Here is a 238,888-nt window from a genome sequence, read left to right as displayed (position 1 = left end):
ACGGGCGAGGCGCCCGCAGGGCTAGCGCATCCCGAACCATTTTCGCCTCTAAGGGAGTGCCTCGGATTTCAGCAGGGCGGCAAGCCTGCTTTGGGCGAGGGCGAGGGCGAGAGGGGTCGCCGGGGTCGCCTGTCTGGAGCAGCAGAAAGGAGCAAGGGCCCAGGAGCCCCTCCGGGACTAACCACAGGCGTGGCAGGGCGGGAGTTTTCCTGAGTCGCAGCACGCTTCTTCAGATACTCGGACGGGAGCGGGAGAGAAGCGCGACTTTCCCCACTTGCCAACTCCGGGAGATTGTCGTTTACGCGCTGATTATTAAGTCTGCGCCATTTCCTTTAAAGTACAAGAGCGAGACTGGGGGGGGGGTCCCCCCCAATAGCACCTAAAAGACCAACTAGATTTCCAAGGCAGGAACTTTCCGGAGTCTGAGCTCCCTTCCTCAGCTACCTGGAGGGGCGAAAGGCAAAGACTCCTACCTTTTCCACCTCACCTGTGGAATGCCCTTCTCCTTCAGGCTCACCTGACACCTGCCCTACTCACTTTTAGGCACCAGGCCTGAAACATTCCTTTTAACGCAGGCTTTGAATGAAAGGGTTGCGCTCCTGCTTTAAAAATCTGCTCTTTAGCCTGAGAACTCTTTTATGAGACTCTTTCCAAGCTGAACCAAGTTTTACACTGCTTTTATGCCCTAGCTGGGTTTTTAATACTGGGGCTTTAATAGTGAACCATTGTGCTGTGTTTTTATTATGTTTTGTTTATTTTGTAAGCCTCCTCAAAGGAAGGAAGGAAAGAAAGAAGGAAGGAAGGAAGGAAGGAATCTCATTGGGCACCTCCACGGCCCTCCTTTATATGTCACTAGTTCCCAAGGGCTGTTGAGGCTATCACTATTCCAGGACAGGCAGGTTGAAAGCCAAACTTTTCCTATCCCATGTTCATCTTGCCCTTCCTTAAAGAAGGTCAGGGTGGGTGTGCATGGTTCTTTCTCCCTCCGTGCAATAACTCTGAGAGTGAGATGCAGAGGAGTTAGCCGTGTTAGTCTGTGGTAGCAAAATCAAAAAGAGTCCAGTAGCACCTTTAAGACTAACCAATTTTATTGTAGCATAAGCTTTCGAGAATCAAGTTCTCTTCGTCAGATGCATGGTACAGAAACTGGTCAAATATAGAAGAGGAGGGGAGGAGAGAGAAGATGCAGTTAGGGGGGGAGAGAGAGGGATGGAACCAAAACATTCCTTTGCTAGTAAATGTAAACATCTCCTCTTGGTATGGAGATTAATTGGCTTGTGTGAGGCTTCAAAGGAGTTTGCCGTGTTGGTTGGTAGGAGCAAAACAACCAGACCATCCAATTCCAATGTAGTATAAGCCTTCGATAACCACAGCTCTCCCCATCTGACAAAGAGAACTGTGGTCCCCGGAAGCCCACGCTTCCACTCCGGGGAGTGAGAGGCCTCACAACAAGCTTCATAGATAAGCGAACATTCGACCTCTAGCTTTCCAATCAATCTGGCCCAGTTTTTTGTGGCTCTCCCAGGTCCTCATCCTTGTGCATTGGCCTGCTCCACTCAGGCACACCCTAATGGGGCTGTACAGAGGGAGGGTGGAACTGTGGAAATCGACAAAGCTGATATATGGGTACTGGTACCTTAAAAAAAAAAAGCACCAAGAACAGGCAAAACTCAGGTTTGAGGCACATACCTTGCAAGCTCTGTTCCTTTTGCCTCACATTTGCCTTGAACTTTGCATATTACTATCTGACGAAGGGAGCTCTACTCTCGAAAGTTCATACCCTGGAAATCTAGTTGATCTTGAAGGTGCTACTGGACCCAAATCTTGCTCTTCTACTGCAAACCAACAGGGCTACCCACCTGAAATCTGCTAGAAAGTTTGATGGCCCAAATAATCATGAACTGCTCAAATGTTATCTGCTTTGGGGACATAAGACACAGAGGGCAATCCTAAATAGAGTTGCTTCCATCTAAATGTATGTTGTAATTCACCCTGAGCCCATCCACAGGGAGGGCGGACTATAAATTTTAATAGTGATGATGATGATGATGATGATGATGATAGTCTTAGGGTGGTGTAACTGCTCAGGGTTGCCCTAAATGTCTTGCAGTGTAACACTTCTCCATCCCCCCTCCAACCAGCTTCCCCTTTTTGGTTTGATCTAATATCCCCGTAGTGGGTTGCTGAACACAGACACACTGCCCCCAGGTTGTATAACTTCTGGCAGTTCGCCACCCTCCCCACGGGTTTTAGTGAGGGAAGAACAATGTAAGTGCTGCTGGGTTTTATAAACTGAATCTGGTTTTATTATGCTACCTGTTTTTATACTGTGATATAATCTGCTCTGGGCCTTCTTTGCAGGGAGAGCAGAATATAAATATAATGATAAATAAATGAATAAATAAATTAAGCTCTTCTGGTGTCCCTTGGTAGATACAGAGTTAGACTCTGGAAGAACTAGAAATGGCGAGAGCACTGGTCCTGCCTCCGAGTGACTGGCCAGATAATCTCTTTCAGGTCAATAAATGTTAGGACCTTAGCCGGAAAGAGAAATACTTGCACGTGTTGGTTCCAATTCCAGTTTGCTAAGAGCTTTAGTGCTAGTCAGGAAATGCTTTATACTTACTCCTGATGAACACACGGCCTTTACTTGCTTTGTACCAGGAGAAGAGATTTGGAGTGTGTGTGCATGGCGGGGGGGGGGGGCACGGAATTGGGTGCCCAACCTTTAATGGACACGTTACCAGCATGACCCTCATAAATTAGTCTAATTACTTTCAGAGGGTGGAGCATCAACAAAGTGCCTTTGCTGGCCTCTGAACGTATCCCATTTGCTTGGTTCGTACAGAGTGTGTCTGTTTATCAAGCCAATTACTGCAAATCTGATCTTCGTTAGCTGGATAAAAATAGAGCCAGTTTCCACAAAGAATTCAAGAAGAGGCTCAACTACAGCAGCCGGGTGATTCCTGATCACAAAAAGCGGGATGAACAGAAAGCTTTCTGTTGGGAACTGGCCACGTCAATGTGTCCACCACTGATTGTAACATTGGGCAGAGTAGATTTTACACTTTAGTAAGGGAATGAAAAGGTCAATTGGGAAGTGAAGAGTGGAGAAGCTTCACTGGGTAAAAGCAGATAGGGGAGCGCTACAACGTGGTAACCTTCAAGAAAAAAACATCCCGACATGTCCTTTTTAGAAAAGAAACATTTTAAGCATCTCTAGATAAAACTAGCTTTCCACTTGATACAGATTGCCTGTAAGAAGAAGCTATGTATTTCTGAGAGGCTGATATTTTAAGTGGATTATCTTGTATAAGCAGATTTCAGAATGCCTTCAGCGAAAAATCACATCACCGCAAACTATTTGCCATGTTTTGCTGCGTCATCGTTTGGAGGCACAACACCCTCTTGGCCATAACGGCCACACCCACTTCAGGCCCAAATTCTCTTTTGCGGGGTCATAGTCCTTGAGCCGGGAGGGGCCTTCTAGACCACCTCCTGGTCAAGGGAGAAAATCCAAAGCTAGAACATTCCTAGCAGGTCATTGTCCAGACCACCCCCCCCCCCTTCAAGATCTTCAGCAAGAAGAGCCCACTTATCCCCTTAGGCAATTGGTTCTATTGCGGCACTGTTGGGAAATGCTGCTGAAATGAACCTTTCTGTAACTTCAGCCCATCGGACCTATTCTTGCCTCCTAGAACTTCGGAGAAAAGGTCTTGGCCCTCTTCCACCAGACAGGCCTCCAGGTATCATGTCTGTCTCCCCTTTCCCACACCAAACATACCCAGTCCCTTCAACCCTTCCGCACAGGACTTGTTTTTCAAATCCATCTTTGTTGGTCTCCTCTGAACCCGTTCCAATTTGTCTACATCATTCATAAAATGTGGTCACACAACTGGACACAACTCTGGGCGTGGGGTGGGGGAGCTCTGTCTAGCACCGACTACAGCAGAACTGCAAGATTTGGGTCCAGTAGTACTTTAAAGACCGGCAAGATTTCCAGTTAGTTTTTAAGGTGCTACTGGACCCAAATTTTGCTCTTCTGCTACAGACCAACACGGCTACCCACCTGAAACCAGAGTGGAACTATTATTTCTCTTGTCTTGGGTGCTGTGTTTCAATTAAGGTGGCCTAAAATCACATTCTCGTTCCTTTGTAGCCACAACACACTGCTGGTCTGGCTCACGTTCTCTTTGCAATTGAAGGCAATCCTGTCATCTTCTCCACACGTTACTTCCTCTCTCATTCAGAAGCTAGGTTTCCGCCATCTTACACCCAGGCATTTTTTCCCTCTGGAAAGGATTTCTCCTTTCAGTCCTGATTTCCTAGGGGAGTTCACATGAGGACAGCATATTGTTTCCCCTCCTCCACATCAGAAAGGTTTGTTTTTTATTTATTTACTTACCTTTTCCCCCCAGAGGTGACCCAAAGTGGCTTGTGTCATTCTTCTCTATTTTATCCTCACTACAACCCTGTGAGGTAGGTTAGGCTGAGAGTGTGTGACTGGCCCAAGGTCACCCCGCGAGCTTCCACGGCAGAGCAGGGAACTGGAACTGGGTCCCTCAAACCCTAGTCAAACACTGTAGCCGCTTCACCACGCCACCTCTCTAGGCTGCCAAAAGAGGCCATCAATAAATGGGGTTGGATATTCCAGTACCACCATGTTGGGGGGGGGGCGGGTTGAGGTGGACCTGCACAGCCTGCTATCCACCAAGCTGACTGAAGGGCCTTGCAAATGGTCAGCCCACCGATAAACAGCTGCTTTCCTGGAACGGGGATGTTTTTGCTGCTTTCCTGGAACGGGGATGGGACAGTCGTCTGGCTCCTGCCAGGCCACATCACAGGGCTGGTGGTCAACATTCAACATTCAACTTCATGAGATAGATGTTGTGGAGGCCTCAGGATAGGGGTGGACCTGCCTGGTAATTCGACAGACTGCCCTCTGCTATGCACCTGGTGCTCCACAGGGTGATGGAGAAGTGGTCTGCTAGCGACTGGATGTTTCCATGAACCAATGCATGGGGAAGGAAAGGTGCCTCTTCTGCTAGCAGCAGACGTAGATAGATGCCTTGGTCCCAAAGGGAGGCACTCTCCCTCCCTGTAAAGCCCTGGGAAAGTACTGAGTGCAAACAGCATACGGGGTGGTGGTGGTGGGGAAAGCCCAGAGGGCTAGAGCAGTGCAAGTCACGTGAAAGTGGAAGAAGGCAAGCTCAGTATCCATCATTGTCCAATTGCACAATTTCAGGCGGCACGCTTTTTGGGAAGTAGATCCCATTCCGCTATGTGGGACTTCAAAATACAAAGGCTGTGGCTCTGTTACTTCTACTATTGCTTGACTTCGTCAGTGCCTTTAAGTAGGAGTGGCCGGCTCGAGCCACATTCAAACCTAACCCCAAGCCCCGCTGCCCAAGAAGCAAACTCTGTGGAAATCAAGGGGGATGCTTTTAGGATAGGGGCCTCCTTCCTAGGCATGGCAATTCTCCCCTTTTCATGCACCAGAGGGTTGAAATGGAGGACAGATTTGGGAACGGGCCATCTTGTTCCCCTGAGGCCTGTCCATTTCCACACCCAGAAAATGTGCCGGGAGCTGGCCACAGCGCTTTGGACCATTGACAGAAAAAGTGCACACAGGCAGATCCAAAGTCCTCAACCCACACTGCTGGCTTCTGTTTAGCACCCTCTCCATCCTCCTTTTTCCAAATACACATCCAGTCTTGCACATTCTCATGCTTGTTGTCTTCAATGGGTAGGAAGGCATGTGAGGAGTTCTGCTGATCAGTCAGGTCAAAGAATCTCTGGAAAAATCCATCTTTTTCTTTCTCTCTCTCTCTGTCTGTTCCCCGGCTTCCCCTGTTCTTGTTGCTTTTCAGAGCAACAGCTAAAATAGAAGTGTTAAAAAGGCGTGGATCTGCCACAAGCATTTAGTGAGTCATTCCCACATCGCTGATAGGTCACTAAGGCAGCAGGAAAGAGGGGGAGGGGAAGAGTTGAGCATCCGAGCAGAGGTAGAATTTCACCCAAAGTGCTCTTCCAAAGCAATTTTAAAAAGCCAGGTAAGAGTTGTACCTCTGTTCAAATGTACTTTCCCTGCAGGCTGCATTATTCTAGCGATGGGTGTTTCTTATTCCTCCAAACCCTGAGCAGTGCAGAGGCAAATTAAGCAATGCTCAAAGGTTTGGTTTCACTGGCTGAGAGAGCACTGAGGATCAAAGTGCTCACATGAGTAGGAAAATAAGATGGTAGGATGCACCAGGTGGAGAATTCCAGCCTCGAATATTTCTTCACATTTAAAAATAAAAACTCCACCCAAACAGAACAGAAATCTAGCACAGCAGGACGAGAAATTCTACATCCACTCTCTGCTTACTTTGCTGGTTTTCTAATTGCAGGGAGGTTGTTTTTTTTTACCATAGAGGAGCTTTCCAAAAAGTGACCCTCCCACCTGCAGTCTGAAGAGGTGCAGTCCCTTCAACCATGTGATGCATTCTGCCCCTCCATCATCCTCCACAGGTGAGCAGTCCTAAGTCTCCAGTATTACATCATTTCAATGCTCTGGAGGGATTACTGAAAAACCTCAGCTTCCTCTTGAGATCAGTCTTGCCTCTGAATGAATGCCCGGCACCCAGAGCAAAGCGTCTCCAAAACTCTTAGGAACATTTGCATATGAATGTGATGCACACACACACTGGCCACTCGATAGGCTGCAAATCTAATTGAACCCCCCCCCCCCAAATCTAATGAAAACCAAATCTAATGAAAACCAAAACAAATTTCCTTTGAGCTTGATTTGGGCAAAAGACAGCAAGTGTGCTGTTATAGTGAGTGTACTTCCACAATGGGCTTGCTGCTAAGAATACATACTTTTCTGTGTGTGTCCTTATTGTGCTCTTGTACTAGATATTTAATTTGCAAATATACAAGTAGAAATATTGGAAGGAAATAAGCATTCCTAGAGCAAGCACCAAATCCACCACCAGACTATCAAAGTGCCCCTGCAACATTTTATCTTCTAGCTGGGAAGCATAGTTTTAAAAGGCAGAGCTGGCAGAGATTGCTCCTCAAAGAGTTTGTTAATTTCATCTTCACCTCCCTGAAGGCTCTGTCAATTTCCCCCGCCCAGTCTAACACTGTGCTGGCAGTGAGGAATGGAAATGGGCTGGAGGTGCCTTCCAGAACCGGGCTTGGACCTGGAGAGGTTTTAATGGGCTGAAGTTTCCTTTCTGGCATTGCACAGCCCTTTCATACCGCTCCAGTGTATAGCAAAGCCTTTGCCCTGCTGCCGGCTCTGTTTTTTTAAACTACCCTTTCCAGCTACCATTGCGTCTCCCAGCACATGTGGCTTATTGTATGCTACAGGTAGAAACAATTCACTTCATATCAACAGGTTCTAAGTCTGAAGAAAAGGTAAAAAAAAATGTAAAGTATTTTTCTGATGACGTTTGTGACTGGCCTGCAATTGGCCTTCTTCAAAGCTTAGCTTGCAGACACCGGAGAAGTGAAAATGAGACGAGGTGGTGTGGGGATGGAAAGAGATTAGTAAAGAGTTAAAAAGAAAGAAGTGGGGGAGACCAACAAAGTGCTTCAGTAAGAAAGGAATCGACACATTTCTAAGAAAGATGGAACTTGGCATATTTATAGGGAACGGATAAATTAATCTTCTCCAGCCAAGATTCTGAGCACGCGTTCCCTCTCATCCTAAAGTCACAGCAGCCAGTTAATAACATCCCCGTCTGAAAGTCGGGTTTGATGGTCTCGAGACGAAATATTGTAGCATCTCCATCTGGACGGCTTGCCTATGAAACAGAAGCCTCGTTCCATCCATACAGAGTGTTCTCCATGTGCGGAACCAGAGCAGAAGGTCTGGAGCAGTTAGAAGCCCAGGGAGGGAGCCAAAGAGAAGGAAGATGGTATGGTGTCTAGTGCACAGGCTCTGTGATCAGGAGACATGGAGCTGTCGCATAATTGCTGTGAGCGAGTCGTTTAAGCTCTGTCTTCCTGCTTTGGTTACCACCTTCTCTTGTTGGGAGGGCCCCTGCTCTTCTACAGGCAAAAATACAACTGGTACAGCTTTCCCTAGGACAGAGTTACAGAGACAGCAAGCTTTTCACCTGCAGATTTTCTGCACATCGCGCAGTTTTTGAAAGCCCTAGAGGGGACTGTGTAAAAAGAGGCTGGCTGCATTATTGCTTGCCTCTATTTTCAGCTTTAGGAATTTCTGCAGGGGCTATCGGAACAGACCAGCTACCATTTGCTGGTACAGACGCTATTTTATCTGCTGAGTACATTCCATTCCCAAAACTCAAGTCTGGTGAGGCCACCGGTTCACCTAGCTCAGCATTATCTGCTTTGAGCTGCAGAGGCTTTCTGGGTTTCTTGGGTAGAGAAAAGGCCTTTCCCAGCAGGCCTTTAACTGGAGATGCCAAGAATCGAACCAGGGACCTTCTGCCTGTGGCATGTGTTCCCTTGCACTAAGCCACTCCCCTGCCCAATAAATCAACCATCTTTGAAGTTGCCTTTGACTGAATCAGACCCATAGTTCATCTGGCTAAACAGCAGCTCTCGGGTAGAGGATGGTCCTCTATTACCTTTCACTGGGAGTACCTTTTAACTGTAGAGATGACCTGGAGTGAATGTAGGGCCTCTCTAGTACATGCAAAGAGTGTGTGCTCCACTCCTCCTTAATGGATATCCCCAAAAGTTCAAGAGCAAGGTGAGGTGCTCCTCTTTGGAGCCTGATCTTGTCAGATCTTGGAAGCTAGGCAGGGTTGGACTTGGTTAGTAATTGGATGGGAGACCTCCTGGAAAGACCAGGGTGGTAGAAACAGGCAATGGCAAACCACCTCTGTTAGCCTCTTGTCTTGAAAACCCCAGCAGGGGTCGCCATAAGTCAGTATGACTTGAAGGCACTTTCCACTACCATCACTGAACTTCTGATAGTTCAGTGCAAGAGCTAAAGAATGTCAGCTAGAATTCAGCTCTGTCCAAGGAGGGTCATTTGGTAGGTAGCCATTGATCCTGATCTCGTCAGATCTCAGAAGCTAAGCAAGGTTGGCCTTGTTAAGTGATTGGATGGGAGATCTCCAAGGAAGACCAGGGTGGCTATGCAGAAGGAGGCAATGGCAAGCCACCTCTGTTAGTCTTTTGCCCTGAAAACCCCAGCAGGGGTCGCCATAAGTCAGTTATGACTTGAATGCACTTTCCACTACCGTCTCTGAACTGCTGATCGTGCAGGTGCTAAAGCATATCAGCTAGAATTCAGCTCTGATTAAGAAGGTCATTTGGTAGGTAGCCATTGATTCTGATCTTGTCAGATCTCAAAAGGTAAGCAAGGTCGGCCTTGGTTAGTAATTGCATGGGAGACTTCCAAAATAGACAAGGGTTGCAGAGGCAGGCAGTGGCAAACCACATCTGTTAGTCTCTTGCCTTGAAAACCCCACTAGGGGTTGCCATAAGTCGATTACAACTTGACAGCACTTTCCTCCACCACTGATTCTACAACAAGAGGGTCACTTTTGCAAGCGAAGGCACGTGGCTCCCTCCAGTGGAAGAATGGCGCCACTGCAAGCACTTAAGTCTTTTTTTTCCCTGCGCTTCTATTTTCCCCTCGGTAATCTCACAGCAAAAACTCCCAGCCTGATGTGTTACGCCTTGAGCCAAGACAAGCCCCAAAGAACGTGCAGATCAAATATCAAGGGCAAGTCCGGGGACAGGAGCTTATTTGACTCTGCAGCAGCAAAGGGGAGGGGGGATGAATGGAAACAACCGGCAGCTTTCCTGATTTAATCACAGCAGCTGCATGGCTTATACCCAGCACACCAATGGCGTTCTGCGAGGCATCACCTTTCCTTCTCTCCTCCCATTATGCAAAGAACCATTGTGGTCTGCTGTGGCAATGCTACGGCATTATCTACCAGTCTCTCTGCCAGATGCTACCATGGGGAGGGCGGGAGAGAAAGAGAGACAGAAAATACTGGGCCTGACTAGCTGAGTGCAGTTCAGTCTCAAGAGACCCGCACTGGAACCCAATTTCTATGCTGCCTGTCCTTATCATTACAACGGAGGCACGTTAAGACAGTTCCTTGCAAAGAAAGCAATGCTCAGGCCAACACTGGCCTTCTTGCCACAAGCCACTAGGAAAGATTACACCTCGAAATGTCTGTCCGGCAGTCAGAAACACAGGGTGAAGAAGATGGTGTAGCGCCCGTCAACCCAAACAGATGGGTAGGGGGTGAGAATAGAAGCGGGGTGGAGTAGAGTATGGGGTACACAGAGGTGGGAGGGTAAGTTAAAATCTCTTTGCAAGGCTGCTTTGAAAAAAATCTGTCTCTGCCTGCATAGAGAAGTTAGACGTGAGGCTTAGTGCAAATAAAATCCTGCCTGCATGGTTCTTTAGATGGGCTGGAATAGCGGCATGGTGTCCCTCGAGCATGCAAGCCAAATATGGCCCGCTTTTGAGAATGTGTGCAAATCCAATGAAAAGTGTGTGTGTGTGTGTGTGTGTGATAGCTGCTCGACAGAGGAGAGCCTCAGACAGGCAACCTCTTGAACCCGGATCTGCCCGACTATAAAAGCCTACCTCTTTTGAAGCCCGTGTATTGGCTTTAAACCTCCCCTGACAAACCTTTTGAATACTTTTAGAATCCCAGTTCCCATGGCGACGGCCAATGGTGCTCCTCGCAGAATTTGGCTCTATAAATACATTCTTGATCTATAGCTGCGATATTAGCTATGTAGGCCTTGTAAAAGGAGCAGGTGGGAACAAAAGGGAAACCGCCGCCTTGAAGCACTGCTGCGCTGAAGCAATGAGGTTCGGTCGCGTGCTTCCTGCCTCCCCCATGACCAAGTGCTCAGTTATGGAATCTTGGACCGGAACCAACATGTACATAATCAATTGGTCGGGTCCGGGACACTTCGAAACGTTCATTAAAAGCAATTTTGTCTAAGAAAAAGTCCAAGAACCCCCCATTTCCTTATATTCTCTTCTCACAGAGCACCCCCCTTCTGTCTGTCATACACATCTGCAGACAGATTTGGGAGGGGTATGTGGAGACTGAGTAACTTGCCCAGTGGAATGGGTTAAAGACCCTTTTCCCCAATACTGGGGCTCTATTCGAGCTCATTGCAGCGGCTCTAAACAACAGAGGGTCATTCTTATTTTGATTTATTTTGATTTTAATTCACTTACTCTCCCGCTTTTCTCTCCAGTGGCGATCCAAAGCAGCTTGCATAATTTTCCTCGCCTCCATTTTCCCCTCACAACAAACCCTGTGAGGTAGATGAGGCTGAGTGTGTGTGACTGGCCCAAGGTCACCTAGCAAGCTTCCATGGCAGAGCGGGGATTTGAATCATCACAGCACAGATCATAGCCCGTCTCTAGCCTCTGCACTATGCTGGCTCTCATGGGAGGTGCCGATTGTGGATCTTGCTAAACCGTGTCTAGCACAAACCGCAATGTCTTTAAAGACAGTAACCAGTCCTCAGCAATATCTCAATTTCCCTCCAATCAAGGCTCATTTTGAGGGGGAACGCGCAGGAACGCAGTTCCGGTAGTTCTCCAAAGAGGTCACATGTCAGGTGGCCCCACCCACCTGGTTTTTGGCCATTTTGGGCCCGTTTTGGCCAGGATTGGGCCCCAAATGGCCAGGATTGGGCCTAAAACAGCCAGTATTGGTCCCAAAATGGCCAGGATCAGGCCTCTTACGGGTGGTGGATCACTCTCCCGCTCAGCAACGGCCCAGTTCTGACCATTTTGGGCCACTTTTCAGCCCTTTTCAGCCCCTTTTTGCCGTTTTGGGCCCAATTTCGGCCCTGAATGGCCAGGATTGGGTCCAAAACAGCCAGGACAGGTGAGGTCAGGGGGTGTGGCATATGCAAATCAGTTATGCCAATGACACACTTCTGGTGATGGCAAAGGGCGTGGCATATGCTAATAAGTTATGCTAATGAGTCCCTGCAGCTCTTTTTCTACGAAATGACCCCTGCCTCCAATGATAATCAACCATCAAGACAGAATGGCAGGGGCATCTTGAAGGGCATCGTGACCAAACTCTGCACACACTAAGGTGGTCCAGCTTTGAATGCACCGTAGCTGCTCTTATCACAACATATTAAGTTGGGTTTGGTCTATGTAGATGTCTGTGCCATTACCATCAGAAGCATTTTCCGTCAGGTTTCGTATGAGTATATTTTGTTTCAGGTGGGTAGCTGTGTGGGTCTACGGTAGAAGAGCAAGATTTGGGTCCAGTAGCATCTTAAAGACCAACTCGATTTCTGGGGTATGAGCTTTTGAGAGAGAGCTCATATCTGGGAATCTGAGTTGATCTTTAAGGCGCTACTGGACCCAAATCTTGTTACATGAGTGCAGGGCTTTTTTTCTGGGAAAAGAGGTGGTGGAACTCAGTGGTGGAACTCAGGACCGCACAATGACGCCACTTTGGGTCAGCTGGAACAAGGGGGGAGTTTTTTAAAGTTTAAATGACCCTCGGCGAAAATGGTCACATGGCCGGTGGCCCCGCCCCCTGATCTCCAGACAGAGGGGAGTTTAGATTGCCCTCTGTGCTGCGGCGGTGCAGAGGGCAATCTAAACTCCCCTCTGTCTGGAGATCAGGGGGCGGGGCCAATGGCCATGTGACCATTTTTAAGAGGTGCCGGAACTCCGTTCCACCGCGTTCCCGCTGAAAAAAGCCCTGCATGAGCGTTTTTGTTGCTCCTGCTACAGATGGAGGCCCCAGAGGGAAACATTTATGCAATGCAATTAGGAAGTCTCCACAAGAGGGCACCAGTGTTCACACACAGAGACTTGTATGGCTCGAGCTCTTTTGTCTTAACCTGTTGTTTACACTATGCGACTTTTAAGCGATCGTTCATTTGTCTAAAGTTTCAGCCTAAACTGCTCTCTATCAGCTGCGTGACATTGAGATCTCTTGTGATTCAAAGCAGCCTACTGGAATGCAATGGGGCAACTGGACACCTAGTTCCAGTATGCTGCATTCACTACATCTATAGGTTTTTCAGAATTCCTAAGAACTCATGGAGACACATTTATCTTGCATGTTGTACTCCATAGAATAGAGTGCAAACAAAATATGTCAGGACAACTTCCTTCCCATAAATGTGAAAGGGTACCCAAATGCTGAGCCACAGTAAATTATGATCTGCGTTTCTCTCAAGTCCAGTAACTATTTAGATAGTTCCAGGGGATGGGACACAGCAAACCAAGATGTTTAGAATTTTGAAATAAACAATTCTGACAGCAACTCTAGAAAAAAACATTTCGCAGCCGTAGGGAAAAACATGTTTTAGGATCTTAATTACTAAGTTTATCCAAGTGTAAATCTGGCAGACGGTAGACTCCATCTCAGTGTCAGATTCACTTTTCTCCAATGGGAACCCAAAGCAGTTCTCATTATTCTCCTCTACTTCATTTTATTCTCTCAACAACCCTGTGAGGTAGGTTCGGCTGAGAATGCATGACTAACTCAAGATCACCGACTGAGCTTCTGTAACAGATTCAAACCTAGGTTCCTCAGATCCTAGTCTGATACTCTAACCACTACACAACACTGCTTCTCAATAGTTTGAGGAGACTCAATAGAATAGACCCTGAAAGTTTATATAGGGCCACTTGGAAAACTGGGTACCTCTAATGAAATAGATTTTGCATTTGTCTGAGCCTTTCCATCTCAGGACCCGCATTTGTAGCAGTGAACTGGCCTTGCCACATTCTGCAATTTATTAAACAGACACTCTGGACTAGAACGACACACAGCACAGAAAAATGTATAAGCAAGCACAGCCTTCCTGTGCCACTTCCGAATGTTACAATTTTAAAAATCACAAGAACGCTCGCTGAAGTCACGGTGCATTTAAAAATGCAATCTAGAAATACATCAATCTAGAAAGGGTTCATCCATTTTAAAATCCACATTCCTTTGGGATGTTCCTGAAGATTTTGGGCCAGTAAACCGTCCTTAGAAATGTGCATGTAAAAAAAAAAAAAGACTTAGCGGGGGGAAGGACAAGCTACAGAATATCAGAAGAGTTTTGTAGTACCTTGAAGACCAACAAATTATTTAGACCCTGTGAAGCCAGATGCATGAAATGGATGCAGCAGACTCTTTTTTAAATAAATAAATAATTTTATTTAAACGCAAGAAAGTATAGTAAAGTAAGTGCATAAGAAGAAGATTATACAGGTTTTAGATTAGATTTTAAATTGAAACTTATACAATCATGTATAAACAATAAGTATGTAACAGTACATATAGAATAGTTTTGGGAGTTAAACAAGCAATACAAATAACCAAAAATCTTGTATATTTAGCATCTCTAAGCCTAAATACCTTATATTTCTCCTTCCCTCTACTAAGCATATTTTAATTATGTGAACTTTTATGTCATTTATTTTCTGCCTGGGTAATCCAAAATGTCCTTCCATTTCCCCCAGAATTTGGTTATCGATCTCTTATGTAAATAGGGAGTCAGTTTGGCCATTGAGGCATATTCATAAACCTTCTCTCTCCACTCTGGGAGCCCAGGACAAGTATCCATTTTCCATGCTGCAGCAGACTCTTGGCTACCCTAGAACTTCTCTTGGATAGGGGAATAATGACGGCTGTTCGTGGCCACATGCGTGTTCACTTTCGGAAACAAAAGTGATAGAAATGCTCCCGTGATTTAATTAACGTGCTGTACTGGAAGTTGCCATCCTTCTCGGAACCAGGATCCACGGCTGCTTATTCCTTTCCCCAAGGAGTTCTCTCATGGAAATAGTTTTTAACCTTTCATCCTTGATGGAACCCTCTCCGCAATTCCTTCTTTTCTGAGGAACCCTTTTATGTTTGCAATAGAACGTCTCAGCGTTGCAGAGAATTCCAAGCCACGCTCACAAGGCTTCCAATGCCATAACCACTTGACGGCTCCGGAGGGTTTGTTTCTTCAAACCAAAACCATCTTTTAAACCACTGATGAGCTTTTATATTCTTTTTCTCCCTCATATGAATTTGCCTGACTCTAATTACAGTAAAATTCTCTGTCCTTTCAATATTCCTGTATTTTCCTGATTTAAATTCTTTACTTCTATTTAGACATGATTCATGAGATTTTGGAAAGCCCCTGCCTATTAGATTAGAAGGGACATGGCAATATAAGGCAACTCTCTCTGTTCCTTGTCCTTTCAGCAAATTGAAAACATCACCAAGCAGGGTTTGGACAACACCAAAATGTATTCCAAATTTCAGGGTTTTTCTCAGGCGTACATCCTGGGATTTGGGGGCTGTGGAGTGTAGGTAGGGTTGTAAGGTGCCAGTTACTGGTTGGGAAATTCCTGGAGGTTTGGAGGTTGAGTCTGGGAAAGGCGGGGGAAAGAAGGGAGGGAACAGTCTCATGAGGAATAACCTCCACAGCCTCCAAAGCAGCCATTTTCTCCAGGTAGGGTTGCCAACCACCAGGTGAGGCCAGGAGATCTCCCAGAATTACAACTGATCTCCAGACCACAGTTCCCAGGGAAAAAATGGCTGCTTTGGAAGGTGGACTCTGTGGCATTATACTTTTCTTAGGTTCCCTGCTCCCCAAACTTCTGTATCTCCATCTCCAAATCTCCAGAGAATTCCTAATCCAGAGTTGGCAACCTTATCTCCCAGGTGCAGAGGAGTTAGCCGTGTTAGTCTGTGGTAGCAAAATCAAAAAGAGTCCACACACCAAAAGGAGATGTTTACATATACTAGCAAAGGAATGTTTTGATTGCTCCCTCCCCCTCCCCCTCTAATTGCCGCCTCTCTTCTCTCTCCTGCTCTTCTGTGTTTGTCCAGTCTCTGTATCAGGCATCTGACGAAGAGAACTTGATTCTCGAAAGCTTATGCTACAATAAAATTGGTTAGTCTTAAAGGTGCTACTGGACTCTTTTTGATTTTATCTCCCAGGGGAATTGATCTCTCCAGTTCCTAGATATCTCCAGGCCCACCTGGCTGCGGTTGCCAACTCTGAGGTGGAAAATTTTTGGAGATTTGAGGGTGGTATCTGGGGACGGAAGAGACGGAACACACATATACGTATACATATACATATACAACACGTGTGTGTGTGTGTGTGTATCTTGCAATGCAGCCATTTTCTCCAGAGGAACTGCTGCCTGAACATCAATTGTAATTTGAAGAGATATCCAGGTACGACCTGGAGGTTGGCAACCCAAGGTGTGTAGGCCATCACCCGTTCTTTCGGCGCCTAGCCATCTTGGCAGCCTTGGTTGCTAGGCAACCTCCACTTCCCCCTCCCATCGCCCAGCAACCACTACCTTCCCTCTAGTCCCAGGCCGCTCTCCCGCCTCTCCCCGTCGCTAGGCAACCAGCGCTCTCTCACTCCCCCCGCCCCTCCCCGCGCATCCCTTTCTGCCGTGTCCAAACACAGAAAACGCTGCGTTGTAGTGGCCCCGCCCGGCTAGCGCTTGGCCCAATCACGGCCGGGCCTTCGGGGCGGGACTTGAGGAGCTTGATTGACGACCACCGCTCTCGACCGTTAGCTGGGTGTCGAGGAGGGAAGAGAGGAATGAGAGTGGGGAGGGCGGAGAAGCGGCGGCCAATCGCGACGCGGCAGAGCGGGGGTGGGCGGGGCTTCGCGAGCGAGCGAGTCCCGGCCTCCTCCCCCTCCTCTCCAGCCGGCCGGATCCCTCCGCCCTCCGAGCCTCACCACCCTCGCGCGCATAACGGAACCGGCGCGTGCGCCTCCGCCTCCCGCCGACCGCGGAGGGGGGATTATTTGTCGCGCGGGCGGCCGTTGGCACCGGGGCGGGCGGGGCCGGGGCGGGCGGAGGCGGCGGGAAACGAAGCGAGCGAGAGGGGCGGAGGCGGGCTGTGCCCTCGGCCCGGCCGCGGAGAGGGATGGCAGGACCCGCGATGAGGAGGGGGGAGGGCGCCGCCCCGTGAGGCGGAGCGGGCCGGAGGGGTCCCCTCAGCCGCCCAACGCGCGCCCCGGCCTCGATCCCGAGGGGGCTTCACACGAGCTCGGGCGCCACGCGTGAGGCCCACCCGGGCCCGGGCAGCTCGCTTGGGGCCCTCCCCCCGCAGGCATTGCCTTCTCCCCTCCCCCATCCCTTAGGGCCCCCTTTGATCCCCCCCCCGCTGTCTGGGACCCTCCAGGGCCTTCAGAGGGCGCCTCCTTCCCCCAAAATAGAATTGCTTCCCCCCAATAAAATTGGCTTCCTTCCTCTAATAAAATTAGCCCCCATCTCCTCTCAGAAGCTCTTCTCCCCCCCCAAACTGTCAGGTGTGCCCCAACATCACCCCCAATTCCTAACCCTCTGTCCCCCTCCACATTCCCTCTCTTTCCATTCCCTTTTGGGGGGGCTGATGTTGGAGGGGGCCCTGCATTGACCCCCCCAATTGCATGGGGGTGTTTGCGCTGCCTCTTCAAGACCTTGGGCAGCTGGGGGGCTCTGGGGTCCAGTCTTTGTCTTTCTGAGCTGGTCCAGCTTTTGGATCGCCCTTGTCCGGTCTTTGTCCCTATTAGCTGGTTCGGTCTTTGGGTCTCCCTGGTCTTGTCTGTATCCCTCTGAACTGGTTTGGCCTTTGGCTCTGCCTGGGTTCTGCACCCAGATCCAGTCTTCACCCCTCGCAGCTGAGTCTCCTTAAGGCCTGATCCTCTTCCATATTTCTTCTGCACGACCCTGTTTGCAGTTGCCCTCCGACCCTGGAAGCAGGGGGCCCTGCTGCCTTTGGAAGCCACAGCCAGCAGTATGGTAGAGAAGCGGTGCCCACGGCTGCAGAGAGAAAGTGTGTACCGCTGGTTCTCCGAGCTGCCCTCTCCTCAACGGGTGGAGTTCCTCTGCGGCCTGCTAGACCTCTGCATCCCCCTCGAGTTGCGCTTCCTGGGCGCCTGCCTAGAAGACCTGGCTCGCAAGGACTACCACTCGCTGCGAGATTCGGAAATCAAGGCAAACAACCCTGCCGACCTGGGCAGCCTCACTAACCTGACGGATGAGGTGGTGCGCAGCAAGCTGTTAGTCTCACTGGCTCTCTTGGGGTCATCCCACCGGGAGGCGGCGGGGGTCCTCTTCCGGACTCTCACCCACATTGACTCTGTTATCCACAACTACGGACTGCAGCTCAATGAGGGACGGACGGGGGATGAATTTTTGCTGCTCTTCACCATGGCCTCCAATCATCCTGCCTTTAGCTTCCACCAAAAACAGGTGTTGAGACAGGAACTCACCAAGATTCACAACATCATTGCTAGTACCAGCAAAACCCACAGCACTTCTGTGACTAACCCCATGGGAACATGTCCTGGTTGCCACAAGGTGGGTACATCCTTACGACTGTGTCCCTGCATCTTTTTTCCAGGGCTTGTTGAGAGGACAAGGGTGATATTCTTGATGAATATTATAGCTGAGGAAAGGTTGGCCCTTTACAATGTATCTAGGAAAGAGAGCCTTGCAGTTGTGGCTGATAAGTGATTTTGCCTTTGAGCCTGTCCTTCTCTTGTCATCCAGCTGCTTCTCCACTTTCCATGGTCCCCCTCCCCTTCACACTCTCATATATACTTCTTGAAGCTCCCTCCTTTTGTGGAGTAATAGAAAGGAGACTTGACAACTGGGGATTGTGTGTAAAAGAGAAGGTAGCATCCTTTCAGAATTTGGGTTGGGGGGCTTTCTCTGATCAACAGCTGTCCTAGTGTTCAAAGTTCTGGTGTGAACATTCCAAGTGTACAACATGTATAAGAACATGAGGTATGCCAAAGATAGCTTTGAAGAATGTATGGGCTTCCTTTGGCTCAACAGGTGCAGCTTTCCCATCTCTGTAGTACTAAGAAGGAAGAAATGGCAACATCTAATCTCCCTGCTTTTTCCTCATAGGGCTGAGGATTCAGTACCTTTTGACCAGAAGCTGGTCAGCAGTGGCTGCGCTGTGGAATGGGTAACCAATTGCTGCTGGCACTCATGGGATAAGTGTTGGCTGAGAGAATGATTGCCTGCTTGGGTTAGATTCTTGAAGAGGAGAGAGGAAAGATTTTGTTTTGAACCTGGAGTGACTAATCAGTCTTTCTAAAGGGATTAAGAAGGAAATACCATTAAGGAGCAAAGTGGGTTGGGAAGTTGTGTTGGTTGTGACCTGAAGAGAAGCTTCTTAACCAAACAGACAAGTAATTGTGCTTGAAGATGTGCAATAATGAAGTGAAATCTGTGCGCTTGGTTTCTGCTAAAGTGGAGTGACAGGTTGGAGTTATTACCTGCAGATGTCCTTAGAACTGTGATCCCTTAGCTGAAAACTTTGAAGGAGCATGTTGTCTGTCCAGTGTACACTTTAGCATTTACTTACATTGTTGTTACTTGTACCACAATGAATCGGATCAGTGAGTAGGGAGGATGAGACGTTTAAGGTGTTTTTGATTTGCAAGTAAGATGCAGATAAAAAATGAGGAAGGATATAATTGCAGATGGAATGTGTGTACATTAAATCTCCAGCTTCTCAAGTCTCAAATGGCCTGAAAACAAGGTTAATTCTTCCTTTGTCATTCTGATTTGCTAATGTAAACCTAGGATCTTAATGTAAGGGCTGTGGAAATTACATCAGAAGTCCTTGAATAGGTTACTAAATGGCATAACTTTCCCAGATCTCTGCTTTTGGGCTTGCACTGTGCAAATGTGATTCCATTTCAGGGGTTCGGCACAGTCTGACTTATTGTGAGACTGACAGACAGTATTTGAATGTAAACTTCCACCTGATTGTGCTTGTTTACTTTGTTGAGTACTCATTTCCCCAGCCTGTGCCAAAGAGAAGAAGAAAAGAAAACTTGTGGTGGGTGGTATACAAACATAGAACTGAAGAAATGGTATTGATGGATCCCAATAGCTCAAGTGCTCAGTCTGCTCTTATTTCATGTGTTTTAAAGAAACACATAAGGATTTTCTGTCATCATGGTGAATATAATCATTGTGCTTTTTAAAAAGAATGGCGCTTCGCTTGTTGGAATGAACTGACTTCTTGAGACCAGATATTTTGAGGCTAGGAAATTGGCTTGAATCTGTAGCTAGAGAATCTGTTTGCATTTCTCAAACACCCTTTAAATACCACAGCAATATCCTGAAGGCCCATTCACGCTCTTCTGCACAGTGTTTTGTATTCACGGGTGTTTGAATGCTACCTCACTGTGAAAATCTTTCCTTCAGAAGAGGAAAAAAATAGTTGCCTAACTTTGCTTGAGACACTGCCAAATAGGAGGTGAAGTGCATTTCATGCCATACCCAGGGCTTGTAGGAACAGCCAGGAAGTGTGCTGAGTTGAACAGACTCTGCAAGGAGAATCCTTGTGTTGGGGACTGCTTGAACAAAGAGCTTCCTTTTGGCTTTACAACATAGGACAGAAGATCTAATGTCTTCAGATGGTGTTTACCACATGATGGTATTAAAAATGTGGTTGTGTGCCACAGTGATGGGTACGATAGGAATTTGCAATAAAGATTATATCATGTGGAGCAGATAGTTTACAGTTCCTCTGGACTCACTTATGCTGTTTAAAGAAGGTAGTTTGAATTGCATCTTAGAACTACAAGAGTCTGGGAAAAGAAAGCAGTGGAAGCCGTCCTGTTTGCATTACCTTAACTGTGGCCTTCATGGCTGGATGCCCCTTCCTGTCAACAACTGCCGTCCTTTCAGGACTCTTCTAAGTTCCTTTCCACTTCCCTTCTCTAGATCAGCCCACTTCTGTTTAGATAACTGATAAACATTTTTAATACAAAAAATCTTTGCTACGAAGCTCAGCATGTTTGGGACAACCTTTGCATATTAGCAGTTGAAATAAAAATAAAATATGGAAGTCTAATACTCCAGAGCAGTTAAAAGTAGATAGGATCAATAAGGAATATTAGATAACAGTACAACAGAATTTGGGGGAGATCTGGAGAAGAAATGTAGCGTATTACAGAAGCACATTTCAGTCTTATTTATATGCTTTACTTAGATGCTGCGAATCATTGACTGTTGAAAAACTCCTGTCAGCAACAATACCTAACACTGTATTGTGATAGTATAACAAGCTCTAACTATGTCAAATACGAAAGTGCTTCTTACTTGAACACTGTTATTTTGAAATGGAGACATATAAACAGCTTGCGAGGGCCTATTACAGACTTCACTTTTTGGAGTTCCCTGGCAATAGTTAGGAGATGCGCATGCAGCAGGCGCGCAGGCGCGCTCCCTCTCTTCTGCATGGTTTCTTTCCATTATTTGCTTTAAGTGTGGTAAAATGTCTATATTGGTGCAAACTGCAGATCTCTCAGTTTGTAGTCGGAAGTGTGCAAATCCTTGCAGACCCTGGGTGTCAAGAAGAAATTCTGGTTAACGTTAATCACAGCACCAAAAGATAGCATAAGGCTACACCATGGCTAATACATACTAATAAAAGGGAGGGTGAAAGGAGGGAAACATATTTTGCTTTCTTAACTGTGGTTAAGAGATTGAAAATAATAAGCCTATACTGAGCCGTATATGATGCTATAGTTGTCTAAAAAGATACGCTGTGATTAATCAATCTCGTTACAATTGCCTGTGCTCTTTGATTAACTAGTCTGGGTGATGACAACTATTTTAAGTTGGCAATGAGCTTTGACTAATTTTTCATTTAAATTTGCTTTTTAAAATCTTCTTGTCACTTTTTGAGGGGTGGCCCTGTTGGCCTGTTGCTGTAAAGCAAACGGCAGTATTATAAACCTGTTGAAGTGGTCTTTAGTCCACAAAAGTTTATGCCACCATAAAAAAGTGTGTGTTTGTGTGTGTGTGTAAATTACTGTCAAGTTATGGTCTTTAAGGTGCTACAGCACCACTGTTTTTTGTATTGTTGAAGGCTTTCACGGCCGGAGAACGATGGTTGTTGTGGGTTTTCCGGGCTGTATTGCTCAGTTGTTTTGCTTTTGTTTTAAAGCGAAGTCAATTTTAGCCTGTTATTCTTGTCTAAAATATCTTTTTAATATTGGAGAAAAAAATCCTGATGTTGACCAGACTATTCATTGTGCTGGTTGCCAGTGGTTCCTACCTAGCACGGTTGTTTTGTGAGTCCTTTCCACGCTAGGATCCAGAAGCATTGCAATTGCATGGAACTGGGATTATAACTGTGGTTCACACAGTACTACCTACAGTGGGATAGCTCATTACAATTCCACAGTGCCTGGGCCCATTAAAAAGGAAAAAGAGGACAGAGCAGCCTTTCTGTATGCCCCTAAACAGGTTTACTCAGAGGTGAGTCCCATTTAGTTCAGTGGGATATAGTATCTAGGAAATATGTTCAGAATTGCATCTTAAACTTAAGTCTTCCTACCAGTATTTAATTAATAATTTCCTTCACTTGTTTCCTTCTGGAAAGCAACTGGCATTGAGCTCTTCTGATTACTACTTTGCTCCAAATTGAAGTCTCACAGTATCTTTTAAAATATATTTTTTTCATTAGCATGGTAGTATAAAAATGGAAACAAAAAAGGCTTTTCTCACACAGCGCTCTATTGACCCGTGCATGCTTCCAACCCTTCCCAGTGCCACTGCTGAGCTCTAGAGTATCCAGCCTCTCTCGACACTAACTAGTGCTCAGCTGCTGAGTTATTGCCGCCCTCCGACCTGGGCTGAGGGGAGCAAGGGTGTGGCGCTGTAGGCACCAACAGCAGCTCCCCTCTTGAGGCCAGTATAGTATGAAAGAGGCCGGGAATGGGTCGCAGTGGTGGAAGGGCAGCCAAGACTGGCAAAGCATCTCCTGCCCTGTTGTGAATGGCTTGGCGCCCCGTTCCTCCCGCTGAAGTGGTGGCGTGCCTGCCTGTGCTGGACAGGCTGGTGCTGCATCTATTTGTTTAGTGTATTTTTTACTTGAGATTTCTTCCAAAGAGCCCAGCGACACAGACATTGTTCTCTTCCCTCCTCCTTTTTATCCTCACAAGAACCCTACGAGGTAGGTTACTCAGTGTGAGTGGCCTCGGGCCATCCAGTGAATTCCATGGCAGAATGGCCATCCAAAGTCGAGAGAAAGCATCACAGCCAGGTTTGAAAAAAAAGGTAAACACGATGTGTGAAAAAGGAGGGGGGTGGCCAGTGGAGGCTGGCGTTGCCAACGGGACTGCATTACCGAGCACTGCTCTGGTTCTTGCGTGGCTCAGGAATGGTAGGTGTCACCGGGCAAAACAGGTCTTGCTGCTGCATGGAAGGGGGCAGAGGTTCTCAACAGGTGAAGGATTTGAGCAGCCATGAGAGACAGCAAGTCCATGGGCTTTGTTGGCAAGGGTCAAATTTCACTGTCACCACTGGAAGCCAGGGATCCTAGCATGAGCTGGCTGCCTTGCCTCTGCACTGGGTGGGGTGGGGTGCAGAAGATCTTTTGTGGCTAAAAGTAGTAAAAATGAGCCTTTGGGGAATATGGAATTGTTTTGAAAGGTAATGTGTATCACAGTGTGTGTTCTGACGATCACGTTCTGTAACTTTAAAAAGGGAAGGGCCTTTCAAGACACAGTCCTGGTTATAAACTTTTCTTCCATTGCTTTTAGTTCTTCTGAGGAATCTCAAACATATGTTATATCAGAGGATATGGCACTCAGTGGAAAAAGTTACTAAACAGTTGTAGCAAGCCCCAACCAAAACACAAGTTGTTTAAAGTACTGCTTTTGGAACTGATCAGGGTCTTTGTTTATATTGTGTGTGTGTGTGTGTGTGTGCGCGCGCGCTCGCATGCATGTGCATGGTTTTTTTTATAGAGTGAGTTGGACAGCATATTAGTTAAACTGATGGTGGTTATGAAAGGAGAGCAAGATTTAATATTTTCCAAGTAGAGTTACATTGAGGAAGTGAAGGACCCTCTGCAGCTGGGAGAACTGTAAAGCCAGGCCTAATTTGAGTGCGAACCAGGTTGTATGTATTTTTAGATTTTCAAAGGGCAATTTTCTCTGATCTTTAACACCATCACTTTCTATGCTTCACAAAGGCAGTTATGATTTTTTTAAAAAAAAACTGCTTTCAAGTAAAGAAATAACTTATTAATGTCGTAGACTTTGAGAAGATTATATTTCTGAGAACTGAAGCTGACCATTTTGTTTCTTGTGTTTTTCTTCTTCCCTAGGTCACTCCACGATCTGAGACCCCCATAAACAGTGTTGGTAACAGTTTAGAAAATGCACTACATACATCAGCACATTCCATTGAGGAGTCACTACCGAAGAGGCCTTCAGGGAAACACTCTAAAGGTGCATCCACAGGTTTTGCAAAATATTGTTGGAGGAGCAGTTTTTAGACAAATTATATTTCTGTCCACTTTAAAATGTTTAACATTCTATGTGGCAACTGTGATGGGGTTGATTACTAAACAAAGAAGTAATACCTACTGTCTGTAGGACAATTTGTGCGCATAAATTTTGTTGGTCAGCAAAGTTGTTTTGCTTGGGTTTAACATTTCCACACACAACCCTCAAATAGCAGCTAGACACCCCAGTTTTCTGAAAAGAATTCCAGTCTAAAATTCTGCTTTGTTTTAAGTGTGAAACCAAGTCCTTTTGCTGTTCTTCTGTGACTCTTTGTACTTGTAACACAGCCTATGAAATTTCAGTTGTTATAAGCAGACATAACGGTCCTATTGGAACGTCAGTTTCTTCACTTATAAATCTTGTCAGAAATTTAAAAGCAAAGAGTGGATTCTGTGTGTCTGCTCAACTAGTGGAGGCACTTTACTGCAGTGGAAGGAATCTTCCCTTGACATGGGAGATTAAAATACAGATCTGTGGGGTCCGTTCCCAAAATGTATAACTGAGCAAAGCTATCTGATATAATTCTAAAGGAGTGGATGTTGTTAGTTTATTGTAGAGAGTCCCTTGACTCTAATGTAAATTTTGTACTTAGCCTCATATATAAATGAAGTAAGAACCTGCTATGTGCATTCGATAAAGTAGGCTCTAAATTATCTATGAAAATTAACGATCTTATTCCAACGTAAGTCACTAAGGCATCGCCTGATGCCCGTTCATGTTTTGAGTAGTTAGTTCAGTTCTGGTAAAAACCGGAAATGGATACTTCTATAAGTATTCTTTTTGGTTGGTTCATCAAGATAGCAATAGAGAGAGAAAATATATTTTCCCCTTCACTGTTTTACTTTATTTCATATTGTTACAGGTTCTATATGAAGAAGTCAGTTAACACTAACTTTAGCTGCTCCAGTTCTAAAGCCATGAACTGACTTAAAGTAGCCCTAGCGCTAGCAGCTTTTGAGTAACCAGTGGAAGGCATGTTAACATGCAAGGGTTAATTTTCCGCAATCTGTCATGCATTCTTTTTTTATTTCATTCAGAAGCCCCAAAGTGGAACTAACTAGTCAGTAGTTGGGGCAAGCAAAGCTTGAGACTGGGCTATGATACTCGTTATTTTATTTCTTGGCCACGTACAGATCTGGCGTCATTATTTCTGGTTCGCACAAATAGAACTATAGCCAGGTCATTGTCCCTGCTCTAGTTGTTGCAGCTCAAAGAGAGCCTTGCTGCGCAACTGCTAAATGTGTCCCAAGCAAGTAGAGCAGAACCCTGCTGCGTTGACCTTCAGTGTCTGGATGAACTTCTCCTTCAACACCTTTGATGCTTTTCAGTTACTTGTCCACCCGGCTCCTTTTGGCTGAAACTGGGAAGTGTCCCAGTCCTTCGTGTCTGATGTACATCTTGAAGATGGCAGTCTTCATGCTTGTAGTGCATTTTTCCTTCAGGTTATTCACTTCCCACATCAGGGCAACATTTGTAGAGATAAGGTGCTTTTCTATTTGCCATTTTATAACATAACGTTTGGCAAAAAAAAAAACCCTTTAACTTGTTCTGGCTCTTGGAAAGGCTTTTTGTTTTTGTGTTTAAAGTGGCACTGGCAAATTACAAAAGCCTTTCCATAACATCTTAGAATGTTTTTTTTATTTCCCCTTTCTAAATAATAATGGTTATATTATTGATAACCCTCTTTAAAAACAAAGTGTGTGGTACAGAAATTACATTAAAAAAATAACCTTGCCAGCAGACTTATAGTCTAAGAAAGATCAGACCTTTACAAAAGTAAAGAGAATAATAAAGAAGGAACTAAATGAAGAATCTAATTAAAAACAACTTGTATTTCATATTTAACACAGTTCTTGGTTTGTAATAGAAAATCTTACAGCTTCATTGCAGGCCTAGCTCTCCTTGTTAATGTTGTTGCTTGTGTAATGTGTGTAGGCATTAAACTTCGTGAATTTGCTTTTGAAGCATGAGAGTTAATTTTCACTCTGTTAAATGATTCCAAGACATTTAGTTGGTGCTGAAGTTCATCTTCTGTCATGTGATGTGCATAGTAAACTGAGTGAATTTCCATAAGAGTTGAAATTGATCATTTCGTGCCCATGGGAATACATGCACAGGAAAAATTCAACTAGAATCTCTCTGACAGTGATGAAATAAATTATGGAATATCAGAACTTTAAATGGTCTAAAGCTTGTCTTGATTATAAAAACAGTAAATAAAAAATAACTTGTTCAAAGTTTGGTAGATGTAATTCCCATCATTGAGAAAGGTAAGATTTAATGTCCATGAAGATACGAATTCCAAGTAGCAGAGCACTGTGAATGTAGCCTGTCTTAGCACTGTGCCAGATGTGGTCTTGACCACAGCATATTTTCCAAAAAGCATAGTGTGGGATAAAGTACATTAAACCAGATGTCAAAATGCAATCAGCATTCAGTAAGCTCTTACAATAGAGTGGCAAACTGTAGAAAGTACAAACTTCTAATACTATCCTTATTCTGTACAAACTATCAGGACTATCCTTATTTTTGCTTCAGAGGACTTCCTCACAAATGACCTTTTAAAACGTATCTCTATGAGCATATTGAAAATGTGACAGCTTCTAATCTCTTGAAATCATGGCAAAATTGATGTTTACAGTTTCTTTTGTGAGGTGGTATATGTGGCGTCCTCTCCGCCTCTTTAGTGGTTTTTACAATATATGGATTCTGCGAGTCTGACTCCTAGTAGACGAGTCTGCTGTTCTGAAGGAAGATGCTTTGCTTAGCAGAAGGGAGCTGTAGGGACTCCTTTCTGGTCTCGTGGAGTATGGAAATGTCTGTGTTTGCTATTCTAAAGCTGGTGTTGCGTTGTTAGCTGCTGAACTATGGCAGTGGAAAAAAAACAATGCAAAGCTAGTATGTAAGCAAGAAATAATGGCATATTTTATTTTCATAATGTATCTGTTGATAAGGATAGTTATTAATGTAGTTCTAAAAAATAAATGCAAAGTTATGATCTGCTTTAGACGTATGAGGTCGAGGAGCAAAAGAGGTTAAAAGCCAAATAGGTTCAGGAAGGGGGAGGCGGTGAATCTTTTACTGATTTAAAGGCTTTTGAGGTGAAACCTACCATCACGTGCAGTGGGATGAAGAAGGCAGCAAAATAACTTATTTAGTAGAACAGGAATGACTCAGCAGCAGCTGTAATTACCTTTATCCCCAACTGGGATCATCTCTTTTATGTTCTAGTTAGAACTTGAATGTGTGTATGGTGCTCTCAAGTCAGAGTTGACTTATGGAGACCCCTGGTGGGGTTTTCATGGCAAGAAACTATCAGAGGTAGTTTGCCACTGCCTGCCTCTGTTACCCTGGCCTTCATTGGAGGTCTCCCATCCAATTACTAACCAAGGCCGATCCTGCTTAGCTTCTGAGATCTGATGAGATCAGGCTCACCTCGGCTATCCAGATTTGGATAGAACTTGAATAAACACCATTATTTTCTCTAAACAAGCAATTCCCCCAACCAAAAGCAACCCAGACCAAGTAGAAAATGCAGAGCTGCTTTCCTTCCTTCCTTGTGTTACGCTCCTTAGAAAAGACCATTGATTTATTGCATTACCTCACTGTGAGTGGATCCATTTCATCAGTGTATCATGCCTGTGCTATTTTTAACAATAACTTGAAGGGACAGCACTGATGAAATTACATCATTTACATGCACAGCTGACATACAGTCATATAAATCAAAAAGATCATTTCAAGAGACTGCTCTGGCATTGTGCTCTTGGATGATTTGAGTTCGTCTGCTCCTTTATATGGCAGTGGCATAAGGTTGCCAATACCTGGGCAGCGTGAGGCAGATGTTCTTCGTGAGGAGCCATGTCTTTATAATGGGAACAGTCGTTACATTGGCTTAGCGCAGATATTCTGTGAAATGGGTATTGAATGGTCTGTGGCAGTTACATTAACTGGCATTCATCTTACTTTTGGCTTGAACCTGGTCTATAATTGTTTGCTATTTAAAGTTCTTGGGAAGAAGTAGTCTTGGCAAAGGAGTGATCAATGGGCTGGAATCTGGAGTGGTTTGGCATTCATTTGATTTCTGGAAGACAGGGGTTCGCTGCTTAGGACAAACTTTCAGAGTAGTTCTTACAACCAGTAAGTGACTGTCTTGAGGCAGTTGGGCAGGAAAGCTTTGTAAAGTGGAAAAAGATGGTTCATTCTTGCAGGATGTTGATGGGCCACAAATACTTACATGTGGGTGATCAGGCTAATACATTTAAAGGCAAGTAACTTTTATGGACTTGCTTGCAGTTCTGTGTGGTCCTTTTTCTTGGAAGCTTTTAAGATATTTTTGTTCCCTATTTCTTTGACTTTCCAGATGTATTGGCTGTTTGGACTGTAAATCCTGCCTTTTTTCCCTCACACTTTTTAGTTAAAGGAGAGCATGTGATGAAACGTTTTGCTAAGCAGCGAATTCATTTAGGCAGGTCTTCAGATAAGTTGAAAGGATACCTTTAAAAAATGTAAAAGAATCCTGAAAAGAAAAAAAAACACTTCGGATGACAGTCTGGTTAGGTTTTTTTAGAAATGAGGACCTTCCCTGTGTTTGCTGAAGTATTTTAAATTTTTCATCCGTCTCATCTCAAAGATTAAAACATGTAATATTTTAGCTGTAATTGGAATTTTCTGTAACATTTAATCATCATCTTCTGTACGAGTGCCAAGAGAAAGTCTTGCAGCGCTTCTCAGGTTTGCCAAAATTCATGATTTGATGAGCCTCCAGCACAATGGCACGCTATAGTCCTGGAACTTGCTGGGAGGGCTTGCTGGATACCCACGTGGAGTATTGCAGCACTTGTCATTTAAAGTAAAATTGGTTCCTTGTATTTGCATCCATATTCTTCCTCTTAATGAAGAACAGTGATGAATTCCAGGGTGTCCAGTAAATGCTTCCCATACACCAGTTATCATAACCTCCAGGCAGGGAAGTACACGCCCCTTCTCGTGATCTTAATGGGGCTCTTGCACCATCTTTTTTCTGAAGTTACAAGGCTGCAGCTTGACCCATAGGCAGTACTCAGCCTAGAGTTTTTTCAGAGTGCGGTCAGATCTCCTGTTACATCGTCAGATAGTTCTCCAAGGTATGCTGTCCTAGCAGCTGCTGGTACACATTGCAATCCCACTGACATGTTCCCATGTATGCTACCATGTGGTGTTAGATACAGACTTTACAACGTTCTGCTACTACTTGAGATCCTGCTGATGAATTTTGTGAAGATCCTGTGTGGATAAACCACACTCGCTCTTTCCCTCATGAATGAGTCCAGTCTGTTTCTAAAGCCAGCTGGTGTTTGTCCATGTTTCATAGCCCACATTTAGCTCGCCTAGCACGATTGGTTTGCAGCACAGCAGCCCTGACAGCTAGAGAGAGCCTGTATTTACATATGTGGGGTGGAAGAACAGGCCATTGGAAAAGTTGAGCCCCACCTCGTTATTTTGTTAGATATCTAACTTTCTGTGTGTGAGGCATTTCTTTTCCCCTTCGTAACTTCATAGAGCCAGTTTGGAATAGTGGTTAAGAGCGTGGGACTCTAATCTTGGAGAGCCGGGTTTGATTGCCCACTCCTCCTCTTGAAGCCAGCTGGGTGACCTTGGGTGAGTCACAGCTCTCTCAGAGCTCTCTCAGTCCCACCCACCTCACAGGGTGTTTTGTTGTGGGGATAATAATGACATACTTTGTAAACTGCTCTGAGTGGGCATTAAGTTGTCCTGAAGGGCGGTATATAAATCAAATATTATTATTATTATTATTAGTCATGCTCAGTGCTATCACCTCTGGCCTTCTCCTTTCCTGAACTAGGCATCTCCCGTCATTCTTGCATCCTTTTAATAGTTGCCCCCTTTGCGTACCATACTCACCTCTTATGACATCCTTCCTGAGATGCGTTGTCTAAAATTGTACACCACATCCTAAATATGGCCACACCAAATGACTGAATGTATGCAAACGACAGCAGATGGCTATAAACCACAAACAATCCACAGTTGTTATGATTTCTCTCTTCCTGCCCCCACCCCATACGGAACTTCCTTGCTGTACAGTTCATGTTGTACTTCTAGGCAAAAATGTCTTGGTAGGAAAAGTATGCAAAATATTATTTTCATGGTTAGCTGTAGTCTTACTGGTTACAGCTTACTATGTTGAAGGATCAGTTCCTAATCTATTTTTAATGTTCAGGTTGCGAATTGACATCTGAACTACTGTTTATAATAATAATAACATTCGATTTATATACCGCCCTTCAGGACAACTTAATGCCCACTCAGAGGGGTTTACAAAGTATGTTTGTTATCATTTCCCACAACAACAATCCCCCTGGGAGGTGGGTGGGGCTGAGAGAGCTCCAGAGAGCTGTGACTGACCCAAGGTCACCCAGCTGGCTTCATGTGGAGGAGTGGGAGGATCAAACCCACTGCTCTTAACCACTACACCAAACTGGCTCTTTTTCAGGATTTGTGTTTTGAGCAGTCATGAAACCTAAAAAAACAAAACAAAACCTCTTTAAACTTGTTAGAAGCGTCGTCGCTAAGTTGAAAGCACTTGCTTAGACCTCCTTCATCAACTTTGTTTGACCCCACAGCTTTCTGCATATATTTCATAGCTCTGGTGTGGTACATATGTAGCAAACTTTTAAATGAATAACATCTGTTGAACATAATGGTCAACATGTTGTTCTTCCAGACATTGTTAATGCCTAGAACTGACACACAGCACTGCATATTTTGTTCTCACATTAAAATCTGCTGTTAAAAAAGAGCTTTCTGTAAAATGAGCAGGCTGTTTTTTTTTGTTTGTTAACATAAGACACAGCACTATTATTCAGGAAATTTAGTAAGAAACTTCATATCTTTAGTATCTAACATCTAAACATGGTATGTTTTATTCAGCTGTTTTGGGCAAAAAGAATATTAATCTAATTTTTAGAGTTTCCTGTCCCAGAGATGAGTCATTCCTATTTTAAATGGTAGCGTCCCCCCCTCCCTCCCTTCAATATACTAATAAAGTTCTGGAATAGTTATTAACATGAGATTTGTGGCTAACTAAAGTGCTGACTACTCTACTCTTTGGTTATTGGATTCATACTTTTGTTTTTATTTTAACTTTTTTTAAGAATGAAAGGAAATGAAACCAAGCTTTTCTCTTAATCTATATCCTGTTTTTGGAAGCACATGAAAGTATTATTCACAGTCTGAAAATAAAATGATCCAAGTTGGGGAAACAATCAAGAAAATGAAGAATAGTAATACTGTGACTTGGAAGTAGGGAACACACCTAAAAATACTGAGCTTTACATATGCTTTCCCTCTGAGTGTTTCTGTCATTCTATAAAAAAGGCTCCAGTGGCACCTTTAAGACTAGCCAATTTTATTGTAGCATAAGCTTTTGAGAACCACAGCTCTCTTCGTCAGATGGACTCTTTACTATTTTGCCACTACAGACTGACATGGGTAACTCTGCTGGATCTATAAAAAAGGATAAAGCTGTAATGGAGCCAGAGGTGTCATTTTGGGAGAAGAGGAACATCTTTGCATCCAGCACAGTCTCCAAGTACCTGTTCAGTGGCAAGTCCTGGGAATGTCTTTCCCTGGCTTGCTTAACTTGTTTCTGCATCTGCAGTCATGCTTTTTAGAATCTGATTTTTCTTTTTATTGATCTATTTACTGTATATATAGTCTGCCTTTCTCACTGAGACTCAAAGTGGACTATACAAAGCAAGTCATTAATGTCCGTTCAAAGACATCTAATAAGTACAGTGTAAGCCAATACAATTGATATGAAGAGATGTCTAATGAGCAATGTAATATAAGTATGATTACTGAGAACAGAATGAACATAGCATAATAGGCATGATACAGAGTGTGATTATTTAGAAAGTGAGTATTGCAAAATACTAAGCCTTGCTATTGATTAGCAAGGTTTACAGATTTCTTTTCCTAAATCCGCTGCAGATGAACTGCTTTGCATTGCAGTCTATTTAGCAGTGTACGTGGTGTATTAAAAACTTGGCATTTTAACTGTACAACATATTTGTGAGAGTGCTACCCCTGCATAAGAGTAAGGAAATTTGTGTAAACTTTTTTTTGCATTCTGTTAAGAAGGCAGCAGTGGAGCAGCATCAGTTGTCAACTCTGTACATGCTCAGGGGTCATTAAGCTTAGACTGCCTTCCCCTAAGCATTAAACACCTGTCAACCATCCACATCAAAGATTTTGGGTCTAGCAGCCATTGCAGAAACTCAGCACCTCTTTCCACATGCAGGCTTGGTACCAGCACTAAAATGGAAGCAGGCAGGGTCATCTCTCTTCAATCCATTTATAAGAAGGAAGGGTAGAGTAGTACAGAGTGTCTAGCAATCTATGCAGTTGCCTGTGGGGAAATGTTGACAAAGGAAAATGGGATGGCTCTGGCATGGTGACTATTAAAAATTAAATCATTATGCCTGGATCTAGAGGCAGCTGACACCCCCCCGCGCCCCCCCCCCCCACGCTACTAACAGTCATCAGGGCCATTGGGAGGAGGGGGCAGGAAATATCCAGGGACCCTACCATAATTTCTGGATCCAGCTCCAGCTGAAAATTTTCTCCCTGAGAAATGTTTTGAATTCAGTTTTAACTGTCCATTGTACAAGATTTTGATTCTTGTGAGCTGCTTTGGGAAAGAACAGAATGCAGAAAGGGAACGCTGGAACAGTAAGAGCCAATGGCTTGCTTGCTGTTGCTGCACTTTTTTATGAACTGAAGTTGAGATGGGGGGCGGGGGGGAGGTTACCTCTCATCTTAAATTACTTGTGTGTATGAAAAAGTGGACTTGCATTCTTGCAGGAGTTGGTTCCTCAGTAAACATTTGCTTGAGAGTAGTAGCAGTGTTTGCCCATGAACAGCTGTCCAGGACTTTTTCTTCTTGAGCCAGGAGTAACTTTGAAAAACCCTCTCCAGTAACTTAGCTTAACAGTAATCTTCCTCTTTCTGTCCCGATGTGATTTACTATAACCCACCAAGTTTCTAGGTGCCAAGGAGTAAAGCTTTCTGCTTCCTTCTCTCCTCCCTCTGCACAATAGACAAATACTGACAAAATATTACCAATATACAGGACAATTACCATTCCTCACCCGAAATGCAATTAATTTAATTCATTGGCTTCTGAAACGCAAGCAGTCATTGTGGCAGTTTTCTGAGATGCATAGTGCGTCCTTGAGAAGCGTGTAAATGATGGAGGAAGTGAGGGTAGCCTTATAATGAGAAGCCAATCAGAACAACTGGTTGTTTTTCCAGAGAGCTGTGCAGTGTTGCCTCTATTTCTACTTCTTTCCTTAAGTAAATCTTAAAGAAGTGTCCAGAGAAAGATACCCTTGACCACTGGAACACTAAGCAAAGAAGGTGAAGGATTCTGTTTCTGATAAATCGGGCATTTTGGCTTGAGTGGTTCCTTTATATGGTTTAGAAAATGTATCTTCTCCAGTATTCATGTAAGGAGAAGGAAAAACTTGTCAAAAACGCTCCTTACTTTTCCCAAAGAGAGTCTAATTATAAACCTCTTTTCTCGTTCGGTTCTGCAACATCTCCAAGGAGACAGAATTGCTTCTGTTTTTCACAGTGTGCAGGACTGTTCATGGAGTAAGTTAATGTGTGTCAGAAGAATCTTGTGTCGCTCACATGCTGAGCATTAACCGGAGTAAAGTTTAAGTCTAAAGGTTTCTGTGTTGTCCTCTTAATATTTAATGATTTAGAACATAGATGGTCATATGATAGAAAGTTCAGTTGAGTATTTATAAATGGGGTGAGGGTGTTGTCTGGGGACTTTCTTTTAACATGGAGTCAATCAATCAATCAATACTTCATTGCTTCAGCACAGCCATAGCAAATAACAAGAAAAGTACAATATTACTAATACAAATGACTACATCATAAAATTTAAACCGAAATTGACAAAACTCCATCAAGATCTTAAAATCCATAAAATCCATAACAGCATGTAGTATAATACTACTAAAGGGAACTTATTAATACCTTCAAGTAAATTAAAACTTACTTCCATAGTCTTAACTGTATTTTGTTTACCGATGTTACAAACTTTGCCACTTGCATTGTAATCCGTTTATCCTTATCTGCCAGCAGCACCACCAATTTATCTTGCAGGAGTGTTCTCTGAGCCACAGTGAATGTTTCAGTAGTTCCAGCTATATCTCTATCTGATTAAGGGAGCTTTGATTCTCAGCTCATACCTTGGAAAGGTACTATTGGGCCCAGGTCTTGCTTTACATCTCTAAGCCTACAGTAGTATTTGCTGTAGACCATGTATATTTTGTTTGAAACATTTACTTTCCTTAAAATATTGCTTGGGATGGTTCACAAGAAAAATACAAATAACAGTACTCAATAACAAATTCACACAGACTGAACTCGGAGGTGAAAACTTCTTTCTGTTCTGGGAGACATGTAGAATAGTGTTTAGTTGACACAGAAAGGCCTGTAGTGAGGAGGTTGAATGGAAGGGAGCTCCAGAGTTTAGAGATTGCTTCTGAGGAGGCCTTCGTGCAGCCGAATGTAACTCTAGAGCATCGGCACATGTACATGAGTGGAGGCAGTCCTTGGGGTACTTTGGACCCAGACTGTTTAGGTGAAAACCAGCACTTTGTCGCTTTAAGCAAGTGGAGTCGGTGCAGAATTGGTGCCCCAGTCCCTCACAGATCTGCCTGAGTGTGCACTGAGGGCACAGGACCTGAAGTTTGAGACTGATTCAGTGACCTTCCATATTAGGCAGTCCAAGACGGATCAGTGGCAGCGGGGGCACAGTGGTTCAGGTGGGCCCTTGCAATGAGTCCAAGCGGTGCTCTGTCTAGGCCCTAGGCCTATATCTGAAAGCCCCGGTTAACACTCTGGTTGATGCTTTCTGTGCCAGCTGAAGTTTCTGGGCAGCCTTCAAAGGCAGCCTCATGTAGAACATGCAACATTGTTCCAAATGGGATGTTGCGGGCATGTATGGGTGTAACTAGGTCTGTCGACTCAAGAAAGGGTGGCCTCTGGTAAACTAGCCCAAGCAGGTCAAAAGCACTCCTTGCCACTTCCCGCCACTGGTCTGTGGATGGACACAGAAAAGTCTAGCAGTTCACTGTAAGCCTCTCCCAACAGCAGACGAGGAAGAGTTCATATTCGGCCAATTTTCCCTCCCCCTCAATTTGTCTTTTCTGTTAATATTCAGCTACTTTCAACATTTAATGCCTCTAGGGCAGTAGGCACATTCGGTCCTTTTTGAGCCTGCTTTGAGGGCTTTCCCTTTTACGAGTTCATCTGCATACCTTGGAGGCCCTCTCATTATGTAAAAAACCGTCCTTTAGTTGTGGGTGATCCCATTTTGCTGCTCCATTGACAGTCACAAGAACATTTGTTCGCTAAGGGAAGCAATGCATTTTTGGCCCTTTCTTGTCTACAGGTAGCTGTGTACAAGCCTTGAGCTGCTGAATTAGTCCTCCACTGTTTCTTGGTGAGGCCAGTTCCTTTAACTCCTGAGTATGGGGCTGCCTGCTGCTTTTGTTTCTCTCCTGTGCTGGTGTCCTGATGGTGAAGCATTATTCTGAGTGGCAGGATTTGAGTCCAGTGGCACCTTAGAGACCAACAAGATTTTCAGGGTAGGAGCTTCCAAAAACCAGAGCCCCTGATCAGAGTCAGGGAGCTCTGACTCTCGAAAGCTCATACCCTGAAAGTCTTGTTGGTCTCTGTGGTGCCGCTGGACTCAAATCCTGCTATCCTACTGCAGACCAACACAGCTCCCCCACCTAAATTATCCTGAGTGGTCCATCATGACAATGTGGGCTAATGTGCAGTCAGTAACACGGGTTTTCCGGGAAAATTAATTCGAAAAACTTTCTGATTAAAATTAAGATTGTCAGCAGAATTTAATAATGTTAGCCAAAGAAGGCAGCTAGACCATGTTCAAGCACTGGGGCTTGTCTGTGCTTCGTGTTCCAGGTTTAGCCCATCTAACATGATGGATTTGCAGCACAACAGCCAGACTGTATTTACATATGTGGGCAGAAACTTTTCCATGGGAAAATATAGCATTAGAAAAATTTTAGTTTGGGGAAAATTTCCACCCCGTGTCACTTGTTCCCTTAAAGGCTATTTGTGGTAGCTCCAGATCCCCTAAACTTAAATGCCTGTTTTGCAGGTGAAGGACCACTTGGTTGCATACAAAAAAGGGTTTCATTAAGCTTCTATTGTAGAATGGGTTCCTAGAGGAGAGTCTCTTTTCTTCCAGTGGAGGAAGAGCTGTACGGCAGGGTTGTTTTCCAGGGATTTTAAACAGGGTTGTTTACGATACTCTTGGAAGTTCAGGGATTCTGGGTTTTATTCTGAGATGTTTTACAGTATTTTTATGGAATTGTTTATAGGCTATAAGCCTTTTTATAGAGAAAGATGGGATAAAATATGTTGAATAAAATTAACTGCGGTGTTTCTCTGCAGATGACCATGCCCACTTTATATGTTCCAAAAAGAAATTGCCATGCATTCAGGCATGGGCGAATCCTTACAGGGTTCGCCTCTGTTTAGGTTTTAGAGGAAGCTGAATGTCTGTGGTAACATGAAAAATATTTGACAGCACTAGACATTACTGTATGCAAGTTCTCATTTTACTGTCCTAATCTTGCCTGCTTGGCAGGCCTTGACACTGCTTTAGTGACAGCTGTGTGTGTTTGGCCAGTCTTTGAATACGGATAAGAGCAGCAAAAAGGGAATTTCCTATATCTGGGACTTACATACAACATGTTTTTTTTTAAAAAAGTGTATTTAACTTATTCAAGAGGTAGCTTCATTGTACAAACACGGGTATTTTTAAATTTTGTTTTAAATTTTTAAATTCAGTTTTGCTTGGGAGCATGTTACCAGCATGTTAAGAACTCTTGTATTTTAGGAAGGTGCCATTTTGTGGTGCTTTCTTTTCAAAGCTGAGTGTTTTACGTATGTTCAGAGCCTTTAGAATAGATTGTAGGTTTTGGTTGTCTGTTACCCTGCTCGCTGTCCCCTCCTGATGATCATTTCCGTATGCCTCAGTTGTAAAGGGGATTACCCATGAGTAAGAGCTGGTTAGAACAGGGCTTTGGCAGGCTGTGTAGTTCTTTGAACGTTCCTGCAAAGGGGAACAATCCATTGTGAGTGATGTTTCCTTTTTGGAAAGTCTGCTTGGAACGTTTCTGGGCTCCGTTTCAGTGCCAGTGCTGTGCGTCTTCCAAGCCCTTAAAGCTCTGCCATCTTCGCTGTAAGGTGCTCACGGTTCTAGTGCTATACCAGCTGACAACTGATATTTTAAAAATATCTTTACATCATTAATTAACCATGATTAAGAAAAGCTTTCTGATCCAAAATGAGGAATTCCGCCAAGATTTTCATTTTTGTTACCTTCGTGGAGTTCAGTTCTGGTGTAATTCTGCATGAGTAGCATAGACCAATTCTTTGTGGTTATGATTTAAGTCCAACCATTTGGTAAGTCGTTCAAGAGCCTGTTTTGATCGTCTGCTTGGTCGTGCTTCCATTCCCATTGCTGCAAGTAAAGAGTCTTCTAAGCCTTCATTTCTGGAAAAGAACGCTGAGTGTGAGTTTGGGCTGAGGTGTGAGTGTGGGGAGGGGGGGGACTCTTTGGCTTAGAAGTCATTCACAGAGTTCTGAAAGAAAAGCCCCGCCATCTCAAGTTTGACTGACAAACACCTTTGACTTTAATAGTGGGGAAAGATGCCTGAATTCATCACACATGGTAGTAGGAAAGGGTGATAGCCACTGTTTAGGATAATGTACATAGAAATGTCCCTTTTTAAGTTTTGACTGTCCTCATCTACCTTGGCTTTTTCAAAATGTCCAAGACTGTTTAGTTTCTATTCTGCATCTAAATGGCAGTGGATGAGTTCAAATCTGCTTTGTAATAACCTAATTACTTAGAGGAAAAGGCAAGAAATCCCCAAAGAGGTCCATTAGGAAACAGAGAACCAGGAAGCGCCTCTTCCCAGTATCAGCTGAAATTAGAGACGCTGCGGTGGTTCAATCATACGCAGAGTCTGGTCACTTAAGGCTCCTGAAGGCCATAGCTGGGTGGCAAAGATGTTTTAAAACAATAGAAATCTTGGTTTTTCTTCTCTCCCTGTGAAACTCTGTTCCTTGTGGTTATGGAAGGAAATGATCCCCAAAATACAATTGCATGGAATGTCCAAAAATATTTGCGCCTGATCTGCAGTTGTGCTGCGGAGCTGGTAGTGGTGATTCTGCGGTTGCAAGCATGTTGTGCTGCAAGCTTAGACTGGTCCAGTAAAAAGAACAGAAAGCCATGGGGGAGAGAGAGCTTCGTTCTACAAAATGCAGGTGCTTAGAAAACCCAGAGGCTGAAAGCAGCAGTGGGGAGAATTGTCTGCTTTAGTCATAACTGAGCTGGAGAGGCATGGATGCCAATCCCCGCTCAGCCATAAAGCTCACGGGATGGTTTGAGCCACTCACTATCTCTGTCTGACTTGTGGGAGTGCATGGGGCTCTTTGCCAAGACCCTTTGTTGTAGGAGCAGGACCACGATGGAGGAAGATGAAGGGGTGGGCCAAGCAGATAGGAGGCTGCCTTCATCACCTGCCCCCTGGTCAGATGGGCCACAGCACAGGTGCTACAGTAGCCTGAAAGTGCTTCCTGAGCCGGTAGTGAAGCTGCCTCATTTGTTGAAGGCTTGTGAGAATCTCGTGAGAGCCAGGACGCTGATGTGGCTGGGGAGCTTCATGTCAAGAGGGGGGAAGAAGCTTTTTAATTCCCCTTGGTCAGAAAGAGCAAGCCAGGAGCCTGTGGCTTTCTTCCCACTTATCCAACACTCTTCCTTGTACCACCCTATAAGGTTGTCATCAGGCTAGCATGGAAATGAACCCTGCTTATGTTGTTCTGAGATTCTTGGAGGAGGACAGGGATACACACGTAGCTGCAGTAAAAACAAAGAATAGCTATTTGTGTGTGTTTCTCTTTCCTTTGCCGTGAACGAAGGGCGATGGCTCAGGGGAAGAGGAAGTTGCAGTTTCAATCCTTGGTGTTTCCACTTTGAAGGCTCAGGTAGTAGGTGATGTCAGTCTGAGACTCTGCAGAGCCACGGCCAGGCATAAGAGACAACCCTGTCCTTGATAGGCCAGGGGTCTGACTCCGCTTAAGGCATCTTCATGTGTGGAGGAAGAGCAGCGGAGAGGATCCAGTAGCCTAGTGGCACACCTCCAGAGCAGGCTTTTTATTTGCTGGCAGTCGAGGGATCTCAGGCAGACAGTTCTCTGGCTGAAACCCTGGAGAGCCATTGCCACGCAGAGTAGGCAGCATTGAGTTGTGTGGTCTGATGTTCAGGGCAACTTCATGTGTTCCCCAAGCTGACGGCCCTATTTAAAAAGCATAGAACTCATAGAACAAAGCTGTAGAGTCATTTCCCTCCCTACCCAATTGTCGCTCATTTCTTGCCAAACCCTCTTCTCCATCTTAAATATGCTGGTGGGCTGGATCCGGCCAGCTTCTTCACCCAATTTCGCCAGTTCCCTCCTTACAATAGCCCACATGCCACTGACATTTGTCCGCGTAGATCCTGTGATCACCAGCATAGCCTTTTGGAATAGTCAAAGGGTTAGGGGGGAAACTGGTCGAAACCAACCCACTGCAATGGTAAGTCCTCTTGGCAAGGGTAATAATGCCACTGTGTTGTGTCCAGGAGTGAGACCACTGGTTCTTCACAACATGACACACAAATTCATGAAGCGTTCCATATTTTTTTTCAGCTTTGGGGTCCAGATAATTTGAAGTCTGAAAGGAAACAAGTAGCCCTATGATCAAGGAGGTAGTGGATTTTATGGTACGCCGGTATGACGTTTGCCTCCTAGTTAGTGGCTCCCAAGCCTTAGTCAGCTGCAATTTGGGCTTGCTTGATTTGACACCACCCCACACACACCAGATCACACACAACGTAGAGTTGCAGGGCTTCTGCTGTAATTGCTGCTTCATCTCAGGGACAGAGAGAAGAGAATAGTGCTGTGCTATTGATCCACTGTCCGCTTGTGAACGTGTAACCCATCTTATTCTTTCATTTCTCACAGTGAGTGTTGAAAAAGTGGAACTAAAGGGATTGTTGCACAAGAATGATAGGAACGTGGAATATTCCTTTGAGGTAAGTTGCAAGGATTTGCTATATGTTTATGAGTCAGGAATTCTTTTCAACCTGTTAATTTTGATTACAACAAAATAAGATGCCTGAGATATTTATATCATAAAGTACTTTGTCATAATACGTGGGAAATCCTCACATGATTCCCCCCCCCCCAGCAAGTTAGAATTCCTGTTTCAGTCTCATTCCCTGCTCAGCAGAGCCTTGGAGCCTTTGTAGAAAGTTGTTCTTAGATTGTTGATGCTGTTTACTGTCCTGCCACTGATATACTTGTGAGTACTGATGTGATTTATATCCACAAAGCATTGAAGGAGTGACATATCCACCCCCTTGCTTGCATGTCCAAGAGAGCGGTTAAAGTGTGTTAAGAGATTTTGTATCCCTTCCTTCAAATTTTTTTGAGCACCTTTGGAGTACAGTGGTAGACGTAGCCTCAGGAAGTGCAGTTGTGTTGAGCTCTAATAGTAACTATTCACTATTTCCGATAGAAGCTCTGCTTAAGAGGATGCCTTTTAAAATAACGTATTATTTTAAAATATTTTCTTACTTACACACAGCTTATCTTCTATCACGCAGTGAAGATCCTTGTGCAGTGGTGGCAGCTGCTACCAAAGAAATGTTTTTTGAATCTGCACAGCCAGTCAGAAGCCCTGCTGGGCAAAGGCCCCAACTGTCCCTCCATCCACTTTCTAAAAATACATGGCAGGCACCTGGAAGGTGTCGGTGGGCATTATGGCTCCCCGTAGGGACACCTGCTTTATGCCTTTGGGGACAAAGAGAAGGTAACTGTTTCCCACGGTTCTAGGACAAAGTATGTCTCCTTATTGGGGATGGGATGTGTAGCACAAAGGAAGGGAAAATGGGATACAGTTGTGGAGGTATTAAATGACTTGCCCTTTAGATATTCTTTAAAATAAATCAAATATACTTTATTTTCAGTATATGCCATAGCTGCAAATCTTTCCGCTTTCTAGTGCTTCTCGGACGGAGTAAGGGAAGGATGCAGTTCCATGACCTTGGACTGTCTGGTATAGAAGCAGCCTCTGCCCATCAATATGTATTCTCCTGCCATTCCCTTGGCTTAGTACATACACTTTTGCAGCATTGTCATATGCATGAACATCTGTCCCTGGCAGAATACCACGTGAATGACACGTGGGGCTTACGTTATCGTGACAATGGGAACAGCAGCCACAAGTATTCTGTGGAAAACGTATGGTGATCATAATCAATACACCTGTGGATCTGGATGTGTATCCCCGTAGCGGGCACTGAGTTGGTTCCTTGGTGTGTGATTTCCAGTGCCTGGAAGTGCAAGAACCACCACACTGTAGTTCCTGAGGATCTGGAGGTACAATTCTGCAAGTCACGTTTGTTCCTCCCCAGTGCATCACTTGATCAAATGATCAAAGTCGGGAGCAGAGCGTCTGCTTTGTGTCTTGGTTTTAGAGTAACAAGAACGGGGAAGAGGAAATTCCTCAATTATGTAACGTATTTTGAAACTCACTCCTCTCACCAATACTTTTGGCAGCATCCCCGGAGCTGGAAAAACGTGTGTGTTTGGTTGACTCTGATACTAGTGTCATGTGGCAAGATTGGGTCCCCTCCCTCTTTTTAATTAAGCATAAATGTAGTCTTTCCCTTTAAATCCCCACTACAAAAAATAGTAGGGTTGGGTCTGGGAAGGAAAATCCATTCCACTGGACCTCCTGAAATCTTGCTCCTGCTCATCAGGGGACTGTTGTGAATAGTGCAGGATGAAGTGACGCTCTGCAACTGAAGAGAGGAATCAACAAAAATGCACCTCCACCCCCGATCGGAGAAGTGGCATTATGCTGCCGTGGAATAGCATCTTTGGATCCGGCCCATAATGTTCAAGTGCTGGACAGTCTTTTCTCTTGCGTATTGTGTTGTCTTGGGATTCTTTTACGTATCAGTCAACCACCATCTGGTGAAAAAAGCACTTAATAACTTATTGAAAGTGCTGAAAAAGGAATGCAGATGCTCTTGGCTTAGTTAAATCTGTTTTGGCTCAGATCCACGAGTCCATTGCCTGTGTGTCCTTATAGGCCAACTGATTGGTTTTGCAGGGTCCGCATTGTGTTGTGGGTGCATGCAGCCTTTAATGAATTGTGTCTCATTTCTCAGATAGTTTGTTTGGTGATCCTTTAATGTGTAAGACATGAGGAAACTAAAAACTACAGCCACCATTTAAATACTTAATGGTTGTAAATATAGGAATTGCCTGCAGAATTTCTGGGTTTTTTTCCTCTTTCTCCCTCCAGCTCTCCCGTTGCATTGCATAAAGTTTGTGATGAGTGCTTGAAATGCACTGTGGTTTGTGATCCCTATTTCTTCTAAAATTCAACCAAGGATTTGTTTCACGTGGCAGTAAGGGAGGAAAAAAGTTATTCCTGTTGTTGCGCTGCAATATAAGTGCAGCATTGCAGAGTAACATTGTCCTTAAAGATACAAAGCTGCCTTTATACCGAGTCAGATTATTGGTCCATCTGACCGGCAGCAGAACTCTCTTGAGTCCCGCAGAGAAGGCTCTTTCCCTGCATGCATCCGGTTCCAGAGACCTTTAGCAGAAGATGCCACTGACTGAATGGGAACCTTTGGCACACAACGCACGAGCTCTGCTGCTGCGCCATAGCCCTTCCCTGAGACTGCCCTTGGGAGAAGGCTGAGAACAGTGTGCTTTGGAATGAACCACAGCAAATATGGCCTCAAATACTTTTTCTCACATAGTTAGTGAAAGGACATCACTGAATATCCATATTAGCAAAACCAGATGTTCATGATGCAATTTATTAAAATAGCTCTTATTATTTCCTTAAGGTCTTCTGGTCTGATTCTTCGGGGACATTGGTAACCAAGTCTTCTGCAGAAGTGACTGAATTTGTTTCAAAGGTAAAATGATGAGATGATGTTCATTGTGTGTGATTTTTGTGTAAATGATATTTCAAAAGCACTCCGTGGTCCAATAGGGAGTAGATGGAATTCATGCGTACAGTGTACAACTGCAAGATCCTTCTTCTAGATAAATGGGGTACTCATAGTAAGTATATTGTTGACTCTTCTTTCTCTTTGCCCTTTTCAGTCTTTGCATTTCGATGTCAGCTCTGATTTCTTTTCTCTTAGTTATGTCAGCTGTACCCAGAAGAAAATTTGGAGAAATTCATTCCTTGCCTTGCTGGTCCTGATTCATTTTACTTGGAAAGAAACCACATGGACCTAGAATCGGACCTGAGGTACGCATTAAAAGCTTTTAAAAACTGATTCTCCCTCTTCCTCCAAAAATAGTGGAGCAGGAAATAGGAAATGGAGTGTTTTGGCCATGGACTCGCTTTTTCATGCAGTTGCCTTTGTGTATAAGTCTCTAAATGAACTAGTAGCATAATCAATTAATTTTTAAAAATTAATATTTTCATTCTTTAATTTAGTATTGTCCTTGATTTGTTACTCACCAGAGACCATGATTTTATTTTATTTTTGGCCTCTGGGAATAACATACGTAGCATTTTCTGGACTCATCCCCAGTGCCGCCACCACTAGCAGTGACTGTCCTTGTCTTGCTGTTGCACACCACCAAGTAATCCTAATAGTTGTTCCTCTCTGTTGTTCTGGGATCCCTTTTGGCTCTTCGCACAGTGCTTGATGGTGGCTGGCTCTCTGCAAGCCGTAGTAGCCCAAGTGACAATGTGGTGGGTTTCCTATCAAGAAGCATTGAGTGTGGGAACATGGAATTACACTGTAACCCCAGAAAAATCGGTCATCGCTTATATTGTGGCAGCCAAAGGACGGGGCTGTGCCTTTGTAGACCCTTCCCTTGCCAGACATGAACATCGTTTGGTGCTCAAGAACTGACAGCTCTGGCCTAGTAAATCAGTTCTTCTAGCATGCGTTAGGCAGTGCTCTCGTGAGAAGACCCTCATCCAAGTTTTTCTTCAGCTTTTACTAGAATTGGCAGAACTTGCATAATTGGTTCCCAATGGCTGAAGTGGTAAGTAGGTGCTTTTGGTTACCAAACTAAATAATAGATTAGTGCTTAGGTAATTTCTCCTAAGCGTTGAAATTCCTGTTGACAGGAATAAGGTAATGGAAGAAATCAGTAGGCTCCTTCCCTTTCACCGACTTACTCTCAGTTGAAAAGGAAGAGAAGTTTTTAGGATTGCGGGACCAGTTTTAATGGATCCGTTTTTGGCTGGATCTTTGCTGGATCTGTGCAGCATCTGCTGTTTCATGACAGAAGCAGAATACAGACTCCTTAAAAGACTGGATTCGGCACACACTTCGAGACTCCAACTGCTGTAGCATCTCTGCATTTTTCATATTCATAGAGAATCCCAGGACCGAGTCCTTGCTCTGCCATGGAAGCTCTCTAGGTGACATTAAGCCAGCTCCACCCTCTCATCCTAACCTACCTCACAGGTTTGTTGTGCAGATAAAATGGAGGGGAGGAGAACAACGTAAGCCACTTTGGGCCCCATGGTGGAGAAAGGCAGGGAATCAATAGAATAAATAAACATCTATGATTTTAATATGGCCCCGATCACTGTAAAATAATGCCATCGCCGTGGGACCTTTTGAAATTGTAATTGGACCCAAAGTCCTGGCACAGCACATACAGAGAGTCATGCCAGGTGTCATGATGTGATCCAGATGGTTAAGATGTTTCTTAGTATTTCCCACCACCAAAGTCCAAGATGATCTTTAGAATTTGGGTCTTGTGCCACCTGGTAAATCAACAAAATTGTGTCTTAAATTTCAGAGATGAATGCAGTTGAAATATATTAGTTCTTGCGTTTTCTCCTTGCAGCCTCCTGTGGCTTCTGGGCAGGGCTTAAAACATGGTGGATTGCAGTCAAACAAGGCTTTGGAGAAACACTGGCAATATGCATTATAATATATGATTGGCAGCATAAGCTTATATGCATCTGACTTTTTAAGGCAGGGGCCATATTGAGTAAAGGAAACCTCCATATTCATAAGCAGCAAGCCTCCAATCCAGGGCTAAGAGGCAGCATCCAGGGGGAGGGCCTTGGCCTTTACGCTCTGTTCATTGGCCCTCCCTCTAGTGTCGCTGGTTGGGTGCTCTGTGAAACAGTGTGCCGGGCTAGATGGGGCACAGGTCTGATCCAGCAGGGCTGTTAGGTTCGTGTGTATTTACAAGAGAAGGTGCAGTAGCAGAGAAGTGAAACGTCATTTGGAACCCTCGCTTCACACATCTAAACCCCCATGATTCGAGTCCAGGGGCACCTCAGAGACCAACAAGATGTTCAGAGTGTAAGCTCTTGAGCGTCGGAGCTCCCTCCTTCAGTAACAGGGAGGAGCTTTGACTCTCAAAAGCTTACACTCTGAAAATTTTCTGAAAATCTTGCTGCTCTACTGCAGACCGACACGACTTACCACCAAAACTCTCCTTGAAAGCCCTCGTTTTAAAAATAAGATATGCTAGAAAGTGCTCCAATTTCTCCTTACAACAACTGTAACTGTTTATAATTCTGGTGTGGCTTTCCAGGCTTACCCTTCTTGCCTTGGAATAGAGACAGTATCTGTGAATTTAGAGCTCAGTTAGCAGCCAGTTTGAGAGTCCACACAAACTGCAGGCCTGGTCCGCCTCACTTTTTCCTTGCACTGTTGATAATGATAGGCAGAGCCACTTTCCATTGCAGACATCAGGAAATAGGCGCATCCAGCACATGAGACAGTGCTGGATTTGGGGCATATGTGTTGGGTTTAAAAAAAAATTACAATCGCTCTTGTGCATTACAAGGCAGCAATGGTGTGTGGGCGTGCACATGCTGTTCCCATAATGAACGTGTCAAGCAGTTCTTTGTTCACCTCTCAGTCTGCTGAAATTTCTGTTCTGGCCTTTTTGAGCTAAAAGACCCTGCTTTGATCGTTGTGGTCCAAACGCAAAGAAAATATTACATAGCTGAAATCATTTTTCAGGTATCTGGCATCATTACCTTCCCATGTCTGGAAAAATGATCATGTCAAGAAATTTTTCAGCTCTTCATCTCACACCCAGCAGCTTCAGAGTTCAAGTGAGTGTAAAGATGACTTCTTTCTCCCCACCCATCAAAAGAACAATCCACACACGAGTCAGCTTTGGCCCAGCCAGTGCCTGTTCAAATCCCTGATCTCCTCCTTTGTAGGTCCTGGCAGCACTTCCCTTTATAAAGCAAGTGCGACGTTGGGTGCTTCTGGAAGGTAAGCAATGTTTGGTGCATGGTTGTGATGTAGAGAAAACTACAGAAGATTGTTCATGTGGAGTGTTTCTTATTCACTGTGAAGCTGAAGGCACTCTCGATACCCAACAGGCAGATTCTCTGTTAGTTCTTGCCCTTGCTGACATTATATTGAGCGAGATTAGGTGACCCAATAAGTAAACTTAAAGGCTTGGTCGCAGTGGGTTTTTTCCCCTTCGTTAGGGGGCTTTAGGATCAATTTCTGTGAAAGGAATTCAAGTGGTAAGTGGTAAATTGGCATTGAAAATTCACATGGGTTTACTGATTATATGTGACATTTTCCATGTATGTTGCTCTATATAAATTTATCAACTGCTCTGCTTTGGAGGTGGGGAGCTAAAACCAGGCCTTGCATTTCTGAAGATGAGTGTCAGTTTGGAAGCACTGCAGGTGTGTGGTTATTCCCTGTAGCAACATCATTCTCTTACCATTCCCTTTTCCCGCATCTGTTTGTTGGCCAGGCAAATAAATCTTGAAATTAGCAGTTAGGGCAAGTGTCAGCTCCATGCCTGCCGTCTCTTTGAACCTTCACAGTTACGTTGGTGCTTCAGAACGATGGAGCCCTGGATCCAGGAGAACTTGTGGGGGTGAAACGATTCTCTTTTCTTGGGGGAGCAAATATTGATAAGGGCTTTGGATTCTCTTTGTTTTGGTGCATGATAACAAGGACCCTTCCTCTTTCTCTCTTTGCAGACCTGTATGTGGCGTGGCTGGTATCCAGTCTTCGCCCAACAACCTCCAGCATCATGTCCAGCATTCGAATGCTGCCCCAGTGGCACTCCCCCACTGCTCGCATTCAGCTGGGACGGGGTCCTCCCTCACCTGCCGCTCCCAGCTGGAGAGCTCTTCGGCGATGTTAGTGGCTCCCAGTCCCCAGATGCCCCAGGCCCAGGAGAAGAACGGGATCTTGGAGTGGTTGCGGAAGCTGCGCTTGCACAAATACTACCCAGTTTTCAAACAGCTCACAATGGAGAAGGTAGAGTGGTGGCCTTGCTAGGAAAGGGAATGTGTTTTCTTTGCCTTGTGGGGTGCAGAGAGAGTGCAAACGACAGGAAAGACTTGTGTGTCTCTGAGCAGATGTGCTGATGTGGTCTTTCACCTAGTTTGGATTAATCCATTGTGCGCAGTGATACGTTAAGTTACCACATTCTGTATCCTTCAAACTGTTTAGAGGTCTCTTGTCTTTTGCTTAATGGCTCGTTTAGAAGATGCCAGTTGGTGCATTTTGTCACCTGCTCACTGCTGGCATTTCCCTTCCTTGCAGGTTTCTCTCATTTAGAAAACGTAACTTTCCAAGACTGCAGCAGTTTTACAAGCTGCTGAATCCCAGACTTGTGAGGGAACATAAACACTGGACCCTGAAAAGCTGTGTCTGTTGCATGATCTGGAAAAACGGGCACACGCGTTTTAATCAAGCGGCGGTCCTGCTCCAGTGGTTTTACTCACAGCTGGTCTCCAGTGTGTTGCAAAGCTACTTGCCACTTCAGTCTGTGCTCTTAAAAAAAACAACCTGGGGTGCCCTCTGCTGGATTCTTTTCTGTAAAACCGTTATCCCCCAAGCCGTGACAAACAGAATAAAGAAAAAGTTTAGGTTTATCCTCTTGATATTTTTCTTTAACAAGCGGTAACATTAAGCAGCTAGCATTAAGAAGCAGGAAAATTTATATACTCAGTTTTTACCCACAGCATATTAGTGTGCAGTTTGGTATGTAGTGATGAATTAATCCGTTGCAGAGAACCAAGAAATTTGACAGTGAGGTGGACTCAGCTGTGGGCGAGTTGTTGTGGCAGGATTAATGTAGGAAGGATCCAAGGCATACTTCTGTAGTAGCTGTGCTACAAACAGAATTTTAAATACCCAGCTGTGTCTGGCAAACACACATTTCTTCCTTTGCTCGGCTGATGCAGTTAACACTGCTTCTCCAGCCTGATGCATTGTATTCTGTGACAGTCCCCTGAAGCCAGGGAACGCTGGCCTGCAGCTGAGCATGCTCAAGTCCCGTTGTGTTCCTCGCCTGTACTGGCGACTGTTTAGCTAGAATTAAGTGTTGAAGGGGGGTGAATCACTAGATGTGTTCACACGAGAGGTCAAGGTGGGCAGTCCTTTGCTATTTTGAAAGCTGGTGTTTGTGTGTAATTACAGCCAAGACTGTAATGCGCGTGGAGAAGCCCTGCCTCGTCCTGAGCAATTACAAGGAACTGGGAGAGAGGTTTCTTTTTTCATACTTCTGTCATCTGTGCAAAGAACAGGGACAAATAGTTAAGAGCTGTTGGTCATCGTCAGCATTCTAGGTTTGGATGAGGAGGGTATCTGTTGCGTTCATGTAACTTTGGCCTCTGGTTGTATCTTTTGTTTAAAGCCGTAAACTGTGTCGGAGCCAAGTAATAGGCAGCATGCAGCTTTTACAGATGTTGGTGTTGCGTAGCATAATACTTGTTTCGCTTTCCTGCACAAGTTCCTGAGCCTTACTGAGGAGGACCTGAATAAATTTGAATCCCTCACCATGGGCGCCAAGAAGAAGTTAAAGACCCAGCTGGAGTTGGAAAAGTAGGTGCTAAAAGGAAACCCGGGTGGTGGGGGGGAGCCACCCTCCTTTCCTTCTCAGTTCTTCTCCATGCCAGGCTGGGAAAGGGATCAGAAGGCCTCTTTGGGGCAGGTGCGCTCGGAGGGAATTCCGGCACAAAGGGACCACCTTCCCGCTCCAGCATAGCTACCAAGTAGAAGGTATGGTCCTCTGTTACTTTGGCTGGTCTCCTCTTTGGCAGAGGGGTAGCAGCTTGGAAAGCACTTCCAGCATTTGAAGTTGTGATCTTTAGTCAAGGCTGCAGGTCCAGCCAAGCAGAGAAACTTAGTGGAAGGGCTGCAGTGAGAAGGTTTGAGCAACTGGAGCCGCCCAGGCACAGTAAAAAGGGGCATTTCACCATGATGGGAACAAGAGTCATGCCAGGCTGTACGGCTTTGCAGGTAAATGCCAGTTGGGTCGAAAACAGGGCTGCTTCAGCATCAGTAGTTTGATCAGTTAAAGGCGGGGGGGGGGGGCTCAGACTGCCCTTTCCCCAGTTTTTGCAGGCAACACTACTTCTGCAGAATTGAATCAGAGAATACTGGAGCCTGATAAATAAGTGAAGTTGCTTAAGCACTTAAATGGCACATTTGCTTTATAAGCCAGGAGCTAAAGAAACTCCTGTGGTAAGAGGCATGACCCTTGGTATCTAGAACAACTGTTGATGTGCGTGCCTAAGCTTAGGATTGCCGGTCCATTTGTGAAATGTAATTGCATGGAAGTGATTTGCAGAGTGCAACATGCTTGCCTTCACAACTGAGGTTTGATTCCATCCTAGTAACTTAACTTGCAGAATTGTCATAAACCCAAAACCCTGCTCTGAACTCATTTTGGAGGAATGGTGGGATACAGCTATTGGGTATCTGTGTAGCTAGATGGGCATATCTGAACATGGTAGTCTTAAGAATGCCACTATGAAGCTTATTTTAACCAGTCCCTTTCTTTTTCACACCAGGGAGAAGTCTGAGAAAAGGACCCTGAATTCAGCCGTATCCCCTTCTGTGAGCACCAGTGGGGTGGCCCGAGTTCCTCCGACTACTCACATTGGACCGATTCAGAGCATTCGCGGTAACCATGCAGCAGGTAAATGTGCTGCCAGGCATGGCCAAGCATGTGTCTTGCACGGAAGAGATCAGAAGCTTTTGCAGTCTTTCACTTCCTTGTGGCCTGACAGGTTGTCCCCGTCCTTTGAGCGGCATTGGCTCAAAATGCACATGAGTAGAACTGGGTGAGCTAAGACAGCTGGGGCGTTGACTGTTGTTTTTGACCCCGGTGAAATGTTGGTTTATAGGTTTAACTTGAAAGGATTGTCACTACCCATTATTTCTAATGCACTTTCCCCCTCTTCTGCCATGGGAGAAGAGAGCCAGTTTGGTATAGCGGTTAAGAGCACAGGACTCTAATCTGAAGAGCCGGGTTTGATTCCCCACCCCTCCACTTGAAGCCAGCTGGGTGACCTTGGGCTAGTCACAGCTCTCTGAGCTCTCTCAGCCCCACCCACCTCACAGGGTGATTGTTATTGTGGGGATAATAATAACATACTTTGTAAACTGCTCTGAGTGGGTGTTAAGTCATCCTGAAGGGCGGTGTATAAATCGAATGTTGTTGTTGTTGTTGTTATGGTTGTAGAGCTGCACATAGATGTGGATCAGCCAGCCACCACACTCCCCCGCGAAGGAAGCTCTTCAGAATACTCCAGTTCCTCCTCTAGTCCCATGGGAATCCAGACCCGAGAGGAGAGTTCGGACAGTGCTGAGGAGAACGAGAGACGTAAGGAAAAGCTGTCTTTCAGTGTCGTGGTGGCATGTAGCACCATTCAGGGATGAGCCGTATCTTACCTCTGTCTGTCCCATAGGTTTAGAGATCCACTTGGAAGCCTCAGAGAAGGAGAAGCCAGTAATGATCTTGAATCACTTCAGTTCAAGCTCAGCCAGGCCTACTGCCCAGGTCCTACCCGTGCAGAATGATGCGGGGTCCAGTCCGTCCGCTCACCACACCTTGCCAGTGCAGATGATGGCTACAGGCTCCCCTCACATGACCCCAATTAGGATCCTAAATTCGTTGCACAAACCTGAACGAGGAAATGCAGACATGAAGCTCCTTTCAGCCTCTATGCACTCGCTTTTGTCTTTGGAAGACAGGACGAAATTCTCACCTGGACCTCCTCGAAGCAGCATCAAGATGGAGAAGAGCTTTGGAAATACAATCATAGATGGGATGCCAGTGCCTTCCCATCAGCCCCTCCAAGTGCCCTCAGGAGTTCCTGAAAACGGCTCATCGGCCCCTTCCATCACCTTTGGCCCGCGAACTAAAGTGGTTCATGCTTCCACCCTTGACAGAGTGGGGAAAACAACCCATCAGCCGGGAATCATCGTGGAAACGAGCGCCACGGCCACATCCAGCACAGTCTTCCACGTAGCGCGACCACCTATCAAGCTCCTGGTCTCCTCTTCAGTTCCGACTGAGTCAACGATTGCGGGGCAGATTTCCTGCTCCAGTAATATGCAATTTAGTGTGTCCCCAGCAATAATGGCTCCCCGGACGGCGCTCTATACAGCCAACACCAAAGTGGCCTTTTCTGCAATGAACAGCCTGCCAGTGGCTCCGCTACCCAGCAGCAGCTTCTGTGGGAACAGCAACACTGCCTCGCCCAGCAGTCACCCCTCCGCAGCCTTCCCTAACATGACAAATCTGCCCAGTTGCCCCGCTCCCAGTTCCAGCCCCACGCTTTCTGCCCCCGAGAACAATTTCTATAATGGCGGTGGCTCACCGGGGAGCATCCCAGTGCCGGGCCAGACTCACCACCATCACCACCACCATCAGCAGCAGCCTCCCGGGTGCATGGTGTGCAGCTCCTGCGGCTGCAGCGGGAACTGCGGCTCGAGTGGCCTGACGGTCAGTTATGCAAACTACTTCCAGCACCCCTTTCCTGGACCGTCCATGTTTACGTTCCCCTTTCTGCCCTTCAGCCCCCTGTGCAGCAACGGTTACGTCAACACGCAGCAGTACAACAGCAGCTCGGCTTTCCCCATGGCCCCCTCTCCTTACAATGGCGGCCTAGCGCCAGACTCTGTCATGAGCGGGCAGTCGACGTTCGCAGTGCCTCCCATGCCGAGCTTTATGGCAGGGACAGCAGGGGTGTATCAGGCACAGGGGATGATGAGTAACAACAGTGGTACGGGCCACAAAAAAAATGGGCATCTCTCCTGTTACAACTGTGGAGCCAGCGGTCACAGAGCTCAAGACTGCAAGCAGCCGCCAATGGACTTCAACAGACAAGGTTAGCCATGAGCTTGGTGGAGTTGGGAGGCCGTTCAGAACGCAGGTTTGGACCTCTCTGTAGGAAGGGGGAAGCAGACATGGGAGCATCTGTCAGCAATTCAAACACAGGGATGTGCCCGAGGATGCCCTGCTGGCATTCCCTGTTGCCCTGCAAATGCTTCCTGCTGTTTGTACTCTTGTGTTTCCCAAGCATGAGCAGTTCTGAGCAGCTGGAGAGGACTGTGGCTAAGGGAGCCACAGCCCAGATAGTCATGTGGGATAAGAAGGGGTTGATTTTAGCCCTTAGCAGGAGGGTTTGAAGTTGGACATTTTCAAGCCAGTAAACTACATACTTCAACTTCTTTGAGGAATGTCCCTATCTAATATTATACTAATCAGCCAGCGCAGTTCTAGCTGGGTCTGAACTGTGTAATATAGCCCATCTGAAAAACTGACTATGCTGACTTCTCTTTCTTCTCTCTGCAGGTACATTTAGGTTAAAATATGCTCCACCGGCTGAAAGTCTAGATTCCACAGACTGACGTTAGCTCCAGAGACTTGTTATTTTGTGATGGCAAAAGCCCTGGACTCATTAGGAAGCTTCATATCGGAACCTGAAAAGTCCATTTGTTGAGCTTAATGTATTTTTTTTAATCCAAAGGTGCTCTACTTCACTACAGTAGGAAGGAGGTGAAGTTTTGTGGTTGATCCAACCCATTTTTACTGATTGCCAAATTATAACACGGATCTTAATGTTGGGCCTTCCAGATGGCCGGAGGAAATGGCCAATTACTCTTTTCTGTTGTAAAGAAGCTCCTGCACTTTTGCTGAAGATTGTTGCCATACTTGGGCCTCCTGGGCTGAAAAAACTCCTGGGCAGCTACGTTGTAATCTGGAGAGCTACGGTTTGATGGTACAGTAGCTGTTTGCTGGCTGAACTCGACATGGCGAGATTGGTTAAAAAAGTCTACTCTTTCTCAAAACAAATCAGGCACTACACTCTGGGATTTTAAAGGATTGCACTACAGAAGAATGTATAATTCTGTTCTAAATGTCTGCATTTTTAGCAGACTTGATAACGCTGAGAGCAGTGCGGGAGAGACAGATGTTCCACCGGTTTGAAAAACAGACACCAGCAGGCTCTGTGAACTTCTAATAAAGAAATCTTAATCCTCTACTCTTTCTTCCAAAAGAACAATGGTGAAAGTGTCAGTTAACTCTGGAAATGGCTATGCTGTGCTTGTCAGCACTGATTACTAAACAGAAGTCTGTTACCAGCAGCGGTTTAAATGTAGTTTCCAAGGATCTAAGGCCAGAGCTGAAGATCATAAACAGTCTCTCTTCCCGCCCCCCGCCCCCCCTTAACTAACTTTTCAAATCGTCTTGCCCATATCTTAAGTTTCCTTTGCAGGGAACACTACGCTGCCTTAGTAACAAATGTTAAGCTTTCAGACTTTAACTGCAGTTTGTAATCTATTGCTTTACTGAACATAGCAAAAGTCACCTAGCCTTTCACTAGAAGATTTAGACGCAGAAGTCAGTGCAGGAAAGAGGCAGCAGCTATACTGCCATTGTTCTCATGAAGGGTTCCCACGCAGCCTCCTTTCTTGAAATACACTCTAGAGTATTCGCTTTGATGTGAGTTAGCGCGTGTGCATCTCCGCTCACTTTAAACTAGTTTCTGCTGAAGCAAGCCCAGTGCATGCAGCAGCCTACAAACAATATGGACCTTTCTTACAACAGGGAGGAAAATCTCCGGCACGAATGCCGCGTGTTGCCATTTCAATGATGGGGTTGAAATGGCCATGTCCACACATCACGTTAAGTAAACTCACGTGGTTGCGGAGAATGGCTATTGCTGATTTGCAATAGGTGCCAGTGCGTTGGGGTTTGGCTACACCTCCATTCCGCAGGTACATGTAAATGCTCTTTTGCTGTTCCAAGGCATAGTAGGGGGTCATAACTCTGGGCACAGCAACATGGATGGCCGTAAGTTTGGTTGCATAGCAGCAAAGTTCTGTAATGCAGGGGTGAACTCTAGCCTATTCTTCAGGGCAGCATGTTTTACCTTGTTGCCTTTAACAAATAAACAACCTGGTGTATTCCTTTGCATAGAGGTATCTGATGGGTTTGGTTTTAAAAACAAATCTCTGGGACAAAGCTTCATGCAGTTTCTTGGCTTAATGGAAACCAAATCCAAAGCTCTAACATCTGGTTTTTTAGTAGCCCACAATACAGTTTCAGTCACTTCTATGCAATCCACATCCAGGTGTTGGCTTAAGCGAAATATGTCAAAGCAATTGCTTGCTATGAATGACTGAGAGAATGTGAAAATGTATATGGTATCTGGGAGAAGTTTTAAAAATTGTACCACAGGGTGATGAGAACTGACAGAGCAATTTACTTTGCCTTAATAGTAGGAATGTTTTGCCTCTCTGATTTGCACCTTTCACTTAAGAGTTAGCCTCTCCAGAAGGCATGGAATATGTGCTGAAAGCCAAAAGTTTCCATTCGAAAACAAATTAGCACATAGAAAAAAAGCCTTCCCCCCCATGGCATTTTGTTTCAGGGGCCAAGGTTGGAAAACATAGTGTATGAGTCTTCATCATGAACTTGACTGGGCATCTTCAACTGGAAAAACCGGCTAAAGTGTCTTTGAATAAGTGCTACAGAAATTAAGTTTTTTTTCCCTTCAACAAAAATGGCCACTTTCTTAACTACCCTTTTTCATTTCATAAGAAATTGTCTTGGGCAAGTGAAACTACCATAGGAAAACATTAAGGAAACTTTGGTCACTCCCAAAAAGTATTTGTTTGAGCTGTAAAAAGCAAACCTAAGAGCTGTTTTATTATTATTATTATTATTTTTAAAAAACCTATAATGGAAGAGCAGTGTACATCAGACCTGGAGCACCTAAGGAAAAGGAACACTTTTTTGTAAAAAAAACAAACAAAAAAAAAACAATGTTGTCTGATATAAATCTCTGTGTACTAAGGGATCCGGGAAGATGGGACTCAAGCTTCTGTCATGAAAGAGATCAAGCAAAATGCAGTTCTGTCCCAGATGGATGAAATGCAGTTTCTACTTACTAACCTTAAAATGTGGCATGGCAAGCGTCACTAAAAGTAGTTCAGAGCCTATTAATAGTAGTGATACAAGTGTACATGGACGCACTGTGCAACTCCTGCTAGGTCTCGGCTAAGGGGAACCATCACAAGTCATCTTCCGGCTGCCAGGTCAGTGTCTAAGGAAGACCTTTCTGAAATACTCGTCAAGCCCTCCCTGTATTTCATGCCATCTCAGAGCATACCCACAAACACCACATGCTGCAGCACTCATCTCCAAGCCTGACAATTTGCTGTCAAGCTGCTAAAGGCCTTTAAAAACAACAACGGAACACAATCGTTAGATCACACTAAACTGCTTTGCTGGATGTGGCCAAAGGCAGACGTTAACACTAACTCAGAATGCTACCAACATCCAAATAACGGTCAGTGTCGTAACCAGCCCTTGGGACTATTTCCACATAGGAAATTGTTATACATGTAAAAAGAAAAGCTGCACCTCACAGGGCAGGTTAACCTGTTTCTTTTAGGACAGAACTTCCCTCTAGGAATGAAGGAAACTCCTCAGCCCATTTTGAGCCATTTCTTTTTACATCTAGTATTATGAAAAATGTGCATGTTCCTTTATAAATATTAAAAAGTTTTGTAAATATTTAATATTCACCTAATTTGATTTCAAATTGTAAATGTCAAGTATTCTGGTATTGGGATTTTTATGTTTTATTATACTTTGTTAAAGGTAAAATTGTACATTTTTAGGATGTTTTTATCTGAGTAAAATTTAATGTACTGAAAAAAGTAATTAAAGACCATTGTAGTGTCTTTTCAGACATCTTCACTGTTTAATCTTTTCCCCCATTTTCACCTAGAAGTCAAAACTCAGCTTACTGCAAGTTCAGCAGATTTAGCCAGGCTTTAATGGTCAACGTGTATTTCCTCTAAAGGTGGTGGAGGCAGCAGTGGTTGCAGGGATAATCAACAGCTTGTCCCCTTTCTCTGCAAAAAGGGCAAGGCCTAGACAGCAGCCTAGAGTAGAGGCCAACCAGCCGCTTTGGCCAAGAGGCTCTTTAATGCTAAGATGCAACAGCCATTTTCCAACGGTCCATTTCTTGAAGAAACTGATTTTTTCATCATGGGAGACAGCACACTGAGCCTCCTTCACCCTGAGAGCAGGTGGCTTTAGTTATGGCCGCACAGGATCCCAATCAGAATTTCCTTCCTAAAACAGTAAACACAGCTGAACTACAGTAGTGGCAAATCAGCACAGATAGTTACAATACCACGGTTGTGGTATGCAGCACTAGGTACTTTTCTAAAGACAGGCTGGTGAACGAACACAACTTCAGATCAGACTGGAATGGAATAATCCAATCAGCACTTCAAAAAATGTTTGTACAGGAATTAGTCATTAATCATATCTGAATGTGTCTGTCAAGAAAGATCGTTGACTGAACAGAAGACAGGCTGTTTGTAAAATTTTACAGTAAATTGAAAGCTCACAGTGAACACTTTAAAAATCAAAAACGAGCACTAAACAGATCCATGCAAGTGGTACAAACTGTAGATGTAACTGATGTCAGACGGCGTGTCAAGATGTAGCATCGCTCTTCTTCCTCTCCCTCCAACTTAGCAAAAATTGGCTTGCTACAACAGACGCACTTAAATTCACACACAGTAATATACAAGAGTAAGTTTTAGTCAATCTGCGACATTTCACTGTACAATAGCTGGAAGCAGGACATGTCGCTGAAGTACCTGTCTTTTGCATAGGACGTATCCCTGCTTGCAGCAACATTAAGCAGCATTAGTCCCATACAGCCAACAGGAAACCCCACTGACAAGACTTCGGCTGCTTTTTGCCACTTTAGGCATTCCTTAGTATTAGGGAAGGGGAAAATTTACCCTCACCAAAATCAAATGACATGCAACTATTTAGGAAGAACTCTGTGCTCAGACCTCCTGCTGCAGAAAACCAGTGTTTTTCAGTAAGGGTGCAATGCTAGCCTCCTTTTCGTGCTGTTCAATAAAGATTAAGAACAAAGCGGGAAAAATAGTTGATAAACCAAGAAAAAAATTTAAGGATCACAGGGCTTGTCAGGTTCCTGTGCCCTGGCTCTTCCACCTGGCCTCACTCTCTCAACCCCAATTTCTCTACAGAATATTGTTCCAGTATTGTTCAAAAGACTAAAGCAAGCCTACTTTGCTAGGGTGGAGGTACAGCTTAGGTGGCATATCTGACAAAACGTTGACGATTCTTGTTAGACTGAAGTTTCGCTTACATGATTACTGTTGAGTATATAATCTAGTTTTAAAATATACACGCCCTAAAACTAGACTTAAAGCTGTGGTGTATGAGATACATATATATATATATAATATTTAGCAATCTGATACTTCACCCTCCAAAGTAGCAGTACTGTAAAATAAAATCCTCCCCCGCTGCCCCGCCACTGAATGCCTTGACCTCTCAAAGATCAAGGCAAAAGGTCTTGGCTAAGGCCCTGTACAAAGACCTAGACTTACTCCCTTTCTAGAAAAAAAAACATCAGGAGATCCAAGCAGGACTTAACAGAAGGAGATGTCACACTGAAGCATTTCCGCTTGCTTATATTAAGAGTTAGCCCAGCTCCTAGGATTACAGTAACTTAAACATCCCTTTTATTGGCAACTTTAACACACATGGTATGATTTCAGTCAGATTCCAGACACTATAAAGCAAGTGTGCCTGAGTGAACTTAAGAGCAGGTTAACAAAGCTAGGCTGCCTGTCCATCCTGGCACTCCTCTGCGCCAGTATTCACAAGCAGAACAAGGTACGATGAGGACACCTGCTAAGCACGACTATGGTGAACAGGCTGGTGACATCCCTTTCTTTTATCCTGCGGGAGGGAGGGGTAAAAACTATCCTAGGCTACAAGCCGCTGGTTACGATTTTACACGGAGGAGTTTGTGCCGAACGTTTCCTGAGAGGCATACACCATGTACAGGAAGCCATCTTCATCCTTCTCGCTTTCATACACTTCTGAGATGGGCGTTGAAACGCTCACCATGCTGTGTCCATTCACCAGTAAGAAGAAAGCTTGATTGGAATTCAGCTGCAGGCGGCGCCTGTGAGACAGAAGAGTTTGGGAAACTGACTGGGTGCATCACACTGAAGGCTGGCGCGTTACTACAAAATGCAGAGACTCAAATGACTGAGAAACTGTGTCCTTGGAAGGTCCAGACAGCCCCGTGTACCACATCCCCAAATGACACAAGCTCTGGGAAGCACATGTGATTCAGGGCACCCATCCTTGAAAGACAGCCTCTTCACTGGAAGGAGGCAGGGGCAGCTCAGTTGGATCTGAATGCCTAGCTAACATGTTGGCACCCTCTATATGGTGTAAGCAAACAGGATAAGAGGCAGCAGTGAATGCTGGAGGCTACGTGCATCTTAAGCGTGTGCTTTTGGTCTTATGGCAAAAGAACGTTAACTTGTGTCTTTGCCACTCAATGAATCAGAGCATCAGTTGGTCTGCAACCAACTGCAAGGCAGCTTGCTTTACTCGGTTTCCCACCTCTTGCCCCAGTTTTTATGCAGCCCACAATCATGCTCCAGAGAAATCCCAGAGGCACAGAGGAACTACAAAGAGCAGGCAGGAGATCCTAGCAGTTGTGACAATTTGCCTAGAGGGTCTCTCATCATTGCTAGGCTCTGGAGGCGTGCTGACTCCGAAACCTTTCCCACCTACTTGACACAAACTACTGTCCTGGCCAGCAGGAACAGCCAGGTCACAGATCTGTGACAGAGCCAGGATTCGAACTTGTGCCTGGACACCACACACACACCCTCCCCCAAGTTGAGCACTCTAGCTGCTAACTGCATCTTGAAACAACCAGGCACTCTTGCATCCCATGCTGGCACCCAGCCCCAGAAGACTAACCATGTCTATCATGTCCAGATCCAGTCTCACTCTATCCCCAGGAACCCTTCATGATATTTATATTGGCATTTTAAATTGCTGCAAATTGCTCTGGGAGAATTTTTGGCTGAAAGATCACCGCCTACTCCCCATTAGTTCAGATCAGCTCCAGACAGACTACTCAGTGAGCATCTCGAGAGGGGCACTGACCACAGATGGAGCCTTCTCTGTGGTGGCACCTCCACAACAGAATGCCCTCCTCACAGTTTGTCTGGCACCTGATTGGTTAATTTTTAGCTGCAGAATGAGAACTTTTTGTTATTCAACCAGGCATTTTTTTAAAAAACCTCATACCTTCAAGGTTTATTTAATGGCTGCTTTTACTTGTTTTATTTATGTTTTGCATTGTTTATGATTTATTACAGACATCTTACGATGTATATATATTTTTAAACAAAGAAAGCAATCAAAACATTTTAAAAAACTGAACTATCTGAATTAGTCTTAGAAGTTGTGTATAGATCAGGTACCTGATAATTTTGATCAGCTCACTCATGTTGACGTGATCAGGGACCAAGAACTTGGTCTTATCCAGAACGGGAAGCTGCTTCTCTCCTTTATACCTTTCAATAATTACCTAGAACAGAAAATATAGTTTGAATCTAGCACTTTTCGTACAAGCCAAGAGCTGTGAAGCAAATTTTCTGACCATTGCCTAGTTAATGAAGTAATATGTTGGCACCAAAAAGGACAGATGTTCCTCTAATATTTATACATTCCCTTTGCCTCTGATGCAGAAGTCATGAGGCCATTTTTTGCTGCAGGCTCCTCCTTATGATTCTTTAGCTTCTGCTCTCGGCAATGTTAAAGTGAAGGCCTTCCACAGCAGCTGCACCAGTGCAACTTTCATCCCTCCGAAGGTGTCTAGCAAGGGGCATGAAACAACCTCCTTGTACAAACTCCACTGAAAATAAGAGGCTTTACATAAAATCAAGGGATTTAATGTTTTAGCCATTTAGATATCTTCCACACACAGCCAAAACTTGGTTCGCTATTTGTGTTGCTCTCCTTCATCTCAATGCTCCAAGAGAAGCTAGAACTCGACCTCCAACGATATATTGATCACTTGTCCATTACCCTGAGAACATCATGTAGGCATTCAGTTACATGCTCATTATCTGAAGTTCCTTGTCATCAATTCTCTGCTAGGAGGTCCCACTAAATATTATGTGGTGCAACGATACTCAGCTAATATCTTATAGCGCACAATGGTATATTCTCCCTGGAATGATTGTTTGGGTAAGGAATAGACTGTCTTACCAACTTGTGCTCACTATTCACAAGAAAAAAGCACCTGTGGGTACTGACATGCACTGATTTAATAATAACAACAGTAACAGTGCACTTATAAAAAGAAGTGAAATTTAATTTCCTGGGCACTTCTATTGCTTTTTGTTAACCTCACACAAGTGATTAAACAAGACTACGAGACAGTAACGATTATGTACCCCGGGCTCAGCCTTTAAAATAAAAATACAGGCAGGGCCCGCCTGGGCCTGCGGAGGGAAAATGCAATTCCTCCCCTACCCAACCCCCCATTCCTGTAGTCAGAAAGGTAGAGAATAGGAGTGTCTTCTCCCCACCTCCCGCCCCTTAATTTCAGCCGCTTCCCTTCTTTCCATTGTTATACAGAACTGGGGAGGGGAGAGGAATAAAGGAGATGGCAAAAACGAATATTCAGCCAGTACTGACTATAGTCCAAATGATGGCTGGTCTTGAAAGAGCCTTTGTTTGTCTTTATCTGCCAGCAGGTTTCCTTGATTTAATCTCACCACGAAAAGACAAACAATGGGAAATCTACTCACTGGAATCTTCGTTGGATGTTGCTCTCGAATAAGTCTGACATCTTCTACTCTCTGTTCTGCAGAGGAGAAAAAGAAAACTGCAACTAAGCTCTTGGCTACACAGCTGTCCCGTGCATATGCAGAACATTTATTATCCTTGGGTCTCATCAACCAGGGAGAAACACAGCAATTAAGGATGGGAGATGTCCAAGTCATCCGATTCACACAGAAGCAGTACTGCAGTACATTGGCTGCCTTCCTAGCAGATTAAGACCTGTGGCAAAGTTTGTTAAGAGACTGGACTGGGAGCAGAAGGAACAGGAGAAAAATAAACGCCAATATCTGGGGCTGGCATGCCAAAGCAGAACCCTAATCGATGGTTGTTGGGGGTTTTCCGGGCTGTCTTGCCGTGGTCTTGGCATTGTAGTTCCTGACGTTTCGCCAGCAGCTGTGGCTGGCATCTTCAGAGGTGTAGCACCAAAAGACAGAGATCTCTCAGTGTCCAATACAATCAATACATCAGAACCCTAATCCTTTGTAACAGTCACATGCGTAGGCAAAGAAAGAACATCATTGGGCCAGATTTCCTGCTGCCTTCTTAGTTAATGGAAGCCATTTGCCTCTAGTTCAAGAGGAAGATACCTCTCTCTAGATAGCTAGGGCTGCCAAGTCTTACACTGTTTTCACACAAGACACTTAAATCAATTTTTGCATTCTCCACTGATAGCAGCAATTTGAGCATAAAACGCAAGTGATGCACCTCCCATTTTTAAAAATGTCTTTCCTCCCCTTGCCATCCTTTTGTATGTTGAAAATGAGATTCAGAGCTGATTTCCTAGCTTCTGTACCTATAATACGTACATTCTACCCACTAGGGAATTCAAGGGAGGGGGTTCCCAGGCGACCTGTCCAGGCACCTTGTAACCATACCCTAGGAAGTTAGGCGCCTAGGAAGGTAGGTACTAAGCAAATGTCACAAGAACTTATGTGCTTGGATTCAGACTTACAACTGAGAAAGATCTCCCAGACATGCAAACTCTGAAGGCAGAGCACAGCCACTTTACAGAAGCTGTGTTCAGTATCCAATGAAATACTTTACAGGAGATAGCCCAAGAACCCCATTCTGTAACATCACTCTGAGCTCCATGGGGGGCAAAAATCAGCAGCGGTGCATGCAAAAATCCAATATTAACATTCTAGAATTCGCATAAAAGCCTCGCAAGAGTTACTTGTATTTTTAAAGGCAAGCAGGGCTTAGTTGAGCATTTCCGTCTAGCTGAACTTATGCGAGCTGCAGCGCCCAACGCTCCTTTGTAAAGGAAAACAAACACCAAGCCTGACCTTTACTTTCATTTTCTGCTGCACAACAAAGCCACAGTTCTTGTTCCTCTTCGGCACTCAAGCCGGAGAACCAGTTTAGGCCGCATAGAAACAGCTACAAAACATTTGGCCAAATTAAGTCCGTATTCTTTTAAAGGCATGGTGAGCCCCACAAAGAGAAATTTACCTTTAAACTTCATCAGGGCCTGTTCCATCAGGCTTCCTGGATCGTATTACTCAGCTAAACCTGAAGCTCTTTGCCAAGATGGCCTTTGCAAAAATAAATATTTTTGCTACCTTATCACTAAATACATTGTGCAATTGGGCCTTCAGCGTTTTCTTCAATTCCTCCTGCCCAGGTCTGGAAGAACTAACCTAACAAGGAACATCTGATCATTAAAGACATTAGAAAAATTGTAGCCCAGTGATTTAAATTGCCTCCTCGTCACAACAACTGCCACAGCAGATCACAGGCAAGCCAGCCTCTCGGTTCCTCACAACGTGCCCAGAAAACATTTGGCTCAAAAGGAAGGAGCAGGGTGCACCCAGAAGGGGAGCTGAGTGGCTCCATGCTGCTAAGGGAAGGTGCTTCAGTGAGGGCTGGGGATGAAACTGCAGCTCACCTCCCCAAAGTGACAATAAGTGATATGATGTTCGACAAAGACTAAAGCGCATATGCCCTTCCAAGTGTCCACGGCCCTGAGCAGGGAGAAACATGGGACGGCCCTGTTATCAACATCATACCCATGAAGAGCTCCATGAAAAGGGAACCAAGGCCAGGCACACGATGGCACATTCCAAGCCAGAAAGGAAAGGGCAGCCAATCGAACCCCAGCGCACTGCCCCTGTGGTGCTAGGCCAGGTACATGACGGCACTTGCCAAGCCAGAAGGGAACAGGCCAACCTGATGCCCTGCACTGCCAGGTCTCAATGCTAGTCTTTGGCAGGGGGGAGTGAGGGGTCACAATGCCACTCCTCCTCCTCCTCCTGCCCAAGAACCAGAAAGGAACAACAACTCAGGCAGGTGGGAGGCAGGGGCATTAAAGCACCAAAGGAAACCCCCCCCACACACACACATTAAGACATCAGGGAAGAAATGACACACACACACACACACACACCCCGTTACGGCATCAAAGACGAGAATCTCTTGCCAATTCCCCCTCGGGGAAAAAAGGAGAGGGGGCTCCTTCCCCTGGGATCAGGAGTCTCCTTTCCCCCGGTCCTTTCTCCCCAGCAGGGAAACCTCTTATTCCCCCAAACAGGCATCACACCCCCTCATCCTCCTCCCTCCAAAGCCCTCCCCACCCACCGCTGTTCTCCCAAACACCTCACAGCCACGTAATTTAGAGTTGCCAACTCCAGGCCAGGAAATTCGTGGATCCTGGAGAGGGGGTTTAGGGGGGAGAGGGCCCTCGAGGGTTCAGTGCCAAGGATCTCCCCCTCCCCCCCCCTCGCAGCCATTTTTTCCCAAAGAAGCCTATTTCCGTTGCCTGGAGACCAGTTGGGATTACGAGAGATCTCCCGCCGTCCCCTGGTGGTTGGCAACCACTCCCTCGCCGACCCCCAACCGCCCCTTTATGCCCCCCCTCGCCCACCGAAGGTGCGTCGCTGCTTGAAGCTCTTCTCCGAGGGCATCTCGACGGCGGCGGCGGCGGCAGCGGCTCCTCCTCCGAGTCTCTCCTTCTTCAGCGGCGCCGACCATCCACCCGACAGCCCCGTCCGCGGTCAGCTGATCCGCCGCGGCCCCGCCTCCTCCGCCGGGACGCTTGCGTCACACGGGGAGGGGGAAGCGGGAGAAGGGGCGAAGCCTTCACCGCCCGCCTTCCGCCGACGCTTCAACACGCAACACTGCGCCTGCGCAGCTAGAGCCACGGGCCAGAGGAAGGGGAGAAGCTAAAGCAGAGAGCGAGGTGCGCCTGTGCGGTCAGTGGCGCGGATGAAGCGCCGCGGGGCATGCTGGGCCAGGAGCGGGGCGGGCGCACGCGCGTAACTGCCGCCAGGCGTGTCACTATGGTGACCGCTGTTTGTCCCTATAGGAGGCTTTGGTTGAGGCCTTCTGCAGCCTCGGCTTTCACATTAGTTCACATGCACCCCTCCCATCCGTGCTCCTTAGTCTAAAGCTAGTATGAATGTAAGGAGTTTCATCCATCGATGGCTTTGAAGCCCAGATTTTTATTTTTTAAAAAAATTCTGTCATTTATAGTCTGCCTTTCTCGCTGAGACTCAAGGCCGATTACACAGTGAGATTAGTATAGTCAATTTCAAGGACATTTCCATAAACAATGCCATAGGCCAAATAAAAACAATTTTACAATTTTTTTTGAGTTATCAATTATCTCAGTTTTGGGTTGCCAGCCTCCAGGTGGGGGCTGAAGATCTCCAGAATTACAACTGATCTCCAGGCCGCATAGATCAACTCTCCTGAAGAAAATGGCTATTTTGGACGGTGGACTCTGTACCCCAGAGTCTGTGACATTATACCCACTGAGGTCCAGCCTCTCCCCAAATCCCACTCTCTCCAGACTCCAGTCCTCAAATTTCCTGGAATTTCCTAGCCTAGAGCTTGGAGCCCTAATTTTGATTTATTGCCTAAAATGAAATCTCCGTTTCTTTCATATGAGGCCCACCAGGTTTGCCTTCTGGCCTCTCAGCCATTAAGGGTCCTGTGTGGTCCCTTTCTTTCAGAGAGACAATAAGCAGGAGGCCAGTCAATGGCATGCTAAATATCAGAAAAATTTATTCCAGAATAAGTATTTGTGAGTCACCTGGTTCGCTTCCTCAAATGCATGAAGTTGTTTGCAGGTAGATTCCCCCCCCCCCCCTAAAAGTTGCCCAACAAATAGAAAAGTTGAGGGGACAATGCTAGAAAGATAGGCCAGTTTAAAAAGAAGATCCAATCAAAAGGGTGATTGATCCATTTGGAGCAGCTCAGGAAGAACAGCACCCAATTGTTAATAGATAGGAAAGATTAGATTATGAGAAAATTAGGCCTACAGGGCAGTCCTAAAAATACTTCCCCGGGGAGTAGGGTCCGTTGAATAGAGCTGAATAGACAAAGCAAAGATGACTTAAAGAAAATACAGGGCGAGCTGCCAGGATAAGCAGATCCAATTAGAAAAGTACAGAAGTTACACAGGTTTCACAGAATTAATGAACAACTAAGCAAAGTTACACCCTTCTAAGCCCACAGATTTAGAACTGATAAGGGTGCAAGCCCGCCCGGGGCTGCAATCGAAGGCCCAGTTCAATCTGAGGGGAGGGGTGCCTGGGGTTGCCAGCCTCCAGGTAGTGGCTGGAGATCTCCCAGAATTACAACTGGTCTCCAGGTCATAGATCAATTCACCTGGAGAAAATGGCTACTTTTGGGGGTGGACTCTATGGAATTATGCCATGCCAAGGTCCTTTCCCTCTCCAAACCCCACTTTCTCCAGGTTTCTCCTGGTTTCACCCCCCCCCCCCCAGATCTCCAGGAATTTCCCAAACTGGAGCTGGCAGGCCTAGGGGTGCCTATACTGGTTTTTATATGCAAGCAGAAGCTACCATTCTGCCTCAGTCTTTTCTAGTCTTCAGAGCATTCATGGATGCAAAGAAGAGGCTTTAACATCAGCACTTGAACCATTTTGTTTCTCTCCTACCCCCTTTCATTTTTAAAATCCAGCCTGATGAAGGATTCTAGAGACTTTGTTTAGTGTGATTTGGGGGATCCTCCTGATAAAGGGTATTGTAGGGTTTTTCATTTCATATCTTTCGGTCTCTGTTCCTCAACCTTCCAGCCCTGCCTGCCAGCTGAGGACAGATCTCATGGCCCTGAAAAAGTGGGTTCTAGTTCACAAAAGCATATGCCCACAATAAATCTATTAGCCTTTCGGGTGACAGAAGAGACCCTGAGCTCTCCATCCCCACGGGCAGCCCCTCGATATTCTGCCTCAAGAATCTTTCATAATAAGTTCTGTGTTTGTTAGGAGAACAAGATCAGCATAAATAGAATTGGTGCAGTGTGCATTCATAAGATGAGCACATACTAATGTACCTTGGGGAATCCTGAATTTCAGCCTGCTAGGCTCTCTGGCATTGATTGTAACAGGGTAGTATTTGTGGCTAAGCAGAGAACATGAAGCCTATGGAACGATGCTCTGGTCACATTCTGCAGTGACAGATCACCAGACATTTAATGACTGATTAGTCAAACCCAAGTATTTCCGGTAAGTGTGTAATCATAGAATTATATAGTCTGTGTGTGACATCCTCAAAGTCTAATAAGGTTTGTCCTGTCATCCATTTCAACACTAGCAAAACTTGTTTTCTCCAGTAGCATCTAGCATGGATTCCCAAGCTGCTGGGACTAGTCTGCTAAAACAAAATTAGGAAAAGAAGGAGATCCTTGACACGGTTGTTTGATGCAGAGAACTTGATTCTCGAAAGCTTATGCTAAAATAAAATTGGTTAGTCTTAAAGGTGCTACTGGACTCTTTTTGATTTTGACGGTTGTTTGAGCAAGTTAAAATGCAAGTCCTGCTGAAAATGAGTACATGAACATCAAGTCAAGCGCATGAGAGCCTAGGTTTCAAAGCCTGGGCATCCTTTCCTTCTTTAAATGGTATGGTATTTCCTTCTTTAAATGGTATGGCATTATTGGCCATCGCCTCAAGCCTAACCACAATAATTAAAAAACAATAACACACTTTTTCTCTTCTAGGCCTACCCTGTTTGTTTGTTTATCGTCTGCCTTTCTCATTGAGAATCAATTTGCAATAAACATGTAATAGGGTATATACATGCACATTTGGAAAGTTAAAACCAGCAGAACTCCAATACAGAGCTGAAGAAATGCTGAAAGTGAGCCCAAATGATTCTAAGACTGACATATTAAACAACATAGGAACTACCCAGTAGGACCGTACTTTTAGCAACAGTAATAGAATCTATGATCTATCATCCTTACAGCAATAGCATAGTCCCTCCCTGTTGCTTTGCTGATGGATCTCTTTGAGACCACTTCCTTACAGCACAGGGCAGTTTTCACATTTTTATTTCATGCTGGGTTACTAGCAGATAAGAAGCCAAGGACTTAGTAATATTCGGGTCATTATCATGCAAAAGAAAAGATAAACTTTGATCCTTACTTATAAACAAATTCTTTTCTAATACTACTATTTACTTTTTTGTTTTTGATAATATTATCATATGTATTACTTTTAGTTTTAGATTGTAACAACCTTTGGCAGTTTGCAATTAATTTTACCACTGCTATGAATGAATGGAGCCTTGCGGCACCTTGTTTATTTATATTGTATTCATCAACGGCATTTCTATATTGCCTGTTCACAAAAATACAACTCCACAAGGGCTTAAAGACTAAGAAGTTTATTCCAGCATGAGCTTTTGTGGTCTGGGGCCCTCTTTATCAGACGGTATCCTCATTAGGCAGATGCACATATATAAAGAAAAAGAAATGTAAGCAGTTTTTTGAAAATGGCCATGAAATGCAGGTGCCACAAGGTGAGATATAACTAGGTGTGATTCAGATGTCATGAACAAAACTGCAGAGATTATTCACAGCAGTAGTCATTGGTGATAACTCAGTTCCCTTCGTTTTGCTAAGCTAGTTAAGGCCTGTAATGGCTGAGGAATCCCAAGTCCGTGTTAAGTCCTCAGGAGATGTTATCAAATGGTAAGCCTGTCAGTGCATTTTAAGAGGAAGTGCCAATCACCCGTCAGATGAAAAAAAAAAGATGAGAGTTTATTTATCTGGAATATTTCCATCCTGCCTTTCTTCTGTGGATATAGACAAGGCAGATGTGTTTCATGTTGTTTAATGTCAGTCCTGGAATTGATTATGTTCTGTTTAAGCAATTCTTCAACCCCATATTGGATCCTTGCGAACGTCTTTGTAAACTTGTATTCATTTACCCTATGACATTTGTTATGGAAATGTTCTTAACACTATATGGAAATGCCTGCCCTTGTCCTTGCCACTGATTGTACTAATTTCACTCTATGTAATCTGCCTTGAGTCTCAGTGAGAAAGGCAGACTATAAATGACATAAATAAAATAAAATATGAAAAATGCTAAAAGCAGTCCAGAAGAAAGGAATCAAAGGGACAACAATAAAATATACACAGCCTCAAAGCACAAAACCATAGGCAGCTACATCCTAAAACTACCAAAGCAACAGCATCAGAATTATTTATAAAAATCGCGATGGACACACAGAATATCCCCAGTAGGTTATATGGGTGGAGAAAATCCTTGATGTTCTCTGGTCTTCCTAAACCATTCATAGAAATCTGAGCGACACTCCTCTAAATTCACTGAAGACAGTGGGCTTAGAAGGGAGTAGAGTTGCCAGCTCCAAGTTGGGAAATTCCTGGAGATCTGGGAAGGTGAAACCGGGAGAAACCTGGAGAAAGTGGGGTTTGGGGAGGGAAAGGACCTTGGCATGGCATAATTCTGTAGAGTCCACCCCCCAAAGTAGCCATTTTCTCCAGGTGAACGGATCTCTGTGGCCTGGAGACCAGCTGTAATTCCGGAAGATCTCCAGCTACTACCTGGAGGCTGGCAACCCTAGAAGGGAACAATAATGCTTGGTATGGCAATGTTCAGGCATTAAAGCTCACCACCAGCAACCTTGGGCTCAGAAACAAACTGGAAGCCACTGAAAATGGCACCACCTTACAATTCTGCGTTCACCACGGCAAGTCCCCATTTTATTTATTTACTTTAATTATACCCCATCTTTCTGTTCAGTAGAGATCCAGAGTGGCTTACGTCATTCTCCTCTCCCCTATTTTATCTCAGTGAGGTAGGTGCAGCTGAGGGGGTTTAAAGGGTAGCAAAAGACAGTAGCAAAAATCAGTAGCAAAAGTCATGAAACCTCTTTCATGACTTTTGCAACTGCTTTGCATTTACATGGCCCTCACTCCCTGCACCCTCTCCCCCCTCCCCTCACCACCTATGTATATCTGACCAGTTTCTTCATACCCTCCATGCATCTGACAAAGAGAGCTGTGGTTCTCAAGAGCTTATGCTGCAATAAAGTTGGTTAGTCTTAAAGGTGCTACTGGACTCTTTACTATTATGAAATTCTTGTGATTTGGTGCTTAGCAATTTACAGACACAGGGTGGGGGTCGCTTTGAATATCTTAATTATAGATCCATAATTTATTTTGCATTTTTGAAAATTTTGTGCGCACACACACTTTTGCTTGTATGTTTGCTTTATGTGAAATTATTTTCTCTTGCTTCGATTTAATAACGATTTAGCAGGGCCTGCCTGAGTAAATCCGATTGTAGCCAACAATCGAGTTGGTGAATTTTTGGGAAATCTCATCTTCCTAAGGTTAGGAGGATTTTGTGTACGTGTGTTAGCCTTAGATCATATTCCCCCGTCCTTCTTCAAACAGAAAACAAGATTCAAAAAAATTCTTTGTTGTGGGAATTTGCAGTAGCGTTTAAATAACAAGGATCTTTGGAAGAGGAACTTTTCAGGGTAGAGCTTTGAAACCTCAAGCCTTTACTTTGCAAGAAACCGCTCAGACGAAGGGCAGATGATTTACAGAGAACAAAGGTTATCCACTTCCAAAAAAATACATTGTGTTTGGATGACTGTGAAGAAGGCTCGCTGGAAACCGTGCATCCAAGAGCCTCGTTGGCGCAGTAGGCAGCGCGTCAGTCTCATAATCTGAAGGTCGTGAGTTCGAACCTCACACGGGGCAGGCTCAATTTTTTCCACTCCTTTGTTCATATCTATAGAACGCTCTGCAATTTGTAGTTCGCTTATTTCTCTGCAGCTAAACCCGGGAGAAAGTATATCTGGCAAGAGAACACGGTCTTTGTAAGGCGGAGACACCCTTACGGAGATCCATACCCGAAGCTGCGCCTGTACGACGCTGCATTTCTCCTCCTTTTCGCAAACAGCAGTTGCAAAGCAAAAATTAATTCCCCTAGTAAGATCCGTGGCTGGTTTTTTTTTTAACTTTTTTTTAAATGACTGCGTGTGCGTTTGGGGTACAGGTGATGTGACACAACACAACAGCTGCTAATGCAACGGCCTTTTGATTTTGCACAGAAAGAGTTTCGTCGGCGGCATTTAGGGCCATGCAAAAGGGACCCCTGCGCACAGGACGCCGCTAGCTGTAGGGCATTCATTGCCTGGGGCGTCGATGTTTATCCTCACAATTGTTTGGCGGCACTGCCGCTCCTACAGGCAGGTAGACACCGTGCAGATTACTTATGAAAGTCAAACTCTCATCATTACAGAACAATACTTGGTAGTTGTATACCACTTTCAAAGCACTTCAGGTTACATTGTCTCGCTGCAGTCCTTACAAACAGCCCTGTAAGGTAGGCCACTGTTATTCTTCCCGGTATCATCTTGCCAGGAATCGAATTTCATACTTTGCCATCTATCGACTTTGCTACTGTGTAGTGTCCGTTGCTGCAAGTATGAGCCTATTGGGTCGTTTCTCTGTTATTTAATATGTCAGGCTTCGAATTGTTCATGCTCTCAGCATATCTGCAACTCTGTCTTGGACTTCTGCTGGCTTGAAACTTAGCAAACCTGCCTTTGTGTACCCTAGGACATGTTTATTGAGATGTTTTTGATATTACCCGCACTGACTTGCACGGTATAATTCGCCTTGCGTCTCTGTGAAAAAGAACATAAATGACATAAATAAATAAAAATTGGATTTTCGTTGGTTTTAAATCCAGGGGCCATTTTGTAGAAAAAGAGCTGCAGGAATTTATTAGCATAACTCATTAGCATATGCTGCACCCCTCGATCAGGTAAAATGGCCAGAATTTGGCTGCTGCCAGACGGAGGAGTGTTCCCGCACCCGGCAGTAGCCCGATCAGGGCCCTTTTGGCATCAATCCTGGCTGAAACAGGCCCCAAATGGCTCAAAATGGCCATTTTGGGCCCGTTTTGGTCCGGATTGGGGTTCCCCCGCCTGGCACCGACCCGATCCAGGCCGTTTTGGCCCAGATTCGGGCCATTTTGGCCCCAATCGAGGCCTAAACGGCCCTAAAGTCAGGTGGGTGGGGCCACCTGACTTGGGGGAACTGCTGGAACACCGTTCAGGTGCGTTCCCCCTCGAAACGAGCCCTGTTTAAATCTTTGCAACTTTGCTGTTATGTAGGCTATTTGGTGCAGTGTTTAGGAGCTGCAGGGCTCTAATCTGGAGAGCCGGGTTTGATTCCCCGCTCCTCTCCTTGAAGCCAGCTGGGTGACCTTGGGTCAGTCACAGCTCTCTCGCAGCTCTCTCACCCCCACCCAACAATCACAGGGTGATTGTTGTGGGGATAATAACATACTTAATAAACGGCTGGCAGTGGGCATTAAGTTGCCCTAGGCGGTGTATAAATGTATTTATTAGTTATGTCATTTACAACCTGCCTTTCTCACTGAGACTCATGGTGGATCAAATGTGGTGGTGGCGGTGGTTGTGGAGCCGTGATTACTGAAAAGTATCTGTAATTGACTGTATTGACTTGCACTGCATATTCCGCCTTGAGTCTCAGTGAAAAAAATCTACTCATCCGCCCTCCCACCGACCCATCCACCCAGGGAACCCCATCTCTCTCTCTCTCTTTCTCTCTTCACCCACCTATCCACCCACACACCCACTCAACAACCTATTTGTGTCTGTCTGTCTGTCTACCCATCCACTCAACCCCTTTTCTTTCTCTCTCTCCCTCCCTCCCTCCCTCCCTCCCTGCATCTCTTTCTCTTTCTTTCTCCCCCCACCCACATATCCATCCACCCATCCACTCAACCTGTCTATTTCTGTCTGCCTGTCAGTCTGTCTGTCTACCCACCCACTCAGCCCCTTCTCTTTCTCTTTCTCTCCATCCATCCATCCATCCATCCATCCATCCATCCATCCATGGATTTCTCTTTCTTTCTTTCTTTCTTTCTTTCTTTCTTTCTCCATCTGTCTGTCTGTCTATCCATCTACCCCCCCCCCCCCGGCACCCCCCTCCCTCCCTCCCTCTGGCTGCCTGCCCGTCTAGCGGAGGCGGGGTAGGGGAGAGAGGGCGTGGCTTCATCCCCGCCGAGGACAACGCAGCCGGGTGGGGGGCGTGGCCGCGGCGCCGCGCCTCGTCCAATAGCGGTGCGTGGGCGGGGGCGTGGGACCACGTGAGGGGCGTGGCCGCGGCGAGGCGGGCGGCGATTGGGCGGGGCGTGGCCGAGGCGCCGGCTGCGGGCCGGCCGGAGGGCTGCGGCGGCGGCGGGCGATGGCGGTGTGCGCGCGGCTGTGCGGGGTGGGCCCGGCGCGGGGCTGCCGGCGGCGGGGGGCGCAGCGGGCGGCGGGCGGCGGCGGCGACAGCAGCGAGCCGGACACGGACCCGGAGGAGGGCGGCGGGGCGGCGGCGGCGGCGGAGCGGGCGGTGGCGGTCCCTGGCCCGGCCCCGCCCCGCTCGCCGCTCTCCCTGCTGGACCTGCCGCCGGAGCTGCTGGTGCAGATCTTCGGCTCGCTGCCCGGCGCCGACCTGCCCAGCCTGGCCCTGGTCTGCAGCGCCTTCCGCCGCATCCTCCGCACCGACACCATCTGGCGCCGGCGCTGCAGGGAAGGTAGGCCCGGCGCCGGGCGGGAGGGCGGGCGGGGACCTGCCTGGAAGCTAGGGTTGCCAGCTCCAACTTAGGAAATTCCTGGAGATCCGGGGGGTGAAACCTGGAGGAGGTGGGGTTTGGGGAGGGAAAGGACCTTGGCATGGCAGAATTCCATAGAGTCCACCCCCCAAAGTAGCCATTTTCTCCAGGGGAACTGATCTTTGTGGCCTGGAGACCAGTCGTGATTCCGGGAGGTCTCCAGCCACTACCTGGAGGCTGGCAACCCTACTGGAAGCTGAGCCCCCCCCCCGCGATGCAAAGGGGGGCCGTGGAAATGGCTGCTCCTTGCAGGCGGTGGGCTTCTGGTGGGTGTGCAGAAGCAGGGGAGCCTTTGCTCAGGTAGTAGGGGGCTTGTTGGTGGCGGGAAGCAAAGAGCCCCAGAGTGGCTCCCGATGGGACTGGGGTGGGCGAGCCCTTCGTTCGTTCGGTTGCCTTCGTTGCCTTGCTGACCAGCTTGTTCAAAAATAGATACTCATTTTAAATTTGGTCCAGTTGTCACGGCTGATTTAAAACAGCAATTAAAAACAAGCAAAACAATAATAACAGCTCTGAGAAGCGACAACTAAAATAGTAACAGTAACAGCTCCAAGAGGCTCCAATTAAAACAGTAATAAAAGCCACAAAAACAAGAACAGTTCCAAGAGGTTCTGCCTAAAACATTAATAATAACAACAGCTCAGAGGCTACAACTAATACAGTAACAACAATTCCAAGAGGGTCTGCCTAAAACATTAATAAAAACAACTAAAGCAGTAATAATAACAGCTCTTTGAGGCTCCTATTAAAACAATAATAAAAATGGCTAAAACAATAATAGCAGTTCTAAGAGGCTCCAACTCAAAACAACAATAATAACTGAAAGAGGCTACAACTAAAACAACAATTAAAACAACTAAAACAATATTTATCAAACTTAAAATCTGATACCCAAAAGCCAAAAAACAAGACTTTACAGAGCCAAGAGCCAGTTTTGAGCTGCAAAAAAACATTGGCTGTTCTAATAATAAATTGTTAATCAGCAAGGCTACAACATCAAAAATTGAAGTGAGAACTGATTGGATACTTTCAGGTCGCTGAAGAAGGGAGCTTTGACTCTGGAGAGCTCTCACCCTGACAGTCTTGTTGGTGTTTAAGGTACCCCTGGACTCATCCTGATAAGAAGATAAAAAACATTTTGGAAAAAAGCAAAACTTACCTAAACAACAGTGAGAATAAATAATTCCTTGCCTGAGACTGATGCCTGGTGAGTTTCCATGCTCCAGGAATTCCAAAGTTAAGGCGGAAGAATGCTGTGTCTGCTTCCAAAAAGAAAGAGGAGCAGGGCCTCGGAAGAGTGTCTCAGTGGGTGGGTAGGAATGCGTGGAGAAAGATGGTCCTTTTAGACACCTTGGTCCTAAGACCTTTAAGGCTTTAAAAGTATTAACTGTGAATTGGGCCCAGAAGTGGAATGGTTCTGACATCAGCAAGGCCCGATCTTTGTAGCTGGTACCGTGTAATAATCTCACATCTACTTTCTGTACCCGTTGAAGTTTCCAAACAGGCTTCATGAGCAGCCCCATGCAGAGAGACTAGTATATGGATAACTGCAGTCAAATCCTGTCTAGCTTGACAAGTTTGTGAACTTCTGTTACAGAAGTCTGACTGACAAGGCTAAAATGAAGTTTATCTTATGGCTGAGAGAGTGATTTTAGGGACATCCGTTGCAGGAAAGATGTGTGGCCTTTAAAAGTGGACCATAGATGAGGAAGAAGGCCGTCTTTGTGTAGAGTGCTGACACCAGCCACAAACAGCATGCTTGTGTGAAGAATTGTTGTTGTTGCCCTTTGTGGCTTGACTTCTTCTTGGGTCATTTACACCTGTGTGCTGTATATATGCCTTGATGTGTTCCACCTTGTTCGCCTTTCTCCTCTTCTGCCCCTTTGTTGGGTGTATTTGTGGTGCTCATGCATGGAGAGTTCTGTTGGGAAAACAAGGTCATAACTGATGATCTCCTCATCCTTTTTCAGTTCTATAATTCAGTGCCATGGGAGCGTTCTGCTCTCTGCCCCAAGAGTTGATGGCATACATTAGACACAAGGAGAGAAGTCAGGAACAGACCATTGAAGAAAGGGAAGGAAGGGCCCATGGAGGCGCAAGGCTTGGACAGTTCAGCACGGACTCTACTCTATAAAACATGTCATTGTCAAAGGGGGAAAAGAGTCAATAGCCAAACTCAAGTTTCAAAGCTCAGGTACGAGGAAGTGGACCTTCAATGAGGATTTGGCTGTGTCCAACATGTAATTTGAGGAGCAGAAAACAAACTGTAGCGCACAGCTGTTGGTCAGGGGACACTGGAAATAGATAACACTAGAGGTAGGACTGCAGTGTGCAGAAACTAGTCTGAGTTCAGTGCAGTTACACCCAACAACCCTTTTGTGAACAGCATATCCTGGTTACTCGTCTGATATGCCTGCAAATCAGAACACCACTGCAATTACATAGCTGATCCTAGAATGAGGTGCAAGTACGTATAAGATGGCTCACCACTTTGCGCTAAACTTGCCTCTACAGCTTGATGCCAAGTGCAACCCCACAGGCAGATACTGGGGTTTGCTTTGTAATTCCTATGCAGTTTTTTGCAATCTCAGGTGGCAGCAGTAACCCATTTTGCTCCAGTGGGAGGCTGCACCTGACACGGTGGATTGTGCAGGCACATGTCAAGTTTCCATCCAGTTTGTTTATATGACAACAGCTTTACTTTCTCAGTTGAATGAGACAGAATGTCCCAGGCATGGCAAGTGCCTCCTTCAACAACTCAATACAGTTTCCTCACATTGGTGTTTGGGAGGGGGGAGGGGGCATGGCGGCTACTGTCATCCTTGGCCATAAAGAAATGATAAGGTCACTGACAGGCAATCATCAGAGATATATGTGGGACGCAGCCAACCCCTGATATGCACAAGTTGACAGCTTGAATGCAGAGGTTGGGTCTCATTTCTCTAACTTGTACCCCTGCTGCTAAATTGGGAACCGCCAGTGCAACACGAATGATATGCGTGGGGGGCACTTCTCTGTTGCAGCCTGTGTCTGTTGAACATGTTCTGCTATGTGCTGTTCCCTTCTCTCGTGCGCTAGGTATGAATTCATGCCCTGTCAGTGAGGGCCCTTCCGTTCTGTCTTACTAGCTCATGCCCACTGCTTCTGTTGCCAGCTATGAAGTCACAAGTTTTGGACCCACCAGAGAAAGCTTGGTGCAAGTGCTGCCAGCGACTGCATTTGGCTGAGATACGCTCTTTGAATGCCTTAAGGGCACCGTCTGCGGTGGCTGTGAGGTCTAATTTCTGTCATACAAATGAGTTCTATTTGGGGATATTTGCCAGGATTGACTCATCCTTTTAGATAGGATGATGCTCGGGACGCTCTTTAAATGGATTTTGTTTCGTAAGTCCCCTCTACCGGCTGCCGTTGTCCTTGCCTTTTCGACAAATGCCAGCTTCTTATTCCAAAAAGGGTCCCTGTGTAGGCTCTTCGGTTCATGGGAAATGTACCGGTAGCCCTCTTAAGAGTTCTTGGTTGCATAGGAGGTGCTGTCCTTTCCAAAGCTTTTTGGACTGCTGGAAGGAATCTACTAGTTCAGTTACTGATAGAGTACACTCAGCTTAGCTGTTGGGCATGCTCTAGGTATTCTTAACTCTTTAAGGATGAGATTCTTCAGCCTCTACAGACAGCTAGTTAGTGAATGTCTTGCATGGAGTTGGGGTGGTGGTGGAAATATAAGCCAAATCTCATCTTAAATCTAGTTAGTTGTGTGCATAAGTTTCATTTTTATGAGAGCCTTATTGAATATTCCACTTGTGAGCTTGTCTCCATTTAATCTTCTCTTCATTTGGCTTGGAAGTCTTTGATTCGTATTTCCCCCCTCTTAAAATAATTTATTTTGTTGCAGGAGGGTGGGAAAGATGCTTGTTTTTCACAATGCAGAGAGAAACTTCTCTGTTGGAGAAGGCACGGCATGTAATAAACCATGGCTAGGTAACACAAGACTGCAAGAAACAGCTTTATAGCTGTTTGGTTCACTTTGAGTGTGTGTGTGTTTGTGTAGCTTTAGACTTCTGGTGTGGGTTGATTACAGAGCTGCAGTGCTGGGCCTGTGGGATAGCAGGGTTGAGGCTACAGCCATGCAAGTTACTGGAAGCAGATAAACCCAAAAGGCACGGGCGGTGTCTTATTTTTATTTAAGGACTCTTCTTTGAGTGTAGGGTAACCAAGCCCATTATATTAGCCACCGAAAAGGTAATTTGACTCTCTTCACAATCCATGTAACATTTTACATTGGTGCATTACGACATCAGTGTGAGTGGCTTAAGATTTATTTTATTTATTTATAGTCAGCCTTTCTCGCTGAGATCCAAGGTACATTACACAGTGGAAGTGAAAACACAATATAAACATCAGCTGGGACATTCTCCGAACAAAGGACAATAATGAACCACAGTTAAGACATTTAGTGAAAAAAGATACAGTATGGTACGGTAGCAGAAAATTTGAAAAAACAAGCAGAAGACCAAGTGCAGAGATGATAACAAAGCATAACTAATTCTCATGGCTTTTTAGCAACATGGAAACTAGTAGGCCCATGTCTACATCAGCAGACAGTACCCAACAGAGTAGCGTATAGTCCCTGTCCCTACCAAGGTATCTCTCTGAGCAACTTCTTATGACACAGCTGTATAAGCAAGATAGAAAGCCCTCCTGAATAATTCAATCTTGCATAGTTTGAAGAAAGCGAGGAGAGTAGGAGCTTTCCTAACTTCGATATATTGTCGAAGGCTAACTTTCCTCAGGCAGGCCTTTCCGTAGGCGGGGGCTACCCCAGAGAGAGTACATACGGGGAGAGGCATTTGCACAGATATGAGGGCGTAGGGTCATGCAGGGCTTTGAATATGATCGTCATGACTTCGGTACCTGATGAGCAGCCAATAGAGTGACTGCAGAATGGGAGTGATATGCATGCTCCGTCTAGCTCCTGAGAGTAAACAAGCTGCAACCACTGTCAGGTAGACAGTCTAGTCTTTCTTCTAAGGAATTTCTGGGAATACTCAATATGATCAGCCCCACGCTAGTAGTGCTAACTCTTAAGGGCAAGTATTCACATTTACAAGTATGTTGCGTGAATGGTTGTGTGTGTACTGTGTGCCTCAAGTGGAAGGGGAGTTTGCAATTCACGCTTCAATGTACTCCTGGTGCACAACAAACAATCGCAACTGAAATGTTGCACTCATTCACTACAGTCCACTACCGAATCACCAGCAGCATATTAAGTCCCTCTTTTGTCCTCTGCTCTTCCTCGGAGATGTATTAAAAGTTATGAATAATCGTTGGCATCTTGTCTCTTGGTTTAAAACCAAGTTCCTGGCATTTGTTCTCCCAGCAGTACTTAGTTCCCATTTTGAATGGTACTGCCTTCGACATTTTTCTTTGTGATGTATTGTCTTGTTTAATTCTGCAGTATTTGCAGTGCTGGGGTCAGTCCTTGACTTGTTTGAACTGTTAGAGGGTTTGTTAATACTTTTGCTTTGAGGCCAGAGTCGGAGAGAGATTGTCTTGCCTGAGTGAGTTCTAGCCCTGAAAGTCCAAAGTCATACTATTTTGATGACCGGCCTGTGCTGGCCCTCTCAGTTCATCTCCTGATTTGGTGATTCTGGGTCAGTTCGGAGGTCAGGTATGGGTAAACAGTAGCTAGCCGAATAACCTTAGGAGCTGCCACCTCGGGGCTAATGCCCTTTTTATTGCTGAGATGCTTTTGGATAAACAGCTTTTCTCTGAACTGGGCTCTTTGGCACGCCAAAGGATGCAGTTCAGTTTTATGCAAGGCTATAAGTAGGCACTGACCATTCCATGGGCTGCTACCTGAACTGGCCCCTCTTCTACTAGGGGCTTCATTTATCTGGGTTAATCAACATGTTGTAACTTTAAATGCAAACAGCTGCGACCTTTCATCTTAAAGTGTTTGATGAGTGGTGAGAGCCTCTTTTGGGTGCTCTAAATAACCGAGATCAAAGTCTGCACTAGTGGTAGAGATGCCTATAATTTTGGAATGTTCAGCCAGGTGAATTGTGGCGTGAGCTCCAGTTCGGCTTCTCCCTTGCTCAGTAGTACCTCCCCATTCATCTAAATGCAGAGGAGGAGCCTTCTTCTGCACACACCTGTACCTTTTCCTAAGGTGCACCAGAGGAGCCTGAAGCATCGGACTTCTGCTTGCCCATTGTGCTACATGCAGAACTCTGGATCAGGGCAATAAGTTCATTAGCAAACACATCTTGGAGAGGTTAACGCAGAACAGCGTGTGTTGCTCGAGCTTGGGTTCTGGTTAGTTTTCTTCTGTCTTCTAATTGGTAATGACTTTGGAGGGTTTGGGGTGGGGCGGAGTTTATTTATGAGTCTCTTATTTTTCTTCAGGGTACCTGCTTGCATAAGACTGGTAGCAGCGAATGGTGAATAGTCTTGCCATGCGGAAAGACAAGGTGGCCTTCCAGTTAGCGACCGGTCTAGAGCGTGTTTGCTTTCATTTATACCTGCTTCAGGCCTCCATCTTATGGAATATTTGTGGTTGGGTGTGTAGTGTTTGCTTCTGACTCCGCCTTCTGTAGTAGTGACAGTGGAACAAGCATTCCCAGTTTCTACTGGGATTGGGAATCTTCCAAGTTGTGGAACAACGATCTTTCGCTGGAGATTTCCACCCTCCTCTGCAATCTCACAGGCGGGTCCTTATCTTTCACTAGGGGTGTGGTTTCCATTCACATTAACTCTTTAGAACGGCTTCAATATTTAATTTCTCTGGTGAATTGCAGCAACGAAAGCTTTTTAAAAATAATTGCAGCAGTGCCGTGTTTCCCAGAAAAGCCCCTCTTGCCTGCTGAAGGAAGCAAAATGATATTGATTTTAAATTTTTGCAACTATACCAGAAACAGAATTCTCCCCCACCCCCATTTCAAGAAAAAGTAATATGACTTGGCTTTTCAGGTGTTGACATACGTGATCTCATTGACTCTTCCAAGCCTCCTGCGACGTAGTATTCTTCCCATGTTATAGACAGGGATGGGGCAGCAACTTAAGCCTACCTAAATAGTTGCTTTTCTAAAGTCTTCTCTGTGCCAATGTCATTCTAGCAAGCTAAGATATAGGTCAGCATTGCATATTAACAGCAGTTTGGGAAAGAGATTAGTACCCAACTGACCTGTGTCTAGCTGTTTTAGGCTGTCATTATTGTTGAAACTGCCCCTCGGCTAGCGGTTCAAATCGGTCCCCCGTAGGTTGTGCCAGAAACCTTTTTGCTTAATTCCGTCATCTTATCCAAACAGCCGGAGCGCCATGCTGACCTCATTCATATTAATGGCAGATTTTAATAGGCCTTAAAGCTCCTTTGTCTCTTTCTTCGAACAAGACGTTTAGGAACTTGGAGTGGCACAGTTTCTCAGAGATAAATAAAAATAATGAGGGGAGTTAGTGGAAATCCAGACGAAAGGTTTGCTTTCCAGAACACACAAAGGTCAAACGCTAAGTCCAGTCCCGGAAGGACATTGCCCTCCCTGCATTTGCAGCGGATTCAAAGTTATTTAAAATAATATTCAGGTGTTTGAGACTACTAGATTCTGTACAGACTTTTAAATATAAAAGCAAGCCCTGCCTGTTGGATAACTGTCATGTTGATGACCCTTCAAGCAATTCAATGATTGGAGCAGAAGTGGGTCGAAGAAAACCACACTGGTAAAGTCTGAGGTCAGTCTTCTTGGCATGGGGTAACCCACTTTTGTATTTCTTTAAAAAAATTGGTGCAATTTAAGGGGGTAACGTCAGATGTTAGGCAGTTCTCTGTGTATTTGGACCTGTATTGTAGGCAAAAAAAATCCCTGGAAAATTTGTTAACGCAAATGCTTAAAAATGCAAAGACATTTTCCATTGTTCAGACTAAAAGCAAAGCTTTGGGAAAAAGAAATGAAGAAACTGTTCTTGCATTTCCTTTAACAATGATCTGCATTTCCTTGAACAGAGGTCTCCTGTTTTTGTCTCTTACGAAGAAAAATAAAGCAACAAACGTCTGAGTCGAGAGCACGTGTTTTCATGTGGCTCAAGTTGAGCTGTGTACTTCTCAAAATAATGGCATCACGTGCTTTTATGTTGCAAGAGCAGCAGCTGGTGATGTGATGGGAATCTCCTTTGTTGCTGAGAAACACGTTCTCAACAAATCACGTTGCTTAGCACAGTGGCTTTCTTCCTGCTTGGGAACTGTATGCACGACCATACATTTCCCAGGGGATGGGAGATCTCAGTATGCTCCCTAGGCACTCCCTGTTCATGGAGGGGTTACTTGAGCTGCAGTTCAGATTCTGAGCTCGTGTCCCAGAGAAGGAGGCCTGGTCCAAATCCCCACACACTGGGTGACTTGAGACCAGTCATTCCCTGTCCGCTGAACTAATCTCAGAGGGCTGTGAGAAGGAGAGAAGGACCACGGCTGCTGCCAAGGCCTCTTCCCTTGCGTGGAAAAGAATCCACACACCATTAGCATTCACAGTGTAAGCCGCAGCCTGCACAAAGATCTGCTTTCATTGCCCAAAGCAGAATAAACTTGCAAGCGGCTATGTAGTAGGTACTATTTGTTGAAATCGCTTAGTCTCCTTCACGTAGGAGCAGATAAATGTGTAACTCAGCCAGGCATTGAAGCTAAGACGTGTGTGCAAGAGCCACTAAGAACTAATTTTGAATTCGGCAGGCTGCAGTCAAATCCCCCTGTGCGCGTAGATGAGTTTCATGTCAGATGATGTTTTGGTGTCTGATATCTGGCAGGTGCTCGAAGTGCGAAGCTCCCACTTTAATCTTCTGCTCTGGCTTTAGCTAGCGCACCAAAGGCTGGAACAAGCAAGGCTGGCTGGATTTTGGCACTGGACGGCCAACAGACCTCTCATCTGTTTTGAGTTAGATATATTCTCTTCTCGTTTATTTCCTCCACACAGCCCTTGATGTTGCAGGATTTTTATTGCTCTGCTACCTTCTGAGATGTTTTTTTCTTTTTAAAACTACAGCACAAACAGTTTTGCTGTGTGCGTGTTTGGAAGCTTTTGCCAGCACTTAGTGTGGTGGTTCTGTTGCTATTGTTGGATGGATTTGGAAGTACAGGGGGAAGTCTGAAGCCCTTCATTATTATATGGATGAGGGTGGGTGGGTAACAGGTGCTTAGTGTTAGGTACTTAGATGGGTATTAGGTGCTTCGAGTCTTGATTCTGGAAGCTAAACGCGAGAAATGTTTTTTCCCGGTCCTGTTGGGTTTCATCTGCTGACAAACCAAGGCAAACTTAGCTCACGAGCCACATGTTGCGACCGGCTGGTTTTGGACAGCACGGGCATCTCTGCAATGCTTGCAGGTTAACAATGCAATCCTAAGAAAAGTTATTCCAGTCTAAGCCCATTGATTTCAACGGGCTTAGACTGGAGTAACTCTGTTTAGCATTGTGCTATAAGACAGGCCCCAAGAAAGCAGCTTTGTTTAAACAGCTCTTCGTTTTGATGTTGAAATTTGGAAAATATGATGTCTGATAGAACAACAACAACATTCGATTTATATACCGCCCTTCAGGACAACTTAACGCCCACTCAGAGTGGTTCACAAAGTATGTTACTATTATCCCCACAACAAAACACCCTGTGAGGTGGGTGGGGCTGAGAGAGCTCCAGAGAGCTGTGACTAGCCCAAGGTCACCCAGCTGGCTTCAATTGGAGGCATGGGGAATCAGACCTGGCTCTCCAGATTAGAGTCCTGCTGCTCTAAACCACTACACCAAACTGGCTTTTCATGGCTAAACAAAGCTCCTGAAGGACCACTTTACATGACTAGTTGTAAGTCACAGTTTGTGCACGACAGTGGCATACCACTGTCTGTCTTCAAAGCCATACACGTGTGTCAGCATTACTGGTACAGCAGTGGAAACTCTTGTCATCTTAATTTTTTTCACACTCATACAAAGCTCACAGTCTAGATTCAGCAGCAAAGACTATGCTACTGGTAGAGGAGAGGTCCTGAGTGCATGGAAACATAAACCTTAATTTGCTGACTCCTCGGGAGTTGCTGGGAGAACTGCATCAGTGTTATCGAAGATGGAAACTTGCGGTTGCTTTTTTAAGTGTAAGCGCTGGAGAATTCATATTGAAAGGCGACCTCAAACCTTTGTCCTGTACCCTCAGTGTCTCTGGGCAGCAGATGCTATTACATAAAAGCTCAGGATGTGCAGTTATGACTTGATGGTGAAGTTCTCTGTTTAATTGCAGAATATGGCGTATGCGAGAACCTGCGGAAGCTGGAGATCACAGGAGTGTCCTGCCGAGATGTGTACGCCAAACGTACGTGCCAAGCTTTTTATGCTCTGCTCTAGTTCCATTTTAGACAACAAATTTGCGCTGAATCTTTAACTTGAGTGACTCAAGAGTCTTGATTCGCAGCCCTGCTGTGTTTATCAGCCATGACTTTTTATCTGTGAATTCATAATGAGCATGGTTCACTTTAGCGCTTTAGGGCACTTCAGTGTCAAGATTAGGAGCAGCTCCGCTCTTCAGATATGCAGAAAAAACATAAATACTGCACAGAGACCTTGATAGAAAAACATCCATTATCGATAGGAGGCATAGCAGCAGACAGTTGCTCCTTGCTTTGGTGGTTCCAGTAGGATTTTAAAGATTTGACACTTCTGGTACATTTGCCGCTGAGATGAAACAGACAAGGGACGTCGACAAATTAGGTTTAGCAACCCGTACGTTTCAGCTTGTGTAGGACTCCCCAGGTGACATCTACATAGAGATGTAAGTGGAAGCTTTTAAAGGATTTCCCCTTATTTCAGAACATTGCCATTCCGCTGAACTGCCTACAACAGGCGTTCAGTCTGTGCCGCAGTGTTGCCAGGTTAAAATGACTGGTGTGTGATGGTAAGAAGAGCACCACAGTTCTCACACTCGCCCTGCTGTATCTGCTCAGGTATAAACCCACGAGTGAAGTCGGGGCGTTTTATGAAAATCCTTCCCGACTACGAGCACATGGAGTACAGAGATGTTTACACCTACCGTATGTACCTTCTGTGAATGCTTTCTGCCCTGCTCGTGTGCGAGAACCTGCATGGAGTGTGTCCTTACCAGTGAACTGGCAAGCAAAGTTTTCCTGCCCCACTTGGGCGCCGAATATCATTGTCTCAGAACACTGGGTTCATGTTAGAGGGAATTGGCTGCAGCCCAGTAAGGATGCTGTTTACCCCTTTCTCAGGTGCTTAAATCTGACACTGCTTTTGTGCCAGGAGCTGGGAGTGTGCATTTCTGGAAACCAATAAGATAGGGGTGGGTGTGGATCTCCAGAGCTATAAGTACGGAATTAGTCAAGGGCAGGGTAAATTTAGAGTTTCACGCTTACGCCGTAGGAAGGATCAGATCTAGAGAGGTTCCACAACCACAGGCAAATGAAAAAGGTACCTCTGGAAGGGTATGCAAGAAGCATCAACAAAATGAGGTGAGGGATTTGAGCCACTGGCTGACATGGGCTTCCTGACAGAGTGCTTGTGCCACCTCCGGAGGGAGGGTCAAAGGGTTGTGGAGTGGAGGAACGTCTGGGGAAGAGAATATAGTTCCCTTGGAACCTGTCCCAGACAGGTACTTGCCTTGGTGGTTGCAGACTCTTGAGTTTTACAAGGTGTGTGATGGGCAGATGTTCAACGGGCAAAGCTTGCCCCATCATGGAGAAGCTGAGATGGAGAAAGCCCAACCCAAACCAAAGAGAGCGTCACGGTAACGAGACCAGTAGAAAAGTAATAGCCGTGAAGACTAACTAAATATGAAACAAAGACACCAATAAAGCAATATAAATTAGTTGTTTAGTTCTTGCGTCTTACTTAAACATGTATTCAATCCATACACCTCATTTAAGCAGCACGACCCTGTATCACACAGCCTGGCCCTTTTGTGTTCGTAAATGTAAGCGGTACCTCTGATGAACTATAAAAGAATCTGAAAACCAAGTGCAAGTGTTCATGAATTCAAGTATTTCAGAATAAATGCCACATCCCATACAATATAGAAACAAGTTGTTTATATGTTGTGTGGGACTAAACACATGGACTAAACAATTGAATTATTTATATGGCTTTATTGATGTCTTTACCCTGACCTGTCTAGACCAGGAGAGCCTGATCTTGTCAGATCTCAGAAGCTAAGCAGGGTCAGCCTTGGTTAGTAATTGGATGGGAGACCTCCAACCAGGGGTCATTTCGTAGAAAAAGAGCTGCAGGAACTCATTAGCATACGCCACACCCCTTGACAGCGCTGGAAATGTGTCATTAGCACAACTGATTTGCATATGCCACACCCCCTGACATCACCTATCCTGGCTGTTTTGGACCTAATCCTGGCCATTCAGGACCGAAATTGGGCCCAAAATGGCAAAAAGGGGCTGAAAATGGCCGAAAAGGGCCCAAAATGGTCAGGATCAGGCTGCTGCTGAACAGGAGAGTGATCCACCACCCGTCAAGAGGCCCTATCTGGGCTGTCTTGGCCCCAATCCAGGATGAAACGGGCCCAAAATGGCCGAGAGTCAGGTGGGTGGGGCCACCTGTGACCTCTTTGGGGAACTGCCGGAACTGCGTTCCTGCGCGTTCCCCCTCGAAATGAGCCCTGCCTCCAACGAAGACCAGGGTTGCAGAGGCAGGCAAGGGCAAACCACCTCTGTTAGTCTCTTTCCATGAAAACCCCACCAGGGGTCGCCATAAGTCAACTCTGACTTGAGGGCCAGCTCTCATTTCATTGGTGTCTTTATTTCATATTTAGTTGGTAGAAAAGTCATAGCCGTGAAGAATGAGATGGAGAAAGCAACATGTGCAAAGCAGTTCAGAAAGCCACACGGGGGGACAGGTGTGCTTTTGTGTAAGGCATAGTGTAATGAAGAAGGGATTTCCACAGGCTCCCGTGGATTATGTTCTTTATCGTCTCTGCTGCCACTAACCCTAAAGTCGCATGTGAAATTTGGGTTGCCAAGCTGGCTGAGGTTCATACAAAGCGGTTTCTTCTGGTCAGTTTATGGTGGTTTCTCTAGTAGGGTAGTGCTGAGGAGAGTGCTTCATTGCTCTCTGTGCGTTTGGGATTCTCAATTCACAGCACGTACTAAACTGCTGTGTGGGTGCTGGGAGCAAGCTTGGATTAATACCTTAAAAGAGGAGCATGCCTTGTGGCTTGGCAATAGCCCGGGGACTGGAATGAGTGAAGCAGCTGGGCCTTTCCGGGAACCACTTCTGCGGTGTTCTTAGGTCACTGGTGCCTCTGGAAGGGATGAAGTGCACCATGGGTATTAGGATGTCACATGTCTTGTTGTTGACATTTTGTTTGCTGGTAGTCCGGGGCTTCAAACACAGAAGATCTTTATAATCACTGCTGCTGGGATAAGGGATTCTTCCCCATCTTTTAAGATTCCATAAAGAGCAGCTGCTAGAGTTCATTAACTGCCCAACTTGTAGGGAGGTGGGGGAAGGAGTCTTTGCTGGTTTCTCCTTCGGGGGCCTTTTCGTTGCTGTTTGGTTTGCAGTCAGTCGCCTCCTCTCTTGGCTGCTTCATTTTATTTGGATGAAGGATTGCCCGATCGAGTAAAAGACTCCTACTGTAAGGGAACCAACGATGATTCTCCTTTGTATCCTGGCTCAGTGTGCAGTGATACAGCTATGGTGGAACTGCATATTAGCTCAGTTCAGAGATGTTTCTCTGACTTCTTGTTGGGACCACATTCAGAGGTAGAGACGGCTCTCCCTTTGTGTCTTTTTCATGATGTGAATTGCCATCCCAAAGCTGCTTTTGCCCCCCCCCCCAAATATGTTCAGATGCTTATAATCTCTCTCCTGTGTAGGTAAATGCGGCTTGTGGAAAGCTATATTGTCCTTCTTCCCCCTCTAAATAATTGCCCTATTGGCTGCATTCAGTATGGAAAGGCAAACCACATAATCTGTAGTTCAGCTCTGTCTCTCATTTTATTGTTACCAGAAGTGAGCAGGGCTGTACTTCATGAAATGCTCACAGTGAGATAGTTTTAGGTGGGTAGCCATGTTGGCCTGCAGTAGAACAGCAAGAGGGCCAGTTTGGTGTAGTGGTTAAGAGCGCGGGACTCTAATCTGGAGAACCGGGTTTGATTCCCCACTCCTCCACTTGAAGCCAGCTGGGTGACCTTGGGTCAGTCACAGCTCTTCCAGGGCTCTCTCAGCCCCACCCACCTCACAGGGTGATTGTTGTGGGGATAATAATAACATATTTTTAAACTGCTCTGGGTGGGCATTAAGTTGTCCTGAAGGGCTGTATATAAATCAAACATATTATTATTATTATTATTATTATTATTATTATTATTATTATTATTATTATTATTTCAGTCCAGGGGCACCTTAGAGACCAACAGGATTTACAAATTATGAGCTTTTGAGAGTCAGAGCTCCCTTCTTCAGACACTGGGATGTGATTTTTGTAAGAAGGTGACTAAAGTTGTGTTCCAGCTATTCTTGGTGAAATCTACCACCATCTCCAGTTAGGCCAAACCGATCTTTCCAAGAGAGCTGTAAAATATTACTCTTTGGGGGGAGCTGGGTGTATTCTATGCAAGCAGTGCAAATTCTTGTATTAGTTGTGCAATTCAAAGTCTTGAGAATACAGAATGTCTTTATGGCTCTGAAGATAGGTTTGAGCAACAAATGTTTATTGTACTGTCAGTAACCAATACAATACAATTAAACAAATGTTTAACGAAGCTTCTGAAGCCAGAGGAAGAGGTGAATAAACTTTAAAGAGGTTTGTGTGCATGGAGTAATGTGCAGTAATGTGCAGTCTTCATCCCACATAATTAAAATATGATGCAAGTTGACAGTTCGCCTAATTTGTGTAGGCTTTCAAATTCCTTGGCATAGCACTGTCACTTTGAGCAGAGAATACACCCAGGCAGGGCTTTTTTCCTGGGAAAAGAGGTGGTGGAAATCAGTGGGTTGCCCTGGGAGAAAATGGTCACATGGCCGGTGGCCCCACCCCTTGATCTCAAGACAGAGGGGAGTTTAGATTGCTCTCTGTGCAGAGGGCAATCTAAACTCCCCTCTGTCTGGAGATCAAGGAACGGGGCCACTGGCCATGTCACCCTTCTCAATAGGTTCCGGAACTCTGTTCCACCGCGTTCCAGCTGAAAAAAAGCCCTGCACCCAGGTCTGCTTCACTGTAGCTTTAGGACATTTTCTCTGCTCCTCTCCTTCTTTACTGCCTTGCATTTCCCCTTCCTTTGGCTTCTCATCCCATTAAAGGTCTATTTATTTTTTGCCCCCAATTCTGCAGTGCTGCACAGATACCGACACATCTTGGGGCTGTGGCAGCCGGACATTGGACCCTACGGGGGACTGTTGAATGTGGTGGTGAGTACAGACGGCTCCTGAATGTGGGATTGTTTCTGTGCCGCACAGAGACAATCCCATCTCCGTTGCTCGTGCGTAAGTAACCATTTCTCCCTTGCACCAAGCGGGGTTTGGCCCAAAGCGTGGCACCAAAACTGGCTTAAAGCAGGGCCTTTCCCTTGTGGGCTTATGTTAGTAAGGAGGAGCAACTGGGCACATGAGAAAAGACCTTCGCAGTTCAGATGGGGAGAGGGCGGGAACCAATTTAGGCTTGCATATGCAGAAGTGGCAGAAATGGCCCGCTTGAGGCAAAGTGATGCCGCCACCTGAGGTGGTCGATTGGGAACCCTGCTAAAGGTGGCACAGGGAGAATAAGCCAAGAGATCTGGTCCACTACAGGGTCACAGAGATGTTCTCTTTCCCGGGCCCCATTAAAACTGCACAGAAACACACAAGAGTTTTTCCTTGTGCCGCTTCAGTTTGTTTATACTGGACCTGTACAGGAGAACTTCTCTCACTGATGCTGCCCTGTGTTAATAAACGGGGAAGGGATGATACCATTTGGGTGTTCTGTCTTGGGCTTCAGAATCTTTTCCTTCAGTCTGCCCTTTCAACAGGAGACGAGGATGACTGGTTCTTTCCGGCTCTTGGGAGAGCTGAGAGAGTTCTGTGTTGCTCACAGCTAGCTAGGGAACAGGCGCCCCTCCTCTTCCTCTTCCAGACAGAGGAGCTGCCAACTTGAGGTGCCTTCTACCTAATTAGTTGGAGGCGCTCACATCAGCACAGCTGCTCTGCAGAGCTTAAAAAGCCCGGGGGGGCCAACTGCTTTGCAAGAAGAGCAGAGAACTCAAAAGCCCTGTGGATGACCTTCCCTTCCCCTTGGGGAAGGATGTGCAATGAAAATCTGAGCAAGAACCATATTATCAGAGGGTAATTAGTGTGTGTGTGTGTGTGTGTGTGTGTGTGTGTGTGTGCGCAGCACAATAGGGTATGAAGTGCAGACAGTTGAAAGCAGGCATAATTCTGAATACAGCATTGCTGAAACAAAACATCATTCATTTGACGTGACTTATTCAGCGACACAGAAACTACCCAGTAGGAGCATACCTACATCAGCAGGCAGTACCCAGTAGTATAGTCTACAGCCCCTGCCCCTTTACTGAAGCATCTCTCTGAGCCATTTCTTATGGCATAGCCCTGTTATCTGAGTGAAAAGGCCCTCCTGAATAATTCAGCTTTGCAGAGTTTGTGGAAAGCCAAGAGAGAGGCTTCTGGCCTCTAGGCCGGCCATTCCACAAGGTGGGAGCTTCCACAGAGAACGCATATGTGCAGGCAGCAGCCAGTTTGGCCCATTTGTGGGGTGTTATCTTGCAGAAGGCCCTGTTCAGATGAGCAAAGCTACTGTGGTGGACCATAGGCTGAGAGGCAGTCCTGCAGAGAGGAAGGCCCAAGGCCAAAACCTTGAATTGAGTCTGGTGACTGATGGGTAGCTAGTGGAGTGACTTCCAAATGGAGTAATAGTCATGTTTCGCCTAGCTCCTGGTAACAATTGAGCTGTAGTCACATCTGGAGTCTCTGAGATGGCTTTTAGGGGAGACCTATGTAGAGCGTATTACACCAGATCGTCCGTGTCCACCTCTGGAAATAGCCAACACTAAGGCGGGGGGCAAGCACGCTTTGGAAAAGAGCTGTTGTTTTGGAAGCATGCTTAGCTTAAAGTGACGGGTCTTGATTCTGTCCTTTTCATGCTCTTGGCAGGTAGATGGCTTGTTCATCATTGGCTGGATGTATTTGCCTCCCCATGACCCTCACGTGGATGACCCAATGAGGTTCAAGCCCCTCTTCAGAATTCATTTAATGGAAAGGAAGAGCGCCACGGTCGAGTGCATGTATGGCCACAAGGGCCCCCACAATGGACATATTCAGGTGAGCTGCCCACTTTGTTTGCGTGCCTGCCCAGGTTTCCAGAGGTGCCAAAAGAAAGCCTGTCTTCTGACCTGCCCGGCAGTCAGTTGAACCCAGTTTGTTGGTTGGAGGTTCTTACAGTATCTGTCTGGGAAATTGTGTCAATCTGGCGTTCTTCTGAAGGCAATGCTAATTTGAAGGTCCTTTGCTGGAGCAGAAATCCAGTATTTTGGATGTTGCTTTCCTTATTAGGAGCTGAAACATTTTCAGATTTTTAGCTGCCAGTAGTACATTTGAAGAGGGGTTGGGCGGAACCCGTCATGCTGCTGCTGTAGCGTAGTGGTTACGTGGTTGGGCTGTGAATGAGCACTCTGCTGGTTGGAATCCCACTACTGCCATGAGCTCAGTAGGTGGCCTTGGGTAAGTCACTCCTCTCAGCCCCAGCTCCCCAGCTCTATTGCGGAGACAGTAATAACACTGACTTTGTTTACCACTCTGAGTGGACACTAATCTGTCTAGAAGAATGGATGATTATTATTATTATTCAAATTATCCGGAGCACAATCAACAATAAGCAGAGATCACATGTCATTATTCATTGGCCCTGCTAAGCTGATACAGGTTTCTGTCGGAGACCTCCTCATCGTCATCGTCGTCCTCCTCTATTATTATTATTATTATTATTATTATTATTATTCCTTTTTTCTATGTTCTTTGTTCTGTTTGTTTACAGATAGTGAAAAAAGATGAGTTTTCAACAAAGTGCAACCAGACGGACCATCACCGTATGGCAGGAGGAAGGCAAGAGGTAAACCTGGTCCTGGCAGGAATTGGTGCAGTAAGACCTGAGAGCTACACAATACAGCTTGTGGCGCTTATCGGTTCAGACTGTTTGGAAGCACTTAGCGTTGTACAGTGTTGAAGCAATAAACAGGCCCCCACCTAGGCTGACCATCAGACCGCCCTTGTAATAATCCCTATATATGGATCAAGTATTTATCTGTGTGGCTTGGGGAAAATACCTTGCAAGGCACTGTCGCTTTCTGGTTGCCTGGGATGCACAATGGGATGTCATGACAACTCTGATATCCCATATCGAATGCTCACTCAGGAACGACCGGCACTTACTTGCTAGAGTTCAGTTGTGCAAAGTTTTCAGTGCTTGGACTTTCCCTGACCTGCCTATGCAAGCCAAAGGTCATTTGCAGATTCTATATTCAGGCCTTGGCTGCTCTCCAACTGCTTCAGCACCCTACAGTGAAACTGTGTTCTGAATCCCAGGTCAGGAAGAAACACAGCTAAGCAGGGAGTGGCTTGCAATTCCTCTTCTGTGTGGATCGAGAAGCGGGGACAAGCTGTTCTTTCTTTGGCCAGAAATGAGAGAACCATGCATCTAGTCTCATGGCGAACTGGAGCCCCCAGTGCTGTCTAGCAAACCACTTTTGAGACCCCAGGGAGAACTGTATACATGCTATTCTTAAAGTATCTCATGCTGTATCTGAAACTGCATTTCTGGGATCCTTCCCCTCCCACCGACTCTCTCCTGGATCATGCCCGACTGCTGTCTTTCTCTGCCCAGTAAAACAGGATGTGTGCATAGTGCAGGTGAAAAGGGACGTGCCACCTGTGTCTGACTCAGGTTGCGAGGGAGGCAGAGAGGGGCCGAAGTCTCAGTGATGCAGTGAATGCTACCGTGCTGCTGCTGTGCTCAAGTGGGTAGATACCTGCTGAAGGAGATGCTTATTGTCAAGGGGCAGATGGGAGGAAGAGGAGTCCTCTTTCTAGCAGTCGAGCAGGGTGATTGTGCTCACTGGGGAAAAGTTCATGGGAATAAAATAACCGATCAGTATCGGTGGATTGTAGTGCCAAAGCAACAACTTAGAGCCAAGCTACAAGAGACGAATTACACGAGGAGGAGCACGTGAAGGGAGTCGCAGTGTTAGCTGGGAAGCTGAGTTTTAAAAGAGATCGGAAGGCTTTGTTAATTTCCCCTCTCTACAGAGCCAGGGAAATCTCTGCTCAGAGGGTTTGTTAATTTCCTCTTTGCCTCCAGAAGGCTCTGTCAGTTTCACCTCCCCTTTTACAGGCAAAGAGGAAATTAAGAAACCCTCTGAGCAGATCTCCCTGGCTCTGTAGAGGAGGAATTAACAAAGCCTTCTGATCTCTTTTAAAACTCAGCTTCCCGGCTAACATTGCGACTCCCTTCACGTGCTCCTCCTCGTGTAATTCGTCTCTTGTAGCTTGGCTCTCAGGCTCCTAAAACAGGTTATTTTCTATTACACTATCTTAAATTAACCTTGGTGAAATGAAACTTTGGAACCTCCTAGCCAGTGTGTGAGTGGGAATAGATATGGAGAGGGTAAAACAGGGACGGAGCATGTGTGCTTTGGAAACAGGCCGGTGTATAAGCCCGGTCTTTCCCCAGAGAATTCTGAAGTTTATGGTTCTCTGAGAAGGGTCGAAATGGGGGTGGGAGCCAGGGGATGACTAGAAGAGTAGGGCAGTGTGCCTCCAGGGCCCCTTCTGAGGGCTGGGAGCCAGGCAGCTGTGATTGATCAGCTTTGCTTCTTCCGATTTGGTGCCCACAGGAATTTCGGACGTGGCTGAGAGAGGAATGGGGGCGGACGCTGGAAGACATCTTCCATGAACACATGCAGGAGCTTATCTTGATGAAGTTCATCTACACCAGTCAATATGAGTAAGCGGGTGAGAGGGACTGTTTTGGGGGATCCCGTATCTGACGAGAATTAAGACTGAGTTTGGAATAAATCATGCAAGAAAACTGTGTGTATGTACAGTCTTGATTGTTGCATCATTCTGCAGTCAAAGTTGCAACGGTTTGGGATTTTTTGGCAAGAAATTGAATGGTTGGGGGCAGGATATAGTAGTCATGCTGTTCAGAAGTGGAGGTCAGGGAGCGGGGGATATTAAGAAGTAATAGTAAATCCATGGGAAGAGCCCCGTGACGCAGAGTGGTAAGCTGCAGTACTGCAGCCCAAGCTCTGCTCACGACTTGAGTTCGATCCTGGCAGAAGCCGGGTTCAGGTAGCCGGCTCAAGGTTGACTCAGAGCGGGACCACAAGGTGACGCCTGACACAGGTTGGACACTAGTCAGCTTCCTTCAAGTTTTGATGGGAAATGTAGGCATCCTGGTCTTGCAGCTTGGCTCTCTGACTGCTGTCCAACGGACTTTTCAACTGTCACGTGTCCAACATTCCGCCAAGCTGCCTACATTTCCCATCAAAACTTGAGGGAAGCTGGCAAGTTTCCAACCTGTGTCAGGCGTCACTTGTGGTCCCGCTCTCAGCCTTCCATCCTCCCGAGGTTGGTAAAATGAGTACCCAGTTTCCTGGGGGTAAAGTGTAGATGACTGGGGAAGGCAATGGCAAACCACTCCGTAACAAAAAGTGCCAAGAAAACGTCGTGATGCGACGTCCCCCAATGGGTCAGTAATGACTCGGTGCTTGCACCTTTACCTTTAGTAATCCATGGTGATGCATATTATCCTTGCCCCTTAACTTGTACCCACTATGGCTGTCAGGCTAACATTAAGCTGGAATTCTTGACCCCAAATTCTACTCATATATGGTGAAGCTGCCTTCCCCAAGCAGGAAGGATAGAAACTTATTTATTTACTCAATTTACAGTCTGCTCTCTTGCTGAGACTCAAAGCAGATTACACGGTCTAGGTTGATACGGTCAATATAATAAGATACCTAATAGGCACTGTACTAGCACTAGGATTACAGAAACCTGAATAAGCATAATAGTAAAAAGTCCAGTAGCACCTTTAAGACTAACCAACTTTATTGTAGCATAAGCTTTCGAGAACCACAGCTCTCTTTGTCAGATGCATCTGACGAAGAGAGCTGTGGTTCTCGAAAGCTTATGCTACAATAAAGTTGGTTAGTCTTAAAGGTGCTACTAGACACTTAACTGTTTTGCAACTACAGACTTGACACATGGAGTAAAACTTTTTTTATGCTGCTTACGTTTTTAAATATTTATATTGTATTTACTGGGATTTTAAATTGTGAAATGTAAAACTTTAAAGTGTACGAATGTAATCTGCCCTGAGCCTGCCGGTGTGGGGAGGGTGGAATAGAAACTGTAAGTAAGTAAATAAAATAACATGGCTAACTCCTCTGGATCTCTGAATAAGCATAGCATATTAGACATGATGTGGAGTGCAGATACAATACAGAAAAATGGTATTATGTCAGTAGAAAATAATGTTGTGACAGCAGGATAATACATATAGCAAACAGATGATGTCCTATACACAATGCCGTAGCCCACAAGTCCCTTTTGGAAACATCTCCTTGAACTGTCTTGTTACAGTATAAACCTATTACCTTTATAGAAAAGCCCTCCTGAACAACCCCGTTTTACGTAGTTTGCAGAATGACACAAAAGTGGGTTTGTGAGTGTATTGTTTTACATAATGAAACGTAACTGATTCTGAGATGGCCAGTACACATGGACCTGTGCTTTTGTTTTATATTTCAGCAACTGTTTGACATACAGGCGCATCTTCCTCCCTCCGTGTAGCCCCGACGACCTAATCAAGCCAGGCCTTTTCAAGGGAACGTACGGGAGCCACGGCCTTGAAATTGTCATGCTGAGTTTCCATGGGAAAAAGGCCAAAGGGACTAAAATAACAGTGAGTGTCTTTGTTTCCCTGTTTTCTGGGGCCACAGGCAAATTGCTTGCTGGGACATGAGAATGGGACGAACTAGACAGATCGTATGCCCAGAAGAGGGACTGACAGAAAACAAGGAGTACTGTTTCTTAGGTCAGCAGGGCAAAGGGAACAGAGCGAGTATCAGGGAAGCAAAAGAACAATACAGGTAGTGGAAGGTCTAGAAAGGCCATTATTGTTCCAAGTGGGCTTTCTCTGAGGAAGTTGCTGAAGGAGCAATATGGCGGAAGGGACAAAAGCAGAATAGAAGCGAGAGGCTGGAACTGTCTGCCTATCAGAGTGCAGCAGAGCTGGTCCAGTGACGGAGAGGGCAGCTGTTGGTACTCCCGTTCACAGCGCAGTCACTCTTGCCTGTCTCCAGGGAGACCCCAACATCCCAGCTGGCCAGCAGACCGTGGAGATAGACCTGGCTCATCCCATCCGCCTGCCGGACATAGAAAACCAGAGTAACTTCAGCGAGCTCTCCCGCATCGTCCTGGAAGTGCAGGAGCAGGTGAGGCGAGAGCAGCAGGGGCTGGAAGAAGGCGCCCAGGAAGGCAAGGAGCTGGAAGAAGAGGGCCAGCCTCAGCCTGGGCCCTGCCAAAGGGAAGAGGACAGGGCAGGGGCCTCTGCCGCTGGAGAAGGGGAAGCTGCCCAGCCCCCTCCGCAGCCCTTTGTCCTCCCGGCAGGTGTTGCATCCAGGAATGAAGACTACCCCCGGACCTGCAGAGCGTGGTGCGTACCACTAGCTGTTGTGTATTGCAGATTTGCTCTGTGTTCTCTGTAGAATCATAGGGTTGGAAGGCATCTCTAGGGTCATCTAGTCCACCCCTGCACAGTGTAGGAAATGCACAAATACCACTCCCTCACACACACACCCAGTGACCCTTACTCGTTGCCCAGAAGATGGCAAAAAAACTCCAGGATCACCAGCCAAACTGGCCTGGGGAAAATTGCCACCTGACCCCAGGGTGGTGATCGGCCTTACCCTGGGCGTGTAAGAAGGGGCCACAAGAACTAAGCCCTGATGTAGCCCTTCCTGCCCTCCCTCTCATGACCTGCCCAGGTTCACAGAATCAGCATTGCTGCCAGCCATCTAGCCTCTGCTTAAAAACCTCCCAAGGAGGAGGTAGATGTCCCTTGGGCTGTCCAGGCTATTCATCTCCCCTCACTCACTGTTTATTTAGAAGCCATGATCAGGGCTTGCGTTGTGTCCAAGGAGAAGAGACTGGGCTGTTGGGTAGGGGTGGGGTAAAGAAATGATCGTCCCCGGGTCCTCCTTGCGGCAAACCTGTGAGATGCACGTGGAGCAAGTGAAAATTGGGGGGACAGAAGAAAGAACGGCCAGAAACCATTTAAAAATACTGTGCTTTCCCTTATGAGTGATATGAAGCGAACGTAAAATGGGACAATTTTTTTTTACTGCTCTTCTGAAAAAATGCAGTTGCTGTGTGGGTCTGTCTCTTCTAATTATCTGCGGGGGCGGGGTGTGTGTGCTTATTCTCCATTAATAACGTGACATGTTCACCCACTGGAATACGCGTGAATGAAAGATACTTTAAAACTGATGCAAAATAGCAAAGAGTCCAGTAGCATCTTTAAGACTAACCAACTTTATTGCAGCATAAGCTTTCGAAAACCACAGCTCTCTTTGTCAGATGCATCTGACGAAGAGAGCTGTGGTTCTCGAAAGCTTATGCTACAGTAAAGTTGGTTAGTCTTAAAGGTGCTACTGGACTCTTTGCTATTTTGCAACTGCAGACTAACATGGCTAACTCCTCTGGATCTTAGAACTGATGGGAAGCCAAAAGTGGTGGAAACTGCTTGCAGTGGGGCTGGAACGGCAAAGCTGACGAGGCATGGTGGAGCGAGCTTCATGTTGGCGCTCCTGGGATTGAATTTCGGTCTTTCTGAGCATTGCTAGTGAAGGGGCAGGTATTGCATCACTGTCTTTGTCAGGCTACAGTTCCACAAGGGGGATCTCTCTCACTGTCTTCTTTGTGTGGTTGTCTACTCAGCTTCTATGGCACAGGACTCATCGCAGGCCACGGCTTCACCAGTCCCGAGCGGACCCCCGGTGTCTTCGTCTTGTTTGATGATGACCGCTTCGGCTTCATCTGGCTAGAGCTGCAGTCTTTCAGCCTCTACAGCCGCATCAAAGTCTCCTTCCAGAATGCGGAGGCGCCGTCCCGGGAGGCTTTTGACGAGATGCTGAAAAACATTCAGTTACTGACGTCGTGATAGGGGGCTGCCCACGTGCCAGAGGAGGAGGCCGCGTCCCCATCTGCCCTCCCCACGGCAGACAGCATGCACTTGTCCATAAGGCCTTTTTACCAAAATGTGTACACACTCCTTGGAGCATTAATTATATTTTCCCAGCCTGTTATGTATAGTTTGTAATATAGCTCTGTATATTTGAAAGGCAGCCCACCACAGGGCTGCTGAGCATGTCTGTGAAGTGTCTATTTTGTTTTTTAAAGGAGGATAGTGTTTGAGCAGGGAGATCAAGTCCAGCGCTTGGCAGGCCGTGTAAATAATTGAATGGCCATCGGAGGGTGTATATTAAAACTAACAGCTGGTGTTCTCCCTGTGCGAACAAGCTGCTTTGGGGACGATTTCGTAGCCATGGGCTTTTCTGAACATGTGTCTGTCGCTTTAGAATCTGATTGCTTTTCAAAAGGCCGAGCTGCCACTATCGATAAAGAGATTTTAAACTAACTCTGCCTTCCCCCTCTCATGCTAGGACTCATTTCCCTCCCAAGATAAATGGGTATCAAACCTTGTAGGGCTATAGCATTTCCCAGGGCCAGACAGAGAGATTCATTGCATCAAGAGCTTGGAGGAGGTGAGAGAAAGCAGTGGCAGAAATCTCTTTGCCCTTTCTTAGTAAAGAGTCCGGTAGCACCTTTAAGACTAACCAACTTTATTGCAGCATAAGCTTTCGAGAACCACAGCTCTCTTTGTCAGATGCATCCAAAGAAAAGAATTTGGAAATTTGGAGCGAATGTTGCAACAGAAGCAAATAAGATATCAGTGAAAAATTCCCTTTGCTTTAGAAATATTTTGACAAAGGGCAGAAAAATAACAACAATTGAACAAGCCAAAGCACTCTGACGAGAGCTGAGAGCAAAGCTCTGTAATCAAAGCTCAGATTTGGAAGATGCTGGGCTTTCATCTAGAGAAGAGGAAGGAGTGAAAGGAAAAGAGAGGACTTCTGGTGGGCGGAGATGAGGACAGACAGCTGAATTTACAGCTTGGAAGACGCTGAGCAGTTTAAAAGGTTTTAAGATAATTACTTTTTTTTCCTAATGTACTGTCTGCTTAGAATAGTTTCATGGAAGTATAATTAAGGACATTTCCTAGCTTCCCAGCTTCTGTCTCTATTTTGCTCTGATAAGGAGCCAGCTGTTCTGATAACACTTGGAAAACATTGGAAAACATCAGCCTAAATGGATAAATACCCTGTTTATATTGGATAAGTATTCTACCTAAGTGAAACGCTGGGAAAATAAGAGAAGCAAGAGAAAAGTGTTAAATAAGCTTATGTCTGAATTCTAGCTTTGTATTTTTACAAGCAGTAAGCAGGGATAATGAGACCTTGTAAACGTGCGAGAGAAGTAGAGGAAACTCTGGCCCCTGTTGCTAAATAATCAAAGATAGGTGATTATTTTTCATCACCCAATATACTGGTGTCACAAATGCCAGTATCTAATAGGTGCTACCGAACTCTTTACTATTTTGCAACTACAGACTAACACGGCTAACTCCTCTGGATCTTTGCCCGTTGCAGAGAGATTTCTGGGACAGTGGGCCGAAAGAGTTGCTGCATGTTTCCCCCCCCCCTGGTTCTGAGCCTGCAACAGGGAATCAGAACCCAGCAGCATCAGGCCCCTGATGGCTTGGAATGGCATCCTCTTTCTCTTGGGGAACGTCACTTCTCTCCCCTCCAAAGCTTTATCAGCCACATGTGCCTCTTGAAGGGTGGGAGATTCCAGGGTCTCTTCCCCCCCCCCCCTCCAGCTGCTGGGTAAGGGAAAGCTACTCAATCACAGGCTGTAACACTCTCAACTGTGCCAGCCTCCAGGTGCTGCAGAACTTAAAAAGGTAGTAGTGTTGTTTGACAGCGTTCAGCAGATCCAGTCAGAGTCTAGTCCCAAACCACACGTTCCTGGTAGCTGTAGCCTCCTTCCTCTTGTATGGACACTGTGATACACTATCAGTGCCTGGCCTGTGCAAGCCTTAGTGCCAGCAGCTGGGACCTCTTGCTGCCCTTAGGTTCCCTTTTAATTGCGTCACCCCTTTTTTAAGCTCTTGGATCTTGCAAACTTGTTTGATTTGCACAGTCTTCTTGGAATGGTTTTCTCCCCTGCTGCCGGCACCTTCCTGTGACTACTATTTTTTTTAAAGGATTACCAGCTTATCTTGGAGACTCTGATAAGTCTCCCACCTGCTGCAAAATGCTCAAGCCCCACAGTCCCCAGAAGGAGAAACTGGAAAGGGAGGGGGGAGGCCCAAGTTCTCACTGGCGCATATGCCTGAATCAAGCAAGCCGCTCCTTGCCAGAGCAATGAGCTGTTCTTTTCCTTTCTACGCGTTCATTTCATTCAGCTTCCTTCTGGCTGTCTTTGGTCAGGAATCCTTGGCTGCTCCCTCCCCCCGCGCCCCCCTTAGCCTTTTCGAGCAAACATGAATGCAGTTTCCTTTCCTCGGTGTGTGATTTGTTCTTTTCCCGGGCTTAGAGAAGAAGAAGCTGTTCTTTCCTCTGTTGTGACAGTGTCATTGTTATGAAATGCACCTGTAGCTATCACTGCACCAGGGAAGAAGAACAGTTGTGTTTGTATGAAGGAGCAGCACAGTCCGTCGGTTCCAGCGTAGCCCTGGGTTGAGCTGGCTCAGGGCACCACCATCTGTTCTTTGCAGGACTGGGGTGCAAAATGCACAGACCGAAAAGTAATACACGCCAGCTTGCAACTCATAAATTTAATCAAATAGGAAGCGGGTGAGGGAAACCAAGGTCAGGGTTAGGGTGGGTGGGAAGAGCTGAGTTGCTGACTGGGATACAGAGAGACAGGATGGCTGAATAGGAATGCTGGGAAGCTGATATGTGGATGTTCACAGGAGGCGGAGAGAATGGGAGGATGAAACTGGCTGAGAGAAGGCATCCTGAAGTGAGGGTTAGTCTTAGGAGCGAAGTCTCCAGGGCGATGCAGAAGAAAACTTCCGACTAAATGTCTTGTGGTTCTTATGTTCTGAGTAACCTAAATGGAGCTGCTGCAGGCTAATGGATTGGCGGTTGCTGCGCTTCTCGATTGCACGAAAGAGGTTTTAGCTGCTGACTGTGTGGCTGGTCCAGTAGGCGTTACCTACTCGTCATAGAGCCAGAGTGACTGTGTGGAAGTGGCATCACTTAAAATCAGGTTGATGTGCCTTTGGGACCCTGGTGCTTAGGCGAGCTCAAGCCTCACCTGGGCTCACGAGAGTTGCTTGTGCAAAACTACAAGCCTTTGGAGCATTTGCCTGAAGGTCAAAGGCTTGGCCAGTCACTTCCGGAAGTGCGGGAACGATTCTGTTTTAGAGCCAGCTGGATTTCTTTGCTTTTTACTGTTTATAGCAGAGAACTTGATTTCTGCGATGCAACTTGGAAGGGGTGGGTGGGTTCGTAGCAGAACTGAACAAACGAGCAAGTATTGAATTCGACATGACCTGTTCCAGGCATGGGGCATGGAAATCTGTGTGCCAGCTTGGCCTTCAGCTGGCATCTCATCTGTTCACAGGGTAAACTCCGCTCTGCCGCTGAGCGAAGATCATGAACTTGCTTAACGTTTTATTTGCTGCTGTTGATCCAACAGAACACAGCTGCTGAGATGCTCCTGGCAACTGCAGATGTGTTCACAGAGGGAATGCCTGCATGGGCGCATCGGTCTGCTTCAGACAGTTCGCAAACAGCATTTATAAAATCGGTATGAACTGACACGCCAAGGTAGCCAGCAGCTGAAATCTGCATTTGGTAGCATGAAGTGGGAGGGGACGTCTGCTAGCCTGCCTGTTCTTTCCTCTCTTCCTGTAGCTTTCTCTGACTTTGCTTTGTACAGTTGCTCCTGTAAGCTGGAGTGGCAAGTTCTGTGCTGCAGGTTACCTGGCAGAAATGGCACAAACAAAATGCAGTACTGGTCAGAAAATGGCCACACAACCATAGGAAGCGTCAGCTTTCTTTTTACCTGTCCCTCCCACCTTGGAGCCATGAAACTTGCTGTAACAAAGTCTGTCTCTACACGAGACATCTTAACACGGGGATGCTCAAGTGCAGAGAGAGACAATGTTAGCCGGGAAGCGTAGTTTAAAAAGTCAGAGCCAGCAGAGATCACTCCTCAGAGGGTTTGTTAATTTCATCTTCACCTCCCCAAGGGTCTGTCAATTTCACTTCCTCTTGGGGGAGGCAAGGATGAAATTAACAAACCCTCTGAGGAGTGATCTCTGCAGGTTCTCTTTTTAAACTACCCTCTGCAGAGAGGTGAAACTGACGGAGCCTTTGGCTAACATTGAGTCTCCCTACACTTGAGCATCCCTGTGTAAGATGTCTCCTGTCGACTCTGTGTGTGTGTGTTGTGGATGCAGGTGAACCCTGTGGTGTGGTGTTTGTAGGATGGTAGGGTTTGGTCTCAGGGGTGTAAGGGAGAGTCCAGATGGGAAATCTCTGTTTGGGTGCTCTTGGCAAGCTCTCATTCTCCTGCCCGGCTGGGGTCAGGCCGACCCTTGCTGCAATCCCCAACTGTACTGGGCAAGGGTGGAATTGATTTTTGCCTGCCGGCTCACACAGGGATTTCACTGGAAAGCATTGCCCTGGCCTTGCCAGTTTTATTTATTTATTGCTCTTTTTAAATATTTGCAAGCAGACTATATATCTATGACAGGTTGGGGGGTGGAGGCAGTGGCTTTTATGTTGGGATCCCAGCAAGGTGAGAGGCAATTCACGCAGTATTTGTGGGGCAGGGGTGGGGTGGGGGGAGACTCGTGTGGCTTTGACTGTAGCTGTGCCCCGCCCGTGGAACTTTGCCCTCTTCCTTTTAGGGAAAAGCACTCCTTCTGACTTAAAGGGGAGAAAATGAAGGGGCATTGTTGGGGAACCCCATATTTTTAATTTTAAATTTTTTTTGCCATGTATAGTCCGCCTTTCTCACTGAGACTCAAGGCGGATTACACAGTGTGAAATTAGTACAGTTAATTTCAAGGACATTTCCATAAACATAAACACAATTTTACAAAGATATAGCATGACCCCTCCCTCCAATTATCCCAGCCATTGAGAATCCTGGCTGTTCCTCTCTAGAAAGCGTTCCCCTCCATCATATTGAGTTGTTTCTTTAGTCATGCTGGTGTTGGCAATATTAGCAACTGGCTCTAAGAGATGAATGGAATCCGTTTGCATGACCCTCACTAGAGAAATATGATCAGGGAGGGAGAAAGGTGGGTCCTTTTGTGCTGTGCTGCATTACGCTGTGTGAAGTGCCAGGTCTCTACCTGGATTTGGGGGAAGGCACATAAATAGGAGAGGCAAGCACAACAGTGGTTGTGTGCATGCAAATGTAATGTCAGGTGCTTAAGCTTTCTTCCAAGGAAGTAAGCTGGTTCGGCTCTTGCATTGAGCATTTTTCATGTGGTCAACCTTCAGTTTCCTCTGCTAGGAGATGTGCAACCTTTCCCTGTGCGAGGGGGTGGGAGTGGCATCCTTCTTCAGAAATGCATCTTCATTAGCCCTTCAAACTCCCATGTTGCTGGACTTGGGTGTGGGAATTCCTTTTTTCCTTTCCTCGTAGTGTGTGAGCTGCAGTTTGCAACAGTTCCCGGGTTCCATCTGTCCTACTACCAACGTCTTTGGAATGGTACCTCTTCAAGCGTGCTGCTCTCTGAACTATATGGGGGCAAAGCAAGCCCCCCACCCAGGCATTCCTCCTACCGTGTCTGTGGGCTGCAATGTCATGGTCAACGCTCCACACAACGACCTGGATGTGGTTCAGGGAGCTGAGACGCTGCTGCTTTCTAGGTGTCAGATGAGTGAGCTTTCAGCTACACCTTTCCTACTTGCTGATGGTTGCCCAAGAACCCTTTTCTGATGATAAAAATAAAAAAGATTTTGAGAACCTGAGACCAAGTTGGTTTTTTTTTGCTCATTCTAGACCGTCAGAGTTGTGTTGATTTCTCCACCACCAGCAGTATCAGGGTCAACCTTGCCTCCCCCCCCCCTTTTTTTTTTTTGGAGAATAGGAAACGAGTTTGTCCTTGCTGTGGAGTTGGCGTCAGAGTTCCTGTCAAGCCAAGGGAAAGGACTTGTTCGCAAATTCTGAATCTAGCATCCTAGATCCGCTTCACTTCTGTTTTAGGTTTTCCTTCTGGCTTGGGGCAGATTCAAAGCTAGGCAGGGCCAGCTCCCCTTGAAATTAACAGCAGTTTTAGTTATGACCCAGGGTTAGAGTGTTTCTAAAGGAGACTCAGATGCAGCCTAATTCTAGGTTAGATGCTAGTTTGCCGCAGCTGTTTTCCTTTGGCAAAAATTTTCTTACTCTCTGCAGGCATAATGGCTTGCAGCAGGGGGCGCTCTCCTATAGAGAACTGCAGCATGCTTATTGCAAGTAGGAAACCCTCCATTAGCACAAAGGTATTAGTAAAGGGAGAGGGATTTCCTCCACCACCACCCAGTGCTTGCGATCCGATTCTTTCCTCAGTAGATTCCAAAGTACCTTCAGTTCTGAACCCCCAACAATACTGGGTGACAAGAATTTCCTATGTTGAGTTTCATGTAAGAAAAGCTGTTGGCAGCCCTGATGGGATGATTACATTTTTTTTGTTCCTTTGTTCTTTCGGGCCGGTGTACGTGGTTCTGACAGCTGTTTAATCCTGACAACTGCCCTGTGTGAGGCTAAGTCACCGAATAGATTCAAGGGCTGCGTGGTGATTTGTGGCCAGCTTGCAGTCTTGATTCTAGAGTGTCTCTTGGAAATTTACAGGGCTATTGGGAAAATCCTAAAATCCCAGCATTCAGAGAGTGGTTGATTAAAATTGTGAACATTCCTGCAATGTGCGTATTACTGAACAAATGCAGAACCACCAGATCAGGTCCAATGAGTGCAGAAAGGGACATTTATTGCATACTGGACTGATCAGAGTAATTAAAAAAGGATAAGTTGAGAACTTTATAACCTCTCCAAATAGGGGGAGTGGAGAATTTAGAAATGTCAAAAATTAAAAAAAGGAGGTGGGAGAAACTTCAGCCCAGAAGAACCAGCCAACCAAAGAAGTTGAAAAGGACATTGTGTTTAGATAATCAAGGTCAATATCCCCAAAGCTAAAATTGTATTAAATTGTAGAATTTTTAATCAATCATAAATAACAATGTGCATTAAAATGAATCAACTTTGGTTTCATACTTTCACTAGTACAAAAAGTTTTTTGAATAATTGCAGTTGTATACATGGGGATGTCATATTTACAGGCCTATGACCAGATACAATTATTTAAACAATGCATGTAAACCAAAACCAAATGTGTTTTACCCATGAGGTCTTCCTCCGTGATTTGAATTTGTACAATACACACTATATAATGAGTTTGATAAAACTGCCATATCTGACCCGTACTGAAAACACCAGATATAGGAACTTATTCCTCTAACGGGTCAGTCCCACTTCATTGTTCTAATGACCAAGGACAATTTGAGGTCAGAAAGATGTTAGTTGAGCAAGATTTGGGTCCAGTACCACCTTAAAGACCAGTTACATTTCCAGGGTATGAGCTGGGTATGAACTCGCTGCCTCGTGGGGAAAAACACATTTGGTTTGGGTTTACATTGGTTGATGCCTGTAAATATGTGACCTCCCCATGTATACAACTGCACTTATTAAAAAAAAAGTCTTGTACTAGGGGAAGGTACTTATGTATGAAACCAAAGCTGGTACATTTTAAACTACGTTTGGTGTTATTTATAAATGATGAAAAATTCTGCGATTTAATGCCATTCTACCTTTTGAGGTAATGAGCTTTAAAAATAGATGGGTAGCCCTGTTATTCTGTCTGCAGCAGTAGAAAAGAGCAAGAGTCCAGTAGCACCTAGAAGACTAACAAAATTTGCGGTAGGGCGTGAGCTTTCGTGAGTCACGGCTCACTTCCTCAGATACATTGAGAATGTGAGTCCACCTGCCCTTATACCTTGAAGAGCGGAGTCATTTCACTCCACTGAAATCACTCCCCTCTCTAAGAGAGAAGGCCTGATGGACTCCCCTTCCGGCTGCATCTGAAGAAGTGAGCGGGGACTCGAGCGAGCTTTCGAAATAGCAGCCTGGCTGGCCTGTGCTTTTCAACGGCGAGTGGCTGTTTTGGCGAACAGACGGGGCCGTCGGGCAGCGCGGGGGACGGGGGCGGATTTGGGAACGCGCCTGAAACGCCGGGGGAGGCGCGCAGCTGCGGGTCCCCTTCGGCACAGCCTGCCGGCGCGCCTTTGCGCTCTCCTCTCCGGGCGCACGCCTGGGTGGCCTCGAAAGGGCTGCAGCTTTCGGGCCCCGCGGCCACTGAAGGGCCCCCCTTCCCCCGGCCGGCTCCAGGCCTTCTGCGGAACTCCCGCGGCGGCGGGCCTCCCTCCCGGGCGCCCCCGCCCTCCGCTCTCACGTGGCAGCCGGGCCGCTGCCTCCCTCCCCCCGCCCGGCTCGGAGCCTGCGCGCTGCAGCCTCCCGCTCCAAGGACCTGCCCTCGGCCGCTGGCGGCAGCTGGCCCGGGGCGCGCAGCCTGCACGGCGAGCCGGGAGCGGAGAGCGCCAAGGTAAGGCTGCCGCGTGGGGCGGCGAGAGCGCCTCTGGGCGTGTGCAGAGGGCCCCTCTTGCCCGTCGCGGCCGGCCTTCCAGGGGACCGACCCGTGAGCCCAGCCCGGCGCCTCGGCTCGGAAGGGGGCGTGCAGCGCGCTGCGCTCCCTCCTCGCTCCTGGATGGGGCGCGCATGGAAAGGGGGCGCTCCGCACGCGCTCGGCCGGGCTCTTGCTGCACATTCCGCTCCGAGCAGATGCGGCGGCGTTCCCGGGGGGGGGGGGGGTCTCAAGGCCACTTCGGATGCCCTGCCTGCGCCTGGAAGACATCTGGTGTGAACGTGTGAATTGCACGATTGCAGAAAGGGTCCGGTTGAGGAGGCGGCTTTTTCAAATAAGTTCAGTTTTTCAGTGGAAAAAAAGGGGGGGTGGATTGCCATGCGTAATATAACGGTGGAGGAATCCGGGTTTCCAGCGGCGAGGCTAGGAAATTGTGCAGGAAGCCGTTTAACGTAGAAGGTCGCAAATGAATTCCGTGCGGGGGTGGGCGTGCCTTGCGTTGTTCCCCTTGTGCCCAGCACATCTCTGGAGCGGTGGGGGCGCTTTAAAGATGGTTAGCGCAGAACGCAGCAAAAGCCGCTGAATGGCTGAAATCTTGAGGGGCTCTGCATCAAACCAGCTTGTGCGTTCATGCTTGTGTGTGTGTGTGTGTGTGTGTGTGTGTGTGTGTGTGTGTTGGGATGTCCTCTTGGCAAGCTGGGTGCCTGTGGGCTCCTTTTTCCTCTGGGATTTTATAGCACTGGAGACGGGAATTTCAGAGAGTGTAAACTTTCCAAAATAAACCATGGCTCTAAAGAGACATCTTCACCTGGCAAGGGATAAGAGGATTCAAAAAAGTCTGTGGGAGTGACACGGTTAAAGTTTGGTGGGCGTCACAGCGGTGTGTAGGAGCCATTGATCTGCAAGCAGATGGGAAGCAGTGCACCTGTACAACCTGATACTTCCGGAAGAGGAAACCCTGCGCCGGAGTTAGCTCTGAAGGAAATTCCCCAAACCTGGCACAGTTTCACAGGAAGCCCTTCTGCCTTGGAGAATGGCTTTTTCCAGGTGTGCAGGTTTGACGTCGGAGGCATCACAGCGCAGCCATGTATGCTTGTGTGCATATGCATCTGCCTTGGAGCAGTTGGGCCAGGCATGCAAAATGTTTGTGAAAGATCATGCGCTATGCTGACAGCTGTTCATGTTCAGCTGTGTAGGAAAAGCAGCAGGTATAGTGTGGCACCCTAAAGAGGAGTAGGTTTTTATTCTAACATGAGCTTCTGAGGCCTAGAAGTTAGGGCCCCTCTTCCTTTTCAGTATGGGGCAATTAAAAATGTCCAATATCTGCTTGCTTTTGAGGCTTAAAATCACCATGTACGAGCTAATGTAAAGCCCGCTGAGTTTCTTAAAGGATATTTTTGGCGGCTGCACTGAATTTCCACTATATAATGTCTGCTTCTTTGTAGGACTATTACAGTCAGGGCTTTTTTTCAGGGGGAACGCAGGGGAACGGAGTTCTGGAACCTCTTGAAAATGGTCACATGGCTGGTGGTCCCGCCCCCTGATCTCCAGACAGAGGGGAGTTGAGATTGCCCTCCGCACCGCTTGGCGGCATGGAGGGCAATCTCAACGCCCCTCTGTCTGGAGATCAGGGGGCACCGCTTGGCGGCATGGAGGGCAATCTCAACGCCCCTCTGTCTGGAGATCAGGGGGCACCACTTGGCAGCATGGAGGGCAATCTCAACGCCCCTCTGTCTGGAGATCAGGGGGCACCGCTTGGCGGCATGGAGGGCAATCTCAACGCCCCTCTGTCTGGAGATCAGGGGGCGGGGCCACCAGCCATGTGACCATTTTCTCCAAGGGCTACCCACTGAGTTCCACCACCTCTTTTCCCAGAAAAAAAGCCCTGATTACAGTGATGCATATCAATGAAAATATTGCTATAAGAGTTTTTTAATAAACCAAAGCCAAGTGCATCAATGATCACAGGAATGATAAAAGAGCAGGATACACAAAAACAACTCATAACAAGAATGATAATAGAGCAAGATACACAAAATCAACAACGGGCTGCCGGTAACTTTCCCTGTTTCAAGAAGAAACCTTCATCAGGTTCGATGAAATATCTTGAGATACTGGTTTTGGTTTATAGTAGTAGCAGACATTATACAGTGGAGATTTAATACAGCCATCAAAAATCCTTTAAGAAACTCAGTGGACTTTACATTAGATCATACACAGTGATTTTGATTCCATTGGTTCCTGCCCCCCCCCCCGCCCCCCATGGTTTGTATTTGTGACTTAATACTTTGAGGTTTGCATTTAAGAGTTTGTGGATGGTGAAAATCTTGAAGGTCCTTGAAGGTCCACAGCCTCTGCATTCTTCAGTGGCTGAAGATTCCTGGCGTACGTTTGCCTGGTTGGTTTGATTTGATGCACCCCGTTGGTTATATGGGCCCTCTAGACCAGAATCCAGCCTATCTGGCATGACTCTAGGAAGCTCCTGAAAGGGCATTAATAATAACATGTCTATAACACTTCTACAGTGTTCAGGGCACTTTGTATACAGTGACGCTCTCCTTGCTGCTGTTTGTCCCTGGTGTCTGGTATTCTGAGATACACTGCTTCTGAACATGGAGGTTCCTCTTGTTGTGGTGGACCTGCACTTTTAGTTGATTCAATAGACTGTCATACTTACCTAATTCCAGATTAAATGACTCCAGACTGGAGGCAAAGCCTTTCTTGGATTAAAATGGTTTCCCCAGAAGGGCGACGGCTTTGTTCTCCCGTTCACCTTTGGCTCAAGATTACTCTTAATAAGTGCAAATTGCCTTTGATCCTAGTAAAGTACTTTCTCAGCTCTGGCTGTTCTTTAACTTGACTGGCAGCAGGATTGTAGAAAAAGGAATGCCTGAGCTAGCAACTGCTGTGCAGTGACATCTTGGAAAATGAGTGTTTCAGGCAGGAAGAGGCCCAGGTACTGCGCAGGTCTTCAAACGGCGCAGGAGACTTACAGAAAGTGGAGATTTGCAGTAGAGAAGCAGGGATTGAGTGCTCCAGTTGAAGAGGAATAGCATATTTTGATGAAATTATAAGTTTTGTGGGGCTAGGGATCCATTTTTGCAAGGTGTCTCCACAGAAAAAATTGCTCTTGCTTTGACACAATGCAATAATATTTTAAATATATCTGTTATGGATCAGTTTGCCAGAAGATAGGTCAAGTTCATGCTTTCCAGCTCCGGTAATGTTTGAGTGCAAACGGCCCTCTTTATTTGACCTGTCTGTGTACAATAGATGAGCACATTTACGGTGCAGCGGCAGAGGCCTCCTTCCAGCTTGGATGGGCAGGCTGCAGCCTGGAGCCTTTCAAAATGCTCCGTCCACGTAATGATGTATTATATTAATGATGAGTTGCATCCTGTCTCTCTAAAAGCTTGAAATAGAATTAGATGAAGCCGAGTGCACCCTCCCTGATTTCATGAGATCTCTCTGCTTCACCGTTAAAAAATTAATAAAAGAAATATCCCCAAACCCAAAAATCTTAGCATTCATAAAAAAGAGTACAATTTTCAAGGTGGCACAGAGAACTTCTAAGCCTCAGTAGCAACAAATTCTCGAGGCCTAGAAAGCAGAAGAGCTCTGCGTTGGCTTTCAAATCTCCTGGTTTTCAAGCTGGTCTTATGATGGGTCTTTTCCGTGATTAGCAGTTTCAGTTCTTGCTGTCACTTCTGTCTAAGAATGTAAGCGCTTCCGTGCTGGAAGGTCTGTCTCTAGTCCGGCACCTTGCAATACCGGACCAGATGGCCCTGGAAGACCTGCAGGCAGGGCGTGGAGACTGAAAGAGAGAAAGAGACAGGAAATGGGTGGAATTACGTCCATATTCCCAACAGATTTATTTTCACACTTCGTTGTACTTTAGATCTGAATTGCCTGGGAACAGTCACCTGGGAGGGGTTTAAAGTTCTTGGGAATCCTTACATCTCCAAGATTCTATGGAGTCAGCCATGCCATTTAACCTCATATAAAGCTGATACAGATCCCTAAGGCAGATATACTTGGGGGCAAGGGAGCTTTGAGGTGCCTGGATGCTACATCTCTGGACTGTACAGGGGCTAAAAGCTCATCTCTTCCTTTCTCACGTGTGGCTCTTTCAGGCAGGAAGGGGCAGGTGCTCTGCTTGGGCAATTGGCAAATACCAGGTTTCTCTGCTGAGTGAAAAAGACTCCCTTATGGAGCTGGGAATATCAGTACCACCTTACCCGAGGGATTTTGCACCCATATTTCTGCTGTGTATGTGCTCCTTTCCCAACTCTCAGAGTAATCCTTTCGGACTGGGGCCTTGGGTCAGTTCTGGCTGGACAACAGGTTCATTTTTCAAGATATCAGAAGCTGGTGGTGTGTTCTGAGGTTCCATTCTGACCACCAAAGAACTGGCACTTTCCCCCACTGCCCAAGGGAGATCACCGCAATAACACAATTCACCGTGTCAAGTTTGTGTATAAATTTGGAAGGAAGTGTTCCTTGGACAAAGCCTGGGGGTTTTCTTTCTCTTTTTCGTTCTCAAGTCTAATCATTTCCAAGTATTAAACCCTAGAGAAATGCAGCAACTTGGGGCCTGCAGTTTGGACCATGGAATAGGATCAATAAAAACGCCTCTGTCTCATAGCCAGAAAACCCATTTTAATATCGATACCAGAAAAGTCTTTCAGAGCTTCTCTATTTTATTATTATTTTTAGGAACTTGCTTCAGATATTTAGATGCAGAATTTTAGGTCTTGGCTTCTAAAAATTAAGATGCCTGATCCCTAAAGTTTGGTGACGTATTTGGGACAGTCAGAAGGATGGATTTCTTTATGCAAAGCATAATTCAGTGATGGAATTAATTTCTACCCAACGTTATAATGGTTGTTAAGTGGAGAAAAGATCTCAGCACCTTGGTTCACCTTAATAATATTGTAGAACCTCCATGGTCCAAGGCAGTATACCTCTGTGTAATGGATGTTGGGGGCAGAAGAGATGGCTTTCTGCATCATTGCTTGTTTGGGGGGCTTCCCAGGACGTTTGGCTTGTTACTCCTAGAGAAAGTGCATTAGAGGAGCTGGATCTTTGGTCGAATCCAGCGAAGCAGTTGTCATTTTCCTCCTGCACAGAGATGCTTTCCTAGGTGTGGGGTGACATTCCATATCTTTAGTGCCTGGATTTCTCCCCCAGTTCACCTTTCAAGTACTGTTCTAGGTCTGCAATGTTAGGGTTGCCAGCCTCCAGGTGCTGGCTGGAGATCTTCCAGAATTACAACTGGTCTCCAGGCCACAGTTATCACTTCCCCTGGATAAAATGGCTGCATTGGAGGGTGGACTTTATGGCATGACACCCAGTTGAGGTCCCTCCCCTCCCTGAACCCTCCCCTCCCCAGAATTCACCCCCAAATGCTCCAGGAATTTCTTAACCTGGAGCTGGCAACCCTGGTCTGTGTGCATGTTGCTTTGATGGAGATTTCTTGGCATCAAATCCAGGAATGCTTCATCTCCCTGCTATAAAGCCTCAGGTGAGAAATTCACTTTGTTGACTGCACAACACCTTGAAATACCTACCCTGGAGCTCTAAGCAACTCTGTAGGGAGGAAGTGCTGTGTCAGGTTCTGGCAGTTAGACCCAAATAGTACTTCACATCAAACACTCCAGGTGCATGAGTTAAAGTTGCTTTATTCAGGATCTACAGTTCAGAGCACACATGACTACCGTATTGGCAGAAGTGACGTGGGTATGGGGGGGTCAGGTTAGTTAAAGGAAAAGTTCCCACCTTTTGGGATACGGACAGTTAGGAGGGGCCAGAGAGGGGGGAAGGGTGAAGAGCCTGGGAAAGGAAGAGAAAATGAAATCATTTTTAGCTCTCAGTCCGTCTCCTGGCATCCAAGGCCATCCTCATGTCTGCTCGAGGAGTGAGAGCCACCTGCGAGACAAGAGGAACTGCTACAAGTTTTGCCGTGAAAGGCTTGGCACAGACTCCTATATCATCAGCACAGAAGTTATCATACACTCAGAGGTTTAGCATTAAATGCAAAACACTTTCATGGCAGATACATTGGCATGCACATCTGACATCCTGCTATGCCCACTGCCCAGGCCCCTACTCCATTCTGATTAAGAGCTCCACTCAAGCGTATTTTCCAAGGCTGTCTGTCCTCCTACCAGTATCAGGCAGCAAGGAGTTCCGCAGAATACTTGCATGACACCTAAGGACAACGACTGCCTCCTGTCTGCTTACACCTCTCTACTGCAACTTAGTGTTCCATCTCAGTTGCCTATTGCTCTTAGTCCTCTTAGGGATGCTATCATAAACAGCATTGGCTTTATTGACTGTCAGGCGAGAGCGGGTCAAGGACCTAACCTCTGCTTTTGTTTGCTTAGCCTGGGCAGGTGATGACGTAACAGTCCTTTCCGCATATTTGTGGAGCGGTCGGGGAGGAACAGGGAAGTTGTAAAATACACAGCTCGGTGTTTCAGTGTGCAAAAGTTGTTTGTTCTCTCTCTGTTTGTCCGTGTCACTCAGGCAGAGGAAGCGGAGGGGGGTGGGGGGGCCAAACAGGAGCTGCAGAAGATCTTGTGGCAAAGAGGCAGCCCTGAAGCAGTGTGGGGTTTTGCAGAGGACCCTTGGCGGGATTGGTACATCCAATCTTGTACCATAACAAGCTCTGCATGACGTTTGCACTTTCTCCTGGGACAGCCAGCTGAGTAATACCGCTAGAAACACCACCCAGCGCCCCGCTGAAGGAGGTGAACCATAAGTTTTCCCTAAAGGAGAGTCCAGACCCAAAAGTGACTCTCTTTCAGGTGGATCCAAAGGCCAAGAGTGAGGAGGAAGAGGAGATCTAGAGGAGGTGGGGGGAGGGTTGACTTCCTTCTCCTCTCTTTCATTTTATCCTCACAACCCTGTAATGTGGGTTACACTGAGAATGCCCGAGGTCGGCCAGCAAGCTTCATGGTTAAGTGAGGATTTGAACCCAGGTCTCCCAGATCCTAGTCTGACCGTCTAACTACCACACCATACTCTGGCAAATGCAAGTTTGCCTCTGCAGGATGGGTACAGTATAGAGCCTGTTGCTCAATAACTAGGCTTGCCAGGTACCTCTCAGCTCTTGTTGGGAGGGTGGAGTCCCCGGCACTTACCTTGCACCAGGCACGAGGTCTTCTTTTGCATGTGCACATGTGCCCTGGAGCTGGCGTGATGACATCACGTCCGGAAGTGACATCACCATGCTAGCTGCGTAAGCGCTTCTGCACTCCACAGGGGGCCAGTTTGGCCCGCTTGGGGCCCAAACTGGCCCCCAATGAAGCGCTGGAATGCTCCCACGGGCAGCGCAATGATGTCACTTCTGAAAGTTATGTCACTGTGCCGGGGGCGGGTAAGCTCTGGGAGCTTGTCCCCTCCCACCAATCGCAAATCCTTGGGAATTTGCCCGCCACTGGCGGGCACCTGGGAACCCTATCAATAACACTATGTATTTTTCCAGCCAGGGGATGCTCCTTTTAAAATAACCAGTTGGCAGGGGTCAGTTGCTTAGTTTGTTTTTATAGCTTTACTGTCCTCGATATTTCAACCTTCGTTGCAAGCTCCCATGTACTCCATTTTGGATGGAAGGCCGGGATATAAAATTCTGCACACCAGTTTGGCCTAATCTCATGCCTTGGACTCGATATGTGGCTGCCGTACCTCTGCTTAGCACCTGAAGCATCTGAGAGCTAGAGGCCAGAGATTGTGTGTATGCATCCATCCAGGGATTGACTCCCAAAGTGGCCTTGTGGGACCAATTTAGTTTTGAAAAATTTGCAAGTGTGCTTTGGACAATAACGGCTGTTTTCAGCATGGTACAGGCCTGGCTTTGGGCTGGGGCTGTTAAAAAGCTTCAGCCCTCTGACGAGCAATCTCCGCTGGCTCTGTCTTTTTAAACTATGCTTCCTGGCTAACATTGAGCATCCCTGCGTAAGATGTCTCATGCAGAGAGACTTTCATTGTGGCCTACAATACAGAAATACAGCCTGAGCAAACAGGAGGGGAGAAACAGGAGCTTTGTGTCTTGTGAACATCATTCAGAAGTAATATTTTGAACATTGTGCTAAGCTAACATTTTCTGTAAACGGGCTGAGAATTTGAGATTCCAAGGACGGCCAGACTGTAGAAAAACCTGCTGTTAAAATATGCAGAGAATGAAGTTGTGTGTAGGCCTTTTCCATTTTCAGCTCATTTGTATTGCAATGCAAATGGTCTTCCTTCCCAGGAACCGTGTTCAACTTGAGTTATTGTGCAGGGGTGAAACCTTGGGCTGTGCAGACCCTTCTTTCAGGCTGGGTTTGTGGATTGTGAGAGCGATTGAAGGGCCGGCTTGCTGAGGGGGCTTTGGGACTCCCAACATGTTTGGCGCTGTGGGCCTGCAAATACACCCTGCCCCCTCCTCTTAGGTTCACTGAGTCCTGCCTGCATCATCCAGTTAGGGTCTGGATGAGTGCATTGCGCAGTTGAATTCTCCATCCTCTGGTGAGATTAACAGTGGCTTTCCATCAGCTTTCGACTCCTCCTCTTGCAAGGCCTGGGGACAGTTCTGAAGTGCTTGTTATCAATCTTCTAACCAATTAAACCGCAGCGCCGAGAAGGTGCTTGGGTTGTGATATTAAGGCTGCAGGCAACGGACCGTCACCACCGTTCATTTTTCCTTCCTTCCTCCCTCCCTCCCTCCCGTCTGTTGTCGCTGGTTCCGACATCGTTAGCCTAGTAACGAAACAGGCCAATAGTTATTCCAATGCACGGCTGCTGCAGTTTGTCGTCATGTTGCTGGAGATGAGCGTGTGTTGCAAGCCTGGAGAAAACTGGGGCAGCACATGGGGCGCCAGAGGCTAGGCTTACCAGCCGGAACGATGCACGGGTTTTAAGCATGGGAAGTTGCCATTGCAGACGCTGCTGCCCGGCTCCTTCCCAGGAGGTGGTTAACTGCAGTGCTTGGAGACAAATCGGCTGTTGCATATCCAAAGTTTAAAAGAAAAAAAATATCAGAATTGCTAGCTGGGCCAAAGGCCACGACTTGCTCACGTTTTCAAAGGAGCATGTACTTAAAAATAGCCACAGGAGTAATTCAGAGATAAGAAAGCGTGAACATCAGGGCCGATGAACTGTCCTCTGCCAAAGCCCAGTTTGAACTATCAAAAAAACCTCTCATGATGCTTATATAACAAATGCCGCTTTGCTCCTTTTGGCAACCTGGAATGCCAGATTGGGGGCTGTGTCTGCTTAAGGTCAGGAGATGTCAGAGGAAAGTGAAAGTCCCGCGTTGTTTCTCTAGATCAACTCTTTCGAAAGATCCTTGCATGGATTGCTGGTAGCTGCGAGCAGATGGTGAAATGGAACTTTCTTTCAGGGCTTCAGTCCTGCAGGCGATTTGAATGTGCTCTTTTGCAATTGGCTGTCCGCGGACTGCATCTGGTGCACAGTGTGGTAGACTGCGCCGCACTGCGGTCTCTGGACGCAACTGATGCTCCTGGTTTTGAGATGAGGTGGTGTCACTTTTGTGTCTTTTGAGTAAAGTGTTTCGAAATATAATTGGGTGGATATTTTTATTTGCTGCCCTGATGTAGACCTTGGAATGGGGAATAAGCTCAAAAGCAAAATACGTGGCCTTCTTTGCCACCAGGTTGACGCTGAGAAGAGGTGGCAACGTGGCTGTTGATCTTGCTGATTTTATTCCACAAGAAGAGGCTGTTCGTGTTATTAATGTAGCCCTGATAAATTGACTCAGGGCTTCTGGAAAGCACAGCCTTAATAGCCAATTGGCATTGGCCAGGTCTGAAGGACTCTGTCTGTGATTTGTTGGACTTTAAAACCACACTGATCATAGGTATGTGTTTTCTCGATTGTTCTATGGCTGCCACAGTAGCTGACTTTCTGCATGAACACCTCCTGGTGCATCTTATTTTATTTATTTACTTTATAGTTCACCTTTCTCACGGAGATGCAAGATGGACCACGCAGTGTAAATCAATGCAGTCAATAGGAAGAGGCTAATATGCAGGATTTAGGATTACCGCTGTCTGAAAGCATAAGTATTAGACATGATATGGTAAACAACGCAGAAAATGCACTTTCTATTTCTTTGTGCTCTTCTTTAAGCATGTTGGTAGAATAATCCACCTTTTTGTAAGTTGACTGCCTGCTCTAATTGCTTGGCTTCCATCTAAAGACGAGTGAGCTAACTTCTGGGTGGTAGAAAGGATAACAGTAAGTGAACTTGCAACTTACTAGCTTGTTCCCCTTTACTCCGTTCAAGGGTCAAAAGTTTTCCTGCTTTCACTCTTACAAAACTGCTTGATGGGTAACCTGAGAAAGGTGCTGGCTGCTAGATTAGAAGAACAGGGATTTATTAAGTGAATGGAGGGGCCAGGGGAAGCTGGGTTTTTGTTGTTTTGTATACCACCTTTCTTGACAGCCAAGGCAATTCTTAGTGAGTCTCAAATGCATAGTCTGCAGGCAGCAAGCCAATAAAATAAAATTTAAAAAACAATCAGAAGGGGCGGGGGGAAACACTAGATAGCTTGCCCTCCAGAGAATCTCTCCTTATCTGCTAGCTGCCAGAATGGCTGCCTATAAAGAACGGCAAAAGGAGCCAGCGGAAAAGACCTATACACCTCTTCAGGGAAGGTATTCTGTAGCACTGGAGTTGCTACTGAAAACGAGCTGGCCTGCACTGTGGCCTACCTTGCTGGGAGACTTTAACAAGGTGGAAGTCCTAGGACGATCCCAGGTGGCAGACACTCATAATGGGAGAGACAGTCCTTCGATTCAGTTGGCCCCAGATTGTGTAGGACTTTCAAGGTTAACACCAGCACTGTAGCTTTTTCAGGATGGGCGTAAATATACTCCCTCTGCATGCCCTAACCAAGCTGAACTGCCGTATTTTGCACCAGTTGTAGCTTTCTGCTGGTTGGGTTATGTGTTTTTGTGGCTTGTTTTTGTTTACCTTCTAGCCCCCCCCCCCTTTTTTTTTTGCTGAGTCTCATGGCAGATTACAAAATACAAGAACCAGGTAATCGGACAGCATAAAACATCCAATAAATAATGCCATAGGACTCAGGTTACAAAATCAGAACGTAGACAGTGGTCTAAGGCATGACATAGAACACATTGCAGCAGTCTAGCCTCAAGGTTACAGCAGTGTGGGTCATCCTAGCAAAAGCTGCAGCGTTCAGGAAGGGAGATTATTTCCACCCCAAATGCAGCTGATAGAAAACATTCTTTGCCACAGCATTCACCGGACCCTTTAACAAAAATGCACGATCCAGTAGTGCCCTCAAAGAGGTAATCCAGTCCAACCCCTGCCATCCCAAGTAGGTAAAGGTATCCGTGCCAAAGTCTCTGCTTTACAAACCAGCATCCGCTCTGCCTCATCTGGAATTCCGCTTGTTCTCCATGGGATGGAGAATCTGACAACTTCCCTTTCTTGGTCTGTTATTTCAACAACTGTATTCTTAATTATTCATGCCACTTCAAAGCAGACTCATAAAATGTTGAAGTACATCCTCTGGTAACATGGCATTGCCTGTTTTGCCCACTGAAGTGGTGCTAAGAGACTTACCTTACAGGTGAGTAAGTGATGGGCAGTTCCTGGGCAGTATTGCAGGAAAGGGGTCCCAGATGTTTCGCTAATGAGTTAGGGACCATAGACTTCACCACTATGTTGCCTTACATATTATCTGTTGCTTTAAATATGTACTCCTAATCCTACCTGTGCTTCATGTTGTTTAATGTCAGTCCTAGAACTGATGGTTCTGTTTCAGCAATTCTTCAACCCGGTATTGGATCCTTGCTAATGCTATGGCTCTGTAAACTTGTATTCATTTACCCTATGACATTGTTTAGGGAAATATTCTTGACACTGTATGGAAATGCCTGCCCTTGTCCTTGCTACTGATTGTACTGATCTCACACTGACTCAATCTGCCTTGAGTCTCAGTGAGAAAAGCGGAATATAAATAAATAAAGTGCTTGAGTTTTATTAAAGGAATGGCCTATTGGCATTGCCTTCTGTCCATCTCTGATTGGATGTCTGTCTGTGATGTAGGTGTTAGAGCTTTGGCCTAGAAGACCATGGAGAGACAGGTTCAAATCCCCGCTTGCTGTGAAACTCGGGGTCAGTCATTCTTTCTCAGCTCCCTCACAGGGTGGTTGTAAGGATACAGTGGAGGGGGGGGGGCACCCCAAACTCTTTGCAGGAAGGGCAAGATAAAAACACACCAAAGGAAAACCTAACTCCTGGCTCCAGGCTGTGCAGAGCTTTAAAGGGTGTTTTATAGACATTAGGGAGACTTGCTGGGATTCCCCTGCTTGGGTGGCCTCAGGGAATCCCAGCACCTCCTCATTCCCTCCTTTGCACAGCGTCCTTCTGTGTACCTTGTCAGAGAGAAGTTGATTGATGCCACGTTGTACTTCTCCGTTCTTGGGAGGGGTCAGAGAGCAGTGGATGCATCTGGCAGCTTTCCAAAGAACTCTTTATCGCTCCCTCTCCCCACCCCGCACATTTGAGGATCACTGTATCGAGGCATGACTCCTAATCGAGTCCGGCGCATCAAACGCCCCTCCCGTTGACCCAATTGGTAGCCGTCCATAGCTAAGCGCTCAAGGTGCGGATCTCTCCTTGGGGAGCTCGAAGGCTTACAGCAAGGGGGTGGGGAGGAGTGGATGGTTTGCTGCCCTGTGTTAGAGCAGCCGTCAAGATAAGTTGACGTTCTTGTTCTGGGAGCATCGCGCTTGGAGCTGTGCGCCTTCAATTATGTGCTGTAGCTTTCACTGCTGGTGCCGCGGGGTTCCTGTTTTGGCAAGAAGAAGTCTCTCTCCAGGGAGCCTTTTCTCTCTGCTCCCTGCTGCAGGGAGGCCAAGCCCCAGATTGAGGCATGGTGGCCACTTCTCTTCCTGAGCAATGAACCCGTAAACATCTGTTCCCTCTTCTACTGGGAACAAACCACCTCCTTTCTTGTTGGCCTTCCTGGCTTCAGTTTGCCCTTTACGGGGTCTCATAGAGGAACATGGCCACCCCTTGGCAACTTCCCGTTCAGTCTCGTTCCTGGCCTGGAGCAGAAACCTTTCGGCTTGAGCACCTGTGACTCCACTGGACTGGAATCCTCCTGCCCCTATGCATGCTGAGATGGTGGTTTTGCTGTTCCATGTTGTACAAAACACTTGAGGCAAGACAGTATGAATTGGTTCTGGTGAGGGTGATGTTACAGGTTGAGTTCATGCTGAATATTTCACTGTTGTACATACTAATTTGATTAAGGAAATCCTTGCTCGCACATGGATAAGGACAAAATAACGCATTCGGGAAATGCTTTATGCCTTCGCCATGTCATTACTACTTGCAGGCAATACCCATATCTCCTTGTTCCAAAATACATGAAATGCAAATCTTTGGTGTTGCTTTTAATGCTTTAGACTTCTGTCATGCCAAAACTGGGATGCAGTAGTCCCTAGAGAACTGGCTGAACAATATTGAATGCTTCTTGTGCAACTTCGTCGGGGGCCTTGCCTAAGGTTGTACATGCTGTTTGCTTAACACCTTCCAAAACACATAGGTGCAACACACCCATGGCCACTGGAATGTGGAGTCTATGGTTTGGCAGGTGTCAGAAGAAGACAAAAAGATTCTTTTATTGAGAGGATTTGGAGAAGAGACCGCAAGATAAGTTCCGCCTCATTACTTTGGATCCAGAGAGCTTTCTCAGTTTAACCGTAGGGAACACTGTGTCAGTGCAGTATGCGTATTACAACATGTTCTAGCTTTGGTAGCAAATGTATTACCTGCTAATAAAATGTGCCCAGTTGCAGAGTTGAATAACTGGTTGCACTGGGCACAGGTCGTCTGTCAGCCCCAGGGATAGCGGCTGTTTTCAGCAGAGGCTTTCGAGGTGTGTTTGTGCAGAATCAAACACAAAAGGAAACGCAATAAAGAGTCCAGTAGCACCTTTAAGACCAACCAACTTTATTGTAGCATAAGCTTTTGAGAACCACAACTCTCTTCATCAGATGTGCCAGATATTGGTTATTACATACATTGTAATATTCTTGTAATGTTCTTGACACTGTATTCATTTACCCAATGACATAGTTTATGGAAATGTTTTTGACACTGTATGGAAATGCCTGCCCTTGTCCCTGCTACTGATTGTACTAATCTCATACTATGCAATCTGGTTTGAGTCTCAGAGAGAAAGGCAGAATAAAATTACATAAATAATAAGCTTATGCTACAATAAAGTTGCATCTGATGAAGAGAGCTGTAGTTCTCAAAAGCTTATGCTACAATAAAGTTGATTATTACAGGTGCTACTGGACTCTTTATTTTGCAACTACAGACTAACGCCGCTAACTCCTCTGGATCTATGAAAAGTAAACACACAATTTCATATTGGGTACACAGCATGCTGTTTTGTTCCTCCCTGGTCTAAAAGCAAATTTCTCCACCTACTTTCTTAAGTTGTGTTGTGTGTGTGTTATGTGCCATCAAGTTGCCTCTGACCTATGGCGACCCTATGAATGAAAGACCTCCAAAACGTCCCATCATTAACAGACTTGTGCAGATCCTGCAAACTGGAGAACGTGGCTTCTTGTATTGAATCAAGCCATCTCGTTTTGGGTATTATTGACTTTTCTAGAGAGTCTTGCCTTCTCATGATGTGACCAAATTACGATAGCCTTAGTCTTGTCATTTTAGCTTCTAGGGAGAATTCAGGCTTGATTTGATCTAGAACCCAATTATTGGTCTTTTTGGCCGTCCATGGTATCCGCAAAACTCTCCTCCAGCACCACATTTCAAATGAATCAATTTTCTTCCTGTCAGCTTTCTTCACCATCCAACTTTCTCATCCGTACATAGTAATGGGAAACAATCGTTTGGATTATCTCGATCTTGATTCCCAGAGAGACATCTTTATCTTTAAGGATCTTCTCGAGCTCCCTCACCGCTGCTCTTCCCAGTCTCAATCTTCTTCTGATTTCTTCATTGCCGTCTCCCTGTTGGTTGATGATTGAGCCAAGGAATAGAAAATAGTGAACAATTTCAATTTCCTCATTGTCATCTTTAAAATTGTGTAATTCCTCAGTGGCCATTTCTTTTGTCTTCTTGATGTTCAGCTGTAATCCTGCTTTGGCGCTTTCTCCTTTAACCTTCGTCAGTAGCTGTTTCAAGACTTCACTATTTTCTGCCAATAGCGTGGTGTCATCTGCATATGAATTGTTAATATTCCTTCCACCAGTTTTCACTCCACCTTCTTCTAGATCTAATCCAGCTTCCCTTATGATATACTCTGCATAGAGGTTGAACAGGTAGGGAGATAATATGCATCCTTGTCTGACACCCTTGCCAACTGGAAACCATTCTGTTCCCCCATATTCTGTCCTGACAGTAGCCTCTAGTCCAGAGTACAGGTTGCGCATCAAAACAATCAGATGTTGTGGCACCTCCATTTTTTTAACATTTTCCATTAAAGTTGCCAGCCTCCAGGTAGTGGCTGGAGATCTCCCGGAATACAACTGGTCTCCAGGCCACAGAGAACAGTTCACCTGGTGAAAATGGCTACTTTGGGGGGTGGACTTTATGGAATTATGCCATGCCAAGGTCGTTTCCTTCCACAAGCCCCACTTTCTCCAGGTTTCACCCCCCAGATCTCCAGGAATTTCCCAACTTGGAGCTGGCAACCCTATTCTCCATAGCTTTTCATGACCCATACAGCCACCTTCTGAATTTTGGGCCCCTTTCCCTCGTATCTGCAGGTTACACAGACACACAAATAATATTTCTCCCTGAGGAGCACAGGCTGGCCTGAGTAAGGGTCCCTTCCCTGTTCTCACCAACCCTGTAAGGTAGATTAGGCTGAGAGATGGCTTCTAGCTTAGCATCACCCAGTGAGCTTTGTGGCTGAGGGGGAATTTGGGCCCAGATTTTTCCAGCCAAAGCTCAACACGCTAGTGAAGGAATTATTTTCTGGAGAAGTTCACCTGACCCACCATCATTGCCTTTTAAGCATTCAGTGGATCTATTCCTATGGTGGACGAAGCTTGTTCCAGGACGGGATCTTGCTTCAGGGGAAGGATCCATCCACTGGAGGAAAGCCCCTCCAGCAGTAGAAAAGATCTGCAGGATTCAACCCCAAGTCTGTTCTTTCCTCCTGGTTGTTAAATGGTCCTTGTGTGTGTTATGTGCCGTCAAGTCGTTTCCGACCTATGGCGACCCTATGAATGAAAGACCTCCAAAACGTTCTATCTCTAACAGACCTACTCAGATCCTGCAAACTGGAGGATGTGGCTTCTTTTATTGAGTCAAGCCATCTTGTTTTAGGTTCTCCGTCTTTTCCTGCTGCCTTCCACTTTTCCTAGCATTATTGACTTTTCCAGAGAATCTTGTCTTCTCATGATGTGACCAAAGTATGATAGCTTTAGTCTTGTCATTTTAGCTTCTAAGGAGAATTCTGGCTTGATTTGATCTACTACCCACTTATTTGTCTTTTTGGCTGTCCATGGTATCTGTAAAACTTTCCTTATGGTACTTATAATCCTGTTTTGTGACTTTATATGCTGCTGCATTTGATTTGATTATTATGTTGAGATGGTAACATTTTGGGACCCTTCTGTTTGCTTTGCAAGTTGTCTCTGGCTTTTAAAGTCAAAAGATAAGGTAAAAACAAATAAAATGTAACTGTTGCCCATACATCTGCTGTCAACACCTATTTCTCCTTTTAAGTAACCCAGTAAAACTGTTGAAGGACCACATCTTATCTTAGCATTTTCTAGTTTGAGAAACGATACTTCTTAGTTTGGTCCAGAACTTAACGATAAACCGAGATGGGCTTCTCATGAAAATTAGTATGAAGGTTTCCTCCTCTGCAAGGTCTGATTCTTCAACGGAAGGCCTGTTCCCCTTTTTCAGCTTGTTCACCACCTGTTGCCCTGTCCTGAGAGGCACGACTGGGCCACAGTTATCAGTTTTCAGTGCTCTGATGACTTCCAGGTTGGGCTACTGCAATTTGCTGTTTGTGGGGCTGCCCATGAAAACTGTTCAGAAGCCTCAATGGATTCATAATGCAGCAGCTCGGCATTATGTGTCTTTCTAGCATCAAAAGGTCTGTGCCTGCCTTGGGTTTGCTTCCAGCACAATTCTGAGTGTTGGTTTTGATCTTAAAGCCTGCTGCAGCCTGAGATCAGGGAAACTGAAGAATCACCTTCTCCCACGCCAGCTGAGGTCATTAGAAGATCTGTTCTTTGTGTCTTCATGTTCTGAAGCTAGAATGGGTGAACCCCAAAGATGGAACTCAAAGTGGTTGCCTAAGTTTGGAACTCCGTCCCTACAGGGGCTGACCTGGTACCAAACTTGTATTCTCTTTCACCAGGCAGAGGTCTGTTTATGTGACCTCTCAAGGCCCTCTGGCCGCCTGCATATGTCTGTAGCTACCTCATCCGGTTGCTACTGCTTTTAGGCTGTGACTGTAGACTGTTGGTTTTAGGATATATAGACTCTTACCCTGTTTTTAAACCGACGTATGGCAGTGTCGCTGTTTTTGTTGTTCTTTTTCTTTGAGACTTTATTGATTTCATTATATTGTTTCCTGTTGTAAACTGCCTTGAATATAGTTATATAGGAGATGGGATATAAATATTTTAAATAATGCTTGTTGAAGCAAAAGAGGTCTGGTGGCTGATGTTTGATCTTTTTAGCACTCTTTGCACAGGCCACTAAGATGGAAGTTAGATGGGGCTGTAAATATAATAGGTTATCTCATACCTCCCTCCTGTTTCTTTTTTTTAAGTGTTGTTATTAGAGATGGGTACAAACCGGGGGAAAAGCAAACTCTGTGGTTCATACTTTGTCGCATTTCACGAACCATGAACATTTACGAACCTGCCCTGGTTTGCTAACCAGTTTGTTTGGTTTGTGAAAACGTCACTTCCAGGTTAGCAGAAGATCTGCAGAATGCCCATTCCCCATTGCCTAGGAAACTGATTGATCAGTGCCAGGCTGTCTGCAGTGACAAACCAAAAAATGAACAAAACAAACAGGCCTAAATTTCGTGGTGGTTCGTCAGAAATGGGCTCTGACGAACCGTTGGTTCACGAACCATGAACCAGCCTGATTTGTGCCGAACTTCGATTCGTATTTCAGTTCGTGCCCATCTCTAGTTGTTATGTGTTTTGTGGTTTGAGTGCTGAACAGAAAAGGATGGATTCTGGAAGGAATTCTTGCAATGCTTCTGGGTGAGGATGCTGCCTTCTCCAAAGGGAGAGTGCTCCCTCCCCGCCCTCCCTTAAAGTCTCTACTTCCCCACAGTCCTCACTTAGGAAACCGGCACGTCTTCCTCGGTGGGTTGAGTTCATTTTGGCACATCAAACAGACTGGAAGGGCTGGCAATCTCTCACACAGTTTCACATCCCAGTAGCTGTGAGCTGTCTCCGTACCAACGCCATTCCAACCCCTGCGTTGAGTGGGAGGAAGGTGCCAGGAAACATAAAATCAGAAATCTAATCTCTCTCCTTTTCTGGGCAAGGTTAAACGGCTCGGGAGTCAGTTGCGGAATAATCTGACCGGGCAGTGGATTTGCAAGTGGCTTCTGTGGGGTCCTTCTTGCTTTCTTTGCTGCTTTGCAGATAGATCTTTGGAGAGCACCTGGGGTTAGGAGGAAGGGGCCAGAATGGCCCTTGCTGTGACTTTCTGCAACATCTCTGGAGGCTTCCTAATGAAGGAGAGGCTGTGGCTCAGAGCCAAGCTACAAGTGAAGAATTACACTTGCCTGTAATTTGTCACTTGTAGCTTGGCTCTCAGTGGCAGAACATGCAGGTTGTGTGCAGCCCCACCTCTCCACTTGAATGGAAATCCAGGCCGAAGGAAACCTTGGAGATCTGTCAGAATAGACACCTCTAGGCCAAAGGGGACCGGTGGCTTGAGGCAGTATGAATCTGCTTTGTGTGCCAGTAAAGCGGGGAAGGTTCAAGGTCTTGCTTTCCATGTAGGTCTCTGGCATCTCCAGTTCAGAACAGTTCAATCCCCAGCACCTCCACTTAAACAAAAAGAGCCGCTTCGGGTCAGAGGAGACAGTACTGAGCTAGATGGAGCAGTGAGCAAGCTCAGCAGGAGGGAACTTAATTATCTTATAGCACACCGCTGGCTGCGCTTAGCCGCATTGTTAGGGCATTTTCCGCTGAGCTAGGTTCCTGTCATTTCCAAAACGTTTCTGTGGATTGAAACAAATCTGAGCATGGGACGTTCTCCCTCAAAATGTGAGAGTCTAAATTGTGACACCCCCTCCCCAAATTTTGAGCCAGATGACATGGAAAACCTAAATGTGATGCCCATGGAAAGCCTAAATGCAGTGCCCACTGCTTGCCAGTTGCCAGAAAAATCTCCGAAGGGATAATTAAAACTTGGGACATGAAGTTCGCCGTATAGTGAGACATCTGAGCACAGACAAAGTCAAGGCGGTGTGGGTTTATACAAGGGTTCGCTTCCTCTGCAGCAGAAACCTGGAGATCTGGGAGCCGAATGCAAGCTTTATGCTGTTACGTGTTCTGTATCTTCGAGGCTGTGCTGGATTTCATCAGGGCGTGCACAAATGAAGTTAAGCCTTGACTGGCTGCCTCTTCATTTCCCGTTAGATTGCGCATAATTATTTTTATTAGCCTATAAAGTTTGAGGGAGCGACGGAAATAGCAAACAGGCCGCTCTTCCGGCTCACTGTAGCTTTGTTAATTTCCCAGAGGTAGCGCAAAGGTTGATGCACAGAGAGAAGGGGGGTGGACCCAATTAGGTGAGGAGGGCAGGGGGCGAAGGAGCTGTGATAACAGATTCTGCCGTTGCTTGTGTTGGAGAGCAGGGCTCAAACTCTGGACTATACATTGATGGAGGCATTCTCTCTCTCTTTCTTTTGGGGGGCTGGCAAAGTACTTCAGATTCCAGGATTTGGTATCAAGTTTTTAGGATCCAGGGGGAAAAAAATACTTCAACGTGCCACCTGTCAAATTTTGGGTAGTCTGTGTGGCCTTGTTTCCACTGTTATATTTTTGCATATATTTGAGATGGTATCTTATTACAGATTTTGCCCCCCCCAAAAGATATATTGGGTATTCTGAAACAAACCCTCCCACTAACTGCAGCCATATTCAACTGGAACCGTTGCCATTTCTGAAATCTGCTCAGGTTAGGGCTTTGGAGGACCTCTAGGGCATAGATGTTCTAGCAATGTGAAGCCACCATGCCTGTGATGTTCAAACATTGCGCACGGAAGCAAGTGGCAACAGGCCCTCTCTAATCAGCCTTGGGCATCTCCAGTTGTGTTGCATTACATATCATCACTCATGTTGATGGCTCAAATGTGGGTTTTCTTTTAATTGACAGCAGAAAGAAAACTTTGCTCAAAGACAGTTCGAAAGTTTGTGCGCTCTAAGCCAGCATTTAGTTCCAGCATGCTCGCCTTGCAACCAAAATGGAATTAGTTTGCTGCAGGTTGAGAACATGGTGTGCAAAGGAAGCCAGTGAGCTGCCGCCTCTGAGTGCCAGCCAGAACGATGCTGGGACTGTAGAGTTGCAAACGGTGTTTAATTGAACTGGCAGTCTCCTGCTAGCACTGTGCTTTATTTGGAAGGAGCGGGGTGTAGCACTTTCCCAGCCTCAGCTGCTCCTTTGCTTTTTAGCTGACAATGAGCTGGCCCCCAGAATAAGCCACTATCGCTTTGATCTGTCTGCTGGTGCAAGTCCCCAGGTCCCCCAGCTCTGCTGATTCTTCAGTCCAACTTCTGCTTCTATGGAGTTTTACCTTCTCATCCTTCCCAGTTACAATGGAACCTGTAAGGGAGCCTTAGGCCCCTCTGGCAGCCAGGAACAATACCCTGTGCAAGGCAGATCAGAGGCAAGCTCTCAAATTCCACCCGGAAGAAGGAAACTGGTGCCCTTCTCTTAAATCCTGATAAGGTTTTCTTTTCTGCTTAAATGTCACCAAATATGAGTCATCGGGAGTTTAATTTTCCTTCTCTGACGTGGCTGCGCCAGATTTCTCTGCAGAATCTCCCTCCTGTAAAATTAGAGGATGTTGTGTTTGTAGTCTGAGTGGTACACTCATGCGTTGTTGATCCTAGGCTTAGCACGCAGTTGCTTTTCTCCCCGAAGTGAAAAGCAGGAGGGACTCCAGCCAGCTGTACTGAGCAGACTGCAGAGAGATCAGCCTGCAGGGGGCTGGGCATATAAGGTAGCCCCCTCCCCACATACATATCACTGCTCGGAGGGTGCCTCCAGCCGACGGATCGAAGTCCAGGTCTCTCTGCCGGCATCTGCCCAGCTTCCCACATTCATATGGTGGTGGCAGCAATTTTTCAAACTACAAAAGCAGTGGGAATTGGAGCATCTTTGTATACACTGCCTCCCCTGCCCGTTGATGCTGATACAGGTGACACCTGCCACGTATGAGCCTCGCCCAGCTGGGAGCTTCGCACTAGCCCTGCTCGGTCCAAAGCTGGCCATGAGAAGACGGCCTTTCCTCTTCTTCCCGCACTCGTGTTTCCATACGTATGATTGCCTGTAGGAATTCAGCAGGGTGGACTGCCTCTAAGGCCATATCTGCCCTCATAACAATCTTGTGAGATAGCCTCCTTCTGTTCCCATTTTGCAGATGGGGAGCCTGAGGCAGAATGTGTGTGCAACTTGCTCAAGTTCGTACAGTGAAGCCACTGCACTTGGGGGCAGGTATTAATCCCAGCCTGAACCTGTCCACTGCATCTCAGAATAGCTGTCTGTGGCGCTGCATGGTTCACTCCTTGGTGTTTGGCAAATTTCTGTTGATGCTGTTTGCTTACTGATGCTGGCGAAACAGATTAAAAGCTAATATTTTGTTGATTCAGATGTTCAACAATGTGGTGTATCAGAGTTAGCCCCAAACACAACTCTTTCCTTCTTCCCGATTCCAAAGGTTTGATACATCTTGGGAAGAGGAGAAGAGGTGGGTTTGGGACTGTCTCCGAGCCCCCATTTTGCTGCATGTGTATCTAACTCAGCTAACCAAATATTAGGCTTTTAATCCTTTTCTTCACTGTGGGTACACTGCCTGAAACGTGTTTCCAAGTGGTCCCTTGATTTAGAGGTGGAGAGAAATAGGATTGGGTCCACAAGCGGCTGGGCCAGAACCGTCCAAGTCTTTTAAAATAACTTTTTGTGATGTTGTTCCTACAAAGAGGAGGGTGGAAGTGTGGCTTGACTTTTCTGCTAGGGAGAGAATTTTTTAAAAAACCAAAAAACCTGAGCAGAGTCCCTGGATGTGATGCGCATCACTGGGAGGCGGGGGAGGCAGCTGGCCTATCCGGCTTCAGGAGGACATGTGCGTGTGGCTTCCTCGGAACAAGGTGCACGAGGACTGTGGTGTGCAATGTGCTCCAGCAACGAATGAATTACGTTAGTCGGATTTCTCAGCAAGCTGCCTTGATACTCTCTCCCTTATTTTTTTCCTTCTCTGTCAGGTTTTGGAGTTGAAAGATCTTTGTGTGCAAATATCTTAGCCAAAGGTAAGTGGGACGAGCAGATAATTTTGGCCAAGTGTGCTTTAATTGTACAGCTTTTGAGCAGGATGGGAAGGGTGCCTGGGTTTGTTTCAAGTTTCTGTAAAGATGTAAGCTTAATTCACTGCACGGGTCTTGTGTTTCGGGCTGTGTGCATTTCATGCTGTCTTGGAAGGTGCAGTTGATTTAAGAGAGGGGTATGTCTGTTGCGGAAAGTGGATTAAATATAAAGCAATAAAACAAATTGCATCATATTGGTGATGCTTTGAATATACAATGTCCTTGACAGTCTTTGCTAGCAAAATCAATGCTGTGGCATGTCTCGGGTACTTACAAACTATGGGATTATAGAAGGTGATTATAGAAGGTGGTTTCGTCTTCTTTTTCCTATAATGTAAATTGAGTTATGCAGCTAAAACAAATGATGACCTGTCTTAACATCGGTAATGTTTTTCTCCCCCTTTGTTGTTTTTCTTTCTTCTTTCCTTCTCTTCTTTCCTCTCTTTTATATATGAGCCACCGTCTTATTTCCTTGCCAGTGGTCTTTGAATGTGTGGGACATTTACCCATTTCCGTTCTTGGTGGCATAAAGCTAATTTCTACTGATTTTGGTAAATTGGTGGCAGTGGTGGGTCTTTGAGTTGGGGAGGGCATAGGCTGCCTTTCTGGGTCTTCGAAACTGGCAATTCTGGACTGGTCTTGCCTTTTCCCAGTTTCCCCATCTCCCCAAGCGTGCTGCCTGTCTAAGAAGAATGGAGCTGAGGGTTGTGTTGCTTGTCTAGATGATGGGGAAAGATGTGAGCTTTTGAGACTCTCCACTCTTGTTTTCCGTGACTTTCAAATTCATCCTTGCAGCTTGGCAGCTGGGGGGAGGTCTGAAAGGCTTGTCTTGTCAAGAGCAAATAACCGGGTCCCTGACACAGGCAGCTGCTGTTGCCTGAAAAATGTCTCTCTGAAGTTGCTGCCCTTTCACTCCCCCTTTGATGTGAAAGGCTGTAATTATTCGTAATGAGGGCATGCTGCAGAACGTAGGCTATGGGCCCAGCCTAGCGGAGGGAGGCAAGAGGTGGGGGGGGGGGCGCACATTATCTTGACTCCAGAGAGTGATGGTTTAGCTTCTCAAAGCATTTGCCCTTCCCAGCACGTCAAGGGAAGGGGGTTGCGTGGGGATTGTGAATGAAACCCCAAACACGCAGCCAAGATGTTTTCGGTGGGTAGCTATGTTGGTCTGCAGTAGAGCAGGATTTGAGTCCAGTCCAGTGGCACCTCAGAGACCAACAAGATTTTCAGGGTGTAAGCGTTTAAGAGTCACACAGATCCCTTCTTCTGAGCTCTGATTCTCAAAAGTTTACACCCTGAACATCTTGTTGGTCTCTAAGATGCTATTTGGACTCAAAATCTGCTGTTCACCCAAAAGGTGTGGCTGCAGTGGAAGAAGTGGATGGAGCGTGGACATCAAGAGGGCATGTTAATTTTGGATCCTTGGCTGTTCTTGAACCTGTATGTCTGATGCTGAGCCGGACCTTTGGCCCATTGAGGTTGGTATTGTCTTAATGCTGACCAAAGTCATTCCCTGACTTCTGGTGCCCCCTTTAACTACCAGTAAGCCCCTCCTACCCTCCTGAAAGGTAAAAGGAAATTAGAGCTTTGAGGCCTTTGGAAAGGATTTCCTGCTCAGATACTGTTTATTCCTCTATTTGCCTGCCCAGAAATTGGTGTATCCCAAATCCTACCCTTATTGTTCAAACCACGAGGCTTTCCTCATTATATATCCTGATCAATGAGTTCTGACCTTCTGCAGTGAGGTAGGTAGCAATCAGAGATGAGGCCTCTTCTGTGGTGGCATCTCAGCTGAGGAATACCCAAACTGGATGCCCAAGGGTCACCTAGCTTGTTAAGTTTTAGGAGCTGGATGGACATTCGCTTTGCCTGAGTGTTTGATCAGCTGCATACTCCATCTCCTGATTTTCATGCTTGGAAAGTTCTTATCGGTTCCTGTTCTGCTGAGCCGGTTCTATCATGTCTCTTGCCTTACAGAGTATATTCAGCTGCTTTTAAAATGGATTTTAGTGGGTTTTACATTACAAGAAAATTGTGAGTTCGTTCATTCATTCATTCATTCATTCATTCATTCATTCATTCATTCATTCATTCATTCATTCATTCATTCATTTATAGTCTACCTTTCTCACTGAGATCCAAGGTAGATTACACAGTGCGAGTGAAAAGACCGTATAATCAACAGCTAAGACATTCAGTGAGCTAAGTACAATAATGATGTATCAAGCATTTGTGCTGGGGCCAGTGGACGGCCCAAATAACTAAGATTCTTGGTGCTGATGTTGATCCCATTGCAGGAAGTCTTGTACGAGACAACAAGTCACCAGTCAGCAAGATGAAAGAAGCCAAGGCAAAATGCCGAGGGTGCAGTGGGGAAAGGAAAATTGATTGTATGCTTTTAAAAAGGACCCTGAGCGCTTTGCACACATTTTCATTGGGGTATTTCTAAATAGATTGATTTCCAGTGCTTATTCAACAGTTGTTGAACTCACTCCAGTGACAACATCAACAAAACGGCTGGATTTTGCTGGGAACCAAACTAGACGCAACGGTGTCTTCGGGTCTGCCACGGGAACACTGCTGCTGTCTAAAAGTGATTTTAAAATGCTGCAAGTGCCCAGTTCTACTTGGTCTCACAGCACAGTGGGCTGAGACACGCGTTCCCAACCCTGATACCTTCCAACAGCCGCTGGGGTGCGTGTATGGGGGTGATGGTAAAAACATTCTGGCCCTTGAAAAGGGGCAGGGGGCAAACAAGAGCACTTCAGCCTGCCACGTTGCAGGCTTGGTCCCTGGCAGTCTTTTAAAATCATTTTAAAATGGCCGTGGCAGCTCCCTGGTAGACACAAGGACAGCGTCACATCTCGTTTGGCCCTGAGAAAATCCCAAGAATCTAAAGTGACATCCAGCTACCCGACTGTGTGAGCGACCTGAGTCGGTGGCTGCTAGCTGTGCCTTTCAAACTTGGTAGCTTTACGTAAGCCTTTTCTCCACATCACCTCCCATGTGGAGTGGAAGATTCTCTGGTCAGTTCTGGATCATCGAGATGGTTCATGCAGGATTCTAGCTGGGCTGTTGGGCCGGACCCGCACCCGGGGTGAGATGGCGAATGTGCTCATATAGATAAATCTCTCCCTCCCCTGTTGTGGCTGCTCTGCTGATGGAACACGTCAGTAGACCAAGGACAAGCTGTCACTCAGGGAGGCCCATCAGTGGCTATTAGCCACAAGGTATAGATGAAACGCTCTGTCTAGGGCAGCGATGCTCTGTATTCTTGGTGTTTGGGGGGCAATCAGTGTGGGGGGCTTCTAGTGTCCCTTCCCCACTGGCAGACCTCCTGAGGACACCTGGTTTTTTGGCCACTGTGTGACACAGAGTGTTGGACTGGATGGGCCATTGGCCTGATCCAACATGGCTTCTCTTATGTTCTTACGCAGCTGCCCTCCTGTTATTGGCCTCCCCATGCTAAATATTTAAGGAAACCTTGAAAACAACTTGATGGGGTGAAAAAAAATGAAATGCCAGAGTTCTGGGTAGTGAGACAAAAACTGGCAAAGATTGTTGACACCGTTAGAACAAATCCAAATGATTATTTTAAAAATTTTTACGTCATCTATACCCTACTTTTCTCTCTTCTCCTCACAACAACCCTGTGAGGTAGGTTAGACTGAGAGGTCCAGGTCACCTAGCGATCTTTCATGGCAGAGTTGGGATTTGAACACGAGGCTTCCAGATCCTACTCTAACCACTACACTACGCTGGCTTGCTTACTAGGACTAAGGAGCAAGCTTTCAAGTACTCCAGAACTTTTTGTCTCTCTGGATGTTCAGCAAAAAGGTCAGCTGGGGGCGGGTGAGATGTTCGCAGATGTGAGATGAAGAACCCAAGTGTGCAGATGGCTGCAGTCTCCAGCGGAGCTCGGGAATTGTATCATGCAGAGTTCATTACAAACAATGATACATTCGTGATTTCTTCCCTCCCCCAACCCAAGGTAAAGTCCAATCTTAAGAAGTAGCCATGGGATTGGCCCGATATGGATTTTGACTGCAATACTGTGGGAAGGGGTGAGTAAAGCTGGGGGGGGGCACAGCCCCCCTGCCCATGGATCAGCTGGTCAGGGAGAAGGGGGTGGACTCCCCCCCCTTGCCCGTTGATCAGCTGGGCAGGGCAGGCGGTGTGCTCAGCAGTCCTGCCCCTTCGAGACAACCAGTTAGGGAGGGTGGGACTGGGCCTGCGCCAAATGTGAGTTTTTGGGAACACGGTTACCCTTTTATATAGTATGATGGGGAGAAATGCATATCTAGTTCCCATGGGACTGTTTTTAATGTTAATTTAAGCATGGGGATCACCCACAGCTTATGGGCTGATTCCGCACACGTTGGATAATGCACTTCCAATCCTCTTTATAGATAATTTGGAACGGATTTTTTCGTGTGCGGAACAAAAAATCCACCTCAAACGATTGATAAAGTGCATTGAAAGTGCATTATCCAATGTGTGCGGAATCAGCCATGGTGAAGTTTGGCCCCTCTAGGCACAGAGATCTTAGATTTTGCCAAGGCAGCAGTTCCAGCAGCTCTTAGATGAGAGAATTGATGTCTGAGCAGGCAGACCACACAAAAAATGCTTTTTTTTAGATTGGTGTTGGGCCAGGCTCTGCCCAATGAGCTAAGCTTCTCAGCAGATAGGTGAAATGGGAATAGGTTAGAGGACTGGCGATGTGTTTAATCTCCAACCAGGCTGCATTTTCCCAGTTTTTGCTCTTGGTCTTCTCTAGATCTTCTCTCCCCCCCCCAAAGAGCACACTCATCAAAGCCACTGTTGCATTTTAACAGATTTATCTGACTTGCCTGTCCCAGAGATGGGACTCGAACTCAGGGCTTTCGCAGATGCAAAGGGCCTCATTGGCTTTCTTTGGGGGCAGGACATTCTCTCAGCTCTTCCAGCTCTGCGTGGTGGTTCATGTGCTTGACGCTTCCCTGTACTGAGCATCTGCTTATGATAAACTGTGAACTTGAGAAGCTAAACTTAGAAGCTTTCCCAGCCAAAGTTCCCCTCAGCAAGCTGCAGGAAGGGATGGGGTGGGAATGGGGGAAGAAACGCTCTGCCTGGATTATTCCGAGATGGTGGTTTCTTTATTGCGTTTTACTTGTGGAGAGGTGACTAGCCCTCTGGCTGGCTTGGGGCAATGCTGCAAAGCAATATTTGCCTCCATCCATGCCAGTTGGTTGGGCTTTGCTTAACTGTGACATTTCCCTGGCCTCTCGCTGCACCCTCGGTTCCTTTCTCTCCATGTAAGGTGTCAGTGTGCTTTGACACTATAATTATGCAAGCGCACCCACAGCGTGAGCTTGGCAGAGGGCATTTGTTCCACTTACAATTCGTGTTCAAAAGTGTCATCGTCAGGGAGGAGAGGCGGGGTGGGCAAACATTTCTTAAATGCAGGTTTGGGAGGATGAGGGACAGTTTAAATCACAGCTGTTTGCAATCCATTTTTCTCTGCTCTGCTTTATTTCCCTTGCCCACCTCCCCATTCTCGTAGCAAGGCCTTTTCAGTTGCAAAGCTATGCGCTTTTTTAAAAAGAAAGACCCCCACATTCTGTATACTTAAGTCTTTAAACAGTCATTTATGCTAATGGCCATCCCAGCATCCTGTGTTGATGAGTTCCATGGGTCAGCTCAGCCTTGCAATTAAGCCTAGAAAAATCTGCTTCTCCACCTCTGCTTCTCGTAGTAAATTGCTATTCTAAAAAGCGGGGGTGGGAACAACATGATTCATTCCTCTAAAGTTTCATTGCCTGGTCACCTGGAAGAGATTCTTACTCGCCATAGGTGACCAGATGAGAGACAATTTGCAGAGTTCAAGCAAATTCACAGTGCATGGTGTCTCCATTTATTAAACATCCTTGTACTCATTTTTCCTATGAGAAATGCTGTTCTTGTGCATGCTCTCTACAACACTGGTAGGAAAATGTGTTTTTTTTCTTGAGCTCTAGCACAAGAAATGCCCTTAGGTGTCTATTGAGTGCTGAACAAGACACTTGTACATCGGGATACTTCCATAAGGGAACATCTCTGTGTTGCAACATGCAGCCGTTGCTAGAAGCTCCACAAATTCAGCAGCCAGAGAATTGCAGTTTTACCCGCCTTGCAAAATAAGGCCCAATTTTCTCACCCACCAGAATGAGGGAAAAAATTAAGTTTCAAGGTCGAGGAGGGAAGACGGCTGTGCAGAATTTTAAGCATTAGAGTTTCAGTGTGCTGCATAATTCCCACTGCCTTTCCCCACAACAACCTGATGGAGAAAAAATAATTATTTAAAATAGGCGACTGTATCCCAGGCCTAAGTTGCATGACTGTGTGCATTTGCAGGAGGCATTGCTTTCTGATGCAAAATTTCAGTTTTTGTTTTTAAAGCCCAGGATGTACACAGCCCTGTGTCCTTCTATCTGGATTGATTTCCTTTGCTAATCCCTGCAAATCTCCCAAATACTTGTGTTTCTACATCTTGGTGGTTCACTTAATACCAGGCTGATCTTTCCTGACCAACCAGTTTGCAGTCTTTATTATGCAAACTGGTGCTGACAAGAGCCATTTTGCGTTTCCCCGTTAGGCTTGATTAGGAAGTCTCTCTGTTACGATTTTTCTGTGCTGTGTTTAGACGCTATTTCCTTTCTGTTCCAGTCCTTGATTGAGTGCTGGTGTGGTGTAATGGTTACAGTGTCAGACCCGCGATCAAATGTTAGTTTGAATAATAGCAGTGGGTGGTGGTTGCATATGCTTCTTGAAGGAAATATAAATGCATGGATAGATGGAGGGATTACTGAGAGCCAGCATGGTGTAGTGGTTAAGAGTGCTGGATGTGAACCTCAGCTCAAATCCCGGCTTGCCCATGAAGCTCACTGTCCTTTTTCAGCCCAACCTACCTTGCAGGGTTGCTGTGGGATAAAAAGAGATGTGTATGCTACATTAACTCCTTGGAAGGGCAAAATATCTTAATTACTAGATGGGTAAATAAGCTTAAAGCATCTCAGCATCTGCCCTTCCATAAAATTCCCATTTCAAACCCTCCCTGCGGATGTCTTCCCACCAGGCTGAGTTTTTACTGTGTCAGGCGGGTGCAGTAGGAACCACTCTTGGGGCTCTGCATTCCCCCCCTCCAAGTTGCCATTGATTAGCAGTGCTTGCCTCATTAACAAAGAGTTCAGTGGCGTCTGCTTGCCTCCTGCGGTCCTCCTCTGCTCTTGATGGCTTCAAGCACTGTGTGGCTGCCTTTGCTGTAATGGGAGAATTTGCTTTTATTGCTTTTGCTGTCACAGACCAAAGATTTGCTTTAAGATGGGAGATGTTTCCAGCAACATTTGTGCATTTTGGAAAATGGGCATGCATGGAAGTTGTTGCACATCAGGGCTTTCTTGGGAGTACGGGGAGGGGATGTCAGGCAAGCCGGGGATGGAAGAACCGAGCAGGGTTAATCCTATGAAAATGCTGAGGGCTGATAGCCTGAATTTGCAGCAATAAACAGGAGTTTTTATGGCACCTGAAAGATAAACAGAATTTTATTCCACCGTCAACATTCGTGGCATGGGTTAGAGAGCACACTTCTTCAAGGACAGACAGTGTGGGGAGGGGTGCAGCTAGGGGGTGGGAATTAAATGTACAGGGGGAAATATAGTTATGCACCATTCAAATCTGATTGAGAAAGTCCACTGACCCTTCCCGGCTTTTGCCAGGTCTCTGATTTGATGCCTCTGGTGTATCTGTGGGCGTTATCCTTTAAAACAGAATTGTTGAGGAGGGTACTTTTATAAAGGTGATTAGGGCTTTATTACAGTGGAACGGTTCAGGGAAGTGCCTTTTTACAGAGAATGACGTTGAAGACTAGACTTCTGTGCATAGCACGCGTTGTCTGCTCGCTGTATGTATTTTCCTCCTTCCAGCACGTTGTCCTCTGCTTATGTAACACCATTTTCTGCTCTGTTCTAACGTATCACATCAAATACTTTTCGCTTTGATTCGGATTTCTGTACTCCTAGTCTGGTTATGTTGCTTATTAGAGCCCACGGCCTGTTCATTGCATTGACGCACACGGTGTAATCTGCCTTAAGTCTCCATGAGAAAGACGAACTATAAATAATTTCAATAAAAGCTAGATCCCGGTTTATTTTTTACTGATACAACTCTCCCTTTAATTTTGCACCTCCTCTCAAATGTGTCTGCATAGAGCAACTCCTGCTCTGTATCTAAGGGGCTGTCCCTTTTTCTGAGCAGCCATGTAGATGCGGGCTGTACTGTAGTGGTAGAGACCTGCTTAGCATTTGGAAAGGCCCAGAACCCGTCTCTAGCAAAGGAATCTTGGATGGCAAGAGGAAGAGTAAAGAATTCAGTAGCACCTTTAAGACGTAGCCAACTTTATTGTAGCATAAGCTTTTGAGAACCACAACTCTCTTCATCAGATGCATCTGATGAAGAGAGCTGTGGTTCTCAAAAGCCTATGCTACAATAAAGTTGGTTAGTCTTAAAGGTGCTACTGGACTCTTTACTATTTTGCAACTACAGACTAACACGGCTAACTCCTCTGGATCTCTGTAGTCTGGAGAACAGCTGTTGTCTTAAGTGTGTGCTCCTATGAGCTATTTGTGCTTTATGTGGTTAAATGTCAGCCCTAGAATTGCTTATGTAATGTTCTGTCTCAGCATTTCTCCAACTCTGTATTGGGTTCTTACTAATGGTATATCTTTGTAAAGTTGTGTTTGTTTATCCAATGGCATTGTTTATGGAAATGCCCTTGAAATTGACTGTACTAATCTCACACTGTGTAATCCACCTTGAGTCTCAGTGAGAAAGGTGGACTATAAATGACATACATACATACATACATACATAACATACATACATACATACATACATACATACATACATAATGGTATCACAGCAGTAATCTTTTAACAACTGCATTGTAAGGTAGGCCAGTATTAGCATGCCCCCTGTTTCAGAGCTCAGCTTTAGATCCCAGTAACTCTGTACTTGCCTGCAAAGTGTGCTTGGGTTGGAATATCTCCGGATCGTGGGATCTTTCCCAGAACCTAATAACGGGCCTTGGGGGAATACAGAGGCTTTTTGAAAACGGAGCCAAAAGCTTATTCCAGGAGATACTGTTCAAGAAAAGGAGCAATACAGATTCGAATGGGCGCCTTCAAAAAAGTCTAAATAAATTGTAATCCCTTATTTTTTTTTTAAGTGGCGTGGTATGGAGTCTAATCATTGGAGAGACCTCAGCAAAGAAGCTCTTTTTAAATACCCCATAACAGTCCATTCTGTCTCTATCCAGTCTTGATTGTGTTAAACAAATGAGTTTTGCTGGGTCCCTGGAGGGAAGTTTCGATCTGTATTAAACTTAACTCATAAGTTAATGGCTCTTCCTGAGTGGCTGAATGCCCGGTTGTGTTTCTCGGGCCTTCTGGGGAAACGTTCTTGGACCTGCAATAATCCCTGTTGCATTTCCACATATTCCACACTCAGTGTTGGCTTGTGCCCATGTGCATGCGGCTATCAAAACTCCTTCACTGGTGAAGGTATCTTCACTTACTGTCTGTACAGAGAGCTCTTGTCGCTAATATAAACCAGAGCACTGTTTCCAAGTTGACTTAAATTCTCCATCGAGAAGAGGAAAGAAATCAAATTAAGCAAGGGTGCGTTGAATTTCCTGGCATGTATTCTGCCTCCACTGGCCCTTCAAGAGGGATACGTATCCTGGAGGGCTGTGAAATTCTGTGCACTGGGAAATCTTGCTTGAACGTCACCTGGTGTTGGCCGTGGGGTCCCCTGTCTAGATTCACAACCAAGAAACTTGTTTTATTAGATAAACAAATGGTAGAGATGCCAGGCCTGCTGAAGGCTGGGCAGTGCAGCCATGGAGTTCAAGGCAAGATAAGTCGCATCCTTGATCACAACAACCCTGTGAGGTAGGTTAGGCTGTATGACCGACCCACAGTCACCCAGTGAGTGTCATAACAACACTGGAGATTTCAACCCTCTTTTGAAAGAGTTAGTCATATACATTATTGAATCACAGTGTCTGCTGTCTTTCTGTCTTTCAGCGACCTTGAGAAGTACGGGACGAAGAGACATGCATGCTTTATAGTTGGCCCAGTCCCAGAATCCTCTTTGCTGCCCCACTCTTGATGGCCTCCAAAGTCCCTTAACAGGAAAACTGAGCCCAAATCCACCGTGCCAATTGATGCTGCACAGCCACACATTTCCTTGGAACCATGGAGGCCGTGGACGTACCCGTAGGGAACCTCATTGACTTTGACTCCGAACCTTCCACCACCGATACTTCCGAATCCATCCCCCCTCCTTCTCTTCCCGCGCCCAATAGCAATGGCTTGCTGGACCAGCTGGAAGACGACGCAACTGCCGTGGCCGAGGAGAGCGATGCCACTGAATCCGCAGACAGTGAGAACGACACGACGGACTCACCCACGCACCACAGCTGGAACAACCACCGCCGGTCTTCTTCGGAGTCCTATTCATCCAATCAGAGCACAGAATCCGCCAAGGATGAGGTGACAGCCGAAAACCGGGAGTTCATTAGGCAGTATGTGGAAAAGATCTTCACGGGTGGGTGAGTGTTTGAGCAGTAGCAGCATGACTTTGACTCATGGGTGTCCGCTTGGATTGAGGAGAGGGCGGGGAAGTCATGACGGGTGCTCGGACCCTCTAACTCTGGGGGTTGGACTAGATGACCCTGGAGGTCCCTTCCAACCCTATGATTCTGTGATTCTAACTCCCATCCTGCATATTAATCACCAGCATCTCATATGTGGGAAGGAAGCATGGGCGTCTTTCACACAGCTATCCCAACATTCTCAAGTTAGGGAACCTGGATGCCAGATCCCAGACTGCTTCTGTTAGCACCAGGATACCTGCTTGGTAGGAACTGGGCCCAATAGCACCTTCAGTTTTGACTATGAGCTAAACTAGAAGAGACAAATTACACGAGGACGCGCACGGGAAGGGAGTTGCAATGTTAGCTGGGGAGCTGTGTTTTAAAAGAGATCGGAAGGCTTTGTCGATTTCCCCTCTCTACAGATCCCTGCTCAGAAGGTTTGTTTATTTCCTCTTGGCCTCTTAGAAGGGGAGGTGAAACTGACAGAGCCTTTGGGGGGCAAAGAGGAACTTAAACTCTCTGAGCAGCATCTCCCTGGCTCTGTAGAGGGGAAATTGACAAAGCCTTCCTCTTTTAAAACTCAGCTTCCTGGTTAACATTGTGACTCCCTTCACGTGTGCATCCCCGTGTAGTTAGTTCATCTTTTGTGGCTTAGCTCCCTGTAGCTGGTAATTAAGAAAAACTAAGAATAGAAGCAGACTAATGGAAGGCAGACTATAAATGACATAAATAAATAAAATGAGAAGATTAATGTCTTAAAATATTGAATATAAAATATTGAGTATAACGTGGAATATAAAATGCTGAGTATGAAGTAAGGAAGGAGATAGAGAGGAGCAATATTTTCTAGCCTAAATGTGCGGTTATATATATTGTTCATGTATTTTTAAAGTATTGGTATTGTCTTTTTCTTTTCTGATAAACTTTTTATCTGGGGGAAAAAACTAATCGCACCTTAAAGACCAACTAGATTTCCAAGGTATGAGCTTTTGAGAGTCAAAGCTACTTTTATTAGATATAAGAGCTTTGGCTCTTGAAAGCTCATATCTTGGAAATCTCGTTGGTCTTTAAGGTGCTATTGGATCCAAGTCTTGCTCTTTGACTGAGGACCAACACGGCTACCCACCTGCTAGGTGGGGTGACTTGGAATATGCAGCCCTTGGACTCTTTGAGAGTTTGAAGCCGTTTGCAGCGGGCACTTTCAAAGGTCATACATGCACTCTTTTGAGGGGGTTGCCTCTGTCTGGCTATCAACCCAGGGCTTGCCTGTTTCCACGTCTCTTCTCTCAAAATCCACTTTTTTGTAATGCCTTTGGTGCACCCCCTTTGTCCCCCAGTCCTATTGAAACTGGAGTAGACATTGATTCATATGTTTGTTTAATTTGGCCTCTACTTTCCTCACGCCCTTATTTTAAACAGTAAGCTTCTTAGAGAGCAGGTGGGCTGCCATCTTGTATTCTGTAGAACACCATCCACTTTGGTGTAAATATAAATAATGGGAGACTTTGGGCCAGCTGTTCTCTCTCTGCTTAGCCTCCCTGTTAGGGTTGTTGTGAAGGGCATGCTGCCGTGTTGGAAGAAGGAGAAAGAGAGATGCGCAAGTTTACAGTGGAGAGTTGTTTTCGTACTGAATAGTCTTGTAAGAGTAAGCATTGGCTGAAGGGTTGAGCTGCATTTGGATCAGGCCTTCCGGCGCTTGGGCTGAGGGGAGAGCCAGATGCAGGCAGAGTCTTGTGCGCATGTGAAATGAGGGCAGCGTCAAGGGCCAGGAGAAGTGACTGTGCAAAGCCCTTTAAGGAAATCAGGGTCCGTATTCTATGCCATATATGAGCCATTGAGGATGAGCGGAAGTGGGTGGGTATTCCCAGCAAGCCATGCTGATAAACTTTCTGGTGGCGTCTGGCTGGCCACTGTTGGAAACACCGTACTGGGTTAGATGGTGCTTGCATCTGAGCCGGCAAGGCCGTTTTCTTGTAGAAGGTTGTGCAAATTCATGGCTGACACGTTTGGTGGTGATTAGCACTGGGGGAGATACATCCCTGTCTGGAATTTGTCTTTTCTTAGTAGCAAAGCCTGAAGAACTTAGCAGATGATTTCCGCTGCTTCTTGCCTTCGTCTTGACCTTTGTTACTGTCAGGCAGTGCAGGCAGCAAGAAGGGCTGTCTCCAGACTGGAGCGTCCTCTCCTGTTAATTGGCAGAGTCCCTTGCCCTCCCCCTCAAGTGTACCTGCATGTGCTCTTTCCTCTCTGGCTCAGGCTGGGGTGCCTGGCACAGCACGTCCCTTTCTGACTCTCTGCCCCGGGCAATGTCTCTCTTTGGTGGCAGCAACTGGAGGGCTGTACCATCGTAGGTTGCAGGGGGAGCTTTGTTTTGCTTTGTCTTTTCTTTCCCTTTTTTGGGTGCCTCCTGCATTTAGCCAATGGGCTCTGCCAAATGGGTTGGGGGGGCAATTTCCTTGTTCCTACTCTTTCTCCCTGGCCCCCTGGTTTGCAGTGCCCATTGTTTACCAGGACATGTTCTTTTCCTCTTTCGGGTGTCCAGTTCTTCAGCAGGCTGCAAGCCACGTGATCCCGGAGCCAGACGCTTGTTTTGATCTCAGCTACGTTTCTCTGCAGCACAGAAGATGGGATTGAGTCTGATGCGGGGGGGGGGGGGGACACTGAGGCCAGAGGCATGCTCAGTTTGGCTCGGGTAGGGCCTCAAAGGCTGCTTGGAGGGGGTCACAGCTCCCCTTCTTCCTAGCTCTGGGCACAAAAACCACATTAGAAAAAGAGAGTTGTACCTGCCAGATGCCACCGCGGAGCAGCCTGTATCCCCCCTCCTCAATCAGGAATCTTTTCCAATAGAGTCATGAGCCTCAAATAGATCAAGCACCCGGTCTCTGAATCTTCCTTTAGCCAGGGGTTTATTATGCACAGTTGCCATGTGGAATTCTCCACTTTTAATTCAAAATATGATCCTCGTTCTTGTAGAGCACTTATGCTCACCTGCCTGAATGCTGTCCACTCAGCAGTCCTTCAAGGGAGATACTGTAATTTGCCTTATTTGGACAAATTCTACCAATGTGATTTGAAAAAGGTTGACACCCTGTCCCGTAGGATACCGGAATGTTCTCATAACTTTTATCACAAATTATGGATTGCCCCTGTTTTAACTAAATTACCTCCTACTGTATTAAAAGAGAATATAGTTCCCTGCCTGCTGGTGGATAGAGACCCAAGAACTATGCTGGCCGTGGCCAAGTATCTCACCACTATATTTTCCTTAAAGAAATAGACTCCATATCTACGGTTGTTGTGGGTTTTCCAGGCTGTATTGCCGTGGTCTTGGCATTGTAGTTCCTGATGTTTCGCCAGCAGCTGTGGCTGGCATCTTCAGAGGTGTAGCACCAAAAGACTTTTGGTGCTACACCTCTGAAGATGCCAGCCACAGCTGCTGGCGAAACATCAGGAACTACAATGCCAAGACCACGGCAATACAGCCCGGAAAACCCACAACAACCATCGTTCTCCGGCCGTGAAAGCCTTCGACAAGACTCCATATCTGCCGCTCAAGATCATTGGATCCAAGGAGCTTGAAAGGAAATGGAAAGGAAAAATATGATGATATGGGGTGAGGACAGAGCTCTGGGTGAGCATAAGGGTTAGAAAAAAATCTGAAACTAGGCCCTGAAAAGCAGGGCGGGGGGTATCTTGGGTGTTGTGGAAACTGGTTGTTTCTGAAGCCATGAGCTGATTTTTTTGGCATCTCAAGTCACTCCTTGGCAAATCCAGAGCAGTTGCTCAAATGGCTCTGGACAGCTGCTGCATTTTGCCTGCCCCCAGCGCCAATTCAGAAGTTAGTGTATGAGATGAATAAAGTATAATGTTGTGAAAACAAGCAGTAGCTACTCTCCAGCCGGTGGAGTGGGTTCAAATTGTAGTTTAAGCTGTAAAGTCCCCAGGTAGCTGCAGGAAGACTTTACGCCTGGACTTTGCTAATTTGAGTCAGAACTCAGGATGTGGTAGCTCTGAACATGCACAGAGTGCATTTCCTTATCATCAAAGAATCCTACCCCACCCGTGCCCTTCTGGAATGAGGGGACCAAGCTTTCAAGGTAAGTCTTCTAGACAGCCTTCTTAGGGGTTCGACACTTCTGTTTTAATCTCTGGCTTTCACAAACTCCTCATTCTCATCTTCAGTTTCCTGCCTGCAGAATGGAGCTATCAATGCTGAACAGAACAGAAGTCCAGCGGTATCTTAAAAGCGAACATTTATTCCAGTATGAACTTTCGTGAGGTAGAGCTTACTTCTTCAGATACAATGGGAAGAAAGAAACTCGGTTGCCTTATTTTTACAGAAAATTACAGAAGAGGAGGAGGCCTCTCTCTACTGAACTCCTCCCTCTTTCCCTTTCCCCTTCTCCAATTTCTGTAAAAAAAATGAGGTAAATGTGTTTCTTCCTTCCCATTGTATCTGAAGAAGTGAGCTCACAAAGGCTCATACTGGAATAAATTTTAAGATGGACTCCTATTTTGTTTTGCTACAATAGTTAACGTGGCCATTCCATGGAAAATATCTATGCTGTGTCACAGAAGAGGTGGTTTGTAGGAAAACAAGTTCAGAGACAGAAAAGTCTGTCTTTCTGGGTAAGCCCAGGGAGTGCAGAGCTGATCCTTCCTCCACTCCACACCTCTCTGGTGCTTCATTTGAGGAAAGCGGTTCTTGACTGTGCGCAGTTTCTCTGCCTGAGTCATACATCTCGGTGGAGTTGACAGTTGTTGCCCCGGGGGAACTTCTGGGCTGCATCATCCAGATGCAGAATGAGGCTTCAGTTGACTTGCGCTCTTATAATTCAACTAAATTTGAGCGATTTAGCAATTCGGCTGTGAGTCACTTGGGCCCAAATTAACATGATTGAATGTCAGAGCTGGCCAAGTGCGTCGTGCTTCCTTCCTGCCCGCACTGCTGCACCGGCCAGTTTGGGTTAGGAAACGTACCCTGCCCAACTGGCATCTTGCATAATCTTGGTTAACGGCTTAAAGCTGCCACAAGGGAGCGGTGATTTGAATTCTGCCTGCAAAAAGAAAGGTGGGCCGGAGTGGAAAAACAGCAGGAAGGGTGAATCTGCAACCCAAAAGAACGATTTATCGAGAGGTGTATGTGCTCCATAAAGTACTGTGGTATGTGTGTTGATCTTGGAAAACAGCTGGAACAGCTGGCTTGGGATCATTTCTCCTGAGAATATCCTTCTTTCTGTCTTCCTTTTAATTTTACGGTGCTGTTTCAAGAAAGGAGATCTTGCCCTTCCCGGTTTTTTAAGGCCTGCATCAAAACTTCATATTTGGAACTCTTTGCTGCTGTGTTGGTAGAATACAAAGGACATGGTCCACATCACACCTCTTGTTAGGAACAACCAAAATGACAAAACGGTGTGCAAGCTTTCGAGTTCACCAGAACGCTTCATGCAGTTTGGAACAGCTTTTTTCCTGCTAAGCAGGGTGCCTGCAAAAGTTATCTTGCTTGGAATAGAGGAAATGGCCAAGAGGTCTTCTCCAGGTGCCTTTTCCCATTGACTGCACTGCCCTTATCTCGACTTTAGACTTTGAAGGCACAAAGTCCCCAGCCTAGCTCACTTGGCCCCGTCTCATAGCCTTGGATTCTCCTCTTTCTCCTTCACAGAAGTGTATATCTAACCACATTTGTTTTTAAAGAGGTGAATAACTGCAGAGAGATCTCAGTGCAGCCTGCCTCCTCCTCTCTGTTGCCTACAGTCTGTATATTGTGCTGTTTCGATCTGGGGTGCAGAAGCACATCATGGTTATGTGGCTTTATGTTTATTATTGCTGGCAGTGATGCAGTATTTCATAGTTGATCGTATTGATTTACAATGTGTAATCTGCCTCGAGTCTCAGTGAGAAAGGCGGACTATAAATAATGTAAATAAATAAATAATATTTTGTCAACCATGAATTGAAATAAAACACCCACTGGACAGGCCATGTATAGCATCCTAGAATCATAGATTGGGGACCTCAAGGGTCATCTAGTCCAGCCCCTGCACAATGTAGGAGATTCTCAATACCCTCCCCCCGCCATTCCTAGTGACCCCTGCTCAATGCCCAGAAGATGGCAAAAAACCTCCAGGATGCTCAAGTATTGCATAGTACTTAGATTTTTAGGCACAGCATTATTGTTAACAATAGTAGTCATCATTATTAATATTTCTCTTTTAATAATAAGTTGCTAATAAAACAGTACCCTGACCTGGATGGCCCAGGTGAACCTGATCTCGTCAGATCTCAGAAGCTAAAGGCCTTGGTTAGTAATTGGATGGGAGACCTCCAAAGAAGACTAGGGTTGCAGAGGCAGGCAATGGCAAACCACCTCTGTTAATCTCTTGCCACCAGGGGTCTCCATATGTCAGCTATGACTTGAGGGCACTCTCCACAATAAAACAGTAATGCTGTGCAATCTTAATTACTTTAACAATTGGATAGAAGAGAGGCGAGGCAAAGTGGGAACAGGGACTCCCTTGAGGGCATCTAGTGGAGTCCTGGTTGTGGCAAGATTGGAACAGGCAGCTTCCTGGCTCCTTTGGCCATCTGCTGTGCTGCTCTGGCACTTAGCCAGAGGCATCTGCAAACATTTCTTTTGTTTTGCTTTGTGTTATGATTCCAGAGAAGAATTTGACCAGGAGGAGAAGGCAAAGTTCGGGGAACTCTGCAGCGGGGAGAATGCGAAAGGCAGGGAATGGTTTGCAAGATACGTCAGTGCTCAGGTAAGGAGAGGCATGGGGCATAAAAGCTCGGAGGGGGGGGGGGGTCGTGTTCTCTGGAGCCGTCCCCTGCTTCTCATGAAACTGATGCCCCTTTGGGGAAACATATAGGGAGAAAACTCTGAAATATTTTCCCTTGGAGACCCAGATGGCCTTCTGGAGATCCATTAAAACAATTCTCTTCTGGAGGGCCTTGGAGAGGAGGCTAAATTATCATCTTCCAAAGTTGACCGGTTTTATGTGCCAGGTTTTATTTTATTTTATTCCGGGCTTCTCGTGCACGAATGCTATTTTATTGGAGGGATGTCTTTTGTTATTTTGTTGCTTGTTAATTTTTTTTAGTTAGCGTGGGTTGAACCGTTGGGTGCCTTTTTATTGGCAGTTTTGTTTTACTGGCTTGCTTTTGATGTTATGGTTTAATTACGTTTAAGTTTTATGTAAATGTTCTCTGTTTTTTCCCCTCCCTTGTTGTAAGTCACTCTGAGTACCTTTTTTGTTAAAGTACAAACTAAATCTATAAATAAATGTGCTGCCTCTTGTGACTCATTCACACAATTGGGATCCAGAGGCTGTGATTTCTGGGTTTTTACTTTGGGACTGCAAACATAATCCCCAGGCAAATGAAATGTGCGAGGGCATCATCCATTGCCCTGTGGTCTCTTGGGTTGCACTTTTCTTCTTGGAAGAGTAAATTTTGCCCGTCTTCATGTACCAGGATTAAGGATATGATCATTCGTGCCAAGGTGATAAACATTATCGCCCTTTCTTCTGTTTGCATCCTATTCTGATTGCTGCTTTGAATATGCCACCGTCACAAAGATTAACGAGTTCAGACTTCCTTATTATGGGATAATGTACAAAGGAGGTTCTAGAATGCTGGAGCAAAAGTTTACTCCACTGAAACTGAGACTCGGATAGCAAAGAAGTTGGCTTACATAGCAAGAGAGGAGTTGTTAATTAATGATGAAATACAAAAGTTCTCAGGGTTTGATCTCTAGCATTTCCAGTGCAAGGGCCTGGGGTGGAAGATGTGGGGAAACACCCCTCCTGTCTGAGACCCTGGAGCCACTGCCAGCAAATTCTGGCTAGATATTCCAGTTGTCCGACTTGGGACGAGGCAACTTAATTTCAGTTTTGTTTTTCTGTTTTATAGTCCCAGGCGAAAACGTGCACCTAGATGTGCAGCGATTAAAAATACCTGCTCTATAAAAAGGTTAAATCAAGATAATTGGAGACTTTATTAGAGGAGGGAGCTATTTCTGGGGCCTCAAACACATTTCTCATGTTCTAGTGGCTGCTCCTGCAGAAGAGGGTGGCTTGTTAACATGCCTCCATGGAGAGCCAGTCTATGCATTCACCAGAATTGGATGCAAAGGCTCTTTCTGGACTGTGTCATCACAAGGGGTGTTGCACGTTTGAATTCCTTTTACAAAAGGAGGAGCCCCGACAGAGCTGTCGAGAGGGTTTGGAGCTCTTTTCAAGGGGTGTTGCACGTTTGAATTCCTTTTACAAAAGGAGGAGCCGCAGCGTCCCAATGCAAGCTATTTCCTGACCTGATAGTCTTCTGCACGCGGATTTTCCCCATCTCTCCCTCCTCCGAATGGGTAACATTCGGACATGCACTCTTCCAACCTGTATTCTGAAGTTGTCAGTCCAGGAACCATTTTACTGCTTCCCTGCAGAACAAATCAACGGGCCCTGAGATTACGTCTTGCACTCTGTGAGGGAGTCCCTGTGGAACTGGTACCCTTATCTGTGCAGGGAACTTCGGCAACAGTGAGAAAGAACACTCTTTGGGTTGGGATTTTTGCAAGTGTCCTATGTTCAGTCATGAAAGAGTTAAATTGTTATTCTGTTTGTTTAGTCAGATAGCTAGTTAGCATAGGACCACTTAGGCCTCGGCCGTAGAAAGGGGAGTCTTTAGTCTTAATGACGGAATCTAGGACTGTCTGTTGGATGAAGCAGTTTATTGTGGGGCAATTAACTAGAAACATATACTATGGTTTTATAGCTCTTAGTTCACTTCAGTGCAGTCTCAGTCTCTAAGTTTCTATCTCTAAGCTCCTAGTCTAGCCATCAAGATGTAGTTAGTTAGAGATTCTTTATTTTCTTACCAAATGTACCCTTTCCCCTGATATGTAGTAAAGGTATTTTTCTTAGAGCTAAAACCACAGAAGCCTGTCTACTTATTTCCGATGCGCTAATATTAAACTCTGCAAACGTATCTCTTTTTAATCACCCATCAACACTTTACCATCTGTGTTTTCACAGCGCTGCAACTCCAAGTGCGTCTCGGAGCAGACCTTCTACCGGCTGGTGCAGTCTTTTGCTGTGGTGCTCTTTGAGTGAGTAACGCTGGATGTGAAAAAGGCAGCTCGCAGGGGTCATTTATTGCAGCGATCCAGGGAGTCCTGCAGCCAGAACTGGTCCAGTGAGCTGTGACCCTGGCTTTGTTTTGGCCCTTTCGGTGGGAGGTTATAATGGCTTTTGCTTTCGTGTTCCACACGTAGATTGGTGTTAATGGAAGTGACGCGGCCTTGAAATATGTGTGTGCGGGAATCTCTCCCACTCGAGCATTTCGAGCATTTCGTTAGAGGCATGTCTCCATGAAGAAGAGAGGGCATGGCAGAGGGAAGCTGTCCCTGGCATCACCCTCCTTCATAGTGCCAGGAGGCCCACGGCTTGCTCATTTCCAGATCCAGTGTCTCGTGTGCAGAACAAGCTTTGACTCGCCATGCTATGCTGATCAGATATACTGGACTTGGAATGGGGGGGGCAGTCAAGGACCAGGGCCCTCCCCTTGCCCCCCTGAGCTCCCTAGAGGGAAGGTGGGATGACAAAATACATTGGTAATCGTTTAGGTCCTCATCACATTCTGGACAGCTCTCCCTGCTTTCTCTTTCCATAAGGGAAACTGAGGCTGTACGGCTATGGATTTTCTAAGCCTGCAAAAAGAGGAATCCCAGGTCTGCTGTCTGTGCGCTGGTTATCAGTTGCTGTGGCTTGTGCTCAGCAAAGAGTGGGGCGCACACGATGGTGATGCCGCTTTAAAATTTGCCCTCTCTTTTTATATGATTAATTCTGCATCTTTTCCACCATTCAGGTGTTATCAAATGGACGACTTCAGCCCTGCTAAGAACCTCATGACCATGTGCTTCACTTACTACTATATTGGTAAGGGATGGATCCCTCTACCAGGTGCACGCCTCCTCTTTGCACGTAACACAGCTCGCCCCCCCCCCTCTGGAATTATCGTCCCCTTCCTGGGAACTGATGTGTCAAAACACGACTTTGTTTTTTGTGCAAAAGGGCTGAGCTTGTCTTGAGGCAAGATCTTTAAAGGAGGGAGAAGAACCTGGGAATGGCCTTTTTAGTCGCTGCTCAGACTGTGGTGCTCGTTCTGCAGTATTAGAGATGTTGATCGTAACGCCTCCAGCTTTGTTGGAAGAATGTGTTTTTGGAGGAAAAAAGCCCTTCTATGAGTTCATGGTGCTCATGGTGCCCACCCACCTCACAGGGTGTTTTGTTGTGGGGATAATAATGACATACTTTGTAAACTGCTCTGAATGGGCATTAAGTTGTCCTGAAGGGCGGTATATAAATCGAATGTTGTTGTTGTTGTTATGGAGGCTGATGGAAGCATAATGCATTTTTAGCTGCATCTTTGACTTGCTTCCACCTTTTTAACTATTTCTTGTATTTTTAATCTAATTCTCAATTTGAATCATGAGGACTAGAAACTTACAATAAAAAGGTTTTTTAAAGGGGTCTGGAAGGCATTGGTCTTTTAGGGAAATACAAAAATATATTGGAAAGCAGAGGGCGTGGCTTCCTGGTAAAGCACGTGGTTCTGCATGCAGAAGATTTTGGGATCGCTCTCCGGTTGAAAGTCTTCTGATACCAGGTGCTGGAAGAGACCCTTCTCTGCCTGCGATCTTGGAGAGCTGTTGCTACTCAGAGTAGACCATATTGAGTCAGTTGGCCCGACTTGGTGTAATGAACTACTACAAATAGGAATACAGTTAAAGACACATGATAAAAGTGAAGACACTGAAGTGTCACTGTGTACAAATTCAATAAAGGTTCATATTATGTGTATATCAACAATACGTTTAATTAATCAATTCATTCATTCATATAAACAAGTTTTCCAAAGTTATACGCTAAGTCCCAAAGCATAGGCATAATAAGTTTTCCGGATTTCTTTTCTTGTTTCGAGTTTCTTTTAGGACTTCTCATAGTATGCCATAAAATAAACAGGAATTCTACAAATGTCTTCAGAGATAGAAGCCTCTTGTTTGTTTGTTTGTTTATGTCATTTATAGTCCGCCTTTCTCACTGAGACTCAAGGCAGATTACGTAGTGTGAGATTAGTACAGTCAATTTCAAGGATATTTCCATAAACAATGCAACGCTTTGGAACTTTGTGTATAGCTTTGGAAAACGGATTTTTATGCTTTGGGAGTCAGTGTGTAACTTTGGAAAACTGTTATTTATATGAATGAATTAATGGATTAATTCAATGTATTGTTGATATAGACATATTTACGAACCTTTATTGAATTTGTATACAGTGGCACTTCAGTGTCTTTGTTTTTATCATACGACTTGGCGTAACGCAGCCTCAAAAGGTCAAGGCTGCCGTTTCCATTCCTTTCTGTTCTGTCGTCTTCCGACAGGCAAACTGCAAGCCCTGCCCTCCGAGTCCAAAGAGAAGCCCACCGGGAGCATCGATTCCTACCTGAGGTCTGCAAACAGCTGGCTGGCCGAGAAGAAAGACATTGCGGAACGGCTCCTGAAGAACACCAAGTCTGAGAACATGAAAGGCTTTTTTGGCAGCTTCGAGTCCAAGCTGAAATCTCCCATTGCCAAGAAAAACGAGTGAGTCCTGTCCTGGATATGACCCCGGAGGCAGAGAATCAGCTCTTGTGCACCAAGATGGTGAAAAAAAAATGAGCCTGGGAGAGAAGGGCTGCTCTGCATTCGGCCTGCGCCTGCACTCCCCCTGCTTGGTTGACGTCTCTTTGCTTGTTTCTAGGGATGGAGAAGAGAAGCCGAAAGAGAGAATCCAGAAGTCAGGTAAGCACAGCTGTCGGAGGAGCCTGTTTAAAAGTGTGTGTTCCAAATATTCTTGATGATTTGGCCTCCTGGAGATGAGAGCAAACAGATCCTGGCCTGAGTGGGACTGCTTGTTTTGTTGATGTTTGTGTGTGTGTACAAAAATCCCTCCCCTCACCTATTCCTGCCTCCCCTTGCAGTTTCTCTGTACACTCCAGAGGAGGAGGAAGAAAAGACAGGAGAGAAGATCTATCTGTACACACACCTGAAGCAGCAGCCCATCTGGTAAGATCCAGCAGCTTGCGTCCTGGGCATATGGGCGAGAGCCCAGGGCCTCCTAATCCTGCAGGGTCCAGCCATATTCCTGCTTGGCTGGGTGCAGGCCGTTCTAGCCCATTCTTCCCTTCTCCCCTTTAATAGTTCTGCGTCTGGTCCAGACCCTAGTTATTGATTTTATTTCTGTGTATGACATAAGAAATATTCTGTGCTCAACCAAGTTCTCAAAGCATGTTTGCATAAATGAAAAGCAGCCAAGGAGAGACAAGTTCAAGCATTCACTGAAAACGGCTGCCTTCAAAATAGCTTCCTAAAAGATGTTAAGCAAAGAAGTGGTTTGTGTGATGGACTAGCATCTGAGATTCTGGGGTTCGCAGCCTGGCTCTGACACGAAGCTCGCTAGGCGACCTTGGGCCAGTCACATACTCTCCACCTGATCTAATTCATGGGGTGGCGGTTTGGATAAAACGGGGAAGGGAAACCCGCGTGATCTGCCTTCAGCTCCTTGGACAAAGGGTAGGATGGTTGCTAAAGTTCAAATGAGACCTCCCTAGCCACCTGTCCTCTTTCCCCGCTTTGCAGGCACACTCTGAGATTTTGGAATGCAGCTTTCTTTGATGCGGTCCACTGCGAGAGGCGCAAGCGGTCTCCCACCACCAGGTAGGAGTCTAGCTTCCTTTTTTGGCAAGGGGCTGGGCCAGGAGGAGGTGATCAAACAACGATTGCCCTCGTGAAGTCTACAAAAGCTTTGTTTCGCCCCGTCCAGTCAAGATGTCAGCTTGTGCTGTCTCTTCCACATCTGCTGATTGGCAGGGAAAGCTCTCTAAGGAGGGATCCAGAGTTTCCCAGTCTCTCCAGAGAAGGATTTAGCCAAAAGGTTGACAGTTTGGTTTGATTGGGACATCACAGAGGGAGACGGGGGGAGCCCGGATAAGGGAAGGGAGGCCTTTCCCCTAGCTCTCTTTTGTGGGGAGGGGTGGGCAGAAACTAATCTCTCTCTCTCTCTCTCTCTCTCTCTCTCTCTTTATCTTTTGATTTCCTCTCTTCTTCCATGTTTTCTCTCCATCCCTCTTTCTTGCATGATCTTTAACATGTCACCTTCTGTTGGCTCTTTCTGCTGCCACTCCAGAGGGAACACTGGAGAGGAAGAGGAAACAAGGTGTGTCTGTCCGCATTTTCTTGGTTACTTCCCCCCCCCCCTAATAGTAACACTGCCGGCTTGCTTTGGGTCCAAAAATTTTCTTCCGCAGTTCTAAAGCAGCTTCGGAGGCCTGCTGAGTGGCGAAAATCCCACTAGAGGAAAAGGGCTGATCCGACTAAGGAATTGAACCTGGGGCTTTGTTGCCTGCTGGATCCAAAGAGAGGCTGGAGGTAGACGATAGTGGAGTGCTGTTTTTGCGGGAAGCGAGTTAAAAAGCACATGCACAGCCAGCAGCACAACTGCTGTGAACAGTCATGCTCTGCGTTTTGTGCGCACATGCAGGACTGGAATCAGACTAAATTTTCTGCTGATGGAAGGCACTTCAATCAGTGGGAAAAAACTTTCCTCCCCCCCTCCCCCGTCTCTTCCTGCCACAGCACACTCATCTCCCCAAAATGCGGCTCCGGAGGGAGGGGACTCTCAGGAATGACACGAAGGCCGAATCAGGTGTCTGCAGCAAGAAGGCTGAATTGATGGACGTTAAACTTTCATTAGCAGAAAATCTAGTCCGAGTCCAGTGCAGTCTTTACCCCAATTTCGAGGTCACGACAAGCCCTGCATTGACTGGGGGCTTGCGATGTCACAAAACCAACTCCCTGAGAACTGCATTCAAACGCTTTGCCATTGCTGTCAAACATTAGATCAGATAATCTTTCAAGGAGTGCTTTCAAGGAAAAAGACAACTCGGCCCAAAGCGTGGCAGGTGGTAGAAAGTGAGTAAAGCAGTCAGCGGTTGATTCATGGATAAGTACATCTGTTTAAAGCCTTGTAAAGGCACATTGAAGTTGGGTTTTCTTTATGGGAAGAACCCATGGCACGTTCTTTTTTATAATGTCCGTCTTTAGTCTTCCCCCCCCTCCCCAAGCAATTTGAGGGGTCTCTTCTTAAGGAAAGAGTCCAGTTAGCTCCTTTGAGACTAAACAACTTTATTGTAGCATAAGCTTTCGAGAACCACAGAGAGATTCCTGAAAACGGAGGCACAGGTCACAGTGGTTGTCAGGTCCTCTTTTTTCCATCGGCGGCAGACCAGGCAACTTGTCCCTTACTTGTCAACCCATGACTTAACTCCAGTGATCCAGGCAATGGTCATCTCTGGGCTAGATTACTGTAACTCGCTCTAAGCGGGGCTGCCCTTGAGCCTGACCCGGAGATTACAGCTGGTACAAAATGCAGCAGCGCATGTTATTACAAGAGTGCCAAATAAGGCGCATATAACACCGTTCTTACGCAAGCTGCATTGGTTGCCAGTGGAGTACTGGATCAGATTCAAGGTTCTGGTATTGACCTATAAGGCCCTATGCGGACTGGGTCCAGCATATCTATGGGACCATCTCTCCCCATATATTCCCTGGAGGACACTCCGATCAGGGGACAAACAGCTGTTGGTGGTCCCTGGCCCCAAGGAGGCCCACCTAGCCTCGACTAGAGCCAGGGCCTTTTCGGTCCTGGCTCCCACCTGGTGGAATGCTCTGTCTGCTGAGAACAGGGCCCGGCAGGACCTACTATCCTTCCACCAGGTCTGCAAGACAGAGTTGTTCCGCCAAGCATATGGCTGAGGCTGGGCCTCCGCCGGCCTGAAAAAAGGGGTGTATAAAATCTTAACCCTCCCTGTGAAGGCTGTCCACCATCCTGTTTTAAATGTGTATTAATAGAAATACACTGCTGTTTTAATGATGTTTTAATGTAGATGAATTTTTATTGTATTTTAATATGTTGTTATCTTCCCTGAGCCCGCCCGCAGGGAGGGTGGAATAAAAATTTGAAATAAAATAAATAAATAATATGGCTAACTTCTCTGGATCTACTTCTTAAGGAATGTTCTCAGCCCAGGGAGGAAGTACAGATCTAGAACTTTATGGGAAGAACCCATGGGTTCTCCCATGGAAGGATTTTAAGACCTCTCTCTGCCAGAGACCCTAAGAGGTTGATGGACCAAGGGTCTGTCTTGGTAGAGGGTGACTTCATATTTTTCCTCCTTATAGTAAATCAAATTTTGCAGGGTTTTTTTGTGTGTGGCTGTTTCAAAACCTCCAAAGCCTGTTTGAACAAATGAGACACTAGTCCTATTCACATGTTACAGTGAACTCATGTGCAGTTCATGTACAGTGTACACTTATTCCTTGGGGTCAGTAATTCTCTTGTTACTGTCAACACATGTACAACTGAATGTTTCATTCATAAAGTGTACGTGCATCGGTTCTTTCTTACAAAACAGATGTACAGGCAGGATGTAAGTGCATTCACTGTAATGTGTGAACTGGGGTAATGAATACACACCACAGAAAACAAAGCCTCTCTTAGCCTGCTCCCGGTCCTCTTAAAAATTATTGTCTGGTTTCAGCCGATGTCTGCCTCGCTGGCAACAATCAATCCCAAATTATGGCTGCTATGCAGGTTGTATTAAAGTTTGCTTGAACATCTGCAAATCTTGTGTGAAAGTGCTGCTTTTGTGGTTTTCCTCACCATCAAATATAGTAAGTTTTTGGACACAAACAGGCATTTTCCTATCTATAGAAGGTTCTAGATGCTACTCTCTCCCTGAGTTTCTCCTCTTCTGCCCCTTCCCTGATTTTCCTTTTTGCTTAATGACCCTGTGGAATGCTGTCTCTCCTTCCCCCTTCCATTTCTGTCTAACCATCTGAACTTGACTATATCTGTCTGCCTGTAGATGTCTCCCCCCTGCCCCTTCCCTTGTTACTGTGGCACATAGAGGCTGTGTCGCTTGCTGTGTTATTCCCCTGTCCTGCTACATGGATTAATGGCTCTTTCTGTGCAGTCTGACAGGGGGCTGGTCTTTGCATGTGCTTGGAACAGCAGCTCCCAAGGGCGAGAGGGGGGGAATCCACGCATTGCTTGGGATGGTTTCTGTAGCCTCCCAGATTGCAAAGGGTGGTGCTGCAGGACTTCACCTATATGCGGGCAAAAGGGAGATCTGCCACACCAGCTAAGGAAGCCTCCTTGCCCAGATAGGCCGGGTTGGTTTAGCTGGTACACCTTATAAAAACTGCCCGGCCAGGTTTATACCTTCATCTGGGCAGCACAGACAGCAGTCTCCAGAGATCTACAGCCTCACCTGTGCCCATCTCGTCTGTGGGTCTGGGTTATGGTCAAGGTGGCACCCTTGAATTTCCTGCTGAGGGATCTTTATGCCACCCTCTGCAACATAAAGATCCCTTGGCAGGAAATTCGAGGGGCAACTCCGTCTTTGGTGTTCCTGTTGCCTGCCTTCTGTTTCCACTGTTGCTTCTCCTCCACTGACTTCCTTCTTCCTGTCCTTCCCTTCTTTTTCCTTTTCCACCTCTTAACATGTTTTTTAAAAAGTTCAAGTGTGTGAGATTTGATCTGCAGCTAAGTTGCGTGGTAGAGTCCTTCCTGAATTAAGACCATGCAGGTAGAAGATGTGTGCCTTTAGAAAAGTAGTGCATTAGAAACTAGTTGTCTCCTTGATATGCTGTGTTCTGTATGAAGGGGATATTTTTGCAGGTGGGACATAAAGAAATCCCCCCCCCAAACACAGTATGCAATGCTATAGCCCAGAAGGGGCTCTGTCACTTGAGTATGTTTTGCTGAGTATACAACTTGACTTAAGACCTCCATTCTTGCTTACATTTAATGTGAATCCATATAATTCCACTCGGGTTTAAAGAGGAATTGGTGCAAGCACCCTGAGCCCTTTCCTTGCGTTGCTCGTCTTCCAAGACCTACCAGTGCAAATCTCGAGTGGAAGGCAGTGCTTGGAAACTCCTGCAAATGTGATGCAGAGTGCCTGAGCCCATGAATAGTGTGGGGCTCAGAACCAAGCCAGCAGCAGCAATGAGGGAACACGGGGTTCTGATCCCCCCTTCCAAGTCCAGCGTGAGGAGAGAGGTTGAAGAAGATCAAGAAGAAGGTTGGTGGTGTGGGCTGCTGTCCGCTTCAAGTGCAGCTGAGAAAATTATGGGGAACATCTGCTGAAAGGGGAGTGAGGGCCAAGCTAATAGGATGTGAGGGGATCGGAGAGACCTGGGTTCAAATCTTGTCTCAGGGCCAAGCTACACATGACGAAAGACACTTGAACGGCAAGTGGATTGAGTGGAGGGCAAGTGAACAGGGAGAAATACACTTGCCATTCAAGTGTCATTTGTCACTTGTAGCTTGGCCCTCAGAGCACTATAAAGATGCAAGCCGGTGGAGGAGAAGAAAGAGAAGGCACTAATGCATCTTTAGAGATAGAATAGGTAGGGTTACGGCATGTGTTGGAAGGCGAACCTAATTTAATGAATACAAGCAGAAGATTGTACGTCTTGGTGTTCAGCTGGCCTGTGGAACTCCTAGCTACCAGACCGAGTAGCACCTAACATGAGAACTAGATTATCTAGTGTCCCTCTCAGAACCTGGTAGGATGTTCATCTCCAATGCATCATGTAATGCTGCAATAAGAAATGTTTGGAGGCTGTGGGAACGGACCGGTGAGTTAATAACCCTGCGGTGCTAACTCCAGAGGCGTCCAGATGGAGCCAGTGTTACAACTGGGACGCACGGCTTGGCTGTTCTGTTGATTCGTGTTCAGTAGGGAAAGCATTGCTGTTGCAGAATTTCCTCCAACCATTGGAGGAGCTTTCATGGAGAATTGTGCTTTTCGCTATGTATCTAAAATTGTGCAACTCTTACACCCATTTCCATAAGAGAACGGTCTGTGTGGGTAAAAAATGGTTGAAAGGTGAAGGTACCTGGGGGAAACATGAAAACCCCAGAGAATCAGGTCAACTTGGAATGTTGATCAACGCACCTTTTTTCCTTGTAGAGGCAATGGTGCATCTCATTAAAATAACGAAGCCTGTTTCCAGGCATCACAGGACAGCTCCACATTTAGGCAACCCTTTGCTACCTGCTTTGGCCATCTGCTTTTTGCTTCTGTGTTCCTTGAAGGAATTTAATCTTTGGCTCCTTGCTTGTTGCCGGGAATGGCGCCACATTATGAACTCGGTAGCCCAAGTGTTTGGTTCACTGAACATAAAACCGGAATAGAACGACTCAGTGAACGGAGTCAGTATATCTCTTCTTATAACTTCTGTCTCTCAAGACGTTGTGAGCAGGTGCAATTAGGAGACTTGTGTGTGTGTGTGTGTGTGTGTGTGTGTGTGTGTGTTTCCCAGCTGTGACCTGAGCATAGCTTCTGTGGCCTTTGAAAAGCCACTATCCCTTAGCCCTCATCTGTGAAACAGGCATAGATATAGCCTACCTCACAGGACTGGCGTGAAATCCAGAAAAAAAGAGAGACACTAAAACACATTTTTTATATTACAGGAAGTTGTTTAAATAGTAGGTGGTTTGTTCATGTTTAAAAACCAAAATCATTCTTCAGGTTATTAGAACAAGCAAGCAGAACTGAAACAGGCTATAGTAAAACTTCTTTTCTGTCTCCCGCCCTGCCCCGCCACTGCCTTCCCGGCTGCATATCTGCCTCCCTCCCTTCTTGCAAAGCTTGGATGAATATAGACTTATCTGTAGAAGGATTAGGTTGATGGCTGAAGTTCACAGATGCATTGTTGATGCCCTTTTTAGAGAGAGCGAAAGATCCATTTAGAGATTTTGGCTGCTTTGCAAGATGAGAAAAGCGCTGCCAATACGACGTATTTGGCTCATGAAAAATCAAGCAAATGTATTCAAGGCAGCATTAGGGTTTGGGCTCCTTAATTCTTTGCAGCTTTAGTCTGGGTATAATGAGAGAAGTTCCAGCATATAATCTGCAGTTGGCAACCCAAAGCCCATACAGTAAACCCGGCCTGTGGCACGTGCCACTCGCTGTCCTGTTTAGAATTGCAGGGTGCTGCACAGTGTCGTATGTACAATTACTCACTCCTGTTCTCATCAATTCTTATTATTTTGGCTGATGCTGAATAAACACACACACACACACATGCATATATTTGTTGTGTGTTGATTTCCTGCTTCATCTCTTCGCAGGGAGAAATGGTGCCACATGACTCAGGAGGAACGAGATGACAGCTTGCGGTTTAACGAGAACATCACCTTTGGACAGCTGGGGTGAGTTGAGAAGGAACCAGACCACAGCCTGACCTGCAAAGATCGCCTTTTCCAAACTACGCCTCTCCTCCACTGGCTCTGGCTAGAACCAGCCCAGCCCCTTTTAAAAAGGAGTTTGTGGAACTCCTGATGGCCTAGGGGAGGAGATGGGAAGAGCTGAGAAGAACCAGGGAGTCACCAGTTTAGATCTCGTCTCTGTCTCGATCGATTTAGCTTATTTATGTGCTACTTTTTTCCTGGAACACGGGATGCAAAGCTTACAAAGACATAGAAAATCTAAGATCAGGACAGGGCTTTTTTTCAGCTGGAACGTGGTGGAACGGAGTTCTGGAACCTCTTGAAAATGGTCACATGGCTGGTGGTCCCGCCCCCTGATCTCCAGACAGAGGGGAGTTTAGATTGCCTTCTGCGCCGTGACATGGAGGGCAATCTCAACTCCCCTCTGTCTGGAGATCAGGGGGCGGGGCCACCGGCCATGTGACCATTTTCTCCGTGGGCAACACACTGAGTTCCATCACCTCTTTTCCCAGAAAAAAAGCCCTGGATAAGAACATAATCACTGACAGTCCTAATACATCAAAATGTATGTTGCTCACACCCCTATTACTACAAAAATCTAATTGGTGAAAAATATTAAACTAGTAAAAAGCAACAACCTACACAGACACAAAAATTAAGAACAGGGAAACAAAAGATAAACAACCTGGCACTCTGCATTGATTGATTACATTTATAATCTACTCTCCCCGAACGAGCTCTGAGCAGATAACATCAGTATTAAAATTTATAAAGCATGCCAAGGTAGGAAACACCTTTTCCCTCGGCTGGCCTTGGATAAGCCAATAGTGTCTTAGGCAGTGCTTTTTTTCTGGGAAAAGAGGTGGTGGAACTCAAGACTGCACGATGATGTCACTTTGGGTCAGCTGGAACAAGGGGGAAGTTTTTTAAAGTTTAAATCGCCCTTGGTGAAAATGGTCACATGGCTGGAGGCCCCACCCCCTGATCTCCAGACAGAGGGGAGTTTAGATTGCCCTCGGCACGGAGGGAGATCTAAACTCCCCCTTGTCTGGAGATCAGGGGGCGGGGCCAACGGCCATGTGACCATTTTTAAGAGGTGCCGGAACTCCTTTCCACTGCATTCCCACTGAAAAAAAGCCCTGGTCTTAGGCATACTGATGCACCTTATAGAGTTGTTGTAAGAATCACTGGATTAAAAACTGCACTTTGAACACTTGATGCATTCTTCATGTACGTATTAGGATTTTAAATGGACTTCTCAGGTTTTAGTCTTAGGGGCACCACACTGCTCTTGATGGACCTTTGGTTTGATTCCCCCAAAGCTATTCTTACAGTGCTTGTGCATGTGTGTTCCTTTGGTGTAGCACCTTCACCCACAACATGCTGGCTTTCGGACTGAATAAGAAGCTATGCAACGATTTCTTGAAGAAGCAGGCAGTCATTGGCAATTTGGATGAAGGTAGGAGCAGAATGGAAGATTGTGTGTGTGTGTGTGTGTGTGTGTGTGTGTGTGTGTGTGTCTGTGTGTGTGTGTGTGTGTGTGTGTGTGTGTGTCTGTCTGTCTGTCTGTCTGTCTGTCTGTCTGTCTGTCTGTCTTTCACCCTGAATCAGCTCCCAGAGGAGGCGACTCAAAGAGGGAAGAGGGCCAGAGGTTCTGGGAAATTGTGAGCACACTTGCTTACTTGGCTTTGCCCATATACTTCTAGTGGAATAAGATTGTCCAGAGGATCCCAAGAAGTAATAACAACAACAACAACAACAACTGCACTTATAGACCACTGCTTTAGACAGATTAGTGCCCAGCTTATAGTGGTGAACAAAGTTAGTGTTATTGTTATCTCTGCAATACCGCTGGGGCTGAGAGAAGGGGCTTACCTAAGGCCACCTGCTGAGCTTATGGCAGTAAGGGGATTTGAACCAACAGAGTGCCGATTTGCAACCCAGCCACTTAACCACTATGCTACAGCTGCTCTGCTATAGCAGTACTGTGTTACAAGCAAAATATTGTGTGGGTGTGCAAGGCTGCCTGTTCACAAATGTGTTGGCAATTTACCAGCCTGCCCAATCACGGTAGTTTCTGTGCATTTATCAGCATTGCGTTTCCTGCTTTCTGAATCACTGCAAATGTTTCTGTACAATGAGGTTCAAACTCCCAACTGCTCTAAACCTGCAGATTATTTATCCTGATTTGCCACTGCTGGGAATGTTCTGTTTGGTCCTACCTGTGGATAAAAAGTGTTCTTTCTGCAAAGATTTTGGAAAAGTTTGCAGTCTGCTCCCCCACCCCCCTGCAGAGATGGTTCAAATCATTTTGGTATGGGGAGGAAACTACCTAAATGGCACCCCCTGGTGGTAAAAATACCTAATATTTTAAAATGGACAGGACAAAATTGCTATATTTTATTGAATAGTGATCCAGAATCTTTTCTTGGCATTTGTTCTCTGCAGCTTGCTTGAGGTTTCCTGTCCTTGGAGAGAATAATTTCTTCTCTTGCCGTCACTTTGACCTCCATCATGTCTCCCCAAATTGCAGACATATTCATTTGCAACCCAGTTGTGTCTTCCTTTTACAGAGCAGTACAAACTTCTGAGCGATCACATTGAACAAATGGCCACCGAGTAGCAACGCAACCTGCCTGCTGCATCAGGGACTCGAGTGCGGAAGCCAGTGAGGGCGGAAGGGTGGAAAACCCGTCTGAGACTACCAGAAAGCTAAGACAAGCTTTAAAAAAACAAAATAATAGAATAACCAACCTACTGCAATAAACCTGCATGATCGTCATCCAACTGTGTAGAGCTGCTCCCGGCAGCCCGTAGATATTAGGAGCTCGACCATCCAAGACTCCCACCTGGTTCTGCTGCTGCCTCCTTTCCTTAAAGTCTCCTCGCATTGACTACCTGAATAGTGTTCTGGGAGAATCTTCTGTCTGCGAGGTAGACAGAGCGAGTAACTGCAGGAGAGCCTGTAGAAGCGGAAAGCTGGACTTCCGAGGGGTCCACCTCCCTTGGCAGTGTTGCCGGACTTTACTCTCTGGTTTGTGCTGCTCCACTTTTGATAGCAGACAGCTGGTAAGCTTGAACATGTGTGCAAGGGATGGGCAGAAGCTGCTGGAGAAAGCCAAGGCCTCAACAGGTAAGGAAGCCTGGTTCCTGGAGGAGAAACAGGAACACCAGCAGGCAAAGAGGTTTGCTGTAGGCCCTGCATGTGGAGGCTCGGGGGCAGGTCCAAAGAGGTGGCCTCGTATCTTCCCCACCCACTTGAGTGTGTGCATAAGTTTGCAAGGATATTTCAAGGAGCCTTTCGCTGGGCCGTTTCTCTTGGCCGGTTTTCTATTGGCCGAATCCTTGCTGTGAAGCAGAGGTGCAGAAGAGCCCCGACAGAGCTGTCGAGAGGGTTTGGAGATCTTTTCAAACGGATCCGTGTTTCCGGCGGATCCCTGCTAGAAGTTAAGAGGGAGGCCTGACCCTGGAGTGCCCCTCTACGTATCTCTGGCAGTGTTTATTCCGAGCCGTATTACATTTCTCTCTGTGTCATGTGAATCTCCTGGAGTCGTCACTGTGGCGTTTTTTGAGTGGCAGCCCTGCAGAAAATAGCCACGAGGTATTGCCATTTTTCAACCCTAAGTTTAACAAAAGCAGAGGCAGGGCGTTTCCGTGGTGACTTTGGGGGCTTTTGCGTAGGCTGCTCTGGGGGCGCCTTCATGAGAGTCCAACTGCTGCTCACATGATCATGTTTGAACATGAGTTGAGGGGTGGGACGTTTAAGGGACATTTCTTGGCACATCCTGCTGGAATCCACTTTGCCAAAACTTCCAAGAGGATGTGGTTAAATTATACCCTCAAGTTTTGACCTCAAGATTGCTTCGATCCCAGTTCGTGGCAGCTGTCCTCTTCCATAGCAATTCCCCCCTCCATTTTTCTTGCCCTTGGATACTGTTTCAGAGTATACTGGTTTGTGTGAATCCAGAGTTATCAGTGACTACTGGTACAGTGGAAGTACGTATACTGCTTGGCTTCCTGGAGGGAGAGGTAGTAAGTAAAGGGCTGCTTTGTTTGTGTGTGTTTTTCAGGAACTCCACAAATTTACGTTTTCCTTCCAGTTGTATTCATGCACCTGTAACTTCTCTTGCAACCAGTAGAGGGTACCCAAGAACAGGTTTAGGAATTCATACACCTTGCCTTGCTGTGACAAGTTCAGGAACAGAGTGTGATATTTTTGGAGTTGCAGCAGTGGCGCAGCAGAACCTGTTGAAATTCTCCCTGTTGTGCTACTGTTAAAGGCACAGGTAGTATCTTTCCAGGTTCAGTGCTGAGAAAAAACTACTTGACAGGCAACCCTTAATCATCTCTGGAACCTTCAGACATCCTGCTAGGATTTTTCCCTGTTGCAGAGGAAGGTGAGATTAATACCCCCCTTTCCAGTTGCAAAGCAAAACAAATATGCAAAATCTCATGAGCTTCGTGGCTTGGCAGGAACCTCTTTGCAACACGTCCTTCTGCATCTGTCATGGGCTCCCAGTTGGACTCTTCATGTTTGCAAAGTCAGTCACGTGGGGTGGGAAACTGTCTCTGCCTCCAGCCTGTGGAGGCTGCAGGGCCATATATTTAACTCTATGCATATTGTCACGTGGTGATACCTTAATCCCTCCAGGACTCTTGTAATAAGTGCTGATGTGAACTTTTCCCTCCTGGATTCCATTATTTATTTGGAAGGAGAAAAGCACTGAGCCACCAGGGAACTCAGACTACAGTCTCTGTCCCAAGCTGTGTCACTAAGTGTGAATGGATGTTGTCTGCGTGAAAGTGGACGTATTTATTGCATCTCCGGGAACTGCTGGTTTGAGATGCTTTTTTTTGTCTAGTATTCCATTTCTTGCAGGGGACAGGAGATGGGGGGCGGGGGGGAAGTCCACTGCTTTTCTCGTTCTTCTAGCCAAAAGCTGGGGCCGGAAAGAGCCCCATCTCCAGCCGTATATCCGTTCGTTCCTTTTCCTCTGCTGAATTTTTGTTACTGTGTCATCTTGTGTATCTTTCCTCTTCCTCCCAATAAAGCGCTGTTTTTTCTTCTTAGTAGTATTATTAGTAGTAGTATTTAGCAATGAAAAATCTCCGTTGGTTTTGAAAACCTTGGACCCTTCTAATATAATTATAAACCAAGTATTTCAGTGTACCATTTGTGGCTTTCACTGGCGTTCAAAATACTCTATTTGACATATTTTTATATATTATATATGATGATAGATATCGCTCTTCATCCAAGTTCCGTTCTTTGATACCACGTGCTGCCATGTTCTGGTGCGTCGGGTGCAGTTGTTCGGCGGCTGATGTGTTGTACTGAGACTGTGTGATTGTACCCTTTTGTGGAATATTGCTGTTTTAAAACATGCATTGAGAGCACATCAAGTTTTGGTTATGAAAGGATGTGGGGAAATGAATATGTGGAATAAAAACCTTTTTAAAACCCTCACCTGAACTCTGTGTTTTGTTTTATACTAGAGAAATGACTAACGGGGGGAAGCGTTGAACATTTCCTTCCCACTGGCTGCTTTTCTGCTCAAAACTGCAGCCTTCGAAGGCTGCTTTTCATTTTAATAACAGCCACGACTGCAACTTTTAGGGCTTAGTTGAATACATTTGAGTGCACAGCTATCTTTTCTCTTCTAGAAGCAAAGCAGTACTTTGTGTTTCAAGAGTACAGTTAATATCTGCTGTGTTGAGGAGACAAATTTGAATTTGGTTCTGTCTCACCAAAACCAGGAAAAGGAAGTGACCACTTTGGAGGGCAGATTCTATGAAATCACATCTCCTTCCCTCCATAAACTCAACTCCCTCCCTAGGTACTTCCCCAAAATTTCCAGGAATTTCCCTATCTGGAGTTGGCAAACCTGGCTGGAGTAGAGGAGGGGAATACACAGCGGAGAAGGAAGGAAACTCTCGTACACATTGCTAGAAGTGTGGGCGTGCTTCTCTTCTCATTGCTCCTTTATCCTGTTGCCAAAGATCTCTGCCCTAAGTGTATCCATGTGCCCCGTGTTGCACTATGCAAAGGTTTCTTGTCCACATGCTGGGAAAATCTATTCAGTAGCATTTGCCCTCTAGATTTATTTCGATAATCTGTGCTGCCTTGTGGCTCATCCTGGACTCCTAATTAAAAAAATAAAAATGTAAAACTTCGTAAAACCATTCGTAGGATGTGATAAAGGTCATAAGTTTTTTTCTCCGGGAGTCCCCGTATGTATTTATTTAGGAAATATGTATGCCATCTCTCAAGAGACCTGCTTGAGGTGGCTCACAAAGTAAAAATCATAAAAAACAGCAACCTAAGAATTATAGCAAGCAAAACGATGAAAACAAGACAGAGCTATAAAGATGGCATAACCCCCAGCAGCCTAAAATGATGTCCAGGGCTTTTTTTCTGGGAAAAGAGGTGGTGGAACTCAGTGGGTTGCCCTCGGGGAAAATGGTCACATGGCTGGTGGCCCCGCCCCCTGATCCCCAGACAGAGGGGAGTTTAGAATGCCCCCCTGTGCTGCAGCGTGGTGCGGAGGGCAATCTAAACTCCCCTCTGTCTGGAGACCAGGGGGCGGGGCCACCAGCCATGTGACCATTTTCAAGAGGTTCCGGAACTCTGTTCCCCCGCGTTCCAGCTGAAAAAAAGCCCTGCTGATGTCCATAAAACTCTCCACAAGCTAAAAGAAGACCATAAATACAGGTGTTATGGATGGGGGAGTGTTTTCTTCCCTCCCTCTGTTCCCCAGTACCTCCAGTAGGGCTGTCACCACCCCAGATGAAACATGCTTTCCTTTCACCAGCCATTGGGGCAAGCTTGTTAGCCTCTGAGCGAGTACAGAGTTTTAGCACGTGACCAAACCATAGGCACGCAGGTGAGGACTGACGTACTGTTCTTAATGAAGAAAGGTCTTTATTAAATTAAAACAGACCAGAATACAAGGACCACAAAATAGATCTTGTACAAGGTTTGCAGCTACAAAAGAAAAAAAAGTTGCTACGATCTTAACTATCACATTAAGAGCTACCGGAGTATACCTTTTTCATCTCCTCCTGGAGACAGGCTTCCGGTACTGAGAAGGAGAAAGCAAACTGGCCATTTCAGCCCCGTCTGTCGTCTGCCCCCCAGGTTCTCACCAGAGCAGTACAGCAAAATGGCTGCAGGGTCTTTTTGTACCCCTTTTTCCCCAAGTGGTGGGAGTTCCTTCCCCTAAATCCAACCTCTCTCTTAGCCGCCATGGCTAGCTGGTTCTCCCTCATCCCTCAGTTCTCTGTTTTTGTGATGGTACCAAAAGGCTAGAACAACACTCAGTTATTTATCCCAAGTTGTCAAGTTTCCCTGAACATCCAAAGGAGAGGCCTCAAATGGGGCAAATGGCATTGCAATCGCCCTGCTCAGAAGCCAGTTTGGTATTAAAAGGCCGAGGCCAGATCGGATCAACTGCTTTAAAAGAAGGAAACCTTCAGTTTAAAGCCTGAGAAATGTTTTGGCCTGGTGCCTAAAGAACAGTAAGGCCTGGTGAGTCCTCAAAGGGGGTATTCCAAAGAAGAGGTGCAACTGCTGAAAAAGTCCCGTCTCTGGTTCCTGCCCGCCTCACTTCTGCACACCTGAGCACAGACAAGAAATCTTGGGGAAAGGAGGTCCACTTAGCGGACTGGGCAGTAGAGGCGGAGGAGATTCTCCAATATCTTGGCCTCAAGCCAATTAGGTGAGAGGGATTAACCATCATCTTGGCTGCAAAGTGAGACGGTCTATCTCTTCCCCCTGCATGGATGGGCAGGGAGAACCTTACAGAGCATGGGTTTTAAATGAAAAATCAGGTATGAATTGTGAGGAACTGAGCACCCCTCTGCCCTGGTAGCCCATGCTTGTAGCCCATGCCTTTGAGTAAGGAGAAATAAATGGCAATTGCTCCATGCTAAGGAGATGGCATTCCATACATGCTCAGAGACATTTTCCTTTGCATTTCCGGACTCAGCACTGTTCTGGAAAACAGATGGCTGGGTTGAGTTCTGCAAACTAAATCCCTGACAGCCTCTATTTTCTAGTTTGGGGTGGCTGGTTTTTTTCTTCTTTCTGTGCTAAGAGAAATCTATGCGTGCATCTCAGTGTAGTCACCCAGGATTGTATTTTATGAATTATTTTTAAAAACTTAATATTTGGCTTGTGCCTCATGTATCCTAAATGTTCAAAATACATCCCATAATCTCAGCCACCCTCACAACAGCCCTGTAAGGAAGGCCAGAATTATCCCCCTGTTGTTGTTAGGAAGTTTGTTTAAAGCCCTTTCTGTGAAGTTCCTAGTTGACCTAGGCTTATAAACTTTCATTTTCCTGGTGAATCTTTGCACTGAAATGGAGTCTTCCTTAGCAAAGCCTAAACAAGCCCTGCCTGCCACCTACTGGACAGCAACCGAAAATAGCAATAGCGTCATACCTTTATTAGGATCAGCTACCAAAGCTGCAAACACCTGAGCCAGTTTTTGTGGTCAAATTGCAGACTAGGGTTTTTCCAACATGCCCTTCTTTGATCTCCTTTGAACTTCAAGTTGGATCTTCAGTCTTTGCCTCTTCTCCAGTAAGCAGTTGGCAGCACTGAAATGGACAAACTAATATATTGATTTCCTATTTCCCCAAATCTAGATTGTGTATGCTGGAACCATAAAGCACAAAAATAACGTTGAGCCCTAGCAATAATTGTTATAATGAAAGCAAGTCTAGAGAGAAGTCATTTCTAGGTATCTTGCCTCGACTGTTGGTTGGCCCAGGTAACATGCGAGCGGACAGTTTCCTTTTGTTTGAGGGAGGCCACAACCGTGTTTGGTTACCATGGATATTCTTGTCTCTATGCACAAGCAGCCAGTTCTCCTTCCCTGGCCTGTACAGAACTTCTGATTCCCCAGAGAACAGAATCAAGAAATAGACACAATGAGAGCAAAAACATTTAGCAAAAATATCTTGTCTTTATTGGCCTGCATTCTCCTTCATAGCTGGCTGCTTCAGTGCTCTGCTCAAATTGTAGGGATTCTTCCTGCCTCATCTACTCCACTGGAAAAATGCGGGACCAAAGAATTCCTCGATGTTGGATCAGGTGAATGCCAACCATGTGTGCCGAATCAAATGAAGAGCCCTGATGGTGAGTGAAAAAGAGACTCAAAGAAGAGTTGCAGAGCCAAGAGCAAAAATTAAGGAGCTGAGAAGAGGAGGGGGTGGAGGTGGAACCTTGAAAATTCTTGCTGTAACTTCCATTGTGAGAGTATATGTTTATATACAGCATTTCTAGCACTTGATGATTTGTGACTTATCTCCAGCAGAGACTGTTAGCAGAATATAAGATGGATGCAAAGAGAGACTTAAGTATTGCAAGAGCAATTTGGGGGTGGTGTCAGTCCCTGGCAGTCAGGTCCCTCAAGCCCTCCACAGTCAACACACAGGTGTTCCAGTTGAAGTAGCTTTATTGAGATCCATACAGTACAGGTGTTCACCCAAAGGTGGCAGTTGGCAGAAGTGACAATTCAAACAAAGGCATAACTAATTATAGGGAAACTTCCCGCCCTTCGGGGTCCATTGACATTCTGGCGCGAAACCTCAAAGAGGTTGCATGGGGACAGATAAGTTTAGACTACATGAAGTACAAAGCAAAATACCCCAATCTCTGGGAAAAGATACAATGTGCGCTGCTAGCAGCTCTCCTCCAAGGACACTTGCTGGAACAAGTGAAAGTACGTATTTTCAACAGATAATGGAGGGGCCCAGTGGCCCTCCTGCAATTACTATCAGAAGGTAAGACACTCTCAGATGATCACACAGAGTTACAGCACATAATTCAGGCAAACAGAACAAAACAGCATTGACCATTATAAAATGCAGAATACAATAATGGCAGTTATGCTGGTATACATGAGAGGTGGGGCAATGCAGTACCCTGTATTGTTATCACACCTGGCAGCAGGGGTGGGTGGGGGAGAGGAGGTCTCTGTTATTGGAAACCCCCGCCCCAAGTATTGGGCACGATTTTCTCCATTTGTGATTGAGCCCAGGTGAAACTCTTCATCCTCACCCCTGTGAATGAATGCATAGAAGTCTATTCTATGGGTATCAAAATAAAGCAGGAGTCCAGTAGCAACTTTACAGAACAATAAAATGTATTTAACAAGTCAGCACTCACTTCTACATCCGTAAGACTGCAGGATTTATATTAAAGGATGCAAACAGAAAGGGAGGGCAGGTTACAAGGAGAAACTGAGTTAAAACATGATTAAATCAAAGAGTAATCAATTGGTTTGGCAGCAGCCTTAAGCCTGTATCAATATTAGTATTTCCCCAGAAATTTTGCTAGTGACTTTCCAGGCTTTTCACAGAACTACAACTTCCAGTCTTCTCATGTTGAAATTGTTTAAATTTGCAGTGTGGACAATGCACAGAAATTGACAGACACCGATGCTGATGTCCCACCACACAGGGACCCTAAGATCTGTTACTCTGGCATGGTTCACACATTGAGAGCTGTCCCAATCCTAGTTTGAGGGCAGAAGCGATTTTGAACTACAGGTTATCCAGTTTTGTTGCACAGTTTTGTTCCTCCATGAAGACTAGAAACTTCTTTTTAAAAAAGCAGAGTTCCCAGATTTGTTGAATGCTTAGCAATAGACTTTAAGGGGCAAAGGAAATTTCGAGGGCTGTGGCATTAGGGTCTGAGTTACATAGCAAGAAGCAAGTGAGGAAAACCCTGTTTTGCACCTTTCTGGTTTTTAGGTTTGAGATGTGTCTGTGTATCTGGGACCAATCAGAGTTCTCCTCCTTTGGACTGCAGTCGCTGTGTGAGTACGCTTCCCATAATGCCTATTTTTCTTAAATATTAGTGGAATCCTTTGACATTAACGCTTCTTAACGCTCACCCGTCCACCCCTTGCAGAGCACTCTTCCGCCCAGGACGCTGTGGGAGTCCATGTTCCTCGACGCCAGTTTCCTGGCTTGCAACGTAAGAGATTTTGCTCTGTTCCTATATTCTTGCTTTGACCAAAGTGGTGTTTTCTGTCTCTGGTTCTACATCCTGGTAATCTCCTTAGAGCTAGGTGCAGCAAATCATACTTAAAACATTTGGGCCTTTCTTTTCAGCTTCCTGCCCGCATTAGAGCTCAGCACCCTTCCTCCTTCATTTCTTTGAGAGCCAAAGGGACATGGTGGGGGAAGATTCATGCAGAATCTCAAGCTGGCTTCCAAGTCATTCCTGAGCCCTGGAATTCTTAATCTCTAATCCCAGCTGCGAGGTGCATGGCGTTGAGAGGAAAGCACTAGGCACATGTGGTTTGAGTCGTCTACTCCAAGTTCAAGACTGAATCCTGGCACGGCATCCAAATGCCGGTGCTCGGCTTTCTTGACCTTTGGCTGGAATGAAATCACACATGATCACAGCAGTGGGGGAGGGGAAATGGGGGAGATATGCTTTTTGCAAGCCTTCATCTGTAATTATCCAGTGTTAAGAGTAATTTGTGCCACCCTGAAGACTGACTCTGAACATCACAACAGAATATTGGCAAGAGATTTGCCCGTCTCCGAGCTGTGGCCCGACAGGGTTCCTCCAACCTTTCTAGAGAGCTCCAGGCGCTGAGCTGCAATTTGCTCATGTGTTGGTATACTAGGTTGTTGCCTCCCTCTCCAAACGTGCCACCCTAGGCAATCACCTATGTGTGTGCGCACATCTGTGGCACTCGGTCTCCCAGATCTGCAATCTTTTTGCATCTTTACTGCCAAATGGAAGAGTCAGTGCACTCTTCATTAGTTCTTTGGCTTCAGATTCCTTCTCCCTCCCGAACAAAGCAGTCAACTGTTCCTCCTTCTTTTGACCAGACCCTACCATGACTTTCTTTCTCCCCAGAATACCTGCAACGTGACAGCCTGCCAACTTCTCACCAACATGGTCACTATGGAAGCTTTCTCTCTGCACAATAGGGCCTATGATCTCTACACAAAGACTAGGTAAGTATCCCCATCCACTTTTGCCTCTGGAAAACTGGCTTTGCAAGTTTGGAGAATGATACGCCTGTAACAGAGGCAACAATGCAGCGAAAGAAGTGTGTGAAGCCCACAGAAACGGATTGTTTCTCTTGAATGATTTTGAACGCTCTCAGAAACTGTTGTCTGACTTCAGCCTTCAACTTCTGCAGATCCTCCATTCTTGCCGCCATTGTGAGGCTCTTCCTGGCATCAGGGCTTTTTTTCAGCTGGAACGCGGTGGAACGGAGTTCCAGCAACTCTTGAAAATGGTCACATGGCCGGTGGCCCCGCACCCTGCTCGCCAGACAGAGGGGAGTTTAGATCTAAACTCCCCTCTGTCTGGAGATCAGGGGACGGGGCCACCAGCCATGTGACCATTTTCGCCGAGGGCCATTTAAACTTTAAAAAACTCCCCCCTTGTTCCAGATGACCCAAAGTGAAGTCATTGTGCAGTCCTGAGTTCCACCACTGAGTTCCACCACCTCTTTTCCCAGAAAAAAAGCCCTGCCTGACATCATCTTGGAAGCAAACAGGCTATATATTTGCATCGGGCAAATGTATCTTTGGAAACTTGAATGTCTCCTAGCGAGGAGCCAACCGAAGAAGTGGGCTCTAGTCTGGGAACATTTTCTGCTTGTTAGTTTTTAAGGTGCCGCAGGACTCTTGTTTACTTTTCCTACAGCAGACCAACATGGCTACCCTTTTGGAATAAGTGGTTTGGCATGAGAGAAATCCATTGCTCACCTACAGATCTTGTCTCTTGAAGCCTGTTGTTTAGTCTGTGTGTGTGTGTATGTGTGTGTGAGAGAAAGACAGAAACCATTTGCTGGAAAAACACAGCTGGGTTTTCTTTTCAGGAGCCAAGACCTTCCAAAACTATGGTATGGCAGCTCTGAAACGTTTCCGTTTCCTCGGGTGTCTTTTGGGAAAAATTCCCGGGTAAGTCAAATGGGCTCCCACTGTTTATTTGGGGTGGGGAGTGAAGGAACGGAGGCAAGAGCTTCCCCTTATTGCAGCCTGTGGCAAGCCGTTTAAACTCATCAGCACTGTGGAAATTGGTCAAACTTATTTGCCCTGCTGTTGGGTGTGTGTGTTTCTTTTGGCCTTCTGTGCTGGCACAGAAAAATCTCCATGTATTTATTATTTATTTATGTCATTTATAGTTCACCTTTCTCACTGAGACTCAAGGCGGATTACATAGTGTGAGATTAGTACAATCAGTAGCAAGGACAAGGGCAGGCATTTCCATATAGCGTCAAGGACATTTCCATAAACAATGTCATAGAGTAAATTAATACAAGTTTACAAAGACAGAGCATTAGCAAGGATCCAATACGGGGTTGAAGAATTGCTGAAACAGAACATAATCAGTTCTAGGACAGACATTAGACAACATGAAGCACAGGTGGTATATAGAAGTACATATTTAAAGCAACAGATAATATGTAAGGCAACATATTGGTGAAGTCTGTGGTCCCTAACTCATTAGCAAAACATCTGAGAGCCCCTCCCTACAATACAAAAGCCTTTTTGAATAATTCAGTTTTGCATTGTTTGTGGAAAGCGAGGAGAGTGGGGGCTCTCCTGACCTCCTCAGGCAGGCTGTTCCACAGGTTAGGAGCCGCCACAGAGAAAGCCTGTGTACAGGCTGTTGATTTCACCCATGTGCAGCTTGGCACCTGCAAGAGACCCTGTTTGGATGAGCAAAGTTGCCATGGAGGGACATAGGGAGGGAGGCGGTCCCGTAGGTATGTAGGTATTTGATCATTTATTACAGATGCCACACAGAACAGACATGATGTATTTATGGGTGTGATGAATATACCAACCGTCACATCCCAGAACCAGACCCTGCACATGGGAAATCCTCATCAGATCATGACATATTTTGTTGTGCATTTCAGAGCTTCTGTTAAGGAGCAGAACTGGGGGGTTTGCTCAAGGGATCCTGGCCTTCCACTTCGAGGGGTTTTCTCAGCCAAGGGCAACCCCCCCCCATTTAACCAAAGTAGTTTGTGGCCTTTCTCAAAGAGGAATGAGCTAGAACGTGTCAGGAAAGACTTTTCTCTATTTGAGACCTGGGTTGTTTCCACATGCCTTACATGCCTGTGGAACAGTGCACGAAAGACCCAGAAGTCACCATCTTCTTGCACGAAATCACGCCAGGAAGATGCTGTTATTTGGGAGTTTTGTGCAAAATCGTGCAAAACTCCCAGATAACAGCGTCTTCCTGGCACGATTTCGCACGAGAAGATGGTGTCTTCTGCGTCTTTTGCACGATGTTCCACAGGCAGGTAAGATGTGTGGAAATGGCCCTGGGAAGCCGGTAGGCATGTAAACAAGTCTCAACTGGGTGCCCAATGGATGAGTGCAAAGCCACTTCATATCTCAGAGAGGTTTGAGTGCTGTGAATCAAAGACCGCTCTCAGGGCTGAATCTGAGGCAACGGTCAGCTATGGGAAATCAAACTGGGTGTCTCTGTGTACAAGAGAACCTTTCTTTTGCCGCTGAATTCTAGTCCATTTCTGTTTGTGTGGGACTAGAAAGTAGACATTCTAGGATGGGATGTGTGACTTCCCAGCTGGCTTAAATGCCAACATGCCTCTGTGAAGTTAACCACTGGTACCCAATGAGAGTGCTGAGCTAGTTTAGGTGGGTAGCCATGTTCGTGTGCAGTAGAATGGCAGGATTTGAGTCCAGGGGCACCTTAGAGACCAACCAGGTTTTCAGGGTGTAATCTTCCAAGGGTCAGAGCTCCCTTCTCGTGTCTGAATGCTTACACCATGTCGAAAACACCTTGAAAATCTTTTTGGTCTCTACAGTGCCACAGTGCCTGGCTAGTCTCTCATGGCATTCTTGAGAAGAATGGACCAACATTTGTCTGACTTAGCAGAAGGGATATGAAAGTGACTTCATACCCTGTCCAGTGATGTCGATTGCTTGTGTCCCCCCCCCCCCCCCGCCTCTTCTGCAGGTCCACTTACAGGTTACAATGTATGATGTGCGAGGAAACTTCTTAGGCTGGGAAGATGTGACCGGAGGCACATTGCAGGTGTGTGGATTTCTGTTCTCCAGTCTGTAAAATGGGAATAACATTATTCACCTTTTCTGAACAGCTGCTACGAGAAGTGTAGAATTCAGTACATGAATAAGAGGCGAGAAGCCCATTATCCATCCTTAGTGATGTTCTCGTAACTGGGGTAGCTAGTATCTGCTGGATAAGGGACATGGTATGGAGAGGTTACCTGCATGCTCAGCTGACAGCCAGGCTCATATATTGGAGAGAATTCAGTAGACCTGGGTTCAAATCCCCACATGAAGTTCATTGGGTAATGTATTGTCGAAGGCTTTCATGGCTGGAGAACGATGGTTGTTGTGGATTTTCCGGGCTGTATTGCCGTGGTCTTGGCATTGTAGTTCCTGACGTTTCACCAGCCGCTGTGACTGGCATCTTCAGAGGCGTAGCATCAAAAGACAGAGATCTCTCAGTGTCACAGTTAGGAACTACAATGCCAAGATCACGGCTATACAGCCCGGAAAATCCACAGCAACCATCTTCATTGGGTAATGGTGGACCCTTCCTGATTTCTCTACCTAGCCTCCCCCACAGGGTTGTTGTGAAGATAACATAGGAGGGGTCAAATCACACACACTGTTTAGGGAAGAAGTACAGGCTAACCATGTCATGTGGCCGATGCAGCATAAGTAAGACAGCCAGAGGTGAACTAATATGCATATTTAATTCAGTGTGTAATTAGCAGAATTTGCATGCCAATTTTATGGGCGTCTCAGGAGGTGTTTTTGGGTGTGCATCATTTCTGTCTTCTTCCCTTCCCTTTTTTCTCCTAGCTCTGTCCAGGCAGCCAAGATGTACTGGATGCTGCCTTCACGTTTGGAACGTCGTACCATCAGTCTGTAAGAGATGCTTAGCCTTTTAATCTCCCATCAGTAGATATGGGTCTGTTTTGCAGGAAGGGAGAAAAGATGGCTTTGTGAAAATCTTGATGTCAGGGAACAAGAGGCCGATAAAATAGAAGCCCACTTCAGCCTTGACCCACAGCTATAAACATCCTTTTATGTGGAACTTCACCTTTGCCAAGTGCTTCATGCAACGTTAGTTTCACTTACATTCATTTATTTACATCCATTTTTCTCTTTACCAAATTTATAGTTAATACAATGATTCTAGAAGCAAGGAAAGATAAAACCATCCATCGTATCTAATCCAATATATGCTGTAAAACAAACAAAATCAGATAAAAGGACATCGCAGCAGGTTAAACGCTCAGAACAAAACGTAATACGTTTGTAAGTAGCTGTGTTTTAAAGGCCCGTTTAAAAGGGCCAAGTTTCCAAATCTGGACAGCTTCAGAAGAGAGCTTGGGGCCTGTTACAAAAACGAGCCCTTTTCTGTCGCAGTTGCCAAACTGATAAAAAATCAAGAAGTTCATGTCTTGATTTTAGAGGGTAGAGAGGAGCGTAGAGGGAGAAGGCTGTGATCCTAAGAACCTGCCTTGCGCGGAAGTTGGACCAACTAGCTCAATTTTGTCAACTGTGATTGGCAATGGCTTTCCAGGGTCTTGGACTTTCCCAGCAACCGCTGACCTGCTGGATGCCATCCACATGGTTTGGCACCAAACCACAGTCCTTCCTCAAGAGGGCGCTGTGGCAATCATCTCCAAAATTCCACCTCCCCTTCTAGGCTCTGAACCAAACTTTGTGATTTGGGCCTCCTGCAAATCCAAGTCTTGGCCAGTCCATGGAACTCCAACTCGATGGGTGGGGGAAGAATAAGCCTCAGCTTAAAAATGGGTGAGGAAAAACATTTTTCTTCAGATAGGGATTTGGAGGCTCCAGTTAAGTGAGTCAGGTTAGCTGGGACTTTTATTTGGCTTTTTAAAGGTAGGGTGGGTTGGCTTCGGGAAGAAAGCATTTTTTCAGGTGATAAAGAAGCACCTTGGTAAAAGCTGGGAGCACCAAATCTACCTAGGCAGTTTCCGAGGGCCAGGGAGTGTGAGGTGAAAGAGGTAAACCTACACCTTTGAGGAAATCTGCCTTTTAGTAGCCAGTAAACTGCCTCACCTAAAAAGGAAGCAAGAATCTCACTTCCTTGTTTATTGGCTGATTTAAGCCAAAACATTCCCTACATAACGCTTACTCTGTTGAACACCTATTTTTTCCCCTGTAAAATAACGTTCATCCATGTCAAGTTGAATATTTAGTAAAAGGAGGATTAAATTTACCTCATAAGTACACCCAATATCCTTATTGAAGAAGAAGAGAACTGTGGAGGAGAACACACAGTTCACACGTGTAAAGGGATTTTTCTGAAGACCCCTCAGAAAAATCCTGTGTGAGCACTGTCAAAGCTAAATATTAAATATTTAGGCAAAGTTTCCGTTGGTAGACAAATTCTTTCTCCCACATTTTAGAGGAATAAGTTGCAGGTCAACTCGGCCTTACATTGAGGAAGGAATGTTCTTGTAATTGTAAACATTCTCTCCTGTTTTCTCTTTGCAGCTAAGTACTAGCCTTGGATAAGCAGTTAGCCGGGGAGGTTGTAAGCCCATAACAGAAGTATGGCTCCAGGGCTTTAATATGTTTATATTACAGTACGATCTGATTGTTCTGTCACTCAGACTTGCTGGGTGCCATATATTTTGAGGAATGTAGTTCTGAAGAACTCTTTGTAATAACCTTCTGATCTTTTATTCTGTAAACAACCAGTACTGAGGCTGTTTAAAGCCCTCCAATGGAACTGGTCTTTACACATGTCTTCCAATGTGTCACGGGCTTATTAAAAATAATAAACCCGTATTTCTTTGAAGATCAATGCCTTTGGTGCCTTGATTATGTGTGAAGTTATTTGGCTGAAAGAGGGGTATAAATTGAAACGCAAAGTACTTTAAATAAATCCCCTTTCAACACGCTACCGGTCCTTCTTCATAAACTCGTGCCATTCATTCTCATGAATGTGGGAGGTTGGCGATTCAAAGATAAAGAGAGGAGGGGGCATTTTAGAAAGCTTCCAGGCAACTACAGGGGACCTTGAGGGAGGGATTTCCATACCACGTAATTCTAAACCTAAAAAAGCCTTGAGTCTAGCATTTAGGTGCCTTTGAGTTCCACCCTGCTCTGCTTCCATCTGTAACCGCCACACAGACTCATTTTTATTTATTTAAAACATTTGCACCCTACCTTGACACTCAGCTATGGCCCTCAAGGTAGAAAACAGTTAAATTAAAATCAGCTTTAAGAACAATACATATATGTAAGACAGCAAAGTAAAACATCAGCAGGAACGAATGTCAATAAGAGAACACCAAACAAAACGAAGAAGTTTTTCCCTGCTGATGGAAGATGATAATGCATGCTACCTTTCGCCTTTTCTGTCTGGCAGAAGGTCTCTGACAAAGAATTGGTTTTTTTTCCAAATCTGCCTCCTGAGAGCTTTTAATTGGAAATGTCAGAGACTGAATCCAAGACTTTATGTTTGCAATGTGCATGTTTTTAATACTCGGCCAGAGCCACTCCATGAGGTCTTTAAGAGAAGGATACACCAGCTTCAATTATCCATGAAAGATCATTTTCAAAATCTGGCCTGGATGCAAATAAATGAAAGAAATATCTTCTGGTACTGTCTATGTAGTGCCCAGATTGCTCTAGTATCTCTTGTGTGTTTCATTACAGTGAACTCTGAGTGATTTCAATGTCTCTCTACATGAGACACCTTACACGAGGATACTCGAACGGAGATGCAATGTTAGCCGGGAAGCACAGTTTTAAAAGACCAAGGCGCTGTCAATTTCACCTCTCTACCAGGGTAGTTTAAAAGACAGAGCCCCTGGAGATGGTTCCTCAGCCGGTTTGTTAATTTCACCTAATTTCAGGAGGGAAGTTTTAAAAAACAGAGTTGGCCAAGATGGCTCCTCAGAGGGTTTGTTAATTTCCTCCTGGCCTCCAGAAGGGGAGGTGAAATTGACAGAGCCTTCCAGGAGGTGAAGATTAAATTAACAAACCCTCTGTTAATGCAGTATAGAATTGCAGCCTTGGTCCATGCTGTGTTGAGACTTCGCATACTCTAGGTTTTCTTTTTAAATGAGTAAATAAAGAGGGTGCCCTGACCAGGATAGCCCAGGTGAGCCTGATCTCATCAGATCTCAGAAGCTAAGCAGGGTCAGCCTTGGTTAGTAATTGGATGGGAGACCTCCAATGAACACCAGGGTTGCAGAGGCAGGCATTGGCAAACTACCTCTGATAGTCTCTTGCCATGAAAACCCCACCAGGGGTCGCCGTAAGTCAACTCTGACTTGAGGGCACCACTCACACACAAATAAAGAGGCTTAAGAAGAGCGTGTAGAACAAACAAACTTATCTTGCTGACTCTGTTTGGTATGGGACAATGATGAGTGATTTCTTTCTCTTTTCCTGATCTACATTGTTGTAGTGCTCTCTGGAAGTCTTATATCTACTGCAAAGATATCCTGAGCCCACGTTTTATGAGCTTTTCTTGCAGTATGACGATGAGAAGGGGAATGTTCGATGGTGGCCAGTCCCTGTCGAGAATCCCGCAATACGAACAAGCAGCACAGGTGAGACCTACCTTCTTTGGCTCCAGGTAAAAGTGCATGTTAGCTGCGTATCTGTTCTTTGTGGCTCATTTTCTTAGCCTTGGACCCCATCCTTTACAGGCCACATATCCCCAATCCCTTCTCCTTCTGGCCCCTAAGCCCTTCTAATCTGAGTCTCGGATGCAGAAAATTCACTAATCGGCTTCTCCAAGCTGTTCAGTAGTCTCTGCATAAGTATACAAGTTGTGCCAGCAAGAAGAAAGGCAGGGCTGTCATGTCCAGTCCTTCCCAGAACCCCACCAGCTCTGAGCACAATAAAATCAAAAAAAGCTTATCCTAAAAATATTTGATTTAAAGATTGCAAACTAGAGCCTGTGTTCTTCACCTCTGGCATAACCTTTTCTCCTCCTTGCTTCTGTCAGCATCGCTCAATTCTTGGGCATTTAGAAGATTCTTTCTTGTTGATGGGCTCTCTGGCAGAAAACAGAACTTGACCAATCCCCCGGAAACTCTGACAGTTGCAACTGAATTGGTCCTCAGGTAAACAAAAATAAATGTGATTCCGGGATGCAAGAGGAAAGAGCAGTAGACTTCAGAATTTTGCAAGGAAAATAGTGTCTCTGAGCATGTTCAGAGGAGGCCTTTCAATAGGAAAATCTGCAATTGCAGAGTGGCAGGTGATTGTTATGTGCATACACCGTGTGCCGCTGCAACATATCTGTGCATTTTCCTTATGTATCTGCACAGGCTTTGTTGGTTAGTCCCATTCTATGACAGAAGCATACGTGGAGTGGAACAAAGTCCTCAAAACTGAGAATTTGACAGCATTAAGGCAGAAGAATTGAATTTCTGAAGGGCATAAATGTCCTTTTGGAAAGACACATTTTTCCCCTGCAAAACCAAAAAATTTTGTGTCTGGTGTGGCATACCTTCCCGTGCCTCCTGGAAAGGAGACTCAGCCCGATGCACCCAGACTGTGTAGAGAAAGAAGCTTCCAAGGCACAGTTGGTCCCGGAGCCTAAGCCCCAATTTTGCTTACATGTGGATATCAAATACTGCCCCATTTATCTGTAGCTTATTCTTTCAGTATGATATCCCCCTTGCAGTGTGCCCAAGGGCACCTGCTTTTAGGCCCACTAGCATCCCGAGGTTTTGCATGCTTCCATATATTAATCTTGTGTTCCCTTCTGTCCAATTAACACCCTCCTCTTGCACTGCAGCTCAGCTCTCCCATTGCAGGCCGAAGATTCATCACTCATCCCTCTAATTGCTTGCTTTGTCCTCCGGTTAAATCTCCTCCTCCCACCCCCCTTTTCTTGGCTTTCTACAGAGTATACCTGCCAAGTGGTAGCCCAGGAAACCACCCCCCTTTCCTTTTGACAGTGAAATATGCAGAGCGAGGCAGCCCTGGAATCGTGCAGGCAAGTGCTGGGTGGTGAGAAAGGTTCTGCCCCTCTCCCTTGCGGGGGCGGGAGCTGGGAATTCATCTGCATGGTAGCAGCTGAAGCATTAAGAGGGCTGGATTTCTCCTTCATGTTCTCCCACCCCTGCCTGCATCCTTGGCCTCCGGCAGCTGTAGCTTTGGCAGGTGTTAATTAGAAGCAGGCTGGAGCATGCCGGGATATTTGCAGGGTCAAAAATGTGTTTTCGCTTCCACCTGCCTCAGCTCCTGAGCTTGGACACAGCAAGTGAGACCAGAAGCTCGAAGAGGCATCCTGCCTTTGATGAGAGAGGAGGTCACCCAGGAGCAGGCAGGGCCAGGGCTCCTTTGGGCTGAAAGCTCAGAGCGTGCAAATGATGGTAATTCCACACTTACACACACACCCCGGACTAAGAGGTGCAACCTCACATCTGAATGTTCAGGCCTGTCTCAGACTCAGCTGCGCATCAAGGTTTATTCCACGTTTATTTGGAACGTCAGCTCATTCTTTTGCAAAATGTAGCCCCCGAGGCTGCTTTATCCAGGTGAAGAATGGCACGGGGAGGTGGGCGGGTGGCCTCCATTCAGAATTAAAATAAGGCTGACCGTACGTTTTCCCTAACAGAAGTAAAAATCGTTGTGGGGGGCGGGGGGGCGCCTTCTGCTGGCAAGAAAATGGCAAAAAAACCCACCCCGCTACATTTCCAAGAAAATAAACTGGGGGAAAAACTCAGAGTTGGGATATTTGGAGACACCCCAAGGATCCTATCAGACAGGGCAGATGCACACATTGCAAGCTCAACAAGGACCTTGAGCAGGTGTGTTCCGGGAGTTCTCTGCTGGAAACTTGATTCCGTGGCATGCGTGAACCTTAGGGGCTGTTTTCATGATCTAAAACAGGCCTGGGGAGCCACTATTGGACTCATTGGGGAAACATACATTAGTTTAATTTATTTGATTTTTACTTGCCCTTGGGGCTGGTTGCAACAATATATTAACAATAAAACTATTTAAAATGCAATACATAGAAGTAAAACCAGTGACATTATCAAGTTAAAACCAGGTTACCCAAGATGGTTATCAATGTTCATATGTACAGATGGCTACATGTAAACGTCCTCAAAGACTCCTTGGGACCATTTCTGGTTAGGATATGGTGCAAGTTGTATTTAAGTCCTTCCTACCTGTGCCCCGTGCCATGCCTGCCTGAGATGGACCTCTGTGTGCCAGTTCGAAACAGCGAACTTCCAGTGTATGTTTGATCAAATGTTCTCACGGCTTAAGGACTTGTAATGTGTGAATAGGCCAAGGAGCTCAAAGCCATGACTATGGCCCAGGCATAATTTCTCTGGATCTGGTACAGAGATTAAAAAGGACCGTCTTAGTTTTTACATAGCCTGGCTGGGCGATTGTTCCTTCTATTAAGAACAGAATTATCTGCAACCGTTAGATGGTTTTCTTTGTTTGGAAGATTGTTAAAAGAACGTGTGTGTGTGTGTGTGTGTGTGTGTGTGTGTGTGTGTGTGTGTGTGTGTGAGAGAGAGAGAGAGAGAGAGAGAGAGAGAGAGAGAGAGAGAGAGAGAGAAGGGGGCACTCAAGCTTTCCAGGTAGATCCATGACAGCAATCCTCATTTTTTCAGAAGTGTTTTCCAAAGCAGTAGAAGAGATTGGTCTCAGCAGAGACATTTCCCACTACCTGTGTGACTGCAGCTGACGTCCTTCCCCCTGATTCCTCCGTCCTTTTTCTCCGCAGGCGTCATTTTCCACCACTTACAGTCATGATCCTGGAACAGCTCAGCGAGATACAGATGTGAGTGATTGTCATGTAACGACTCCAGAGGGAAACTCAGGCTAGACTTTCATATCCCGCAAGACCCTTTCTTGCTTGGGCTGCAATACGCAAACAGATTTATTGTGGCGTAAGCATTCGTGATGGCTCAGTTCAGACTTAAATTGGTTCATCATGGGCAGGAACTCTGTATATTTGAGGGGGGGTGATCCTTCCCCTTTTCTCCTGAACCCAGACTGAAGAGACAAGTTTTCACCTAGCTCTATCGTGCTCTGATGTTCCAATGCCATGGCTCCCATAACTGGGAAAGAAATGAATTGCTGCAGGGCTTTTTTTTCTGGGAAAAGAGGTGGTAGAACTCACTGGGTACCATACATGCACACACAAAGTGCTCGCACGATCCCAGGACCTCGTGATGACATCACTTCCGGGAAGTGACATCATCACACAGGCCATAGCCGCCCCAGGAGTGCTCCCACGCTCCACAGGGGGTCCAATTTGGGCCCAAATCAGCCTGGAATGCATCGCTGCCACGTGGGAGAGCATCCCCTGCCTGGCGGTGGCCCGATCCTGGCCGTTTTGGGTCCAAATTGGGCTGAATCGGGCCTGAATTGGCCTGGAACAGGTTGCTGCTGGGGGGGGGGGAATCCTCCCCTGCCTGGCAGCGGCCCGATCCTGTCCATTTAGGGCCCAAATACTGACCAGTCGGATGTTTTTAAGAGGTGCTGGAACCCTGTTCCCCTGCGTTCCGGCTGAAAAAAAGCTCTGAATTGCTGTACTTATTTATCCCAGGTAGGTTGCCACTACATCAGACTGGCTCTCTGTTTGTTAAAGTGCCTGCACTGAGAAATCATGGCAAACTGGAGGGGAGGAAGCGTTTGAGTTTCTCTACATGTTACTAAGTACCTAGGGATGCTCAAGCGCAGGATTGTATGTGTCGTCCTCAATTCATGTGCAGGCTGTTCTCGCCCGGCGCATGTGAATGCTGCTTTCACAGGAGCTCCCTTTGTGTGACTGCATCGGCAAGTGATTCTGGAGGGCAATGCGCCAATTCAGCTCTGTTTTTGCTGAGAGAACAAGTACTGTAGGCTCCTTTGACTTGCCTTTTTGCATTTCCTGAAGGGGTGAGGAAGTGTCAAGATCTGCATTTCCGTGAGTGAACCTGGGGGAAACTGGGATACTTTTAGCAGTTGAGGAGGAACTGATGTAGAACTGGTAAATGCATTTATACAGAACAAATTGAAGTGTGACTGTGCAAGCGAGTGCATGTGAAGCGGGAAGGAGGACGCGTGAAAGGAGGTTCACTTGAGTGTCCCTTGGTACTTCCTAATGTGTACTTCAGCCACTATGGACTACATGGCGGGGGGGGAGGGGGAGGAAGGGCACAAGCCTAGCTTGGTTTGCACCCATCAGAAATAAGCTCTTCTTTGCTTATGATCTTTGACTGGCGAGTTCGTCAAATCGGATCCAAGGGCTCCCAATCCACCCAAGTTTATGCTGTGCCAAAAGTTAATCTTTAAGGTGGCGCACGTTGTCATGTGTGCAGAAAGCAGAGGAGGCTGACGTGTTTGGGAAGAGGTGGTGGTGGTGGTGGAATGAGTGGCGGGGAAGGAAAGATTTTGAAAAAGAGTCTTAGTAGGATTGGTTGCGGAAGAGGGGCAAAGTGGGGAGGAGAGCCTTGCGCATTGTTTCTGTTCTTATGAGGACACGTGGCGGATCTCTCCAGAGCAGCAGATCTCTCCAGGATGTGTCTGAGCCTCTTGCAGCCGCTGCTTAATTGGAGCCAAAGCTCTCCAAGGATTAGTCTTCGGACTTAGCTGAATGCCAGGGCTCAGCACAAGGAATGAATAATGCTTTTGAGCATGCGCAGAGGGAACGGAGATGCAGCTGCCAGTTGCAAGCAAGGGGAAAAAAATCTTTCTTCTTACCTGAAGTCCTTTAGCTGGAGCAGCCAGGGATTGAACGAACATCATGTAATGTGGGGTGGGGTGGGGCATGGCAAGTGGGTCTGTCTTTTGCTTGGCCTTTGATCTCTGAGGCGCTGTCTGTCTTGCGTGACAAGCGGGCGCAAAATGGCCTTATCTCTGCAGCAGATGGCCCTCGGTTGGTTTCAGCTGTCAGGAAGCTGATTGTCAAATGCTCATCAAGGCTAAGATGTAGCGACCCCTCCCTCCCGGCTCAATGACCGGGTGACGTTTGTGCAGCATTTAGATGCTGGTGGACGGCTGCGGGGAGGAGCCGGCATGCCCTGTGTCCTGTTTGGGAAGAGGCAGCATTTGTTGGGGGAAATAGGCTGAAGTCCCTTTGGGTGAAGGATCTCTCTTTCTTTGGGGGTCAGATGTGGGGCAGCAGAATACTTGCCCTGCAGGAGTGCCTGTCTATTTGGTTACAAAGCAAATGACCCCATAACACTCCTGCGCTCTCGCTCCTTCCGATGGAAACAAATCAACTTAGCCCCTGGAATTTCTCTCTGTTCAGAGAAACGGGGTGCACATGGCCGGAAGAAGCTGCCTTGTAACAAGTCAGACCATTGCTCCAGCAGCAGTACCTGTGCTGACTGGCAGTGGCTCACCAAGGTTTCCGACAGAGAGGGAAGCCTCCAACCACCAGCAAATCCTTAACTGCAGATACTGGAACCTGGAACTTGGTGCTCTGCCACTGAGCCCCGGGCCCTTTCCCTTGAAGGTGGGAGTACCTTTCCCATGCTACTATTTGCAGTTGCAAGGGGAGGACTATATACACAGTATATCACCGAGGAGGAATTCCGTAGCACAGAAATACCCTCCACAGCACTTTAACATCTTCTAGTTGGCCTCTGCCTGGTTTAATGAAGCACTGCCTTAAGATGCTATATGGTTCAGCATGGACTTGAATCCTCTGTGCCACGTGCAACTGTGACCACCCTAGGGGAGGACTGTCATTTTGTTTGGGAAAGAGCAAGACTCCAGTAGCACCTATAAGACTGATAAAATTTGTGGTAGGGTATGAGCTTTCACGAGTTACAGCTCACTTCTTCAGATAATAAGAAGTGCTATAGGTGCTACTGGACTATTTCAAGATGGGTAGTCTTGTTAGTCTGTCTGTAGCAGTGGAAAAGAGCAAGAGTCCAGTAGCACCTATAAGACCAACAAAGTCAGTAGTAGGGTATGAGCTTTCGTGAGCCACAGCTGTATCTGAAGAAGTGAGCTGTGGCTCACGAAAGTTCATACCCTACCACCAATTTTTTTAGTCTTTTAGATGCTTCTGGACTCTTGATCTATCTTGTTTGGGGTTCTACAGACCCCCTTTCCAGGATGCTCTGATCACCAATATGACACATTTGAGTGAAGTTTTTTTCCGGCAAGTAATGGGCAAAGCTTTGCCCTGTGACACTTCTGCATGCCGCGTGGCTGGATACAAGCAAAGGTGCCCAGTCAAGAGGGGGAAAAGCATTGATAATCCAAAGAGGACAGGGAAGCGCTGGGCATATGTGGGGAAATCCCAGCTTGTGCGAGATTCCAGCTGTTGCCAAGTGTCCAGACTGGGTCATGCATTTATTTTGGTTCTAATCTTCACTGCATGAAGCACGATGGGCAAATATGGGGTCCTTCCAGCTAATTTCGATTTGCTTTCCACGATGAATGACACACAAACTTCTTTCCGTTTCCTCCCGCTCTCCATCTTGACAGATTGCCCTTGCAGTCCTCGGATCTCTTTCGGTTTTGTACGCCTTGCTGAAGGTCAGCAGTTGGACCCGGCGATCACGACTCGAGAACATAAATCTTATGGTAAGGGACGGTTTTTCACGGCATCTATGCGGTGGGGACCTCCAGAAAGTTGCAAGGAATTGGGAGATACCAGAGGCCAAAGAATGTGATGTTCCGGTAACCTGGGCCGTTTCCAGATGACTTACCTGCCTCCGGAATGTCGTGCCATGTTGCGGGGAAGACGCGAAATATCGTGTTTTCTCGCGTGAGTTTTGTGCGACGTCGCGTGAGAAAACGTGATATTTCGCGTCTTCCCCGCAACATGGCGCGACGTTCCGGAGGCAGGTAAGCCATCTGGAAACGGCCCTGTTCAACTAGCCGCTATTTTCCCTCGGGCCTACAGTTTACCAGCAACTGCTCAACCTATTTATTTACTTACTTGATAATCTGCCTTCCTCCCCAGTGGGAGCCCAAAACAGCTTACAATGTTCTCCTCTCCTATTTTATTCTCACACTCAGCTTAGACGGATGAGACTGTGTGGCAGATCCAGAGGAGTTAGCCGGGTTAGTCTGTAGTAGCAAAATCAAAAAGAGTCCAGTAGCACCTTTAAGACTAACCAATTTTATTGTAGCATAAGCTTTCGAAAATCACAGTTCTCTTCGTCAGATGCATGGAGGGCAGAAAGAAACTGGTCAAATATATTTGGTCCTCTATATTTGACCAGTTTCTTTCTGCCCTCCATGCATCTGACGAAGAGAACTGTGATTCTCGAAAGCTTATGCTACAATAAAATTGGTTAGTCTTAAAGGTGCTACTGGCTCTTTTTGAGAGTGTGTGCCTGGCCCAAGGTCACCTAGAAAGTTTCTATGGCAGAGCAGGAATTTGAATTCAAGTCCTGGTCCACACTCTAACCTCTACACAGCCGAGGTGCACCTTACACCTCTCCAGCTGTGCTAGCACACGGGTTGCGTTGTTGCATCGGCTGGTTTACTGGGCTGGTGTAGACATCTTTGAGTGTGTGCCTGTGCTCGCAAACGCTCATTAAGTTGCCCTTTTAACCCGTTCCTCTGATCCTCTTAGGGATGCAAGCTTTATTTCTTGGGAGGACCATTAAAAGAATAAGGCCTGATTCAAATGAGGTATTGCCCAGGCAAAGAGCTTTCTTGTGTCACTTTGCAAGTGATTCGCATTTCGTTTAAACTGGGCTGCAGTCTGTGCGAAGCAGAAATGCATGCTTAGGTAGCCTGCCCCACAGTTTTCGCAAGGACTGCAGGCTTTGCTTCTGCCAAGTAAGCAGGTAGAGATGAATTGCAATCGCATGTAAATGTGATGGTGCCTGAGTGCAGAAGGCCCACATAAGTGGATTCTTTTGCCTTGCCAGCATTGCATATAAGTTGGATCTTAAAGAGAATTGTGCCTTTCATGTGAATAGCGGGATATTGTAAATCTTCCCTTTTGTCCTTCAATCTTCTAATTACTGCAGAGTGTCTGTTCCACTGCTACCTGTCATAGGAGTTTATTACCACTTAAAAAAAAAATTTGTTCACAGATCGTAGTGAAATTCTTTGCCTACTTGGCTGGTTCCCTAGCGAACGTCTTTTTCCTGATCTCCTTGGGAATTGGTGTTTACTGGCTCATAGTTTTCAAGGTAAGCAAGTATGCTGCTAAAAGAGGTCTCGGGCTTAGAAACCGAATTCTCCTGCAGTTATCTGGCACGGTGTGCTTTGCTTACTATTCTGGGGCGTATATCCCAGGGGAAACTCAGAACCGCCTACGCAGTATGTGCCTGGCAATTGTGTCTCTGATTTAAGATTCCTTATGCAAGTTGCTCTTGGGTAAGTCAGTACCCCATTAAAAGGGATTGATGAGGTGCCCAAAGCTGCTTGCAGGGGAAGAAATCTTGGCTTTGGTCCTCATTTAAAATCTTTTCCCTCCAGGGCCAACAATTTTCTGCCATCGAGGTGACACTCCCTCCTGCTGGTGGACAAATAGAAACCCACTTTATTATTTATGTGCTGTGCTCTTTGGTGTTGAAGGTAAGGGCCTTGTGGGGGACGGGAGAGGCCGTATCTCTTCAGCGCTGCGTCTTGGACAGGAGCTCCAAATCTCCTTGCAATGGGCATGTTCAAGGAAGGGTGGTTCTTACTGCGGAAAGCTCCACTCCTGCAAATCCTTAACTTGAGAGACTCCAGGAGGCACCAGAAGTATGACTAAGAATCAGGGCTTTTTTCTGGGAAAAGAGGTGGTGGAACTCAGTGGGTTGCCCTCGGAGAAAACGGTCACATGGCTGGTGGCCCCGCCCCCTGATCTCCAGACAGAGGGGAATTGAGATTGCTCTCCGCACTGCTTAGCAGCGCGGACGGCAATCTCAACTCCCCTCTGTCTGGAGATCAGGGGGCGGGGCCACCAGCCATGTGACCATTTTCAAGAGGTGCCGGAACTCCGTTCCCCTGCGTTCCCGCTGAAAAAAAGCCCTCCTAAGAATGAAGTACAATTGGAAGACCTGGAAACAGAAACCTCAGGGGTGCCAGAAAACTATGGTTGCCAGAGGGTTTTTTTTTAACGGAGGAACCTACCGTTGTATGGGTTTTAGAGGTGTGTGCCCGAACCCTCTTCTTTGGGACTCACAAGTCGGTCAGATCAAATGGATGAGAGTTCCCTTGGTGTCACATCTTGTATTTGTTAGTGTTTATTTGTATATGGCACATTAAATGTTCAAAGCAGGCCAGGAATGTGAGAGCCAAAACAGACGAGACCCTTGATGCGTGGAGGACACTCGTCAGTTTCCTGCAAGGGTCCACGGGAAGTGTAGTGAGAGAGAACCTCTCCCAGGGAGAAGAAGGAGAGCTCTCTCTCGCTGCTGCCAGTGCCCCTTGCTCCCGTAAAAAGACTCTGCGGCCTCCCTGCCCCAGGAGGAGGCTGCACCTCAGCAGGAGCACCTCAGCCAGGCGCGCAAGGCACAAGCCCCCCACACTGGCTCCCTGCACTCGCGCCAACCATCCTCCCTCCACCTGCAGCCCCAGAAGAGCGAGGATGGGGCGGGCACGTTCAACTCTTCCCCCACTCAGCACCCTTGAATCATTCTCCAGCTCCCACTCGGCTCCCAGCCCCTCAGTGCGAGGGCGCACTCCAGCTGCCACCACCTTGTCCCTCTCGCCGCTGCCAATGTGCTCGGCTCCCTCTGGCTGCCGAGTGCATTTAGGGGAACAAGGGGTGCAATTGGAAGCAGCATGCACCGCCTCCGAGTCCAGCTGAGCTGCAGCCACTGACACTTCTCTTTCTACACCTCCAGCCGCTGAGGTCGCGCAAAAGGGGATTGAGCTCTCCCTCTTCTCCCTGGCAGAGGTTCTTTCTCACTATGCTACCCATGGACCCTTGTGGGAAACTTATGAGTGTCCTCCACACATCAGGCATCTTGTCTGTTTCGGCTCTGAGACTTTCCTGAAGCCACCTAAATCAAATCCTCCTTTCGTCCTTCCGCTGTTGACATATGCATGTGAAAAACAGAGGGTTGCCAACTCTAGCTTGGGAAATTCCTGGAGACTTGGGGACTGTATTTGGAGAGGGATTTCTTTAGACCCTGGGAGAAGCTGCCATTTTCTCCAGGGTAACTGATGTCTCTAGTCTGGAGATACATTTTAATTCCAGGAGAATTCCAGACCTCCACCAGGAGGTTGGCAACCCTAGAAAAACACAAAGGCTGTTTTAAATGCACTTCTAGTGGGTTTCTGAATCAATATATGGCTGTGTAGGAAGGTTGGTTTGCAGTTGCATCCTGACCTTCCATGGCAACTGGGATTTTGATTCTAATGAGTTCCTGCCAGAGGCAAGAATCAAACCAGAGACCTCTACTGAGGAATCAATTTTTTTTTCAAAGTATTTGTTCGTTGGCCCTTGGTACTGTCAATCATCAAAAAAGAGGAGCAGATAGGAGAGGGGTTGAAGCTTAGTAGTGTGGCACATCCTTCAGTTATGGGGGTGAGGGGGCGATCTCTTCAGTCCCTAGAGTCTTGGGGTGGAAATGCTCCTCTGCATGAATAATAATAATAATAACATTCAATTTATATACCGCCCTTCAGGACAAGTTAACGCCCACTCAGAGCGGTTTACAAAGTGTGTTATTATTACCCTCCTGACAATCCCCCTGTGAGGTGGGTGTGGCTGAGAGAGCTCTGAGAGAGCTGTGACTGACCCAAGGCCACCCAGCTGGCTTCAAGGGGAGGAGTGGAGAATCAAACCTGGCTCTCCAGATTAGAGTCCTGCCGCTCTTAACCACTACACCAAACTGTAAGGTGATGTGTTCGGTACCAGCACCAGGATTGGCTGATGGCACTGCTGCCGGATATGAATTGGGGCAGGGAGGGATTAACTCTTGGCCCCCATGTCATTTTCCGATCCAAAAATCCCACCCCACAGTTGCAGTAGAAGAAAAAAATTTAGGCCCAATCCACTCCTATTTGGGTTTAAAGAACCCCTCTGGGGGTCATTGTCAATCCAGGAAATGAGAGTTAGCTCCCTCACCCTTCTACAGTGCTACAGTCCGGATTTATAATGGTCCCTCCAGCTTATTCAGCCATTTGAGGACCCCGTTGTGGATCCCCAGGATGGTGTGTTGTTTGATGTTAATGGCCAGTTTCAGACCGTCCACCCTCGCTGTCACATGTCCGCTAGACTTGAAAAAGCCTGCTTTCTGTGTGTCTTCGCTGAGATGTAACCCTGTTTGGACATTTTCTCCCCAGACCTTGGACATCACACACATGCTAATCACCCAGTTAACAGTCTCCATCTTCCTGATAGACTGGGAAAAGCCAAAGGAGAGAGGGAGGCTGAGAATACCTGCAGGTGCTCTCTCCTGTTTACTTGTGTTTTCTGCAACATTGTGTGCCATTGTGTGCCAGGAGCTTTTAACCTCCTGTGATGCCTTCACCCCAAGAAACTGGTGGAGCAGCAGTTTGTTTAGGGCCCAATCCAATTGTGGCAGAGGTAGGAAAATAAAGGTTTCCTTGACCAAGCCAGTGGAAGAGGGGAAAGTAATCCAGGCCATAATACTTAAGCATTGGGGCCAAATAAGACACTTGCAAAAAGGGGTAACAACAACAACAACAACAACTGTGCTTATATACCAATCTTGTAGACAGAATGGTGAACCAAGTCAGTGTTGTTATGATCCTGACAACACAGCGGGGAGCTGGGCTGAGAGGAGTGGCTTACCCAAGGCCACCTGCTGAGCTCAGGTCAGGAGTGGAAGTTGAACCAGCAGAATGCTGATCCACAGCCCAACCACTTAACCACTATGATATAGCAGCTCTCATAGTGCATTATGATCCTCACAACACAGCGGGGGAGCTGGGTTGAGAGGAGTGGCTTACCCAAGGCCACCTGCTGAGCTCAGGTCAGGAGTGGAAGTTGAACCAGCAGAATGCTGATCCACAGCCCAACCACTTAACCACTATGATATAGCAGCTCTCATAGTGCATTATGATCCTCACAACACAGCGGGGGAGCTGGGTTGAGAGGAGTGGCTTACCCAAGGCCACCTGCTGAGCTCAGGTCAGGAGTGGAAGTTGAACCAGCAGAATGCTGATCCACAGCCCAACCACTTAACCACTATGATATAGCAGCTCTCATAGTGCATTATGATCCTCACAACACAGCGGGGGAGCTGGGTTGAGAGGAGTGGCTTACCCAAGGCCACCTGCTGAGCTCAGGTCAGGAGTGGAAGTTGAACCAGCAGAATGCTGATCCACAGCCCAACCACTTAACCACTATGATATAGCAGCTCTCATAGTGCATTATGATCCTCACAACACAGCGGGGGAGCTGGGTTGAGAGGAGTGGCTTACCCAAGGCCACCTGATGAGCTCAGGTCAGGAGTGGAAGTCGAACCAGCAGAATGCTGATTCACAGCCCAACCACTTAACCACTGTGATATAGCAGCTCTCATAGTGCATTATGATCCTCACAACACAGCGGGGGAGCTGGGTTGAGAGGAGTGGCTTACCCAAGGCCACCTGCTGAGCTCAGGTCAGGAGTGGAAGTTGAACCAGCAGAATGCTGATCCACAGCCCAACCACTTAACCACTATGATATAGCAGCTCTCATAGTGCATTATGATCCTCACAACACAGCGGGGGAGCTGGGTTGAGAGGAGTGGCTTACCCAAGGCCACCTGCTGAGCTCAGGTCAGGAGTGGAAGTTGAAGCAGCAGAATGCTGATCCACAGCCCAACCACTTAACCACTATGATATAGCAGCTCTCATAGTGCATTATGATCCTCACAACACAGCGGGGGAGCTGGGTTGAGAGGAGTGGCTTACCCAAGGCCACCTGCTGAGCTCAGGTCAGGAGTGGAAGTTGAACCAGCAGAATGCTGATCCACAGCCCAACCACTTAACCACTATGATATAGCAGCTCTCATAGTGCATTATGATCCTCACAACACAGCGGGGGAGCTGGGTTGAGAGGAGTGGCTTACCCAAGGCCACCTGCTGAGCTCAGGTCAGGAGTGGAAGTTGAACCAGCAGAATGCTGATCCACAGCCCAACCACTTAACCACTATGATATAGCAGCTCTCATAGTGCATTATGATCCTCACAACACAGCGGGGGAGCTGGGTTGAGAGGAGTGGCTTACCCAAGGCTACCTGCTGAGCTCAGGTCAGGAGTGGAAGTTGAACCAGCAGAATGCTGATCCACAGCCCAACCACTTAACCACTATGATATAGCAGCTCTCATAGTGCATTATGATCCTCACAACACAGCGGGGGAGCTGGGTTGAGAGGAGTGGCTTACCCAAGGCCACCTGCTGAGCTCAGGTCAGGAGTGGAAGTTGAACCAGCAGAATGCTGATCCACAGCCCAACCACTTAACCACTATGATATAGCAGCTCTCATAGTGCATTATGATCCTCACAACACAGCGGGGGAGCTGGGTTGAGAGGAGTGGCTTACCCAAGGCTACCTGCTGAGCTCAGGGCAGGAGTGGAAGTCGAACCAGCAGAATGCTGATTCAAGCCCAACCACTTAACCACTAAGCTACAGCCACTCTTGCCAAAAAAGAGACCTGCCAAGGAAGCAAGCCAATCAGGGTTCTCTCCTCAAGCCCCTGACTGGCTGGGATGAGGTGTGCCAATTAGTTCTGGTTCCCTATAAGGGTCCTGCTTAGGCTTTGCATTTAAGGCACAACTGGAAGATAATTCCAAGTTAGCTTTTGAGCAAAGTCCCACCCTCAGTAGTCGGGCAAAAGAAACAAAAAAGTTAAGTGTGGGCTCTCTGTACTTAGCAGGAGGAGCCTGAAACTATTGTCACTGAGGGCTTGCAACCAGAGGGTGCTTCTGCAGATTAAAAAAAAAATTCTGCTCTCCTGAAAAGTGAAGGCAACGTTACCTACAGCACATCGCGCAGCTGTTATGCGATATCCACTTGTTTAATTAGCGTTGGTAAATCACTTCAAGGCCCTTGGGTTCTTCTGGGAAATCAGCAGGCTCCTGTTCTAGGAAGCAGCTTGCCTTCGAGGGTAATGATTTCAGATCGGGAGAGGTAAATTAACATAAGCAAGGGCTAGGGGGAACCCAGGGGCGTTGAGCTTTGCACTTTGCCAAGAATCCAATAAGCTCGTGCGGAGTTTTCAAATAAAGCCAATTGTTTCTGCTTCATTGTGGTTTTTTTTAATGTCCTCCTTTGCTTCAGGAGGAGATCAGAGAGCTGCTTCCTCCGTGAGCGCCTGGAGAACTTTTCTGATAGCTAACGAGTGGAACGAGCTCCAGACCCACAGGAAAGTAAATCCTTCGCTTCAGCTGTTAAGCACCTTGCTTCTTCTGGAGGTGAGCGAGAGATGAAGGGGAGGGGAAATTCCCACTGTGATCCGATGTAGAATCCCAGCGCCCTCCAAGTGATCTCTGGATCTGTGACCTTGAGAGAGAAAGAGCTGCAAGTTTAGAGGATACCTGCAAATGCTTTTGCCAAAGGTTGGAGTGAGCCAGACTTCCTCGAACCCTGCTCCAAAAGAGACAGACTCCTGAGCACACCTGTTTGTGTTGGTGGGTTCTCCACTTTGATCTCCCCCCTCTTACAAGAAGTGCTCAATCCTGCTTGAACATCATGGCCGCATTTGACAGCCCTTCCTCCAGGGAGTGGCAGTTGGGAAACAGGAAATGAAGGTGTCCTACCTAGTCCCTTTCTCTGCAGCGCACGCAGTAGGAAGAACTTCCTTCCCGCCCTCTTTGGCAACCCAGTCTCTCTCTACATGAGTCGTCTTATACGGGGATGCTCAAGTATAGGGAGACGCAATGTTAACTGGGAAGCATAGTTCAAAAAGACAGAGCCAAAGGCTCTGTCAATTTCACCTCTCTACTGGAGGGTAGTTTCAAAAGACAGCTTCGGAGATGGCTCTTCAGAGGGTGTGTTAATCTTTGCCTCCCCAAAGTCTCTGTCAAGATGAAATTAACATATCCTCTGAGGTGCCATCTCCAGGGCTCTGTCTTTGGCCGTTTTCACACATCTTACCAGCCGGGCAAAATCGCGCAAAACTGCTGGAACGACGGCATCTTCCTGGCGCGATTTCCCATCATGATTCTGGTTTGTGGTGTGAATCGCACCACAAACCAGAGTCATGATGGGAAATCGCGCCAGGAAGGTGCTGTCGTTCCAGGAGTTTTTTGCAATTTTGCCTGGCCGGTAGACGCATGAAAACAGCCTTTTAAAACTACCCTTCTGTAGAGAGGTGAAATTGATAGAGCTTTCGGCTCTGTCTTTTTAAACTATGCTTCCCTGCTAGCATTGCGTCTCCGTCCCTACGCTTGAGTGTCCCCGTGCAAGATGTCTTGTGTAGAGAGAGTCCCAGTCTCCCGGAACTGATTTTTTAAAGATGCTGATGGCAGTTGGTTGCCTGGGTTTTTCCAACTCAACATCAGTAGATCAATGTCTTGCCAAAAACACTTCTTCATCACAGAGGCAAATGTTGCAAGCGGCACCCATAGGAGGCAAGGCACCAGTGTGAGAACTTAGCCCTTGATCGGGGTGGCCTCTGTGGCTGATTGCATGTATTGATCAATCCCATCTGCATTTTGTTCTTTTTCCAAAGTCTGCAAGTTGGTGCAGATTCTCTTGTTTGCTTGTTGCTGTTCTCCACAGGCTAGACTGTGTGTATTCAAGGCGGCCCAGAGGCGTTGTGGCTCCCGTTGTTCTGGCTTCTGCTCCCAACAAGGTTTTCCTGGCCCTGCAGAAATGTTTGTGCTTTGGCAGCTACACAGATAATACACAGATTAGGCCTAATTTAGGGAACGATATGAAAATTAGATTGTTTCTGCGGCATTTAAATTTTGTCAGAGGTTACACCATTTACTCAAGGTTCACACATCATCCCTCTGTATCCAGTGTGGCCTTATGACCAGGGCTTTTTTTCTGGGATAAGAGGTGGTGGAACTCAGTGGGTTGCCCTCGGAGAAAATCATTACATGGCTGGTGGCCCCGCCCCCTGATCTCCAGACAGAGGGGAGTTGAGATTGCCCTCCATGCCACCTAGTGGCGTGGAGGGAAATCTACACTCCCCTCTGTCTAGAGATCAGGGGGCGGGGCCACCAGCCATGTGACCATTTTCAAGAGGTTCCGGAACTCCGTTCCTCCGCATTCCCCCTGAAAAAAAGCCCTGCTTATGACACAGACCTTTCCACATGGGTAATCCCATCCACAACATGGATCTTGGAAGAAGAACATTTGTTTTTTGAAATGCCACAAATTATGGTGTCCAGCTTTGGCCAGGTGAAGTCTACCTGATCCTCTTCCATGCTTAGGCTCTGTACCTCAGATTTGACAAAGAAGGAAAGAATGGGTGAATAACATCTCGCCCAGGGACACCCACTGAGGTCACTACTGAAGAGAGATTTGAACTCGTGTCTCTCAGGCTCGAGGGCAACAGTGCTCTACCCCACAGTGGAACCACATTGGCGGCTTCTTTTTTCCAGGTGGTGGGACTGAAGAACCTTGCATCGAGAGACCTGAACGTGAATCTCCATCCTGGCTCTAATGCCTATCTGGCTCCGTGGAGTCCAGTCCTTCGCTTTGGGATCGCTGCTTCGGTTTGGCTGGCTGTGGGAATTGTGCAGGTCCTTTCTCACTCTGAGAACATAAGGTGTTCTGGGTGATGCCAAACATCCATAGATCAAAGCTGTTGTTGGAAGAGGGCTTGGGTTGCATGATGTTAGGAGAGCAAGGTTCCATCTTGGATCAGGCACCCTCAGACAAAAGCTTTGTTGTCTTAAATAAAGGAAAGAGTCCAGTAGCACCTTTAAGACTAACCAACTTTACTGTAGCATAAGCTTTTGAGAATCACAGTTCTCTTCTTCAGATGCACGGAGGGTAAGAAGAAACTTGTCATATATGTAGATGGAGAGGGGAGGGGGGAGTAGATGCAAAAGCTTATCAGAAGCCACTGATTGCATCTACTCCGCCCTCCCCTCTCCACCTACATATATGACCAGTTTCTTCTTACCCTCCATGCATCTGAAGAAGAGAACTGTGATTCTCGAAAGCTTATGCTACAGTAAAGTTGGTTAGTCTTAAAGGTGCTACTGGACTCTTTCCTTTTTTTGCTACTACAGACTAACACAGCTAACTCCTCTAGATCGTTGAATAAAGGAGATTTCATAACTTCTATGCAAATTCACGCCCTGATGTGAATGGCCCAGGTGAGCCTGATCCTGTCAGATCTCAGAAGCTCAGCAGGGTCAGTTAATAATTGGATAGGAGACCTCCAACAAAGGCCAGGGTTGCAGAGGCAGTCAATGGCCAACCACCTCTGTTAGTCTCTTGCCATGAAAACCCCTCCAGGGGTCGCCATAAGTCAGCTATGACATGAAGGCACTCTCCAGCATCACACGCAAATTCTTATAAATTGCTTAGCATCCAGGATGATCCAGGCCCCAAGATCTCATAGTAATAGCAGTCTTTACATGACAAATTCATTTGTTCAGACTGACGGGCTCCGTCTGCAGGGAGCAACTTTTATACCTCCAAGGCTGCCCTCATTGGTCCCTTCAGTCAGAACCTACCACTGGATCCTTCTAGGCAGGGTACAGTTCCTCTGTTTGGGTGCAGAAGTGACTGGACAGCTTGGATTGGAAGCAAAATAAACCTTTGGGATCAAGGCTCCATGGCATTTGGCAACTAGAAACAGGCACAGGGGGGTGGAAAGAGCCTTGGGGTGTACTTATGCACCATGTCATGCAATGCTCTTTTCTTGTAGGTGGTGATTTCAGTCGGGTTATATGAGCGGTTTGTGGAGGACAAGATCCAGCAGTTCACCGATCTTTGTTCCTTGAGCAATGTGAGTCGTGTCTCTGCAGCGCAGAGAAAAAGGGTTGGCGATGCATTGTTGGACAGAGTCATCACAGAGGGCTGTGAGGTCTCTCTGGTATTTGGCTGTCATCTGCCCCATTGCATCGTTGGCAAATGCAGAGTTCTGTCCTCAGTCCTGGGCCGATTCCAGATGGCCCTCTGCAATCCAAAACGTTGCGCGTTGTCGTGCGTCTCATCGTGCGGAAAACGCAAAATATCGCGTTTTCTCACGCGAGTTTTGCGCGAGGTCGCACAAAACTCGCGCGAGAAAACACGATATTTCGCGTTTTCCGCGCGATGACGCGCGACAACGCACAACGTTTCGGATTGCAGAGGGCTGTCTGGAATCGGCCCTGGATGTATGCAATTCTCTCTGTGCTCTGTATATGCTGGGCATGGTTGAACTGCAAAAGAGCTGAGCCTCAGTTAACCACATTGGTCCTCATGTTAATTAGTCAACAACCCGTTATTGTGGGAAATGTTGCAGAGGGTTGCATGCATTGTCTTAGCAAATGCCGGGAGATGTTAAGAATAGTACCTGGGGAGAGTAGCGTTTGGGGAAGAGACAGGCTTGCCAGCTTCAGTTTTGGGAAATTCCTGGAGATCTAGGAGTGGAGGGCAGGGTTTGGGGAGGGGACAGACCTCAGAAGAGTATAATTCCATAGAGCCCACCCTCCAAAGCAGCTATTTTCTCCAGGGGAACTGATCTCCCTCTGGAGATCAATTGTAATTCTGAGGGATCTCCAGGCCCCACCTAGAGGTTGGCAACCTCAGGAAGATGTGACATCACTTTCAGGTGACCTTCTAGGAATTTCCTTAATCTCTATGATAAAGGCATATGGGGAAATCCTAAAGCCTCACTATGGAGGCCATTTGGGCCCATTTTTTCTCCCATTCCTCAGTTTATTGTGTGGGGAATGGGCTGAGGACGGGGGCTTGTAAGCGTAATGTGGTGTGAGCTTCAGAAACATTCTAGTCTACTTGCCATGTGATCGTGAGCTTCATGCACCCTTCTTTGCACCTGTAGGTGTCTGTGTTCATCCTGATGCACAGATGCTACGGTTACTACATCCATGGAAGAAGTGTCCACGGCCATGCAGATGTGAGCATGGACACCATGCACTCTTACCTCCGGAAGGAAGAGGTAATCCTGGATTCTTGCTCAGCCTACCTTCTGCCCTCCCTCTTTCTGGCAACTGCTGTGGCAAAGAAGACACGTTCTCTCCCTGTTGAGTTTGCCTTTGTCAACTGGCAGAATATCAGCCATAGGCCTGCCTTCAGTTTGCAAGTCCTTCCATTCTCCCTCCCTCCTTTGCATCTTCCCAACAGTCAGAACTGATCAGTAATATATTTTCCGAGTCAAGAAGCCCTAGACGGAGTGAGAATGACTCTTTGCAAATGCCTACCTGGGAGGGAAGACGCCAGGCAGTTTCCCCATTCCACGGAAAAGGGAATCAGGGTCAAACAATTCTGCTTGCAAGGAGGTTTCAGTCCCTGTGGCTCTCTTTTCAGAAATTAAAAACTAGTTAAGTGTTTCCATAGAACCAGAGGTGTTAGCCATGTTGGTTTGTAGTTGCAAAATAGTAAAGAGTCCAGTAGCACTTTTAAGATGAACCAACTTTATTGTAGCATAAGCTTTTGAGAATCACAGCTCTCTGTGCATCTGACAAAGAGAGCTGTGGTTCTTGAAAGCTTATGCTACAATAACATTGGTTCATCTTAAAGGTGCTACTGGACTCTTTACGATTCCAAAGGTTGCTCCAAAATAAAGCTGTTAAGAATTATTCAGGGAGTCAATTGTTGTTTGGCATTAGAATAAAGGAGCTAAAAATCATAGTTTTTATATGAGAGCCAGAGCGTCGAAGTTACAGTGTTTGATTAAGATTAGGGAGAGCCACGTTCGAGTCCCTGCTCTGGCACGGAAGCTTACTGGGTGACCTCTAGCCTTTCTCTTGGGGTTGTTGTAAGGATAAAAATGGAGAAGGGAGAGTGAGGTAAGTCTCTTGGGGTCCCTGTTGGAAAGAAATGTGGGGTATAAATATTTAAACACAAGGAATGATCACTGTAATACAGGATGTACTTGTTTGGGTCATGCACATATCGAAACTGGAGCAATACAAAGAAGAGCAGCGTGGCCAGCTGTGCCAGGAAGGCAAGCAAATTCCTAGAGCATTCCAAGGACCGGGGAGGCCCCACGGCCCAGGGGGTAGAAGAGATACATTGGAAAGTCCCAGCTTCAGTCCTTGCCAGCTCCAGCAAAAGGGTCTCAGGTGGCAAATTGGGACCCTGGAGAGCAGTCAGAATTGACAATACTGAGCAAGATGGACCTGTATAAGGCAAACTAGTCTGACTAGTATAAGGCAAACTGGATATGTTCCTATGATTTGAGGTATTTATTCCTAATTTTTCCCTCACTGCAGCATATAGAACAATGTTATGGCTAGAAGACTGGGTTTCAAATCGCCGCTTGCCATGAAACTTGCTCGGTGACTGCAGTCCAGTCACTGTCTCTTAGCTAAACCTACCTCGCAGGGTTACTGTGAGGACAGAATGGAAGAGGGGAGGACCTTGTAGATTGCCTTGAAAGGGTGGAACAAGACTCTAAGAAACAATGAACGTTCTTCAAGTTAACGCTGTCCTTGTTTTGAATCTGCAGGAGAACCTTTGTCCTCTTAGAGGCCTGGAGGCCAACTCGGACATTCAGACATTTGAAGTGCTTCTTACTGACAGAACCCGGGTCCTCTATGACAGAATAAACCTGCCGTTAGTGGAGGTATGGTTTTGTCGCCTAGGTGTACTTCCATGTTACAACTAGGTTTATGTTACGCTAGGGGTTAGACTGAGGGGTCAGTCTGTTGGGTCCAGTTTTACTTAAGGAGGGTCTGCGTTGACGGCTGCTTCCGCGTGGCGAGGTGTCGGTCTACAGCGATGTGAAAGAGGGGAAGCCGAAGTCTACAAATGTGGGTGCGTTTGCAATAGCAGCAAGATTCAAGGTCTCTAAGCATGGCAAACCACTCTGACCACATCCAGGAAGACATTTTAAAAGATCCCGACTAGTTAGCCGTGTTAGTCTGTAGTTGCAAAATAGTAAAGAGTCCAGGAGCACCTTTAAGATTAACCGACTTTATTGTAGCATAAGCTTTCGAGAACCGGATGCATCTGACGAAGAGAGCTGTGGTTCTTGAATGCTCATGCTACAATAAAGTCGGTTAGTTTTAAAGATGCTACTGGACTCTTTACTATTTTAAAAGATGGCTGTTTTACGATTCTGCCTCAAAATTGAGGTTCTCGTCTCTTGCAAACTTACCCATGCATTTTCTGCAAAAGAAGTCCGCGGTGCCTCATTCTTTTCTGCACCTGGCTTGGAAGCTAACCTTAACAGAGCTTTCTTAGTTTCATTTCTCCTAGGAATAATGACTGCGGAGATGTGAGATGCTCTTCCTTTCTCTCTCCCTGCCCCCTTTTTAATTGACAGCTCTGTTTGTATGTGGAGCTCCATGCTCCAGAACAGCAGGTGAAAATTGCACCAAAAAGCCCCGCAGCCAACGTGAAAATCTGAGCACACATGCTTTTCAAGTTCTGTGTCTTCACTGTGTCTTTACAGAATGACTATCCTGGACTTTAAAAAAAAAATTGATTTTTTTCTGTGGCAGGCACCAAGACAGGTCCGGTCTGATGTTCGTGACCAGAGACTAAGAAGCTACCACACCTTGAACCACTTCCTGGCTTCTTTCCTTGAACACGTGAGAATTGGGCTGCCTTTATCTAAACACATGTTCGTGGTTGGGGTTTATATTCCTGACAGGCTCCTTCACACGAGACGGCTGGAAAACAGCCTCTAGTTTGTGAGTTTCGAGTGGGTAGCTATGTTGTTCTGTAATTGAAGAGCAAAATTCGAGTCCAGTAGCACCTTAAAGACCAAGTAAACCGCTTTGAGTGGGTGTTAAGTTGTCCTGAAGGGTGGTATATAAATCAAATGTTATATTGCTATTGCTATTGTTATTTTCCAGGGTACAAGCTTTCAAGAGTCAAAGGTTTCTTCTACACTCCATGTATCTGAAGAAGAGAGCTTTGACTCTTGAAAGATGGTACCCTGGAAATCTATTTGGTCTTTAAGGTGCTACTGGACCCAAATCTTGCTCATCTAGTTTGTGGAATAATCCCAGGTACAAGGGATTGCAAACAGTTTCCAGTTGCTGAAGTCAGGGGGATTTTTATATACATTTTTAAAACCTGTTCTTTTTCCAAGCTGTGGATAAACTGGGGTTACGGCAAACCGTAGTTTCTGGTCCCCAAACAAGCCATGTAATACCTTTTATTAGGACCCACCAAAATAACACAAAACAACGTGCAGGCTTTTGAGCTCTCAAGAACTCTTCATTCAGGCTGGATGTTAAAAAAATAAAGGGGGGGGGAACAATGTTTTTTTTTCTAGGCCCTGCTCTTAAAGAACCTTGTAGATTGTTTGATTATTTACTTCATTTGTGCTTCATCTTCCTTCCCAAATGGGGAACCAAACTGACTTGCATCGTTCCTGGCTCCTCCATTTTATCGTTACAACAACCCTGTGAGGTAGGTTAGGCTGACTCCAATGATCTAATCATGCTGCCTGTCTAGACTAGGCAGTGTTGGGTGGAGCCTCTATCCGGGTGCTCTGTTGGCCTTCTCGGAAGATGGAGGCTGAATTGCAGCCTTCAATTAATTAATCAGAAATATCAATTCCCTTGAGAGATGTGAGTGTTAATTTCATGTTGGCTCTCTCTTGTATCTTGTCTTGTCTTGAGAGAATTCAAACATCTTTTTCTTTTCTCTGCTCCCCCCTACCCCACACAGAGGTACAAAGATATGGACTATGTGGTGAAAGACAAATTTTTGCTGGAACGGATCCTGGACATAGAATTCCAAGAGCCAGGAGACGTGTCTGTGCTGTACAATGGTATTTTTACACTTCTTCCTCTGGGAATTGGTTTGTGTTGGATGTTGCCTTGTACTAGCCAAGATGTGTAATACAGACACCACTTTGGGGTGGCAAACAATTCAGAAGCAAAGCAGTTGCCAAATGGATTTAAAACCGGGAGCTGGTAAAAACAAGTTGGGCAAAGAACAGTCACTTTAAAAACACATGCTTTCGTTTCCTCTTCCCCCAGATGAGAGCGCTTTGTTCGGCAGAGCTCTTTTTTACAACCACGAGCTCACGCTGCTCCTCTTTGAAGCCCTTGTCTTCTGTGCAGTGGATCTGGGGGCGCAGGATTTTGTGCTGGCTACTATTGTCACCTTTGTTGTGCAGAAGGTAAAGGAGGCTGAAAGCCCAGGGTCTGAGACAGGAGATGCTGCCTCTTATTTGTGCCTTGCATAGCTCGCATGAGACTAGCGATACATGGGAGGAGGGAATTTGTGCAGCTTTGGAAAGACAAATGTCCCCTTCAAGGGAGCTTCTCTGTTGTGTGGGTTCTCGCTACTCCTCTGTGACGCTCATTGTGCAAACAGATTGCGTGTTAAAATCCTGCAGGTTTCTTATGTGTTTAAGTTACAGAACTAGATCCAAGTTTGGCAGGTGTCCTGCGCTGATTTCAACCCAGCTTGGGAACTCAGCCCACATTCGCGGCTGCAAAACTATCAAAAGTGGGTTGGCAGAGGCTCATGGTAAATGTGGAAGTCATTCCACGTCTTTGTGTCATTCTGAAGAGCTGGGTTTTTAGAAAATCTTTAAAGTCATTTGCTGGGATTTTACCAAGGACACAGTCTTTGTCTCACTCCTTTCAGCTTCTACAGACTCTGCGTGATTTTTCCGGAAAGAAGAACCTGGCAGAGAAAACCTTGGTGGAGAATCAGTTCTTGATCTAAAGCCAAACAGCATGCGGGTGCATTGAAGTCTTTGAACGCTACACTTGCTGGAGATGTCACAAGGAACTGGGGACCTTATTTCTTTTCATCCCTTTGAGTGTGGCATGTGCACCTTTTTATGCAGACCAGGCACAGCCCTGGAAGCTGCCAAGTTCCAGTCCTTAAGGGTGTGGTCGTTGATACTTGAGTGCCTCTGAACATGTGCCAAGGAGCTTCCCCAGAGGAGGAAAGAATGTTATGACACCACCCAACTTTTGCACACTTGTGATGAAGTTACATGGAGCTCTATCATCTCTTTTTGGTGTGGGTTGGAATGAAAGGTTTGCTCTCTGGTGGACGCAGTGGGGAGGAATTTCACTTCATGCTCTGCAGTCTTTGAAATGGTGTGGTGAAGAAGACCTGGGCCCCTCGTTTCATCATGACATCCATTCGCTGAGCTTTGGGTAACAATAATCTGTGTATCTACACTACCTCGCAGGGTTGTTTGGGGGATAAAATGTAGGAGGAGAGCCATGTTTGTCCAGTTCCTTGCGAGAAAGGTGGGATAAAAATGTAAAAATAATAATAATAAAGGAATCCATTCCATTGCTTGGAGAGTATATAGAAAGGAGAGCAGCAGATATTGTTACTTCTTTGTATGGTGTGGCTTTACTCCAGATCATAAATGATTGCAACTTCTGTGTGCCTACTGGAAGGCCCTGTGGAGTTACATAGGAGATTAAAGAATGGTATTGACGGAAGATGGAATTAATCTCCCTCAGTCTTCTGCAGTGATTCTGCAGTTACTGCACTCGTGACAACAGCTGCAGCCTACAGAATGAATGGCATGCATTTAACTGCTTTTAAAAGTGGAATAATGGCTCTATTGAACACGGGTTACTGCTGAGCCTCATGGGAAAGTGAATTTTAAAGAATGCATTTCCCCAAACTAGACAAAAGAATATACAAGAACAACCTAGAATCCTTCTCTCTGGATTCAGCCATGTGAAGCAGCCCAGCCAGAGATCTCTCTTTTTTAACAGTAGTTCATCATTCAGAAACAACAGGAGTAGACTGCTGCAATGTGCTCTAAGTGGGAGTTTCCCTTGAAGGCTTTCCAGAATTATCAGCAGGTTCAAGATGCAGCAGTGAGACCGTTGCTGACACAAGCTACTGAGATTGTATTTCTTCAGTCTGCAAAAGATCTTTACTGACCGTCAATCTATTCCTAAGCACAGTTCAAAGTGCTTATTATATCTATATATATAAAGACAAGTGTCCTGACTGACTCATCAATGCCCAGGCCAAACCCCTGGACCTAGAAGCATAAAATTTGAGAACATCCCTTTCATGATGTAAACACCTACTAAGAAGGGATTTTAAGAAATTCACCCCCTAAGAGGGTAAAAAGGGGTAAAACGTGTTTTCCCAAAGGGATACAGCGTCCCTGTGTGGCTGGCAGGCTGCTGCCTGCTTGCACCCCTGCCCACTGCCAGCTTAGCCACTCTTCCCTGATTGGGCCAGTCAGGTCATTTGCATATGTGGCCTGATTGGTCCTCATCCCCCACACATTCTAAACAGTATGCAGTTGCTATTGGGAGTCATTGAATGTGTCCTGAAGTAAAATGCACCTCCCAGTCTTCCCCTAAAAGTTCATTGGGGTTGCCACTCTCTCTGTGGGGCCTGGCTTTCCAGTGTGGCTGGCAGGCTCCTGCCTGCTTGTGCTTCCCTCTCTCTGATTGGTCAGCTGTGGAACTCTGTTTTCTGAGGTAAAAATCAGGTCAAGGAAACTGCAGACAGTTGAAGAAAGGCGGTAGCTGTGTTTAAAGTAGTTAAATACCGTAGCGAAGCACGGGTATCAAGCTAGTTAGCTATAAAGTCTTAAATTATCTGGGACCAGCATATTGGAAAGGGTGTCCTTCCCACATAAGCCTGCCTGACAGTTCAGGTCAACTTCAGAAGGCTCTATTCTGTGTATGCCTCCACTTAGGAAGCAAGTGGGGGGCAAACACCAGAGATAGGCCCTTCTGTGTTGAGATGCTGAGATGGAACTCCCTCTCCACAGAAACTGGTTTGGTGTCGCACCTGCTGTCTTTTCAGCATCAGGCAAAGACTTTCATATTACCCCAAACCCCTGGTGAATCGGATGCCCCCCAGGTCACTGTATTACTATTGGAAATCTTTAGGAATTTAGTGTGGAAGATGTGGAAGGGGAAAGTATTAATGAAATGTGTTGGAAGTGGTGGCAGAAAAATAATGTAACATGCAAATACACATTACCCTGAGGAACTCATTGCGACAGTAAATGGCAGCGTTAATTATCATAAGCAGTATTTTAAACAAAGGATGGGCTAAATTTTGAAGGATGACGATCTCTCAAATTGTCTTTTCTGCACAGGGCTTTTTCATCAGTTCTGGCCCCATACTGCATCGATTTCTTACATACATGGTCCAAATAACCCAATGCTTCCCAGTCTTTTTTACATTCTGCACAGTGAAATCAACTCTGCATAAGCTGCAGAGTGGATTCCCCCCCTGGGGTTTCTGCATTTTTTCTCCCTGCACACATTCCCTGAATATTTATAAGGTCTGGCCTCAGGGAGCTGGAACTATTTCGAAATATTCTCCGTGTTCCTAAAGGTAGTTTGCTCTCTGCAAATGGCTGACTGCGTGTATGGCTACTGTGTACGCCAGAACAAACTGCAAACTTATTTCAAATTGTCCAGTGATTGGAGGAGGCAAAGTTCAATGACACAGGCGGTTTTACCTGTCCAAGTAGGAGCAGCAGGAGCGACCATCAGGGAGGCACACTGGCACTGCCAATGTACTCATGGGCAAGACAGAGTGTGTTCCGCTTGCTAAGGGCCTTTATGCGAATGTAAGTTTCATATCCTTTGGGTGAAAAAGAAGCTTAAAAATGTGTTAGCAGCATACTCCCGTCTTCAGCCCACACACTTCAAAGGTTTAAAAAAAGGGAGCAAATTGAAAGTTCAAATTGTATTTTATTTGTATGGATTATTTGAAAAAACAATCTTATGGAAGCAGGAGCTGTGATGACTCGTTGGAAGACCTGTATAGAAAATGTGATGCTCAAGGGGGAAACAGAGACATAAAAACAACCCAACCACATGATTCCAAGATCCCAAGTGCTGGTTATCATCTGGTGCTGCCGGCTCCCCACGGGAGCTGGGTGTTTTCAGGGCTGCTGAAATCTTCCAGCTGGTTCTCTTCAGATTCTTCGTCGCTCTCTACAAGTTTCAGCTTTTGAAGTGTGCTTTGAACGCTCTGGAGGTGAACATATGGAACCGTCAGTTACCCTGCATGGCCGTTCCTTGCATACCTTTACTGATACTGAAAAAGGCAATTTTTATATACTATGGAAACATTACATTTCTTAGATGTGTGAGGTTGTGAGCTCTGCTGCAGCTGGTAGTCTTCTCCAGGGGTAAGGAGAGCCAGATCCCAGGAGATTCCCATAATGGCCACCCCTTATGCATTTTTCATATTGGCGGCTTCAATATGCTGCCTTTGGTTGTTTCCACACAGCCGGTCGTTCCTGCTCTTTGCCCACTTTTTGTGTGTTTTTTGCTGAGTCGCTCTGAAAGCGCGTCCTCCACACACACTCCACAAAAGTGCTTACCTTGCGGTTTGGGAGGGGAGGTTGGGCACTTTCGTCATCATCACCCACCTGCCTTTCAAAAAAACTTTTTTTGTGCTCTGCACATGTGCGATGGCATGCTGAGAGCTTCAGGGGAGGAGCTAGGCAGTGATCAAACCATTCCTCGGAGCGCTTTAACCATTCACATGCCCAAGAATGCAGAAGCAGCGCTCCATTAGCCCACCGCGAAAGAAAAGACCAGGGAAAGTGCGGTCTCAGAAAAGATGCCCAAAAAAATGGAAACCAAGCAGCCTGCAAGTGTTTTGCAAACAGAGACGTCTGTAATCAAGGGGAAAAGCTGCCAGCTTTCCGTGAGTGGGCTGTCCCAATAAGGACATGTGGAAATGGCCTTTCTCTACCTAAGCCTGATTTTGAAACCAAAAACCAGTTACCATGGCAGCAACTCCCTTTCGTACCTGGGTGCCTGCAGACCATGGGAGACTGTGGGACGGGTTGGTGGCAGTGACTGGTCGTGCCTCGTTGAAGGTTCCAGAAGCAATATGTATTTTTGCTCTGAAATCCTAAAAACACAAGAAATAATTGACAGGTCAGCCTTACCATGCGACCTCTTGCTACCTCCAGCTTGCTACCCCAAGGACATCCTGTGCATCGCTAAGAGTGTCAGAAGAGCCCTGCGAGGTTGGACCGAATGTCTATCTAGTGCAGCATGCTGTTTCCCCCAGTGCCTAGCCAGCTAACCCAGAAGGCCCATAAGCAGGAGCGCAAGAGGCCAAAATGTCCCCCAGTAACCAGTATCTAGAGGTATACTGCCTCTGAATATGGAGGTTTTATTTTATTGGGATGCAATGTGTACCACTCTATTATAATAATATTTATATGATTGCTACTACTGTTTTTATTGTATGTTTTTGTTATATGTATTTATTATGTTGTTTATCCACTCTGAGCCTGTTTGCGAGAAAAGTGGACTATAAATCAAATTAAAAAATAAGTAATAGTTAATAGCCATCGCGGCTGAGTTCTACCAGTTCCTAATCCAGCACTTTAAGCATGAAACTACACTAGTTGTAGCTACGGTTAGTTATGGTATGCCAGTTAAGGAACTGAAATGTCAGTTTGAAGATTGAAGTTTGCTTGTTTCACATCAGTTAATCCTAACTATGGTTCTGCCTGCTGTACCAATGTGGACATCTGGGCTTAAAACTGGCTTATTCCCTGGCCTAGCTGGAGCAAAGGCCATGGAAATCTGCACATGTTGCTGCTAACCAGGATGGAATAACTGTGAGTCAAATCCCAATTCCCCAGATGAAGCTGTAGTTGAAATAAACCATAGTTTCATGCTCTGGCTGATTCCGCACACATTGGATAATGCACTTTATCAATCGTTTGAGGTGGATTTTTTGTTCCGCACACCAAAAAATCCATTCCGAATGATCTATAAAGAGGATTGGAAGTGCATTATCCAACGTGTGCGGAATCACTCTACATCTGAATGGAGAGTGTAAGGCTTAGTTTGGGAAACCAAGACACAGCGTGCAGACAGGTGCACCCATCTCGGTTTGCCTAGACGAATACGTTTCTATAAACTCTCTATAGAGTGGGAGGGCGTTCCCAGAGAACAAGCTGAGATTAGGCCGGGATGTCTGCTGCATTCAGCCATCACGCAAAACTATAGTTAAGACTATAAAGTGGTTAAAAATCCAAGTTCAGGTTGATGGACCCTAACTAACCATGTTGTGTGAAGGGGGCCTCCATTCAGACAACCACTTTGTTTGTTTAATTAAACCAGAGTTTTGTACAATGCCTGAACTGAGCTTAACGGCAACTTTAAAATCCATTTCAAGGCACGGTGCAGACTCTTAACTAGGCACAGTTAGTGGCCTGGCGTGCATCCGGATGATCACCCAAGCCACAGCTGTTGTTGACCTGAGCCCAGGCAGTTCACAAGTGCCTGTAGGCAGCTTTAACAACGGGGAGGAGAAAGGCAACCGATCAAGAAGCCCAATGGACCTAAAGGCCCCTGTTGAAACCCTTTTCTGTGGCTTTCTGACAGCAAGCTTAGAGAGGACTGCATGCCTTTGTGCTTTCCAGTTTAAAGATTTCTACTGAGGCTGAAAATCAAGCTTCGTCCATGATGGATATCTGTAGGTACAGCAATAGAATTTTGATGGGTTTTTTTTGTTTATGTAAAATATTTATGCCCTGGATGCAACAATATAGTCAAAGCAGCTTTACAAACAATACAATTCCAATAACACTTCTTAAGAACGAAACCAGCAAACATAGGCATGGAATCCATGGGGCAACCCAATGCACCCCCCATGAAACAGTGAGCAAAATTAAAGATGTTTTGCCATCTTTTGGGCATGGAGTAAGGGTCTCTGAGTGTGTGCGTGCGGGGGGGGAGGGGAGGTATTTGTGAATTTCCTGCATTGTGCAGGGGGTTGGACTAGATGACCCTAGAGGTCCCTTCCAACCCTATGATTCTGTGAAAAGCTACACAAATAAGGCATCAGATTTAAAAGGACAAAAATGGGTTTGTGTTGAAAGTGCTGTGTCTGGGGTGAGAATAGAAGATATTCCCTGGCATATGTCTGTGTTTAGTAGCATTTACTAGCTGCTTATCTATTTTAAAAGTAGCCAGAGCAATTTATCCCATTGGGAAAAAAAATCTTTGGCTTAACTTGGTTGGGGGCATATTCTGGAAGGACAAATAAAGGCAGCAATTAAACTCTGCTCTTCAGATGCTAGCGTTACCTCCAGATCTTTCTCAAGATCATAGCCTTGAAGATTTTGGAAGGCGTTGGAATAAACCTCGAGAGCTTTGGCGTGGAAGACCATCTCGATGGTGACAAAATCCAAGAAAATCTTCTGCAATAAGAAAAGACGGTGAAACGCAACGTCATCCCTTTATTTGGTTTCCCTAGCTCAATTTCTGGAATGCGTTATATGATTTGCAAAAGTATCTGCTACTTTTCGGTTCTCCTCTTAAAAAGGTCCAGGAAGATATTTCAAAAATTTACTCTTGCTAAGCCCCCCACTCACAGTCCCATTGCTTACTAGAAATCTGAAAGACTGAAAAGGGGAAAAATGATTCTGTTCCTTAAAACCATCAAATGCTTTGGGGCTGAAACAGCAGTTTCAGAAAGACTTATGGGAGAGAAAATAAATTGCACAGGAAACAGCTTTGGCCTAGAGCTTCAATCCATTTTTGCTGGGAACATCCAATAGATTTGATACTTTTAAGTGTGAATTTATTACCCATTCCATTTTCAGTTTTGACTTTCAATTCTTTTTCAGTTTGCATAACTTGGAAACCAGCGAGATTCATTCACCTCTGGCAAAGTGAAAACTTAATTGGCAGCCGTGTTGGCCCCCTTTGTCTGTGGAAATGACACAGGCCAGAATCTAAAACAGACCTGGAAGGTCTGTGCCGTTTCCCCTTACTTATTTGGGCAGGTGAAGAGATCAGTGACACTTGAAAGCGAGTGGTATCTTTTAAATTACTAGGTAATTAGTATCTTGACATGGATTTTTTTTTCTACAAGACCAGATACCAACTTTTTATTTAATAGTGTGTGTTGCCTCGTTCCTCATGAATAAGTTATGTTTAATTCTGATCAATTTCAAAATGCAATTGGTGAGGTATAAGGAGAGTTAGTTTTAACCTGTTTGGAAAGGTAAAGTGGGTAGACGGGAGTGGCAGTCCTTCAGGGAATACAGATGCACCTTAAAAGAGGCAACAAGAAGGGAATGTTGGCTTTATGTGCCTACTGCGATGTGTTCCTTATATGGAAGTCTCACCAGAGTTTGTTGAGCAAACTGCAGTTTATCATGATACTAGCATGCCCCAAAGGAGGTTGAGGAAAGGGACCACCCAGTCACCCTGATTACCTGAATATCTTTCAGCTTCTGCTTCTGAAACTCATCAATGGTCTCTTCGAGCTGATGGGTGGTTCTGCTGGCGTCAACTGAGGCTTTGTGTACATTTGACTCTGCCTAGGCAAAGAGAGTAGTATTGTGGCTAGTGACTGAATTGAAGGCAGAGGGGAATGCTAGTGTTTTTTTCTTACTTAGAGAGGAATGTAGAACTTGTAACTGGAGGAAGTACTGAGAGGGGATGCAGGCTGCCTGTGTCTTACCTGCAACAGCAGAGAAGTTGTGGTGGTTTGGTTGTTATGCAGCTTTTCTTCCTAACTGGAGAAAATTGCTGGGGGAAATTGGTTGACACGACTCCCCCCTTTTTTGCCTAGATTTCTCATTGGTTAATGGGGGATAGTGGCCATGCATGAGGTGCAGAGGAAAAATCCTTTCTTGGGAATCTTATAGGCAGTAACCCTTGATAATCTTGGAAAACACATTACATGCATGTGGAATGGGGGAGGGGGAGGAATGAGTTCCTCGTTTACATGCTCGTTGTGGTGCAAATGAGAAATGCTCTCAAGAATCTCAAATGCACTGGGCTGCAGTAACAGAGTTTCTCTCTACATAAGACATCCAACACGTGAAGAACATGTGTTGGGAGATGCAATGGTAGCTGGGAAAGGTAGTTTTAAAAGAGAGAGCCAGGGGCAGGGCAAAGGCTTTGCTATACACTGGAGCTGCGTGAAGGAGCTGGGAAATGCCAGTAGGGAAACTTCAGCCCATTATAACCTCTCCAGGTCCAAGCCTGGCTCTGAAAGGCAGCTCCAGCCCATTTCCATTCCTGCTGTCCTCTGGTTGCGATTCCACACAGTTTTAGACTGGAGAGGTGAAATTGACAGAGCCTTCCCGGAGGCTAAGATGAAATTGACAAAACCTCTGAGGAGTGCTCTCCGTTGGCTCTGTCTTTTTAAACTACGCTTCCCTGCTAACCTTGCGTCTCCCTACACGTGATAAACACGAGCGGAGGCATCTCATGTAGAGAGACTCTAGGAGAGAGGTGTCTTCTAGCTAGTTACTGCAAAACAGGGCTGTCTAGAGTCCCCACATGCTGCCAGGACTAAAGATTCTCTCTGCCCACCCCCCCATTCACATTTAGAAGAATGCATACATTCTTCAGGTGGTGTCTGATTGGAAGCCATAAGCAGAATCTGATCCAACTCCTTCAGTCACCAGGATGGAAATCTGTTCCCCTAATTCCACCCCCCCCCCCGAAGCAGGCATGGAGAAGAAAAGCAAAGAGCTGTCCTCTTTCCCGAATTTTCTTGTATGGGGCGGATTTGCAGGACAGATGATGGACTGACTTTCTGAATTTTGTAATCAGCAAGAAGCCTGGGGCCTGATTAGGAAGCCAGTGGCCCCTCTAGAATCTCTTTCAAGTTGCTTCAGGGGAAGGACAGCCCTGATACAGTCTGGAAGGACCGACCCCAATTCCCAGGTGTTTCCAGTATAGATGCTCTGGGTTGCTTGTGAGCTGAATCGCCTTCTACTCATCACTGCCTCTTTGTGAGCAGAATAATGGAGGCGAGGAAGCCAGTACAAGAAAGGGCTGTGTCAGGTCCCTACTTTAAACAAGTGTGTGACTTCTGGCCCAGAAAAGAGCTCTGAGTCATGGTGCTTATCAGGAAAACTACGGTGTGTGAGCCTTGCTTGGCTTAGAGTGGATAGAACAGCAAGACTGGCAGTTTTCAAGAAGAGGCTGGATGAATACTTGTCAGAGATGCTTTAGGCTGATCCTGCACTGGGCAGGGGGTTGGACTAGATGGTCTGTATGGCCCCTTCCAACTCTATGATTCTATGATTTCTCTACAACATGGGACAAAGCTCCCGCTTTCCCCTGTGCTGTGATGTGCATTAATGCACAAAGAACTAATTGCATTAGAGCTGCACAAGGGCTGAGTCATTCCCTTTCTCTTTTTGTCCCTCACCCACTGCCTGGGGGGTTTGTAGAGAGCAGACATTTGACCTTGGTGCTAAGTTAAAACATCTGATTGCAAATGCTTTGGAGCTTTGCTGGTTTCAGCGGAGCATAATTTTAGGGCCTGGCCCCTGCCTGGTTGATTACCACACAGTATAAATATAGGGACACAATTTATATTGTACAGGTCACGAGAGCCTCCGCTGAGTGCCTCTCACCTGCTGAAACGAGGACTGCTGAACCGCAATAAGGGTTGCACCAATCCTGTATCCTTGGTCTGTTAGAACTGGTACTGTCCGCTGGTTGGTTCAGTGTGGAAATGTAAGCCAGGAATTCTCCAACTGAAAGGGCACCTCTGCCTAGAACTTAGTGAATGGCATTAGGCAAAACACTGACTCTCTGCAGTGTCTCGTAAGGATTATGGAGGTAAAACATAAGAATGCTCCAAAATGCTCAGAATTTTTTCTTTTCTGAGTCCTTACTCACCTCCAAATAGGATATATTCCAGAAAATTAAAAACAGCAGCCAAAAGAGTTGGCTGTAGTAAATTTCTCTGAGCCGATGGGTGCATTTTGTGAAGTCTCTGAACCGACGGATGCATTTCATCAGAGGGAGACGTGCATGCCATTCGAGAGCAACTGGTTACTACTTGCATGAAGCTAATACTAAATCAAGAGAAATATCTTCCCCCTCTCATGAAAACTATCCATCTGGAAGTCACAAAGAGTTCTTCCTGCCCAAGTGTTTTTGCTACAGAAAGCAATGGTGCGACTTCCAAATGGATGTCTTGAAGACTGTAGATCCGGAGGAGTTAGCCATGCTAGTCTGTAGTCGCAAAACAGTAAAGAGTCCAGTAGCACCTTTAAGACTAACCACCTTTGTTGTAGCATAAGCTTTTGAGAACCACAGTTCCTCCAGTGTGATCTATGCGCTCATGTACCAACAATGCCCCTCTGCTCTGTACATAGGACAGACCAGCCAACCTCTGTGCAAAAGAATAAAGGGACACAAGTCTGACATCAAAAATGGCAATATCCAGAAACCAGTGGGAGAACACTTCAATTTACCAGCACACTCCATCAAGGATTTAAAAGGTCACCATAGTTCAACAGAAACATTTCAAAAGCAGAATCCAATGGGAAGCTGCTGAATTGGAATTCATATGTAAATTTGACTCAATCAGACTTGGTTTGAATAGAGACTCTGGATGGTTATCTCATTGCCAGAAGTAACTGCCTTTCAGGCATAGCATTCTGATTCAGCTATGGAGAGGAGGGGGTCACGCCCAGCCTGAATTGTGCACTCCACCTCTTTCATGAGTTTTGCAACTGATTTGCATCGACTCCCCTCTCCCCTCACCACCTATATATCTCTGGCCAGTTTCTTCATACCCTCCATGCATCTGACGAAGAGAGCTGTGGTTTTCGAAAGCTTATGCTACAATAAAGTTGGTTAGTCTTAAAGGTGCAACTAGACTCTTTACTATTTGAAGACTGTAGTGCATCTCCCAAACGAGCAGACCCACCCTGTACCATGATGGACTCATCCAGCTGTTGTTCTAGTAGGAAAAACCAATTGTAAATCGATCCTGTGACCATACACAGCAGTTTAAGCATCTTAGCTACTTAGCCATCCTTTCTGAAATAAGTGGGAAATGACCAGGGTCATCTTGCGTTTCTCACCTGTGTTGTCTCCATGTGATCCTTTTAAAAACTTGTATGTTAACGGGCACAGAGGGAGGAGAGGCAGATATCTCTTACCTGTGACTGAGAATCAAGAGTCAAGGTAAAAAAAGCAGTGAAGGCCAGAGAAGAATTTGCGTGGAAGCCAATTACCTGAGCGAGCTGTTCCTAAAATACTTGGTCTGTTTTTCTGAAGGCTTTTTCCTAGGCTGGTCATCCGGTGGTGGAGACCCTTGTGCAGAAAGATTTATGATCCAGAGATGGAAGGAGGACAAGAGGCAAATGGAACCTGAGAGCCAAACTACAAGTGACGCCTTACACAGGTTGGACACTTGTCAGCTTCCCTCAAGTTTTGATGGGAAATGTAGGCGCCCTGGTTTTACAGCTTGGCTCTCCATTACAACTGCAAGACCAGGATGCCTACATTTCCCATCAAAACTTGAGGGAAGCCGACTAGTGTCCAACCTGTGTAAGACGTCACTTGTAGTTTGGCTCTCAGACAAGGATACTTTTGAGCATCCTTGAAGGGACGGAGGATTCCAGAAAGAGAGGCTTGCAAATTGGTGGACTTTCATTCTAATCATCCCTTTAATTAGTCGACAACCTATATTTGTGACTTTGATATGGTTGGGCAGTACTGAGAGAAAATACTGAGACAATCATTATTGTATTAGTGGTCTCTTAGGAATTTCCTCCTTTGTTTAGTGTGTATTGGGGACCACTTTCCCTCATTGTTATTATATCCAGTCAAGAGGGAACAAGAAAGACAGAGATGCTTGAAGGAGCTATATTTCTCACCTTCTTCTGTTTGTAACATGCCCCTCACTTTTCTGTTGTGTATATAAACTGGTCTGGGGGATTACCTTCATGCATCTGATGAAGCGAGAGCTCTGAATCACAAAAGCTTATGCTGGAATTTAATAATGACAATGTGCTTATACAGCACTCTTCTAGACAGATTAGTGCCTCACTCAGAGCGGTGAACAAAGTCAGTGTTACCATTATCCCCACAATATAGCTGGTCAGCTGGGCCGAGAGGAGTGGCTTACCAAAGCTGGCACCTGCTGAGTTCATAGTGAGATTGGAACTGGCAGAGTGCTGATTCACAGCCCAACCACTATGCTACAACAGTTGTATATTTTTTACTTTATAAAGGAAAGCAAAATAATAGTATAAAGGGGATACAGAAAAGAAAAAGGGATTATATAGCATATCTGTATAAATCAGAAATAATTATATAATAGAATATATAAAACAGGAAATATATCTACCCAACAGCCCCTTCATTATTTTTTTTAATACACTATCTAAATACAGGGGAACTTACTTATGTTTGGATACATTTATGTTCAATATTTTAACTTTCAGCAGCTAAATTTTGATAGTATTTAAGGTGCTGCTGGACTCCTGTTAAGTTTCTCCCTGCAGTCTTTGCTTTGCCTGGTCCCTCCAAACAAATTGCATTCATTACACAAACAAACGTGGCTAGCGGTTTGCAGGGAGATGTTAAGTTCCACGGGCGGGCGCCTCATGTGCTCACATTAAGATTCAACGCCAGAGGGCAGGCAAGTCCTTGCATAGATCAGAAACCCCAATGGAGGAGGATTTGGTATCTCTCAATCTGTGAACACTGACTCTGGACTCGGTTAAGAAAACTTGAGTGGAGAGAAGTGTAGGAGGATAAAGAAGGATTCCAGGAGACAGGAACGGTTGGCAGGAGGCCCTGGAAAAGGCTCATCTCTAGACAGAAAGGCGCCTTGACCTTGTTTCTCTGCCAGTACAACCTTCTGCAGTGTTCCAAGATTACATGTAAGCCCCTGTTACATCCCAAAAGGTTGCAGGTACTCCAGAAGCAGATGAAGCCTGGGGGGAGGGGGGGGGCTGAATTAGTTTTGTTCCCCACTCTAAGATGTTCTTTGGGACCTTGCTGCCTCTCTTAGAGCTACTCAATCCTCTCTTAGAAGATCTCTGTTCACAGGGGAAACCCACCCACCTGCTCCTTTATCTGTCTCTGCACATCTCATTGAGGGGAAGGTGAGAGGGTTGAGAAAGAACCCTCTAGGCCTCCAGGTCCAAGCCCAGCTCTTGAAGACAGCTCCAGCCCATTTCCATTCTTCGCTGCCCTTTGGTTGCGATCCCACACTATTTTGGCCTGGAGAGGTGAAACTGACAGAGCCGGAGGCAAAAATGAAATTAACAAACCCTCTGGGGAGCGATCTCTGCCACCTCTGGCTTTTAAAACTATGCTTCCCGCTAATGTTGTGTCTCCCTACCCTTGATGAACACACGCCAAAGCGTCTCATGTAGAGAGACTCACTGAGACTATATCTCAAGGCTGCTGAGTACAGCTTCATTGGCTTCCTGTTACATCTGTGCCCAATTCAAAGTGCCCTGAATAGCATTTTATTTATTTATTTGTTTGTTTGTTTGTTTGTTTGTTTATTTAATTCAATTTATATTCTGCCTTCCCTACATCAGCAGGCTCAGGGCAGATTACAATTGGTATATTGAACCTGGATTCTTAAATAACTATCTTCTCCCATCTCTTCTGTATCTCCCTCCTTTCTCAGAGGGGTGGTGGGTGATCTCTAGAAGCAGGGCCTTTTTACCAATGGCTCCCCAAGTTCGGAATGCTCTCCCCCTGGAGGCTCACCTGGCACCAGATCTGATGTCTTTCTGGTGCCAAGAAAAGACCTTTTAGTTTACCAAGGGTTTTATGTAAGATCGGACTTCTTGCCATACTTCTCGCTGTTTTAGTTGCTGGCTTTACACATTGCTGTTTTATTATATTTTGATTCTGCTGCTAATGCTTTATGTCTGCTCTGTTGCTTTTATATTTTGTGTTTTTTAAACTGGAATTCAGCTTTATAATATGTGAATTGTTTTATTGTTGGGTTAGCTGCTCCACGAACCAGGTCTCTGCATAAGGAATGGGATGTAAATGCTTAATATACAAATCTTAACAAACTGCTGGACTGAGTGGAATAACAGCAGGCCAAGGGCCTCCATGTTTCAGAATTTTGTAAACAGTCTAGCAAGAGGAGGTTGTGTTAAGTTTTTGGTTTAGCATGATTTGGCAAAAGAGGGCAATTGTTTTTTTTTCTTTTCTTTTAGGGTGTGTGTGTCATTTTTTAATTTATTGGATTAATGGTTTTTGGCTACAGTTCAACAAGAAATGAACGCCTCGTGTGTGCGTGGGGGGGAGAAGAATTCATTTCCCCGCCTTTGAAAGTCTCATTTTAGCTGCCTTGGGTATCTTACTGCCTTGCTGTTGATCTCTCGGCAGCTGAGTTTAGCACTGTAGGCATTAAGAGGACATCAAACCACCCTTGAGAATCTTTCCTGAATATTTTCTGCTGAAAGTATCTCCCTTTGGAAAAAGGTTTAGTTTTGAAGGAATTTCTGATTAAAATACATTTTGCAGAGGCAAAAAAAAGAGAAGAGAATCTTAGCTCAGCCCTCTGGATTATCTTGAGGTACCTCTTTTCCCAACAGATACTATTTTCTTTCCCTGTTAGGGGAAATGTCTTATGAAGGGAGAGAACTCCTGTTTCTTTAGGATATTTTAAATTTGCCGATGCCAGGAACCTGTTTGGGCATTTAGAAGCTGAGAGCCTAAGGAAACTGATGGCAAATGTGTGCTTGGGAATAAACAGTATGGTTTGGGCTGCTGCTTCTCCGTTTTTGCTTCCAAACTGGAATGCTGTTTTGGAATGCATCTGCACAATGCTCTCGTTTAACCATCTGCTTTCCAGGTTTTCTCTGTTCTCAGCATGCTTTTTCTCAAACCTGGTTTTTCCAAAAGAACACAATCCAAGCATGTTATCAGGCCTTCTGGATGTTTGGGGAGCGGCTTTTGGCTGGTCTTTCTTGATGTGATGTTGTTACCCTGAGACATTTCTAAAACAAAAACGTCGATGAAGGGTGTCCGAGAGCCATGCTCCTAATCGCAGACTCAGTGCTGAGAAGTATTATGTGCACGTACAGTGGCACGCTCATCTTACTAAAGTAAATTCCAGGGCTGAGCTTTGAAATAGCAAGTAGGCTGTTCCTCTTGCATTTTTTGCAGGACAGGTGTTTTAATCTGTTTGTTCACTTTTGTAGATCTGTAACAAGGATGTGGCCTGAGGCGGTTGTTTTTTTTTTTAAAAAAGAAACCTCATACTTGTCGCTTAAGTTATTATTTATACTGTTTTCATCTCATTTATTTGAGCTCCAGCTAGCTCCCGAGTGGGCTGGCTGTTAGCCTGCAACCATCTATTTTCCTTTCCTCGATGCAAGAAGACGGTTTCCCCTGCACTCGTCTGTTTCCAATAGGTTTCATTGGATTCCATTGCTCTGTGGAACACTGGAAGGAAACCTCACTGAAACACAAACCTCCCTTGGCGAGGGCTCGTAACTCTGCCTTCCTGTGCTGGCTGCGTTAAGAAAGCCAGAGCTCTGAGACTCTGGGAAACCAGGAGTGCCTTTGCAGTAGGGGGAAGAGTTTGAAGCCACACACGGACCCTGAAAAGGATACAATCATGTGTCGGTCGGACGGTGACCTTTGTCGGATCTTCTCCAGTTTCTCTAGTTGCTTTATCTCATTGTTTCGGGCATTGTTGAACTTCTTGATCTCAGCCTGTGGATTGTAACAAAGGCATTCTGTTTGTACACAATTCACTGACTGCAAAAGTGGGAGCAAGTCCGGAACAGAATGTTAATCTCCCACTCGTTCTCCATAGTCTCAGAGTTGCATGGTAAGAGCTTAAAGATATATCAGGAGATTCAAATAGTTGAAGTTGTTGTTATCATTATTGTAGTCCGCCTTTCTTACTGAGATCCGAGGCGGATTACATACTGCAAGTGAATGCGATATAATCAATAGCTGGGACATTCATAGACTCTGCAGGATGATTCCCCCTTCAAGCAGAAAAAGGTATATTGGCACAGAATGCAGAGTGGTGTGTAGTCATTAGAGTGTTGGTCGAAAGACTCAAGTTCAAATTCTACCATGAAGTGCACAGTGTGATCTTGGCCAAGTCACTTGCAAACAAATGTACCTCACAGGGTGGTTGTGCGAAGAAGGGGAGAACGACATGCCGTCCCCTGAGCTCTTTCAAAGAAGGATGGGATAAATATGTGGTGTGTAGAGTGTGGGGTTTGCCTTTAAATTCGTCACTTACCCTCGTTTGCTTGATGAGTATGCCATACGCCTTCAGTGGCTGAATAACTTTGGTTTCCAGTCTTTCCACCTAAAGGGGGGGGAATATAGTGAGTGCTGTAAAAAGGCAAGCTTTAAGCTCTGTGGGAAGCATTGGTGCAAATTCCACCAAGGGAGGAGGGTGAACAGAGCTCCATGAAGGGTCCTCGTCCAGCTTGTTGACTGAGGGATAGGAAAGGGGTATGCAGTGGGTTGCCACCTGTCCCGGCTCACCAGCTGTAGTGAAAGCTTAACAGGCAAAAGGGACTGGTTTCCCCCACTGATATATGGTGTTGCATAGTGGTTACAGTGTTGGCTTAAGGTCCAGGAGACTCAGGTTTAAATCCACCCCCCCCAGCTCTGTGATAAAATTCACTGTGATCTTGGACCAGTCATTCTTTCTCAGTCTAATTTATGTCACAGTGTTTTTGTGAAAGAAAATGGGGTGAGGAGAACCCGTGCTGTGGGAGAACTGTGGGAGTTCTCTTAAAACTAGCATTGACAGGTCTGCACATGGCAATAGTGGGAGGTTTAGGGGTGGGGCATGGGGAGCAGAAAGCATCATGTGACATGACAATGTCACAAATGGGACCTCACTGTATCATGTCACACTCTAGGGATTTTTTTCCAGATCTCTATGGTAAAGATGATAGAGATAGGGGAAATCCTAGAGAGATGCTCAATGAATTATGTCACTTCCAGGTCTTCACCCAGAAGTGGCATCACTGTGTTGTGCACCATTGTTTCCCCTCTGCTGCTCTACTGAGCCCCTCTGAGGATTTGCCAGAATGGCCACACTCATAACAACAGACCTCCAGACTGGAGGTCAGTTTCCCTGAAGGGAACGGCAACTTTGGAGGATGGACTCTATGATGTCACATCCCTGCTGAGCTCCTACCTGTCTCCAAACTCTACTTTCTCCAAGCACTATCCTCAGATCTCAAGGACTTTCCCAAGCTGAAAGTGGCAGCCTTGGTGGGATGAAAATGTATAGCTGGATGGTTTTAGAGAAATGGTCATGCTAGAAAAAGCTTTGCTTGTTGATTCCTGCTGCTGAGGCAGCTTTTAACCTGCCGAGCCTCTGTCCTTTCAAATCGGGGGGAAAGGGCAGTGGAAGCCACCCCTGAGCATATGGCAGCTGTTCCTGCTCTGTAAGTGTTCTTCTCCACATACAGATGCCGTTGATTCTGCACACGTTGGATAATGCACATTCAACGCACTTTAGCAATTGTTTGGAAGTGGATTTTTTGTTTCACACACGAAAATTCAGTTCCAAATGATCTCTAAAGAGGATTGGAAGTGCATTATCCAACGTGTGCAGAATTTTGTTTTGGGTAGCTCAAACTCAGTTCTACCTCGGCTTGCCTGTAGTCCTGTACTTTGGCCAACTCCTCTGCAAAGTTTCTCATGGTCGTTCGCAGCTCGGGGTTCTCCGTGTTGGCATAGTCGATCAGCTGCTTCACCAGCAGGTCGGACTTGTCCCGTAACTTGGCTGTCTTGCGGGTGTAAGCTGCCATCAGTGTGCAGAACTTGCCGAAGTACGTCTCTGCGTTGGTGACCACGTTTTCCATCATCTTCACTTGGCTGTCCCTGTAGTGGGAAGTAATGTCTTCATTTTAAGAAACTGTGTCCTCCCTCCCCCACCCCCAACACAACCTTTCCAGTTGTAATATGCAGTGTCATCTACTACTGTGGAGGAAACGAGTCCTGAATAGGGCTTGGTAGGACCAGCAACTTTTGTGAGCTAGACACCTCCACCACCACCACTCCACCGGCCCATCAGTGTCTCTTAGCCTAGTGTGGGCTCATCATTGAGTTTTGGTGTCTCCAGGACTTCATTTTGTCTTCTCCTGGGTGAGACCTTTTATCTATTAAGGTCAGCTTTATCTACTGGGACTGGGGGGCAGTTCTCCAGGATCTGTGGTAGAGATCTTTCACCACTTACTCCCTAATCCTTTTCACTGAAGATGTCGAAATTGAACTTGGGACTTCCTGTATCCAATGCAAAACGATCTACCACTGAACCCACCTCCTAATCTTACCCAAGTGAAGGTTGGCTTTGCCAGATATCTCCGTTTTATCCTGCCCCCCCACCCTCTTGCCAGTTTCTTGCAAGGGTGGATTCCCTTAGAGTGACCCTCTAGCTTCAGGTGGGCTCCTTTTCTTGACTCCCTCTTCCTGGCTGGGACACAGGGAACTGAACCCATGAAGCTCTCGGCTTTTCTTGTTACTCTTTCCCCGCAAGGGAAAGCTCCTCTCCCAATCTAGCAAGTGAAGCTTTTCCTTAGATAAAGTGATGGGGAAAGCTTCAGGTCTTGATTTCAGACTGCTGTGATGGGAACAAAAGCCAGCTGCTAAAACATCTGGATTCAATCTACCTCTCTGGATGTTGTCCTCATTGGTGTAAATGGCTCTGGCAGCTGCAGTATGTCTCAAAGCTGCTGTCGCTGCTTAGGACATGTGTTGGGAGCTGGTACAAGGGAGGATGTTTCTTGGCTCCCTCTCGAGTGTTTCCTCTTAAGATGAAAGAGGTGTCACCACCTTCTAGCTGGCCCACAACTTTGCCAGTGGTGACAAAGAGACTGAAGGTTTCTCTAGAACTCCCATATTGTTTTAGTGTTCTTCCAAGCCTGCCAATTGCTATCAGCGAAATTCCAGGACATTTTGCAGCCATTCAGGCCAGCTCTCACCACCACCACTGTTTGCTAAACGCGTCCGTACTTCCCACCGTAATTTGATGCTTCACAAATTATCCCGGTTTTTCTTCTCTCTCAAATCTCCAGACCTTTCTGTTGCCTCCACAGTGTCATCCAAGAACCAATGAAGCAGAGTTGCAAAGAACCTCAGCGGGGACCCTGAATCCAACTCTTTACCTTCAGCATCTCTTGCAACATATGCTTGCTTTTTGACACTGCCTCCCTCTCTCTCCAAATTATTCCTTAAACATTGCATTTTCTCTAAAGCCTCTGGCTTAACCCCATGATCCTTATTTACCTAGCAAAGTCTTAGGAATAAAGACGACCGTTCATCTGTGTTGCGTCTGCCAGTGTCAAAGCATAGCCTGTAAGCTCCTTGGGGCAGGGACCCTGTCTTTTGTTGCTTTTCCAGGCTGTTGTTGGAAAACAGTCACATGGTACAGCTAGGGTTGCCAGCTCCAAGTTGGGAAATTCCTGGAGATCTGGGGATGAAACCTGGAGAAACCTGGAGAAGGTGGGATTTGGGGAGGGAAAGGACCTTGGCTTGGCATAATTTCATAGAGTCCACCCCCCAAAGTAGCCATTTTCTCCAGGTGAACTGATCTCTGTGGCCTGGAGACCAGTTGTAATTCCAGGAGATCTCCAGCCACTACCTGGAGGCTGGCAACTCTAGGTACACCCCATGTTGCCGAGGCTACACTGCCTCGCTTTCACACTCCTGTTTAGCTCCAACACCGGTCCCTTTAAGGAGCGGCCTTTCCCCTAGAACTCGTGCAGCATCATTGTGCTTGTATGCCCCTTCCGGCCACCCCTTCCTTTGCTAAACCTGCTTTGATTTGGGATGATCACAGCCCAAGCGTATTTCGAATGGTGTTGATGGGAAAATTCAGATTTTTTTTCCAGGTCTCACCCACATTAACAACAACAACAACATTCAATTTATATACCGCCCTTCAAAACGACTTAACACCCACTCAGAGCAGTTTACAAAGTATGTTTATCTATTATCCCCACAACAAACACCCTGTGAGGTGGGTGGGGCTGAGAGAGCTCTGAGAGAGCTGTGACTGACCCCAAGGTCCCCCAGCAGGCTTCAAGTGGAGGAGTGGGGAATCAAACCCGGCTCTCCAGATTAGAGTCCCGCGCTCTTAACCACTACACCAAACTGGCTCTGGGACTGGGCCAAGGAAAACTGCCATTTTCCTTGCCCCAGTCCCCTTTGGCTGCCTTCCTGCCACTTATACTACCGAAGGGCCTTTGGGGGCTTAAAACTGGTAACTGACCTTGAGCTATAGTGTTTTTTTTTAAAGCCCTCTGATGAGATGGGGTGGGGGAGCTGAGGCAAGGAAAGTGCAGGGGGAAATGCAGGTGCTCCTTTGCTCCTACAAATGTCTGTATGTTCATAGCGGTAACAAGAACCATGTGGACAATTGTCATGTGGAGGCACTGCAGAGTTTGGTCAGTGCCCGTAAGGGACACCAGCTGTGAATCCCCGGGCGAATTTCACACTAAGTTCCGGGATAGGGAAAAGGCCACATATAATTCTGTGGTGGAGAGTACCCTCAAGTCATAGCTAACTTACGGTAACCCCTGGTAGGGTTTTCATGGCAAGAGATTCACAGAGGTGGTTGGCCATTGCTTGCCTCTGCAACCTGGTCTTGGTTGGAGGTCTCCCATCCAATTACTAACCAAGGCCGACCCTGCTTAGCTTCTGAGATCTGATGAGATCAGGCTCACCTGGGCTGTCCAGGTCAGGGTACCTAAATCTGAAGTACTGATAATATAATGTGTGATTATATTCTGCAATGCATTGGTGGGTCTGGCCAGCGCTCCTAAGTCCCTCCCTCCGCATTCTTGAAGAGAAATCTATTGAAATGTGAGCTTCAATCCCATCTGTAAAAAAAAAAAGATTCCTAACCTGAAAGTTAACGGGTAAAGCCTCCCATTTTACCTGGACAGGATGATATTCATGTTTTCTGGAGAGAGATGGTCCTCGGGAATGATTAGTGCAGCAGCAAGAAGTTGAGCTCCAGTGGAAGCGGAAGAGGAGCAGCCACAACAGGCTCTGCTCAGGTGCTCTTCCCGGCCAGGTTGGTATGGTAACCCCACCAACAGAGCCACTGCCCTGGGGAAGAGTCCTGGCTTCAGTTTCCAAGGGCAACTGTCTCTTGGAGAGAGGTTATTCCCACAGTTCAACCATCTGAGAGTATTGGTTCACCTGTGCAACACAGGAGAAAAAAACAATTTTTAAAAAATCAAACTCATCGCACAAAATGTCAAGGAGCAAAAGCAATGGGGTCAGGTACGCGCGTGTGTTTATAATCCTGGCTAACGTCGTTCATTGCAGTTCAACGGCTCGAGGAAGCAAAATAAAAAGGAATCGTTTTGATCAGTTTTTCCATGCTGGTTCGATTTGACTTGTTGTAGAAAGCCTGCTACAATATCCTGTGCGCTCCAATCGCCCTCCCCCAGCTGATCTTGCTCTGCTGTCTTTCCCGCTTTCTGCATGCCCAGAAGAGGCCAGTTGGGAGCAACTCTGCCCCAGATGGGAGCCTGAGCCACAGAGATTGTCTTTCTCTTGGTCACCATAAGGCTGGAACATACCAAAGACTGGTTATCGATTTTGCAGCAAGGAGAGGGAGAAAGGGCCATGATCCACCTCTGCTGGCAGCAAGTAAGGGGGAAATGGAACACTCAGTCATTCCGCACACGTTGGATAATGCACTTTCAATGCACTTTATCCATCGTTTGAGGTGGTTTTTTTGTTCCTCACACAAAAAAAATCCATTCCAAACGATCTATAAAGAGGATTGGAAGTGCATCATCCAACGTGTGTGGATTCAATAAATGATTTGGGCAAGAGTGTCTTATGCAGAATCATCTAAGAGAAGATCCACACATCACTGGAATTTGAGCTTTCATTGCATCCTAACACTTCTGCATTTTTCTGGGAAGACAAGACAATACAGGAGGTGAATGGTTATGATGCCACAGTACTTAAAGATGTGTAGATCCTGCCTTCACTGGCATGGAAAGTCATGCTACCAGCCTGTAGACGAATGTTTGGAGACACCTCCTAGTCATGGTTGCCATGAAGTCTGACTCCTGAGCCACTCAAGACAAGGAGGTCTCAGCATGTGTTGTGGGTCCCACACAAGTAAAACCCTAGAGGACCTCAACAGCAAGTCCATGACCATTTCTGAGATCCCTGCTGGGAATCATAGAATCATAGAGCTGGAAGGGACCTCCAGGGTCATCTAGTCCAACCCCCATAGGCAAGGACGTAAAGTCCAGACCGGAGGCCCAGGGATTTTTGTGAGGTGGGAGAGACGATGCTATAGAGGACCCAACAAGCTTTGGTATAAGAGAAGCTGCTTAAAAATTCACTTGCATCAAATAGTGATAGCTAACAGTAAAATCCTAAGCAGAGTTACTCCTGTCTCAGCCCATTGAAATCAATGGGCTTATGCTGGGCTTACTCTGCTTAGGATTTCACTGTAAGGCACCTACATCAGTCCATGCAGTGCAGAATCGACTCCAGTGTAAACAGTAAGCATGTTCTACAGTCTCGTACATTGTGCTGCTGTACAGCTTAGCCGCTGTGCGCTCACACTTTCCTTCTAAAGACAGAACAGATGTAACAAAGATCACACATCCAGTTGTGCACACAGTTATGATTTAGATAAGGGCTGTGCCGGAAGGGATTTACACCTTTAGGACCCTTCTTGGTTTTGCTCATTGGAACCGGGCGCTTTGCAATATTAATTTAAAGACTCTAACAACAGCTTGAGGATTCATTCCGATTACTGAAATGGATCAGGTCTCGAAGGGTTAAACTCCGACTTTGCTTGGAATCGCTGCTGCACTTGGCTTACCCTTTATAGGCCGATGGAGATCCATGATCTTCATCCTGTCTGTTTTGGCCATTCATCTTTCGGCCCCATCTTGCTCCTTCTGTAGCAATCTGGCATCAGGGTCTCATGCCAGCCCCATGCAGAAAACGCTGCAAGTCCAGCTCATGAGCTTGGAGCATTATCTGCCAATCTGGGGCATCAAATGCAGGTAGGATCCCTGGGTCAGGGCTCATTTCGAGGGGGAACATGCAGGAATGCAGTTCTGGCAGTTCCCCAAAGAGGTTACGTCAGGTGGCCCCGCCCACCTGACTCTCGGCCAATTTGGGCCCGTTTCGGCCTGGATTGGGGCCAAAATGGCCCAGATTGGGCTTCTGACGGGTGGTGGCTCACTCTCCCGCTCATCAGCAGCCCAATCCTGACCATTTGGGGCCCCTTTTCAGCCATTTTCAGCCCCCTTTTGCCCATTTTGGGCCCAATTTCGGCCCTGAATGGCCAGGATTGGGTCCAAAACAGCCCAGAATGGGTGAGGTCAAGGGGTGTGGCATATGCAAATCAGTTATACCAATGACACACTTCTGGTGATGGCAAGAGGTGTGGCATATGCTAATGAGTTATGCTAATGAGTTATGCTAATGAGTTATGCTAATGAGTTCCTCCAGCTCTTTTTCTACGAAATAACCCCTGCCCTGGGTGGTAGGGTTGCCAGCCTCCAGGTAGTGACTGGAGATCTCCCAGAATTACAACTGGTCTCCAGGCCACAGAGATCAGTTCACCTGGAGAAAATGCCTACTTTTGGGGGTGGACTTTCTGCAATTATGCCATGCCATGGTCCTTTCCCTCCCCAAAACCCACTTTCTCCAGGTTTTACCCCCCCAGATCTCCAGGAATTTCCCAACTTGAACCTGGCAACCCTACTGGGTGGTCTGAATTCCAACATGTTCACAACTTCTACTCACAAAACATCTCCACGTCAGGGACAATAGAATGGTATAACTTCAGAGGAAGGTTTGAATCGGATAGACAATAGTTCTGTTGCGGCTGAGCCAGCAGAGGGCAACAGAGCTTTACATGAAGAGCTATCTTTTATATTGTAACTGTGCCTTAGGAGCAATTTGAAGCAGAAATGGGTAAAAAAAAAAAAATCTGCATTTCTCTTGGGATGCTGTATTACTTTTTTAATGTAAAGTAAACACCCTTACAGTGTAGAATCTTGTTTGTAAACACTCTTATAAAAGTAATAAACTCTTACAGCAGTAATACAGTGTCCCACGCAAAATGTTTACATATGTGAAGAACAGAAAAGTGGAAGGCAGTCGGGAAAGAGGAAGACCTAAAACAAGATGGCTGGACTCAGTCAAAGAAGCCACGTCCTCCAGTTTGCAGGATCTGAGCAAGTCTGCTCATGATAGGATGTTTTGGAGGTCTTTCATTCATAGGGTCCCCATAGGTTGGAGGCGACTTGACAGCACATAACACACACGTGTGAAGAATAGAGCCCTTTGTGCTTTTAATCTCTGTAAAGCCTACACTGTACGTTCCATTTATCTTCCATACGCTGTCCTGCATTAACCATGCGACATAGTAAGCAACTGGAAGGCGCAGTTGTGCTTTTTGACGTCCTAAGGGGAAGCAAGCATCCCACCTGCTCCCCCTCATTTCTTGTAAGGGACTCATAGGAGGGGAGGGGAGTGCAGGTGTTGGGCTGTCGCCGTGTTCCCCCCTTCCTCTCCGCTGGGTGTGTGGGGAGGGGTTTCCTGTAAACGTCAATTAAATGGAGAGTCAAGCTGTTAAGACCAAGACGCCTACATTTCCCATCAAAACTTGAGGTAAGCTAACAAGTGTCCAACCTGTGTCAGGTGTCACTTGTAGCTTGGCTCTAATAAGCCTCCAGGTTCAGTCTCTGACATCTGCACCAGCAAGGGCTGGGGAAGATCTTTCTGCACCTGAAGAACTTCTGCCAGTCAAAGTAGACAATACTGAGCCAAGAGGACCAATGATCTAACCTCTGTATAAGGCAGTTTCACATATTTGTGTGTTTACCTGCTAGTTCCGTATTTGTCCCCAGAAATCAACCGGTTTGGAGATAAGCCCCTCTCCAGAGGTGCCTGTGAGCCCCGTGGCCTGTGGTTGGTTCCTCATTAGCTTAGCACTTGATCCTTGGGGGCAACTAAAGTGCTGCATTTTATTCCTTGAATAAAATGGCCTCACTGGAACTCAGCAGACTTGTGGCTGCGCTGCTTGATGGACGGTTAGCTATTGCCACTGGCTTGTTCAGAGCGTCCATGTGGCTGTCTGTAGCAAGCGTCTAGGGAACAGGAGGTGGCGAGCTCAATCCCCCTCCCAGCTCTTTTCTTTATCAGATCTGCTTTCCCAATGAATGAGAAAGTGCCTGAAGGCCAAACTTCAGATTGGGTATCGACTATCTGCCTAAACGGTTAGCCACCTGCTTGCTAGAAGCGGAGTCGCGCTTCCTAGGAAGCTGGCAGGTGAGAGCTGCCTGTGTGAACATGCACGCACACAGTGTGCGTGGTACACTGCACAGTTGGCTTTCATGCTCAGCCCACCAAAGCTGTAAATAGCCAGAGAACCAGACGTTCTCCAGAGCCACCTGCTCCCATTTCAGCCTGTTGAGAATTAATGTCATCTGTACTGGAGCCCCTCCTTCCTTCACAGGTGAGACAGGTGCCTGCCAGGGACAAGACCTTTTCCATGGGGACATCTCAATTGCAGGAACTCACCCACCCCCAGTTGTTTGTAGGGTTAACTTTAAATACGGTTAAGGCCTTGGTTTTGTGTCTGTTTTCTTTTTTTCCATATTTGTGCTCACTTCTGTAATGATATTTGGCCGTTGGTTTTTTTTTATTGTTTTAATTGCTGATTTTGTGTGGAAGTTGCCTTGGAAAATTTTGGTTGAAAGGGCAGCAGTATGAGTTTTTTAAAAATAATAAATTAACTTTATTCAGTCATATGCATGGTGGGCAAATATGCACACGAGATTTACTTTTCTGATCAACATTGGAACTTGATACCAAACATGCACTTACTGTATAGAGTGCCTAGCAGCCAGAGAGGGACAGAATATGGGCTGGAGAGATTTTATTTTATTTGTTTTTATTTATATCATTTAGGTAAAAGTAAAGGTAGTCCCCTGTGCAAGCACCGAGTCATTACTGACCCATGGGGTCAGTATCACAACATTTTCTTGGCAGACTTTTGATGGGGTGGTTTGCCATTGCCTTCCCCAGTCATCTACACTTTACCCCCAGGAAACTGGGTACTCATTTTACTGACCTCGGAAGAATGGAAGGCTGAGTCAACCTTGAGCCGGCTACCTGAACCCGACTTCCGCCTGGATCGAACTCAGGTCGTGAGCAGAGCTTGGGCTACAATATTGCAGTTTACCACTCTGCGCCACGGGGCTCTTGATGTCATTTATAGTTTTGTATCTGTTTTGTGTCATTTATAGTCCACCTTTGTAGTCCACCTTTCTCACTGAGTCTCAAGGTGGATTACATAGTGTGAGATTAGCACATCAAGGATGTTTCAATAAACAAAGTCATAGGATAAAGACATAACATTAGCAAAAATCCAATACAGAGTTGAAGAAATGCTGAAACAGAGCACAAGCAAGCAGTTCTAGGACTGACATTAGATAACATAGAACTACCCAGTAGGGTCATACTTAAAGCAATAGGTAGTATCACATACTTAAAGTGTCAGATAGTGAGTAAGGCAACATAGTGGTGAAGTCTCTGGTCCCTTACTCTTTAGCGAAGCATCTCACTGAGATTATCGCCCTACATTACAGCCCTCTTATCTGTGTAAAAAAGCCCCGAAGCTTCTGTGCTCCCAACAGAATAATGCTCCCTGCTGCACTCCCCCCACCAAACAGAAGCAAAATAAAATATGCAACTTGGCTACTTTATTCAGGCTGCAAAACCTGGTCATTTTCTTTACACAAAATCTGGATATATTTTTTTTAGCAAAATGTGCTCCATATGTTATATGTTTATTTAGCAGTGTCGATACACATGGCAGTTTATCTGTCTATTTTTAATCTCCTTTTTCCCAGAGAGTTCATGGCAGTCAGTGTGCATGCCCCCCTTCTCTATTTTATCCTCACAACAGCCTTGTAAGGTGGGGTGAAGCATCTAGCATTCCAAAAGCGATTCTCTCCCCCACCCCAAATGGACCTTGTTTGCCCACGAGGAATTTTCAGTACAATCCTATGCAGCATTCCTCTAGTCTAAACCTATTGGTTTCTTAGGCTGGAGTGCAGAGAAGTTAGCTGTGTTAGTCTGTGGTAGCAAAATCAAAAAGAGTCCAGTAGCACCTTTAAGACTAACCAATTTTATTTTAGCATAAGCTTTCGAGAATCACAGTTCTCTTCGTCAGATGCATCTTTTATATTGCTGGTGCACTGCACAACATCCATTAAAAAACAACTCTATAGTGCTGTGGAAATCAGTGTTTTAAAGAAGAGACAATATCTTCCAGAACAATGAAAAGTGAGAACAACCAGCCAGCCAACAGCTCACAGCTAGGTGCCAGTGTGACAAACCAAGGTATCAAACTGCAGGTTCCTTAAGCAGCTCAAAAGCTGCCAATAGGTAATTCAGAATTACCAGCATGTGCAGACATACATGAAGCAATCAGAGGAGTTGCTTGTTATATGTCTAAAAGAGTCCAGTAGCACCTTTAAGACTAACCAATTTTATTTTAGCATAAGCTTTCGAGAATCAAGTTCTCTTCTTCAGATGCCTGATACAGAGACTGGTCAAACACAGAAGAGCAGAGGGAAGAGGCAATTAGGGGGGGAGGGGGAGGGAGCAATCAAAACATTCCTTTGCTAGTATATGTAAACATCTCCTTTTGGTGTGTGTATCAGTTGGCTTCAAAGGAGTTTGCCCTGTTAGTTTGTAGAAGCCAAACAGCTAGACCATCCAATTCCAATGCAGTATGGGCCTTCGATAACCACAGCTCTCCCTGCCAGATGCATCTGACAAAGAGATCTGTGGTTCCCGAAAGCCCACGCCAGGTACCACTGAGCTCCCCCAGACCCCACCTCTGTAAAGGAAATCTGTTACCTGTGGTAATGTGATAACCATTCATAGTCCCTATTCAGTCCCAGCTTGACAGAGTCAAATTTGCATATGAATTCCAGTTCAGCAGCCTCCCGTTGGATTTTGTTTTTGAAAGGTTTCTGTTGAACTACAGTGACCTTTAAGTCTTTGATGGAATGTCCTGGTAGGTTGAAGTGTTCTCCCACTGGTTTCTGGACGTTTCCATTTCTAATGTCAGATTTGTGTCCATTTATTCTTTTGCGTAGAGGTTGGCTGGTTTGTCCAATGTACAGAGCAGAAGGACATTGTTGGCACATGAGGGCATATATCAGATTGGAGGATGAGCAGCTGTAAGAGCCAGAGACAGTGTAGTTGATGCCATTGAGTCCTGTAATTGTATTCCCTGGGTAGATATAGGGGCAGAGCTGGCATCTTGGTCTGTTGCAGGGCCTGGTACCTGTGCTGGTGACTCTGCTGGCCGATTCATGGTTGTGAGTGAGAAGTCGTTTAAGGTTGGGGGGCTGTCTGTAGGCAAGGAAAGGCTGGAGTAACTCTCATAAAAGCTCAACGCAACACTGGGGAAAGCAGCCACGGGAGGGACAGGCCAGAGGAAACAAAGCGGGCATGTGAGAAAACAAACTTATATGTGCTTAAAACTAAAACCGGGAGAGGTGAAGATCAAAGGGTTAAGCCCAAAGCCTCCTTGCAAAGCTGAGCTTTGATGAAGGAGTTGAAAAGTGCCAGACAGCCCCAGCCCCGCTGTTAACAGTTGAGTGGCTGGAATTTGTCACGCTCATCAATGGCACAAATTGAAGTGCCTGTTGTTTGGTTTTTATTTTATTGGGTTTTTTTGAAAAGCCTTGAAACAACAGTAGGACAATTCTCCTCTATTTCTCACCCAAGACAGCATTCAGACCTCCAGCTCTACCCTCTAAACACCCCCCATTCCTCTCTGGCTGTGCTCTCCCAATCGCCTTTGCATTCTGCAATGTGGCGGAGCTGGTTTTGCATCTCCCAATGGCTTTCCCAGACGACCCTCTTTCTGCCATCTGTTTTACCCATCAGGCCTCGATTGGCATGATAACCTTAAGTGGCGAGTTGGGGCTCTGAGGCTGAGCTGGCTTTTGGGGAAGCTTCCTCTACCAGAGGCCTTCTTCCCTCCGGTGGAATTAAGTGCTAACAAAGCCTTGACTGTCCCTGCTGCAGGTAATCCTTCAGAGAAAAGCAGAGGGGAAGTTGTGTGGTCACATCTGTTTTTCTGGCCAGAATTGAATACTTCCAATTCTGTAGGACTGCAGTAGGTGGCTAGAAGTCCCCCTCAATTGGTCAAAGGCCCACCTACCAGCCTGAGTAGCCTTTTTAGCCCCATGCAGTACAAATGTGATGGGCTTTGAGCTGGTTTATTCTCTGAAGCCATTTTTCACTCTCGGATGTTTCTGTAATGGAGGACATTTCCTATTTCCAAAAAGATATGGAATCCACAAAAAAGGCATATGCATAGATTGCGGTATATGATAGAGGTGGTCTGGGTACTGAAATCTAACTGACCAGCCCTTTAGAAGGTATTCATTTAACTGATTTTAATTGTCGTGGTAGGTGCAGTGCCAGAAGCGTCTTGCCTCCTGACACCAATGGGATCATTCTCAGAAAATAATCTCTGTCGTTGTGGTGCTAGCAGAGAAGGACCATGAAGAATTCCTGGTGATGAGGCTCCGCTTTGTAGACCGGAATGTATCCTTGACCATCAAAGCAGCTGGTGTGTTAGCCTTCAAGTTGTGAAAGAGGTCGAGAACTGTATCTCTAGTGGGGCTGGAGAAAAGGGAAGCGGGTTGGAGAGAAGGAAAGCGGCCTTGATTTATAGCGTGTTTGATGGAATCCTTCTGGAATAGCTGGAATTCTCCAGCCGCCACAACTCCTAAGAGTAAACCTTATGGAATGTGTGTGTGCGTCTTTTGTGGGGTGAAGGTTTTAATATCTGAAAACTGCATTTCCCAATCCTAAGCAAAGAAAAGAAGTGAGAATTCTTCCAGAAATGATTCCCATTCCTCTTTAAAGGTTTTTGTGCCATGCAACCCAGATGAAGAACATATCATCAGCAGTAATGACATCCTCCCAGGTGAGTGTGCCTTTTGGGGTAACTTGCTAGAAATATCAGAGTTCCTTTGAAGTGGGCTTGATATTAAAAGGACTAGGACTGGAATATCTGAAGGACCTTCCCCTCTGTTATGAACTTGCCTGAAAGCTAAGGTTGTTATCTAAGACCTTGTAGCACTTATTGAAAAGAGGCAGGAGGGCAGGGAGTGCAGGGCCTTCTCCATGGTGGCCCCTTCTTAGTGCAATTCCCTGCCTGCTGGCTGCTGCAATATGCCTGGCACCCTCATGTTTAACTTTAAATGCAAAGTAAAAACAGAGCTATTCTCTTGGACTTAGTTTTGTTGTGTGTAACTCTGATGGGTTCTGGTTTTTGATTTGTGAGTTTTTAAAGTTTGCATCAGTGCTTTTTTATAGTTTTACTGCTAAATTTTATTACTGAGTATACTGACTTTCCATTAGTGTCCCATATACTCCATCAATTACCAGGCTATTCCAAAGCCTAAAGCAAAGGGGGCTTTGTATGAACAGCAGCATGACTCACTCCCAGCAGAATCGGGATTTGTGTCCAATATACGGAGATGAGACTGACACTGCAATCCTAAGCAAAGTTACTCCAGTCTAAGCTCACGGTTTAGGATCGCTCTGTAAATGTCTCTCATGCCCACTCCAGCCATTCCGCACTGCTGCAGCAGTTCTCCTTTTTCACTGACCGTTCCTACCTTGAAGCAAAGGTTTGGCTGACAGTTTTTAATTGTCCAGCTAAGGAAGCAAGCTCCCAAGGAAATCTCAGCGGGTACAGATTCTTCTGCCATGCTCAGCACATAAGACTCTCCAGTGTGGCCAAGCTGAAATCGATTCAGACGGGAAGCAAGAGCAAACACTCTTCATTTTTCTTCTACCAGTGCTCCCCCCAGCACCTCGACCCAACATCCGTGTTCTGCTTTTCTGGGCTGACAACCAGCTGGTTTTGCTGATCAGAACAGAGATGCTGACAGCTGGATGTTCACTATATTGTCTCCTCTGGGCTGGGCTAGGAGCAGAAGCACTGTGAAGTTAAGCAGTTTCATGAACCTCCGGCTCAGTGCAAGGCCTGTTGGGAAACATGGCAGAAGGAACTGGGAAAGGGCAGCCTCTGGGGGATGAGGTGGACCGAGGGGAGTTGTGTAACAGTGCAAAGTTGCTGTATTGGGGAGCAAAGTTGGGTATGACAGTCTAGATAAATGTTAATAAACTCCTGTATGTTAGTGGCTTCCATGCACAAGCCTTTGTGGTGGTTTCTCCTGTCTTTGATGCTTTAGCGCCAACTCAAAAATTTTGGAAAATCTTCCCCACACCCCAAACCCCCGAATTGTAGAGGCTGAAGAAAAACACACATGCTGATAGTGTGATGTGAGTCACATGATGCTGGTTCAGTTCTAGTCCATTTGTGCTGCACATACAGGTAAGCAGCTGGAGCTCAGCTGAGACCACGTGCCAGACTCCAGTGCAGGGGTGGCCAAACTGCGGCTCGGGAGCCACATGCGGCTCTTCTGTACATACCATGCGGCTCCCAGAAGCCTCTGAGCATCGCCGTGGCTGTAAAGTTTATTTTAGTTTAGTTTATTTCCCTCTCTTTCTCTCCCTCCCTCCACCCTTTCTTTCTTTCTTTCTTTCTTTCTTTCTTTCTTTCTTTCTTTCTTTCTTTCTTTCTTTCTTTCTTTCTTTCTTTCTTTCTTTCTTTCTTTCTTTCTTTCTTTCTTTCCAAGTCTTTCCAAGTCCCTCCCATTCCATCTTTCCTTCTTTCTTTCCATGTCATTCTCTTCCTCCCTTTCTTTCTTTCCTTCTTTCTTTCCATGTCTTTCTCTCCCTTTTCTTTTCCTTCCTTCCTTCTTTTTTTCCATGTCTTACATATTTTCAATAAAAACATTGGGGTTGCCAGGTCCAGCTCGGAAAATACCTGAGGACTTTGGGGATGGAACCAGGAGACTTGGGGGGAGGTGTCTAGAAAGGCTATGACATCACTTTTGTTATGTCACTTTCAGGTCAAAGGTCAGGTGATGGCTCTTTCCAAGCCCCCACCCCCTTTGATGATGTCACTTCCCACATACTGACCCAAAACTCCACCTATTCCTGTGATGTCACTTTCAGGACACTCCCTGAAAACCGCCTCGCTACCAGAAATCACTTCAATGCATCATGTCTTGTGGCTCTCAAGCTTCTGATGTTTATTCTATGTGGCTCTTCCATTAAGCAAGTTTGGCCACCCCTGCTCCAGTGTGTGGAATACGGACATCTCATTCCCCTGCAAAAGAGACTCCAGGCTCTCATCAATAAACATGCAGGCACATAATCTAACTGAGGGCAGTTCCCTTCCCTTTTGATTAGGCACCTGTTCTCTCTAGGTATGTGCCATTCCATTTTTTCATATCCCCTCCTGAAATCTCTTTTCACTCTCTTGTTTTCTCCCTTTGGTGCAGTTTTGATTGCAACCTCCTCCAGCAAGGGTCCTCCCCTGGGGGGATGTTGTTGCTTATTTTACTGTGTATCGACACCAAAGTATAACATTTGCACTTTGCTCTCTCTAAGACTTTGTAAAAACAATTTTTCAGGAATGCAAAGCCCTGCTTTTTTAAAGGTCACCCACCCCTTGCACCAGGATAGGGTAAGCAACCCGTTAAAGCAAGTCATTAAAATGTGTTTATGCTGCTGACATGTGGGTTATCTAAACATCTGATTCACAAAGTGCTGCTGCGTTGGAACAAGTTCGCCAACGAAGCTGCAGCTGAACATTAGTTTAAAATGATTGGGTGAATTAACACCTTTTGGCTACATCAGTTCTGGCTCCATGATTGTGTGAAGGGGTTTAAATGACTTACCTTGAAGCAAAGGTTTTGGCTGATGGTTTTTAGGAAGCAGGCGCCCAAGGAAATACTAGAACTCAATTCTGTAGAAGGGTGAGTGGCTTGGTTTTTAATACCAAGACTGGCAGGGAATATATTAGCTGGTGGTTTCATTTACACAAAAGGCCTGGCTGAAGTATAGAAAGCTGATGTTTGAAATAAAACCCAAGCTGTGCTCTCTGGTTATTTGTATCTTGGGATTTTGCTCTTCTACCTTTGAATGCCTCAAATGGAACAAACAACAAATTAGGCAAGGTGGCGCATATTTCAATCGCAGACCGAAGCCAAGTGGTTTTTAAAGATCTAGACATTTTTTTTCTGAGGCATTGCTCTATATGCATTTTTTTACACTCATGCATGCTACATGTTCTTGGAAATGTGACCTAATTTCTCTCGAGGGTGGCAGGGAAGCATGTCTGTTTAAGGTTCTGGGCTGGCTGTGGGGTGTGGGTGGAGGCAGAAGGGCAGGGCACATGGCAGAAAGGCCTGGCTGGGGTGTGCCTTCATATTGGGGAAGTTGCCTGGCTGGTCTCCTGACACATGAGAGTGTTATGCCTTTCAAACTGCGCATGTTAACAGCAGCCACAAGATGTTCCTTCAGAGGCGGAGGCACGGCCTGTGCGCTCTCCAGCATTCTAAAGGCATGTTCCTTGGCATAATCACTATGCTGTGATGTTGTGATTGGTTGTGGCTGCTGACACAGGTGTCCTAACTAGAGATGGGCACAAACCGAAATATGACCCAAAATTAAGCACAAACCAGGCCTGTCCGTGGTTTGCGAACCGCGGTTTGTCAGATCCCATTTCTGACGAACTGCCACGAACTTTAGGCTGGTTCGTTTGGTTCGTTTTTTGGTTTGTCACTGCAGTCAGCCTGGTGCCAATCAATTAGTTTCCTAGGCAACAGGGGATGGACTTCCTGCAGACCCAGAAGTGACCTTCTTCTGGCCCGGAAGTGACCTTCTGCTGACCCGGAAGTGATGGTTTTCTGACCCGGATGTGACGTTTTCACAAACCAAACGAGCCGGTTCACGAACCAGGGGCAGGTTCGTGAACGTTCGTGGTTCGTGAAATTTGACGAACCACGAACCGCATGGTTTGGTTTTTTCCTGGTTTGTGCCCATCTCTAATCCTAACAGACACGCTGTTCAGACTTGTGAAATCATGTTTTGATATTTATGTTCTGATTTTGAATTTTTTTTTTGATATTTGATATTTTAATTATGGCCAGCTACCATAATTAATGGTAATCTTTCACCAGCATAATCTTTCACCAGCAAGTGAAGAGCTTTTTTTGTTTCCTTTGGCAGTCCATTATTTCTTCTTCCTACCCAATGTTTTAATTGTTGCTTTTTATGGGTTTTTGCATGTATTTTAGCTTTGGTTTTAATTGTTTTAATGATGTGGTTTTCTAGGTTTTAAAGGTTTTTAAGATGAGATGTTATATATATTTTAAGTTGTTAGATACCTTGGGGGCCCTTAAGAGTACAAGAAAGGTGGCGTACAAACTTTGTAAAATAAATAATTTTAGAATAAATACTGACTGTTTCAAGGAGGTAAAGTTTTACTGCCTTTCTCTGGAAAGCCTAATTTATGTGGAAACCTGGTAGGGCTATCTCTTTTCCTGACTCCCTATCTTGTAGTCAAAACACCAGTAGGTGGAACAGCCAGACAAGACTTTTTCATCCGCCTCCGAAGCAGCTTTACCAGCCTGCCTGTGAGATTGTGTGTCTGTGAAGTGCTTTGGGTTCTTAACTGCCCTATGAGCCAATCCAAAAGGGAGAAGCAGGTCAGTGTGTCTCAACAGAGTCTTGTGACATCCTAAAGAATAACATTTGGAAAAGAGCAAGAGTCCAGTTGCACCTGTAAGACTAACAAAATTATTGGTGGGGTATGAGCTTTCGTGAACCACAGCTCACTTCTTCAGATACAGCTAGAAAGTGAGTCCATCTGACCTTACATCTTGAAAAGTGGAGTGATTTCAGAAGCTGAATGATAATAGCCAGTGAATGACAATGGCAGGTGTGATTGGATAGGGTGGGGTATGCAGAAGTGTAGTGGATGTGGAGATATCAGCATTGGTAATGGTAATGAGACAGGAAGCCTAGGTCTTAATTCAGTCCAGGTGGATGCATTGTCTTGAGCTTCGTGATCAGTTGCAATTCAGCAGCCTCTCTTTCTAACCTCCCTTTGAAATTCCTCTGCAGGAGATCTGCTACTTTTAGGCCAGCAACGGAATATCCTGGAAGGTTAACATGTTCCCCCACTGGTTTTTGAATGTTTTGGTTCCTGACAGGTTTGTGTGACATGGATGCTGGCTCCTAAAATTGTTGCTGCAAGCGCAATAAATGTGCTCATCTTTAAGATGGCACATGGATCTTCTTTGTTTCAGGGGCTGTTTTTGTCATGGTTAAAGGAAACTCCTCGGTTAAAATCTCCACTTTGTCCTACCGATTCCAGCGCAGCTAAACTGGGCTGAAACTTCAGAAGGCTGGCGGCTTAACTGCACTGCCAGTCTGGGAGCACATGCAGCGAGATAAGTACCACCCCAACAGCTGGGCAAACAAAGAATTGACAGGAGCTGATCTGAGAACAGGAGAAGGACCAGCCTTGGCGGCGCTGGCTTCAGCAGTTCACTCCTTTGAGGGATTATTTCCTTCTTCTTGATTCTCTTCCTTCATGCCCACGCTGAAAACACGTGCCTTTGCCCTCTTTCTAGAGAGAGAGAGAGAGATAAAGGGGGGGGGAGAGGAAATGACTGGTGCTCATTTGCATGCGTGAGTTCATTAAAATGTATGCAAATGTAAAATGGCCCAGCGCCTCATTCTGAAGATGAGCTAAAAACACTCTGAGCAGATGGTATGAAAATGAAAAAAAAAGAGAGGAAAACCTAACAAAAAGACTAGTTTGAAAGTGGCTGGGTGCCAACTGGAAGAAGCACTCCCTGTAAAGAGGGACCCAGGACAATCCTAGGCAGAATTAATCCCGTGTAATGGAGTAACTGGGGTAACTCTGCATAGAACCACACTGGCCTTTTGGAAGGGTATTGAAGATGGGAAAATAAAGTCCTATCCGTTTTTGGACTGCTGGGTGAGCACTTTTCGTTAAGTGCATTGCTTGCGAGAAGCTGTGGATCCTTGATCGATATTCCCGCCCTGGGAGCTAAATGGTTAGATTTTTTTCCCCCTCCTCTGGGCAATTTATTTACAAGGGACAACCTCTGCATCTGTATGTGCAAGAGAGAGGTAGAGAGAAAAGAAAGTGGTTGTGAGTTTGAGATGGACAGATAACAGGCTGTGAGAATGATAAGCTTAGCTGGGCTGGAGCTGCACCAGGAGGGTTCCAGTGGTCACTTTGTAAAGCTGATGCAAGATCAGTATATTTGCTGCCTATATGTGTGCGCTTTTTAAAAGGTGTTGTCTTGCTTCCTGTAGGCTTTGCCTATCTATGTGTAAATAAAACAAGTATTACAAAGATACTAGAAACCTCCAGTAGTTTCTCACCTAAACTATATATTCCGTAATATTGTCCATGAGCCTCTTTCTGCTCAGGGAAGCACAGAGCACCAACTATTGTGTGTGTTACGTGCCATCAAGTCACCTCTGATCCATGG

The 238,888-nt window shown here is 46.0% G+C and overlaps 7 protein-coding genes and 1 non-coding gene across 15 annotated transcripts; 5 read left to right on the top strand and 3 right to left on the bottom strand.

Moving 5' to 3' along the window:
* Positions 1-17,063: 17,063 nt before the first annotated feature.
* On the top strand, positions 17,064-56,220 carry ZCCHC14 (zinc finger CCHC-type containing 14). Its single transcript, XM_055000175.1, has 13 exons — positions 17,064-18,292; positions 24,081-24,204; positions 40,389-40,459; positions 43,298-43,369; positions 43,601-43,710; positions 46,415-46,509; positions 46,621-46,675; positions 47,407-47,689; positions 49,170-49,261; positions 50,233-50,360; positions 50,907-51,047; positions 51,133-52,557; positions 53,025-56,220. The coding sequence occupies exons 1-13, from the start codon at positions 17,729-17,731 to the stop codon at positions 53,078-53,080; spliced, it is 3,216 nt and encodes a 1,071-aa protein (XP_054856150.1). The 5' UTR covers positions 17,064-17,728; the 3' UTR covers positions 53,081-56,220.
* Positions 56,221-56,497: 277 nt separating this feature from the next.
* MAP1LC3B (microtubule associated protein 1 light chain 3 beta) lies at positions 56,498-64,503 on the bottom strand. The gene is made up of 4 exons (XM_055000176.1): positions 64,267-64,503; positions 61,370-61,425; positions 60,035-60,141; positions 56,498-58,710 (listed from the first exon to the last, which is right to left on the bottom strand). The coding sequence occupies exons 1-4, from the start codon at positions 64,304-64,306 to the stop codon at positions 58,536-58,538; spliced, it is 378 nt and encodes a 125-aa protein (XP_054856151.1). The 5' UTR covers positions 64,307-64,503; the 3' UTR covers positions 56,498-58,535.
* Positions 64,504-70,315: 5,812 nt separating this feature from the next.
* On the top strand, positions 70,316-70,388 carry TRNAM-CAU (transfer RNA methionine (anticodon CAU)). Its single transcript has one exon. It is a non-coding gene; the product is annotated as a tRNA-Met (tRNA).
* A 2,522-nt stretch (positions 70,389-72,910) lies between these two features.
* Positions 72,911-103,426, top strand: FBXO31 (F-box protein 31). Of its 6 annotated transcripts, none has more exons than XM_055000194.1 (10): positions 72,911-73,248; positions 83,587-83,658; positions 84,287-84,373; positions 88,642-88,718; positions 90,456-90,623; positions 91,336-91,410; positions 93,191-93,300; positions 95,112-95,265; positions 95,666-96,018; positions 97,302-103,426. In XM_055000194.1, exons 1-10 carry the CDS (start codon positions 72,912-72,914, stop codon positions 97,522-97,524), a joined length of 1,656 nt encoding a protein of 551 aa, XP_054856169.1. In that variant the 5' UTR covers position 72,911; the 3' UTR covers positions 97,525-103,426. The 6 variants fall into 6 exon arrangements, with proteins under 6 accessions (XP_054856169.1, XP_054856170.1, XP_054856172.1 ...); XM_055000197.1 differs by lacking the exon at positions 72,911-73,248 and adding an exon at positions 75,393-75,784; XM_055000198.1 differs by lacking the exon at positions 72,911-73,248 and adding an exon at positions 79,524-79,635.
* A 2,102-nt stretch (positions 103,427-105,528) lies between these two features.
* POLGARF (POLG alternative reading frame) lies at positions 105,529-106,311 on the bottom strand. Its single transcript, XM_055000274.1, has one exon. It carries the CDS (start codon positions 106,309-106,311, stop codon positions 105,529-105,531), a length of 783 nt encoding a protein of 260 aa, XP_054856249.1.
* KIAA0513 (KIAA0513 ortholog) lies at positions 105,999-164,207 on the top strand. Of its 3 annotated transcripts, none has more exons than XM_055000638.1 (12): positions 105,999-106,089; positions 138,831-139,357; positions 146,064-146,163; positions 148,432-148,505; positions 149,264-149,334; positions 150,840-151,041; positions 151,199-151,239; positions 151,419-151,503; positions 152,077-152,154; positions 158,642-158,722; positions 160,105-160,199; positions 161,314-164,207. In XM_055000638.1, the coding sequence occupies exons 2-12, from the start codon at positions 139,002-139,004 to the stop codon at positions 161,361-161,363; spliced, it is 1,233 nt and encodes a 410-aa protein (XP_054856613.1). In that variant the 5' UTR covers positions 105,999-106,089; positions 138,831-139,001; the 3' UTR covers positions 161,364-164,207. The 3 variants fall into 3 exon arrangements, with proteins under 3 accessions (XP_054856613.1, XP_054856615.1, XP_054856614.1); XM_055000640.1 differs by lacking the exon at positions 105,999-106,089 and adding an exon at positions 115,506-115,699; XM_055000639.1 differs by lacking the exon at positions 105,999-106,089 and adding an exon at positions 128,590-128,676.
* A 3,431-nt stretch (positions 164,208-167,638) lies between these two features.
* LOC129343817 (meckelin-like) lies at positions 167,639-202,959 on the top strand. Its single transcript, XM_055000180.1, has 24 exons — positions 167,639-167,885; positions 169,505-169,569; positions 169,665-169,730; positions 170,628-170,728; positions 171,604-171,685; positions 173,721-173,798; positions 174,596-174,661; positions 178,194-178,338; positions 178,740-178,857; positions 179,648-179,738; positions 181,491-181,547; positions 185,195-185,293; positions 186,763-186,861; positions 187,151-187,249; positions 189,953-190,055; positions 192,901-193,034; positions 195,174-195,314; positions 196,454-196,534; positions 197,573-197,689; positions 199,202-199,318; positions 200,199-200,288; positions 201,379-201,481; positions 201,693-201,835; positions 202,309-202,959. The coding sequence occupies exons 1-24, from the start codon at positions 167,678-167,680 to the stop codon at positions 202,387-202,389; spliced, it is 2,484 nt and encodes an 827-aa protein (XP_054856155.1). The 5' UTR covers positions 167,639-167,677; the 3' UTR covers positions 202,390-202,959.
* A 2,391-nt stretch (positions 202,960-205,350) lies between these two features.
* On the bottom strand, positions 205,351-223,453 carry CIBAR2 (CBY1 interacting BAR domain containing 2). Its single transcript, XM_055000627.1, has 9 exons — positions 223,338-223,453; positions 220,046-220,280; positions 218,674-218,742; positions 218,028-218,129; positions 213,587-213,592; positions 209,882-209,986; positions 208,745-208,858; positions 206,443-206,547; positions 205,351-205,653 (listed from the first exon to the last, which is right to left on the bottom strand). The coding sequence occupies exons 1-9, from the start codon at positions 223,355-223,357 to the stop codon at positions 205,525-205,527; spliced, it is 885 nt and encodes a 294-aa protein (XP_054856602.1). The 5' UTR covers positions 223,358-223,453; the 3' UTR covers positions 205,351-205,524.
* Between the last annotated feature and the right edge of the window lie 15,435 nt (positions 223,454-238,888).

Source organism: Eublepharis macularius, chromosome 16 (genome assembly GCF_028583425.1).
Source record: "Eublepharis macularius isolate TG4126 chromosome 16, MPM_Emac_v1.0, whole genome shotgun sequence".
NCBI classification, from domain to species: Eukaryota; Metazoa; Chordata; class Lepidosauria; order Squamata; family Eublepharidae; genus Eublepharis; species Eublepharis macularius.
Note: the sequence above shows the minus strand (reverse complement) of the source record. Positions and strands in the feature narration are given on the sequence as shown.

Excerpts from the sequence above, each read along its gene's own strand:
- MAP1LC3B (XM_055000176.1), bottom strand. The coding sequence starts at position 64,306 with ATGCCCTCGGAGAAGAGCTTCAAGCAGCGACGCACCTTCG. Across the intron at positions 60,142-61,369 it reads AACATCCAACGAAGATTCCA|GTAATTATTGAAAGGTATAA; the intron begins GTGAGTAGATTT and ends TTTCTGTTCTAG. Across the intron at positions 58,711-60,034 it reads GAGCTGATCAAAATTATCAG|GCGCCGCCTGCAGCTGAATT; the intron begins GTACCTGATCTA and ends TCTGTCTCACAG.
- CIBAR2 (XM_055000627.1), bottom strand. The coding sequence starts at position 223,357 with ATGAATATCATCCTGTCCAG. Across the intron at positions 220,281-223,337 it reads ATGAATATCATCCTGTCCAG|GGACAGCCAAGTGAAGATGA; the intron begins GTAAAATGGGAG and ends TTCCCACTACAG. Across the intron at positions 206,548-208,744 it reads ATCTTGAGAAAGATCTGGAG|GATTTCAGAGCAAAAATACA; the intron begins GTAACGCTAGCA and ends TTGTGTTTTTAG.
- FBXO31 (XM_055000194.1), top strand. The coding sequence starts at position 72,912 with ATGGCGGTGTGCGCGCGGCTGTGCGGGGTGGGCCCGGCGCGGGGCTGC. Across the intron at positions 73,249-83,586 it reads GCGCCGGCGCTGCAGGGAAG|AATATGGCGTATGCGAGAAC; the intron begins GTAGGCCCGGCG and ends GTTTAATTGCAG. Across the intron at positions 91,411-93,190 it reads TGGCAGGAGGAAGGCAAGAG|GAATTTCGGACGTGGCTGAG; the intron begins GTAAACCTGGTC and ends TGGTGCCCACAG.
- ZCCHC14 (XM_055000175.1), top strand. The coding sequence starts at position 17,729 with ATGGTAGAGAAGCGGTGCCCACGGCTGCAGAGAGAAAGTGTGTACCGC. Across the intron at positions 43,370-43,600 it reads TGACTGAATTTGTTTCAAAG|TTATGTCAGCTGTACCCAGA; the intron begins GTAAAATGATGA and ends CTTTTCTCTTAG. Across the intron at positions 46,510-46,620 it reads CCAGCAGCTTCAGAGTTCAA|GTCCTGGCAGCACTTCCCTT; the intron begins GTGAGTGTAAAG and ends CCTCCTTTGTAG.
- LOC129343817 (XM_055000180.1), top strand. The coding sequence starts at position 167,678 with ATGAGAGCAAAAACATTTAGCAAAAATATCTTGTCTTTATTGGCCTGC. Across the intron at positions 169,570-169,664 it reads CTTTGGACTGCAGTCGCTGT|AGCACTCTTCCGCCCAGGAC; the intron begins GTGAGTACGCTT and ends CACCCCTTGCAG. Across the intron at positions 197,690-199,201 it reads CTTACCTCCGGAAGGAAGAG|GAGAACCTTTGTCCTCTTAG; the intron begins GTAATCCTGGAT and ends TTGAATCTGCAG.
- POLGARF (XM_055000274.1), bottom strand. The coding sequence starts at position 106,311 with ATGTGCAGCAAGAGCCCGGCCGAGCGCGTGCGGAGCGCCCCCTTTCCA.
- KIAA0513 (XM_055000638.1), top strand. The coding sequence starts at position 139,002 with ATGGAGGCCGTGGACGTACCCGTAGGGAACCTCATTGACTTTGACTCC. Across the intron at positions 146,164-148,431 it reads CAAGATACGTCAGTGCTCAG|CGCTGCAACTCCAAGTGCGT; the intron begins GTAAGGAGAGGC and ends GTGTTTTCACAG. Across the intron at positions 152,155-158,641 it reads AAGCGGTCTCCCACCACCAG|GGAGAAATGGTGCCACATGA; the intron begins GTAGGAGTCTAG and ends ATCTCTTCGCAG.